Below are 288,358 nucleotides of genomic sequence, written 5' to 3'. Positions count from 1 at the left end.
GCGATCTAGTGTTTAGAGCCCAGGGACTCCTGGGTTCCCATTCCCAGCTCTGCCACAAGGCCTTTTGTCAGTGGTTTGAGCATTGGCCTGCTAAACCCAGGGTTGTGAGTTCAATCCTTGAGGGGGCCACTTAGGGATCTGGGGCAAAATTAGTACTTGGTCCTGCTAGTGAAGGCAGGGGGCTGGACTCAATGACCTTTCAGGGTCCCTTCTAGTTCTATGAGATAGATATATCTCCATATATTATTATTTCCCCTCTGCTGGGGATTAACTCCCTGCCTCCTCTGCCTCTCTCTACGGGGTCACTGCACTTTCTCTCTTCAGCTGCCCGGTCCCAATTGCCTATCTCCAGCTGCTGTGAAAACATCCAGTTCCCACGGTCCTCGTAGAGCAAGATGAATAGCACAAAAAGTGACCAGTAGCTATTTCCACAAATAGCCATAGCCTATTTGCCCCTTCATTTTCCATGGGGACATGTTATTCCTGTAGCATTCAATAGTCATGAACCCTACACACCATAATGATTTTTCACACAAACACTGATTTGCCTGAAATTCATAACGAAAGCGCATCCCTTGCTCCTCCTCCCTCTGCTGTTCTGAAAAGTTTCACCATCTAGGTAAGGAACAGAAACAATAGCATGTGACTGAGGACCAATCACACGCTACGAATATCTTCAGAGGGGGAAAAAAAAACCCACAGTTCACAAATACACCAGAGGCTCTCACTGTAACCTGCTAGTGGCAGCTAGTCCACATATACAGGACAACAATGAATCTCCTACACTGGCGGTCATTTAGCTGGAGCTCTAGACCAGCATGCTTTTAGATACAGAGGGGTCAGGTCTGATTCCCAGCTGCTTACAACCTAGCCAGGGACCCAGCCTTGCATAATGAAGAACAAAGACCCCAGGGCAAGCAGGATTGTAAACCAGTCACTCAGAGAACACAGGGTTCCATTTGCGGCATCATAGTCAACCTGAGCAGCTCAATTGCCGTCCCTTCCTCGGCTAACGGGGCATCTCCCTCAACTGCCCAATTCCAGTTGTTGTCCCCAACAGCCTGATTCCACTTGTCGCTCCAATGGTTGCACCTGCAGTGTATGAGCGTTAAGCAACTTTGGTGGTGGAGCACGGTGACTGCCTCTTTAAGTTCTGGATCGTTCGGAGGGGCAGAGTGAAAGTGACCTGTCAGTTGGCAGCAGCTGGAGTTGAAGCTTGAGATTGAACCCCCCAAAATGGAGTGGGCTGGGAGTAGCTTGTAAACAAGGACTCGCTGTGCTAAATGGATTCCTTTCCGTCATTACTTTATTTGTTGTTATTCTGAGCCAATTAAAGTCATTTTAGTTAATTAAACAGGGATATTTAGCTGATTGGATTTCTGGGAGACAGAGCAGCTGCCAAATTGACATGGGCCAATTCCAGCTGCTACTCCGCAACCGTCCAATTCCGACTGCCTGAATGCACAGTTCCAACTGCCCCTGCCCCATCCAACTGCCCCTGCCAGACTGCCCCATTCAGACGACTCAGTTCCAGCTGCCACTGCCCCGTTCTAACTCGCAGGCCCCTCTGCCCAGTTCCAAGTGTCCTATCCGCTTGCCCAAGGAACCCTAATCTACATTTGGACTGGGAGAGTTTAGGAGGTGGCTCCATCTTTCCTCTAGAATCATGGGACGTGCACATCTCCCTGGAGTGTGAGAGCCATCACTCCTCCTTGGATCCCACGCCAGTAGTCAATGCACATCGCCATGCTCCCAGGCACTCTTCTCTCTGACAAGAGATTTTTCACCTGTGCCCCAAACCCCTCTGCACTGTCTTGGCAACACAATCTGTTTATTCTGGGACTCGGTGAGTTTCTGTTGCTCATGAATTTATTGGCTGCATCCGTCTTAGGTACTACCTGCTATTACTGACAGGTACGCTAATAATACTTAGCACTTACATAGCACCTGTTCTCTGTCTCCAGGCGGTTTCCCAGGACAGGTAGGTGTCATAATCCACATTTTACCAGTGAGAAAAGTGAAGCACTCAGAAGTTGCAATTTGTCCAAGGTCACACCGTAAAGCACCAGCCACGCTGGGAGAAGAACTCAGGAACCCTGGATCCCATCCACCAGATAATGCTGGCTAAAGTAGCCCCAGGTGGCAAGCCCACACAGCTGCATTGTGACATGGAGATGGCTATTTATGGGACTGTTGTCATAGCATCAGTCAATCCATTTTAGGGGGCTTGTTTGGTGGCAGCCTTGTGGTGTTGCTATGTGTTGGTGTTGCTATGGGAGACCATTCAGTGTAATAGGGCCAGGAGCTGAGAGCTCAGAGAACCCACTGCAGGCAGATTCACGAACAGTGTGAGCCCCTCAACAAAGAGGGGGCAGAAGAGGGGACCACATGCCTGCAGGGGAATGAATCGGCCCAAGTCACAGCACAGCCAAACAGCTAGACAGGGCATTAAGCTGTGCCCATACCAAGTTGCTTGTGCCAGTTCCCAGGGCACAAGGAAGGACCCTGCAAACTGAAGCAAGGACAAAAGTTGACATCTTGCTGTTGTTTTCTGGGATGGGTCTAAAGCATAAATGCACTCAGGAGTACATCTAGGCTCAGCCCGTTGGGAACATGGCTGCATTCCTTTTCTTTAGGACTCAGAGTCGGGTGGATTTTTGTCTAGCTAGTATTCTTTACCTTCAGTTCTGAGCATGCTGGCTGCTTGCACACATGTGCTGATGCGCTGGTCAGCTTCAGACCTACTCAGCTGTTTGCCCTATGTCGCCCAGAGAGCTTCGCCTTGTGCTCAAATGACAGATGCCAGCGCTTTTGGAGCAAGAGGATAGAGTTCTAGCCCAGCCCTCGCTGGGAAGCGCCAAGGGGCATGGCATACAGAAGGACAGCGGTGACTCCTTAGCAGGCTGGGGTAATACCAAGTCAAGTGCATTGCAGGTTAAACAAAACATTGAAGATTCCTCGGATCCTTCCTCATGATGAGGCTCCACAGGGATGAGGTGTCTGCTATAGTTCCACAGCTTTTGTCCCAGGATCTAGCAGTCCCTTTGGGCACAAAAGAGCCCCTATTCCATCAGCTGAACAGGCACCACCCTGAGCTGTCTGGTACAGGAGTTCCAAGGACAATAACTGAGTAAGGTCACAACGCAGAGCTATTGTGTAATGCAAAGTGAGCTCACTCAACTTGATGATGGTCGTAGAACGTCCGTCCCTTCTCCTTGCTTGTACAGCCCATTAAAGCTGGGTGACTCTTGATCTTTCAGATGGAACCTGTAGTTTCCTGTGAACTGGCATTCTCGGGGGGGAAGATATGGAAGCAGAGGGGCATGTGATTCCGATTCTTGTCCAATCTGTATTGTTTTCAGCTCCAGCGCCGCCACCGTCTCTCCCTTTTTCTCTCTCTGTTTCCCCCGGGGAGTCAGGCAGGCAGCTGAGATAATTTACCATTTAATGTGGGCAGATGGCTTAATTTAAACAAAATCAGAGAGGATGGAAGTGAGTCTGATGAGCTGAGTCCCCCCCTCTGCAAGGATGCAGACACAATGCTGATGCTTTGCCCTTCCCTAGCGCCTCTCATCTGCAGATCTCCAAGCACACTGTGGGGAGTTTTCAAGGCTTTTTAAGGCATGTGTATGCCCAATATCTGATCAGAATTTGGCATTTAAATCCCTCCTGTGGCTTTGAAAATCCTACCCTTTCCATACGTTAATGTAAGTCCCCCAACACCCCTATGAGGCAGATCAGTATCATTATTCTCCTTACACAGATGGGGAAACTGAGTCACAGAATGGCAAAGGGACTTTCTCCAAGCCACACAGTGAATCAGTTGCAGAATGAGGTATATAGAACCCATGAGTCCTTGAGCTTGGAGATACAATGCCTACTTAGAAGACTTTAGCCTAAGGAGGGGATATGATAGCCACATGCTGGTATTTGATCAAGGATGAGGGCTTAAGAGGTATTCTTGAAGTATATTGCAAGCATGGGCCAGCATGGATGAGGTTTTCCACCTCTTGGCATGTAGGATTCTGCCATTTCGAAGTGGCCAGAGGTGACCCTACATCGCCATCAGTAAGAGAGAGGCACATTTAAGGAAAACTCCAGACCCAGTGTATTTTCTGTGAGCCACGATGATAGATCCAGTGAGAGATTTTCCAAGGTACAAAGGGCAGTTAGGTAACCAGTCCCCATTCAAAGCCCTTGCCCTGAGGTACCTAACTCCCATTTCTGCCTTGAGAGATTCCCCCTCCATCCCCCCTTGCTCCACATGTGCTACTTTATTTGGGGGAAGAACCCAATCTTTGCTTAGTTTTCACTCTGCCCTCCACCTCTGCATGGACAACGGTTTTCCTTTCCCGCCAAGGAAAGAATCCCCAGTGTTAGATAATAATTATGACAGTGGAGGACAGGAAGTGAATGATCCTGTATCTTGCTGAAACTGGCCAGCTGACTATTCTGTGATCACCCAGACTCAGCCGGGACTAATGCCTTGACCCTTTTGAAAAGAGCTCTGACCTTTAATCCCTTCTTAAAACTCTCCTGAGCTTGATATTTCCAAAACCTTGACAATGGTTAGGCAGCTGATGAGCTGAGACCATTGCCGATCATTTCATTGTCTCCGTGTACATCCCCCCTCTGTCTATCAGTCTTCACCCTTATGCATCGATTGGAAGCCAGTCGGGGCAGGGGCCATCTATGTGTTCTGTGTTTGTACAGTGCCTAGTACAACGGGGAATTAGGTCCATGACTGGGGGGTCTGGGTATTTTGTATCGCAATAGCGCCTAATAACCACACGTGGTCAGGCCCTTGATTTTACCCCACATCCAGATCACAGTCTATCCAGCAGCACAGCCCCATGCTGCAGCATTGGTTCACTACGAACTTAAGGGGAAGAAAAGTGAAGCAAAGAGGTGCTGCACCCTGGGGGTGCGCATGTGATAGACATTAAACAATCAGCCCCCTTGAAATGTTCTACTCTGAAGTCTCCCATCCAAGTCCTAACACAGCCCAGATGTTCTTAGCTTGGAAGGAGCACACGGCAATATTCAGACCTAGACTCAAGTAGCCAATTTATAGTGCGTAACAGCACCATTTAGGAGCCATGCTACAATTCCTTATCGGCCAGTAGATGGCGCTCTTTATAATCACTCACTATATATGGCATGCACATCCATAAGATCTATATCGCCTTTATATTTAGCATTCCTGTACCAGGTGGCCTGGCTGGAGGTGATTGCTTTAAAAAGCTGCCCACCCATGGAGTTGCAACTGTGAGGCTCCGTCAATTGCTGTTCCTGTCTCAGTAATGACAGCTAATAATAATATTAATACTACTTAGAAATGGGTAGAATTTCATGATCTGTGTAATTCAGGCTGATCACAATGGTTCCCTATTGCCTTAAAATCTATAACTCTTATTTAGATCACTTTACAAAAGAAAGTCAGTGTCATCCCTAATCCACACAGTTGAGGAAACTGAGGCACAGATAGATTAAGTGATTTGCCCAAGGCTACAGACTAGGTCAGTGGCAGAGCTAGGAACACAGTCCCGGTTCTCCTGGCTCCCAGTTTAGCATCCTATCCCCTGGACCACGCTGACATCATCTCTCAGCAGCATCCCTGAATGGCTGATCCTTGCAAGAATCCCCCACTGACATGATTGATTCTAGCGAAGCGTAGCTGGATATTCCACCCCCCCTCCCCAGCAAGCATAATTTTCCTTGCCGTTAGTCTAATTATCTTCCAAATCCTGGCTCCCCACCTCCTCACTCCCAGCCTGATTACACAGTAGGCTCGGCCAGAGCCGCAGGGCGCTGGAAGGATGCTCAGTGTCCTATCGACATGCAGCAGCTGCTTTGAATTGTGGCTGCTGGCAGTGATTAGTGGGGATGATAGACGGCCAGCGCTCATTTCTCTTGCTCTGACTCAGAGGCCACAACATGCTGCTGCTCAGAATTTCAATCAGCCCAGGCAACGCACAGCCACCTGGAACTGGTGTGTCTGAGTAGCCGGGACTGGCCCTTTCCTGCCTCTAAAGAAGCCACTTGGGAAGTGCAGAAGACCTGTCTTCCCTGTCGGAGAAATGGATTAAGGGTCTGTCTACACTGCAGTCAGGAGGTGTGACGGCAGCACGTGTCGGCAGACCCGAGCTAGCTTTGATCTAGCTCGGGCAAAACTAGCTTGAACAATAGAAGTGAAGCTGCCAGTGCGATCACAAGCAGCTATAAGGGCTAGCCCTGCTCACCCGGGACCCCGGGTACATACTCAAGGGGCTGCAGCCCATGCTGCCAGAACTTCACTGCTATAGTTACTTGAGCTGGCTTGGCTCTAGCCTGGTCAAGGCTAGATTGGGTATGTCTACGTATGAAGCAATCATACCTCTCTGTGGTAATGTAGACATCCCACAGTGTTGCTTGAATTCAACATGTGGGAGCCTCAACCCTCTTGTATATTTCTGGTGGGGCTACAGAGTGGAATCATAGAATATCAGGGTTGGAAGGGACCTCAGGAGGTCATCTAGTCCAACCCCCTGCTCAAAGCAGGACCAATCCCCAAGAAGGAGTAGTTTGGGGAAAGTTTGGGGTTTCAGAAAGCTGGGTCAAAGCTGGGTCAAAGCAGCTGGCATATTGCTAAGGAAGAGTGGGATAGAGGTGCAAAATTTGGGGACTCCTTAGGAAAACTGCAGGGAGGCTTTGGACAATAAATAGGGTGCCTCAAATCTCCATGGAGATGTGGCAAAATGTGTGGGCCCTTTGAGAAAAATCTGGAAATCCTATCCAATTGGGAGACCTGGCTCAGCTGACCGGTTTGATCCTGTCTTAACCCACCCATCCCATGATTATGATCGCAACCACCAAATCCACAATGGCAGGGGATTATCAAAAGTAGCCATGTGAAGAACCAGACAGGTGTTTGAGACTCATGGGTCTGCGGAGGGCACTGATCCACCCAGGTATTCTCTGAGGAGGCAGTAAAACCCAGAGGGTTCTGTCTCTGATCAGGACGGTTACTACAGAAATATCCTCCAATAATGACTCTTATTCCAGCACAGATGCCTCCCAGAAGGCACCATTGATGAGTCAAGCAATGCCCAGTTAAGACAACAGACAGAGAGGAAAGCCCTGACAGACAGAGGGACAACGGGTCGAAGCCCCAACCTTCCCCAGCCCACCCCACTTCCTTCTTCCCATCACTCTTTGCAAGGCTGCATCTACATCTCAGCAAAGTTTCAGCTGTAACCCAGTGCAGATGGTCTCGTCCCTGTTTGAGATTCTTGGCGTGGCAATGCAGCAGGCTGGCGTGCTGAGCAAGTCTGCCAAGCAGCTGTCACAGCTGATTTCTCTAATGAAAGAGGCCTTGCACTCCAGCCGAGTGGCTGATGATGATCAGCATGATGGGCGAGATGCGCTCTTCCCTGCATGAACAAGGGTCACGGAATTCCTTAGCCAGAAGGAAGAGCTAGTGGGGTCTGGGATACAGCTGTGCTGCCCCGGACCATGCAGGTAACCTCCTGCCATGCGACAACCTCTGGAAAGTGGGAGGCCACTTGTTCCAACCAGTGCTGGAACAATTGCAGCGTGTAACAGGAATCATGAGAATGAGCGTGGCTCATTTAGAGGATGCTCCTATCAAGGAGGTCAGCTGGCCTAATGGGTAAAGCACTAGTCTAAGTACCTGGAGACTTGTGGGGAGTAGTCTCAGCTCTGCTACTGAGCAAGTCACTTAGGGCTGGATTTGTAAAATCTTTAGGTGCCGAATCTTTAGGTGCCAAAATTAGCTTAAAAAATTTGGTCCGTTGTGCCTCGGTTTCCCCATCTGCAAAATAGGCACTTTGAGACCAATGCTAGTAGCCAGCAGGGTCCCCTCCCAACTGAGTGTCATCCTCGCCTGTCACTGGTTTTGGGGAAAACGGCATGAACAAGCAGGAGGAGAGACCAAAGCTCCCCTTGAGTTCTCACTCACAGACAGCAGAAGCTTTTGGTTCCCAAGAAAGTTCTTTTGCCGCCTCAGTGCCCATCTACAACACAGACCCTGTGAAAGGGGAGGCTGCCTCCTGCTTACTCACCCAGCTGCACCCTGGCTCAGCTTTGAAATGGATGGGGAGCCTGAAAGGCCAGGAAGCCTGCTACTGGACAATCAAGGTGCTAAAGGAGCATTCAAGGAAGATAAGGCCATTGTGGAGAAGCTAAATGAAATTTTTGCATCGGTCTTCATTACAGATGATGTGAGGGAGACTTCCACACCTGATCCATTCTTTTTAGGTGACAAATCTGAGTAACTGTCCCAGATTGTGCTGTCAGTAGAGGAGGTTTTGGAACAAATTCATAAATTAAACAGTAATAAGTCACCAGGACCAGATGGGATTCACCCAAGAGTTCTGAAGGAACTCATATATGAAATGGCAGAACTACTAACTGTGGTATGTAACCTGTCGCTTAAATCAGCCTCCATACAGATGACTGGAGGACAGCTAATGTAACGCGGATTTTTAAAAGAGGCTCCAGAGGTGATCCTGGCAATTATAGGCCAGTAAATCTAACTTCAGTACCAGACAAATTAGTTGAAATTATAGTAAAGTACAGAATTATCAGACACAGATTAACACAATCTGTTGGGGAAGAGTCAACACAGCTTTTGTAAAGGGAAATCATGCCTCACCAATCTATTAGAATTATTTGAGGAAGTCAATAAGCATGTGGACAAGGGTGATTCACTTGATATAGTGTACTTGCACTTTCTGAAAGCCTTTGACAATGTCCCATACCAAAGATTTTTAAGCAAAGTAAGCAGTCATGGGATAAGAGGGAGCATCCTTTCCTGGATCAGTATCTGATTAAAAGATAGGAGATAAAGGAATGAGGAATAAATGGCCATATTTTACAATGGAGAGAGGTAAATAGCAGGATCCCCCAAGGAACTGTATTGGGACCAGTGCTGTTCAACATATTCATAAATGATCTGGAAAAGGGGGTAAACAGTGAGGTGGCAAAATTTGCAGATGATTCAAAATTACTCAAGATAGTTAAGTCCAAATCTGTGGAGAAAGTGAATAAGGAAGTGTTGTTTACCCCTTCGTATCACACAAGAACCAAGGGTCACTCATAGAAATTAATAGGCAGCACATTTAAAACAAATATAAGGAAGTACTTCCTCACACAACACAGAGTCAACCTGTGGCACTCGTTGCCAGGGGATGTTGTGAAGGCCAAAAGTATAACTGGGTTCAAAGAAGAATTAAATAAAAGTTCGTGGAGGATCGGTCCATCGATGGCTATTAGCCAGGATGGTCAGGGATGCAACCCCATGCTCTCAGTGTCCCTAAGCCTTTAAGTGCTGGGACTGGATGACAGGGGATTGATCATTTGATAACTGCCCTGTTCTGTTCATTTCCTCTGAAGCACCTGGCATTTGCCACTATGGGAAGACAGGATATTGGGCTAGATGGATCACCGATCTGACCCAGGTTGGCTGTTCTTATTTTCTTATGTAAATCCCAAGCATATTTAACGTTAACATCTCCCATTCCCTGTGTTTTGGTGACTCCTGGTTATTGACATGGTCACTGGGCCTATACAGCAATCCAGGGATAGCCAAAGTGGGCCTACACTAGAGCCTCTGGCCTTCCTCCCATTTAACTAACTGGACGGTACTCTGTACTGCCATTTCAAATGGGTCTGTTCTGATTTACACTAAGGCCTCTTTACACCACTCTGACAGAGTATGTAATGGAACCTTAGTACAAATGAGAATCAGGCCCTACATGTTTGCACAGTGCCTGGCACAGAGGTCCCTAGCCTGGTTGAAGTCTCCAGTAACTACGACAATGTATATCTCAAACAACAATAAAAATAGTATGATCCTAGAGAGCTGTAGCTCAGAGTGCAGTGCTCCATCTTCCCTGGCGTGGGCCAAAATGGAGCATTGCATGCTGGGACATGTAGTCTGCACAGGCTGCATCTGTGACTTAGCTGCAGCCCTCAAATGCCTGGCACATTGTCAGCACAGTAACAGAAGAGAGGTCACTTTCCCAGGGCATGGGGCATGTGAAAACGTGGCTGCTGGGACCCAAGCAGCCTTCTCTGCAGCATCACCCCTCATGCTCTGAAAGAGATGTGAGGGCTCCATCCCAGAGCTTCCCGCTGCATACAACACAAGCTCTTGTGGCGCTAGGAAATTACCGTGTGGATCCATTACCTGCTCTGAGGTCATCCTGACTGAGCTGTTTAAAGCAACTATCTATAAATAAGGAGCCTTTTTCCATCACAGCACAAGGGAGCCGGATGATCCTCCAAACTGCCTGATCCCAGCTGGAGCCCAAAGGGGATTTTTAGGGTGCTGGAAGGAGAATGTGGGGCCATAGCCTCAGCAAGTGTAAATCGGCCTAGCGCCGTTGAAGTCAGTGAGTGGAGCTGCACCAATTTACCCCAGAGGAGGATCTGGCCCTTGGAATTTGTTTTTACTTGCCATTCCCACTTCTTTCTTGGCCCATCCAGACCGGCTTATCTTTCCGCTCAGCTCTGAATCAGACCTCTATTGAGTCATCCACCCTGGGGCACAGGTGGGTACCACTCTCAGCAGTCCAGCTCCAGGCTGAGACATTGGAGTTAGCCTTGACTCAGGGGAGAAAGCATCCCCTGCTAAGCCATCCACCCCACTCCCTACAGCACAGCACCTGCTCCCACCACACTGAAGCATTGGGATCAGCACTGACTCCAAGGGGACAGCTCCCTCTACTGAAATCAACAGCATCAGCTCCTGATTTACCTTGCTCTCCAAGTACTGAAGTGTCCTAACCCTGCTTAGCCTGGGTGCTCTGACAGGATCACAGACACAAGATGGTTTCGGCTGTGGATTAAAACATGCCTGGATATGAGAAATACAAGAGGAAAACTTGACGCAGATACAATACATCTGCCTTTTGATATACCCACCAGGGCATTCTTTTATCTAGAACTTCAATACAGTAATCTGGGTTATAGCTATTAGATACAGCTGTTTTCTACTGATCCCTCTGTTTAAGTAAACATCCTCAAGACAGATGTTCTTACCCGGTAACTGTAAGCAGCTAAGTCTCTTTTGGCTTAAACGTCTAATATCCCAGCCCTCCACTGGGAAGGGGGATTAGGGAGGGAGAGTTATAATCAGATGAAAACAACTCATTACCTAGCAAATGAGCTGTTTTAGGGGGTGGAAAGTTGGGTGCAGGGGGACAGCAAAGGGCTAGGAAGCGTGGGCCTTATAAATCTATTTTTGTTTACTATTAGAGAAACATGCCCACTCGTTGGCTATCAGAGGCTTTACCTGTGAGAGTTACTGCAAAATTGACGAGCGCTGTAAAATTAGATTCTTAATGCCTCCCCGACACCATCTCTCTACACAGCTGCTGCTGTGTGGTGTATTTGTAACCTGAGAAATTGCAAAGGCATTCCACTACTCCCTGAAAGTCACTCGAACATTTTTTAATGATGCATGTTCCTTGTCGCCTTCGCTTAGAATCGAGATCCTTTCAAGTCAAACGCTCTTTGATTAGGCAAGGGAGACAGATGGTAAACACTGACCCCTGGTTCCTCTCCCCTCCCAAAAGAGCTAAATTTAAAAGAAGACAGAGATGGTCTGTAGCACAAAGATATGAAAGTCTAACAGTTTCTGTGACTATGGCAAAATCTGTAGCAGTAACAACAAACCCTCCAAAATCCTGTCATCAAAAATTTACCAATGTCATTGCAATTGCTATCATACACCAGACCAGTGGGCCTTCTAGTCCAGTGTCCTGGCCCCAATTCAGCAAGGCATGCACCTAGTTTTAAGCTGGTGACTAGTCTTATTGATGGGGCTCTACCAAATTCAGGGTCCATTTTGATCAATTTCGTGGCCAGAGGGTTTTAAAATTGGTCAATTTCACGTTTTCAGCTGTTTATCTTTGAAATTTCACAGTGTTGTAACCATAGGAATCCCAACCCAAAAGGCAGCCAGACGTGGCTCTGATCCCCCCAGAGCTGCCATGCAAGGGAAGGACTAGTCCTGTCCCTCCCCAGCCCAGCAGGGACTCGCAGCTAGGAGCCCCCTGGCTGGGGTGCTCCCAGTAGCAGGGGGATATTGGACCCACCTCCACAAGTCTCTTCCAGCTGCAGGAACCTCCAGGGATGGAGCTTCCTGCAGCAGGTCTGATCTCCCCCTGAGAGCGATAGTCCTGTCCTCCCCCAGCCCAGTGGGGACTTGCAATTAGGAGCTCCCTGGCTGGGGCGCTCCCAGCAGCAAGGGGGAGATCAGATTTCACGGGGAAGGGCTTATTTCATGGTCCGTGACACGTTTTTCACAGCAGTGAAATTGGTAGGGCTCTACCTATTCATATCATGTGATTAGAAGTGAAACACATGATTAGTTACCTTGCCGAATTGGGGCCCCTGTCTTGGACAGTGATTAGTACCAGCTGCTTCAGAAGAAGATGCACTCAGTTATGGAATAATCCATCCAGAAGGGAAGTTTCTTTCTAATATCACCAAGCTCCAACAGTTAGAAGCTGCCTTATGTCCTGAAGCAAGAGGGTTACAGCATTTCCAGACTTCAGGGCATTTTTAAAACACTTTCACATGATGCACAGTTAGTCTGTGGAACAAGATACCAGCCACAAAATACCAGTGAGGCCAAGAGTTTAAAAAGACAGGAAGTTCATGAAGCTAACAAGAATATCCAGTTGGAATAGTTTCATAGAGTTTGAAGCCAGAAGGGACAAGTAGATCATCTAGTCTGACCTCCTGTAAACATACAGCCATTACATTTCACCTCGCATAGCCCTGTAGAGAGCCCAATTACTTTAATCATGCACTTCAATCCTCAGGATACTAAACTGTTGTGGCCACAGGCAGAGAAAGGAGAGCCTGATCTTCCACCAATGCCAGAGGCTCCTGCAATAGCAGGGAATTGATTAGGTGAAGACATGCTCAGAAGATCCTAGCCACTCTCCATGGAACACTGAGGACCTGGACAATCTGATCAGGAGGAAAATTCACCCTAAATCTGGCAGTCAGTTTCACCCTGAGCATGGGAGCAAACACACACCAGCCAGGCATCTAGGAAAGATAAATCTCTGGGCCATCTCAGACCACTAGTCCACCTTGTCCAGTGTCCTATCTCCAGCAGTGGCTAGTCCCTGATATTTCAGAGGAAAGCAAGGAAAAAGAAACCCCAAACACATCTGGCTAGTTGTGCATCGGGGAAAAACATTCCTTCCTGGCCCGTGCAGATGGCCGACTGAAGCATGAGATTTGATTATAGTCATAATACAAAGCTTCATATGTTATGAGCATGTTGAGGGTAACACAGAACTCCCTGATCTCTCTATGGCTATAAGGAAGGGAATGGATAGCAGGATTTATAAATTCACAGATACCAAGGCCAGAAGAGACCACCACAATCATCCAGCCCGAACTTCTGCGCACACAGGCAGTAGAATTTCCCCCAGAAGCTGGATTAAAGAATAGCCTTTAAAAAGATCCCTGATCTTGTTTTAGAGCCCAACACTTCCCCTGGTGAGCTGTTGCAATGTGTCATTCCCCTCACCGTTAGGAAATTGCATCTTATTTCAAGGTTAAATTTGTCTAACTTCAGCGTCTTGTTATGCCCTGGTCAGCAAGGCTGAAAAGCCCTCCACTATCAGATCTCTTTGCCATGTGTAAGTACCTAGACACAGTCACCTCTCAACCTTCTCTTTGATAAGCTGGACACATTATTCTTACAATGCTGTGACCAGAGACAAGATCACATCCCTGCTTCCACTTGATATCCCCCCGTTCACACATCCAAGGATCACCTTAGCCCATTTTGTCACAGCAGAGCTCATGTTAAGGCGATTATATATGATGCTCTCTAAGATCTTCTGAGTCAATGCTCGTCCAAGACAGACTCTTTCAACCTGCAGGTATCGTCTGCATTCTTTCCCCCCAGATTTATTATTTTACATTTGGCTATATTAAAATGACTTTTATTGGATTCTGACCATTTAACCAGGTGATTCAGATCACTCTAACAGTTTATTTACTACCCTGCCAGTATTTGTGTCATCTGCAACTTTTACCAGCAAAGATTTTACATCATCATCCAGATAGCTGTAAAAATATTAGAGCAGCATTGGACCAACAACCAATCCCTGGGGACCCCACTAGACACAGCCCCCCTCCTTGATGTCTCCTCATTAATAACTACATTTTGAGATCTATCAGTGAGCCAGTTTTTAATCCATCTATCCTGTGCCATTAGTTCCATATTATGCAGGGGGAGTTTAAGTCAAGTGCCTTGGAGAAATCCAACTATATTATATCAACACAGTTGCCTTATTCAACCAGACCCATAATCCTACAAAAGTTTGTTTGGCAAGAGCTAACTTACATAAAACCATGATAGCTGGCATTAATTATATGTCTGTCCATTAATTCTTTGTGGATAGAGTCTTGTATAAATAGGCTTGGCAGGATTAAATTTTGATCTTTTTTTTTATAATTTTGATAGATAATATTAATGTTTATTTTAAGCAATTTTTATCAAATTCAATTTTCACAGCTGCACCAAGTTATGGCAGGGTGTCAGACAATAATCATTTAATAACAGTAGTCATTAAGATTCAAAAAGTTAAAGCTTTTTAACCAAACACTGTCAACATCACCTGTCAAAATATACAAGGTAAATATACTTAAATCAGACTCAGATTAGTTCTCAAGCAGCAGGTTTTTTTATTTTGTCTATCTGTACATTTTTATTATGATGGATGGAATTTTGTTTTGTCAGTTTGTGGGCGTTCAGTGAAATCAACATTTACAAATAAAAATTTAATCCTCCCAAACCTACATATTAACCATGACATTATTTTACCTGGGACTGATGACAGGCTAGCTGATCTATAGTTCTCTGGGTCATCCTTTTAAAACATTGAAACTACATTGGCAGGACTCCAATCCTTTGGAATTTCCGCAGTAAAGATGAAAAAAATGAACAAGACTTTTGGAAGGACTATAAACCTTCCTGCTTCAGGGCATGAACCAACCTCTACCTAGTTGAAGTCAGGAAGTAATTTCCCCCACGCGGAGGTTATTCCACAATTGTCAATTGAGGAGATAGGTGTCTTGCACCTTCCTCCAAAGCAGACACTGTTAAGAGATGGAATCCTGGGATAGATCCCAGGTCTGATGCAATCTTGTAATTCCAACGTTTCTGTGTTTGTAGTTTTTTAGCATGTTAGTGATCCTACTTTAGTTCCTCCACATGCTTTCTAATCCACATGAGAAAGCAAAATGCTAGGACCTAGCCCCAACTTTCAGCAAATATTTAAGTGTGGATAATTTGGAGAGGTTTCATATTACAAAGATTTCACTACTTTTTCCTCAAATCTATCTTACATTTTATTTACTGCATGAAGGATGATCACAAATCATCAGAACCTAGCTAGATGTCGCAAAAGAAATGATCAAAGTGCATTGTCGGTTACATTTGCCTTGATTTTGTAGTTGGGGGGGGGAGGGTTTTCCCTTGGTAGAGGGCAACATTCAGTCATTCACAATGGCCATCATTGGTGCTGATACCCTGATCAGTAGGGGCAGAATTTGTAAAACAGCTTTCTGAGCCCACAATCAGATTTGCAGGACAGCAAAGTGCTGGGGGTGGGGGAATCTTCCCCGAGGTGTCACAATGAGAGCTGAGCTCTTTTGAAAATCTAACCCTGAGAGCAGGGACTGAGCACCTGCAGATCTGCTGGACCACTAAAGATGGACTATGTAATGGGACTGCACTGCCTCAGTCCTGTTTAGTCCTCAATCCTAAAGGCTCTCAGCAAAAGAGCCATTGCCTAGCTCAACTATCCCAGTGAAGTCCATGGGGTGAGGACGACACATTCGGTATGTTTACACTGTAATCAACCACCAAGGGCTGGCCTGAGTTATAGCCTTGATCCCCATGACCCCCAAGTCAGCGGACACAGGCCAGCGGCAGGTGTTTGATTGCAGTGTAGACGTACCCTGAGGTAGCCAGGCGCTGGTCTTTACAAGGCACAGAGAAGCAGATGGGAAGCCAAGCTGACCTTTTTAGAGGAGCTTATATGAGACAGGTACCTAACTCCGATTGGATTTCAAAGGGAGTTGGGCACCTCGGCATGAGAGCTGAGGAGCAGGCAGTGGAAACACTCTGTCTGCATCCCAGAGTTCGGATCTAGGCACTGTCCAAAGGCCTCGGCTGATTCACCCATGGGTCCGTGTGGGGTGGGGTGGGGGAGCAGTCTCTTAGGCAGTGGCAGATGGGATGCCAGGGCAGTTCACAGAGCACTGGCGCTATCTGTGCTCCTCATGGCTCATTCCACTAAGCCAGGGGGCTGCTGCCTCCTGCCCTCCAGGGTAGTGCCAAGCGCAGCAAGTGGCAAGGGAATGGGGAGGTGCCCAAGGCCTGGATTGCTGTGATCAGATCTGCATCAGAGAGGAAAGGCACCCTGTAGGTGCACACAGAGGACCAAATCCCCAGCTGGGGTAAATCAAAATAACCCCATTTGCAAATGATGATTTACACCAGCATGAGTGGCCCTGGAGAATGGGCTTTCCCTTTTCTTCCCTTGAGTTCTGGGTTCCCGTCGCCCTGACTCACTGCTCCCTAAGACAGAAACTCTTGCCTAATGCAGGCGCTGTATAACCGGCTGCCATATATTCTCCAGTCCCTTTCACTATTCAGTGTCAGCCTCTCATCTGCTTCCGTTTCCATCCCCAGTGCCAGTTGCTTCCTCCAGAGGCCACACTTCCCCCTCCCCCAGGAAACAACTTCTTGCATCTGAGCTATACCCTTTGAGATACCAAAAAAACCCAACCAAACAAAAAAAACCCCAACACAGCCCACAACAAAAGCAAGGCTTATTTCAATCGCATCTCCTCCATAACACGCAGCGTCTCTCCGCTCGAGGGCTTCTAGGCAATCAGTCCAGCTAATGGATGGATGAAAAGGGCTTTTGTGACATGCTTTTTGTTTTCTAAGCCATGGAAAGACATTTCTAATTATCGCATAAAAAGGGGCTCTCGGCCGTGCACTCCTCCATTAACCGGCTCGGTGCAGCGCAGCCGAGTGGCTGCAGATCCTGGCCCCACCGTCGCTGTCAGAGCCACACTGCATTTGTGTCTAAATGCTTCCCTTCCCTGGCAGATTCCTTCCATTTATGATCATGTTTGCCGCTTCTTCTCCCACCTCCCTTCCCGTATGGCTGTCCCTCCTCCGCCCGCCCCCAGTCTCTCTGTTCCTCACTTCGCCTGTCACACTTACTCCCTTGCATTTTTTAAAACCCTTCATGAGCTCGCTCCAGCCGATCTCACAGACCTTGTGTCTCTCTTTCTATTTCCTTCCCTGGTCCCTCCACTCACTCAGTGGTGACTCAGCATCACTGGGGATGCAAGAGCTTTCTCCTCTGCAGTTCATGGAAATGGACTTTTGGCTGGTTTCATCTGCTCTCCAAGGGCCAGATCCTCAGTTGGATAAATCAACGTTGCTCTGATGCCATCACTTGAGCTACACTCAAATTTGCTTAATTTAAAGGCCCAGATCCTGGACTGTGGCCAAGGAGCACTTGGTGTAGCTCAGGATCCTGGGAATGCTGTGTTAGGCTGATTCCCAACATGAATTAGAGCAGCCTGGGGGCTGCTCTAATTTACACTGGCTGCTAACAGCCCCAAGAAGCTATTCTGGAAGCTGGAGGATCAGCTGGGTGTAAGGAAGCCCCAGCCCCATACACTACAGGAATCCACCCGTGGTCAGCTACACCAGCTTTAGGGCGACACTGATCCTGTGGATTAGTGGACAGCTGCCTCATGATGGCCAAGAATCAGGCCCAGACACTATTCCCGTTAGGTTACACCGGGTCAGAGACTCAACTGGTGTTAAGTTGGTGTAGCTCCATTGATTTACACCAGTGGAAGAGCTGGCCTATGGGCAGTCCACACACACGAGGAATTATCCAGATTTAACTTTTTGATGCATCTCCTTACAAACTTATTTTAACAGACAAATACTTTTGAAAAGCCACTAATTGTGACACTAAGTAATAATTCACTCTAACTACAGTGAGCATGTCTCTTTCCCGTGACTAGTGTAAGACACAATTACATTTTTGGAACAGAATCAGTCATAACAATGGATCCTAGAAGGCATCTGTACAAGCACATGAAAAGACAACTATGTCGATTGTCACATGTCCCACAAGCAAGCCTCAGGAAAGCAGCGGAACACATACAAAGAGGAATCACTTTCAGAAAAATGCAGCCACCTCTGGGATGGAACAAAGCAAGTATTTAACAGCCTGCAGCAACACTACCCAACTGTTCATGACAGGACAGGAGGATTTGCATATCCCTTGGAAAACAGAGTGGGAATTTTAGGGAGGCACAGCATAAATCCCAGAGCAGGAAACTGACCAGGGCACCAGGATTCTTGCAGAATATACTGTGGTTGCTTTAATGCCATGTACGTCCAGGGTCCTTGGTTTTCCATGGGGCTGGGCAGAGTCTTAGGGAAGGAAGAGGCCTTGTGCAGCTTATTTCTGTCCCCCACCCCATTCCCCAGAGTAATGGGGAAGTCACAGTTCATTTCCTGCTCTGTTCCTGGGGCAGTGCAACCACATGCTGCCCCTTACTTGGGGTGGATTGCAAGATGCTAGTCTAAGCCTGCGAGCTGGGCACAGAAAGACTATCAACGTCCTCCTCCTCTAGGATGTGGTGCCTCTGCGTACACAGCTCAAGATTACACCGACCTTTCTTGCTGCTATATCACACTGCAGACCCATCTCTGTTCAGCAGGCCAAAATCCCTAGCGTGACCATATGTCCCATTTTGGCTGGGACAGTCCCTTTTTTAGGCCCTGTCCCATCCGTCCCGAGTTTTTTTTACAAAACTGGACATTTGTCTAATTTTGGGAGGAAAAGTGGGGCGAGACCCCTAGTGGGGTGTAGAGGAACACGTGTGTGGGGGGCAGGGAATGAGTGGCAAAGCCAGCCCTGCGCTGGAGGGAGGGGAAGGTAGAGTGGATTAGGCTGGCCAGCCCCATGCGGGAGGTGGGGTGGCAGCCTCAGGCAGCCCCGGGTGCGGGCGTGCGGTGGGGGACTCAGACCACCAGTCCTGTGCATGGGGGTTAAGGATCCACAGGGGGAAGGGAGAGGGGCTTGGGCTGGCCCCAGGTGCCAGTGGGGAGGGGGACCTCAGACTGGCCTAGCGTGGGCAGGAAGCTGGGAGGTCTTGGGTTGCCCTGGGTGTGGGGGAGCGGCAGGAGGTCTGTTGCAGGTGCCAGGGGAGGGGACCTCAGCCCAGCCCGGTTGGAGGTAGGCAGGTTTGGGCCGGCCCTGCGTGGTGGGGAGGGGCTCAGGCCAGCCTAGGGGTATCCCATTTTCCCTTTGGGAAATATAGTCACCCTAAGTATCCCCCTAAAACCCTTTCAGCATTACAGCCTCCTGATATCTCCCTCCAACTTGGTCTCTGGCGGTGCAATTATTTCCGCCTCATCTATATCATCTTGCATTCCCCTTCCCTCTCCCCACCCCCAAAATGAATTTGCGCCTTTTACACCTGTGTAATTATAGTCTGGCTCACTGCCTCCCTCTAGTGGCTGGACCACATAAAGGTTTAAGGCTGCTGCAGACTTTGAGCCATGAAAAAATAAGTATCAGACTTGCATCTGAAGAAGTGAGGTTCTTACCCACGAAAGCTTATGCTCCCAATACTTCTGTTAGTCTCAAAGGTGCCACAGGACCCTCTGTTGCAAGTATCAGAGGGGTAGCCGGGTTAGTCTGAATCTGTAAAAAGCAACAGAGGGTGCCACAGGACCCTCTGTTGCTTTTTATGAAAAAATAAAACATCTTTAAAAGAAAAAAATCAGTTTAACCTTATCGGGGACCACAAACACTGAAATCATAAGGTTCCCGCACTACCGGGCTGAGTTACTGGTGTTTGGATGTGATAACCGCATATCCACGTCAGCATGTTTACTTTTTTTATTTTTTTTTTAGTGCAATCTTAGTGATGACGTTCCTAGGGTTTGCACTGGTTGAAAAAGATCTGGGGGTTACAGTGGACCACAATTTTAATGAGAGTCAACAACGTGATGCAGTTGCAAAAAAAAAAAAAAAGGCTAGTACCGTTCTGGGGTGTATGAACAGGAGAGTCGTATGTAAGACACAGGTGGCAATTGTTCCGCTCTACTTGGCACTGGTGAGGCCTCAGCTGGAGACCTGTGTCCAATTTTGGGCTCCTCACTTTAACAAAGATGTGGATACAGCGGAGGGAGTCCAGAGGAAAGCAACAAAAAATGAGAAAATATTTGGAAGACCTGACCTATGAAGAAAGGTTTAAAAAAGAACTGGGCATGTTTAGCCTTGAGAAAAGAAGACTGAGAAGGGGACCTGCTAACAGTCTCCAAATATGTTAACTGTCCTCTTTATAAAGCCCTTATCAATTGTTCTCTGTGACCACTGAAGGTAGGACAAGAAGTAATGGGCTTAATCTGCAGCAAGGGAGATTTAGGTTGGATATTAGGAAAAACTTTCTAAGTCTCAGGATAGTTACGCTCTGGAACAGGCTTCCAAAGGAGGTTATGGAACCCCCGTCATTGGTTGGACAAACACCTGTCGGGGCAGCAAAGGGGTTTACTTGGTCTTGCTTCAGTGCAGAGGGCTGGACTAGATGACCTCTCGAGGTTCCTTCCAGCCCTGCATTTCTATATTACACTGCAGCCAGAATGTCAGCATTCATCTCCAAGCCAATCTGAATTAATTTAGGGAGCGAGATTTTTATTACAGGCTAAATCGAATGTTTCACTCATCTAACTACACAGAGAGCAGCTGCGGCTTTTTGCCGCAGCTCCGTGGAGTCATGCAGGGATTGCACAAGGGAACACAGCTCCTACTCACAGGAGAGTTACTGCATTAGTATTATTAGCAATTATTTGTATTATAGTAGCAATACAAGGTCCTTATCAAGGACCAAGGCCCCCTAGCGATAGACACCTTACAAATAAGTATTTATATTGATCATTATTAGGGTTGCCACAGCACTAGGGTGCCCAGCCATGGACCAGGACCCCATCCTGCCTCCTGTACCGATGCAGGACAATAACGCAGCCCCTGCCCCAGAATGCTTACTGTCTAGGGGTGACATCCTAGCCCCATTGAAGTCAATGGGAGTTTTGCCACTGACTTCACTGAGGCAGGGATTTCACTGCAGGGGTCAGGGGAAACAAACAGGCGTGGGAGGAGGGGACGGGAGGAAGAGTAAATGGGGCACAGAAGAATGGACTTCCAGGCTTTCAAATGATGGAATAGTGTCTGAAAATATCAATCCAGTTGGGCAAGAATTGCTCTTTAACCCCCTCCCCGTCCCCCCACGCACGGCCACTTACACTGGTCTACAATTTTTGAGAAGTCGTCTGCTTCAGAGATAAAATGTGCTATTTATTATGTATTTTGATGTGCTGAATTCAAATATGACAATTAAAACAACTGATTGGCTATTGTTTCTAAGATATTTAAGTTTTTACATTTTATGTCTATGTATATTGTGTAGATAGTAGAGTTTTAATCATAAATTATAAACCTAGGTCTTTTCATGTGTTTATGGTTGCTTTACATGAAAATATTTCACCTGTCCTGTTTATGTAACACTTTAAAAATCAGCACAATGGTTATATAAATAAAATTTATTATGAAACAAAAGGCAAAAAATTATTATGTACATAGTTTAGTCCTATTCAGTGTCTACTCGGAGCTTCTTGGCTTGTCTCTTGTATTCATTAAATGGAGCATCTCTTGTCACTGTCCAGCAATAGTCTGCAAGCATTGATGGGCTCCATTTGCCCTGATAGTGTTTCTCCATTGTCGCAATATCCTGGTGAAATCGCTCGCCGTGCTTGTCGGTCACTGCTCTGCAGTTCGGTGGAAAGAAATCTAGATGAGAGTGCAAAAAATGTATCTTTAGTGACATGTTGCAACCAAGGCTTTTGTATGCCTTGAGGAGGTTTTCCACCAACAACCTGTAGTTGTCTGCCTTGTTGTTTCAGAGAAAATTTATTGCCACTAACTGGAAGGCTTTCCATGCCGTCTTTTCCTTGCCACGCAGTGCATGGTCAAATGCATCATCTCGAAGAAGTTCACGAATCTGAGGACCAACAAAGACACCTTCCTTTATCTTAGCTTCACTTAACCTTGGAAATTTTCCATGGAGGTACTAGAAAGCTGCTTGTGTTTTGTCAATGGCCTTGACAAAGTTCTTCATCAGACCCAGCTTGATGTGTAAGGGTGGTAACAAAATCTTCCTTGATTCAACAAGTGGTGGATGCTGAACACTTTTCCTCCCAGGTTCCAATGACTGTCGGAGTGGCCAATCTTTCTTAATGTAGTGGGAATCTCTTGCATGACTATCCCATTCACAGAGAAAACAGCAGTACTTTTCTCTGTATCCAGTCTGCAGACCAAGCAAGAGAGCAACAACCTTCAAATCGCCACAAAGCTGCCACTGATGTTGGTCATAGTTTATGCACCTCAAAAGTTGTTTCGTGTTGTCATAGGTTTCCTTCATATGGATTGCATGACCAACTGGAATTGATGGCAAAATGTTGCCATTATGCAGTAAAACAGCTTTAAGACTCGTCTTCGATGAATCAATGAACAATCTCCACTCATCTGGATCGTGAACGATGTTGAGGGCTGCCATCACACCATGGATGTTGTTGCAGGCTACAAGATCACCTTCCATGAAGAAGAATGGGACAAGATCCTTTTGACGGTCACGGAACATGGAAACCCTAACATCACCTGCCAGGAGATTCCACTGCTGTAGTCTGGAGCCCAACAGCTCTGCCTTACTCTTGGGTAGTTCCAAATCCCTGACAAGGTCATTCAGTTAACCTTGTGTTATGAGGTGTGGTTCAGAGGAGGAGGATGGGAGAAAACGTGGGTCCTGTGACATTGATGGTTCAGGACCAGAAGTTTCATCCTCTTCCTCGTCTGACTCAAGTGAGAATGATTCTGGTGCATCAGGAACCGGCAGTCCTTCTCCGTGGGGTACTGGGCGTATAGCTGTTGGAATGTTTGGATAATGCACAGTCCACTTTTTCTTCTTTGACACACCTTTCCCAACTGGAGGCACCTGCAGAAGTAACAATTGCTGGTATGATCTGTTGGCTCTCTCCAAATCATTGGCACTGCAAAAGGCATAGATTTCCTTTTCCTGTTCAACCACTGGTGAAGATTTGTTGCACAAGTGTTGCAGCATATGTGTGGGGCCCACCTCTTGTCCTGATCTCCAATTTTGCAGCCAAAATAAAGGTGATAGGCTTTCTTAACCATAGTGGTTATACTGCGCTTTTGTGATGCAAAAGTCACTTCACCACAAACATAGCAGAAGTTATCTGCACTGTTCACACAAGTACGAGGCATCTCTGCTCACTTTGGCTAAACAGAAATGTGTCCCTTTGCAAAATCAAACACTGACAAATAAGAGAGCACAACACGGTATGATTTCTAGAGCTGATATAGGGCAATTTGTTCAGCAGAGTGATGTAAGCTTCGTTAGGATTGCATCATCCATGACTTCTAGGAATAACATGATGCAATTCATATCATGTATGACACAATACCAGCTTCAGATTGCATCATTCATTGTTTTGCCTAAAAAGCAAGTACTGTCCAAACCCAGTCATAAATTTATTCATAGATCCAGTCAAAGATGTATTTTAGTCATTTCTGGTTTAAATTGAGATCCCTTCCCTTTATAACTCACTTATCCTCCGCCATTCCCAAGTCAAGGGTCGTATATACTGACCCAATAGCATATCTTGAAAACTAGAGCCAATCAACAATTTTAAGCATCATTTTCGTTCTCAGTGACCCAGAATTAGTAAAGTTTGACTACATTTATTTCAGAAGCATTTTGGCTGTAGAGCAGTGTTATCACTCATGCTTTTACTACCTGTTACGCCCAGCCCCACTCAGCAAAGCATTTAAGCATATGCTGATCTGTGGCCTGCCTGTCAGGAGCCTGCTCTGTTACTTTGATGGTCTGAACGCAGGCTCCAGGAGCCGCGCAATCTTAGACGGGAAACTCTTGCGGGGCAAGGGCCGTCTTTTTTGTTCTACGTTTGTACAGCACCCGGCACAGTGGCATCCTAGTCATGAATTATTTAGGACTGAACGGTACCAGATGCGGATGGCAATTTGGTGGTCACGATAGGAAGCAGGTTCTGAAGATGCAGGAGCAGGAGGCCAAAGGAATTCAGGGGCCGTGTCAAACACCCTAAGCATGCTGGAATGCAGTAAATTCATCACAGAACATTAATACGCCAGACTGGCGTCCCTCCCGCGACACCTCAGCGTCTGCACACAAGAAAGAAACAGCGCCCCCTGAAGGAAACCTTGCCCCTTGGCAAGTTTCAGCAGGTGACTGAACTATTAGCATCGGTGAATTTCTGGAGTGCTGCAATTTGTCTGTGCTGCAGGCTGTTCTGCAAACGCCATGTTCTCGGAGCAGAGAGCAAAAGATGAAGAATAGTTCGCGCCAGAAAGAAACAAAAGGCTAATGATGTGGAGAACAGTGAACAACAAGCAATGGCAAGAGGCAATTCATTTGTTCAGGGGTTTGGGGGTTGTTTTTTAGACTCTTCAAGACAAAAATGGATGTTTGTTATTCTCCGAATATGAATACGCTGGAGAGATGGATTTTTACAAGGTACAAGCCAGAGAGACACCAGCTGGTAGGAGCAGCTGCTGGAGCAGCCAAAGCAGGGACTTCTGCACTGGGGGAAGGGTGGCCCACCCCTATCCCCAGCACCCCTCAGAAGTGTATAGGGAAGACCCCTCACAGTCTGGGCAAAGTAGAACCCCATGGTGCCTCCTCTCTTCCCCATTTTGTGGCTTTGGGGGAAAACGGAAGAGAGGAGCCAGCCAGAGACTGCAGCCGGAGTGGGGACTTTCTGACATTCAGAGAACACTGTACAGTTTTGATTGGACTTTCTGTGCCCTGTGCTGCTTGGCTGTTTGCACCAACCCTCTCCCTTCCCATCTGACTCAAGGACCTCTTGATGCCAACTGTCAGAGAGCATGGAGTGGTATCTACATAGCAGTTCGCCAAAGAGTGTCATGTGAGGTCACTTTTGAAAGCCTGTGTCACGCTGGTCCTCATAACCATTGTGAGATGGATGGATGGATAATTGTAAAGAATTACACGCAACTCCTGAAAATCATGTTCTGAAGGTCTGTGACTTGGAGTGGTCACCAAAAGGCAAGAAACAGGTTTCTTTCCAGCAGATGATGTTTATCTATTGGTCTGTCCACATGTAAATTAAGTACTGCATACTTCACACCAAATGCCTATTTACAGTCTGAGCAACGTGCTAATCCAGTAATTGCAAAGTCTCCAGGGTAGATCCTAGATAGGGAAACACAAGCAGTGGGGGTTTGCAAGTTAGCTGGGAAAAGAGACGATTATGGGGGGACACGAGAGAGGTCTACAAACTCCCGAATGGTGGGGAGAAAGTGAATGGGGAAATGTTATTTGCCCCTTCACATAACGCAAGAACTAGGGGTCACCCAATGAAATTAATAGGCAGCTGGTTTAAAACAGAAGGAAGTACTTCATCATGCAATGCCCCGTCAACCTGTGGAACTCGTTGCCGGGGGATATTTTAAAGGCCAAAAGTATAAGGGGGTTCAAAAAATAATGAGGTACGTTCATGGAGGATAGATCCATCGATGGCTATTAGCCAAGATGGTCAGGGCCACAACCCCATGCTCCAGGTGTCTCTAAATCTCCAACTGCCAGAAGCATCTGGCAGTGGCCACTGTCAGAGGCAGGATATGGGCCTAGAACTAGATGGACCATTGGTCTAACCCAGTACAATCGTTCTTATGTTCAAGTGAAGATAATGGATTTTTGAACTATAACTGTGGAGACAGAGACAAACACTGGGGAGTGAAGAGGACAGTGTGCTTGTCTCATGAACAGAAGACCACAGCCAAGCCTGGCTGTGACACACACTGGAAGCATTGGGGGCGCACGTTTGCTCTGATGATGGCACAGTGTGTTGGTAGGAGAGCTTAGGCTCTAGTAGGTGTGTTATGATTTTATTTTTATTGTATCCTTTCTTTCCAATCTTTCTGCTTGTGCATTTCAATCTCTGTTCTTTGTTAAATAAACTTATAGTCATTGGAAATCCAAGTGCTGTGTTCTGTGACATAACGGGGAAGCTGGATGGCCTGTTCCTTTGGGACCAAAGGATCTGGGAATTCTGAGAGCACCCAGTGGACCAGGGGCTGGGCACTCCAGGGAGATGCTTGGAGGGCTCCAGAGTTGGATTGTGCCTATTGCTAAGCTTCCGTCCTTCACTTAGGATGGAAGAATCCCATGCACTATGGGGCCGAGTGGCTAGGCAGCAGTTCTGCAGAAAAGGACCTAGGGGTTACAGTGGACGAGAAGCTGGATATGAATCAACAGTGTGCCCTTGTGGCCAAGAAGGCTAACGGCATTTTGGGCTGTATAATAGGGGCATTGCCAGCAGATTGAGGGACGTGATCATTCCCCTCTATTCAGCATTGGTGAGGCCTCATCTGGAGTACTGCGTCCAGTTTTGGGCCCCACACTACAAGAAGGATGAGGAAAAATTGGAAAGAGTCCAGCGGAGGGCAACAAAAATGATTAGGGGGCTGGAGCACATGACTGATGAGGAGAGACTGAGGGAATTGGGATTATTTAGTCTGCAGAAGAGAAGAATGAGGGGGGATTTGATAGCTGCTTTCAACTACCTGAAAGGGGGTTCCAAAGAGGATGGAGCTCGGCTGTTCTCAGTGGTGGCAGATGACAGAACAAGGAGTAATGGTCTCAAGTTGCAGTGTGGGAGGACTAGGTTGGATATTAGGAAAAACTTTTTCACTAGGAGGGTGGTGAAGCACTGGAATCAGGGCCGGCTCTAGGCACCAGCACTCCAAGCATGTGCTTGGGGCGGCACTTAACAAGGGGCGGCACTCCGGCTCCTTTTTTTTTCCCTTGGGGAGCAAAAAGCTGTGAGCCAGCCCTGAGCGGAGTTCAGCTGCGGCGGTGGGGGGTGCGAGGAGGTCCGCAGGAAGTAACCCGGGAGGGGGCAGAGGAACCGCTCCCCCCGCAGCTCACCTCCACTCCACTGCCGCCTGGTCCCCCGAGCCTCCCCCCGCTCCGCTTCTCCCCCCTCCCTCCCAGGCTTGCCTGGGACGGGAGGGAGGGGTAGGAGGGGAAATGTGGCGCACCCAGGGGAGGAGACGGGGCCTGGGATTTGGGGAAGGGGTTGGAATGGGGCGGGGAAGGGGTGGAGTTGGGGAGGGGCGGGGGGGCGCGGGACATTTTTTTTGCTTGGGGCAGCAAAAAACTTGGAACCGGCCCTGACCTGGAATGGGTTACCTAGGGAGGTGGTGGAATCTCCTTCCTTAGAGGTTTTTAAGGTCAAGCTTGACAAAGCTCTGGCTGGGATGATTTAGTTGGGAATTGGTCCTACTTTGAGCAGGGAGTTGGACTAGATGACCTCCTGAGGTCCCTTCCAACCCTGCTACTCTATGATTTGAACCTGTAAATAGGCAGTGAGCCTGGAAGGCAGCGTTTGTGTTGGGGAACTGACTCACAGCAGGCACAGCCGCGGCTTCCTCCCGCTAAGGGCAGGTGCTTCACAATCCTGGAAACCCGCGAGAAGCAGCCCACCTCCCTCCAATCTCTTTATTTCTGCTTCACTCCTCACCTGCCGCTCTTACCCTCTTCTCCCCTACCCTGTCCCCTTCCCTTCCCTTGGAGCCGATCCCCTCCTAACTAAACCCACTGATCCCAAATCTAAACCTAAATCCTGCACCCAAATCTTCATGGAATGGAGTTTGCTGCCATCACTTTGTTCACTCTGCTGGTGCATCCTACCTCCCCACACGGTGTCTGTCTGGTATATTTAGATTGGAAGCTCTCTGGGGTAGGTACCATCTCCTACTCTGGGTTTGTGCAGTGCCTGGCACAGTGGGCCCCCGCTCTTGGTTGGTCCTTAAGCACTACCATCATAAACATGATTAATAACAGCCAGATGTGCAGGTACGTGACAACCGAGAGTTGCCCCAGTGGTCAGAACAGTAGGCTGGAACTTAGGAGACAAGTTTAATTCCCTACTCTAGCACAGATTCCCTGGGTGATCTTGGGCAAATCACTTAGTCCCCCAGATTTTTGAGGCTGTCTAGTGCCTTAGAGACGAAGGATGGTTCAATGGTTAGAGCACTCTTCGAAGAGTTGGACTCAAGTCACTGCTCACCACAGATTTAGCATCTCTGGGCCTCACTCCCCTTCTGTTCAATGGGAAGAACAGCACTGACCTAGCTCACGGGGGGCAGAGGGGGGGTTGGGAGGGTGGAGGGGGCTGTGAAGATCAAGACATTAAATATCAGGTGCTCAGACGCTATGGTAAGGCAGGGGGCCTGTGGTGGGTGGCTCTTGTGGTGAAGGCACTGGACCAGGATCCTGAAATCCAAGCTCTGCTCCTGCATCTAACACAGACTCCCTGTGTGAGCTTGGCCACGTTACTTATGGTCAGTCTCTTCCTCCTCTTTAAATATAATCCTTCCCATGGCTGTTCAGACTGTAGCTCTTTGGGGCAGGGACGGTCTCTCACCAGTGCCTAGCACAATGGGGCCCTGAGCTCAGTGAAGACTTTTTAAAAATAAAAACAAAAAACAATAATAAAGCTGGGACTGCTGCCAATAACTCCCATTTTAAGTGGCTCTGTGCCTCAGTTTACCCCGTCTGTAAAAGAGCAGGGATAATGATACCAACCTCCTTTGTAAAGTGCTTTGAGATCTACTGATGCAACACACTATATAAGAACTAGGTGTTGTTATTAACCATTGCCTCCCAGGATAGCAAACCTTTTGACAGACTACTCCAGCAGGTCAACAACAGGTGTGGTTAACGCACAAGACTATCCAGATGTTTCAGACAGAGATCTTCATTGCAGCCTTTCCGAGCTACGCATAACGTCAGAGGCATCAGCTTTCGTTTCAGGATGTCCAAGCCTAAATCTGAAAGGCTAGTCCTGGGAGCTGACTAAATCATTAGGCATTTATAAGCATGGCAGATTGTAAGAGTTTCCCCAGTGCAATTCCTGCTCTTTAAATCAAACATTTGTATCTATTTCTTACCTTGGCAAATCCAATAAACTTGCTGCACTCAGTTCTTTAAATGGAAGGTCTCTGATCTGAAGGGATCTTGTGTTGCATTTGGTTTCCTGCATTCTGTTTCCAATGCAGCTCCAGGGTCAAATTTTTCTCTCGCTCACACAGGTTTAAGGCCCCTGTAGCTCCACTGAAGGCAAGGAGGGTTATGCTGTGTAGATCTGGAGTGAGAATTGGGCCCAGAGTGTCTATATTTGGCTTAAATCATATTCATACTGAGAAGAGAGACCCAGAACCTCCTGGGAGTGAATAATGATCAGCGCTGTGTGAGGTTGTTAGGAAAGTTTCAAGTCAAGAGGAACTTGACTCGTTTGGAACTGACCTGGTTTTGTGAATTGAGCTGAAGGTGAGCATCTTTTCCATCTCCTGGGCCATTTTCACAACCAGACTCATGCAGGCCATTATTTTTCCTACATGCACCCAGACTGACTCATGCAAGCTGGTACAGGTCACACACGTTTGCATACGTCATGATCCACACAACAGCGTTCTTCACGTAAATGGAGGGGGGTTGCAACTCATGCATAGCTCACATCACACACTCCAGCAGTTTCCACCTGTGACAGGGCAAAACTCACCCATTTGAGCTGAGCGTCTGTTGTTGGTTGGGTCTCCCACCCCACCCCACTGGGGTGATAGGGCCCTGTACTCACCCAGCCTCCCTTCCATCAGCAGCACAAGGTCCCATGGGAGTGTAACCCTTCCAGAGCTACTATCGGTCTACAAGCAGGTGGGGAGAGAGACAAACAGATAAGCCCCCAGCTGACCTTCCTTCCTTCCTGGGGCCTCTGGCAAGTCATAATCCAGCTGAACACCCACAGCTGAGTTGCTAATAAGAGTTCCAAAGTAATCATTAGCAGTCCAGCCCACCTTCCCCTCAAGGGACTTAGGCAGGCAGAGGAGCAGTCCTTCCTCCTCAGTCATACTTTTCTCCTGGAACTGACATACGGAGATCTGTTCTTCTTCCAGGGCTGTTGCTAATCGAGTGACATGTCTCCGCCCTTTGTAGGCCCTTCTTCCAGGCCTGACGTGCCCTGTAGTTGTGGTGGGGCAGGGCCGCTTGAGCCCAGAGCAGTTCAACAACCCGCACCTGGCCCGTGCATAGTTTGTACAGCCTCTCACAGGCCCAACTCGGAGCACCTTGCAAAGATCTCAGCGGCAGAAATGAGACCAAGTAGAAACCTTCTACACGTCTCTGATGGTGATCATAGGCCTGTGGCTTGTCTGCCAGCTGGCTCCTCTACCGCAGGGCAGGCAGAATTACTTAGTGCCTCTCTCAGTCTGATAGCTGGACAAATTGCAAGTGCATCCCCCCTTGTGTCACTGTGGTGACGTCAGTGGTCTGGAGAGGTAGCTACATAGACTACATTGGAATAATCTAATGAGAGCATCATCAAGGCAGGGGCCTCTGGGGAGAGGTCAGCAGCGGAGAAAAATGGTTGCAAAAGAGAGGTGGGCACTTCCACACCAGTGGCACTATCTAAGCATCCAGGAACAATCAGGGCTCCAGCTGTGCCCTATAAAAGGCGTTGGGACTGTCCTTAAAGGGCCAGCACACTCTTTTACACATCCCCATGTTGTGAATTATTATGGTTAATTATTTGGGTTATCGTAGCACCTAGCAGCCCCAGTCATGGACCAGGCCCCCATCGTGCTAGGCGCTGTACAGACACAGAACACAAAGCCAGCACCCGCCCCAAAGAGCTTCCAGTCGAAGTCAGGAATAAATGTCTGCCCTATTATCATGACACCAGCCCCCCCTCACCTCCCACCCCAGAGATTGTCTTGTGCAAACTTTGAGCCCAGAGATCTTCCCCCCAGGGACAGCTGGAACCAAACTTCCCACCCTGCAGAACCCTCTGAGGGGAGCGCTAAAAATATCCTGGGCCAGAGTTTGAATGGCTGTGTGACACAAGTCTTGCCTAGGTGCCTTGACAGCCTTCAACCTTCACCCCATGCCTAACAATGTACCTCGGTGAAAATTCTTAGTCATACCTTGCAATGGCTCACGGTTTAATTGTCGATCTGTCACTGAAGGTCCTTGTTGAGCGTGATTCTTGTCAGTTGCTAGGAGAGGACAAGTGGTTTACAAGGCCACAAGACCACAGGTGTCAGACTGAACTATTTTCTTTTATTATTATTACCCATAACAAGGGAAGCGAAGCATTTTCTGATGGTAGCCTGCCTAGAAACGGGCTGGATAAATATGCCACAAGCACAGATGAAGAGCCCACTGGATGAGGGCTGTTTCCAGCTCCTTACTGTTATGCTGAGTGCATGTTTAGAATAGCAAACTGATTATTCATGAAAGCTGGTCACACAGCAATCTTTTTGGATGGAAAGTGGCTTTTAGCCCAAAACAAACATTCCCACAGAAAATTTTCAGGTTGGACAAAAAGAAAAAACCCAACAACTCTAAATCAGGAGCTGAAAACTTGACAGTAAAAATTTTCAGCTTTCAGTTTGGGGGGTTTTCAGTTAAAAAACCCCTCAGTGTTTGGTTTTTGAAAATCAATTTTTTAAACCAAAAATGGCTTTTGAAAACCTGAAAAATTGTATTAAGGAAATGAATCGGAGGGGAGGTTTAAAAAGTAATTTTCCCCCTAAATTTTCCAGGAAAAATAATTGGCCTTTTTCAACCCCTGTTGTTACTCATTGGGAAAGTACCACATGCCAGAGGGAAGGATGTGAGCATGATCTTGTAGGGAAATACTGGCTGTGGGCAGGGCCAGCGCAACCCATTAGGCGACCAGGACGCTGACATTTGGGGGGCGGCGGCCGCTGTGGTTGTCGTCGGTATTTCGGGGGCAGGATCTTCCGCCGCCTCCATCGGGGGCACCATTTTGGGGGTGGGACCTTCCGCCGCCTAGGGCGCCAAAAAGGCTGCCGGCGCTCCTGGCTGTGGGTATGTCTGCATTGGAGTGGGGCTGTAATTTCCAGCTCGGGTAGACATATCTGCACTAGCTCTGAGCTAGCATGCTAAAAACACCAGTGTAGCTGTGGCAGCATGGGCAGCAGGCTGGGCTAGCCACCCAAGTGTGTTCCGAGGCTGTCAGGTGGGATCATACTTGGGCAGCCTGGGGGTACACTGCTGTTAGCATGCTAGCTCAAACCGGGGATTTACACACCAGTCCCTTTAACTTCTGTGCCCAGAAAGATAATGGAGCAAATAATTAAGCAATCAATTTGCAAACACCTAGAAGATAATAAGGTGATAAGTAACAATCAGCATGGATTTGTCAAGAACAAATCGGGTCAAACCAACCTGATAGCTTTCTTTGACAGGGTAACAAGCCTTGTGGATAGGGGGAAAGTGATAGACATGGTATATCTCGACTTTAGTAAAGCTTTTGATACTGTCTCGCATGACCACCTCATAAACAAACTAGGGAAATGCAATCTAGATGGAGCTACTATAAGGTGGATCCAAAATGGTTGGAAAACTATTCCCAGAGAGTAGTTATCAGTGGTTTACAGTCATGCTGGAAGGGCATAACGAATGGGATCCCGCAGGGATCAGTTCTGGGTCCGGTTCTGTTCATTATCTTCACCAATGATTTAGATAATGGCATAGAGAATACACTTATAAAGTTTGCGTACGATACCAAGCTGAGATGGGTTGCAAGTGCTTTGGAGGATAGGATTAAAATTCAAAATGATCTGGACAAACTGGAGAAATGGTCTGAAGTAAATAGGATGAAATTCAATAAGGACGAATGTAAAGTATTCCACATAGGAAGGAACAATCAGTTGTACACATACAAAATGGGAAATGACTGCCTAGGGAGGAGTACTGCGGAAAGGGATGAGAGGGTCATAGTGGACCACCAGCTAAATATGAGTCAACAGTGTAACACTGTTGCAAAAAAACCAAACGTCATTCTGGAATGTACTAGCAGGACTGTTGTAGCAAGACACAAGAAGTAATTCTTCTGTTCTGCGCTGATTAGGCCTCAATTGGAGTATTGTGTCCAGTTCTGGGCGCCACGTTTCAGGAAAGTTGTGGACAAACTGGAGAAAGTCCAGCAAACAGCGACAAAAATGATGAAAGGTCTAGAAAACATGACCTATAAGGGAAGATTGAAAAAATTGGGTTTGCTTAGTCTGGCAAAGAGAAGACTGAGAGTGGACACGAGAACAGTTTTCAAGTACATAAAAGGTTGTTACAAGGAGGAGGGAGAAAAATTGTTCTTCTTAACTGCTCAGGATAGGAAAAGAAGCAATGGGCTAAAATTGCAGCAAGGGAGGTTTAGGTTGGACATTAGGAAAAACTTCCTGTCAGCATGGTTAAGCACTGGAATAAATTGCCTAGGGAGGTGGTGGAATCTCCATCATTGGGGATTTTTAAGAGCAGGTTAAAGAAACACCTGTCAGGAATGGTCTAGATAATTAGTCCTGCCATGAGTGCAGGGGACTGGACTAGATGACCTCTCGAGGTCCCTTCCAGTCCTATGATTCTATGATCCAATTGGAGCTAGCGCAGGCAAATCTGCTTGAGCTGGAAATGATACCTTCAGCGTAGATGATGTACCCTATCTTTGGAGAACAGGGTTCAATCCCTGGCTTGCCACTTGTGGCAAGTCATTCTTCTAGTCCTGATTCCCCACCCCTGACTTCAGTGACAAAGAATCAAGCGCTCTGTCCTTTGTTTCCCTACTTTGAGATCCCTGGGGAGGGTGGGACAGAAGCATAGGGGGGCGTTAATTGTCATGCCCACAACAAGCTGAAGACCTGAACATGGAGTGTTTGTGTAGCAGGAAAGATCACTTGGGGTTCAGTTCAGCTGGAGCTCAGAGCTACAGACTACTGTTCATTTCGCCCGTTAGCTCCACGGCACGAGGGAACAGAGACCACAATCTCATCTTTGGGCTCACAGTTCACTTTTTTGTTCATTGTCTCACACCTGTCCCAGTGAGATAAGGCATAAGGTGAGAACACCGCTAGCAGGGCTGGTACACATGAAATATACTCTCCAACTGTTAACCCTTTCTACTCAGGAACGGAGTGTAAGCAGTGCGTAGGCCTTGCTCCAGCCCTTGCCAATGGATTTCCCCCCTTGTACACACCCAGCTCAGATAGCAAGAAAATGCTCTGCACATGTACGTGGAAGGAAACTAATTTTGCCTCCCAGTCACTGAAGAAGACACCAGATGCTAGCGGCAGATGATGATGATTTATGGTGCAGTCGTGCCAACCAAGCTGTGAACCCCACTGCGCCAGGTGCTGTACAAATTCAAAATGACAGACCGCTGCTGCCTCCAAGAGTTTACAGTCTCAAAAGATAAGGCAAAGGGTGGGAGAGCAAAGTGCCTTGCCCACGGTCAAGCAGTAGGTCAGTGGCGGAACTGAGGCTAGCACCCACCTTGCCAAGCTCTTAGCCACTAGCCCATGCTGCATAGCACCATCAAGGCATTATGAAGGCTACTGTAGGTTGACAAGGTTCAGAGCGAGAATACCCCGCAGAAGTTATGGCTTTGAAGGGAGTAGTGCCTAATAGTTTCCAATGGAGATCAGCTTTCTTCAGTGCTTTCTTCAAGGCCAATTTCAGAAGCAATATACATAAAGTGCAGTAAATGAGCCTCTCTAACAGTAACTTAGATAACACCAGTCAAACTGGACTGGTCTGTAGCAGCATGGTTCTCTTCCCCAGGATCCCCATCTCCATCTCGTGTTGCAAAGTGTAAGCTTTTTAAAAACTTCACCCTCTCGTCTTTTGGGTTGGTGAAGCCTCTAGAGTTGGACCTTCATAAGATGAGCTGAGAGTAACTGATGGGGCGACACTCACTTGAGTTTCCAGGCAAACTGCTCCCATTCATCTGGATTGTGAGCCAGCGGTTCTCAAACTGTGGATCAGGACCCCGTTTTAATGGGGTCACCAGGGCTGGCATTTAGATGTGCTGGGGTCCAGGGCCGAAGCCAAAGCCCGAGGGGTCCCGATCAAATACGTTTGAGAACCACTGGAGCCTACTGATGACAATTTTAATACCGACCTGAACTATTTCCAAGCAAACAAGACAGGAGATGGGCAATCATAGCTGGAAGGCTTGCGCAATCTACAGTGAGTGGCATCCCATTTTGGCATCACAAGTAGGTGAGGCTTAGGTGGGGGGGGGCAGAGCTTGGGAGGGACATACAGTTTATTTTTTTCTAATCCAGCTGGTAAATTCCACCAACTCAGCACATCAATTGAGTGGGTGTAAGTAAGTCTAAGGGACTCTGAGTGTAAGGGCATCTCAGTTTCACCACCTTACATATCACCTGTACATTTGGCCCTATAAGCCCAGTCCCCTGGTCTTAACTCAGGTCTTGCATCTAAAACCTCAATACCCATGACTACTTTGTCACAACATATTGAGAACAATATCTCCCTACTGTATGGGTTTTTCAGCCTGCGCTGGTACAGCTACTTGTGAATCCCAGGTTGCAGTCATGTTCTGAATTGTGACCATAGTTCCTCTGGGTATTGCATTATAAACTGCCTGATGGCAGCTGGGGGATCTGCCAGAGTTTAAAGAGACAAGGTGATGTAAATGAGGCTGTCACAGCTGAAAGCATGGAATTGTGCTTCATTAAAGGTGCTTTGATTCTGTTTCTCAAGTCATGTTAGATTACCGCTGTGCGGCTGATGCTGGCATTGTGTGACACTGGGGGAAAAAGAGAAAGGGACTGGAGAGGAGTCTGAATATTTGCAGCTCACGTGGAGCTTTGATCTTGTTGGAACTCAGAAGATAAATAAGGACGGCCCAAAAGGGCACATCTCATGGTGCTGGGTGCTGCACAAACACAGAGAGTGTAGGTCAGAGGTGGGCAAACTACGGCCCATGGGCCACATCCGGCCCACGGGACCATCCTGCCATGCCCTTGAGTTCCTGGCCAGGGAGGCTAGCCCCCGGCCCCTCCCCTGATGTTTCCCTCCCCCTGCTGTTCCCCCGCTTTCTCCACAGTTACAACGCCATGCGGGCAGCGCAGCTGGCTCCGGCATAGTAAGGGGGCAGGGAGTTGGGGGGGTTGGATAAGGGGCAGGAGGTCCCAGGGGGGATGTCAAGGGACAGGGAGCAGGGGGCGGTTGGATGGGGTGGAGATTTTGGGGGGGCAGTCAGGGAGTGGGAACAGCGGGGGTGGGATAGGCGTGGGAGTCCTGTGGGGCCTGTCAGGGGCGGGGGTGTGGATATGGGTCAGGGCAGTCAGGGGACAGGGAGTAGGGGGAAGGTTGGATAGGCGTGGGAGTCGCAGGGGGACTGTCAGGTGCGGGGGGGCCCCAGGAGGGGGCAGTGAGGGGACAAGGAGCAGGGAGGTTGGATGGGTCGGGGGTTCTGAGGGTGGCAGTCAGGGTGCAGGAAGTGGGAGGGGGCAGATAGGCAGCGGGGGCCAGGCTGTTGGGGAGGCACAACCTTCCCTACCCGGCCCTCCATACATTTTTGCAACCCCGATGTGGCCCTTGGGCCAAAAAGTTTGCACACGCCTGCTGTAAGTGAGTCATATAGGATGCTCTTCCAAGTCAATATTGAACCAGCTGTGCTGAACAAGGTATAAAACCAACATCTTGACCATTTGTGATCAACAACTCCAACTGCCTAATTACAGTGATACAAATTAATCCCTCCGGGTCTATCCTGTGGAGCAACCAAAGAATCCCCTGGGGTGAGATGTCTCTCCTCGGATGTGACCAAGGAATATCTAGGGCTCATTGTATTGGCCAAACATTCCCCAGTGTTCCAGCTGAGGAAGATCTAGTTTTGCATTCCGGAGGATTGCTGTACTACTTAAAAACTGCCACCTTCCATCCCAGAGGTGGCTCTGTTTCAGCAACAGGTGAAATGATCCTTGTACAGTATGCCAGTGTTTCAGTGCTCTCTGGATGAAAGGGATTATATAAGTGTCCGTCACTATTATTATGCATAGCAAGAGCTAATTCTTTTTCTAAACTTCCCAGGCAGCTGCGAGACCAAGGAGAAGGAGATTTGATGGGCCAGAAAATAAAGGAAACTGAACCATCCCAGTGGATGCTTCCCTCAACAGTGAACTCATCAGGGCAAACTTTCTGCTGCTGTAAATTGGCCCACTGACATCAGTGGACCTGCACTAGTGGACACCAGCAGAGCATTTGGCCCGTCAATGAAGAATGGTCCTCCCTCCAATTCTCCTCCTGGAACAGACAGTCCCATTCTTGGGCCGATTCAAAAACGAGACAGAATCTTTATTTTATTCAGCTGTTCATACAGTGTGTTGCAGAGCCCTTCTGAATAGGCCATGGGACGCAAGTGTGAGAGAGCCAAGCTGCTGGGAACTGGGCCGCTGGGAGAGGAGAAGGTCCACGGGAGGATGTTACCCACAGAATGAAGTGCAGAACTGATTCAATTAATCTAATCCTAGAAGAGAGGCTCAAGGCAATAATTTCTTGTTCCATCATCCCCAGAAGGACCATCTTTCCCTTGGCTTTTGCTTCATGTAATTTCTTCCACAGCAGTTGTGTTTTTCAGGTCAAAGACAGCCTGCAGCCACCTTAGGGATCCTTCATTTTTCATACTTACCTTTCTGAGGGTGACTTTGGCTTTTTGAAATCAACAATGAAGGGCGGGAGGCAGCAGAATGAATTAAAAGAATGAGAGAGAGACAAATGAGCAGATCACTCTGGGAAGGCACACAAAAATCTCACCATATGCCTTTAGACCACCTTTCCTCAGGGGTGCACAGCCTAATTGTCCTAATTTTCATTTATCCTCACGTATCTCAGATGAGAAAGGAGACAGGGTTTATTGATGACATTTGCCTTCTAGAGATGAACTGTATGACATTCTCAAAGCTGCTTGGATTGCTATTGGACCATCTTTCTACCTGTGTGGCTGCTTTCTGACAAGAAGTTCTGTTGCCCTGGAGCTAGGTCTCCATGGTAACTCGCTTTTCAGACACTCAATGGAAAATGCTGGCACAGAGAGGCTTGTGCTGGAATACTGATTCACACCAAGCGTCTGTAACACTGACTGCATTTTAATACCGCTCAGCTACCCGGTGGGCTAAAAATACACAACGCTCCATCTCCTCCTGAACTTGAGTAAGCATCTTAAAGCAACACCTCTGAAATGCTGAGCCTCTGAAATTCTATGAATCAGCTAAAATTAGGAAGCTGGCAGAACTGTTGAGGAAATGTAAAATGCGCATCACGCCTCTTCCCTAACGCTACAATGATGGGCTTCTCGTTGTGTTCCAAGTGTTGGATTGGGTTACCTAGGGAGGTGGTGGAATCTCCTTCCTTAGAGGTTTTTAAGGCCCGGCTTGACAAAGCCCTGGCTGGGATGATTTAGTTGAGGATTGGTCCTGCTTTGAGCAGGGGGTGGGACTAGATGACCTCCTGAGGTCCCTTCCAACCCTGATATTCTATGATTGGGAGTCCACAGGTTATGTCTGCACTGCATTGTAAACCCGGGTCTTGGGGACTCAGGGTTGCCAAGCCTCATCCTGCATTGTAAACCTGGGTTTACAATTGCTGGGCCTGAGGTCTCACAACCACGTGAATGCATCCACACTGCACTATGCCGACCTTCTGACCAGGGCCGCCCAGAGGATTCAGGGGGCCTGCGGCAAAGCGAGGGAGCTGCGGCGCTTGTACTCACCCGGCGGCGGTCCGGGTCTTCGGCAGCATTTTGGTGGTTGGGGGCCCTTCAGTCGCTCTGGGTCTTCGGCAGCACTGAAGGACCCCCCACTGCCGAAATGCGGCCAAAGACCTGGACCGCTGCCGGGACAGGGCTCGCGGGGCCCCTGCGGGGCCCGGGGCAAATTGCCCCACTTGCCCCCACCTCTGGGTGGCCCTGCTTCTGACTCGGGTCTGCGGTTTGAGCGGCATCCACACTGCAAAATGACAGGGCTTGGACCTGCATGACAGCTGGACTTGGGCTTTGACACCCTACACAGCAGAGCTCTAGCACACAGTGCCTGAGGGCTGGCTGACCCAAGTCAGACTGATTTGTGTACGGATGGAAGCAGGGCTCAGGTTCAAACCTGAGTCAGAGCCTGGCTTCGTGGGCAGTGCAGACTGGAGCTGGGACCAGTACTGGCTTCACTCTCTACAACCCCCCCTGCAGAATGGAAGCACTTGAAGACTCAGTGACTTCCCCCCTCTCCCGTGGAGGATTGTCACAAGGATTTAGAGTGCTCTCAACTTGCACGGATTTCAACTCTGCACCTCTTAGGAGGTTGTCACAGACATGCCTGCACCACGGTGCCCCCTGCTGGCTGAGCACGATGCTGCAGGCACTCCCTGCCTCACTTTCCTCCTCTGAGGTGGGCCCCCTCAACCTTCCCCACCCAGGTTGGGCTGGTGATGTGATTTAACCCTCCAGCCAAGACACCAGCTAAAACAACCTCTTCCAGGGTAACAAAAGTCCAAACAAACACCCTGCTTGGGCTTCTTCTTCAGCCCACCCTCAGGGTTCAGTTTGCAGCCCTTTCTGGCCTACCTTTCAGTTCTCCCCGCTTTGGGATAGAATCCTGAGGTCCAGCCTGCTTCCCTGAAGTCCTCCCAGATCTGCTTCAGGGCCTTCCCCAGGTGCCCAAGTTACTCCCTATCATTTCTCCCCCAAACTGAACTCTCTACCCTTTGATGAGGCCCAGCTGTTTATTAGGCTGCCATGTGACTCCAATTAGTCCAGCCCCCTTAGGCTGGGTGGCTGCTAATTATAGCACAGACACTGCTGCTGTCATATCACCATAAAGGGCCAGTCACCCTGTGACAAAAAATGCACTCAGCACCAGGGCCGGCTCTAGGCACCAGCAAAACAAGCTGGTGCTTGGGGCAGCACATTTTTAGGGGCGGCATGGCCGGCGCCAGAATGCCGCCCCTAAAAATGTGCCCCGGCCGCCCTAGCTCACCTCCGCTGCTGCTGCCACGGCGCGCGAAACAGCTGATTCGCGCGCCGCTACTCGCCCTCCCTCCCAGGCTCTCAAGCCTAGGAGGGAGGGGGAGAAGCGGCGGCGCGCGAAACCACCGCTCGGGATCTCCCCCTCCCTCCCAGGTTTGAGAGCCTGGGAGGGAGGGGGAGACCCGGAGCCGCCGCGGCGCATGAAACAGCTGATTCACGCGCCGCTGCTCCCCCTCCCTCCCAGGCTTGAGAGCCTGGGAGGGAGGGCGAGTAGCGGCGCGTGAATCAGCTGTTTCGCGCGCCGTGGCAGCAGCAGCGGAGGTGAGCTAGGGCGGCCGGGGCACATTTTTAGGGGCGGCATTCTGGCGCCGGCCACGCCGCCCCTAAAAATGTGCCACCCCAAGCACCAGCTTGTTTTGCTGGTGCCTAGAGCCGGCCCTGGGGGGAGCAGCGGCGCGCGAATCAGCTGTTTCACGCGCCGCGGCGGCTCCAGGTCTCCCCCTCCCTCCCAGGCTCTCAAACCTGGCAGGGACGGGGAGATCCCGAGCGGCCGTTTCGTGCGCCGCCGCTTCTCCCCCTCCCTCCTAGGCTTGAGAGCCTGGGGGGAGGAGGCAGGGCTGGGGATTTGGGGAAGGGGCGGAGTTGAGGCGGGGCTGGGGCAATTAAATAAGGGGAGGGGGGGCGGCCAAAATTGTTTTTGCTTTGGGCGGCAAAAATCCTGGAGCCGGCCCTGCTCAGCACCTCACTGGTTTGGGTTCTTACAAAGATAGCCTGGTGTAAGAATTCCCTCTGACCTGAGGTGCCACGCCGGAGAAATATTAGTAATTAGTAACGCTGGGCTGCGTTATGGCACACCATTGACTGGGGTAATGCACCAATCCACTTGATGCACCTCTGCTTCTTGAGGAGAAGGTCCATTAGGAGAATGACACTTTAAATCTAGGAGAGGCAGGGCCTGGATGGCTCGCAGGGCTGGTGATGGGAACTTTCATAGCTTGTTCAGCAGCTCAAATGTGGGGCCAAAAAATCATTCCCCTTTGAAGGGTTTGTGGTGGCCACCGTGAAATAATTGTATGTTGTCCTTCAGCTGAGGAGTTAAAAGTGCTTCAGAAGCTGTATTGGAATTGGAAAAGGTACAGAAAAGGGCAACAAAATTAATTTTTTGAGATTAATAAGACTGGGACTTTTCAGCTGGGAAAAGAGATGACTAAGGGGGGATATGATTGAGGTCTATAAAATTGTGACTGGTGTGGGGAAAGTAAATAAGGAAGTGCTATTTGCTCCTTCTCATAACACAAGAACCAGGGTGACCCAATGAAATTAATAGGCAGCAGGTTTAAAACAAACAGAAGGAAGTATTTCTTCACACAACGCACAGTCAACCTGTGGAACCCTTTGCCAGAGAATGTTGTGAAGGCCGAAACTATAACAAGGTTAAAAAACAAAAACTAGATAAACTCATGGAGGACAGGCCCATCAATGGCTATTAGCCAGGATGGGCAGGGATGATGTCCCTAGTCTCTGTTTGCCAGAAGCTGAGAATGGGTGACAGGGGATGGATCACTTGATGAACCTGTTCTGTTCATTCCCTCTGGGGCACCTGGCACTGGTCACTGTCAGAAGACAGGATACTGGACTATATGGATCTTTGGTCTGGCCCACTATGGTCGTTCTTATGTAGAAGCATTAATGAAGCCTCCCAGAAGCATTCCTGTAGCTAGATGAAGAAACTAACAAAGAAAGAGTCAGGGCGTGGGATGCATGGTGAGTGCATTGTTTATCTATTGTCTTGACTTGGGCACTGATAAGGCCCCCATTAGCATTGTACCTGAGCCCCTCACAATCTTTAATGGATTGAGGCTCACATACCTCTGTGTTCAGGCAGGGCTTTTATGCCCATTATACAGATGAGGATCTTTTAAGGGCCTAATGTTCCCCCCCCCCAAATTCTCTACCTTTCCCCTCCATTGCTTTTAGCCACCTTATCACCACAGCTAGTTGGTCATTCTTTTCTGTTTCATAGAAACAGAGAAATTAGGAAAGGTGTGACAGGTTCCCCCGGGGTGCCAACTGGAACTGGGGTACCACTGAGCCCTCTGACCCACAAGCCTGGGCTCCCTCTCACACTGTGCTGTTGTGACAAGCTGCAAGCTTAGAGGGCTTTGCACTTTCACCTGCATTCACACAGGTAGGGACACACCCAGCTGCAGTCACACGTGGGCTCTCTACCCACCAGCCTAGGACCCCAGAGCAGTACCATCCTGCTCTGGTCTAATCTGGCCAGTACATGGGTTTAATACCCACTCTGCCTCTCCCTCAGTGTGAAGAGGACAATGCACACTTGTGGTAACCAAGCTGAGATTTTCCCCAGACACCTTAATCAAACACACACTGATTTGGATTAAGACATAAAATAAGTTTATTAACTACAAAAGGATAGATTTTAAGTGATAGGTAATCTGCTTTGATCTATTTCCTAATAAATAAACAAAACTGCAAACTGAGCTCAACACACTAGATAGGTAGGATATGAATTAGCAAACTCCCACCCCGACTGATAAACAGGCTGTCAGATTCTTAAGGCACAAGCTGCTTCGGCTTTGCAGCTTGGATTTCCCAGGTTTTCATACACAGGCTAGGAATCCCTTAGCCTGGGACCATCACCTCCCCCCGTTCAGTATTTCTTCCTCAGGTGTTTCCAGGTATGTTGTTGTAGGCAGAGTGAGGTACCATCATGATGTCATAAAAAGGGGTGTGGGGGGGGGGGAGAATATCTTCTCCTCACTTGCTGGAAAGCTCTTTTGCTGTGACCTGGGTCAAACAGTTCCCATCGTGTAGCGTTCTCTCAGAGAGGTTTCTATTGCACACAGTTCCTGGGGTAACCCTGGTGCTTGTGTGCATTTCCTCAATAAGCCATTAACATTGTTTGGCCTTTTTACTGTTGTACCTGAAAGGCTGCTTGTGGGTGTTTGCAACCTCACAACATATTTCAGTAACACATACATAGCCAAACTTCACATACAAACCACTGAGATATTACTGTCTAGCAGATCAAGACTTTTGGAATGATATCTTACAAGGCATACTTTGTACAAAACATATCCTAATGACATGACAGTGGTGAATAGTGGGTGTCACAAAGGGGAAAGGACATTTTAGGTAATCTTTGTCTGTTCTTCGAACAGCTTCATCCTGATGACAAGAAGATTAAGGCAAATTTTTCCATCAATTCCATGTAAGAAGGAAAATAAAATAAACCTGTATGAGGATCTCTCTCTCCAGCAAAAAATAGGTTGAGAGTTCCACTCCTTACCTGTAAAGAGAAGCCATTCAGGGTCTGATTTATTTATTAGTTTGCATCACATTAAATTACCAGGAACTGGACATAATCAACGAGCTGTCCTCTGACAAAAACTCAATCTAGGCCCCATTAGAGTAAAAGTCTGAAGTGTCAGAGCAGAAATGGACGTGCAGAGAAGGCGCAGCCAGGAGAGCTATAGACTGCTGTCGAATTAAACTGCCAAGAGTCCAGGGAAGACAAGATGGATCTGCGATGGGGGTGGTAAATATTGATGGCAGAAGGCTTCGGGCATTTAGGGGCTGGCTGAGTTCTTCACGATTAAGCATATTTGCTAGCAAACCAGGCCTCATCTACACTGGGAATTTGCCCTGATTTCAGCAGCTGGTGTAGTTACACGGGACAAAGCCCCAGTGTACAGAAAGCAAAGTCACTAGTTGCACTGATGGAGCTGGGATAATCTGCACTGGGACAAGTCATGGTTCAAAGCACTGTAAATAGGTTACACCTACTGTATGAATTGGTGGCCAGCCAAAGGTGGCTGTTATCGGGGACAAAATCCCTGTCTAAGATCCTTTTGCAAGCAGCTAACTTGTCCCAAAGGTATTTGTTATTCACCACGCTGTTCCAGAACTCATTTTTGAGTTGGTCGCTGCAATTGGTCACTGTAGGGTATTCATGCAGAGTGATTGGGCACCTAAGTCACATGGTATTGGGCCTGCTCCATAGTTATTTTCTGATGATGAATTATTATAGAGTCTAGATACCCCACTGGTCCAGGCACTTGGGTCTCATCTAGCCTTGGAGAATGAACGGTGTTTTCAAACATAGCCACTTGCACTTTTTAAACACATTTTTAAACTAAGGCCTTGTCTACACTATTAAGTTGTACCTCTTTAACTACACCGGTATGGTTAAAGTTTTACAACTTCCCTAGTATAGATGCAGTTATATAGGTATAAAGGTCCTTATACTAGTATAGTTAGTCCCATACAGGAAGGGGAATAAACTATGCTAGTATAAAGCACCTTTATACCAGTATAACTGTGTCTACACTAGGCTTTTACCTGTATAACTATTTCAGTTAAAAAAATAAATAAATCACACTCCTATCCAAAATAGTTATAGCAGAAAAATCTTTCCAGTGCAAACCAAGCCTCAGTGATGTTTAGTTAGCTAGTCGTGGTTAACCCCTTTGGGATATGTCTACATTAGGGCCTTGTCTACACTAAAAAGGGTTTATTGCTATAGCTAGAGAGGCAAGCTCCCCCATTGGAGATGCAGCTTATACCAGTTAGAGTTCTTTTGATGGCATAGTGTCAGCCAGTTCCCCAAATGGAATAAGCTGTACCAGCGACTGCTTCTATACTATGGCTTTTGCAGGCATAGTTACGTCGGTGATTTTTTTACACTCCTGTCCAACATAGCTATGCCGGGAAAACTTTCTAGTGTAGACTAGGCCTAAGTTTTTTACCTTGCGTTACTTGCCAAGTTAATTGAGTTAAACCACAAATGTTTGGACACTCCCCAAAGGTTTGTTCACCCCAGACTTGCTTTTACTGATCAGCCTCTAATGCAGACATACCCTTTGGGGGTGCTGTGTTTTTTACCCTTTATTTACACAACCAAAATAATCTGAAAAACCCCACATGGGCACTGTCAGATCTCAAATAACCATATTTACCAAATATACCCACATGTCAGGCCTAGCTACGCACATACACTGCTGTGCTGGCTGGCAGGCATTCTGCAGCTTCTAAAACACTGAATACAGTGAGCAACACTACAGGGCTCACAAGCTACTTAAAGGGATACTGTCCTATTCCTGTAAACCACAGTGTTGTCAATGACCAAAACACAGGCAGGCATCTCTAGTGGTTAGAGCAGGAATTGGACGTCTGGAATAGGCACCCAGGCCAGAGTCGGAGTCAGGGGCCAGGCATCAGAGCCAAGGGTCAGAGCTGAAATCACAAGTCAGGAAACAGAGCCAAGGGACTGGACCGGGTTACCTGGAGTGAGGCCAGGGTGGGAACAGGAGCTGTCAGAGCCATGGGGGGAATGCTTTGAGCAGCCAGTGAACTGCTGCAGAGCTTATGAGTGGCTCTGCTGACTCTTCAAACAATGAGGTGGGGTAGCCAATCAGGCTGTCACTCCAGGCCAGCTGTGCTTGTTAGGTTGCCCAGAGACTGGCTCTGCTGCAGGCCCTGCTTCCTGACAAGTGAGGTTGCTAGATTGTAAGCTCTTTAGGGCAGGGACTGGCTCTCGCCATGTATATGTACAGCACCTAGCACAATGGAGCCCTCTTGGTGCTACCGTTAGACACAAAACAGTAGAGTAAGTGAGTATGATTGTAAGTGTAGTGAATCAAGCACTTACCACCACAGCACTTCCTGCTGGTCAGTCCAGGAATTAGCTCTTTCCAGGCTCAGAGCACTTCCTGCTGGCCAGTGTCTAGCCTACCACAGGCCCCATGTCCCTCCCGGACCCCAGTGCCCCTTACCTTGGGGTGGTGCTCCACAGCAGTCCCCACACACTGGGTCTCCCCTCCCCCTATGCCCACCTTGCCTCAGTGGCTACTGCCAGTCATCATCTAGCCCCCTTTTCCTGGGGCACACTGCAGTCTGTTATGGCCATTCATCATTGGCAAGGGGATTGGACCAGCTATCTCTGCAGCCCCAGTACCTCCTTAGGCCTTTAACAAGGCCTCAGCCTGTGGAGTTGCCAGGCTGGAGCACCGCACCACACCCCAGGTACCCTGTACTCCCAGATAGCTAGATCCTTCTCACTCTAAAGTTGGAGTGAGACTCACCACCTTCACCCCAGGAGGCCTTCTTATACTGGCCCAGCTGGGCCCTGATTGGCTGCCTCAAGCCCGCTCATGATTGGCTCCCCGGGGCAGCCCTTTCCCAGGGCTGTTGTTAACCCCTTCCAAACTGGAGCGGGGTGATCGCCCTGCTACAGTAAGAGATAGACAAAAGGCCACTATCAGAAGACCTCCCCTGCTCTGGCTGCCCAGCATGGGTCAGTATGATACATACCATCAATTTCATCCAGCGACTGTTTGATCGGCTCCTCCCCATCAGGGAAGTCTGCGCTGTCTGTCTCTCTCTCTCTCTCTGCCTCGAATCCCTTACATGAAAGAGGGCTGCTTCAATCAGCCCTTTCAAAGGCAGGACTTGAGCATCAGCCAAGTTAAAACAGTGGCTGCCGGCAGATCTCTATCCCCCAGGGTAGGCAGGGAACAGCTTGCTACAGGCCACTTGCCTTTCGTTTGACCAGTTAGCGGCGGAATCAGAAGTGACTGGTGCATCAGGCGCCTTTGAAGGAAGGTTGGTGGCTGAGCATGTTAGTTGCGGTGGGGAGAATTTGACGCACAAGCACAGCTCCAGCAAAGGGGGAAAACTACTTATTCTACTTGCCAGAGGCAACACAGCTACCTTAGGTGATAGGTCGACTGCCTGTTGGTCAGGAGTCAGGCCACGCCTCAGCTCCATGCTGCTCCTGTCTTCAAAGGAACCAGTGAAGAGCCAAAATTCTGCTCACAAGTGCACCACTGACTCCTATTGCAACCAGCAGGGGCTGCACATCGGGGCAGAATTTGGCCCAAAGGGTTTCAATGTTTCTATCTCACAGCATCCATCAGCCTTCTCAGTGAGGTTAGGATTCCTCCTGAGCCCCAGCCTGGATAGTAACATTGTGCTCTCGCTAATTATTATTTATTCCCTTTGTAGTAGTGCCTCATCGTGCTAGGCGCTGTACAACCATGTGACAAAAGGACAGCCGTGGCCCTGGCTAGCTAGCAATCTCAGTCTCGCTGCTTTGATTTTACAGTGCTAAACACTAAGAGTCCCCTGCATTGAGCTAGCATGTGCCAAGCAAGAAGCTTGACACACTTCACTGAGGTGGGTAAATAACATTATCTTCGTTTTACACATGGAAAAACTGAGACCCAGAGCGACAGACTTGCCCACGGGCACAGAGCAAGTAAGCTGCCGAAAACCCAGGCCTCCTGACTCCAGTTCCCCGATTTAACTACTGACAGCCTTAACATCTTCCTTTCCTGTACAAGATTGGGATTGGTTGCAACAATAGCTCTGATCTATGAACATAAGAACATAAGAATGGCCCTACTGAGTCATACCAAAGGTCTATCTAGCCCAGCATCCTGTCTTCCGACAGTGGCCAGTGCCAGGTGCCCCAGAGGGAATGAACAGAACGGGGCATCATCAAGTGATCCATCCCCGTCACCCATTCCCAGCTTCTGGCAAACAGAGGCTAAGGACCCCATTCCTGCCCATCATGGCTAATAGCCATGGATTGACCTATCCTCCATGAATTTATCTAGTTCTTTTTTGAACCCTCTTATGGTCTTGGCCTTCACAACATCCTCTGGCAAGGAGTTCCACAGGTTGACTGTGTGTTGTGTGAAGAAATACTTCCTTTTATTTGTTTTAAACCTGCTGCCTATTAATTTCATTTGGTGACCCCTAGTTCTTGTGTTATGAGAAGTAGTAAACAACACTTCCTTACCTACCTTCTCGACACCAGTCATGATTTTATAGACCTCTATCATATGCCCCCTTAGTCATCTCTTTTCCAAGCTGAAAAGTCCCAGTCTTATTAATCTCTCCTCATATGGAAGCCGTTCCATACCCCTAATCACTTTTGTGGCCCTTTTCTGAACCTTTTCCAATTCCAATGTATCTTTTTTGAGATGGGGCGACCACATCTGCACACAGTATTCAAGATGGATGGATGTAGAGGCAACGTGATATTTTCTGTCCTATTATCCATCCCTTTCTTAATTATTCCCAGCATTCTGTTGGCTTTTTTGACTGCCACTGCACATTGAGTGGATGTTTTCAGAGAACTAACCACAATGACTCCAAGATCTCTTTCTTGAGTGGGACTAGCTAATTTAGACCCCATCATTTTATGTATGCTGGTACGAGAGCATCAGAGTGAAACTCAGGGAAGTGGACATCCAGAGCTAGATCTGAAATGTGTGGGAGGAGCCCTTCTCCAGGGCTAAATATATATAACATTTACTTTTCATTGGACGTTTCCACAGTCTGGCTTTACGCGCTTTTCACTGCAGTGCTGAATGATACATAGGGGTGGCAGCAAATGAAATGTGGGTGTGCAGTGCAATATGGCAGCTATACAGGCTAGTGCCGGTCTGCATATTCTGCCAATGAAGCCTGGAAGAGACAGCCCTTCTCTATCCTTCTCCAGTGCAATTGCCACCATAATGATGCATTTAGTCTTGGGCGTCTCTTTCCCTGAAAGATATTGACAGATGGGAGGCAGCCCAGATGCTGACACCCCTGCTGGGTTTTGTTCCTGCCAGATCGGACACTTGGGGCTACTTTCCTAGATTAAAAGTAATGCAATCAACCATTTGGCTCAGCAGCACAGGACACTTCAGAGCAGCCCCCCTCCGCCCATTTTACAATATTGTTTTTTTGCTTATTAAATCCCTTTTATTACATTCTCCAGCTCATCACAGGCTCACCTGCAGGCATGTGGGGCCCAGTGTCTATTTTTGGATTCGTGCCTTCGTCCCAGTTTGTCTTTCAGTCTCCTCTCTAGTCTCTCACAGTCTGTCTCGTTCTGGCTTTTTTTCTCCTCTCGCCGGCTGACTGCCTTTCACTTTTTCCTGTCATTCCACCTGTATTTTCTCTCCTCTTGCTTTCTCTCTGTCCTGCGCTTGGAAATAAGATACAAAGTGCTTTGGGGGGGCTATAAATCCAATCTGGTGGCGGGGGGGAGGGGTTGTCTCTTTGTTTTCGGGGAGGAAACAGGGCTTGTGAGTATGTTGCAGACTCATTCCCTCCTCTCTCGTATTGCCTGTGATGGCTTTATACACAGAGGCACTGTTGAGCCGAGTAATACAGTCCAACAGCAAAAGTCTTGCCAAAAGAGACTTATTCCAAGGGTTTGCTGTCAAGAACGGGAGTCTAGAGAAAACACACACACGCCCTTAAATAAACAGCAGATTCCCTTACAAAACCCCCTTGATCAGCTGGAGTTCAGGTTGCTGCCGCACAATAGTGTCTTCTGTTCTCTGTGTCCTTTCTCGACTGTGGTATTTTAATCCCCCTGTATTCAAATATTAGAAATTATGATTAAAGTCTCCCTGATTATCCCCCAAAAGAATGTTAGCGTGGTAAGCAAAACCAAACAAAACTAAGCAGGAAATGCACCATTCAGCACCACTGCTTCAAATGGGGAGCCAGGATGCCTGGGTTCTCTTCCTTCTGCAGAAGGGAGTGTGGTCTGATAGTTAGAACGGGGCATGGGGTGGCAGGACTGGTTTCTATTCCTAGCTCTGTCACTGCCTCATCATAGCATTTAAGGGAAGTCACCCGAGGCCAGATTTTCACAGGAGCTCAGGGTCAGATTTGCCACTTGCGCTGCGATTTTCAAAGTAGCTCAGCACCCAGCAGCTCCCATTGGGATACTACTGGTCAGATTTTCAGACAAGCTCAGCACCCACCATGCATGCCGCCTTCTTTTGAAAAGCTGGTCCTTAACCTCTCTGTCCCTCAGCTTCTCCTTCTGTAAAATAGGCACCATGTCCAGCCTCCCAGGGGTTCTGGCGAGGACTGGTTAATTAATATCTACAAAGTGCCTTGAGACCTGTGGGTGTAAGGCTCACTAGAAATGCAAACGATTGTGATCATTATTACTGAGGAGAGCAGATAGCCAGCTGCATCCTTCCCAAGGGGGAATGTGTGCATAAATTACAAGCCATTCTTACCCCAGCATGGGTTATTTCTTTTATCTGCCAGGAATCCCCCTTTGGGCTTAGTTAAATAATTCATCTTTTCCCCACCATCAAACACTGGTACTGCAGCCAGAGCACTCATTTCTCTGTCCCTCTGGCCCAGATCAGAAAGTGTTAAATCCCCCTGGGAAGGGATCCTGCCTCCTGAGTGTTCCAAACTTGCTATAGCAACTCTATAGCAACTGGCTTTAAACAACTACTTCGGGATGAACGCAACGCTTGGCTGGACCCAAGCAAGGCCTCTGCATCTTGTTAGTAAGCAGCAGCTCCCCAGTGCAGCAGCAGGAGAGGGACTCTGCTGCACCCGCCGGCATCCCTCATCTCTGCTTCCTCCGCTCTGTGGCTTGTTCTTTCCTCCGGTGCCCTGCTGGCCTGCCGTGTTCACACTGCAGGTGCCATCATCAGCTCCAGCAGCGCGTGCTGATGAACAGCGGGCTTGTTGTATGGCTCTATCCCGCCACAGCATGAAGGCACTAGATAGAGCAGCACAGGAGGCCGCACCATGTTGCAGTTGGAGAAGGGGACCATAGCCTGGGGTGGGGGACAGGATTCTCTGCTTGATTGTGACCTGCAGCAGGGGAGAGGCGGGCCCTATTTCACGCTGGCTCCACAACTGTCACACTGGAGTGGCTCCACTAACATCAGTGGAGTTACCCCCGTATTGGCATGGTTCTGACTGGGTTCTCTGGGCTCCAAGCCTCAGCTGGTGCAAACGGCTGCCGCTCCAGTGTCTTCTGATTTACACCCCGTGGAGGTTTTGGCCCTACATCTCTCTGCAACTGACGGACCCCCATCTTTAAACTGGAGACAATGCTAGGTGACCCTACCTTTCTAACGCGCTTTGATCTCCGCAGTCGGAAGGTGCTAGGGATGTGCCAAGTATTATAAGGGCAGGCAGTGTGGCCTAGTGAATAGAGCACTCAGGAGAACTGGGCTCTATTCTGTTGGCTGACTTTGGAACCAGTCACTTTCTCGCCCCGTGCCTCAGTTTCCTCAGCTGTCAAGTGGTGGTGATGATACCAACCCTCCTTTGCAAAGTGCTTTGAGATCTAAGATGATAAGAGAGAGGTGTTATCATCTCTGAGTGGACAGCATCTGAGATGAAGATATTTGTAGCCATGGGGGCTGGGATTTTTAAAAGGAGCCGATGGGAGTTAGGCACCCAACTGCCATTGTGTTTCAATACGATTTGGGCACCTAACGCTCCAGGAACGGTTGGTCTTGCTCTTGCCCCTCCAGGAGGCTGTGAGGGCTTCCTCCTATCTTAACACTAATCCAGACACCTGCCCCAATCAGGCCTTATTCTCTCACGGGCTGCGGAGGATTATTTTACACCAGAATCACAGCCCTTCCTCGTTAAGGCACAGACACAGCTAATCGCTTCAGAGGGGTTTGTTTGCTTCCAGCTGGATAAGCATGTATAAAGCCGTGGGGAAAAGCAGAGGCCACATCCAGTAGATTCCCACCTTACTGAGATTGGAGATCCACACTGCTGTCTCAGGATCAAGAAGCCCTACTTGGTAGGGATCCCACTTCTATCTCCACTGCACCTCTCTGGTCCATACTCCTCTGCCTAGACCGAGTGCAGGGAGCACATTTGTTATGGAGGATGAACTTACTGGATCGCAGCAAGAGCCCAGGTTAGAAATGCCAGCAGGTTTCCATTTGTGGCATCTTCTGCTTCTACTCTTACCTGGAGTCTGCTACTGCAATTGCTGCATACACAACTCCCTGGGACCAGCCACTGGAAAGATTGCACCTGGTTCACCTGGCTTTAACTTCTGGAACCAAAGAAGCCATTTGGTGCAGCAGCCATGGCCCTGTCTGGGGCAGGAACCTCTGCATACATCTTAAAGGCTCTATGGCAGGGGTGGACCACATCGGGGTTCCGAAACTGTATGGTGGGCCGGGAAGGGAAGACTGTGCCTCCCCAAACAGCCTGGCCCCTGCCCCCTATCCGCCCCCTCCCACTTCCTGCCCCCTGACTGCCCCCCTCAGAACTCCTGACCCATCCAACACCCCCGCTTCCTGTCCCCTCACCATGCCGCTCAGAGCATCAGGACCGGCAGCCGCGCTGCCTGGCAGGAGCTCGCAGCCCCGCCGCCCAGAGCACTGGCGGCACGGCGAGCTGAGGCTGCAGGGGAGAGGGGACAGCAGGGACGGGTCTGGGTCCCGTGGGCTGTAGTTTGCCCACCTCTGCTCTATGGCAATTCAAAGCTCAGCTCCCATCCAGTCTCAGTGTTGCAGACCAGTCCAAAGGGTATTAGGCACCCAAAACCAAAGTTGGATGCCTGATTCCCAGCCATAGGCTGCTTTTGATTGAGATGGAAGCAGAAAGGAGTTGCAAGAGAGGGGCTTTCCCATCGGTAGGTTTCCTTTCCAGATGTGTGAAGCCACAGAGAGAAAGGAGACGAGGGGAAGAAAAGAAAAAGGATTTATAGTTTTCTTCTATTTCCTTCTTGTCTCCAGGCTACGTCAACAGTTGCTCTCTGGCCCACTCCTTTAGTCCCTTTCTTCTGATTCAATCTCTCATCAGCCATGCTGCGACTCTACTGCTCTGCTTCCCTTTTCAGGATGTGCCATTTTACTCGGCAATCAACCCATTTGGTCTTCTGTAGCTAGGCTGCCCCCCTCACTCCTCTCTTCACTGTTTAACGCTGAATGGTTCGGTCTGGCTCTCAGCCTGAACATCTGCATACATGTCTGCTGGGCTACTTTCTATATGGCTATTTCAGTCATGTAGGGACCCCTCCGTATTTTAACAGCCATGTTTCCCAAATGCTTTTCCAATTACAAGGGTGCGCCTCTCTGTGTGAACATGTGTTGTGTTCTTGAGCATCTGCATGTGTGCATGGAGAGGTGTCCCTCTCTGGGAGGACACCAGGTACAACAGGGAGGTTCTGAACCCACACAAGTGACCTCAGCATTTCCCATTCTGGCCAAGATGCTGCAACAAACAAAAAAACCCACCACAACCCAACTGTTTTTTCTGCATCCGTTCCACAAATGGCCAGTCTCCTGCCACCTCCCAGCTCTGGCATGTCTGCCTGCCACTTGAACAGCTTTATGGTGTGGCTAGCTGGGATCATAAGGTGATTGGCACCTTTAAGCTATCTTTAAGGGGGAGGAATAGCTCAGTGGTTTGAGCATTGACTTGCTAAACCCAGGGTTGTAAGTTTAATACTTGAGGGGGCCATTTAGGGATCTGGGGCAAAAATCTGTCTGGGGGATTGGTCCTGCTTTGAGCAGGGGGTTGGACTAGATGACCTCCTGAGGTCCCTTCCAACCCTGATATTCTATGATCTGCCGCAAGAGAGATTAGGAGCAGGACGCATGCTGTAGCAGGAGGGACAAAAGGATGTTTTGGAGCAACAGTGTGGTGTCAGAAGGAGATGGCTGCAATCAGGAGCAACTAAAATGCTCAGGAGATATAACCCACTCTTACATGACTTAGGAACATCCTTTGAAGCCATCTTCCCCAGCCATACAGCTCCTACCTTGCACCAGAATGGAGCCCACTTTGCAGAGGCATAGAAGCCCTGGGTAGCATCTGCTGTCTCATGCTCGCTCCATGTCTTCTGTTGCTACCTATCCTTCTCCCTGCAGGTGTCACAAGGGACAGATCTACCATTACCCATTGGATTCCAAAGGGAGTTGGATCAGGCCCCAAATGATTGTGTAATTGATTAACAGTGCTGGAGGAAGCAGCAAAAGCCAGCAGAGCTCAGCCATAGGACACGATTGTATCACATAGAAAGGGGGCAGGGGGTGGGGAGCTTAGCCACCAGCTGACGGGGAAGAGAAAGGTTTGGATCTACCTATTGGGAGAGACAGGAACCAGCGGGAAATTCCTGACCCAGATCAGAACTTCCTCAGTGTTTGGGTGTGTTCAGCCCTGGGGTTACATGTCTAGTTAGAAATTGAGTTATTTTGAAATTCCCAAGCAGATCCATGCCAGATCTCGGGCTGAGAGTGTTAACAAGCTGATAATTTGAGCTGGTTAACATTTCCCCCCAAATTCATTGTTTTTGGACAAAAATTTAAGCTTTGAATTCCAATGACAAAAAAACAGGACTTCCTCCACGAGTTTCATGTCATTTTCTCGTTGAAGTTTCAACAAGATTCCAATAATCGGTTTGTTGATGAAAGTTTCGATGGCAGAGTAACAGCCTGGCTTTGAGCTAGTGACAGTGCCCCCTAGTGGTGCCAAATTGGATAAGGGACATAGCACCACTGCCCTCTAAAGGAGACCTAGAACGGCTGGGAGGGGAAGGTCCCTAATCTTCTCCTCCTGCCTGCAGCATTGCCCCAGTTGCTTCTTTCTGTTCCACACTTGCCAAGGCCCCTTGCAGTCTCTGAGCTGGTCATATTGCTTGTTGAACACCTGCTCGTACATGGCCCAGCCCTGCATTGACCTAGATAGTTTGCAGCAAATACTCATCTATCTTTGACATCTCCACCAGTGCTTGCCTTGCTTGACCTTTCTGTGATCCCTATTATACCACCCTGGGGCTGCTGCAAGAGAGTCACTCTGGCTTGAGAAGTTGAACTCTGGGGTATGGAGCCCAGGCGTGGACTCATCCTACAGCACGGTCAATCAGCAAGTGCCACTGTGGTCCTGCAGCACTGAGGTGCTCGGGCCCATTTACGCAGTGACTCTGAGCTGCTTTCAGACCTAGACAATGAAGCCACTTGCTCAGCATTGATCTTCTGAGAGCAAAACAGCGGCATTTTGGAACCGGGCCATGGAGTTTAATATAATTATGAAGCCAGTGGTGCAGCTTTCAGCCAACCTGGCTTGCAAATGGCTTTATCTCATCTGAGTGGGAAATATATAGTTTCTCTAAATGTCTCGGAGAAAGGTTTTATCTTTAATTGATGCTTGGCCATCAGCCACAAAACCACTGATCACTCAGGATTTGACACTGCTTTCTTTCCAGTGTTATGGAAGGCCTTTCCCAGTGATACATTCCCAGGGGCTGAAACCCTCTAGTTCTGTTTCTGATCATCACGTTTCACCATCATTCACAAAAACCAGCCCCCGCCTGTGTACATTCTCTCCAGAGTCATTCCCAACATGTGTTTCTTGTGAGCTTAAATTAATGTCCACAAGCTAATTGCAACAGTGACCTGGAACATTAGGCAGTGCAATCAGGGCCCCCATGTACACTGCCATTCCATGCCATTTGCTGCTCAATCCCCGTCCTGTGCTAGAGAACCTAAACTGTCATTTAAAACTAACAGGGGCTAGATCTTCCCCTGGTGCAAATCAGTGCAACTCCTTTGACTCAAGTGGAGCTACATCAGTTAACATCAGCTGAGGATCTGATTCTATATTTCTAGGCCTTATGACTGCAAAAAAAAAATTGAAAATATGAACTTAATGTAAAACAATATAAGAACATAAGACCAGCCGTACTGGGTCAGACCAAAAGGTCCATCTAGTCCAGTATCCTGTCTACCGACAGTGGCCAATGCCAAGTGCCCCAGAAGGAGTGAACCTAACAGGTAATGATCAAGTGATCTCTCTCCTGCCATCCATCTCCACCCTCTGACAGAGGCTAGGGACACCATTCCTTACCCATCCTGGATAATAGCCATTAATGGACTTAACCTCCACGAATTTATCCAGTTCTCTTTTAAATGCTGTTATAGTCCTAGCCTTCACAACGTCCTCAAGCAAGGAGTTCCACAAGTTGACTGTGCGCTGTATGAAGAAGAACTTCCTTTTATTTGTTTTAAACCTGCTGCCCATTAATTTCATTTGGTGGTTCCTAGTTCTTGTATTATGGGAATAAGTAAATAACTTTTCCTTATCTACTTTCTCCACATCACTCGTGATATAGTGCTGTCTTCCTGAATCTGCAGGCAGCCTGACAACAGCTCAGTGAGATGTGAACAATTCCATTCCTTGCAAGAGGTTGTTAACTCTGAAACCTAAAGATGGCATTTAAAAGGTCAACATTACTATTTCCCTGCTAATCATCTTTACAGAAAGAGCCAGTATGTGTTCTTCTACAATCTTGTGCTGTCAAGTAGGGACATTCATATTAAAAACAAAGAACACATAAAACCAGGAATCATTTAAATGAAGCTGCCATGGAATTTCCAGTCTGCTGCACCGAGAGTACTGTGGAACCCAGGTGTCCTGAGGCAGAATCCAGTGACTCTGTCACAGAGTCCAGGGACCTGGACACAGAACGTGGGGGACCGTACTGTAGAATAGAGGCCCAGGGTGTTGCAGGGTTATACAGAGTCTTGGCTGCAGTTTATAGGTGCAGTGGGTTTGGCCGATAACCAGATGATTCAGCGAGCTTGCGCAAAGGAAATGCAGAGTCAGTGACACGTACAAGAACCAAATTTCAGCTCCCAGATCTCTTTATTAGAACTCTAGTACTGCTTGACAGGAAGAGGCGTGTGTACAGCATATAAGGTAATGGGATTAGTATTGCCTTGGTCACAGAGATATGTAACAGCATTAGAAAGAAGCTAGCCATATCAGGCCAGCCAGTCCACCTGGTCTCTGCTATTGCACGCAGTCATTGGCTACTCTAGTATTGCAACTTGGACTTCTTGGAGGCTTCTCCACCCCACCCCCATGCACCTCAGGACCCATTGTCCAATGGGTCCCAAACCAATCCCAGGAGCAGCCTCTTTTAGAGAAGGAATCTGTACATTGGAGGAGGCTGGAGCAAACGTCACAGAGTCTAAAAATAATAATTAAAAAAAATAGTCCACAGCTACCGCTCGGCGGATGGACACGGTGAGAGCACAGATGGTGCCTGCAACAGGGCGTCTGTGATGAGCAGCTGACGCCCAGCGATGGTCGTCTGCAGCGAGATCCGGGTGCCGTCTAAGTTACTACAGCAGAACGACAGCAATCACGCCGGCCAACGGGTCAGTCAACAAGTGACGGGGAGCGAGTAGGGTTCATTGGAACAGTCAGACAGCACGGGAGTCGTTAATGGCGTCGTCAGTGGGGGCAGGGCGGGGCGAGGACCGTGGTATACATCAGACAGACGGTCATACGACACATGCACAACAAGCAAGGTTACAGCACGGCGGGAGAATCCGGTCTCGTCCCCCTCTTCCCTCACCTGCCCTGGGTACATTTAGACCTGGCAAATGGTCTGAACAAATCCCAGCTTCCAAGGGAGTCAGAGGGGATTCGACAGTCCTGCAAAAACAAGGATTTTCAGAGTCTTTCACAGCAAAAAGATCTTTGCCCGTGCGGCTGAGAGCAGGCAAACATGGCCCCACTAACTCATCTTTTGTTCTCTCTGCCTGCCAGCGCATGACCAAAGCTTTAAGAGAAGGTGATGACCTCGGCTTGGGGATAATTAGAAGAGAGGACATCTTTGCAGCTCTCTGCGTTTAAAGGACACAGGCATTAAACACACCATGGTACGCTTTCTCCTCTCAGCACTTCCTGCTCAGGGACTTAAATAAAATAAATAATAAATAAATAGAGACAGAAGGAGATCCGTGTGCCGTGTGGATCCAGAGACAGGGATGCTTTGAAAGGATGATTCATTCAGCTTTCTAAAGCCTGGGTAACACTGAAGCCGCCCAGACAGAACATATGGTAGTTTGGGTGAGTCAGAGGGAGAAGGCTTAGGCTAAATGAAGGGCTGACATCACCCAGGATGGGCACCCCTGAGGCTGGGTACAGTACAATCACTCTGCAGTTAGAGTCCCTCCCCCTAGCTGAGGATCCCTGGGCACTGGATGAGCCTCACCCTGGCTGGGACTCAGAAGAGCAGTGGTTTTTAACCTTTTCATAGTATATCAGGGTTGGAAGAGACCTTAGGAGGTCATCTAGTCCAACCCCCTGCTTAAAGCAGGACCAATCCTCAACTAAATCATCCCAGCCAGGGCTTTGTCAAGCCTGACCTTAAAGCCCTTTAAGGATGGAGATTCCACCACCTCCCTAGGTAACCCATTCCAGTGCTTCACCACCCTCCTAGTGAAAAAGTTTTTCCTAATAGCCAACCTTGACCTCCCCAACTGCAACCTGAGACCATTACTCCTTGTTCTGTCATCTGGTACCACTGAGAACAGTCTAGATCAGGGGTCGGCAACCTATGGCACGTGTGCCAAAGACGGCACGCGAGCCGATTTTTAATGGCACGCTGCTGCCTGCCGGGGTCCCGCTCAGCCCGCTGCCGAACCCCGGCAACAGGCTGAGCTGGACCCCGGCAGGCAGCAGCGTGCCATTAAAAATCCTGCCCGACCCAACCCGCTCTACTCTGCCCCCCGCCTACCGCTCTCTCTGGCGGGGGCAGGGGGCAGAAGCAAGCTTGATCCTGCCAGCTGCTGCTGTAGGGCAGGCTCCGCCGGCAGCCAAGCTTCCCCCTCCCCCGCCTCTTCCCCCAGCGTGCTGCGTGGAGCCCCGCCTCCTCTCCCACCCTGCTGCCGATGGCCCTTGCGAGGGAGGGGAGAAGAGCAGCCCCAGCGCCCTCACTGCTCAGACCAGTAAGGAGGCGGAGAAGAGGCAAGGGGGTAGGAGCGGGGCGTATCCCTCCAGCCCCCTGCCATGAGCCACTCAGGGGGCAGGGAGCACCCCCCTGATCCCAGCCCACCCCCCCAGCCCTCTGCCCTGATCCCTGCACCCCCCTTGCACCCCAGCTCCCTGCATCCCCCCCATGACCCTATCCCTGACTCCTGCACCCTCCACACATACCCAGGCCCCCCACATCCCAGGCCCTGATTCTTGCACCCCCCACATCCCCACCCCCACCCTGAGCACCAGGGCAGCAGCAGGCTGAGCGGGGCCAGCGGCTGGGACCCCAGCTGGCAAGGGGCTGGCAGCCAGAACCCCAGACCGGCATCGGGCTGAGCGGGGCCAGCAGCTGGGACCCTGGCTGGCAGGAGCCAGTGGATGGAACCCCAGACGGGCAACAGGCTGAGCCGCTTGGCCCGCTGCTGGTCTGGGGTCCCGGCCCTGGCCCCGCTCAGCCCGCTGCCGGCCTAGCGGAACGGAACCCCAGGCTGGCAGCAGGCTGAGCAGGCCGGCGGCTTAAGATCAGCATTTTAATTTAATTTTAAATGAAGCTTCTTAAACATTTTGAAAACCTTGTTTACTTTACATACAACAGTAGTTTAGTTATATTATATATAGACTTATAGAAAGAGACCTTCTAAAAAATGTTAAAATGTATTACCAGCATGCAAAACCTTAAATTAAAGTGAATAAATGAAAACTTGGCACACCACTTCTGAAAGGTTGCCGACCCCTGGTCTAGATCCATCCTCTTTGGAACTCCCCCTTCAGTTAGTTGAAAGCAGCTATCAAATCCCCCCTCATTTTTCTCTTCTGCAGACTACAAATCCCAGTTCCCTCAGCCTCTCCTCATAAGTCATGTGCTCCAGTCCCCTAATCATTTTTGTTGCCCTCTGCTGGACTCTTCCCAATTTTTCCACATCCTTCTTGTAGTGTGGGGCCCAAAACTGGATGCAATACTCCAGATGAGGCCTCACCAATGCTGAATGGAGGGGGATTGATCATGTCCCTCAATCTGCTAGCAATGTTCCTACTTCTACAGTCCAAAATGCTGTTAGCCTTCTTGGCAACAAGGGCACACTGTTGACTCATATCCAGCTTCTCATTCACTATAACCCCTAGGTCCTTTTCTGCAGAACTGCTGCCTACCCACTCGGCCCCTAGTCTGTAGCAGTGCATGGGATTCTTCCTTCCTAAGGACTCTGCACTTGTCCTTGTTCAACCTCAGATTTCTTTTGGCCCAATCCTCCAATTTGGCTAGGTCCCTCTGTATCCTATCCCTACCCTCCAGCGTATCTACCACTCCTCCCAGTTTAGCGTCATCTGCAAACTTGCTGAGGGTCCAGTCCACACCATCCTCCAGATCATTAATGAAGATATTGAACAAAACTGGCCCCAGGACCAACCCCTGGCCACTCCGCTTGATACCGGCTGCCAACTAGACATGGAGCCATTGATCACTACCCGTTGAGCCCGATGATCTAGCCAGCTTTCTATCCACCTTATAGTCCATTCATCCAGCCCATACTTCTTTAGCTTGCTGGCAAGAATACTGTGACCCCCATATTGCTACAACTAGTTTGGGGACCTCAGTCCCAACTAGCCATGAAGAAAGAGGAGGTAGCTGATAGCCGTTTGCAGCCCCCAGGTTGCGATCCCATGCTACAGAGTACCATCACCCCTCACAGCGCTCCCTTAGGGCTGGCCACATGAGAACCCTTACCTTGGCTAAGAATGCCTGGGGCCAGATAGGGTACCACTCCAGCCATGAGCCTGCATGGACCCCAGGATTGTACATGTCCCTCTAGGGCTATGTTTCTACTGACAACTCCCTGCATCATCCCACTGCCTGGGCGCAGATCCCAGCTGCCCCTGAGTTCACATCAGGCTGAGTGGAGCTGGTAAATAGCTGGCAATCTCCTGGGGCCCTTATCTAGCTAGTTAGGTGCAGGGAGCCCATGTGAGATTTGAGAAAAGAAGTTGCTATTGATTGTAGTCAGGAAATGCAACAAGGGAACAGATCCTGCAGGAGACTAAAGCTATCAAGGCCCCTGCTTATATGATCCTAGTTAATAAACTGACCAAAATGACTAACAGCATAATGGGAGTACGATTCTTTTAGAAAAGAGCCTTCATCTTAATATAAAGCTTGCATATTTCCTTAACAGGATGTTTAAGAAACATAGTCCTTCCTAGGTCATCAATACAGCACACTCCAAAATCACTCCAGACCCCTCATTGCCACAGAATACACCTGACACTCCATGCATATTTGGGACCGGATGCTGAGGGAACCCACCATGGGACAGATTCTGTTCCCATCTATGCTGTTGTAAGCTAGAGTAACTCCACTGCAATGAGCAGAGCCACATTGACACTGGTGGAAATAAGATCAGAATCCAGCCCTGTGATCTTTGAGGCTTTTTTTCTCCTCAGCAGGGTAGTGTTATTGCCATGGAAAAGGTGGGATTATCCACAGACGGGCCAGATCCTGACAATAGAAGATTAGGATTGGAAGAGACCTCATGAGGTCATCTAGTCCAATCCCCTGCTCAAAGCAAGACCAACAGCAACTAAATCATCCCAGCCAGGGCTTTGTCAAGCCAGGCCTTAAAAACCTCTAAGGATGGAGATTCCACCACCTCCCTAGGTAACCCATTCCAGTGCTTCACCACCCTCCTAGTGAAATAGTGTTTCCTAATATCCAACCTAGACCTCCCTCACTGCAACTTGAGACCATTGCTCCTTGTTCTCTAATCTGCCACCATTGAGAACAGCCGAGCTCCATCCTCTTTGGAACCCCCCTTCAGGTAGTTGAAGGTTGCTATCAAATCCCCCCTCACTCTTCTCTTCTGCAGACTAAATAACCCCAGTTCCCTCAGCCTCTCCTCAGAAGTCATGTTCCCTAGACCCCTAATCATTTTCGTTGTCCTCTGCTGGACTCTCTCCAATTTGTCCACATCTCTTTTTGATCTCTTACACCGACGTAAATCCAAACTCAATGGACTTCCATGGAGTTATGCCAGATCAGACTTTGTCCTGAGAATTTGTCACTTTTCCCACTGCCTGATCTGCACAGCACAGGATGGTATATTCATTCAGATAGGGAGGGTGTTTTCATTGCATTAGTCTTCTACTACCCTGCTTTCTTCGGTACTTAAACACCAAAAGATTGACGCTCCAATTCAGCAGAGCTCAAGTGCAGGCTCACTTTTAAGCATGTAACTGTCCTATTGGAGTCATGGGTGTGACGAACTGGGACTGTTCCTACTGTGGTTTGTGAATGCTGACAGGGGAGTGTGACTAGGATAGTCTGCCCGAAGGCGAATACCTGAGAGTGTAACATGAGAACCCAGGAAGGGGTTGGAGGCCAGGTGACTCCTTGGCCCAGGAAACTGAACAAAGGCTGTGGGAGGGGTCGCTGAAGGCAGAGTCTGGTAAGCTGGGTGGTGAGATGGTGGGGAGGCAGAGATTGCTCTGACCTCCCAAGGGGGGCTGGGATGCCCTGGGACCCCAAGATGGACCTAACTGAGGGGGTCCCTGTTGTCTGTGCCTGCAAGACCTGTCATGGACTGTATTCCTGTCATCCAAATAAACCTTCTGCTTTACTGGCTGGCTGAGAGTCATGGTGAATCGCAGGAAGCCGGGGGTGCTGGGCCCTGAGTTCCCCAATACTCCGTGACAACTGGTGGCAGCGGTGGGATCTACTGCACCCCGTGAACGGCGCTTCCTGCAGTAAGTGACTGGGGAGCAGTAAAACGAAGGGGGATTGACGGGAACCAGGCGTGCTGAAGAGTAAAAGAGAAACGGTTATTACCCCTGGGAGTGTGTAACCAGCAAGAAGGACTTTTGCAGTAACAGGGTCCCCCGGGGGGATCGCAGCAAGTGGTCCCAGGGGCGGAGAAGTCTGCAGCTCAACCCTGGCAAAGAGGTGGTGACCTCGAGAAGGGCTGGCACACTAGGGGTCTCCCTGGGAACTGTGGGGAGCTGTGAGCACACAGGCCGGTGAGTGGCCAGCAGGAAGATGTATGCCAAGCGGCTTAAGAGCGACCCGGTGGAGCTGTGCAAGCAGAGGGGGCTGCGCATTGGGAGGCTCACCAAAAAACAGCTCATTGCCCGGCTGAAGGCGGAAAATCGCGCGAATGAACTGCTCCCTGTGTCTCAGGGAAGCAGCCTGGCAAATGCAGCGCAGGCACCAGAGTCTGTCCCAGCTGGGAGTGGTCAGCCGGCTGCTGAGGGCTTCCCGAGACCCCTCCTTCCTATGCCTAGGGGAAGGGTGGGGAGGAGCCCAGCAAATACCGAAGGCGCCGTGACCCCCCCGGCCAGCAGGGGATCCTCCCGGCGAAGCTCACCGGCCAGCAGAGGATCCCCCCGGCGACGTTCGGCATCCGTGAAGCGAAATTGGCTGGAATGGGAGAAAGAGCTAAAACTGAGAAAGCTGGAGGAGAAAGAGAGACAAAAACAGCATAAACGGGAGGAGAAAAAGAGACAAAGACAGCATAAAAAAAGACAGCATCAGCATAAACGGAAGGAAAAAGAAAGACAAAAACAGCATAAAAAAAAACAGAAACAGCATAAAAAGAGACAGCGTCAGCATGAACTGGAACTGGCGAGACTGAAGGGCAGCGAACCCCCGGCTGTGGTGAGTGAGGGGGGACCCAGGACTGCACGGAGCTTTGATAAGTGCATCCTGGCCCCACGCAAGGAGGGGGAGGACATGGATAACTTCCTGAAGGCCTTTAAGACGGCCTGCGAGCTGCACCGGGTTGATCCCACGGACAGACTCCGGGTCCTTACCCCCTTACTGGACCCCAAAGCCGTGGCATTGTACCGCCAACTGGGAAAGGCAGAGAAAGGGAACTACGAACTATTCAAAAAGGCCCTGCTACGTAAGTTTGGGCTGACTCCTGAGATGTACCGGAAAAGGTTCCGGAGTCAGGATAAAACCCCTGAGATCTCATATCTGCAACTAGCCGTCCGCATGGAAAGATACGCCAGCAAGTGGGCTGATGGGGCCCAGACGAAGGAGGACCTAATTAAACTGCTGGTACTGGAGCAACTGTATGAGCGGTGCCCATCCAACCTGAGGCTGTGGTTGGTGGACAGAAAGCCAGAGAACCCGCGACACGCAGGGCAGCTGGCCAATAAGTTTGTAAAAAGCCGGTCAGGGGGTGGCAGGGAGGAGCCCCAGAGAAACAGGCCCGCTGCTACGCAGAGAGAAAGTCACCATGGGACCTCCCCATGGGAAAATACAGAAAAACCCCATCAAAGGGAAACATCCGGCGTCAGGACCATCCAACCCACTCGGGGGGACCCATGGGACATGGGCTGCTACCACTGTGGCCAAAAAGGCCACATACGGGCCCAGTGCCCCAGGCTCAGGGACAGACTGAGCAGACCAAACCCACAGAGGGTTAACTGGATAGAGACCCAGCCAGGCGAGAGGCAGCATTCCCAGGGAAGGGGGGCTGGCAGAGTACCACCTGCTAAGGAGGGAGAAGAGCTCCAGGCCAGCTCCTCTGGGGGGCTGGATGCTCCAGACTCAGGGTTTTTGGTTTATACGGTAGGCGCGGGGCTGTCCCTCCGAAGAGAGTACCTTGTTCCCCTGGAGGTGGATGGGAGGAAGGTCAATGGATACTGGGATACGGGCGCAGAGGTGACGCTGGCCCGGCCCGAGGTGGTGGCCCCAAATCAGGTGGTGCCCAACACCTACCTGACCCTGACGGGGGTGGGCGGAACACCAGTCAAAGTGCCCGTGGCAAGGGTACACCTGAAGTGGGGGGCCAAGGAGGGCCCCAAGGAGGTGGGGGTACACCCGTATTTGCCCACTGAGGTATTGATGGGGGGGGACGTGGAGGACTGGCCAAGCAACCCCCAAAGGGCACTGGTTGTGACCCGCAGTCAGAGCCGGCGAGGGGCACTGCGCCCTGGCCTTGGGGGGGGTGCCTTGCCTGAGGCGCAGGACCCTAACCTAGTGGGGAGGGAACGCCCAGGGACACGGCTCAGGGAGGCTGCAGCTTCAGACTCAGCGGGCGAGAAAGAGCAGGTGGCCATCCCTGTCCCAGCTGCCAAGTTCCAGGCCGAGTTGCAGCGAGATCCCTCCTTGCGGAAGATAAGGGACCTGGCCGACCTCAATGCGGTACAGACCATGGGACGAGGTGAACGAAAAAGGTTCCTGTGGGAGAAGGGGTTCCTGTACCGAGAATGGGCTCCCCCAGGAAAAATGGAGTCAGGGGGGATCAGGAGGCAGCTGGTGGTACCCCAGAAGTATCGCCGCCAGCTGCTGTGCCGGGCCCATGACATTCCTCTCTCAGGGCACCAGGGAACCTGGCGTACCCAGCAGAGGCTGCTACGGAGCTTTTACTGGCCTGGGGTCTTTGCTACTGTCCGACAGTACTGCGGATCCTGTGACCCCTGTCAGAGGGGGAGGAAGGCCTGGGACAAGGGAAAAACAGCTTTAGGACCCTTGCCCAGCATAAAGAATCCTCTCCGGAGGGTGGCCAAGGTTAAAAGGGCGGCTCTAAACCAAGAGAGCCCAAAGCACAGACCTCCAGACTGGAGCGCTGGGAGAAGACCACAGCCCAGTTGGAACCCCAGAGGTATGGGGGTGGGAAAAGGGCACAGGCCGCATAAACCTTCCCACATGCGAACTGTGAGTGCCATCAAGCACCCCCGACCTAAGGGGGGGCATGAGACTGGAGGGGCCTGGTGTAATTCTCACCAAGGAATGGGAGGGATGCGGGGGCATCCATGGGAACGGGGGTAGGTTCGAACTTCCCCGGGTCACTGGCTAAAGTGACCCTGCTCAGTTCGGTCTCGAAGGGGGGAGATGTGACGAACTGGGACTGTTCCTACTGTGGTTTGTGAATGCTGACAGGGGAGTGTGACTAGGATAGTCTGCCCGAAGGCGAATACCTGAGAGTGTAACATGAGAACCCAGGAAGGGGTTGGAGGCCAGGTGACTCCTTGGCCCGGGAAACTGAACAAAGGCTGTGGGAGGGGTCGCTGAAGGCAGAGTCTGGTAAGCTGGGTGGTGAGATGGTGGGGAGGCAGAGATTGCTCTGACCTCCCAAGGGGGGCTGGGATGCCCTGGGACCCCAAGATGGACCTAACTGAGGGGGTCCCTGTTGTCTGTGCCTGCAAGACCTGTCATGGACTGTATTCCTGTCATCCAAATAAACCTTCTGCTTTACTGGCTGGCTGAGAGTCATGGTGAATCGCAGGAAGCCGGGGGTGCAGGGCCCTGAGTTCCCCAATACTCCGTGACAATGGGGACTACTCACACTCTTGAAGTAAGTGCTTTAAACCCAGCTCCTGAATAGTCATTGAGCCCCTCACTTCCATTGATTTGAATGAAGTTAGGAGCTTGAATACCATTGAAGATGTGGGCTTAGGACCTGAAAGAATAGCTTGTACTCCTGGAGGGGGGGAGGGGGGGGGAAGAATACTGGGACCAGGAGGCTGGGCTCCCAATAGGGTTGCCAATTTTGGTCGGATGTATTCCTGGAGATTTGATCACATGACATGATCTTTAATTCCTGGAGACTCCAGGCCAATCCTGAAGGGTTGGTGAACTTAGCTCCCTAAGAAGCTCCAGCTAGTCAGGGAAGTGTTTAATGTATCATAGAGGTGGGATCCAAGTTTTCCAGATGTTCCTGACATTCTGAGATCTGGGGGGGTCGAATTAGGCTGAATGCTGAGAAAGGAGCATGCGCAAACTCCGCTTTTGGGTCTCAGGAATGTTTGGATCCAGCTCAAGTACATAATGCAACTATGACTGCCCCATGCACTATATGTGAACAACGCATTGGAAAGAGGCATGAATGAGATCTACGCATTCAAAACAGCTTCAGAACAGTTACCAAGTAGCCAACCCCTGGCCGGATACTGGTGACAAACACATGAACATGACCTCAGACTAGGTCAGTGTGATGAAACAAAAATGGACCGAGGATCCTTCCTCAGCGCCAGCTGCTATGCAGAACGGCAGGTGCAGTGCCACTGAGCAGCCACCTTTCCCATATTAATCACTGTCCATCTGATTACATTCTTGCTTTCCCCAGGGTGCAGGGTAGGAATGTACAAAGGCTGTCTTCGCCCTGGTGGTCACTGCAGGAAAGGCAGCTACAGTGGGGAAATGACTATGACCCCTGTTAACTCACATCCTGGGAGGAGAGTGGAGCTGGCCCCACTTGTGTGGGTGAGAAGGCAACGTTCAACCATAGAAATGAATGGTATGTCCCTGCCCACAAGTGGCTTTCTGGAGATAGACCCAGTAAGCAGGGCATTCAGAATACTGCTTTGCCACACATCCCTCAGGCAAATCGCTCAGGCCCAGATTTTTAAAGGTATTTAGGCACCTAACGCCCATTGATTTCTGGAGGAGATGGGAGCGAGGGGCCAGTGACAAGGCCAGGCTCTGCCCCAGGGCACAAGCCTCTACCTGCTCCCCCATGGAGGCCCCCTTTCAGTGGGAGTTATGTATTAGAATTAATGCCAGTCAACATGGGTTTATGGAAAATAAATCCTGTCCAACTAACTGGTAATCTCATCAAAAGACATATCATGTACTATACTTAGACTTCTGAAAGGCATTTGACTTGGTACCGTATGACATTTTGATTAACAAAACTATAATGATATAAAATTAACATGGCACATATTAAATGGCCTCAATTGCAAATGAGGAATTATTGAGTAGATGTGTTTCTAGTGGGGACCTATTCTTGGCCCTACGCTAGTTAACATTTTTATCAGCGATTGCAGAAAAAAACATAAAACCATCACTGATAAAGTCTGCAGAGGGCACAAAACTTGGCAGAGTGGTAAATAATGAAGATCACAGGTTACGGATACACACTGATCTGGAACACTTGGTAAACTGCGCATAAGCAAACAATCTGTGTTTTAATACAGCAAAATGTAAATGTGTACATCTAGGAGCAAAGACTGTAGGTCCTACTTTCAGGATGGCGGATTCTATCCTGGGAAGCAGTGACTCTGAAAAAGATTTGGGGATCGTGGTGGATAATCAGTTGAACAGAAGCTCCCAGTGAGATGCTGTGACCAAAAGAGCTAATGTAATCCTTAGATGCATTCATAGGGGAATCTGACGTAGGAGTAAAGAGATTACTTGACCTCTGTATTTGGCACTAGTGCGACCGTTGCTGGAATCTTGTGTCCAATTCTGATGCCCACAATTCAAGAAGATGTTGATAAATTGGAGAGGGGTCAGAGAAGAGCCACAAGAATGATGAAAGGATTAGAAAACCTGCCTTATAGCGAGAGACTCAAAGAGCTCAATCTATTTAGCTCAACAAAGAGACGGTTAAGGAGAGACTTGATTACTGTCTATAAGTACCTACATGGGGAACAAATATTGAATAATGGGCTCTTCAATTTACCAGAGGAAGGTCTAACACAATCCATTTGTGGAAGTTGAAGCTAGACAAATTCAGATTGGAAATAAGGCATATATATTTAACGGTGAGAGTAATTAGCCACTGGAACAATTTACCAAGGATCGTGGTAGAGTCTCCATCACTGACAAAAAGAACAGGAGTACTTGTGGCACCTTAGAGACTAACAAATTTATTTGAGCATAAGCTTTTGTGGGCTACAGCCCACTTCATCGGATGCATAGAATGGAACACATAGTAAGAAGATATGTATACATGCAGAGAACATGAAAAGGTGGAAGTAGCCATACCAACTGTAAGAGGCTAATTAATTAAGAGAAGCTATTAACAGCAGGGAGAAAAACTTTTGAAGTGATAATCAAAATGGCCCATTTTGGACAGTTTTCTTTGAAAAATAACAGAACTGTCACCTTCAACCCCCAACTAAAACCTCTCCAGCGCATCAAAGATCTACAACCTATCCTGAAAGATGATCCCTCACTCACAGATCTTGGGAGATAGACCTGTCCTCGCTTACAGACAGCTCCCCAACCTGAAGCAAATACTCACCAGCAACCACACACCATACAACAAAAACACTAACCCAGGAACCTATCCTTGCAACAAACCCCGCTGCCAACTCTGTCCACATATCTATTCAAGTGACACCATAATAGGACCTAATCACATCAGCCATGCCATCAGGGGCTTGTTCACCTGCACATCGACCAATGTGATATATGTCATCATGTGCCAGCAATGCTCCTCTGCCATGTACGTTGGCCAAACCGGAGGAGTCTCTTCACAAAAGAATAAACAGACACAAATCTGACATCAGGAATCATAACATTCAAAAACCAGTAGGAGAACACTTCAACCTCTCTAATCACTCAGTGACAGACATTAAGGTGGCAATTTTGCAACAGAAAAGCTTCAAAAACAGACTACAACGAGAAGCTGCTGAACTTGAGTTAATATGCAAACTAGATACCATCAACTTAGGTTTGAACAGAGTCTGGAAATGGCTCGGTCATTACACTAATTGAATCTATTTCCCCATGTTAAAGTATCCTTACACCTTCGTGTCAACTGTCCGAAATGGGCCATCTTGATTATCACTTCAAAAGTTTCTCCCCTGCTGTTAATAGCTTCTCTTAATTAATTAGCCTCTTACAGTTGGCATGGCTACTTCTTCCTTTTCATGTTCTGTGTATGTATAAATATCTTCTTTCTGTATGTTCCATTCTATGCATCCCATGAAGTGGGCTGTAGCCCACGAAAGCTTATGCTCAAATAAATTTGTTAGTCTCTAAGGTGCCACAAGTACTCCTGTTCTTTTTGCTGATACATACTAACACGGCTGCTACTCTGAAACCCATCACTGACAACTTTTAAATCAGGATTGGATGTTTTTCTAAAACATCTGCTCTAGGAAATATTTTAAGGAAGTTCTCTGGCCTGGGTTATGCAGGAGGTCAGACTAGATGATCACAATGGAATCTATGAACCAAATATTTTTAAACATCTGGATCCTAATCTTTCTGTTCCCCCTCTGTACAATGGGGATAACAGCAGTACCCTGGCTGCCTACCAGAGGTGGGGGGAGGATAAATACCTTACAGAATGTGAGGTGCATAGATGCTATGACACTGCAGGTGATGGATAGTACCTTAGATCGGTAAGGAGTATCCCATGTGATTGTTCCCTGAGTCTGCCGGCTTTCTCTGGAGAGCAGCAGTCTGAAGCTTTAAACCGCCCACAGAAATTCTAGCCGCAGGTTCCTTGATGCTGGGGGCGACTTGTTAACAGTACATTAATGTGTGCCAGACCAGACCCTCTATGAAATTGCAAGGACCTTCACTCAAATACATCTCCGTTCCTTTCACTAGACTCCCCTCCACGTGGGCTATTTGAACCGAGCCTCCGTCGAGACACCAGAGATTGCAGCTTAGGCTTTTCGGTTCCTTGTTTGGTTTCTTTTTTAAGGTTAGGGATGACCTATATTCCCAACATTAAAAAAAAAAAAAATCCTTTTAGCCTCAAAGGCTGCAGTGGCAGAGATCAGTTTGCAGATTAGCTGGAGCAGTCTGCCATGTGCCTGTTATATCTCACGGCCTTCACGGAGGCAGCACACAGACTGCTGGGTGCCAAGAGGTAGGGCAGGACGGGGGGGGGGGGGGGGGATTGCATCTTTCACAGGGATCAATGCAGAAGCAAAGCTTCATTTTGGAACCCAGCGAGCAATTAAAGGGTCTGCTGAGCTTTTCCGTTGCCTGGATGGATCTCAGGGAACTGTTATGTTGAAAGGTGCTAATGGCTGCCCTCAGGAGAGTCATTGATCCGAGGACAATCATAGACCTCTAAACTCAGTGGGTATGTGACTCAATGGAAGGAGCAATTAAGCCCATTTTTTATAGCAGACAACTACGAACAATGCAGGGACTGCCCAAGGAACATGGCCTGTTGCAGCTCAGCTGTGTGGGCTGAGTTTCCCTTACTGCCATCGCAGGAGCTAGGAGATTCATTTTACAGCCTGTGTGTGTTGGAGGCAGGAAGCCCGGAGCAGCATTTGTGAGTGTGACTCTGAGAGGAAGCAGAGACACGGAACTTCTTGGGCACAGAGCTCGCTGGAGTGGCAGGCATGGGGATTTCTGAGGCCCTGCTGTTTGCTTGATGCTACGAGTTAGGGTAGAAACTACTTCTCATTCTAATGATCCCAACTCTATAAGGCCCTGAGTATTGGCCAAGCACTAGGCCAAAAGGACAGTGAAAATTTTGGCCCCACTGGGGGCACTGAGCAGTTAGAAATCTGGCCCTACAAACAGATCTCCGTGCCTGATGGTTATATTCGGATACGACATTACAGTCCCTGCTGAGAAAAGACAAACTAGCTCACATGCACCAAAGCCATGAGTGAGGTACGCAGGCTCCTCTTGCGCAAAGAAAACCATGCAGGGGTGGGATAGCTCAGTGGTTTGAGTATTGGCCTACTAAACCCAGGGTTGTGAGTTCAATCCATGAGGGGGCCATTTAGGGATCTGGGGCAAAAATCTGTCTGGGGGATTGATCCTGCTTTGAGTAGGGGGTTGGACTAGATGACCTCCTGAGGTCACTTCCAACCCTGATATTCTATGTCAACAGGAAGATCAGCCATTATACATCTAAAACCTTCCTTTTTTAAAATCCCTCCTGCTGTTTGTCAGGGTGGGAACCACCGAGATGGCAGTTGTGGGAAGTTAAAACACTTGAGAAGTAGCAAGCTCAGTAATGAATATCCTTCAGCTTTGAAACACTTGGGATTTGTTAGGGCAGCAATGAAATAACACAGGGATCAAGGGTTAGACTAGAAAAAAAAATAGTAGGGGGAAAATCTCTCAAAAAATATTGACCACTGAAACAATCTCCCTGGATGTGTTATCTGCAGGGACTGAACCCAGGAGCTCTGGATCTAAGGGCATGTACTGCTACTGCTAGATAATAAATAATCAGCCCCATTCACTCAGACAGTGTAATTTAAATCTCCTTCCACGGTTTGGCCACTAGAAGGGGACAAAGACAGATTTAGCTCACATGATACATAACTAGGCTAGGATGGATTACATTTAAAAAAAAAATCAGTAAGTGTTGGTAAAAAACAAAACAAAAACACCAAACACATCACTGCCCATGCAGAAACTGACAAAGAGTATTTCCACCAATAATAATCAAAGTTGACAGCTAGGCAAAATAAGAAAAATGCTGCTTGAGAACATAGAGTTTGATTTAAGGCTGCTTACTGTGTATGTTTTGACAGGACATTGACAAATTTGTGTTTTAAGGGTTATAAAACCTTAACTTTTGAATCTCCACATCTACTGCCATTAAATCATTGTCTGACCCACTCATAATTTCTGACGACTGTGAACGTTTAAATAGATAAAAAATAGAAAAAGTGCTTTAAAATAAATCAATATCTGTTAAAATGATAAAAAAGGAAAATAAAAACTCAATTCTGCCAAGCCTATACATAATCAATCCCTGAACCCAGAGGCTGTCTTGTCTGGGATAGAATATCGTCTCTCCAGCTCCAAGCACAGGTCTCTATCACTTGAGCTAATTCTCTATTTCCTGGTAGAAACAGCATGCTCTTATGCTTGTGGAAGCAGTTCTCTGACATGCTTTATGTGGATTAGCCACTAGAAGGGGTCAGGACATGCTTAATTTATGGCAGCAGAATCATGCCCCAGGTTTCTAATCAGAGAAACCTGGCTCCTTGAAAGGGGCTTTTCTCCTCTGTTTACCTTTTAAAGTCCTATTTCTTACTTCATGTGAATTCCCGTAATTTTAGTGCTCACTAAATGTAGGGCCCAGATTACGGAGCTCCTGCCTGCTTTCCCCACCGCCCTGTCCTCTCACACCATCCTACCCCAACCTGTCTTCTCTAAGGAGCCTTATACCCCATTTTACAATGAAACCAAGACTCAATGGGACCCTCCATTGTCATCTGTTGGGTGAGCGATGCAAATGACTAAACTTCTTCAACCAAATCCTGCCCTGCCTGCTCCCCTTTATTTGTTGCTTCTTCTTGCTGCTAGTGTCTTAATTTAGGACCAGGTGGGGAGCCCTTTTCCACCCTGTTTTACACTTATTCATACGAGTAACTCCATTAAAGTCTACTGGGAGTCAGTGATGCCTAGTGCGGAGGGCATTGGACGGGGAATCAGTCAGACCTGCTGTCATAACTATAAAGGGAAGGGTGTAACAGCTGTCCTGTGTACAGTACTATAAAATCCCTCCTGGCCAGAGACTCCAAAATCCTTTTCCCTGTAAAGGGTTAAGAAGATCAAGTAACCTGGCTGGCATCTGATCCAAAGGACCAAAAAGGGGACAAGATACTTTCAAATCTTGGGGGCGGGGGGAAGGCTTTTGTTTGTGCTCTTTGTTTGGGAGTTCGTTCGCTCTTGGGACTGAGAGGGACCAGACATCAATCCAGGTTCTCCCCATCTTTCTAAACAAGTCTCTCATATTTCAAACTTGTAAGTAAATAGCCAGGCAAGGCGTGTTAGTTTTCCTTTGTTTTCTCAACTTGTAAATGTACCTTTTACTAGAGTGTTTATCTTTGTTTGCTATACTTTGAACCTGAGGCTAGAGGGAGGTCCTCTGAGCTCTTTAAGTTTGATTACCCTGTAAAGTTATTTTCCATACTGATTTTACAGAGATGATTTTTACCTTTTTCTTTAATTAAAAGCCTTCTTTTTAAGAACCTGATTGATTTTTCCTTGTTTTTAGATCCAAGGGGGTTGGATCTGTATTCACCAGGAGGTGGTGAAAGGAAGGAGGGGGGATGGTTAATTTCTCCTTGTTTTAAGATCCCAGGGGGTTTGGATCTGTATTCACCAGGGAATTGGTGAAAGGTTTCTCAAGGCTACCCAGGGAAGGGAATTAGTTTTTGGGAATGGTGGCAGCGGACCAAATCTAAGCTGGTAGTTAAGCTTAGAAGTTTTCATGCAGGCCCCCACATTTGTACCCTAAAGTTCAAAGTGGGGATACAGCCTTGACATGGTGGCAGCGGTGGGGTTAATTTTAAACCCAAAAGCCAGTAAGATTTTTTTTTCCTTCTAGCTGCTTGGAAAGCAGAGCTGAAGGTAGATGCATATCTTATCTCTCCTTGCCTGAAGGCAGAGGTGTTAAGTTTTTTTAACAAGGGCCTTTGTTAAGAGAAGGGTTCAATTAATGAGCAAACGACTGGTAAAAGGAATTTACAAGCTGAATTGTTTTTTTTTCTTTTTACATCCTCGGGAGTAGCTAGTTAGAAAGTCTCTGTTAACTCAGCAGCAGCCAGAGCTGAGTACATCCCAGTTTCAGTCAACTGCAGAGGGGTGTGACCCAGCACAAGAAAACAGGAAAATGACTACAAAAAAAGAAAAAGCCAAAGAGGAGGCCCACAAGAGAGCTATGGAGCTAAAAAAAAAAAAGAGATAGAGCTGGAAAAAAAAGAAGAGAAAGCCAAAGAGGGGGCCCACAAAAAAGAGATGAAGCTAAAAGAAAGAGAAAAAAAGCCAAAGAGGAGGCCCACAAGAGAACTATGAAGCTAGAAAAAGCCAAAGAGGAGGCAAGAGAGAAAAAAAAGGAAGCATGAACTGAAAGTAGCAAGGGCTAGGCCGAATACACCAGCCAATCCTAGCAACTCCTCTCCAGGTATCACTTCCCATCCCAAAAAATTCCCCACCTACAAGGCAGGCGATAATACTGAGGCCTTCTTAAAAAATTTTGAAAGGGCCTGCCTTGGATACAGCATCACTCCAAACCAGTACATGGTAGAGCTGAGGCCGCAGCTCAGTGGACCCTTAGCAGAGGTGGCGGCTGAAATGCCTAAGGAACACATGAACAGTTATGAACTTTTTAAAAACAAGGCCAGACTCAGAATGGGGCTAACACCTGAGCACGCCCGTCGGCGGTTCAGAGCCCTAAGGTGAAAACCCAATGTGTCATTTACCCGACATGCCTACCACATTGGGAAAAATTGGGATGCCTGAATATCAGGAGCAAATGTTAAATCTATGGGTATGTCTTCACTTACCGGAGGGTCCGGCGGCAGGCAATCGATCCCGGAAGTGCTTGCCGTCGACGCCGGTTCTCCAGCTCGCCGAGAGGAGTACGCGGCATCGACGGGGGAGCCTTCCTGCCGCGTCTGGACCCGCGGTAAGTTCGGACTAAGGTACTTCGAATTCAGCTACGTTATTAACGTAGCTGAATTTGCGTACCTTAGTTCGAAGTGGGGGGTTAGTGGGGACCAGGCCTATGGAAGAGTAGCCCTTCCTAATGCAAATGGAGCAGTTTTTAGAGGGTGTTCCTGAGGAAATAAAAAGGTACATCCTAGATGGGAAGCCCAAAACTGTAACCGAGGTGGGGGAAATTAAAGCCAAATGGGTGGAAGTGACAGAAAAGAAAAAAGCTAGTAGCAATTGGAGCGAATCTCAGAAGGGGCAAGCCGAAACAAAACCTTACCACCGGGGACAACCCAAGGCCCCACCCACATCCCAAGGAAAACCCCAGGCGCCTTCTCACCCCACCACACCAGTCTCCACCAACCAACATCGCCCCAGTGATACCTTAGCAGGGTGATGTTTTAAATGTAATAAACTGGGATATATAAAGGCTCACTGCCCCAAGAACCCCAACCAATTACAGTTCATTACACCACAATCACACCAAAGATCCCCAGACCCAGATGCCTCTCTCATACCCTCGGAGCGAAGGAAAACCTTAAAAGTGGGCGAAAAAAAGGTTATCGCTTGGAGGGACACTGGGGCACAAGTGTCAACTATCCACCAATCCCTAGTGGACCCCAAACTCATCAACCTGGAGGCTCCAGTAACAATTCAACCCTTTGTGTCACAGTCTGTAACCTTGCCTACAGCCAAGTTGCATGTCCAGTACAAGGGCTGGTCAGAAATGTGGACTTTTGCAGTCTATGACAATTATCCCATCCCCATGCTGCTGGGGGAAGACTTGGCCAACCATGTGAAGCTAGCCAAGAGGGTGGGAATAGTCACCTGCAGCCAGGCTAAGCAAGCTTGCACCCCCATCCCTGTTCCTGAGCTGTCCACCAGGGCCCCGTCTGTGTTACCAGAGACCCAAACAAAGGTGGTGGAACCGGATCCCCTGCCAACGACTGCAACAGCCGTAGTGGATCCAATCCCAGAGACCCAGCCAAAGCCAGTCCCAGAACCAGAACTGGCAACGCAACCAGCACCAGAACCATTGCCAGCACTGAGTCCAGCGCTTGCAAACCCGTCTACAACTCCAATGCCAAAGGGCACCAGCGAGCCTGAACTGGCGGAAGCAGCAGATAACCCTACCCAAGAGGCTCAGCCAGAGCCTGAAATACCACATAGTGCACCAGCGGACAGCAGTTCACAGTCAATGGAAACAGCCCCTGCACCTGCATCACTTCCAGAGGGGCCAAGCCCCAGTCCACAGTCCAAGGAGGAACTAATGTCTCCAGCATCAAGGGAACAGTTCCAGGCCAAGCAGAAAGCAGATGACAGCCTTCAAAAAGCTTGGGCGGCGGCACGGAGCACCCCACCGCCTCTCAGCTCTTCTAACCAATCCCGGTTTGTTGTAGAACAAGGACTTTTATACAAGGAGACTCTTTCTGGTGGGCACCAGGAAGACTGGCATCCTCAAAGACAGTTGGTAGTTCCCACTAAGTATCGGGTAAAGCTCTTGAGCTTAGCCCATAATCATCCCAGTGGCCATTCTGGGGTGAACAGAACCAAAGACCGGTTGGGGAAGTCCTTCCACTGGGAGGGAATGGGCAAGGACGTTGCTAATTATGTCCGGTCTTGTGAGGTGTGCCAACGAGTGGGAAAGCCCCAAGACCAGGTTAAAGCCCCTCTCCAGGCACTACCCATAATTGAGGTCCAATTTCAGCAAGTAGCTGTGGATATTCTGGGTCCTTTCCCAAAGAAGACACCCAAAGAAAAGCAGTACGTACTAACTTTCATGGATTTTGCTACCCGATGGCCAAAAGCAGTACCCTTAAGCAACACCAGGGTTAAAAGTGTGTGCCAGGCATTAGCAGACAGTTTTGCCAGGGTAGGTTGGCCCTCCGACATCCTTACCGATTCGGGAACTAATTTCCTGGCAGAGACCATAAAAAACCTGTAGGAAGCTCCTGGGGTAAATCACTTGGTTGCCACCCCTTATCACCATCAAACCAATGGCCTGGTGGAGAGGTTTAATGGAACTTTGGGGGCCATGATACGTAAATTCGTAAATGAACACTCCAATAATTGGGACCTAATGTTGCAGCAGTTGCTTTTTGCCTACAGGGCTGTACCACATCCCAGTTTAGGGTTTTCACCATTTAAACTTGTGTATGGCCGCGAGGTTAAGGGGCCATTACAGTTGGTGAAGCAGCAATGGGAGGGGTTTACGCCTTCTCCAGGAACTAACATTCTAAACTTTGTAAGCAACCTACAAAGCACCCTCCAACACTCTTTAGCCCTTGCTAAAGAAAACCTAAAGAATGCTCAAAAAGAGCAAAAGGCCTGGTATAATAAACATTCCAAAAATCAGTCCTTCAAAGTAGGAGACCAAGTCATGGTCTTAAAGGCGCTCCAGGCCCATAAAATAAAAGCGTCATGGAAAGGACCATTCACGGTCCAGGAGCGCCTAAAAGCTGTTAACTATCTCATAGCCTCCCCCACCTCCAATATAAAGCCTAAGGTATACCATGTTAATTCTCTTAAGCCCTTTTATTCCAGAGAATTAAACGTTTGCCAGTTTACAGCCCTAAAAAACAGATAACGCAAAGTGGCCTAAAGGTGTCTACTACAAAAAAAAAAAAAAAGGATGGTGGCGTGAAAAAGGTAAACCTCTCCACAACCCTTGGACGTCTGCAGCGACAGCGAATCAAGGAGCTGTGCACAAGCTTTGCACCAGTTTTCTCAGCCACTCCAGGACGGACCGAACGGGCATACCACTCCATTAACACAGTAATGCTCACCCAATTAGAACCCCACCCTACCGGGAGTCACCTCATGCCCGAACTGCTATACAAAGGAAAATCCAGGACATGCTACAAATGGTTATAATCTGCCCCTCTAATAGTGCATGGGCATCTCCAGTGGTTCTTGTTCCCAAACCAGATGGGGAAATACGCTTTTGCGTGGACTACTGTAAGCTAAATGCTGTAACTCGTCCTAACAACTATCCAATGCCACGCACAAATGAGCTATTGGAGAAATTGGGACATGCCCAATTCATCTCTACTTTAAACTTAACCAAGGGGTACTGGCAAATACCACTAAATAAACCCGCTAAAAAAAGGTCAGCCTTTGTCACCCAGGCAGGGGTGTATAAATTCAATGTACTCCCTTTTGGGTTGCAAAATGCACCCGCCACCTTCCAAAAACTTGTAGATGGTCTCCTAGCGGGATTGGGAGAATCTGCAGTTGCCTCGATGATGTGGCCATTTTTTCTAATTCATGAACAAAACACCTAAAGCACCTGAAAAAAGTCTTCAAGCACATCCGGCAGGCAGAACTAACTGTTAAGGCTAAAAAGTGTCAAATAGGCCAAAACAAAGTAACTTACCTGGGGCACCAGGTGGGTCAAGAAACTATAAATCCCCTACAGGCCAAAGTAAATGCTATCCAAACGTGGCCGATTCCAAAGTCAAAAAAACAGGTCCAATCCTTCTTAGGCTTGGCCGAATATTATAGGCAATTTGTACCACACTACAGCCAAATCGCCGCCCCGCTGACAGACCTAACCAAAAAAACCCAGCCAAATGCAGTTCAGTAAACTAATAAGTGTCAAAAGGCCTTTAACCAGCTTAAGGCAACACTCATGTCTAACCCTGTGCTAAGGGCCCCAGACTTTAACAAACAGTTCCTAGTAACCACAAATGCGTCCAAGCAAGGCGTGGGAGCAGTTTTAATGCAAAAAGGACCGAATCAAAAATTCCATCCTGTCGTGTTTCTCAGCAAAAAACTGTCTGAAAGGGAAAGCCACTGGTCAATCAGCAAAAAAAAATGCTACGCCATTGTGTACGCGCTAAAAAAGCTATGCCCATATGTTTGGGGACGGCATTTCCAACTACAAACAAACCATGCTGCGCTACAGTGGTCTCATACCGCCAAGGAAAATAACAAAAAACTTCTTCGGTGGAGTTTAGCTCTCCAAAATTTTAATTTTAAAATACAACACATTTCAGGAGCTTCTAACAAAGTGGCTAATGCACTCTCCCGGAAAAGTTTCCCAAAGTCAACTGGTTAAAAAATTGTTCTTAAAATAAAACATATTATTAGTTTTTATATAATCAGTAGTATGTCTAAAGGTACATGTGTCTTATTAACTCTGTTTTCTCCTAAAGCTCTAGAAAAAAATCACAGCCAGTGTGAAACTGGCTGTCCAACACTATCTGTAATTTCGGGGGCGTGTCATAACTATAAAAAAAAGGGTGTAACAGCTGTCCTGTGTACAGTACTATAAAATCCCTCCTGGCCAGAGACTCCAAAATCCTTTTCCCTGTAAAGGGTTAAAAAGCTCAGGTAATCTGGCTGGCATCTGACCCAAAGGACCAATAAGGGGACAAAATACTTTCAAATCTTGGGGGGGCGGGGGGAGGCTTTTGTTTGTGCTCTTTGTTTGGGAGTTCGTTCACTCTTGGGACTGAGAGGAACCAAACATCAATCCAGGTTCTCCCCATCTTTCTAAACAAGTCTCTCATATTTCAAACTTGTAAGTAAAAAGCCAGGCAAGGCGTGTTAGTTTTCCTTTGTTTTCTCAACTTGTAAATGTACCTTTTACTAGAGTGTTTATCTTTGTTTGCTATACTTTAAACCTGAGGCTAGAGGGAGGTCCTCTGAGCTCTTTAAGTTTAATTATCCTGTAAAGTTATTTTCCATACTAATTTTACAAAAATAATTTTTACCTTTTTCTTTAATTAAAAGCCTTCTTTTTAAGAACCTGATTGATTTTTCCTTGTTTTTAGATCCAAGGGGGTTGGATCTGTATTCACCAGAAGTTGGTGAAAGGAAGGAGGGGGGATGGTTAATTTCTCCTTGTTTTAAGATCCCAGGGGGTTTGGATCTGTATTCACCAGGGAATTGGTAAAAGGTTTCTCAAGGCTACCCAGGGAAGGGAATTAGTTTTTGAAAATGGTGGCAGTGAACCAAATCTAAGCTGGTAGTTAAGCTTAGAAGTTTCCATGCAGGCCCCCACATTTGTACCCTAAAGTTCAAAGTGGGAATACAGCCTTAACACCTGCGTTCTGCTCCTGGCTCTGTCCCTGACTTGTCGTGGGACCTGGTCAAGTCACTTCCCTTCTGTTTCCTTTGTTTGTAGCTCCTTGGGGCAGGGGCTGTCTCTTGCTATGAGTGTCTGCAGCACGCAAGACAATGGGGCCCTGATCCAGGTGGTATGGTGACAAAAATAAACTGTCTGCTCCTTGGATTTTAAGTCCTTCTGGGCAGGGACTCCATCTTTGTTTTGCAAAGCACCACGTACATTTCTGATGCCTTGTATATAACAAATAATTACAAGGCACGATATGGGAAATGAGCTTTGTAAGCTTCCCACCCACACAGCTCTATCAATACACTTCAGCCCTGACCTGCAGTACTCCCTGCTATTCCAGTGCCGGGCTCCCACATACAGCTCTGCTAATGCTCCTCCTTCTTCCAGCGGCATCTCCGGTTTTCCTAGCTCGTATCACCCACACAGCTCTGCTAATCAGCCCTGACCCGCAACTCCCATTGCTCGTCCAGTCATCAGCCCTCACCGAGCTCTGCTGCTGCATCTCAGTCCTGACCTCCTGGTCCCTCTGATAGCCCAGTCCTGGATCCCATCTTGGGCAGAGAGAGAGAGGGAGAGAGGTTGCTTAGTTCTCTACAGGCAAACCTGACCACCCAGCCCTGCCTATGCTGAGCTCTGCCTATGTCACACAGCTCTGCCCAGTCCTGATGCCCCATGACCCTGCCCAGACATGACCACCCAGCTCAGCCAAATCTGATACCTAATTTACAACAGACTCACTATCCTGTTCCAGACCTCTGCATTGGGCAGGATGGTAAGATGCACTCATGGTGATCAGTGGGATTTTTGCTGAATTTCATGCGTCGTCATTTGCTGGCAAAGGAGATTCAAATGAGAGATGGAAGAATCTCTAAACCGGTTTGAAATTTGGAGCCATGTGAGTCTCCAGAAGTTTGGCTGCTTCGTCGAGCCTCATCCAAACTACTGGGGCTGCAAGTCTGTCAGTAATGTCCCAAGAAGAAGATCCCTGGGAGGTAGGGTGACCATATTTCCCCCAAGGGAAAACGGGACACCACATAAGGATAGCCCAAGTCCTCCCCCCGCCCCCCCCCCCCCCGTGTATGGGGCTGGTGTCGCTGCTCACCCAAGCCCTGCCTGCCCCCCACCCGAGCCCTGCCTCCCCCCATGTGGGGCTGGCATCGCTGCTCCCACACACACACACATTCCTCCTCACCCCACTTTGACAAAAATGGGTATTTGTCCCATTGATTAGTTGGCAAGAGCAAATGGGACAAGATGTCCACTTTTGCCAAAAAAGTCAGGACGGCTGACACAGGGCTTAAAAAAGGGACTATCTTGGCTAAAACGGGACATGCAGTCACCCTACTGGGAGGTTGCCACTCAGGAGAGCAGCCTTTCACTCAGGATTCCAGGGATTTCTGCATCCATCCTGGACCACACTGGGAAGCTCAGAGATCAGCAAAAATGAAAGCAAAAGTTTGCCAAAAACTTTTTCACACCTCCAAAAAGAGTTGGTTCAGAGATGGCCCTGAGACCCAGTTCTTCTATAGATAGAAAGAAAGATCCATTGATTTACCCCAGCAGAGGATCCAGCCCAGAGTTGGGATTCAGAACCAAGCTTCCCCATTGGTCAGCGCTGGGATTCTGATCCGTTCCCACCCCCAGCAAACGTTCGGGTGGATTTTCACAGGAGCGGTTTTGCTCCCTCGTGCCTCACTGAAACCCAGATGTCCCAAAGCCTAGTGCACTAGTAACCCATAGGGCTCTAGCTCTCTTGGTCAATGAATTCATCAGTATTGATTGGAGCTCTGAGTCATGCTGCAGCCTCTGTGGCTGTGCCAGCTCTGGGCTTCCCAAATGAAGGGCCAGCTTAGTGCTCTTAAGTGCCATTGACTCCAAGGGGCATTAATAAATGAGGCACAGAGCAGCTAAGTGACTTGCTCACGGTCACACAGGGAGTCTGTGGCAAAGCAGGGACCTGAACCCAGGTCTCCCAAGTCTGAGGCAATTTGTTTCCCTGCTAAGGAGCTCTGTCCATTTCCCTCAGACCAGTCCGTTCCCCCAAAGAAGCTGAAGGCCAGCCACAAAGCTTGTGAGGCTGTGTGTGAACCTCTGAGCCACCATGCTGGGCAGATTCCATTGGAACCACAAGCAGAGTCTGTTATCCACGTGAAGAGAAGATCTCAGAGGAGGCTGAGTCAGGAGTAGGATAACAGCTCACGTCTCCAGTTGATGGAAGTGGTGGGGCAGCAGGGCTCTAGACAGGGCTGAAAGGGGGAGTGTCCTAGGGTAGCAGAGGTGTGGGGTAATCCAAGATACCCGCAGGACTCTAGCACTTGGCAATACCATTCCTGTCGGGATGGGGAGAGGATTGAGTTTGGACCTTGGCTTGGGAGTGATCTCCCAGGAAAAGCCAACTATAGCCAGGAGCAGAGCTCTGCTCAAAGCATCCCCTCTCACCTATGCAAACAACACCCTGCCCTGCTTGTGGAGAAAGGGGCAGTGTTTAAAAGTTTCCCGTTGTCCTCCAGTGCAGCTAGGAACACTCCAGCCCGCTCTACTGATTTCTCCCTTTTAGCTCCCCCAGCTTCCTTTAACTTCCCAGCTGTTTTTGCATCGAAGTTGTGATTGTCCAGGTCCCCCAGGGACTTGCCTTTGAAAACAGCTTCCCCAGTCTGAGAAATTAACCCAGCTAAGAAATAAATAGCAACAATGGACTTTGTTTAGTCCCATCAACAGACAACAATGCCAAGAGAGCAATCTGCTTTCATAGAATTATTTTGTATTACGGCAGAGACTATCGTGGCTTCGACTGAGATTGGGGCCCCCTCACTGGGCAGGACCTGACTGAGATCAGGGGCCCATAAGACAATATAGTCCCTGCCCCAATATAAATAGACAAAGCAGAATTCTCCTTCTCAGAACAGAGACAGAACTATTTAGTGACTTGCCCAAGGTCCCGTACAGAGTCTGTTGTAGATCCAGGAATGGCACCCAACTCTCCCGAGTCCAAATTCAGTGCCATGGCCACAAGGCCAGCCTTCTACTCTGAAGCAAGCTACCCCATGCCCATCATAGCATGCTATCATATCAGCAGACTCCCACTGAAGTGATGGCGTGACCCGTAATGGGAGCGGGATTGGGTCCTTATGTTATTTGCTACAGTAACGTCTCCTCGGGTGCTATCCTAGTGCACTGCCCACTGTTATAACTTGGAATCCTCTGTGGGCATGTCTACAGTGTAATCAGAGGTGTGATTGTAGCTCAGGTAGAAATACCTGCACTGGCTTTACCTAGGCTAGCATGGCAAAAATAGCAATATAGACGTGGGGATACATGCTTCAAACTAAAAAAAACCAACACCCCAATTATTCACACAGCTTGACCCATGCCACATTGCTCTGATTGTGTGCATCCTACAATAGATCACCTGCTTTTGTTGGTTCTCTTTGTCAAAGAACCTGTTTGAGCGGACAGAGCAGCTCAGGAAATGCTGGAACCTGAACCCATTCAAGCAAAAACAGCACAAAACAAACAGGGATGGGAGCTGGAAAGCTTCACAGAATCCTTTCAAATGTAGGGAAGCCAATCTTGCTGGTTGAAAGGAATGGAGAGGTTTTCTTGTCAAGAGGTTTTCAAAGTTGAAACAACGAGCGCTGGGTCCTCAGGGGGGCTGAATGCTGGATATTCAGCACTAAACGGCACAAGCCTCTGTCACTTGAGCCAAATGCTCCTTGGTAGCTATAGTAGGCTCTTATCCTCTTGTGAGAGCCAGCCACGAGAGGAAGACAAAGCCAGCCTGGGTTCATGTGGGTTACATGAACACTATTGCCCTCTGGATACCACACGGTTCTCCCTTGGAGACGCAACACTTGCCGAGGTGGAAGAAAAAGTCCTAGCAAGGGAAATCGCACCTGTGACTTCTATGCAGCTTCTCCTCCTTCCTCTGCTGAATATCATTACCCAGCCTTTCAGCCCTTAGAATCTAACTTTAATCTTTCAGATACATGGCTTTGAAGGGGGTTTTCTTTCTAGATCTGGAACATGACACTTTCCGGGACCATTTTCCTTCATCCCTTTCATTTTATTTCAGCAAACTATGACAGCCTCTAAAACTGTAGGAATTAAAATACCCAAAGCAGCTCTCTCAGCAACCTCCTTTCTGCAGTCCCTTCACAGTTGCAGCCTCTGGGCTTGCCTTGTAAGTAACATCTATTGTTTATGGCTGAGATTTAAAATGGGTTCCCATTAACACATCACAGAGATGGGGCAAAAAACAAAACAAAACAAAAAAACCAAACACCACACACCTATAATCCCTCCCTCCCCACCCCCCATGCCATATACCACATGCTGTTACTTTAAAGCATCCATGTTCCTTGAGATTTGATCTCTAAGGTGCCCATGGCACTTTGTGTCTTAGGTATATTGATGAATTACTTATATTTCCCCTTTGCAGTTTTAACTGCTGTTTGATATACTGATACAGTGCTGTAATTCTTCTTTTCTTCCTGTCGTGAAGTGCCATTTATTGTTGCACTGGGCTGTTGAGCAGCTGCTGTGTTCCACCTGAGAGGTGGCTGCATTTCAACCATCAGAGAAAATGGCCCTTGTATAAATGTGTTGCCAAGTGCTTTGTGGTCCTTCTGAAGGAATCATTACTTTCCATTGGGTCTTGGTTGGAAGGCAAGAGCATGGCATAACAAGAAGCTATTGTCCAGAAGGATGGAGGGGGACAATCTAATAATATATCAGTAGCTTAAAGTTGAGTAGAGAGCTCTCTTTATCCTAGGACTGCATCTTATACCAGTGGTTCTCAAACTAGGGCTGCCACTTGTTCAGAGAAAGTCCCTGGCAGGCTGGGCTGGTTTGTTTACCTGCCATGTCCACAGGTTCGGCCGATCGCAGCTCCCACCAGCAGCCGTTCGCCGCTCCAGGCCAATGGGGGCTGTGGGAAGTGGCGGCCAATACATCCCTCGGCCTGCACCACTTCCTGCAGCTCCCATTGGCCTGGAGTGGCGAACCGCGGCCAGTGGGAGCGGCGATCGGCTGAACCTGCGGACACGGCAGGTAAACAAACCGTCCCGGCCCGCCAGGGGCTTTCCCTGGCCAAGCGGCGGCCCTAGTTTGAGAACCACTGTCTTATACCACATCTGCCTTTGCTCTCTTATTTCCTCATAGGCATTGCCTAACTGACATTTTTTATCATCATTAATTAGGCACTGCGGATTTTTACTGGCAGTGCTGGAGAAGCCAGGTACAGACTGTTTCTGGGCAATGCAATTATTTTCATGCCACGTCTATTTCTTGTCCAACTGATCGTTAGCTCTTTCCATTTTCTCAGCTCCTTCAGGACTCCCCTGAGAAACAGAGCAATACTTTGCACATATCCTTCTTCCTGGGATCTCAAAGGGCTTCACAAGCATTAACTGATTTCCAGAACACCCATGCATGTTTATCCCCATTTTACAGAGAAGAAAACTGAGTTGATAAAGGAATGTAGGATTTCTGGTGCCCAGTGCTCAGACAGTGTCAGATGAGCATGTCAGCACTTTGGTGGCAGGGACCATCTGTTTTTTCCCCCTGTGTTTGTACAGCACATATCACAGTGGGGTCCTGTTTTGGAGCAGTAATAGGGACTAATGCATAGGGCCAGGATAGAGGATGAGCTGGCTGGCTGCATATGCTCATTATCATTTGTGTTAGAATAGTGCCAAGTCCAGGGTCCCATCGTGCCTATACCCAGTGAGAGAGAGTCCCCCTTCTCAAAGACCTTGCAAATTGAAGAGACAAAACAGACAAGGAAAGGATGCAGACTTGCCCCAGGCCACAGGCAGATCAGTGATTAAGTTGAGAAGAGAGCCTAGGTATCCTGCCCGCCCCTCCAGTGCCTTGATTATTGGACCATACTACCCCACACCTTGATGGACTGTGTCTCTTTTCTGCCATCCACACCAGACCCTCACATGGTTTTCCAAGTGGGAGTTTGAATCCACAGCAGTGTGCCAGCAGATGTGTCCTATGGGTCATGTATGCAGATGTGGGGGTTGTGCCTGGGTATAGGTATGTGCAAACATAGCATATGCATAGACAGGCCTTGTGCAGTGTACTGCAACAGTGTGTGTGCGTGCACACTGCTTGAGGGGAGGTGTATCCTTTGCACGCAGTGCTCATGCATTGTGGGTGTCGTTAATGTATGGCTGAGTGCGCTCATATAGAGACACATGATGGGTCTTCATGCAGTGAGTGTGTACGCACCTTGGATGGGCCTGTGTGTGCAATGTGTGTATGTATTGAATTTCAGTGCAGCGAACACGTGAGCTATACAGGGCTTCCCAAAAGATTCAGGGGGCCTGGGGCAAAGTGGGGGATCTTGTACTCACCGGTCGGCACTCCGAGTCTGCGGCAGTGGCATTTTGGTGGCAGGGGGCCCTTCAGTCGCTCCGCGTCTTCGGCAGCACTGAAGGGCCCCCCACCGCCGAAATGCTGCCGAAGACCCGGACCGCTATCAGGTGAGGAAAGGGATTCTCGGTCAGGGTCCCATTTGCCCCCGCCTCTGGGCAGCCCTGGAGTTGTAGCAATCCCAGCCATTTCCAGGGTGTGGGGGGGGGGGGGAGAGGGGGGAATTTAACATACTGAGTCACCATATTTTCAGCAGCATTGACCTGATAATGAATCTGTTAATATGAGAGTTTGAGAAATTACCCTGGATCCATAAACAACTTCAGGTAAAGTTACCAATCTAAATTTTGTGGAAATAGTCTCTGATCCCAATCAGCCTTCTCTGATCCAATCAGGCTTCTAGCTTCAGAGCCCTGTCACAAGGGCCAATTGCAGCTGATTAGCCACAGCTGGCCTGCCTCTTGGTGACTCGGGGGACTGCTGATAGACTAAGGAGGTTTTTATTGCTAAATCACAGATTCAAATCCAGCTTGGGCTAGCAGCAATGGCACGTTACACTCAGAGGGCTATTCAGTGAGCCGTGTGAAGCAATGAGTCTATGGTTTCACTCCAGTCCAGCCAACAGGTGTCACTGCCACCCCCAGCCCTCTGTTCCAGCAAGCAGAGGTGCCAAGGACTGAATGGGCATGAAGACCAAAGGATACCTCCAGCCCAGAGCAGGTGCACATTTAATTAAAGCTGGCACTGCCATTACTTAGGCCCAGCAGTTAAACAGAGGAATCAGGCCCCAAGGCCATCAAGCCGGGATTGAGTTCAATGTGAAAACCATACTTAACAACCAGGTCTTGTCAGAACTCTGGCAAAGGCAAATGAGCTATTTATTTTTTGGAGAATCTGAATAAAAAAAACCTGCCCTGCTGCTCTTCCACAGACATTTCTCCTTAATTAGAAATGTTTCTTCTCCATAGATCTCTAAACATCGTGAAGAGGAAAGGTCCTTTTAAAAGGCTATTCCAGGCTGAGGGAAAAAAACAAAACAAAACAAAAACCAAAACAACCCAACATGTACAGGTTCCCCCCCCCCCCCCCCAAAGAAGTTACTTATTTTTTGGGTGGAAAAGAAAAAAAATCCAATTGATTCCTCAACAGTTTGGTGCCTCTCACTACAAAATCCCTGAGTCTTACTCTCTATTTCTGGTCTCTGTTGCTGTAGAAGCAGGAAGGGCTGCACATTAGTCATGCTTTTTACCAAGTTACATAATGCCAATTCTAAAAATCGCAGAGCACAGCTACATGTCAGGTCTAATACACATTAGATGAAACATTAGGAGCTTTGCTGATCATAAGTTTCTTTTGTCTGCTGAGAGTTTTCCATGCCACACAGAGCAACAGGCTCCTCTTTGGTGTTTGCAGGAGTCGGTTTCAGGAGCTTGGTAGTTCGCTGCAGTGACAGCAAAGAACAGGCTCTTAGGACCTGGCCCTACATTGGATATATCTACAGCTTTCAAGTTTCTCAGAACCAAGGTTTTCCTTGAAAAGGGGGCAGCAGGTCTGGATTCTATTCCTTGGTCTTCCCAACCTTTCTGCGTGACTTAGCAAATCACTTATGATTCACAGATGCCAAGGCCAGAAAGGATCAGGGTGATCAGTGCTGTCTGCATAGCACAGCCAGAGAATTTCACCTGCCACTTTCCGCAGCCAGCCCAATAACTTATGGTTTCACTGACACAGCTCTTTCAGAAACAGACATCTTATTTTGATTGAAAGACCTGAAGGGATGGAGAAGCCACCACATGCTCTCTCTGGAAGATGCCCAGCTACTTACTATGCTGATGCACCGGTTATTAAAACCTAAATAGGCTTTTGTTCCTCGCTGCCTCAGTTTCCCCATCTGCAAAACCCAAATACCAATATTGACTTATTGTCAGGCTAGAATTTGGGGCAGGGACCATTTTTCTGTTCTGTGTTGGTACAGCACCATGCACAATGGGGTCTTGGCCCATGGCGGGAGCTCCTGTGTGCTATGGTAATCCAAATAATAAGACATTGTTTGTAAAGTCTGTTGAGCTACAATAATAGATGCCAGGGGAGAAGGTCAAGGCATTATTAGTGCTATGAGCTGTGGCCTCTTCTCTTTTCCCTTGGTTACATTAGAGGTGCTAACCATGAATATTCTGTGACTCACAAACCTGTTAAAAATCACCAGAATTGTTAGGTAAATGAATACGCTTAATTACCGAGATCAGACGCGTGCACTGCTACAGAATAGCTCCATGACGAGCTTGTTTGAGGTAAATGGCAGATGAGTCACAGGCATGGCAGAGTCCAGGGCAAGCCTGGCCCCGAGATTGGAAATGGATGAAAACGCAGGGCTAGGTTCTCTTTCAGGCTATGTCCACACTGGCCTTGGCATGCACCCCTGGTATAGCTACACCAGCAAAGTGCTCCTGGTCTGGATACAGCTATCAGCCAAAGTCATGCTTTGCACTGGCATAATAAAACCACTCCCTACGAGCAGAACAGGCAATGCCAGTAAAAGCATACTAGGAACTGCTGCCAGCATTGCTGTCGGTCAGGTAGGGTGACCAGATATCCCGATTTTATAGGGACAGTCCCAATTTTGGGGTCTTTTTCTTATATAGGTTCCTATTACACCCCACCCCCATCCTGATTTTTCACATTTGCTGTCTGGTCACCCTACGGTCAGGGATCACACCCCTCCCTGATCCACGTAGAATCATAGGACTGGAAGGGACATCAAGAGGTCATCTAGTCCAGTCCCCCGCACTCATGGCAGGACTAGGTATTATAGCTGCACTGGCATTGGGCTGTAGTGTAAACACAGCCTTGGCCTGCACTGCTGCTCCAAATTTGGTAACAGGCCTGTGGGGGAGGTGGGGAAGGTACCATGTCAGAAATGGTTATTTAGCAGCCCCGACATAAATCTGTCAGTGATCTGCAGCCTAAAGGAAGCAGCTGAAGTTTGCAGAGTGCTCCCAGCACAAGTCCCTGGTTTTAATTATTTTGTTCTTTTAATGATCCAGACAAGCTTGGGGGGCAGGGGAGAAAGAGACACAACTGCGACTATTCTAGTCTCTGCCCTGTGCTAACTAGGGCTCGGAAAAACCCACGTTTTCTTTCTTCTGAAAGAAGAGGGAGGTTTTTCTACACACTCCTGTGAGCTTGTTAAACTCGGCAGGGAAATCAGGCCAGTCACATCACCCTTAGGTAGTACCTTTCACATACACACACACACACACACACACCTCTCAATACTGAGGGAGGCTGGTATCATTATACACCTTGTACAGATGGGGAAACTGAGGCAAAGAAGAGAAGCAATTACTGAACAGGTCCCCAGTAGAGCTGGGATTAGAACCCAGGTCTCCTGATTGCCTGGCTAGCGTGGATCATGGTGCCTCCAAAAATACAGCAGGAACAATGAGCCCAATTGTTGAGTAGTACCCTACCCCTCAAGCTGTCCCATTGAAATATAAGCGCTCAGCTCTGCTTTGCTAGTGATAGAGGAGATTGGTCTCTTTAAGGGTCCCAGGACTTTAATTGACTCCATCAAAGGACCCAAAGGCTGGGCTCTGATCCCCTTCCTCCGCTGGAGAGTCCTTTACTTCACTGCTACGTTCAACTGGGACATTTCACAAACATCAATAGTTTTCTTCTCCCCTCCTGCCCCCCAATTTTTCAAAGTGGAGATTTGCTGAAGAGGACCCTTCCCTGCAAACAGTGCCCTTTTTGACGAATCAGCATTTTCCCCAACTACAAGACATTTCGGCAGCAAATTCCTGGCCAGTCCTGCTGTGGAATAAGGTGCTACCTAGCGTGAGCAAGAGGCTTCCAGCCTGGCCCCACAGTGGCCAACACAGAGCAAGGGTTAAGCTGTAGCCAATCACAGAGCAAGTGTGCAGGTCCTACTTTGAGCAGGGGGTTGGATTACATGGCCTCCTGAGGTCTCTTCCAACCCTGATCTTCTATGGTTCTATGACACAGCATGCGCAGGGCACCTGGCCCCATCAGCACACATCTATGGCTCCCAGCACCATGGCCTGCTTAGTAGGTCTACACTGCAGCTGGGAGACTCACTGCCAGCTGGGGTTGTGGATGTCCCAGCTTGGATTCTCTTATCTTCAGAGCCAAGTTCCCCCCTGAGCCAGAACGCCCAGAACGCTGCTATTTTAAGTGCACTAGCTCAAGTCTACTTGGGCTAGGACATTTGTTCATAGACATACTTTATGGAGGGAGGCACAACTGCTTCCCTGTTTCTCCCCCAGTACGGCTCTCCCTCCCCCATGCTTCCTTAATGACTAGCTTCCCTGACACAGACAGCTGCCAAAGCCTCCTGCCCCCGTAGAGGCTACAGGTTTCTGCCCCTGTGCTCCATTGCTCTGATGTTGCACAGGGCTAGGGCTACCATTGACCTTAACGATCCAGTTGTTGGATAGATAAAAACGGGCACAGACAGCAAGACGGAGACAGCTTAAATCACCAAAACTGGGGGTGGCTAAGGAGATGGGGAAATAGAGGTCACCCCTCCCCACCCCTTATGTTGCAGTAATTTAAAAAAGGATGAGACTTCATCCCCCAACTCAGTGACCCTTTATGTTCCACCCACTTACTTGCACTCCTGGCTGTTCTGGGAGCAATTCAACGGAGAGGCTGAACATCCTTGCCCTGTTTTATTTAGGTTACACTTAAGGATTTGAGGAAAGTGGCAAATCTGCACCCGGGGTTTTCCCCAAATGCACATGGGAGAGAATAGATTTGTTCCCTTACAGAAAAATGAACGTGGCCAGCAAAACAGGTGGCTAGTGCCAAGGACAGCGCACTAAGCTGGAGGAGAGCACTTCCCAGTTTGATTCTCCTCTCCTGGCACTCAGTTGTCAATGTCAACGTGCAGGGGAAGGGCAGAGTGGAGATGCAACATCATGTTGTGTGATGGTGGGGGGGGGGGGTGGAGCAGAGACCAGTGAAGGACAATGAAAGTGACAGAGAGGTCTGTATGCTGTTAGAGACTGGAAGGTATGGGAGATTGGGGGTGTTTCAGAGAATAAGAGGAGCTGCAGCGCGATGGGAGCAGAGAGACGCCCAGGGTACCTGCCATACCGGCTATGTTGTTCAGACTCCTGGGTTTTTCCATAGCCTTTGTGAAGAAAATGGACACAAGTGAGGTTAGAGCCAAAGAAACTTCATTGGGCAGAGTCAGAGGTGACCGTGACCTAGATGTGCAGAAACCCTCAGAAGAGCATCATCAAGAGCCTACATTTAAAAGGATCAATTCCCAAGTATGGTCCCCTAGAGACCACAGCCCACATCTACCTAAAAGCTATGAAAATAGGGCTCATCTATGTGGATGAGAATCCTTAATCAACCTAGAGGGAAAAAAGTCAGCTCAGGAAAGAACTTTCCCTGCTGGAAAGAGACAACTGTGAACAGGGCTTTCAGTCACAGGGGAGTGAATTCTAAAACCAGTTTTGATTCAGCCATGTTCCCAACCCTCTCATGGTCACTGTCCGTGGATGGTCTTTTACCACAGCATGAATTTTAAGCTCATATGAAAGTCAAGCATTCACTGAGGGTGAATATAGACTGGAACATTCAGTAGTAAGTATACATTGCTTTGGTTAATTACAGAGATCATCCAATCAGGGCACAGACACTATGCCCTATGACTCATATAGCAAACCAACATCTTGGAAGTTTGGATAATGAGTTGTTCCTAAGGAAAATTGTTTTTTTGTTTTACAAATAACTATGAAAAACAAATGAAAGAGGGGATTTTGTGGGTTGCAAACAAACAGAGAAAGAGGCAGAATTCAACCAACTGATGATTTGTAATGAATTATTCCCTCAGCTCTCATTTTAAATCGGAGATAGTAGCGTTGATACCTCCTGCTGCTATGTTTACATATCAGGCAAGGTTGGTTGGAAAAAAGAAACCCAGTTGTTTTCCATGAGAAATTTTAAAATGGTCATAAAAAAGATTCCCACAGAAATTTTTCTGTGAAAGCCAAAAAGTTTTAAGTAAAAAAATTCATGGGGGGGAAAGGGGGAAGACAGAAGGGGAAATCAAAAGTGTTTTGGTTATTCATTGAAAAAAATAATCAGAAAATGTCAGCCAAAATGAAAATTCTCTTTTGCATCAAAAAACTCCCCCCCCCCTTTGTTTGGAAAAAATCAATATGTCACATTGAAAAAAAAATTCTGATTAGCTCAAATATCAGTTCTACTTTTAGAGTCCTCCAGAGTCCACTTCAGGCTGGTCTTCCCTCAGAAAATCCTGATGCCTAATTCACCCTCAGTACAGCACCACCAGAGGATGGAGCATGTCCGTCCTACAATGCATCCTCCATGAATGTTAATGACCGGTCCAGATTTTACCACCATTAACACAACCCAAGATCGATCAAGCTTAAACTAAGTGTGGCCTCATTCATGACCAGACAGTGTCCATTGATAACATGCAGGGCTCTTGGAATCATTCTGCATTCACCCTCCACAGTCACAAAGACAATAAATCACTCCTAAGAGCCCTGCACTGGGGTTATCCCTTGAAAACAGATGTCTATGAGGTTTCCCTCATCATCACATTGAGAACTTCTAAGGAAGAGCAGAAAATCAGTTTTTTGACAGCAAAAACCCAAACCCATAATGTTAGTCAGTTTGATGGTGCCTGGAAACACTCTGTATAACCATCATGTTTCTGTGTGTAGGTTTAGACACATTTAGACACAAAAGGGTCTGATTCTGACTCCTGATGCACCCTATTCCAATTTCAGTGGTGCTAACTCCTTGTTTACTGGGATATAAGCAACAGCTGAATCAGGCCCACAGTAGAAAAGAGGCTCTGGTTTTGTTGAAAGCCACCAATTGGAGTTTGTAAAGAAAGATTACTACAGGCAGGTGAACTTATTGCAGCAAACAGCTTATTCAACAAATCCATCCCTTTCTCAGACCACAAGCTGCCTGTTGAGAGGTCACAGTTCTGACTGATTTGAGCCGAAAATATTCGTGAAGTGGCCACTGATTTCAGGTGCCTCAATTTCTTGGTGCTCAACTTAAGGCCATTGGGCACCTGCAAATGGAAGTGCCCAAAATTAGTGGCTCTTCGCAATCATTCAACCAGAAGTTTGTGCAAACCCGTGTCAGCCTGTGGATTGCTTGCTACTCATTGTTCTCTAGTTGTGCTGCTTAATTGGTCAGCAAGGTCACACGCCAGCTCCCTGCCTGGATGACAGTAAAGGACTCTTTCCATTTACAAAGTTTAGGTTTGCAAATTATCCCCAAAAGTTCAGTGTTATTTACTGAACTATTGCACATTCAGTTCTTCACGAGAATGTTCATTACTCTTGGGATTTCCCCAAACATCCTGGTGAATTCAGAGATTCCTAAGGTCAGAAGGGACCTTATGATCTTCTCCTCTGATCTCCTGCATAGCACAGGCCAGAGAACCTCACCCCAAAATCCTTACCTCAATCCCTACCCTGGTTGAACAGCTACAGATCTTGTAGACACCGAAGCATCTTTATTCAGGACAGTACTTAAGCACACGCTTAAAAGTTAAGAGTATGCTTAAGTGCTTTCTTGAAGAGAGGCCTGTAAATGGGTCTCTGCCTCCTGAGCACTCCCTGGTGGTGGCTCTGCAGCACACTGCCTCAGTTTCCCTCTCTCACAGGGTTCCTCAAAAACTCCACCCAGTATATATCATTTTAAAACATTCCCCATCTGGAAGGGTGGGGGAGAAGGTGACAATTAATGTAGTCCATACACACACTGGCCCTCCAGGCCCCAACCCTTCCGCCTAACCCAGGGAGCCCATAGCCATCTCTTCAGAACAATGCAGCACTTCACACCAGCTGGCCCCTTCAGACACCAGTTCTCTCCCTGAGTCAGGTGCCCCCAGCTCCCTTTCCCTGTTATAATCCAAACAGCCCCAATCCTTACAGCATTCACCTGCCCTTCCACTCTCCCTTATATCCCTGAGCCTGGTCAGTCACAGGACCTTCCTGCCACATGACCAAAATCATTTGTCCCACCTGGGGAGATGCGCTGATCTCACCACAGGTGGGGCGCTGAGGCCCTTAAGGGGCCAGCCACCCTGTGACAGGGCCCAAGGATGGGAGAATCCACCCCACCCCATAGTAAACTGTTCCGGTGGTCAGTTCCCCTCCCCGCCCCCCCGTTAAAAGTGTGCCGCTGGTGCCCAGTTTGAATGACACCTCGCTTATGTGAGCATTTGTGAATAAGAGGCTGATCAGCAGGCTTCTTTACCAAGGGAGCTGTCTCGGTTCTATTCGCCCAGCCCCAAGGGGTAGCGTTGTTTTCTAATAGGGCCACAGAAGCACCCGATCCCAAGCTGCTGCTTGGGCAAACCATCCAAGGAAAGTTGCAAAGCATCGGAGGGTTTTGCTATGCTAATTGCCATCAGTGCTGTTAGTTAGGGAGGCTGGTTTCCCAGCAACACATATAGGTGCTAACTGAGGTCAGCCTAATTGGTTTAAAAATGGGTTTGTTGCCAAGGAGCTCCATGGAGGCATTTTATAAACAGAGCGGCTGACAGCAGTGGGCACCTTGATGGTCTCTTCCCATGCAAAATGGCATCAGAGGTTCCACCTTATCCACGTGCAAATACTCAGCGCTCAGTGATGCGCCTGCATGATCACACACGTGCACTGAATGGGGAACAGAAATGCATTGTCACACAGACATGCACATGGACCCAACAACGCACACGGGTGGGGAGCTGCATTAACTCACGTACTCCTATACTTCTGGTCAATTACTCACATTCTTGCAACACAGTCACGCAAAAATACACAAAAACATATGTACTCACCCGCATGCCCTCTTACAGTCATCCATGTATATACACCACAGACACACCGGCACATCACAAATAACTCATGCACACATACTGTGCACTCACTTAGCATGAAAAACACATGGATGTTTGCACATCCATGACCCTGTCCATTAACTCACACACACACACTCCTAAATGAATTATATACACATTCTCCCACACGCATAGCACTCAGATCAACACAGACTTATGTAGGTATCACTTCTGAATCACATATGCATATAATCTTCTACGTACATAGATGGCAAAACCCTCAGCTGCTTGGTGCACTAGGCTGATGCAGGACAATGGGACTTGGCGTATGTTAACACTGCACAGTTACCCAGGCTCTTACCCTCCCTACCTTCCACACAGAACAACCTCTAACCAGGGTTTGGAGGTGTTTGAGCCTGTGAGAAGTTACCCAGCTGGGAGTGTGGGTTAGAACTCAGGCTCTGCTTTAACTCGAGCGGAATCATAGAATAGAAACATAGAATATCAGTATTGGAAGGGACCTCAGGAGGTCATCTGGTCTTACCCCCTGCTCAAAGCAGGACCAACCCCAACTAAATCATCCCAGCCAGGGCTTTGTCAAGCCGGGCCCTAAAAACCTCTAATGAAGGAGATTCCACCACCTCCCTAGGTAACCCATTCCAGTGCTTCACCACCCTCCTAGTGAAAAAGCTTTTCCTAATATCCAACCTAAACCTCCCCCACTGCAACTTAAGACCATTACTCCTTGTTCTGTCATCTGTTACCACTGAGAACAGTCTAGATTCATCCTTTTAGGAACCCCCCTTCAGGTAGTTGAAAGCAGCTATCAAATCCCACCTCAGTCTTCTTTTTTGCAGACTAAATAATCGCAGTTCTCTCAGCTTCTCCTCATAAGTCATGTGCTCCAGCCCCCTAATCATTTTTGTTGCCCTCCGCTGGACTCTTTCCAATTTTTCCACGTCCTTCTTGTAGTGTGGGGCCCAAAACAGGACATAGTACTTCCGATGAGGCCTCACCAGTGCCGAATAGAGGGGAATGATCACGTCCCTCGATCTGCTGGCAAAGTGGAAACCTGCCTACTTTTCAGTGAAGACACAAGCAAATCACTTGAGTTCTAATAGTCCTCCAATGCCTTCCCACAATTCCCCCCGAAGGACAGAAATTCTCTCGCAATTGACTGGGAAAGAATCCTAGAGCATTTCAGCCCAAAGAACCACGAGATATGCCCAGACAGATACGGGTGAATGCAGAAACAGTGAGGACCCAGTACTGAGGGCAGACTTAGCAGCGGAGATGCCAGGCTAGGCTAACCAGGTTAACTGTGTAGTATAGACACAGCCTGAGGCAGTGGGAGTTAGATGGCCGGACAGTCTGCAAAGTAGCACACAGGTGCTGGGTTAGGGGTCTGGCTGCCATGCCTGCTGCCCAGCTACAGCCTCAAGGGGATGTGGTCTGCACATCTCATGGCATTTCCAGGCCCTGAAGCCCTCCAGGCATATGGGGCAAAATTTACCCTAATACCAAGGGCCAGCACCAGTGGTAAATTTTACCCATAATCTGGTTGACTGCTGCTCCTCTTGAAGAAGTACTAAGATGCTTATGAATCAATGTCCTAACATATAAAGTACTAGATGGGGTGCTACAGACCACCAAATCACACTAGGGAACAGGATGACTGGCTCCTTACACAACTATCTATAATGTGTAGGGATAAAAAACAAACAAAAACAACTGTGACCAGGAGGACTTCAATTTGCAAGACACATGCTGGAGTCTCATGCTGCCAGTATTAAAACACCCTTAAAAAGAACAGGAGTCCCTTGTGGCACCTTAGAGACTAACAAATTTATTTGAGCATAAGTCTTCGTCAGATGCTTCATCAGATGCATAGAATGGAACATAAAGTGTATATATAAATATATGTGTGTATATGTGTGTGTGTGTGTATATATATATATATATATACACACACACATATACACACACAGAGAGAACATGAAAAAGTGTGTGTGTGTGTGTGTGTGTGTGTAAGTAGCCATACCAACTGTAAGACGCTAATTAATTAAGATGAGCTATTATCAGCAGGAGAAAAAAAAAACTTTTGTAGCGATAATCAAGATGGCCCATTTTAGACAGTTGACAAGAAGGTGTGACGATACTTAACATGGGGAAATAGATTCAATATGTGTAATGACCCAGCTGGGGTCATCTATTTCTCCATGTTAAGATGCTGTGGACAAAATGGCTAATGCCATCCTGGGATGCATAAACAGGGGACTCTCAAGTAGGAGCAGAGAGGTTATTTTACCTCTGTATTTAGTACTGGTGAGACGGCTGATAGGATATTGTGTCCGTTTCTGGTACCCACAATTCAAGAAGGATGTTGATAAACCGGAGAGGGTTCAGAGAAGAGCCATGAGAATGATGAAAGGATTAGAAAACTTGCCTTCTAGCGAGAGACTCAAGGAGCTCAATCTATGTAGTTTAACAAAGAAAAGGTTAAGGGGTGACTTGATTGCAGTCTACAAGCATCTACATAAGGGACCAAATATTTAATAATGGAATCTTCAAGCTAGCAGAGAAAGGTTTAACATGATCCAATGGCTGGAAGCGGACACTGGACAAATTCAGACTGGAAATAAGGCATAGATTTTTAAATAGTGAGAGTAATTAACCATTACCAAGGGTCGTGGTGGATTCTCCATCACTGGCAATTTTTAAATCAAGATTGGATGTTTTTCTAAAAGATCGGCTCTGGGAATTATTGTGGGGAAGTTCTCTGGCCTGTACTCTAGAGGGGGTCAGATGAGATGATCACAACGCTCCCTTTAGGCCTTAGAATCCAAGAGCCATGCCACACCTTTCCCGAGGGCTGCCCTGAACCACCCTGCCTGATGCTGGCGGGATGAGTTCTGGACCTGCCACCGGGGTGTACCTTCCAGAGCCCTTTGTGTAGCTCAGCAAAAGAGCAGCATGTGCACCCACATGCAGGGTACACGCAAAGGGAAACGTGCGCACAGACACATGCCAAAACAGACACACACAGCCATGTTTCAGGATAGCAACAAGTGATTCCCCCACTTCTGCTGCTGAGACGGTTTCAAACACATCATCTGTACGGACAAGGGATTGGGGTCATGCCCTCAGAAGGGAAAAGAGGGGAAAATGCTTCATTTGTGTTAGGACAGGCTTGCCCTTCTCAGGACCAAAGAAGAAGGGTATTATGGGAAGGAGAATTATATTCTCCATCTTCCTGAAATAAACCACGCTCAGTTTGCAACATTTCTACTGGAACCAGGACCAAAATCCTGTCGATGGCTGATATCTGCATTATTCTTCCAACCAAACGCCAACGTCCTGGCTTCCAGAGCTTGTAATAACATAAGTACCTGTCCCCAAATTTGACAGAAGTCTCTCAGTGAGCTGGGCTCAGAACCAAAGTACTCTGACTTTGGAGCACTGCCAGGGTGTCCAGTACCAGCACAAATAGCTGCAAAAGGAGATTAATTAGGGCCTGAGCAGTCACAGCTCCGATTAACTTTGTCTAGGACTGAGAGCGCTCAGCACCTCTGACAATCGAGCTAGAAGGTTCTAATATTTGGATACAAAGCATCCTCCTAAGCATATCTAATCCTCTCTCTCTCTCTCTCCTCTGGTCCGAAGAAACCTCTTTAAATAACAATGTGTGAAACAAAGGCTGCAGTTAATAGAAACAATCACTAGTCTCCAGGCTAAATGTGTTTCATGAAGCATGTTGAGAAATGGCCATCTCACCCCTCAGAGACCTATCATTCATCACATCACACAGTAACTGGAAGTCGCATCTCCAAATAAGCATCTTCCCCAGTTCTCAAACCAAGTCATCCGATACCAAGTTCTGACCGCACCTCAACCAGGAGGTCTAGATGTTTTAGGGGGGGACATTAAAGGAATGTGCTGGTCCATTTATTTTCACACACCACGAACGTGAATACATTGATTCTCAGAGCTAAGCAGGGCCAGGCTGGGGCAGTCCTTGGAAGAGAGATCTCTGGCAACCAATGCAGATGCTATAAGAAATAGTATTGGTGATCCAGTAGGGTGGGTGCACTTTGCTTGGACTTGTTAGTGAACCAGTGCCCCAGCATGGTGTTAGGGGATACTGTGCTCTGTTGGGTGAGATGTCCTGACCACATGTCATCATGAAAGATCCCATGAAGGTTTTCACCAGAGAAGGGATGCCAGTGCCACGGTCCCAGCTAATGTGGGTAATTGCATCCCATCCACTTACATTTCCCAGTTGCTCCAGCTGGTTACAGTAATCTCTCCCACTTTCAGTTTTAGAGCACCCTTGGAGTGTTGCTCAAGCTATTCTACTGCCACATCCCATTCCAGAGGTGGTGGCATTTCAGCTGAGGGTGATGGCAAGTTACCCCTATATGCACAGAATTCATACCTTTGTAAAGCCCCTTGTGCTTGCAAAAGGAACCATATAATCAATCCGCAATCATGATTTTATAAAAGATAACTCAAGAGTCCATTGTACAGGTCTCTCTCATCTTACGCTGGGGTTACGTTCCGCGGTCAGCGTGTAAAGCAAAAACCGCGTATAGTCAAAATTACATTGAGTGTAATGGCGGGCGGAATCGCCCGCACTACAGGAACAATTTAAATACTGTTATTTCTCTTTTTTGTTTGTTTTGTTTTTGTTTTTGCAGACCGCGTAAAGCTGAATTCGCGCATGTTAAATGCGCGTAAGATGCGACAGACCTGTAACGCACTGAAACTTCCTGTTCAGAGCCCACTCAACCCTCTACAATTGACTTGTGCAGTTTAAAAGAGAACAGGTTAGATCCTCAGCTGGTCCACTTCCAGTTTATGCCAGCAGAGGCTCTGTCTAAAGAGGTTTTCCTGTAAAGGGAAAAGCCCAGTGTTAATTCTTCCTTGTTTTCCCCAACCAGTTTCCCCATTTGGTCTGAAAGTTTACAAATCAGAGCTGGTTGACACTTTTTTTAATCAAAATATTTGTGAATGAAAAAATATGACTTCAGGTCCAAAATAAAAAGTTTGCAGACATTTTTCATTTAGGTCAAAAAACCCTCAAAACCATTTGGGGGCGGGGGGGGGCAATTTTTTTTTAACCAACCTCCCTCCCCAATTTTATTCTTTTAGTCAAAAAAAATATTTTTATTTGGTCTAGTAAAGATTGTTGGGTATTTTTGGCTTACAAAAGTCATTTTTTTTAAACCAAAAACTAGTTTTGAACACTGAAAAAAAAATCCTTTTCAGTTTTGCTTTTTCATTAAAAAAAAAATAAATAAAAGGCAGGAAAATGTTTATAATAAAAAAATGTTTCAACGTTTCCCATGAAAAGTAATTGACCTTTTTCTTCCAACTCTCCCCAAAATCTGAAAATCCTAATATCTCTGAGTTTCTAATTCCTTCCTTCACCTGATAAAGCACGAAGCTTCATATGATATAAATTCCATCTCCTCTATGAATCATAGAATCATAGAATCTCAGGGTTGGAAGGGACCTCAGGAGGTCATCTAGTCCAACCCCCTGCTCAAAGCAGGACCAACACCAACTAAATCAAAATATGCTGCTCCAATTTCCTAGCTGACCCAAAACTTGATCCAAAGCCCAATGAAATCAGCCTTTGGATCTGGCGCCTAATCTCCATGTTAGTGGAGAATAACAGAGGGTCCTTCCATGGCAGAGTCACACAGAAGGCTCCAGCTCTCGTCTCTGCTGGAGGAGCTAGAGAGTTTTGGTCTAGCAATGTTGCTTCTACATCACAACAATGGGCTGGCAGTGATGCCCAGTCCCGCGTAGTGTTGGATTAACCAGGAGCTGTGATGGCAAAGTGAGGATGGAATTGGCGAAGCTACTCAGGGCTCTCTGCATTGCCAGAGAGAGACTGGATCTGACACAGTACTGGATCCACATTGACCACTGGAAAGGCAGTGCTGGTCCAAAGCTCCTCAGAGCTGGATCAGCTATTGCCACGACAAGGGAAACTGGAGTAAAGTGTGTCAGGTGGCAGCCCCTCTTCTGGCTCCTCCGGAACCTTGTATTCAGGTGCTGGCTGCACTTTTCCCTGTATTCCCTGATCTATGCACAAAGTCACGGGACTGGGACCTCCTTATCAACCTCCTCCTGGTGCTGGCCAAGATGGCCTCCATCACTGCAGGAGGAGGAAGCTGGGAGCGGGGGTGCGGTGTGCTTTGCAACTGTGGGACCTATTTCCATTCCCATGTTCAATCACACCTCTGGGCAGAGTTCCTTTGGGCAGTGTCCACGGACGGCCTCATGCCGTTGAGGAGCAGTGGGTGCTCTCCGAGGGTGTCCCCATCTGGTTCCTTGACTTTCAACCTTTGACCTCACTCCTGTTCCTGTTTTCCCCTTCATTGTCCCACACACTCCCTTGTAGCGTGAGCATAGCGGTTACTCCCCCATTAGTTTTGGGGGGGGCCTTGACCCACCTGTCCCAGGTCTGCAAATAGTACAAGGGGGACTGGAGTGGGTTATTTATTCTTGCCATAAGAGAACACTGGAACTAGACTCTTGCCATTGGATTAGCCATTCAGACTGCAAGAGAGACTGGCACTGGTGGAGTGGCCCACGGCTCCCCAACCCTGGGCACTGCTCAGTGCTAGCTCACCCAGTCTCTAATGCCACGAGAGACAATAGCGTGGCAGCCAAGGTTCTTGGCTCACACCAAGGAACAAACGGAGTTCCCTATAGGTTGAGCTAAACTGTCTGGGTCCATCTCTGGGACCGTGAGAGACTCATCTCCTCTGTAGACTGGGCACAGAGGGGAATGTGGAACACACACACTGACCCTGCCTACTGGGTTAGAACTAGCAGAGCACCTAAGCACTGGATCATGTTACACCATCAGAGAGAGAGAAAGGGGGGGAATAGGCCATGATGCCTCAGTGGCAGATTTAAAGAACAAAGCCACTGCCTAGAGCTTCTGAGCTCTAAACGCAGCAAGAGAGGACGGAGCCAGCAGATCGCTTTATGCAGCTCATTAAATAGGAAAGAGAAAAATCCTGATTTGATTTATTTTCCAAGTTTTCAGTTAAGCTCTTTACAGAATTTGTTTATGAAACAACAACACACAAAGTGATTATCTGATGGACTGGAGGAGCGAGGACCCAGTGCAAAACCATCAGACCTGCACGAACCCACCTGGGGCAGTCCCTTTGGGCTACTCAGTCAGATCTCTCAGTAACTCCATTGGCTGGATCCTTGGCTGGTGTAAATTAGGGTAACTGGAGCTAGTTGGAAAAGGCCAATTGTTTTTTGCTGGAAATTTGAAAAAAAAAAAAAAAGTTTCAAAATTTCTCATGAACATTTTTTGTTTTTTTCATTGAAAAATTGAAATTGCCCAACATTTCAGTTTTCAGAAACAGTTTTTGGTACCGAGGTCTGGCTTTCGAAACCCATACACTCAAAATGCTTATAGGAAACCAAATATTTTCACCGAAAAATGTTCCAATTTCGATTTCTATTTTTTCAATCGCAAAACCTGAACATTTTGACCAAACCCCGCCCTAGCATCACTTTTGTGCTAGAAAACATTTTCACCAGCTGTAGCTGGAACTCCATGGACTTCAGTGGAGTTTGTCCAGTTCACACCAGCTGAGGATCTAGCTAGCTGAGTGGCATCAGAATGCCCTGTCTGATGGACGAACAAGGTATGGGCAGAGCTGGAGGGTAAGGAAGCTGGCACAAAAGTCAGCAGCTGCAAAAAGAGAAGAGAAGATACTGGTGGCAAGGTAGTTTCACAGGCAGGTAGTCTAGCTGGATGGGAGGCAGGTAGATAAAGCAGACCTGATTCTCTGGGCAAAGTGAGCGTAAAGCACTATCATGCTGAACTGGTAGCTTATTACACACGCTTTGCACAGGTGTAAATAAGGATTAGACAAGGTGCAGGGAAGTACCAGTGGTTCTAGGTAATGCTGTGGCTAGTGAAGCAGCTCGGTGTGGATGGGGAAGAAGGACCCCAAGAATACAGGTGAGGATTACGGGTAAGAGAAGCCCAAAGGGGATTCCAATTAGCACAGAAAGACAAAGGTAGAGGGAGATGGAGTAGGCGGGAAGGAAATAATCCTAGTGGTCTCCTGGGGACAGATGTGAAAGAGGAAAAAGGTCACACAGGGCGATGGAAATGGATCACATAGTGCACTGGGCAAGCCCTTTGTAAGATCAGCACATGCCTGTGGCACGCAGTGAAGGAATGAGCCCGGGGAAGCCAAAGCTCAGGGCAAGGTGGCATTTTATGGGCAACCTCAGCTCCGGCATTCACTTCTAAACAGCCATTCTCATGCGATGGAGGAGGTGTTTCTTCTGAGAAATGAAGCATTTTGCTTTTGAAGGGGACTGCTATTGGGGGAGCTAATGGGGAAGTGACTTGGAAATGCCCTCCCCCCACCTTCCCCCACCCCCGGTGGGAAATCAGCTTTACGCGTCCATACTCGACCCTCTGTCCTCCATCTCCCCCACCCGTGCTGTCACTCTGTCCACCAGATGCCTCTGGGTCTCGCCTGTACCTTTCCGGATGCCGCCATCGGCCGCACAGGAGAAATCGCCAGCGTTCAGCAGAAAGCAGGTGGCCGCTTTCTTGGTTTTGTCCCTGGTGCTGGAGCGCCTCATCGGCCGCTTCTCCTCGTGTGAGGACGAGAGGGGCTGCTCCTCGTCTGACAGCACTGTGTTGGCATCGCCGTTCTGCTTGGAGTCTTCAGGGCCAGGATAGGAGGGGAAAGAAGGATGAAAAATATCAATTTTCCAGAGAAATTGACAAGCCAAGATACTTGTCTGCTTGCGCCTGCTACTGGCAATAGGGAGGCTGTGTGGCTGACTGCCCGCTAGCTACAGCGTGGGAAATGGTAGGGCAAACTTCCCCCTTATGTGGCCCAAGTTGATGTGAGTGGAACTGAGGCAGCAATAGGGTTTGCTGGCTCATCCCCCAGAGAATTTAATGCCGCTCTCCCATAAATCAGAAATAACTTGAGGGGCTCTGTTCAAACCTTCCAAAAAGTAAAAATCCACCATTAGGTAGAGACGGAGGCCACCTTCCAGCAGGTGTACACCGGAGAAGCTCTACTGATTTAATTGGACCTATGTCAGTTTACCCCACTTGAAGATCTGGTCTAGTAACGCCAATGGAGTTGCGCCAGTTTATACCAGCTCAGTACCTGGGCTCTCTGGGTTCAATCCCCAAATCAATCCTGAGGCGGCTCTGAATTACAACAAATTAGCCACCTGCAGGATTGGGAAACTATCCCCCAGCTCCTTTACAACTGTCCCAAGCTGTACCCAATGGATTTTGGCTGAGAGCTGGGTCCTGTGGATGGAAATTTTCTGTTTAGAAGGGAAATGTTCCATGAGTGTGGACAAACATGGGGTTAGAAAGGAAATTCCTGCACCTTTAATGGAGGTGCTCAGATCCTGTGCTGATGAGTATAAAACACAGGCCTGTAGCAGGCCCCACTATTCACCCAGGAGGGAACATGAGCAGGGCCAGATCTTCGGTTGGTGTAATTCAGCGTAGCCCTTCAGTGGAGCTACAGCAGTTTGCACCAGCTGAGGATCTGGCCCTGTACATGGTGTGAATTTAGTGCTGGTGAAGACACCAGATTAAGAGCCCTGGAGGGTGGAGATTCCTCTGTAGGGCAAGTACGATCAGGGGAAGTAGCAGGGCCAGCTTCCCTCACAAACATGTCTTAAATACCACCAACTCCTGGGGCCAGAGGGCAGTTCAGTCTCCACAGCCCATTCAGTCCTTGTTTTCTCTGCTGAGATTGCCAGCAAGGCGGCCTGTTGGTGCCAGTTATGCTAGTGTCTTAGGCAGGGCCGGCTCCAGGCACCAGCCTAGCAAGCAGGTGCCTGGGGCGGCCAATGAAGAGGGGGGCGTCACGTCTGGCCTTTCGGTGGCGGGGCCATCACTCCCTCTTGGAGCAAAGGACCCGCCGCCGATTTGCCGCCGTAGAATGAAGTGGTGGTAGAGCTGCCGCCGCTTGCAATCGCGGCTTTTTTTTTTTTTTTCTTCTGCTTGGGGCGGCAAAAATGCTAGAGCCGGCCCTGGTCTTAGGGTACGTCTACACTGCAAGCGAAAGTGTGATTGTAGCATCGGTAGGCATGCCCATGCTAGCTTCAATCTAGCTGGCCTAGGTAACAATAGCTATGTAGACATGATGGCATGGGCTAGCAACCAGAGTACAAGTCCACTGGGGTACATACTCTGGTTGCTAGCCTGTAGCCAAGCCCACGCCACCAGGTCTACACTGCTATTGACACCCATGCTACCATCACCCCTTCACTTTGCAGTGTAGACAGCAGCTTTGTGATGAAGATCCCTCTTTATTGGGAACTGGATTAAGACCCAGCCAACTCACTTTCAGCCGGCCCACAAGCTGTTGGTCACCATCAACTTGCTATTGTATCTATTTGCTGCTTTGATCTACAGCCTCTCACACCCAGAACTGAGCTCAATAGATTTGAGCCAGTGACCTAGATGGCTCCAGGCCTGCAACAGGCCAAGCTAACGATGGCTTTTCAGCTTTCGCTCTGGATTCCTTGGCTCTAAGCCAAGCCTTTCCATGCAATTTAAATGCATCTTTTGTTTGCAATTCAAAACTGGAGACAAACATCAGAGGCCAGGCTCCCAACGGAGGCCTCAGAGTGCCTTCCTCTGCCAGCCAGGAGTCTGTAGCAAGAAATCCCAGAGAGGCAAACCCCATGCAGCAGCCACACTGAGCTTAACTACTGCCAAGTGTTGGCACCAGGAAATACAGCACAAATCAGGAGCATGCAGCAATGTGCTCCAATGACAGGCTGTGCTCTGAAGACACCCCAGCAGTGATTCCAATCTATTACCCTGTAATCCATTCCATTGGGGGCTGGCTGCTAACCTTTGCACCCCAAAGACACATGGATGCTTGGTGCTGGCAGCTCGGTGCAGTGTGAATAAGGCTGGACAAAACAGCAGAGGATTTGCTAGATGCAAGTGGGACTAGCAGGAAAATTTTCGATACAACCGTTTTCCATCGGAAAATGCGGTTTGGTCAAAATCAAAATGTTTGCCAGGATCAGCGTCCATTGCAACAACATTGTCAAGAGGAAAAAGTCAAAACAAATCATTTCGAGGTTTGTTGCAATAACGTAAAAACCCTTTTGTTTTGCCTGTATCGTTTTGATTCATTTTGGTTCGACGTGTATATTAAAATGCCAATTTTAACGTCAGCCCACGTTTGTGCAATTGGGTATGGTCACGTTGTAACATTATTGAAAGGAAACATTGTTACCATATTGAAACTAACCGATTCGATGGCCCCAGAATTTTCATCCACTAGAACATTTCAAAATGTTTCGCTTTTTGCTCCAAAATTTGAAATTAAAACAAAATTTTGATATGTCGGAATTTCCCAGGGAATGGAAATTCCATTTCCTGACCTGCTCCAGACAAAAGGGATCATTGGAGCAGCTCAGGCGAATCACGTGGCACAGGACAAGCTGGGCTAGCTACTGGGGAACAAGGTCACGACATGGGTTTGGCCAGCTATCAGGGCATAGGAGCACTGCATGGGCTGGGCTAGCTGCTAGCTACCACACAGGCCAGGCCACCTAGGAAGGTGTCAGGGCAACGCACAGGCCAGGCTAGCCCAAAAGACACTGAGGCATAGTGCTTGGCTAGTAACTGGCACTTTCGGGCTAGCTGCTAGCACAGAGGCACTTAGAGGATTTGCCGATGGCTTAGTGCAATTCTCTTAGCTAGCCATTAGCAATGGGAAGCATGGCACATGCTAGCCATCGAGACAGAAATGCCAGCCATGGACAGGAAGCAACACTGAATAAAACTCATCGCTACTACCTTCACTCTTGGGTTAGGCAAAATAGTGAACACACTGGGGTTGCTTCTGATCCCATGGGGGCTTTTAAATCAGGCAGTCCTTCAGTGGAGTTACTCCTGGTTTACCCCAGGGGCAGAGAGAGAGAGGAATTAGACCCTACTGATTTACTCCTAATCTATGCCAGCGTGAGAGCAGAATCAGGTCCATGCGGCTCCGTTCCTAGTTGCTTTCCAGGGATTCTGCTTCCATAATGTTGCGATCACCTGAGCCAGCTGCCTCTGTCAAAGGCCTGGAGTCCCTCTCAAAAAAATCAATACCTGAGTGCCACTGACCCTTCTTGGGACAGCCTCGCCTTGAGGTGATGGCATCAGGCCAGATTCTGCTCTCGCTCCAGCGTGAATCTGGAGTGTCCCCATTGAATCATAGCAGTCAGCCAAACACCCCAGTGGGCGTGGACTCTTCCTTAGAGTCTCCATTAGGCAGGACTTACATACCTGGCACTTTTTCCTCCCTCTTATTGAGCTTGGGCTTTTGCATCTCACCTGATCGCTTTCTCTCCACCACCACCTCCTCCGCTGCCAGGGGGCAGGTGTCACTCTGCGTGCTGTTGCGGGGCGAGTTGTCCTCGGACTTGCAGTATGTGGGGGAGTCCAGTGGGGCTGGACGGGGTATATGCTTTTTCTTCTTCTTTGGGAGCTTCTGCTTGGCCATAGCTAGTGAGTAGTACATTCCAAAGTTGTTGACGATGACAGGCACTGGCATGGCGATGGTCAGCACCCCGGCCAGGGCACACAGCGCCCCCACCAGCATGCCCGACCAGGTCTTGGGGTACATGTCACCATAGCCCAGCGTTGTCATGGTGACCACCGCCCACCAGAACCCAATGGGGATGTTCTTAAAGTGAGTGTGGTCGCTGCCGCTGGGGTCGGATGGCTTGGCCCCAATCCGCTCGGCATAGTAGATCATTGTAGCAAAGATCAAGACCCCCAAGGCCAGGAAGATGATGAGGAGCAAGAACTCATTGGTACTGGCCCGGAGCGTGTGGCCTAGCACCCGGAGCCCCACAAAGTGCCGCGTCAGCTTGAAGATCCGGAGGATCCGGACGAAACGGACCACCCTCAGGAAGCCCAGCACGTCCCGGGCAGCCTTGGAGGACAGGCCACTGAGGCCTACCTCCAGGTAGAAGGGCAAGATAGCCACAAAGTCAATGATGTTGAGCAGGTTCTTGATGAAGAGCAGCTTATCTGGGCAGCAAATGATGCGCACCAGGAACTCCAGCGTGAACCACAGGACACACACCCCCTCGATGTAGGTGAGGACAGGCTCCGTCTCCACCTTATTTGTCAGCAGGACCCTTGTGGTGTTGCCAACCACCATCGTCTCAGTCACGTTGACATTTCTATTAAAGGCCTCATGTGTCTCCAGGCAGAACGTTGTGATGGAGACCAGGATGAAGAAGAGTGAGGCGAAGGCAACTACCTGCAAGAGGAAATGAACTCAGTGGTTAGGGGAACAACCTGGGGCAGACAGGGAAGGGGATGAAAGCACTTCAAAATAGACTTCCTTCCCCTTCTTATCAATCATTACAAGGGGATAGGAGGAAAGATACACACTGTGTCCAAATCTGAGGGGAAGGGTTCAACCACAGGACATTCCTGGTATCGTTTGTATTTCGTACACTCCCTCTGACCCAAGCCCTGCTCTTATCTCCTTCAGTTCCCCATCAAAGCAGAGCCCAGAAGCTTGCCCTGCTAGAGGTCACAGACAAGGAGAGGACGCCGCCCCTCCAGTGACACCTAGGAAACTAGCACTGGGTACCTGTCACCAGAGCCCAGCATTGTCATGGTAACCACTGCCCTCCAGAACCCGGTGGGGATGTTCTTCAAATGGTCACCTCTGCTGGGGTCAGAGGGCTCGGCCCTGCTCTACTTTTCATAACAGACCCTGGTGTTGAAGATCAAGACCACAAGGACCAGGAGGATGATACAACTACAGAGCGCTTCACTTCTAGCTCCCCTCTTCATATCAGATCGGGAATCTCGGGTGGCTCTTAGACCATTTCCCAGGGAACAGGCCAGGACGTCACAAAGCCACCACTGCCTGACCCTCCCGTTGAGGAGAGGTGATGGACTGAACAGGCCCGGGGAAGTTCGCACAGCTGATCGGGGTGGTGATATATCTTATAGGTCTTTGGCCTCCAGGGCTTTCAAAATGTCAGCCCGGCACCTTCCACTGGTACTACCAATAAAAAAAGAAGACCCTGATCCTACAGCTAGGCCTCTGCGGTTGAGGTGACCTGGGTATGTTTGTGCTGCTGCATCTCTCTCAGTCCATTTGCTCTTCACCTGAGCTCGCAGCTCCACATGAGAAATTAAAATTCACAATGCCACTATTTGATCATTAGACTCCCCCCTAAATCGCGAAGGGCCACGGTGTGGTGTGATAACGACTCCTTCCCCGGGCACACGGTGACCTTGAGTTAAAGCTGGGAGACCCTCGGCTCATCTTTTACTAGGGTAACCAGCCGGCTCCTCAGTTTGTATGAATGACAGCAGCTCCATTCAAGTCAGAGTCCCCTCCGGCTCGAGCCCTCCCGGGCCAGAATTTCAAGAGCTCATGTTGCAGCAGCTCCCATTGAGAACAATGGTTGCTCCTCACCCGCCCCCCCCCCCCCCGCACACTATTGAGGACAATGGGAGGTGCTGGGTCCTGAACTCAGCTGAAAATCTGGCCACTTCATCCAGATGTCTGAATGTGAGCAGAGGACGTTTGAAATTCCAGCCCCACAGTGGTTTTGACCTCTACCACTATGTTATCATTCAAATCCAACTCTGGAACCAAATCTCCATTGAAGCCTATGGGAGCATCCCAGGGGTGCATTTGACCCCAAGCCCAAAGAGACTCAGGTATATAAGTCATCTGAGGGCTGTTTGGTAGTCTAGGCGAGATCAGTGTTGTGTTCCTACTAGTAATAACAACACCTAGTTCGTAAATAGCACATCAGTAGCTTGCAGCACACTCTACAAAGGAAGATCAGTATCATTATGCATATTTTAGAGATGGGGAAACAGACACAGAGTGAGGCAGCAGCTTGCTCAAGGTCCCCCTGCAGCTCAGAGATAGAAGGCAGGTCTCTTGAGTCCTAGGCCAGTGCATTATCCACTAGGTTGCACACACACAAAGCTGCCCAGCAGGCAGAGGTATACATCCGAATTGGGAGCCTCAATTAAAAACGGGCAGTGCTGAATCGTTATAGAAGGGATGGGCCAGCTCTTCCACTGATGGAAATCTGCACGGCTCCATTGAATCTGGGCAGCTCCAGCTAGAACCTTATATCCCACTCCTCTCCCAGGGCTAGAATTGGCCCCTGATAGGCTCTGAGGATCATGTGCCGGGATGCTTGCCATGCCCACGTTGTACCCGTCCTGTGGACTCCGAGCTCCAGGGCTGCCAGGCCAGATCCATTTACAAGAGCTACAATCCGGTGTGGCCGCGGAGCGTGTCAAGCTGCAGCAGCTGCTGGAATGAGGAGATGGAGATTCTGAAATGGAACTCCCTCTAGTAACAGATTTGTTTAAGTGTCCATTATGAATTCACATGAAAGGCTGGTGTAACCGCACCAATTAAAAGCCTTCAATTGCTCTGCATGCAAATGCCACATCTCTTGCTGGAACTGATAGTGTTGCTATTCACAGCTCCAGAGTTAAGGATCTGTCTGGGTTTCCATTAGAATAGAGAAATTAATTTTGCTGGGGAGGGAGGGCTTGTAATTCTAGTGTAAGAATCTCCTGAAATTTGTCAGACCCAATTGCAGCAGGAGGGGCCAGATTTTCAGATGGTGCAAATTGGTGTAGCTCTAATAGCAATTTACACCAGCTGAGCAGCTCCCAGGCTCTTATGTCCAGGCAGGATGCTGCTCTCCATTCATGTCTCCACCCCCCCCCCCAATTCTGAACCGGAGGTAGGGTGAGGTGGGGAGAGGCGGGTAAGGGATGGAGCCTGTATAAACAGCTGCCAGAGTTGAGCTGGCACTGGGGGCGGGGTGTTAATTTTCTGCTCGCATGGAACAGCTGCAAATTACAATTGTTCCAGAGCAATTCCGGCTCTGGGATGATTCTGGAGTCTTGGGGCAGTGCAGGCAGCCCAAACCCATAGGACCACAGAGGAATCTGGCTTTCCCGTGCTCCTTAGACAGACCTTTAACCCTGGTTTCAAATGCTTAGCAAAGCTCCTCTACTAACAGTGACAGCAGTCAGGCTTCTCATTCATCTAGACCACAAGCAACTGCAAATGGGCCCAAAATAATAAGCTGGAAAGCAAACGCTCTGTGGGAGAAATGGGTTTTATTCCCCAATCAGCCATGCTCAGACCTCCTTCCTGACAGGAGGAGTTCATCATGAGTCCATTATCCAGGGCATGTTTCCAAAAGCACCTGAACAGCCTCGGAGCAGAAAAGCCCCAGCCGAGAAAGCTTGCTGAATCTTCTCCAGTTCCTCTATTAACAGCACATACAGGCTTTCTGCTTTACATGGACCTGATCTGCACTGAAGTGACGTGCAGCATTAAACACAAGCCTGATTCTGCTCCCATTGGAGTTGATAGCAAAACTCCCCACCGCTGGCTGTAACACGAGCAGGATTGGGCCAAGTTAAGTGCTCGGTCTCTTCTGGTCAAGAGAACTGGACCAGTTTGCGTGTCAGACCTCCTCTTGACCACCCTTGTTGCATCAGACCATGACACCGCAAGACAGTTAAAAATTACAGGCCAGATCCTCAACTGGAGTGAATCAGAATCAACTTCCAGCTACCTCAGTTCACACCAGTGGAGGGGCTGGTCCTAAATGCCAAGACATGAGGGAGGCTGCGGGAGGCTGAAAGGATCTGTATCCCGGAGCCCCATCCTGAGCTCCCCAAGGAAAAGAGCTGTTAGAAATGAATGACCTCATATCACACTGTGTTCAGTGCAGAGAACCACTGAAGGGAAAGATAATGTCCCGCAGCACACAGAAGGAGAAGAAGATGGAATGAATGAGACAGAGAGAGAGATGGAGAAGGTGGCAGACAAAGGACCTCATTTTGATCTGACCCAACCACCAGTGCAATTTGTCAGCTGGTGAAAACTGATGTAGCTCTGTTGAAGTCAATAGGCAATTAGTAGGATCCAGCCCACAATTATGGACTTAAAAAGGACTGACTCCGGATTTACACCAGTGTAACTTAGATCCAAATCAAGCCCAAAAGACCAAAGGAAAGAAAGAACAAACGTGATTTTGCTCTCTCTTGCACCAGTGTAAAGCTGGAGTGACTCTGCTTAAGACATTGGTGCTACACTGGTTTTAGACCCAACTTAGGGGAGATCAGAATCAGGTCTGGGGAGTCTAAACACAGAAGGGTTGGATCCCCAGCTGGTGTGAATTGGTGACGTTCTTCTGAAGTCAGTGGAACTGCTCCAGTTTTATACCAGTTGAGGATCTGGCCCATAATCTTTACCTTGGCTCCAACCTTTGTCTAGTAGCAAGTCAAAGCGATTTTTTTTCTTTTAAAGGGGCTCTTTTCTGAGCCTGCTATTTAGAAGACCCCAGAATGAGCAAAGGGAGATCACGTCACAGGAGAATTCCAGACCCCCAAATATTTCATTGTGATTTCAAGGTTTAAGGCTGGAGCGTCTTACATGGGCCTGTAGGAGCTAAGTGTCCAGTTGCCACTGACTCTCACAGTGCCAGGCATGCTCTTTGTCCTCAGAGAGCCTGAAACACGACCTCTGAGCGGGTGACCTGCCACGTTCCCCTCATTGGGATGTTGACTCAGATTCCCAGCAACGACCATTGAGATGTCAACGTTGTTAAAGCACTTCTCTGCTGCCTGAGGCCAGGAAGGGGACGGAGCATATTAGAAAGCGGACATATTACATGCGAATGACCACTCATTCTGGTGCCACAAGTGGGTGGCCCTTGGGGAGAGATTTTCACCCCTCATTTCCCACAATACTCAAGACGGCACCAAACCTCAAGAAGCCCAGCAGAGCCCAGGAGGGCTTCTAAGTCCCACCAAGGGGGCCCAACAGAACACATGGGATGATATCTAGAACATCTGCATACATTACTGTGAGCAGTACCTTGGCATCTTAAAGTGGGCAGGGCTTATTTTGCAGGTGGCGCTTGGAAGTGTCCCAATACCTCCCCTCCCCCCACCCCAAGTGACCTGTCTAGAATACAAGACTAGAAAACAGTGTCTGCTGTGCTGAAGCTATGCCCAGCTAAGGATCAAGCTCTCTCCACAGAAGGGGGTGGGGGGGAGAGCATAAACTAGGACCAATCTTGCACCAGTGCCAGGGAAGTTGTACCAGATAGATGAGCTAATGGGTCTATGAACCTGCGGGCACTGATGCTGTCATCTTACTACAGGGGAGAGAGGTTAAATGCTCGGGAGAACCTTGTAAGCAGATGCTGAGTCAATTGCCAAGTTCTACGGGTGGAGATACGAATAAAAAACCCAACCCACAAACTCCATTCAGAGCAATTTCCCAGCCACTGCACCAAGCAAAGTGCCCCTGAGCTACAATTTAGCTGCACTAGACAGGTCTACTTTCTCCAAAAGGGGCTCTAGGGTGTCTCACAATCCCCAGGCTGGGGGGGAAATTGCTGTGTGCTGCTTGGGTGCTCTAGCCATTTAGCCAGGTTCATTCCCATCAGCCTTGCTTGCTGCCAGGCTAATGCAGAGATAATGCAGAGCACCTAGCAGAAGGTTAAATACCAAGAGGCTAGACTGGCATCTAATCTCCATCTCAAGGGAAGCAGCCTGTGCTTTCTCTTGCTACCCCGCTCTTTCCCTCGCATCGCTTGTGAAAATAGTACGTGTAGGTAAAGAAAAGAACCTGGAGACGAGCTGTTCAGAGACTTCTAGAGCAGGACACGCGAGTTCCATTCAGACAGCAACAAAAATGCTGAAGGCTCCTCAGTCACTTTAGTGATTCGGTGCCAGTGAAAGATGCCAGGTGGGCAGCTCTGGGGACTCAGCCGCAGAGGCGGACAAGGGCAGCATGAGGTTTCTACCCTTCAGAGAACTAACAGGGGATTTCAGTTATTGCTCCCCTGGGACGTGGGAAGGGCTAACGGCAGCAATAGTCTCTGGGACACCAGCATACTGTCAACTAATTTCTCCTTGGTTGTCAAACCACCATCGCCTGGCAGCAGCTTCTGATCGCTGCCACTTTGGGCTGGACTTGAATCAATGATCTGGGGTGGGAGGGGAAGGGAAGGCTTCTAGGGCCTAATCTGAAGCTCACCCTGGTCTCTGTATTGATTTCAATGGCCTGTTGATCAGCCTCTCAAAGCCACTGAAGAGCGTTTGTGCCTTCCAGAAGTAACCCTCAGTGAAAGGGCTGGTTAGGAAGAAGCCTTGGATCAAGGAGTGGGAGAGCCCATCTGTTCCTAACACTTCAGTCTTGATACTTCACAAGGACTGTGACTCTGCTTGGGAGATCTTCTATTCCCTCCTTCTCCTACACTTTTAATCCAAAGGGAACTTGCCGCTCCACATCTGGACTCTGGCACAGGAAGGGTTAAGCACTCATGGGCCTGAGTCTCCTCTCGTTTGCACTAGTTTTACACTGGTGTAGCTCTATTGGCATCAGTAGAGTAACAATTGACTCACATTGGGGTTAGTGAGGGAGCAATCAGGCCCAGTGGAGATGCACCTGATTTACACTGGGAGGGGAATCAGGCTCCCTTCTCGGTCACCTCCTATCTCTAATCTCAGCCACACCGGCGCCTCATTTCACATAGCATCACAGATGCCTCCAACCGTGGACCTAGGCCGTGCACTTGTCCCACCTGGCTTCCAAGATCAGGGAGCCTCAGTCTGCTTCCTTTGAACTGCCCTGGGAAAACGTCACAGCCCATCTCATGCTCACCCATTGAGAAAAAACATCCAGAAAGACACTGCTGTTGGGAAGGAAAAGATCAGGCTCCCAGATGAATTAAATAACTGGCTTCTGCCCTGCCATCAACAGAGGCAGCTAATAGAAGGGCAGATGTGATCTTCATACACTGGCATGTTTTGACAGAAATCCAAAGGATAATTTTTTCCAGCTGATCCTAAATTATTGGTTACATCAACGAGTGAAATCTAATAAATTTGACATGCGAGGCACGGGCTGGATGGGCTGAGATAAAGCAGGCAGCAGACCTGCCTGCCTATCGCAACACAGCATCAGTCCTAGGGACCTAAACTACAGTCTAACAATGGAAAAACTGTGCTGCGCACAGAGGTAACCAGGCAAGACTCTGGCACCATGTGGCAATAGCACTGCGCTGCAAGAGGCTAAGATGGGGCACCGGGGCCACAAACAGGGCGGGAGATGGAAGCCATCAGCTGGCTCCCAAGTCCAGACACCCTGGACTTTGTGATTCTGGTGAAACAGGACTTGAGTAAGCAGGAAACAGGCCCGTAGCTAGGCAACAGGTAGTTCTCATCAGCTCCATTCCCCACCCCTCCATCCTGTTTACTTTTTGCTTAGCTTCGGTGGGAGCAATCTATTTCTCAAACTCAGGGTGTCTGAATGCTCGGCCGCTGGCGAGGAGGCCTGCAGGTCAGGTGGGATGTGTGAGTCGAGCTACTGTGACCACACGTCCATCACTTCCCCACCAGCACTGGAGTGCACTAGATTTACTCAGGGTTCAGCTCACATCAGCAGCCTCGGAGCCACTCTGTCACTTCGGGAACACACCCTCCCTTTCACCTGACCGGGGTAATGCCAGCCCCAGGACAGACTGAGTCAGCAGATCCACACAGGGAAGGACAGCCTCATGATTAGCCTTCTATAGTACTTAGATGGCCCTGTTATTGGGCAGTGATATTATCCTCATTGTACAGAAGGGGGACTAAGACAGAGATAGGCTAAATCTGGGGTGGAGCAGTGTCTTCAGTCCAGTTCTCCCAAGTCCTCTGCCAGTGCTCTAACCATTGGACCATCCTTCCTCTCTACGGCACTAGCCAGCAACTCAAAACATCTGGACTAGCTTCCTGGCTTTGCCACTGACTCCCTGTGTGACCTTAGGCAAATCACTTAACTTCCCTACACCTCAGCTCCTTTACAATGGGAACAGTAATCCTTCCTTTACTTGTTTTGTCTGCTTAGATCATAAGCTCTACAGACAGGAACTGTTTTAGTGAACAGTATTTGTACAGTTCCTTGCACCATGAGGCCTCTAGGTGCTACCATAAGACAAAGACAAAGTCTCCCTTCTACTTCATGTGGATATTGGAGGCTTCCTGCTCCCATATTTCAGGGAGTGTTACTACATGCTGTCATGCTCCACCTCGGAGGTGACTGTATCTTGGTGGTGGGTGACAAATTTTCTATAAAGGGCCAAATTCTTCTAAGCGACACTGCTAGAAATCTGGAGCAACTCCAAGGGTTTCAATGGGCTTATTTTGCATTTACACTGGTGTAAGTAAAGCAGAATTCAATCCACATTTTTGTAAGACTCTTTGGGATCCTTCAGGATGAAAGATGCTACATAAACACCACCATTCTGACTTGGTCGAGTTTTTACACTCACTTTGCACCATTGTCAGAGACTTTACAAGGCATAAGCCAGTGGGGAATTACTCCCAATGAGGGATGTAAATCAGTCTAGCTCCACTGATTGCAGCAGAGGTATGTTCATTTACATCCACTGAGGAGGTGGCCTGCTGAGGCTTAGGTATAACATATTCTCCTTTCCCCTCTCGTTCCCACAGTCAAATAAAGAGCCAAAACTCACTGTGCAAAGACTTCAATAGAGCTACACTGATTGACACATGCTGAGGGTATGGCCCTGTACCTATATATCCTATATAGCTATAGGGGAGTCACCTCCACATCAAACAGGTTACCACATATGCTCTCCCTGGCCCTACCAAGTCAATTACATCCTCTGAAGAAACAACTTGGGCCAAATTCTGACCTCGCTTACGCCGGTGTAATTGGTGCAATTCCACTCAATGGGTCCTATTCAGCAGTGGTAAAATGGTGTATGGCATAAATGGGGTGTGGGCCTCATTCTCCTCTCACACTACATTGGCATAATGCCATGAGATCCAATGGAGTTACTCTTGATTTACATCAGGGTGAGGCAGAGGAGACTCAGGCCAAGCACTGACAAGTCCTGCCCCAACAAAGAGCGTAGGATTGCAAAACTCATTGCCAAGACAACACAGATGTCAGAGGGGACCTGCTGGTCACACTCTCCCATTCCTTCTCCTCCAAGCACAGAGTCCAGTAGGCAGAAGCATTTGTTTATAATCCTGCTGGTGGAATACCAAGGCCTGGCTCGAGAAGGGCTTTAGAACCCAATCAGATTTCAGCATGTATTTAAACGCTCTTCTAGTCCCCAGCCTGTCAGGTTACAAAGAGGTTTGGATCCTCAGCACAGCTCCATTGACTTCATTACAGCTACTGATGTAGGTCAGAGTAAAGGTGACTATGAGACCTAAAGATGGGTTGGAAACAAAGCCCCAGTTTAAACACCCCCAAATTCCAGTGTGGCTTTTTGGAACGATGCCGTTTATTCCAGCTGAGGATGTGGCCCCAGTTCGCACCCCATCCTTTAACCACCCACCATGGCTACCTCCTTTAGTTACTCTGTGCCAGTGAGCCTGTGGTCCAGGGGATCAGTCACTGACTTGAGAATCAGGGAACCCACGTTCTGTTCCTGGCGCTGAGCAATCTGGAGTTGGTGATTTCACTGCTCGGTGCCTCGGTTTCCCTGAAAAAAGTACCGTTTGCCATCCCAAACTTTTGCAAAATGCTGTGAGCTAGAGGAATGGAAAGCATTACAGAAAAGAACCCAAGATCATTGCAGCTCTATGCTAAGTAGACTCCTATTATAAAGGGTAAGAAGGAGCCATTTTTACAGTCACTTGTCTACCTAGCTGCTCTATAGCCTCCCAGCCACTGCACCCAGGACATCAACCTCTGCTCCCAGTGAGCTATGCCCGAGGCTCCCTGGCAGCATTGGTGCTGCCACACCTGCTGGCTTGAAGTAGTCATAAAAAATACCAAATGCATGGTTTCCATCATCAGCACCCCAGCCTGGCAGGGGGAAAACAGGAGCTCAGAGTGAGGGAAATGCAGTACAAAAAACTCCGAGGCAATTGTTTTCAGCAGAGTCTATTTTAGAGAAGCTCTCAAAGCCAGATCTCTCTCAGAGCCGAGACAGAGATTTGGTTCCCTCTTTAGAGCAGGTTTCTCTGGAAAGGCTGTCGCTGCCTAAGCATTTTATTCTGGCGTCTGTTGGGTTTCCCTTTTAGTTGAAAGGAAACACTCTCGAGGAGCATCTCACTCTCTGGGTTTGAGTGTGGTTCCTGCCAGGAGCAGGCTTGGAGCTTAGAGTCTATTTTTTGTTGCTGTTCCTTTTTGCACCTCCAAAATGTCAAAAACTCTTTTAGATCCGAAGCGTGTCAGCCTGTTGGTATTTACGAACTGGGTGTGACTAGGGAAACGGACGTGCGAACAGGAGCGGTCAAGGGAGCAGGGGTAGATGGGGACGTGCGTGGCAGCACATGTGTGTGTGTTTATATGAGTTGGTAGTGTGTGGGTTTGGAGAGGAGTGTGTGAAGAAAGGCACATGCTGGTGTGGGGGAGGATGAAGATGGGTGCAGCTGAACTTCTGTGGGATTGGGTAGGGATACACTATGTGTGTGTCTGTGTTGCTGTGTACACACGGACGGGGTCTGTGTTCATGCATATGGGGGTGTGTCTGTGCCAGTGTGTTAATCAGTACGGATGCTGGTATGCGGGAGTGAGGGAACAGGCAGGAGAGTTTGTATGGGGATGTTCCATGTATTTGAATATGTACAGATGGGTGTGGGTGGGTGCGTTTGCATGAGTCCCCTTAATGTGCACAGATGTGTGTGTGAGAGAGACAGGCTTTGTGGGGGTGTGTTGTGGGTCTGTCCATGTCGGTGGGCATGGCTGTGAGAGCACTCCAGTCCTGGACTCCCTGCTGTAACCTTGTGACATTAAACACCGCTTTCAGCACGTAGATCCACCGAGAACGACAAGAGGAACTGGATAATCCACCTGCCTCTGGTGCCACCTGGAATTCTGCCAGGACTTAGGGCTGGCAAGGACTCTCCCTGGCAATCCTTCGGTCCCCACCGGCTGTGGGATGGCAGCCGGGGACATGTGTCGGGGGCTGGCTGCTGATCGTTCGGTGGGTGAAACCACCCTCTGTGCATGGCAGGAGAATTGGAGTAGAGGAAGTTAGAGAGGAGCATGGGTGGTGGGAGGGAGGAAGAGTCAGCATCTCTCAGGGGGGAAACATGGGGAGGGCCGCAATGCAGCTCAGGTGGGATGGGGGAGATGAATGGGTGAACCAAGGCACCCATGGAGGGGTGGTAGATGAATGACAGGGTGAACCAAGGCACCCATGGAGGGGTGGTAGATGAATGACAGGGTGAACCAATGCGCCCAGGGAGCAGATCAATGATGGGGGAACCAATGCATGTCAATGACCCTGCACCTGCTCCGATCCCCCTCTCTCCACCCCCCACCCCCAACCCCGGGGTTGTCTCTCGCAAACTCACCCTTGCTGCCCTGGACGAGTAGGGATCCTCGAAGAGCGCCCACATCCTAGGCTGCCAGTTGCGGCAGCATCCACCCCCTCCTGTGGCCCCAGCAGCCCCCGGCGACCTGTCGTCCATGCCCAGGCGCTGGAGGGCCATCTCCCTGCCCCCTTCCTCCTCGGCCTCCTCTCCCCCTGCCCCGGGCTCGGGGCTCTCAAAGATGTCCAGCGCCTCCTCGGCATCGCGGTGCTGCCTGTAGGTCATCCAGCAGCAGGGCTCCACGTCGGTCTCGTCGATGCCCCAGTAGGTCAGCTCCTCCTCAAAGAGGGGCCCGCAGATGTCGGCGGGACAGTGCAGCTTGCCCGTGCGGTAGTAGTTGAGCACATAGGAGAAGATGCCCGGGTGGCGGTCAAAGAAGAACTCGTTGCTCTTGCCATCAAAGTCAAAGTTGCTCTGGGCATCGGGGTCGGCCAACCAAGCCAGGCGGGTGCCAGGCAACGTCCGCAATGTGCTCTTGTAGGTCTCATGCCTGGTGCCCCCTACATTTATGGTGATCTTGTCCGACTCTTCCCCTTTGGCCATCTCTTCCTTCAGGCATGTTTTAGAGGGTGGTTTGTTCCCAGACTTGCGCCCACGGTACGATGAGACACACACCGAGCTGATCATAGATTTAGGTGGATGGGAAATGCCCTCTAAACACCCTTCCTCTAGTGAGGAGCTGGGAGGGAAGGGCGATTGTGGGGAGAGGCCTGGGAGAAGCTCAGATTTCTCTCTCCCCAACCTCAGACAACTCTGCCCTTTGGCTGCCTCATCGATCCCTTTCCGCAGGAGGAGATGGGGCACAGGTGGTTGCTTTGGAGAGAAGGTAGGGGACAATATAATGGCCTGGCGCCCTTGCTCCAGACACCAGGAAGCAGCAACAAGGAAATCCCCACCAGGAAGAGAAGAAGAACAGTGACAGAAGCTCCTGCCACTGAGATGCAGGCTGGAAAGTAGTGGCAAAGGCACTTTGATTAGGGGAACAAATAGATGTGGCTGTTGGGCAAGCCACAAAAACAAATCTGAGGAAGAAAGAGAGAGAAAAGGAGAGATTTCGATAGCAGCAGCAAGTGTCGGTCTTCCTCTCTTTGCTGGCGAAGGCAAAAAAAAAGAAAAGAAAAAAGAAAAAAAATCAATCCAAAAATCGGAGTCTTTGGGAAAAGATGGGAGAGCTTTGCTCTGCTTTCAAATAGATCTTAAAGTTTGGAAGAGCTGGAAGGAAAGTGACTAAGATCTATGCTCCGGGAAGATCTCTGTCTCTCTCTCTCTCACATACACAAGAGGAGTAGAGACCTGGTCCTGTCTATATTTAGAGTAGTTGGTTCCCTGTGTTTATACTTCCCTCCAAGACAGGCTTAAGAACCAACAAGAACGGCTGGCTTTGGTTTATTCCACCTTCATCTGCTGTCAGACACTCCATAGAATCCGCTTCCCAGCAGACAGCACCGGATGCATCGGGATCCTGGATGGATGCTGAGGAAGAAACACAAAACTCGGCTGGATTTCCCCTCCAGGTGCGCTTCGTGGAGAGAAGGGAGCGGAAGGTTGGCTTGGGAGTCGCTAGGATCTGGGAGCCGGGTCAGTTTCAGGCGGAGGCGCTGTAAACACACTGGCTAGGAGACTTGCCCGGTCTCTGTGTGTGTCTCTCTCTCCGAGGCTGGATTTTTTTCAGCCCCGAGACGAGCTCACACGCGTGGATGGGTGGGATCCAGGAGCCGCTTGTTTATCGCTCGCTGCCAACTCACGGTCACTTTTTGCCTCGGCAGGAGGGAGGAAGGGAGGGAGGCGATCTGGTGGGGCTGGGCTGGGCTGTGGCAGCTGTAGCTTCCTCACACCCAAAGTATCCTCTTGCATCACCCAGCAGGCGCTGGCTTCCCGGGCTTGGGGCACGGGGATCTGTTGCTTCTTCTCTGTGCTCGCCACCTTTCCAGGCAGGGCGCCAGCGAGGGAGTGCTGCAGGTGGCAGCTGCGTCTGGGGTGGAGGCCGATCAGAGACCCGCGGGCCGCGGCACAGCCATGTTCTGGGGCTGGTTTGATGAAATGCCTCCGGCTGCTTGTTGCTTTTATACTCGGCTCCTGCCCTTCCAGCCAGCGCTAGCCCAGCCCCTCTTTCCTCTCCGGTTAACCCTTCCCGCGCCGCCTCACAGCTCGCCTTGTATTGATCAGTCCAGCCCTATCCACCCTCATCCATCTCTACCCAGATAGAGATTTTACACCCCGGGACCATCTGGGGATCTGCCAGCACTTTACCCCGATGAATTAAGCCTGGCAACACTCTAGGGAGGGATGGAAATGTAATGATCTCCCTGGGGAAAAGGCAGCAGAGAGCTCTGGAGGGACCGGCCCAGGGATATCAAAGCCAGCTACTTCCAGAGGCTGGAGTAAAAGAGCCATTGACTTTCCCCACCCAGCTCCATCCACAGCCAGACTAATAGATGCCACCAGCAGATAGAATGGGCTAGATCCCTCAGCTGGTGTAAATCTACACAACCCAGTTTAACCTTCTCAGAAGGCAGTTAGCAGATAGTCTCCCACTTTCCCTTATGCCCTGGAGCGCTGGCATGGGATGTGCCAACCAACGTCTGTTGGCACTCCATTCCCTCCCAGCTAGCTGTGCCCTGCAAGGCAAAGGGCTCTTTATCTCTCCCGGGGTATCTTTCAAGATGCCATGATGTGCCAGGGGAAATTTGAGGAAGGTTCAGAAAGTGCACTTTCTGCTGAAAATGCTCCCCCAGGGGAAAGCTGGACTGCTAGATGTTGGATGGGACCTCAAATCAAAACCTTCCTTTGGCTGGTTTCTAGTGACTGTCCAGGGAGAAGCTAAGGAGCCCAGGCACTTTTGGGGAAAGAATAAGGGACAACCTCCTTTGTCAAGGCCAGTGCCCACGGTCCTGGGTGAGCCATCTGCTCATGACCTGACTGGCACGGTGAGTGCTCAGCCCCTCTGCAAATCAGCCCATACAAATCAGCGGCTTACTGGTGCCATGTTTACCTACATAGTCATCTCTGGGCCTTTAGGATTGTGCAGCCAGGTCTGTAGGATCCCCACTGCAGCCTACCGGAGCTCAAAACCCAGTGCTGGCAGTTTGGGCTGAGCAGGAGGCCAGGGCTTTCTGGAGGCTCTCTGGAGCAGGGCTAGGGGTAACCCCAGAGTTCAGGGAGTGAAGTACGTATTGGGCTTTGGGATCCAGCCCACAGTCAGAGGGGAGATCCAGAATGGGCCACATGGCTCTTCTGCCTCTGCAGGGAAGTGATGAATGGCACAGATGGCACTTTTCTCTCCAGCCAGGGGGTCATCGCATACGAGACGAGAAGGAAGGGGGTAATATGCTATGCAGAGGACACTTAATACAAAGCATGGGAAAGGTGCAATCTACACTCACTTCCTGTTCCCCTGAAACCCCTGGCTGCTGTGTGCAGGGTGGGGGGGGTGGCCAGCCCATGGTCCCAAATACACCTCCCTGGCAGTGCTGGCCCCTCCCTCCTTTGCTCTTTTTAGCATCCGCAGCCCAAGTACAGCTACCTCCTGCATGGGGTTGGAGGTACCTGGCATCCCTCTTTGTGGATCCACAGAAGGACGAGCATAATTTGGCCCTTAGGCTTGAGAGAAAAATGTTCAATTATGGAACAGGTATAAAAAAAAAATCAAATGGCAGTACTAGACCCAAACTACCCCCCCCACACACACACACTATCCATGGTTCACTCACTGCCCTTTGGGGGCCAGATCCTCAGCTGGTGTAAATCAGCATAGCATTGTAGCAGTCAATGGAGCTACCCTAATTTACACCAGCTGAGGATCTGGCCCTGGGATGCTTTGAATGGGAAAGCTGCGATGGAAAAGCAAACGGTCTCTCCCCTTTCTATGCATAATAAATCTGTCATAACAGCTATACCTTGCCATCCTTAATGGATGGTTGGCCAGAATGAAGTAGGAGTGAAAGCTGTGGGATGGGACCCAAAATGACAAATATTTTACATTTATATAGTGCCTGTCATCCCCAGAGATCTTAATGCACTGAGCAACCCATACTCATGTGGCACTACTGGACTGCAGCCTCCTCTGGGGTGCAGGGAAGCAGCCAGCCAGAAAACTAGCTCACATCAGGAGGAGGAAGGGAACTTTTGGCCAAGGACACCTGTGCCAACCTGTGCTCTGTCCAAAAATGCCACCAGATCTTTAATGTGCATGCAGAAAGACAGTGAGCCCATACTGTCTCCCCTGCAAGGTGCCCTTAAACTGAGTTCTATGCAGGTATCTACATCAGAAGGATGAAGGAAGGTGTCTCATTCATCTTTCAGATGAGATGTGAAACTGAGGTCTGGCCCACTTGGTCATTAAAGAGCTCATACAGTAGGAGAGGTGTATTAATCCCACTGCCCTGTTTAAATTCCAGATGATGTATTTACATGCTTCTGACCACAGTTGCAGTGGGATGGATTATTCTGCCTTACAGAAATAACTGTTCTTGCAGGAGTCAGTCGGGTCCCTGTTACACAGTTTTACAAGGTTTCTTTCCCCCCGCCCCTTTCAGTGTAGGAGCAAGTGTACAGTCTTTGAAGATATGCTCTTTTGCTATTAGTTTTTGTGATGCAGGTTTGCCTCAGGGCAGCTGTTGCAAATCACAGGAAAGTTTGCTCTATGCCCGAATCTCTCTAACTAGAGTCAGTTCTCAGGACTGAGTTCTCCCTCGGAACTGGGCATCGGTGTTTGGGCTGAGATTCTTGAGAGAGGGGATTGCTTGCATGCTGCTTGTGATCATCTCTGTTCTAGGACTGGTGTATATAGTGTAAATAAACAAGTTCCACTAAGAAAATACCCTGGCTCCATATCACTGATTTCTCCTCCAACAGGAAACTCAGCTGGAGGACCCAGATATCTGCTACAGCATAGCAGAGGGGCATTGATATTGCTGTTGTGACGGGTGTACCTTGTGAAGCCTGCAGGGTAGAGAGAATTATGGAGGCAGACAATTTAGAGAATAGACTATGGATAAAGCAGAAACCCAGGTTCTATTCCCAGCTCTGCAGGGTGACCTTGGGCAAGTTGTGTTCCCTTGCTGTGCCTCAATTTCCCCACCTGTAAAAAGGGACGGACCTCCTTTGTAAAGCACTTTGAGATCTACCGAGGAAGAGCACTAGATAAAAACTAGGTATAATTAGTGGTAGCTGTAGCACCCATTAGGAGGTGGGCCCTTCCCAAACTAAAGGAACAGCCAGGATGGGGACAGCTCATCCTGAGCCCCCTCTCTCTCTCTCTCTCTCTCATCTGAATTTAGCTTTCCACCAGCCTTGTTGTGACTCCCGCTTGGGACCCTTCTCTCACTTCCTTCAATTCACCCATTTCAGCTGCATCCTGGAAGCTCCCATTCAAAGGGGCAGGAAGGGGCTGGCAGAGGCTCTCCTTCCCCAGACAGCACTCCAGGAGGATGAGTTGCATGCCTGCTTTCGGAGGGACAAAAAGAGGAGGGTGGACTGCACAGCCGGGGGGCAGAAACCCTGGGAATGCCTTCAGGACTGGTGGAAATGCCCTTCATCTTCGGTGACAAGTGGCTCCTACAGGCTCCCATTGATGAGCCCAGAGCATTTGTCCCACTTGACAAGGATACTTCTCTGAGAGTAAGTGTTACACCATAAATTAATAACCCAGTATCACCATCCCCACAAATTCAAATATCATGCCTGGCATTGGCCGCTGCCAATGGAAGACAGGATACTGGGCTAGATGGACCTTTGGTCTGACCCAGTATGGCCGTTCTTATGTTATGTTCTTATGCCAGATCACCAAAAATAATAATAAAAAAATCACAAGATTGTCTCAAAAATCAATAGTTTGGCTTAAAAAGAAGAAATGTAGGGTTCTTTTTCTTTGCCTTCTGGGTTCTGAGCCTTTAGGTCACATGCCGATCATATTTCCAGGGTGTTTTCCATCACCATGAGAGCTACATATGCACTTTTGTCTTCTAATGAAAGCCAAGATTTTCACACAATCACATGTCTCCAGGAGCTGGGGCTTTACTAGTCATACTTGGTGTGTTAAGACTTGCCAGAACATCGGGAGAGCTGGCCACACTATGAACCAGCTTCAACACTGAATATCTATGAAGCTATGGGCCAGCGTCTCAGCTCAATGGGAACACACCAACCTATACCAGCTGGGGATCTGAGGCAGTATCTGAACTTTGTGATGATGGAAATCCAAACTCAGCTACATATCCAAGTTTCGCACATAGTCCTTATCCTTCTAAGAGGCCAGTTGGAAACCCTGGGTCCAATCCCTCTGAGGTATTTAATAGCCAAACATGCATCCAAAGCCAAGTTTTTGCAAATGGTTCTTGTAACAGAAGCCACTGTAGTGAGTGGAAAACAGCGCCTGGCATGTAACCCTAACCCCTGCAAGATCTGGGGCCTGGCAATAAAGATCCATCTCTTACCAGCCCTCTTGTGAGTCTAACTCCCTAATGGAATGAACCAAGAATGTGGATTAGTATAATTTCTGTTAGGATAGTAGCTAGTAACTTCTGAGATCCAGGAGGTAGTGTTTCTTAGTGGGCCGAGCACTGAACTGGGATTGAGAAGACCAGGGTTCTATTCCTTGCTCTGTCACTGTGTGCCCTTGGACAAGTCACTTCAACTTTCTGTGCCTCAGTTTCCCCATCTATAAAATGGGGATAGTAATGTTGACTTCCTTTGTAAACCAGTTTGAGACCTGATGCAAAGCACTACATAAGAGCAAGGTATTATTATTGTGCGAGGTGCTGTACAAACACAGAGTAAGAGAGACAAGAGCCCACCCCAAAGAGCTTACAATCTACCAAGAAGAGGGCAGGTGGGATGGGAAATACCAGGTCAGAGTAGCAGGGATGGGAACAGAACCCAGGTGTCCCAAGTCCCTCTGCATAGGGACAAGGAAGGGGAATAAAACAGGATTGGAGCAGAAGGAAAGGAAGAAGTGAGTGGGCAAGGAGAGGAGGCACACATAGGAAAGGGAGCAAGTGGAGAAGGGCGAGGAAGAGAGAAGGCTGGGTGGATGGTTGAAGGATGAAAAGCAGAGCTGCAGTGTGGGGGGAGCAGTGTGAGTGCAGGAGGGGAGAGAAGCAGTGAACGAAGCACAGACGGGGTGGGGAGGAATTGAGAGAGTCAGGGCTGAAAAAGGATCGTGGGGAAGAAGGATGGGGGCAGGGCCGGCTCTAGGTTTTTTGCCGCCCCAAGCAAAAAAATTTTTGGCTGCCCCCCACCCCAGCCCTGGGCTCTCCCTCCCACCCGCAACCCCTGCTGCCCCAACTCTGGGCTCTTCCCCCCCACACACCACACCTGCACCCTCTGCCACCCCAGCGCTGGGCTTCCCCCCACCAGGGCTGACTCCGCCCGCTCCCCCCTCGCCTCCTGCCAGACCAGCACTGGCAGGGTCGGGGTAAGCAGCGGGGCTCCCGGGCCACGCCTCAGCCCAGGGTCCCTCCAGCCGGGGCTCCCGCCTCCAGGACCGGCCGGAACCAGGGAGGATCGAGCTGTGGGACCACCCCGGCAGGGGCTGAGGAGCCAGGACAGGGAAGCCCCAGAGGGAGCAGAGCCCCGGAGAGCGGGACGCGGGCCCCGCATGGCAGCGCCCCGCCCTCTATGGCCCCGCTCCTGCTGCTGCAGCTGGCCTCTCTGCTGCAGTCCCTGGGCGGCTCTGGCCGCTTCGCCCAGCCCCAGCTGCGGCGCTGGGGAGGCAGCTGCCCTGCGGCACCTGCAGATGGCTCCATGTGCCCCGAGGGGCGGCCCTCAGCCCGAGTGTCCCGCACTCGGAGTCCGCCCGGCCATAAGGTGCGGGCGCTGCTTCCCGACGCGAACCGCAGTGGCCACAGGGCGACCCGGTGCAGGACGCGCTGCTGCTGCCAGGGCTCTAGGCTTTTGCTGCCCAAGCGCAAAAAAAACAAACAAAAAAAACCAAACAAAAAAACAAAACAAAACAAAAAAACGCTGGCTGGAATGCCGCCCCTGAAAGTGTGCCGCCCCAAGCACCTGCTTGGTTTGCTGGTGCCTGGAGCTGCCCTGGATGGGGGATAAGCAGAGAACTCAGGGATTAAACAGCAGAATCCGGGGATTAGACATGGGGAGCTTCATAGAAACACTCTGCCCTCTGGTGGGTTTGCGAGGATCTGAAAGTCCTTCATCCCAAAGAGACGGTGCTCAGCACCTTTGCATTGTAACAACCCCCCACCCCAGTGTGGGAGGTCAGCAGGGGCAGAAACCAAGACCAGCTCCAAAGCACCCGGCTCTGCCACTTGGACTAAAGGAATGACTCCACTAGTTGGCAGCATTAGTAGGCTGTTATCTTCTATGAGGACCAGCCAACAAAGGGGCACACAACACACTGCTATTCCAACAGTCAGCAGAACAGAGCGGGCCCAAAGCAATGACTTCATGGCTCAGAAAGGGGAAGACACTCAAATATTTGCTGCTCACTCACTAATCACCAAAACTCAAGGAGCAGAGGGCATGGGAGTCTGGGAGCATTGGCCCTACACCCGCCTCCACGCCCCCCCCAAAGGGACTTCATGACCAGTGGAGAACCCTTAGTGGATCCAGGATGGTGGGTGTCATGGGGGGATTTGTGCAAAGGACCCCAGAGGGCAGACAATCTCCCCTCACATTAGGTGCACTTGCCTCTGAGCCAGAACAGCTTCATGACGGATTCTGCAGAGCAATATAAACCTATACAGATTAGAATGGCGCTTAGGTTACCAGTGTGACATGATGTAAACATCCTCATGTCAGGACAGGCAGGCTGGTGGAGGCAGGGCTCCATGGGTTGAGGCCCTCCCTGCTCTGGAGAGCAGGCTCCTGGAATGCACAGCGCTTCTTGGCTGGCACGAGGAGCGATGCCATCGCACACCTGCCAGGTCACCCTGTGATGTCAGCGGAGCTCGGCTTAATCGGGCTCCCGAATTGTTTACTCACCTCACCGCTCCCGCCCAGGGCCAACATCCCAAAGGGCTTCTGAAACCCCCCCACTGCACAATCTGCGTGTGCAAGACGCTACCCACGGGCCTCACATCCTCAACACGTTTCAGGGCCACATAGAGGACCAGACCCTACTACAGCCGGGGCAGCTGCTTCTTTAGCTCAAGAGGCAGAGGTCAGTGGAGTAGGCCACAGTTCAAAGCCAACTGGCAGGGGGGTTGTAGCAGCACGGGATGCATGCCAGATCTGTGCAAACACCCCAGGTGCGTTTCCAAGAGGCCCAGCTTTCTAAGTGTGCAAAGACGGCCTTGTGTGACTGACCTCGGTTCAGGTGCTGCATGAACTTGGGTAAGGCCCTTCATCCTGCCTGTAGGACAGGCAGAATAAGCCTTCCTTCTCCTGGCTTTTCTCTATCAAGTGGGAGCTCTTTGGAACAGAGGCGGTTTCTCATTGCTGTGTGTACAGCATCTAACATGAGGAGACGCCTGTCTCAGGTGCTACGCTAATGCCAATCATCCTGGGAGGCTCCTACGCCGGCAAAGCCTGTGGCTGGCGGTGCAGGGCGCCCGTATCTTTTAAACGCATCAGTGGCCCCATTTCCACTGCCTGTGCTGCTAATTTAATTGCTTCCCTTTATCAGTCCCCTTCCACTCGAGCCTCTGCTAATAAAGCCTCTCTTGGCTCTTTCCGCCACATAGGTCAGGGTGGCTCTTTATCGCCTCGCTCAATTACAGCCTTAGAAGCTGCTCGCCACTGCAGGATGGACTAACCTGGATCAGAGAGGAGACAGCCATGGGGAACACAGCGGTTTGTCGTGAAAGGCTGCTCCAGCCTCTGAGGGTTTCAGTCTCTCGTGCTTCCTGGGGCTACAGCAGGCATGGCCCTTGAAGAGAGCAGGGGTTCCCCCCGCCTTGTGACTAATTATCTGTCGCCCATGGGAGGAGGTCACGGGCCAGAGGACAACCCAAAGATCAAAGTGCTAAGCTCAAAGGCCAACAAGCATTTTCCCCCTGGAGCAAGATCTGCAGGGAGCAGGTAGGATCCTGTGGGAGACATGAGTCATGTTGAACTCATTGGATTTGGAGAAACAAATCTCACCCCCTAGAGAGAAGGGATTTGTCTGCAGCTGCTGTTGGGAGTTATTTAACACACTGGCCAATGAGCTGGCCCCACTGGCTTACAGAAAGGCTATGGCCCCGTCCACTCACTGGCCAGCACACCTGAGCTAGCATGTGGGGGGTGCTGTGACTACCCCCTGGAGCAGAGCAGAAACCAAGGGAAGAGCTGTGCCTCTGCGGTGCCCTGGGGTGATGCAGCTCCAGACGGTTCCTATCTGTGCAGCCCATTAGATGTATAGACCCCCTAGGACATTTCTATAGAGGGTTTTTTCTTATCAAGTGCTAAGACGTCTCAGTCACTGGCAGCTTGTTCTTCAGCTTTGGACCCTGTTTCTGCCGGGGCTAGCGGCATCCACTGGGTCTGTGCCCCCACTGCCCAAGGGCTGGGGTCTATGCTCCTCAGAGGACTAGGGTCTGAATGACGTTCTATAGCTCAGGAGTGACTACACTGAAATTCATGGAGCTGTGCTGATCCATGCCAGCTGAGGATCTGGCCCACCTGTGTCCAAGAGTGAAAACATGGAGTTTGCCCCACTGGTCCTTGTCCAAAACTTCCCAGTGGCTGGCAGTGAGCCAGTTGTCTGCCTGGTTGCTGCCTTCCACCCCAGAGGTGGCTGCATTTCAGTGGTATTTGGGGGATTCTATCCTAAATTCTTACAGCTCCAATATGGTGCGTGTCCCTAGGCATGCTGGGCTAGATCCTCGGCTGCTGTAGCTCACAGAAGCGCCATGGCAATGTTCCTAATTTATAACCCACTGTGGATCTGGTCCCTTGTATTCAGCCTTTCTTCCTCATTCAGTCGCCGTCGCCCCCCACCCCCACCCCGATGGATGGGGATTGATCCTCTTCTTTCTCAGGATGGTGAAAATCAGGAGTAACTCCAGGGAAGCGGAAGGATTTACACCCATTTTCAATGGGTGTAAGTAAAGAGGGAATCAGGCCCTCAGTGTTTTACTGGTTGGCCTTTTCAAATCCAAATAACTCCACGATTCTATTACAAAGGCCTATTACCTGGGCTGCTGGGGTTGTATTTTGGGGCACTAAACATCCCATGGATTTTTTCCCAAGAGCAAGACCTGCTGGCCAGGTCAAATTCCACCCAGGTGAAATACATCCTGCTGCTCTAAATTCTGCCTGCACTTTCAAACGGATGCAGTAGTCTTCCTGGCCTTTGGCCTGTTGCTGTGCACTGTTAAGTGGGAGCCATGCTTCATCCTAGAAGTGGCTGCATTTTGATGCTTGTATGTATGATTTAGTTGGGGATTGGTCCTGCTTTGACTAGATGACCTCCTGAGGTCCCTTCCAACCCTGATATTCTATGATTCTATGATACAGGGCCACATCCTCAGTTGGTGTAAACCAGTGTAGTTCCACCGACGAAGCGGTGCTGGTTTACACCAGCTGAGGCCTGTAATTTGCAGGTCCTGTGATAAGGTGCTCTGAGATCGCATAGGAAGGAAGGCCCAGAATCTCAGGAGGTATTTCGGCTCCTCACTTCCACTGGTTGGAGTTTCTGGGCCAAAGTCGCTATGAAAATTAATAGTTTCTTATGTTATCACAGAGTCGAGGGCATTTTTGTGTGTGTTCTTTTAATGTGAACACACACCATGGCAAGGATGAGTGAGGAAAGTGACTGACTGTCATTTGCAAATTTCAGACACAGCCGCGAGTCCTAACAGCTCATGCAATTTGTACAGTGAAGTGGCTCCTAGTGTTTTTTTGCAGGGAGAGGGCGCCCCCTTGTGGCTGGAAGTGGTTTAGACAGACGTGTCAACTCCACCTGTGGTTTAATCATCCTAACCACCCACACGCTAGAGCTTTGGGCGGGAGGAAAACTCTCTGAGGCTCCCCTCCTGGAGTCTACCTGGGATCGTTCTGCCCCACCAGCATCCCTAGGGCAGGGATATACCTCTGAGCAAGCCCTGTGGCTCTAAAATCCCCCGTTTCCCACCCCCAACCTCTTGGCAGCATCTCCCAGTGGCTGGCTTAGTGGCTCCCTGCCTAATGTGGTGGCTTTTGTGCACCCCAATCTTAGGTGCCTGTCTCTTCCCCATTCACTGATGAGCCTAAGCATATAACTCAGGCTTAGGGGGGCCTTCCACTGGTTTTCTAGGCATTTAAAAGTGAGGGCCGGTAACATTGTATTGCTACAACTAAGTCCCTGTCTGCTGAGACACAGGGGAGCTGAGTCTACTTGGCCCATATTACAGGCAAGCCACATTGTGATTGTACGGGGGCTGAGAATGGACATGACTCAGGCAAACAGCCCTGAGACCAAAGAGGGGTGGTTGAGTTCATACCACAGACACACCGCCGAGTCCCCAGGAGCAGAGAGTGGGCCTGCTGAATGCCACAAGCACGGAGATCACTGGGGAACGCAGAATAGGCCCCATCAGTGCGCGCCAGAGCCTCACCCCCAAAACCAGGGTGGGGAACTGAGAACAAGCAGTCTCACTGCATGCCCTAGACACAGAGCCCTGAGCCTGGGGTGTCCAAATGGGGGTGTGAGAGGCATTCTGGAGCTCCCCTTTCCCCATGCTCCTATGGGGTGAGGGGGAGGGCAGGGTGAGAAGAGCGCTATACAAGCTCTAGCAAGTAATGGTGCAGTGATTGGGCGCTGCTCATGAAGTCTGCCCGCCCATTCTGCACTTTCCGTCGCTTTTCCCTGTGTGCCTTCTCCACAGCTCCAAATGCTTCTCTGACTGTCTGAGCTTTCTCCAAAACGAGTCTCATCTCATCTTCTGGGAGAACCTCATTGCTCCTGCAGGCGCCAAGTGCCAGCCAGTTCAAGCAATTCTCTGCCTCATTTATGAGTTTGTGGATTCTACTGCCATGGTTATATGCTTTCCTCAGAGCCTGGCTGATGACTGAAGGACCATATAGGAGATCATATGGCAATAGACTGAGCTCATTAAGTATTATTTGTACTGGCTGAAGGCCCTGACCCCCTGTGCTAATTGCTGTACAAATAGCTAAAGAGATGGTCCCCACACACACACAGACACAGACACATAGGGTGATAGACAGACATAGACAGAGGGTTTGGTTTGTTGGATGGATGGATGGATATTTATACTCTCCATTTAACATCTCCCTTTTCTGTCACTGCAGCCAGATCCCTCCTTCAGGCTCAAGCTGTATTGCCCTTGTAAGCATTGCTGTGACCTCTTAAGTGCCTGTTGGCAAAGGGGTCGCTGTTCTGGATCAGCAGCCCGTGGCTGGCCTGAGAAACTCACTACACCCAACACGTTCCTGTCACTGTATCTATCTGTAAAGAATGCTATGTGAGATCTGAAATGAAAGCCAGGATCACATTGACCCTTATCATGGCGTGCTGTATGGATGGACGATATTTCAGAAGTTGTGTCTATGCTTTAAAACCTGTGTCCCAGGCAAAGCCGGCAAACAGGTCTCCCCCACACAGGAGAGAAAAATGTGTCTCACTCTGTCATGTGTAACTGAAGCATTGTAAGGCAACACAATAGAAGCCCATTTGCACATGACTCAACATGAGGTTGTGAAGTCAACATGAAGCCACCAGCCACCATGGAATAGACATTAGGGGGTTTTACTGACTCTGGGGAGAGCAACGATGGAGTATAAGGGGACATCTTTATCCAGTCGCGGAGGTAGCCAAAAAGACAGCACTTTTTGCATCCAGGGATGGAGTTAGCGGGTGGTTGATTTAAGTGATAACCTACTTTAGACAAGGATTCCAGCCTGGTAAAGTTAAGTTTTGACTTCAAGAAGCGTGTTATACTTTTTGTTTTATATGTAACTATTTCTGTTTCCATTATCCATATTCGGTGTCTCTTAAATCTTAATCTTTGATAAAACACATAGGATTGTTCCACTATAAATCTCTCTCCGTGCAATGTGGTTATAAAGGACCAGATCCTGCATTGTACTAATCAAGCTGCGAACAGCGAACCTGGTAATTACTGTGAGTGTCCAGTGACAGGGGCTGGATACTACAGGGGGACACTTTGTGAGGGGATTGGGGTACACCGAAAAGCACAGTCGGGGCTGGCAGAGCTGAGGAAATGGAAGTGGAAGTGGCTAACAGACTAGGGGCGTCAGGGAGCTGACCCCAGTTAAGTACCAGCAAGCCTGTCTCTCACTGAAGCCGGGGGGTAACACAGTGGCTCACAGTCCTGGGTGCCCCAAGATAGCATCACAGCTGCTCCTGTTTTTCGTGTGACATCCCGGTTCCCCGAAGCTTTGAGTTACCCAGACACGGATCGCAAGAAAAGAAGTCCAGGAGGCGGCGCTTGGTAAGAAGAGACCTTTAATGGGACTCAGTTATGGTTGTTACAGTATCTCTCTCCTACTACACATTTTCCTGCCGGCACAGGGTGTGCTTTGTAAATACACCGGCTATGTTCTACGTGAGACGACGAGTTCTGTGCTTTGCCCTGTACAGTAGGGGTTCGTCAGATATGTGCTTTCCAAAGTTTAATCACCACAGCAGCTCACACAACACACCCAGCCACTCTAAGGGCTCTTCTCTGCTACAGCTGGGGCCATCTCACCGTGGGGCACGCTGTCCTAAAGGCCTTGCTACTCAGGGTCAGCCCTTGGCTCACCGGCAACTAGACCTCTTCCCCATCTCCCTCCCCTGCTTCTTGGTCCTTGTTTCTGCTCCCTGATCTAAAGCTCTTGGAAGCCAATGGGAGTCTATCCATTGTCTGCACTGGCGATCAGGCCCTTGGTTTCCAAATGCAAAGGATTCTGGGACATACACCGGGCACCGTGTTTGCCACTCCGCAGTACCACAGTGCCTGCTAGGCTCAGGACAGGAAGACCCCAGGCTTAGGGGAATGGAAAGACTCCCATTGATACCCAAAGCCTTTTGGTTTGTAGGAATATGTCTATGCTGCAAGTCGTGGGGTGTTTGCAGCACAGGTAGGCATACCCCTGCTAGCTTTCATCTAGCTGACATGGGTAATAATAGCAGTGTCAACATGGTGGCAGGGGCTAACAACGCAAATACGTATCCAGTCTCCCCAGCAAGCTTGTCTTTGGGCAGCTGGCCCCTGCCAAATCTCAGTCCCCTGTCTTCATTCCTATGATTACCGCTATGCCTACCCACCTGCAGTGTAAACAGAACTTGCATCAGGTAGCTGGCCTGGTGGGTGCTGGGTCTGTAATGGCACCCCAGCTCACTTCACTCCCACAGGCTCTCATTGACTAGGAGTGAACAGAACCAGGAGCTGAGGAGCAGTTCAGAACGGGTCTGGGGGTGAAGTAGGCAGCCCCAAAGGTCCCCCCTCTACCAAAGGTTGTGGTGGAGTCTCCATCACTGACCGTTTTTAAATGGAGGAGGGATGTTTTTCTGTCCGATCTGCCCTAGGATTTATTTTGGGGAAGTCCTACAGCCTGTGCAATACAGGACTTCAGACTAGATGATCACCAGGGGCCTTTCTGGCCTCGCAATCTATCAGCCTATGAGGTGCCCCTTATGGCTGCCTCCTTCGTGCAAGGACATCCCTGGCGAGGAAGATTCCCCTCTAGGCAGGATGAAAGGCAGGGGATGCAGAGAGAACATCTACAATAATAAACTCCACAAGATAGTGAGATCTGGCTCCCGTCTAAACGACCTGAGCAAAACACGAGCAAGGTAGGGACTGTGGGATCAGCTGAGTGCAATGCTGAGTCACCAGGTCCTCTATAGGTAATGGCGCAGGGGGATGGCATCACCCAGTAATACTGCACAAGGCCAGTAGGGGGAGATGTGGAGACTCGCTCACCCTGTTCTCGCGGTGGCAGAAATGGCATCCAGTTTGTATCGTTCCCAGAGGAATTACACCACCTATTCAGCCACTAACAGGTATTGACAAAGACAATGATGATCTACAGTATGTTACTAAAAGCACTGTGCATGGGAATGTATTGTTGGAAACCATTACCCACCCCACTTACTGCCACCTGGATAGAAATATCACTTTGCAGAGGGGCTGGGCTGCCACTCGATCCTGCCAGTGGTTTAGCAGCAAAAGGCAAAATCAGCTGTCTGTTCGGGGGACACGTAGCAGAGTCAGACGCAAGCTCCCAAAATCCTGGATCTGGATTCTGAACATCTCCAAAGTTCAGATCTAGAGTTTTGTAAAGAACTGGACCATGTACTAAACCAGGATTGGGATTTTGACCTCCCCACTCTCCCAAGGTTGGAAGTGTTGGGGGGGGGGGGGGGGTATTTCATCCTCATTAAAAAGATGGGGGTGTGGTGGGGTGGCTGCCCCACACAGGCAGGAGAAGGGTTAAGGCAGCCTTGGAGAGGCTGCGCAGAACCCAGCCAATTAGGAAAGGGTTTATTGGGAGAGCCAATCAGGAGAAGGCTTGCTGGAGCAGCCCATATATAAAGGGCTGCTCAGCAGAGCAAGGGGCAATCTCTTCGTGGAGGGCAAAGGGGGAGGACTGTCTGCTGAGGAGCACGGGCGATACTGTAGGGCTGAGCTGGGCAGGGTAGGGCAGCTGGTGAGAGTGGAGTTACAAACAGTGCTGGTAGCTCCCAGGCAGGCTGTGCAAGTCGGCCAGGCCTTAGAAAGTCAATTCTTTCTTAGAGGCTATTGTGCTTGTCGAAGTTGTATCCTGTGCTCGAGTAAACCAGCCTCCCCTCAGCAGACAGGTGCCAGCTAAGTGTCCCCTCAAGGATAGGTGGGGACACTTTCTGAGAACACCCCTTATTGCTCCCCAATCCTCACTGACCCCATCCCATGCCACAGGGTTTCAACCTATCAAATTTTTGCAATCAGAAAAAAAAAAGTGCATGCAGTCATAATATTGGCTCATCCTCATGTCTGAGAGAGCGTGATAGAAATTGATCATTGGCCATAAAACCCTGCAGCTGATCAGCTTTAACCCTTCCCCTGCCAGGGAGAGAGCAAGATCTGGGAACGTACCCTAGGCCACGTTTGCTGCTATAAACAGGCTAAAGTTGGTTGTTAATAGAAACTGAAGAGTGGCTGGATTACAGAAAAGTCTTAACATAACACACACGTAGCATCTATGAACCATAACACACACACACACGGTGACTGCATACAGCACCTAACACTTAAACCCCGCCCCGAACCTAATATCTAGCAAACGCCACAAGCAATACTGTACTTCCACGGAAAAGAAATGAAGGCAGCTCCCCCTTGTGGTTCCCCACTGTGGGCAGTGTGGCAGGGCAGCTGCCAATCACACACTAGAATAAGAAATTATAAATATCTCAAATATACAATGAAAATAGATCTGTACAGCACTGAGAATCAAAATAGCCCACGGGTCACTTTGGAATATGTTCGGCATTTAACAGAATTTACACCAACATTTACAGAGTAAATATACAATAGAAATAGAAACTATAGATTACTATGTATATATGTATATAGGTGACAGAGCTGTTCTTCATCTTTCTACCGCCACGGCTGACACACCACAAGAAGAGGGAGGGGGACTGAGTGGATTGGTTGCTGGCTCGAAAGTGTTAACTCAGGAGATGATGGGCGAGATCTCTAGCTGGCATAAATCAGCATTGTTTCATTGAAGTGGCTGGAACTACGTGATTTTACACCAGTTGGGGATCTGGCCTCATTGACATCAGCTGGGGATTGCTTGGGGACGAACTGACTCCAGTGGAACTACGACTGATTTAAACCAGCTGGGGATCTGGCCCCATTGACTCCAATGGAGCGACACTGATTTGCACCAGCTGATAGCCTGGCCTGGTGGCTCTACAGACAGACTGGGAAGGCTACACCGGGTATAATGCTTGTGCTCCTTTGATAATCCCCTGCTTGGAATCCTGGGGCCCACTGGGAGCAAAAAGACCTGGAGGGGGAGCAATAGAGGGAGTTTGGAAGGACCCGCCCCCAATGGGCACATTATTCCATGACTGAGCACGAGGTGATTCCTTGGACCTTTCTCTAAAGCAGCTGGTGCTGGGCCCTGGGGGAGGTGGACTCTGGTCTGATGAGGTGAGGCCATTCCTGTGTTCCTATGCACTGTGAGAAGGAGAGAGAGGGAGAGGGGTGGCTTTGATTCTGCCTGCACATGGCCAGCTGTCCCAGCAGAAGCCCTCTACAAAGCTCCCCAGGGACAGGGACTACGAGCTGCAAGCAGAACGGACTCGGCTCTGATGCCATCGACACCCTGCTCTCCCCTGCACTTCTGTCCCGTCTGTGGCTCTCCTGGTCCTGCGGAGTGGGGTCAGATGACAGGTTTGCAATTCCAGGCTGAGGTACTGCTCAGCTGAGCGATTCAAATGCCAGGCCTGATTCTCCCCTCAGTGCAAGTCAGGGGTAACGCTATGGAAATCCGGGAAGAGACGCCAACATAAATGAGAGCAGAAAAAAAGGGAGGTCCCGCTCACAGCTGGTGCAAATTACTGAAGTCAAAATGAGATTTCCACCAGCAGGAGATCTGGCTCTGTGTTTCTCCCATGAAGTTTGGAAAAGAGCCAATTCCTAACCCTTCTGATTCCCACTTGGGTTTAAATTCTCTCTCATCTGAGGTGGAAATATCTTAGGGATGCTGGCGTCTATCGAGCAGCTAATAGACACGGAACTGGATCCTTCCAGGGCCATCCTGCAGCTGCTCCATCCCCATCTGGAAGCAAGTGCACCAGCTAGGCAAAACCAGCCTCAGATGCAAAGAGCTCAACTATGCACAGGGCACATCCGTCACTTTCACTCTGCTCCGAAGGGTAGCGGGACCCACGCGGTGACTCCTAATGCATCGCCCAGGAAAACAAGGTGAATCGAGAGAAAGAGCCTTCACGGTGATGGTACAAAAGCCAGAGAAAGTGACACAAGCCTTAGTGGCTTGTGGGAACCCAGTGGGTCCTACTGAGCAGAAGTGAAATGGTGTTTGAGTGTAAACGGGCGGGGGTGGGTCTGATTTGCATCTCACGCAATCTTTTTTTAGTGTGTTTATCCTCAACCCCCTGCGAGGTAGAGCAGTGCTGTCACAGCTGGAGAACTGAGACACAGGGAGACAAAGGCCCAGATCCTGAAAGGTATTTCTGTTGATTGCAATGGGAGTTAGGGGCCCAAATACCTTCCAGGATTGGGGCCTGAGGGACTTGCTCAAGGTCCCACAAGACGCCTGTGGCAGTGCAAGGAATGAAGGTCTGTCTCCCACGCCATAGGCTAACACCCTAACCCAAAGGCAGCGGAAGCTCACTTTGAATGGGGGTGGAGGGATGGGAGGGAGGCCAGTGAGCATGCAAAGCCAGTGTAACTTACCCCCCTGGGGCAAGATCTCCAGCTGGTGTAAACTGGAATAATGACTGTGAAATCAGTGGAGCTACACTACTTTACACCAGCATGGATTTGGCTCGTTGGACCCAATTCTGATCTCATCTATACCAGTGCAGATCAGGAGTGTCTCCACTGGCATCAATGGAGTTACACCAGGATAAAACCACTGTCAGATCAGAATCAGGCCCGTTTGGCATTCTGTGCAGCCCTCATTCAGCTCCGACGTGAGCAGGTGGAGCTTCCACTGAAAGCAATTGGAGCCGTACCCACTTAAGCTTGAATATGACCCCAATATATTAGAGGAGGGTTGGGAGCACAAAATAAAGGAGGGGGATGTTCTACTTCATCGTACACCCATTTGCTAGTTCTCTCTCCAGCTACGCGCCGTTCTGCCCCATGGTACATAAGTCACCCTAACTGAATGCCACACTGGTGCACGAACACAAAATTATGGACACATTGTTTCTGACTCAGAAGATCAGGGCCGGCTCTAGGATTTTTGCCGCCCAAAGCAAAAACAATTTTGGCTGTCCCCCCTCCCCCCCCCCCCCCGGTTCTTTAATTACCCCACCCCCGGCCCCACCTCAACTCCGCCCCTTCCCCAAATCCCCAGCCCTGCCTCCTCCCCCCAGGCTCTCAAGCCTAGGAGGGAGGGGGAGAAGCGGCGCCGCGCCGCGGCCACTCGGAATCTCCCAGGTTTGAGAGCCTGGGAGGGAGGGGGAGACTCCGAGTGGCCGCGGCGCGGGCGCCGCTGCTCCTCCTCCCTCCCTCCCAGGCGCCCAAGCCTGGGAGGGAGGTGGAGCACCGGCGTGTGAAACGGCCTCTCGGGATCTCCCCCTCCCTCCCAGGTTTGAGAGCCTGGGAGGGAGGGCGAGTAGCGGCGCGCGAATCAGCTGTTTCGCGCGCCGTGGCAGCAGCAGCGGAGGTGAGCTAGGGCGGCCGGGGCACATTTTTAGGGGCGACATTCTGGCGCCGGCCATGCCGCCCCTAAAAATGTGCCGCCCCAAGCACCAGCTTGTTTTGCTGGTGCCTAGAGCCGGCCCTGCAGAAGACTGCAAGGGAGATATACCCCTTGCCTGTGGTTGCTGAGTCATGTGACCTTACCTTGGAAAAGCACCATGGGTGGCTTAGGGGAGAACTGATTTTTAGTGCAGGGATAGGGAATTGGGGGTTCGATTCCCAGCAGTGCCACTGCTTCACACTGTAACCATGGCCCAGTCGGTGCCTCAGTTTCCCCGCCTGTAAAATGGCTACTGCGGGGCTCAATTAATGTCCGTAAAGTGCTTCCAGACCCTTGGATGACAGGTGCAATAGAAGGGTCAACGGTTATTATTTAAAGGCTCACAGGTTGCATGAGGGAAGCCTCAGAAGAGATGGACCTATGGGCAGAAACGGTGCTAATGGAAACGAACGAAGCAGCAAAAAGCTCCAGGGCTTTTCACCCGTCCTTCAGTCTTTCCATGTTTCCTCAAGAGAGGATGGACTCTCAGCAGAGGGGAAAGCAAAAGATGAGAGGGGAGAAGGTCTCCCAGTCTTTGCAAGGACAAGGGGAGATCAGCCTGGCCTATGCGTTGGCATGAAATACCATCGAGCTGGCACTAAGTACAACAGGAGTAAGAAAGGGCAGGTTAAAAAAAGTGTACTTAAATGGATGGGAGAGACCCACGATTATTTCCCCCACCCAAGCCCTAAATCTCATGGATGGGTGTGACAGACAGGGGCTCGCCACCAGATGTGCCAAGACCTCACACTAACGTACAGGAGACTCCGTAACACACAGTGCACACTGCAACCTACGTTTCCATACCACTGCAAACTCGACATGGAGCCTCTGAGCCAACTACACCCCTGCTGTAAGGCCACTGACGTCTACGGAGATATACCAGGGAGGAATTTGGACACTTGCTTTTAGATGCATGAGGCTAGTGAACAGGAAGAAACACACACAGTCAGCTTCCATTACACCCAGATGACACCACTCTAAATAAGGACAGAATTTAGATCATGGGACTCTATTTCCTACAAAAGCTAACCCAAGATTGTAATCAGAATCCAATACCCCCAGCTTCTCTCTACTCATCTCTGTATCTAGGAGGGCTAGGGTCTATCATTCACCAGTCCAGGGGGCTTCTTTCACACAGTGCATTGAAAATTAAAATCCTGGGGCTGGAGCTTGCTCACAGTTACCCAGTTGCAAATCAGGAACGACTTCAGGGGTCACTCCTGATCTACACCAGCGTCACCCTGCTCAAATTCTGGCCTGTGGACATGGCACATGCTCACACACCTGAAATCGTGGTTGCACCGGAGGTCCTGTGCCACTTTGGATGGAGTAACACTGTATAATAAGTGGGTGTGCTCACTGCAGCTCAGTTTAGAATGAGATCCCACCCCACCCTGACATGACTCATGGACATATTCCCCATGTGTGTTGAACCAACATCCGTAGTAACACAACAGATACCAAAGGGTCAGCTAGTTGCTGGCGCTCACTGTAAAGTGTTGTCCACTCAAGATGCGTCTCCGCTGGGTAAAAAATGTCCACTAAAGCTGAGCTCTGAGTGTCTCCAGAGCTACAAACCCAAAGGAGGTGCCACGACCACCACCCCATCAGGTGATGGCTGTCCATCGGGCTATGAACATGGGTGGTCAAATGTGATCAATGGAATAAGAGCCATCTCTTCTCCTAACTAGGGGAAAACCAAGAGGAGGGGGAAGAACTCCAGGTTATAAGAGGAAACGTCTTTGGCTGTCACCTCATTTTGTATCCCTTCTCTGTACTCCCGACGCTTGGAAACCAAGAGACGCTTGGTTTGGTCTCCAATTTTCTCTCTCTGGAAACACACCCATCAAATTTATTGCAGTGTCTTCTTGTTTTGTTTGTTTTTTTCACAAGGGCAGCTGAAAAGGAATCCTGCATGATTGGAATTGCTGAGAGGGAAATCCAGGGCCCTCCCACGATCCCTTCTTCCCAGCCTTGCCTGGGAAATGGCTGCTTACTTGCTAACATTCTAGGAAGGGTTTCTTCTTTTTTTCCTTTTTGTTCCACAAATGGACAGGATCCATTCCCCAGTTGCCTCCTCTCCTAGGCGCTGGGAGTGGCGGGGTGGGGTGAGGGCTGGTGGGTGGCCATCACAGTTCAGATTCAGGGGTGCTGGCCAAGTGGTACCCACTTCCATAGCGTCCGTTGGGTGCACTGCTCATCTCCATTGGGGAAGCGTTTCCCGGGCCCAGGTAGGAACGGTGCATGGGCATCGGGGACGGGGTCTCGCTGGGCACTTTGCTCAAGATGAAGCGAGTCTCATCATTGTCCTCCAGGTTGGAGATGTCCTTCATCATCCGGCCCTTCTTGTAGGTGACGGAGAGGGCGTTGGAGCCATCGGACACCAGGTGGAACTGACGGAGGATGAAGACCACGGGCAGTGGGAGGGTGGCCAGGATGATGAGACAGATGAGGATGGCCATAGCCCACATTGGGTAATAGAGAAACTTCTCTGTAGCCTGGAAGAGAAAGAGGCAGCTTCATTACAATGGACATGAGTGTCTACACCTCCATGAAGGCACATGGGCAGATGACAGGAGTTAAGTCAAGGTCATTGAGGTCTTGGTCCTCCAGGTCCTAGAGAGGACCAGGACATGGTGTATAGGGGAACTTAATAAAGGGAGGCAGGAGGCCACTGTCTAGCTCTCTGCCGATTCACCTGATGTCTGAGGGAAGGGGGTACAGAGAGATCCATCTACTGTAGGTGTGCTTATCACGAAGGAAAACTTTCCCAGAGTCTGGTTGTCCCTCACCCATCGTCTCCTGCCAACTGTGTGGTCTACATAAGAAGGAAAGGGCAGTTTGGAGCTTCAGGGATGGAGGTGGAGGTGGACAGGAAGTCAATTACCAAACACTGTGGAAGCAGAGAATTCCCAGCTGCTAACCTGGAACCAAACCTTCACTCAGTGTTTACCCAGGCATTACGCAGGCAGACTTCCCATGAGGAAGGTAAGGACCGAGTGAAAACTGAGTAAGGGCCTCAGGGTTGGAACTGTGGAGGAGAGGACTCACTAAAAGCTGGTATTCCTGTACTCACCTCCTCTCTGATCCAAGCGCTGTAGCCCGGTGGGTTGACTCCCAGCTGGATGATGCTGGCTGTCATTAGCACAGCCATGCAGAGGGGAGAGACGTACTTCCAGGTGTAGAAGTAGAAGATGTACGGCCGGAAGCCCAGCATTTCTGTCAGTTCCTGCATGAACCTGGAGAGAAAGGAGAGGAAATCCAAATGGATGGAGCACAAGAGTCCTGCCTTCTCCTTTCTCACCACTTCAGATGGAAAACTCCTACCCAGGAACCGCCTCGGTGAACTAAGCATTGGGTGACCCTAGAAACAGTCAGAGGTCAGCTTAGATCCAGAGAAGGATCCAAAAGCTTCTCTTAGCTTTTTGAAGCTCTTGAAGCTACAGAGCTGGCCTGGGAAAAGTCCACACGAGGGACTCCTGGAGCCCCCAGATGCTCCCAGGAACAGCTACCTTGGGACTGCAGCATTCCTGATTCCAGACCCCTCTCGAATCCTCAAGTGAAGGGAAATGAAAAGCAATGAAGACAAGCGGAACCAAACATTTCAGAGACAGTTTGGTTCCAGGATGGGGTTACGTTTTCCAAATTATATTTTAGCCGGCTGTACACTTAGACCAAGTTCTAGATCCTCTCTTTATATCCGGGTGAAGTGCTATGGCTTGCCTTATATGCAGGAGGACAGAGTCCACGATCATAATGGCCCCTTTCTGGCCAATGGGCCAGATTCTCAGTCGCCCTGTGCCTTATGTGGTATTGTATACCAAACCACAGTGGGTGCAATACACGACCGTTCCGATCTTTTGCATGGGTGAAGATGACTTCACCAATTGCAGGACCAGGGAGAATCTGGCCCTGTGAGCTCGTGACTATCTGTCGACGCCTCCAGGGTTAGAACTCCTTGATGGGACCTCTACAAATGCCTTCAGGACTGGCCCATGTTCTGGTCCTAGCCCTGGGATTAGAGAGGGGGGAAAACTGTTGATCCCTGCCTCAAGCTTTGCCTATTATTGCTCCGAACCTTGAGGTGCCACCTTGGGACAGAGACAGGTGGCTTGGCACTAACCCCTGTACCGTTACATATTTGGAGCAAGAGATTAAAGGAGAAAGCTTAGGAATCCAGCCGGGCTAATAGAGGCAGCAGAGGTGTCATTATTGCCATTGCGTGAGTTCTTACTTCTTGGTGCCATAAATCCAGGCCACAGCAATGTTCTCCAGGATCACCACAACTGTGAGCGGCAGCGTGGCAGAGTAATCGTCAAACATGGTGACGAAGTAATTCCCCGAGTGCTGCACGAAGATCAAACCAATCAGGAAGGCGACGATGCAACAGCCAACTGCAAAGAGCACATGGTCACAGTCAGCATACTCCTCCAGGGGAACGCAGAACTCAGGGAGGGGGAAGAATGGGGTTCTAATAACTCCCCCAGCCTAAATTAATACATCCTCAAATCTGCTGATGGAATAGTAAATAATGACAACAAGAAGCATTTCTGAGCATCAGTGAGTCTAGCAACCTGCTGAGACCGCTGTGGCTACAAACCTAGGCTAATGCACTGGTCTCTACTGTTGCCTTGTCCTCCCACTGTTTGCCTCTTTTGTCACCTGGGCCCTGATCCTGCAAAGTCTTATGCACGTGCTTAACTTTCAGCTCTGGGACCAGTCCCATTGCAATCAGTTGCAGGCGGAGGAAGGATGGGTCAGTGGTTCTCAGAGAAAAATAGGAAGTTTATTATTATTATGATTTGCATTACAGCAGCAAGTAGGAGCCCCAGCCATGGTCAAGGTCCCATTGTGCGAGGCACCACACATACATATTGTGAGATAGCCCTGCCGTGAAGAATTTCTAAAAGACAATGGGAGGAAGGGAAACTGAGGCACAGAGCAACAACATGACTTGCCAACTGTCAAGAGCTAGTCAGTGGCAGAGCCAGGAATAGAACCCAGGTCTCCTGAGGCCCAGTCTAGTGCCCTCCCCCACAATTCATCTCCCTCTGCTTTGGGATTGCTAGGGACAGCAGGTGCCGTGTTAATATTAAATCATTAAATGCATTGAGGAGAACTAGTGATGAACATGAATGGCAGTGGAGAAGGCACACTGTGTGTGTCCAAAACACTCCAAAATGCTGAGGCCACTAAAGGTGCAGATCTGGATCTGAAACACCTCCAAAGTTTTGGGTCTGGAGTTTCGGTTCTGGCCCATCTCTACTTATGACATTTGTTGCTTCAATGTTATTTGCAGTCATGGATCCATAGCCTGGCACTCCCAAGAGCAGAAGGAAGCAGGGTTCTTCCCACCTCCAAAGGTCGTCACCTTTCCAACCCGCTCCCAGCAACTCAACAGCCAATCCAGTGCCTAGGTAACCCTGGGCCTCACTAGATCCAGAGTTCCATTCCTCCCCCCACCTCCCTCCCACATTCAGCCCCTTCCTCATCCAGGTTTTGCTCAGGATCCCTCCGGGAGCAAGCTCTGCTCCCTTGGTCCTGCTAACCTTGGGCCCTTCCTATAATGCAGACAGAGAGATGAGGTATCTGTGCACGCTCCTGGGACATCCTAAGCTTCAGCCCTGCTGGTGGAGATGAGATCTGACTGGGCCTCACAAGCCAGCTGACGCTGCAGTCTCCAATCCACCTGCTCGAGTCACCGTGCCCACCCCAAGGAAATGGAGAACCCCCTGCCCCCAAGGCAGTGCAGCCAGAAAGAACCTCACCTGTGAAAACTTCCTTCCGCACCTTGAAGGTGTCAATGATAGGGGTAGTGATACCCGCCATGGTCCCAATCATGCTGCCCAACCCCAGGTTTATCAGCATCAGGAAGAACATCACGGACCAGAAAGGAGAAGCTGGGAAGTGGGTCATGGCTTCAGTGAAGGCAATGAAGGCCAGGCCGGTTCCCTGCACTGACTGCATGGGGGGAGAAGAGGGACAGCTGTGTCAGACTCGGGAGAGAAATACACTGGGGACATGTGCATAAAAACACACATGCATCTGCAAGCCCAACAGCTACACCTACACCCAAATCCCACCCCCTGCCCCTGAGCTACCCCTAGTTCTGAAGCGAATGCAAAGGATCGTCCCCAAGCACCTTGTTGAGCTCATCCTCTAGCAGGCAGGGGTCCAAGCCCAGCTCCTTGAAGTGATCCTCCTTCACCGTCATGATCACTTGGTACATCTCGCTGTAGTCCTTGGCCGTGAGATGGGAGAAGTTCACGTGGGGCGGGATGAGGTCATGGCTCAGGACGTGGGTGTTCAGGTAGCCCAGGATCTTCTCAGTGTTCCTAGGGGGAGCAAAGCCAGAGTCACCCATGGAGTCCCCACCCTGCAATGGAGACGAGGTGGGATGTGATCACCCCCTATGGGCCAGGCAGGGCACTGCGTGCGGAGGCAGGACAATGGGAGCAAGGCGGGGCATCATCAGCAACATTCTCCCGCAACATAGGTGCACCGGGAGGCAACCCTGCCATCAAAAGCACTGAGGGTGTACATTCTCTCTCCTCCTGCATCCAGCATTAGCCTCCATCTCCAAAAGCTGCCTTGGCTACCAACTCTAGACCGTGATCTCTCTGGGATCAGCAAGCATCAGACCAGCCCATGCAGCAGTCCCCAGACGCCAGCACTGCTCCAACGCTTGCCCCTCAGGTTTATAACTTCGACGTAGGTAGTGCCACTCATCCAGAGATCCAAAAGCACTGTGCACTTTTTAGAAACTCGGTATAGAGCTCACTTCACCCAGCGCTGAAACGCAGCCACTTCTGCGGTAGAGCGCAGCAGCTCTTTAACATCACATAGCTACGCACCAGGTGAGGACAGGAAGTAAAAGAGAATCCCGTCTCCAGCTGAAATTGGAGGAGGAATTTAGAATGTAATTAGCCAAGTTGGATTTGCCCAGGACAGTCAGGCCAATACCTCAGCTTTAAGCTTGGATTTCCAAAGGGATGTAAGGTCTCATTAGAAGCTGATGGGAATTGGGTACTTAGCTCATGACTCAGAGAGAAAGAGCACCCTGCAGTGAGTCACCAGCAATACCCTAGACATGGAGACCTCCCATTCAGGCCCAGTATAGCTGCTGAGATCAGCTGCACCAACCAGGTATTATGGTTTCATTTATCCCTGTAACAATCTTTTCATCTCCGTTGGGTCATGAATGGAGACTGAACTGGGAGCTCCTGGACCTAAAAGCATGAGCTTTGAATGCATGCACTAAAAGAATAGGGCCCAGATCCTCAACGGCATTTAGGCACCTAACTCCCATTGAAATCAACCTTTGAGGATCTGGGCCCAGAAGATACTGAATATCCATCCCCATTTGTGTGGGTTCACCCTCTGGGCGGGAGACCAAGGCCAGGAGAAGGGCCCTGGGAAGTGAGAGGAATCCACACGTACTCCACCACACATTTCTCATTCATGATATTGGCCTTGAACCCCAGCACGGCGAAGACCACCAGGGTGGCCAACACGGAGGTGAAGAAGTTGATGAAGGAGACGAGGGTGGCGTCGAAGTGGCAGTTATTGTCCTGCTTGTTGTAGCTGGAGAAAGCGATGACACCTCCAAAGCCCAGGCCCAGAGCGAAGAAGACCTGAGTGGCCGCCTCTCGCCACACCTGGGGGTCCAGCATCTTGTCAAGCTGGGAGGGGAGAGAAAGGGGGAGGAGCCTGGTGAGACGTCCCGTCTCCCTGTTCACTCAGCCTGTCGGGTCCAGGGAAACCCAGCACACCCATCACTGGCACCAAGCCAGTGACGTCCCTTGTGGTAATGGGTGGGTGGAGGCTCAATATGTAGAACCTTGGGCTCCATGTGCTAGCCAGGGCCATGGGCTCATGCCCACTGCACCTTGGACTACACTTGATCAGGATTTTCACATATGCATATGGATTTGGAGAAGCAAAGAATATAATTCCCTCCCAAACAAACACCCCCTCTAATGAGGGTAGTGAGCCCATTGTGCTTACGTAGCCTATTCCACCCACAGTTCTCTAAGAGTTAGGTGTCACCATCTCTACTTTACAGATGGGGAAACTGAGGCACTGAGAAGGGGGAATTGCCATACAGTGACCGAGCTGGGAATAAGAACCCAGCCTGCTTGATGCCCGAGCATGTCTGTGCTCCAACCACGAGACCAAAGTGCTTTTCATGGATATCAAAGACCCTTCAAAGCAAGTGTGGTTAGCTTCTTTTCAGAGATGGGGAAGTGACTGGCCCAGGGTCACACACTGAGTCAGCAGAGCTGAGAAGAGCACCCAAGTTTCCGGACGTTCACTCAGATCCCCCATCCACTAAACTGTCCTCTCCATGAGCTCCCTGTCTTTAATACCTGCCCTCCCCACTACTATATAGTTACACCCAGGCACCCACTTTCCTTGCATTCTGCAGCGAGTTCCAATCTTCCTATCAGGACCACTGGCTGCTGACTTGTCCCTAGCTATCTATGCTGTGTTTGCTGCCACGGGACCTGGACTGCTGCAGGATCCCGCACTGCGTGGAGCGGGAGCTGGATGCTGAATTGCGGCGTGTTCATGTATGCAAAGCAGCCGGAGGCTGCACAGAGCCAGCTCTCTCTAGCTATTTCCAGCACACGTCTCCCCGTGGTGCCTGAGTACCTTAGGAGTGCCCTACGCATTAACATTAATTGAGAGCTAATGCCTGTGTGATTAGCCTAGTTTGTTTTAAATTCTCCCCCCATCTCAGCTTCCCCTTTATAATAAAAGCCAGAGCTGTAGGACTGAAGTGTCTGGGTATCTCTCATCAAGCTATCATCATTAATATCTTGCAACAGCTTTGTGGGATGAGCTGATTCATCTACATCTCAGATTCATTAATTAATTAGCTAGTTAATTACTTGATACATAACACTGATGGCTGCCTAGGTTTGTAACTGTGGAGGTTTGTCTGCCAGTCAGCATCTGTCATAGAGGCAGCCCCATGAAGTTTTAAAATGTAGCCCATGTCGACAAGCAGAGAGACTGCAGGTGCCAACCAGCAATGCCCCACCTTGAGCTAAGAGACCTGCCCCCCCAAACATTGCATGCTGGGAGCTGTAGTTTCCTCTAGCTGCACCCCTACATTAAAGATACAGTCTGCCCCACTTGTGTAAGTTAGGTGTGGTCTTGGCGTCCTGACTGTTTCAGTGGCACTGGGTTTAGGCACCCTGATTTCCTGTAGGGGGCGTGTGTAGCACTGATTGTATGTGCATATAGGGTTGTGTAAGGCTGTGTGCAGCTGCATTGCATGCATCTATGTGTGTGTGTGTGTGTACAGTTGTGTGTGTCAATCTGTTTCCTAGTGTGAACCAATGATATGTGTAAATGGGACTGGATGTGTGCACAGGGCTCATTGCATGTGTGTAGTTGTATGTAGGTAGGTGTAATTTTGTGTATGTGTGTGCACCTGCCTATGGTTGATATAGGAAGCAGCCTGCTCCCTTCAGGGAAATGAAGGAGCAAGCCAGAAGGAATGGGAGCCTGTATCGTGATCATGGACCTCTGCCTCTATCTCCCACCCAAACTCATCATGAAATCAGCAGGGCAAGCAGCCTTGCGAAATGGCCCTGTCCCTCTCTGATCAGGCAGAGGGGCTGTACAGCGAGCGCTGGTCACTTACCTTAGGAGTGAACATGTGCAGGATCCCATCTATCGCCCCTCTCAGGAGCAGCCCCCGCACCAGGAAGCAAAGGAGCACCACATAGGGGAAGAGGGAGCTGAAGTACATCACCTAGGAGAGAGGAGACCCAACGTGACAAGGACCTCTGCACAGCTACCGCCTCCCACACTGACACTCAGGCAGGGCCCGTCCTCCGTTCCCTTCTGCACACAATCCCCCGATAGAAAAGGAGCAGGAGGGGGAGAGAATGCTACTCTGAAAGAGAAGCATTGAGCCTCTATAAGTCAGCATGAAACATGTTGCAGCATTAAGGCGCATTGTGCTGCTGGGATTGTTGCCCTTCAATACCTAAATGCCAGTTCTATCTGCCATGGCACAAGGAGGCGCTGTGCTGCTAGGGATGCTGCCCTCCATAGCCTGAACCTATCCCCTTTATACTGTAGCATGGTGTAACAAGCCCCCAGTACAGTCTCTCAAAAAGATTTGAACCTACCACCTTTAGCACTGACCTTTACCACTGGAACAGCCTCCATTTGGTTGCAGCAGTAGTAGGCTGTTATCCTCCTTATGACCCAGCCACTAGGGAAGAGTGGGGATGCAACGCATACTTGACTGGCATGAGGGGGCCCTGGGCGGCTAATGCTGACTACCCGTGTAACCTGGGCCTATTTCTAGTGCTCAGGTGAGCATGCATTAACAGAGTCCAGTGTGTCACACTTAATCTGAGCAGGGAAGTTTGGCTGTTAATGCTCCGCTTTTGTTCTCTGCTTGGTGCAGAGCATCTGGTGCCTCTTTGTATTGCTGGGATGGCAGCCTGGGGACTCATTGCCCTGATGCTCTACAGCAGAGTTACGGGGACACACAGTGTTCCAGCATCTCAGCTGGGATTTTACCCTTCAGAACTCCCTCGCCTTGCTCCGTGATGAGACGCAGCCTTTTTCATAGCGCCAAATGTGAACATAATCAAAATGTTCATTGCAGCCTTCTCCCCAAGCCTCCGATCGAGCCCTGGTTGGGTCTGGTGCCTACCAATTCCCATCGGTGCCGCCTGCCAACCCAGCAAGACAGGCTGGGCATTGTGGCAGCTTCCTCGGAGTAGAGTTTCCTCAGCAAAGCCAAGGGCAACTAGCGCAAAAGGTCAAACCTCGCTCTGGGCCCAAATCATCACACGTGGGTGCCAAATGTGTCATAGCCAGGCGCCTGGCCTGATTGTCATAGGTGCAGAACATGCACAAGCCCCCCTGAAGTCATAGGGACACGGGACTGGAAGGGACATCCCAGGGCATCCATTCCAGTCCCCTGCTATCGCAGGCAACCCCATTCATAAGTGTTTGCCCCACTACTCCTATTGGAAGCCTGTTCCGAAACCTCACTGCTCTGATGGTTCTAATTCTAATCGCCAGCCTAGATTTATTCCTGGCCAGTTAATCCTCATTTGTTCCTGGGCCAGCATGGTCCTTTAGCTTAAATAGCGTCAGCCTTTTTCACAGCTGGTCAGTGGGGAGCTGCAGATGGTCAGAACCTCAGAACACCAGCTCATTTCCATTAGGGGACCTACAGGCTGAGATCTCAACATGGTGGCAGAAGTTAATACCCTATCACACACCAGGGGTATCTGCAGAGGTCAGTCATGATGGTTACATCAGCAGGGCCACATTCCTAGCAGGAATAAACTCACCAGCTGTAGAAACCTCCTACCTCCAGGCACAAGCAGCTGCAGACATTCCTACCTTCTCAGACACTCCATAGCTACACTACTACCCAGCTGCTCCTTTGTAGACACTCCCCAGCACTGGTTGCATTTACTCCTATTATCCTTGGTGCACGTAACATCACTTCAGCCACTCGCAGGAAACAAGACTTGTGGCTCTGGCCCTTGCTGACCCTCACCTTCCCTGAAGACTGAATTCCTTTGATCACGGCCAATCCCACGATGCTCCAGGCCGTCAGCAGGCACAGGGTCATCTTCCAGTTGAGCCCTCCGCCCTCTGAGATGGAGCTGGAAATCTCCAGAGCCTCCCGGTACCAGAAGTAGGTGGTAGCGGAGCTCTTCTCACATTCTGCCTCCACAACTGAAACAAACATGGGCCACGAGAGGTTGGGTTGCTGGAAAGCACCCCCCTCCCTTGAGGGTAACATGTCATTAAGGACCCGCCTAAGTCCCAGGGCAGCCAGCCGTCATTTACAAATGTCTGTACAGCACTTGGGGGATTGGAGCTTGGTTGATTTTTAATAGCAAAGAGGGGATAGAAAGATGCTAACAAATGAAAATAAGATGTTAAATAAGTGATGCAATTTACACCTGCCATAAAATATTCCCAAGTATACCAGGGAGATGTTCAGATGTTACTAAACACGCTTTGTATTGGGCTCTCAGGAACCAGCTAGATGAGCACTCCGAATGCAATTACCAGCTGCCAAATCCATCTGCAATCCCGATAGCAGGCATGCCACAGTGGCTGTCTCCTTAGAGCAACCAGGCAAACATGTCCCAGCACAACGCCATGTCCCACCAGTGGGGAAATACCCACAAAGAGACAGCAAGTGTCCCATGCGCTGCCACATCCCAGCATCCCCTAACCACGAGCATCCCCATCCAGTGACAACTATCAGCAATGGAAACTACCCACAACCCCGGAAGCAGCTCCCCAGATCCAATGCCTTGTCCCAGCAGCTGGAACCATTTGCAACCCTAACAGCTCTTGTCCACGTCCCGTCTCCCAGCACCTGCCGAGTGTGCTGGCAGAGACAACAAAATTACTCACCAGCCACTGTGCCATTTTTAACGATGGGGCACTCGCTCCAGGGGAGTGGATACTGGAAGGATTTAAAGAAGTAAAAGATGCTCCAGCCGATGATCACGTTATAATAAAGACCGACAAAGAAGCAGACCTAGGGGAGGGAAAATAACACAGTGTTTAGATCCCGCACGGTGCGTCCCTTATACAGACCTGACGCTGACCAGGAAACCCTGGGACAACAAGGCAGCTGGGGTGATGAAACGTGGTAATCTGGGCCTGATCCCAAAGTCTGGTGATGTGAATGGAAAAACTCCCATTGACTGCAATGGGCCAATGGATCAGACCATTAGAATGTTCACTTCCAATGACCATGAGAGACCCGGAGCTTTACTACGATGGACCTTCAGAAAAAGCAAATTTTAAGCTTGAATTCCAATTCTTCAATCTCGTTCTTCAATCCAAGGTCTAACATGGTCCACTGGCTGGGAGCTGAAGCAAGACCAATTCAGACTAGAAACAAGGTGCACGTTTTTAACAGTTAGGGGAATTAATGACTGGAACAACTGGCCAAGAACTGTGGTGAGTTCTTCAGCCCTGGCCATTTTGGAATCGGGATTGGATGTTTTTCTAAAAGAGCTGCTCAAATTCAAACAGGAATGAATTCCGGGAAGTCTGATGGCCTGTATTATGCAGGCGGTCAGACCAGATGATTACAGTGGTCCCTTCTGGCTAGATAATCTATTCATTGCATCTTCCCCGAAGCGTTTGCAGTTTGTGCTGCGCAAGCTTATTAAATACGTGTTGTTGTCTTTTGCTCTTTACGCAACAGAAACAACGTGGAGAAACCACACAGGCACAGCTGGGTCCCAAATAACTGTGTTACTAACTATGCACAGATAGGACGGGCCTAATCACAGACACATTGCTGCTTCTTTCTGGCACGTTCTAAGACACAGAACACAGTGAGTGTCACTAGCCAGTTGGCAAACCGTTTAAAGGGACACTACCTTATTTTCTGTATGCTACAATATGTGATCCAAGCAGGGAACAGGCCCAACACCACCCAACCCATGTAACTAACAGACACACAGCAATCCTTGGTGAAAATTCTTGCTGCATTATCCTCAGTCTGAGCTTTATTCAGAGAAGAAATTAGCAGAGAATTTCATCTAAATCGGTGCGATCACTTTGCTGTCTGCTCGCAAGCTGGAAGCAAAGGTGACATTGGCTGAATGAAAGATTCATCATGAATGAGTCGCTCGGCTGTGATTACATTCCAAACTGAATTCTGAATTGCCTGTGTAACCCACTGATCAGGATGTGTTGTGGGTGTCGTCCTCTGCACCTGATCCGCAGGGGACATGAGTCTGATACAGCCCTAATTTGAGAGGCTGGCTTTTTAGCTCATGATGTAAAGACTCATGTTTTCAGCTCCCGGTTCAATCTCTGGTGTTGACCAAGGTGGCAGCTGTCACACGTGTTTTTCAGTGAAGTTGCTTTTGACACGTAGTAGCCAAAGCTAAGAAATGAAAAGTTAAGGAAGAAACCAACAGCTCTGGGCTGCATGTCTGAGGCTGTGCCTGGATTAACACAGTCTATACTGGTGTAATGGACATCACACTCTGATCTCAAACTCCTGCAAAACCCATGGGGAATTGCTAGTGATGGTAGTGCTGTGTGCTCTGGGAAAACCTGGAGCCAGGAGATAATGAGGCTAGAATGGGAGCCATTTATTACCACTTTACAATTGAACCTGCTGCAATGCACCACAACCAAATGCTCGGAGCTCACCTGCAAGGGACTATCTCTGCTAGGGCAATCCAGGATGAACCCCCTCACCCTCATCATGCCCTGGAACTAAGGTGAGAATCTCTATCCATTCAGAGACTATCCAAGGGACTGATTCTGTGAGGTGCTAAGCATCTCCTAATGTCCATAGGCTCCATTGAGGGCACTCAGTAGCTCTCAGCAGATGTCCAGCCCCCGGCTAGCACATCCTGTTTGTGCTGAACTTTTCCTCTTAGAAGCCCAGGTGAGACTGCCATATTGAGCTCAGGTGAGACTGCCATGTTGAGCCCAGGTGAGACTGCCATGTTGACCTCAGACTGAGGTGGAGCATTGCACCCCATCACTCACTAGACTAATTAGGCAAATGACAATGCACTTGAATTTCTATGTATAGGAATTACCTCCCCTGCTACCAAACTGCAGCCACCTCTGGGGTGGGACATGGCAGCTGTTTAACAGCACTCCTAACTGCCCAACAGAGGTGAAGAATACGATATCCGCTAGCTACGTAGTGGCCCATACTGGCGTCTGACCAGGACATTGGGGATAACACCCTGACTCTTGCAATAAGTGCTATGGGATTTTGATGACCACAAGTGGCTACAACCCTGGTTTTATATCTCAACATCCTCAGACAAGTACCTCTTCCCAGGCTCCATGCTGACTAAGGACGCTGCCGTGGCAGCTGGAAGTCTGTCTTGCTATTGCTCCAGTTACTGCAGCTAGGAACCCAGCCGTTTGTGGCCTGCAATGCCCTCCCTGTACCTGGACAAAGATCAACCCTCCTCCCCTCCCACAACCACACTTGGCACCGGGTGAAACTCATCTGAGCACTCACGAGACAGCTGGCATATCCAATGCCCCCCAGGCGGGGGCAGATGTAATTCCACACGCCGATGCTGCCCCGGCGGATTCTCTGACCCACGGCCAGCTCCAGGAAGAAGAGAGGGAGCCCGATGATGATGAGCAGCACCAGGTACGGGACCAGGTAGGCACCTGGCAGGAGAAAAAAGGGCCATTACAGATCCCACCTGCGACTGTGAGAGCCAGTGTTCTTCTGTGTGGTGGGACAGACGTGGAGGGGGAGAGGAAGGAGGACAAGGGGGGAGGAGAGAGAAAAATCTCAACCGTGATGTCTCACCAGCCGCCTGTTCATTATAACCCAGAACCATCAGAGTCACCCCCCTGCGCCTGTTGTTTTTCTTACACACTGACAAGTGCCTAGGATACTCGTTTGCAGAGGAAACAGACACAGAGCATCACCGGCTCCAGGAACCAGCTGAGGAAGCAGGTGCTTGGGGCGGCCAAGGGGAAGGGGCAGGACGTCGGGCTCTTCGGCGGCAATTCGGCAGCGGGTCCCTCAGTCCCTCTCGGAGGAAAGGACCTGCCGCCGAAGTGCCGACAAAGAAGAAAGCGGCGCGGTGGAGCTACAGCCGATCACGGCTTTTTATTTTTCCCTGCCACTTGGGGCGGCAAAAACCCTGGAGCCAGCCCTGACACAGAGACTATCAAGGCTGCTTCCCCACTCTGAACTTTAGGGTACAAATGTGGGGGCCTGCATGAAAACATCTAAGCTTAACTACCAGCTTAGATCTGGTCCGCTGCCACCATTCCCAAGTGGATTCCCTTCCCTGGGAAGCCTTGAGAAACCTTTCACCAATTCCCTGGTGAATACAGATCCAACCCCCCTTGGATCTTAAAACAAGGAGAAATTAACCATCCCCCCTTCTTCTTCCCACCAATTCCTGGTGAATACAGATCCAACCCCCTTGGATCTAAAAACAAGGAAAAATCAATCAGGTTCTTAAAAAGAAGGCTTTTAATTAAAGAAAAAAGGTAAAAATCATCTCTGTAAAATCAGTATGGAAAATAACTTTACAGGGTAATCAAACTTAAAGAGCTCAGAGGACTCCCCTCTAGTCTCAGGTTCAAAGTACAGCAAACAGAGATAAACACTCTAGTAAAAGGTACATTTACAAGTTGAGAAAACAAAGGAAAACTAACACGCCTTGCCTGGCTATTTACTTACAAGTTTGAAATAGGAGAGACTTGTTTAGAAAGATGTGGAGAACCTGGATTGATGTCTGGTCCCTCTCAGTCCCAAGAGCAAATAACTTCCCAAAACAAAGAGCACAAACAAAAGCCTTCCCCCCCCCCCCCCCGCCAAGATTTGAAAGTATCTTGTCCCCTTATTGGTCCTTTGGGTCAGATGCCAGCCAGGTTACCTGAGCTTCTTAACCCTTTACAGGGAAAAGGATTTTGGAGTCTCTGGCCAGGAGGGATTTTATAATACTGTACACAGGAGAGCTGTTACCCTTTATAGTTATGACAGAGACACACAGATGTTTACATGGACACACCCCCAGCCACACCCCCACACATGATGGGACTGACTGACACAGTACACATGGATACAGGAGTGTACACACACACACACACACACTATTCTGGCACCTACAGACACTTGATTTATCCGTCTGCTTTCACACTTGTGCTTGGCACAATACTAGCTTCTGCACTTGAGTGAGTAGCTCCTAAGAGGGCTGAATGGCAACTCTCCAGGCTGGAATGGCTTTCAATAGAAACCCCATTAATCTCTGTCTAATTGGGGAGACCAGAGCGAAATCAGCAGTTCAAGGAGCGCGACCAGATGACCACAAAGAACAAAATTACTCATGCTGGAGCTGCCTGCTGATAAATCCCCCAGGCATCCTGGAGGGCTCACAGCAAAGAGGCCATTTTTCCAGCATATTTCTGATTCTTACTGTGTGAGAGGCTGTGGATATTTAGATGCAGATTTCTGATGCAGTTCTGGGACACCAAACAAGGACACTCGTGCCTGGTTGGCAGGATGGGCTGGCTAGAAATAAATATATAGCGGCCTCCTGTCATTACTGACCCAAGCACCTTCCAGCAGCGAGCAGAGCCTCAGCGTGTTACCAGCACACACCTACCGACTGTGCTTGTGCATCTTCCCCTCCCGGACACCACAACGCATCACACTGAAGCCGCTCCTGAGCGACGACAGCACAATCGCTTCTCCGCCCCGTTGAGAGTCTCACCCTGCTCCCAATTCAACCTTGTGGCTGCACCCAGCCCAGCAGCCTAACCGTTATCCACCATAAAGCCATACCCTGCACGCAGACCTGGATTAGCCGCTGTGCACTTGCACGGGGGGCCCCCTGCCCACTGACACAAACCTGAGCGGCGCTGTAACCCTGTGCGCCCATTGAAATGTGTCTCACTCAAATTTGGCCTCATGACTCCCCACCCCTATCCTGACAGAGGGGCGGTGGGGCCAAACCTGAGTGGTGCGGGGCCATGTGAATGCTGGGCAGGCCATGGGAGCAACCGGAGCTGGGTAGCCAGGATCAGAAGCAACTATCCTAGCCCAGGATGGGAGCGGAGTGCTGCGCTGGGGGGTGCTGGTGAATGGCCCCCTGGAAGATCCTGGGGTGGGCAGCTGAGGGGGTGGGGGTGAGTTGCTGGTGGGCTATAGGACGAGGGAGTGGGGGTAAGTGAGGGATGTCGGGGGGCAGTGGGGCAGGAGGATAGGATGTTGGGGCCGAGTGGGGCATGTTGGCAACTGTGGCCAGTGGGGCTGAGGTGTTGGGGGCTGCAGTGAGTGCGATATACATCAGAGCGATTGGGATGTGTGGAGGCGTGGGGGGGGAGCTGTCAGGATAAGTGGGGGCTGGTGGAGGGTTTTTGGGGTATATGTGGAATGGAAGGGGCATTCTGGGGTCTGTGGGGTGGGATGGGAGAGCATTCTGGGGGACTGTGTGGGGTGAGGATGGGGGACATTCTGGGGTCTGTAGGGGGTGGGAGAGGCATTTGGGGGTTTGTTGGGGATAGGGACATGTGGGGTAGGGTTGGGGGACATTCTGGGGTCCATGTGGGGTGGAGTACATATGGGGCGTGCACTTTAAGGAAGGAGGGGCAACTTCCATAGTGCACAGGGCCCCCAAATTCTTTAATCTGGGCCTGCCTGCACCTCACACTACAGTCTAGCTCTGCCTCTGGCTGCAACTTTTCCTAAGGTTACCACTGCACCTGAGAGAGCTTCCCAGTCACATCAGCCCAAATCACATAACCCTGCCTTATCGCCAGCATGAATGGCCACATGCGCTCAGTGGGACAACATCAGCCAGTGGCCAAATGACAACGTCACTCTGATCCTAGGACAAAGACACTTACAGCACTCAGATACTACAGTGACCAGCAGTGACAAAGGCTTTAGAAGTACAGAGAGAGAGAGAGAGAGAGAGAGAGAAAACAGCCTATGAGCTGATAGAGAGAGAGAAAGAGAATCATCTCTCATTAATAGAAAGCAACTCTAGTGCATGCACCCGAGATGGTAACTTCCTCTCATCACTGATATTAAGGCTTCCTACTTGCATAGTCCCTTTCATCCCAGGATCTCAAAGCACTTTACGAAAGTGGGTGAACTTTACTATCCAGTGCCCATTTCAATCAGCCCCACCCAGAGCTGCCGGATTTCATTATCAACGCTAAACACAGCTTAATGCATTGGTCATAACCTTATTGGGCCAGATCCTCAGCTGTTGCAAATAGACATACTCCAAGATATTTGGGTAGGGAAGAGTTTAGTGCAGAAACTGCTTATTATTGAGATGGGAAACTAGAAGTTTGGAATCTAGAAGGGTGGGATTGTTTAGTCTGCAGAAGAGAAGAATGAGGGGGGATTTGATAGCTACTTTCAACTACCTGAAAGGGGGTTCCAAGGATGAATCTAGACTGTTCTCAGTGGTGGCAGATGAGAGAACAAGGAGCAATGGTCTCAAGTTGCAGTGAGGGAGGTCTAGGTTGGATATTAGGAAAAACTTTTTCACTAGGAGGGTGGTGAAGCACTGGAATGGGTTCCCTAGGGAGGTGGTGGAATCTCCTTCCTTAGAGGTTTTTAAGGTCAGGCTTGACAAAGCCCTGGCTGGGATTATTTAGTTGGGGATTGGTCCTGCTTTGAGCAGGGGGTGGGACTAGATGACCTCCTGAGGTCCCTTCCAACCCTGATATTCTATGATTCTATTCTATGATTTACACCATCTGAAGATGGGATCTATTATTTCTAGTGCAAACCTAGTCTCTGCCCGCTGCTGCCATAACCTCATCCTACAGTAAAGCTAAAGCAGCTCACTTATCACCCTGTTAGAGCCCCTTGCATTCAAGATAAGCCCACCTCAACACACAGTCCATCACAGCATCCCCTAGTACAAACCTGCCCCATGTACCCAGGAGTATAGTACTCTGCTTTCTCAGAAGTCTGCACGAGCAATTGCATGCACCAAAACGCACACGTGTACATGTCTAATTTGCATGTGACAATGCTCCGATCATGATCGGAACCGTGGCAATTGCACATGCCAATCAGGCAAACACATTGCATCATTGTGTGTGCTTTCACTCAAGCACACAGAGTTCTGAAGATCTGGGCCAATATCACTCTGTTACCAATACAAAACTGTTCTCTGCAACATATGCACACATGGTTACCAGGATAAAATCCAGTTTGCCGCCCCCACACATCACAGCATTTCCAACACATACCCTCTCATTGTACCAAGGAGCACGCCCACCACACACCAGCTCTCTGCATCCATTGCTCTCACATCATCCTCTGGCTAACAGGACCCAATGGCATGCAGCCAACCTGCACACTGGCCCAAATCAGCCAGGTACTTAAGGACATAATGATAATAAATAAGATTTTATTGGAATATAATGCAGCTGCATTCCCATCATATACCCTGTAAGTACCTTGCTTCGGCTGGGGAAACCAAAGCTACAACTAGCAAGCCAAAGCTTTCAGATTCTCAAGCAATCTCAGTGATCTTAACCATGATTAGGAAACTCTGGACATTGGCCCATGCCTGAAAATCCTTCAGCTAAATGTTGGAGGTCTCTCAGCTCGTAAACCTTCCATTCTTCAGCCCCTAGCCTCCAAACAGAACATGGGAGAAATCTGCCTTGAGAAGCCACATGTCGACTCCCAATCAGCCAGCCGCCTGAATGTCAAAGGTTATGACCTTGTGCCATACTTTTTGCATAGCCAACATGGTTGTGCTACCTATGTTGGAGCAGGTCTTGCTGACACAGAACCGCACCCATCAAATTCAGACCTCTGGGACATTGTGAGAACTGGTCATTTCAGAGAGGCAAATGCGTACCAGCCCCTTAACGAATCCTGGCCTACCCAAATATTCTTCATAAATTCCCACGCCCTGTCATTTATGTTGGAGATTTGAATAGTCACCACACCAGCTGGGGATACAGGGGGTCAGATCAAAATGGAGTTGACCTTTTGGATCAGGCTTCACTCCATGACCTTCACCTTATCCTGGCCAGACTAATGAGGTACTGTTCATTCTGCCAGATGGAAGCAAAACTACTCCCCTCCCCACCCCTGAAGCACCAGCACAATCAATCATCCACATCAAGTCATAAGCCAGTGTACTGAACAACTTCTCACCTAGTCGACACGGTCTGACCTTTGCCACAGCTGGAATAACCAGAGCCTCGCTGGAACTGGCCCACCTTTACATGTTTCACGGCCCGCCACATAGCTTGGAACGTCTCTAGCGAAGAAGCTGACACACAGTTCACAAAAGCCATTTACAGAGCTGTCACCAAGTCAGTTCCAAGAGGCCACCAGATCTACACCCCCTGCCTAGATGAGGAGTGTGCAGAACTCCTCAAGCAACATGCAGAAAGTGGCCACCCAAAGCACCACCCAGCCTTTTAGACATTTCTAGAAGAGCAAGATGGGATCAGGCTACCACAGAACTAAACGCGCTAAGATCCAGCCGCAAAGCCTGGGCATTAATCAGAAAACTTGGTGCAGTTCAGGAACTTCCAGCATGGGGCTATCCCCCAGTGTCTTCCAATCGCATTGCTACCCACCCATAAAGGACAAGAAGCTTGAAGGAGAGGTGAAGAAGAAATGGTGACAATACAAACAGTGCATACCTGAAACCAAAGCAGATTTCCAACCTTTCACCCCAGATGAAATAGAGAGGCGATCAAAACACTGAAAACGGGGAAAGCCTATGTGTTTGCTCATCTCTCCCCCAAATTCCTGAAGAATCTAGGACAAGCTAGCAGGCCATGGCTAGCCATCTTTCTAGCTCAGGTCTAGCTTTTTACTCTACACCAGCTCTTGGGTATTTTATTCCCATCTTGGGAATAAAATACCCAAGAGCTGGTGTAGAGTAAAAGTAATAGCCTTGCCAAAAGCAGAGCGAGACTACCCACTTGTAACAAGGTACTGCCCCCTCACTTGGCTAAGCTGTGCGTACAAATGACTGGAAAGGCTAGGCCTGCCGAGAACTGGTGGTCCCCTGAGTGTAGAGCAAGCCAGGTTCACACCAAATCGCAGGACCTGTGATCAAGGGCTGGCACTCACCGCCTGCATCAAGAGTAGTTTCCAGCCTAGGCAGAAGACAGGTGCAGTATCCCTCGACCGCACCGCTATACAGGGAACAACCCAGCATACAGGCCGACTGCACAAAAAGTCTTTGGCCCTGCCAAAATGGGTTGTTGTGGCTATGGAACTGTTGCTGGGAGGCAGCTGGTTCCAAGTTTCACTTGGGCAAAAACACAGCTCCTGGAGCCCCAGAACAGCCGTCTACCTCAGGGCTCAGAGAGTCACCATGGTATTAACTGACTATTCTTATTCAGAATCACCATCAGAACCACTTATCTAGAACCCTGAAAATGAAGATGGTGCATTACGGAGGCTGAACAGGGCAGGTTCCCCCCTCTGAAGAGCTTATAATCAAAGGCCCCATTCCTGCAAAGACACGTGCTTAACTTTCTGCACTGAAACAGAACTGCTTGCGCTGCGTACAGCTCAGCACACACAGGACTGGGGCTTAGCCAAACTGACCTATCTTAGGCATTTGCCTGGCCCCCATCATCGTTCACGGATTGAGCCTCACGACACTCTTGTGAGGCTACTACCCCGTTGTGCAGATGGGGAGCGGAGGCACAGGGAGACACTAAGTGACTGACCCAAGGCCACGCAGGAAGTCCACGGCAGAGCAGGGATTTGAAAATTGAGATGAATGACAGGACCACAGACAGTGGATATGGGAGTAAGGAGAAGTGACGGCAAAGATGTAGGTGGGGACAGGATGAGACAAGGTGAGGATGGGGAATGTGAATGGGCCGTGGGCCAGATATTCAGCTGGTGTAAATTTAGGGAAACATTAATTCATTAGGGACGCGCCCCCAACTGCTTTGAGATGGGTCAATGTTATTATATCCATTGTGCCAATGGGGAAACTGAGGCACAAAGTGGTTACGTGACTTGCTTTAGATGATGTAGCCAGGAAATGGCAGTTTTTGGAATACAATCAGGAATCTTGCCCGCCCACCAGTCACGGCTCACACTCTGAGCCTGGTTCTCATCTCCCTTACAGTGGTGTAAATCGAGAGGTCCTCCATGGAAGTCACAGGGCCAGATCCTCAGCAGGTATAGATCAGCATAGCCCCATTGGAATCAATGAGAATGGAGAATCTGGCCCAATAATTGCATTCAACCTCCTCCTTGTTACCAGTACAAACCCACTCAATGCAACCAATGCACATCACTGCAGATGCAATGCATGCATATCAGTGGGTACACAATGCAACCCTTGCATGCATATCAATGCGGAGGCAATGCAGCCTATGCACACAGATCAGTGCATATGCAATGCAGTGCAAGCCATGCAGGTCTATCAGAGTATTCTCTTTTTGACCCAAACTAGGTCACTGTTCGCTATGTATGTGAGATCACAAGGGGAATCAGGTGATGGGGAAGTGCTGGCACACTGGAGCTGGCCTGAGGTGCGCTCCATCCAATTTGGGATCGAAAGGTGAGGGGTGCGTGAGCAGACCCGGAGTGTGAAGTGCTCACTGTACAGGTTCAGCTAGAAGGATGACTCATCACCGACATGACACTAGAGACATTTTAATTATTGAGATTACTGCAGCCTTCGCCGCTGAGGAGATGCTGAATTATGCAGTGCTGGGAATAAGGACAACAGGGAGGAGGGGAAGCGTCAGAATAGGCTCCCCAGCTTGGTGACTTGCGGGGGGGGGAGGGGAGCAACTGTGATGGAAATCAGAGTTTGGGTCCTGCGGCCTGAATTCCACACCAGGGAATTTAGCTCTGACGGAGCATCTGAATGTGAGCTCTGGAGATGGGTTAACGCCATTCTGCTGCAGCTTCCTTCCACACTCTGAAAGGTTATCACTGCAGCACAGAGACACCGAATGCCTGATCTTCCAAGGTGCTGTGCAACCTTTTACAGTAGAGCCTCAGAGTTGCGAACACCAGAGTTACAAAAGGACCCGTCAACCACACACCTCATTTGGAACCGGAAATACAAAATCAGGCAGCAGCAGAGACCAGATTAAAAGCCAATGCAATACCAGTTCTGTGTTAAACATAAACTACTAAAAAAATCAAGGGAAAGCAGCATTTTTCCTCTGCACAGTAAAGTTCCAAAGTTGTATTAAGTCAACGTTCAGCTGTAAACTTTTGAATGAACAACCAGAAGGTTTTGTTCAGAGTTAGGAACAAGCTCCAGTCCCAAGGTGTTCATAACTCTGAGGTTCTACTGTACTGACTTTGTTAGGTGCTGTGGGTGCTCGGCGCTGCAGCAAACGAAGGGCTAACCCAGCGGGCTTGATCCCGCCCTTTGACATTAGTGGGGATCATGTGGGGTTATCTGAGAGCAGAATCTGGTCTGCATGATTAGGACAGGGGCTGGGTGGAGGGGGTTGGGTTGGGCTGGAGAGGGTGAGGAGAGGCCTATCTAAATCATGGATATATTTTGCCTGTCAATATGTAAAATTGTAGCAATTATCAACTGAGGATCTCAAAGCACTTTAGAAACATTAGCTAATCAAGCATTGTCACAGGCTCCTCTGATTTTTTTGTGTGCTGGTGTAAATCAGGAGTAACTCCACTAAAGTAAATGCAATGGTGTTGGTGTCAAACCAGCCTGAGAAGAAAATCAATTCTCCCAATTGCATAAAAACAAAATTCAGGTGTCTGTTTCCTTGTACAGAAGTCACCATTAAAATGCCAGTGTCCACCTACATTGTGATGTCGGACGTCACTGCAGTGAGGCCTTGTTCTACTCCTGCAAAGAAATATGGCACAATAATGTGCTCATAACTGTGAATAAATGCTGATACTCTCTAATGGGGATAGATAGATATTTACTTGGTGTTGATTTCAATGGATCTATCTAGGCTGGTTTACACCATTTGAGGAGCTGACCCCATAGGTTGACCTGGTTCAAAAATCTAATGCAATTTGCTTTCCTGTAATATGGAGTGTAGAGATGAGCGTATAATTGATTTTTTGGTTCTCTGGCAATTTTGGAGAAAAAAAGTTTCATGTCAACCTGAAAACAAATATTTTCTAACTTTTTAGCAAATAGAACAGTCAAAAAATGTCATTGCAGGTCAAACAAAAGGTTTAGTTTCACTTTAATGCTTTTTATAATAAAATTAAAGAAAATTTTGAAAGAAAAAAATTGTTCCAACCTGAAAAAAAAACAAAAAAAATCAAAACATTTTTCGGTTTCTGGATTTTTTTTTCAAATGAACAAGTCAGTAAAACGGACACAAATTCACTAAAAGTTTCTGACTTACTGAATCTGAAGTGTCTCCCCCCTCTCCCCCCAAAAATAGACAAATAGTGGTACAGCCTTCAACTCCCCTAGTAGGCTAGGGGAGGAGATCAACTGAGCTAAGTCTGCACTGCAATAAAAAACCCCGCAGCACCGAGTCTGAGAGCCCAGGTCAGCTGATTCAGGCTCGCAGGGCCCGGGCTGTAAAATTGCAGTGAAGGGTTCAGACTCTGAGACCTTCCCCTATCACGGGATCGGAGAGCACAGGCTCCAGCCCGAGCCTGAACGTCTACACTCCAATTTTACACCCCTACAAGCCTGAGCCCCTCTGAGTTGGCTGACCCGGGCCAACCACAGCCGTGCCAGGGGTCTTTTCTCACAGTGTAGACATACCCCATATGCATTCCAAGCATCCAGATAGTGCATGTGGGTTAATCCTGCCCTTGGCTATGCATTCCCACCTGCTACAGATTTCAGCAGGAGCTGGATGCGTGCAGGAATTGCCCCCCTCTCTATCCCAGTGGCGTCGTGTTGTACTGAGCTGGCTGCACCCACGCCCGTGGTCTCTTACCTCCGCCGTTTTTTTGACACAAGTATGGAAACCGCCAGACGTTCCCCAGCCCCACCGAGTACCCGATCTGGGCCAGGATGTACTGCAGTTTGCTGTTCCACGCTGGCCGCTTCTCAGAGTCTAGATCTTCCTCCACATCCTTCTGCTTGTCCCAGGCCTCGCCCGTCACGTTCAAGACGCTGCGCTTGTAGTCCACGGGCTCCTCGTGGGCCAGCAGGTCGGCCACCGATTCGGTGACATGCTCGCTGCTGTGCTCTCGCTGCGTCACTTTGCTGTTCTTAGGCATTGGGGGTTCGCTGGCTCTGCAGCCCCACGCGTCGGGATGGGATGAAAGGGGGGCGGCCTCTAGCTTTGGAGATCAGCCCCTCAGCTCCTGTTCATCAATGGGACCTGCAAAATAGACATGCCAATGGGCAATGAAAGCAAATAGTCTGTTTGGCTTTGCTGTGATGGGAGATGCACACTTCACTCGGGGGATGGGGAGGCGGATCACCTAGCTTGGGGAGGGGCTTCACCTGATTTAGATGGGACTGCTGGTGGCCTCTGAACTGGTGTGATAGCCAGAGGCCAGATGGGCTAGCCAGAGGCTTCAGGCATCTCACGGCATCGGGGACCTTCATCTGGTCCAGATGGGACGGCTAGGGCCTTCAGTGCTAGTGGGGACCTGCACCTACTCTCGGTTGCACTGAGATATGACCCACCCCTTCCTCCATTTATCTCCCCACAGACTCCTGCTCCATCTGATTCCACGATATTCAGTCTGCAGCCACCGACTGCCTCCTGCGAGGCCTGACGGGCATATCCAAGGGTGGCATGATCCCTGCTCTCCTCCAGCGTCCCCCGTTCCCATGGCTGCTTCCTGGCCAGCACCTTCCACATCCTGCTTGGGTTAGAGCCGAGGATGGGCACTGAAAATATTGTTCAAGACAAGAACAGGCATCAGCTGTGTTCGTTTGACAGCGACAACAGCCAGAGTTCTCTCTCTCTGCTGACGTTATCAGAGCAATTGAAATAGTCAGGAAGCCTGTAGCTAATTCTTCCAAGGCAGTTTTACAGCAGATAATGTCTACAGATCATCGGCACGGTGTACAGAGCCATCGATTGTGCCTTCCCCTTTGCATTGCAAAGCTGCTGATCATAGGATCACATCCTCAACTACTGCAAATCAACACAGACTCAAGTATCAGAGGGGTAGCCGTGTTAGTCTGAATCTGTAAAAAGCAACAGAGGGTCCTGTGGCACCTTTGAGACTAACAGAAGTACTGGGAGCATAAGCTTTCGTGGGTAAGAACCTCACTTCTTCAGATGCATCTTGCATCTGAAGAAGTGAGGTTCTTACCCACGAAAGCTTATGCTCCCAGTACTTCTGTTAGTCTCAAAGGTGCCACAGGACCCTCTGTTGCTTAACACAGACTCATTGACTTGGATGCTGCTCCAGCGACCTACATCAGCTGGGAATCTGGCCCATAACGTTTCAAAGATCTACGGCATTGGCGTCGTTTGAAAGTGTTTCTTAATTAAAATGATGAGGGGGAAAGATTTTTCAAAGCAGTTTTCACCAGTGTATTTCCAGGGCAGTCGTGACTGTCCAGTGGAATTGTACTATTACAGGGAACTCCGTCTTCTGAACTAACCTGTATTCAGCATATTCTGGATTGCACAGGGACCTGATCCCATACCGGTCATACATGGAGGATTTTCATGATGACAGCATCTAGACACCCTGGCCAGGATCAGAGCCCATGGAGCTAGGTGCTGCACGTACACAAAGGGAGAGACGGGCCCCGCCCCCAGAAGCTCACAGTCCAAATAGACAAGGCGGACAAGAGTCAGAGAGAGTGGAAGTGACGTGTCCAAGGTCCCCCAGCAGGTCAGCGACCGAGCCCGGAATAGCACCAGGGCTTGAGTCCCACTCCCGGGCCCTAGCCAGGAGCAGAGCTAGGTTTTGCAGCTAGAGGTGGCGATGGGTACTTGGTGATGGGCTGGAGAATGAGCCTACCCTACACTCACCCAGCAGCAGCAGCTCCTGTCCTGCAGGACTGGGCCTGGCTCCCCGCTCCGGGTGATTTGACCTGGTGCACGGGGCTGCAGTGCCATTCGGGTGTGACCCATCACGATGACGGGGCAGCTGGCTCAAATTTGAGTGGATGCTGTTGCAAGCTGGTCACAGGGTTGCAGCACCATACAAGCCTATTGCCATCTCACAACACCTGGAGTGGGGAGCTGGGCCCAGCCTCGTGGGATGGGAGCTTCCAAGGCCGGCTGAGTGCTGGGTGGACTCGCTCTCCAACCCTGCCTTGGCCACATGAACACACTGCCTGTGGTACCCACACACCACACCCTACTGCCACCCTTACTCATGCTGGGCCAGGTCCTCAACTGATGGAAACTGGTGTAACTCCACTGAAGTCAATGGAGCAAGACCGATTTACACCAGCTGAGGATCTGGCCTGTTGGGCAGTAACTTAGGGTTCAGTCCTGCCCATCCTGAAATCAGTGGCAAAACCCCCGTTCATTTTAATGGGGTCGGATTGGGCCCTTCCTCTGTGAATTGCTCCAATGAAATAAATAGGATTAGTTGTGTAGGAAAGTCCTGTTCAACGTGATCATGAGCAAGAACCTAATCCTTAATAGCTGTCCAAGCTCATCTCCTGCCACCAATGTTCATGTAGCAGGTGTTTTCCAAGAGCTTCAGTGCATGTCGTGGGCCAGATCCTCATCTAGGAGAAGCCAACAGAGCTCATGAGACCTCATCTCTTCCAACTGTGCTAGCAACTCCATGAAGAGGATCCTCAGTCAGGAGCTGGCAGCCAGACTCCGAGCTGATGTCATGGGAATAAATCTGTGCTCCGATCCAGTGACCTGTCCTTAAACGCTTCAGGATCTTGGATGAGCTTGTTCTACTGATCCAGGGCTCCCAGAACCTGACAACTAGCAGGGCTCTGCCAGTTGTCCTGTCACAGAACACGACCCAGAAACCCTTCACATCAGGATTGGTTGATGCTGGGCTGTGCAGAGTTGACACTGATCCTGGGCTTTGACATTCCAGCCCAGCTACCGACCAGACAGAGAGCTGCAAACCACACAAATCCACCGGATTTTGCTACTCTTCTACTAGGCTTGAAATTAGGGTGCTGAGTGGTGATGTGCATTTGCAAAACCACCTCCCAGTTAACATGCCCGAGGACAAACAGAAATTTGACGCTAATCCCACCAGCAGGAAGCACTGGCCTTCACATCCCACCCTCTCCATAGTGGCAGAGGTATGGGCTGTCTGCCAGACAGAGACACTCACTTGTGGGAATGTGCATACATAACATAAATGACACTGGCTCAAAGACTGCGGGCCCCAACCTGCTCCCACTGAAGTCAGTGATTTTCTCCGTTTGGCTTCATGAGTGTTAGATCTGTCCTGTGTTGGTGTCTGGGAATATTTAAGACTTTCTTCTTTACCTTTTCTTTTATTTCCTTTTTCTCAGCCTCTCTTTTGGTTTCCTTCTTAAAAGGAAGCAAGCGAGCAATTTTCTTGAAAAAAAAAAAAACACTTTCCAAAGAGCCCATATTCTTTCTAATATTGCAGGGGGCCTCGCATGTTCCCCTGAAGCAGCTGGTGCTAGACCCCCCACTTTCACCAGTTTTACACCAGAATAGCTCCACTGAACTCAATGGAGTCTCTCCTGATTTACATCACAGGCGTTAGAGGGGAATCAGGCCCAATGGAGTTACTCTTGACTGACACCGGGGTGAATGAGAAGAGAAAACGAAAACCGTGGAGAGACAATACACAACAAGAAATACCAATAACATTTTCTGGCACTGACATAGAAGATGTCGGCACTTCACATATCTTGACAGCATTATAAGCAGATCAGGAGGAACAGACGAAGACATTAAAGCCAGCATAGCAAAAGCCAACCTGGAGAAATGGAAATCTTGCCCTCCAAACTAAACTTTGAATAGTTAACACCCTTGTTAAGTCTGTCTTGCTATATGGTGCTGAAACATGGAGACTTACTAAGATCTTACCAGCTAAACTCTGGGTTTTTATAAACAGCTGCCTCAGACAAATCCTCAACCTCAGGTGAGCAGAAAAAAAAAATCACAAATGAAGAACTTTGGAGGAGGACAAAGCAGAAACTGATAGGCCAGGAAATTAAATGAAAACAGAGGTGGCTAGAATACACATGAAGGAACGACCCACACCACATAACAAGACAGGTGCTGGGCTGGAATTCCTGGGCAAGAGGCAACAAGGTAGACCAAGAACAACTGGGAAACACAACAGGAGCAGAACTGAAAGTCGCCCCGACGGCATGGGAAGAAGCTAAGACCGCGGCAAGAGATCGTCAAGCTGGAAGGCGCGGTGAAGGCCCTCTGCTCCACATGGAATAAAGAGGCACAAGTAAGTCAAGAACTAAGTAAGGATAAGAAAGTCAAGAATGAGAAGAGAATGAGGCCCAATAGAATTACTCCTGATTTACATGGGGTGAGAGAGAGAGAGAGAGAGAGAGAGAGAGAGAAACAAAGCCTTTTGTTTCCTTACAGATCTGTGCATGTCAACTCCATGGAGCTTTATCGGTAACAATAACCACTTTTTCCTCTCCTCCTTTCTGTTTATTCTGCCTTTTCTCCTTTTCTTCCACTGAAAAAGTGTGTGTGGGGGGGGACGGGGCTACCTCCTGCATCTGCAGTTTTCTCCCGGGTCCATTTGCCCAGACGCCCACTCCTGATCCGCTGACAGATCACTCTAGAGCACATTTCTGCATCCCCTTCAGGCTTTGCATTCTCTGCACTGCTCTTCCCGGTGACCTTTCCCTTTAGTCTCCCCTGTCCCACTCGCTTTCTCCTCTTCCCAGCCTTGGGGCCTTTCCACAGGGCTTATGCCAGAAGGGCTCATTTGATGGTCTAGTCCAGTGATTCTCAAACATTTGCATTGGTGACCCCTTTCACACAGCAAGCCTCTGAATGCGACCCCCCCTTATACATTAAAAACACACATTTTTATATTAAACACTTGCAAATGCTGGTTTGAGGGTGGAGGCTGACAGCTCGCGACTCCCACGCAATAACCTCACGACCCCCAGTTTGAGAATCCCGGATCTAGTCTGACCTCTTGTACGGCACAGGTCATTTCCCCCCAGTGAGCCCTGTATTGAGCCCAGTACTTGTGTTTGGCTAAAGCATCTCTTCCAGAAAGACATCCAAGCTCGGTCTGAAGCTATCAGGAGATGGAGATTCCACCCGGGGGAGATTGTTCCAATGGTTAATCACCCCCACCGTTAAAAATGTGTGTGTCATTTCCAGATGGATTTTGTCTGGTTCAGCATCCAGCCGCTGGTTCTTTCTCCCTGTGCTATCCAGCTCCCCTGCCAGTATAACTGGGTCAGGCAGCAACCCCTCTGGGCGGGCACATTAAAAAATCAGGACCTCCCTCCCCTGGATCACATAACAAACCTCCATGTCAGTTCCTGTGCACGGCTCTTGCTCTTCCTGTATAATGAGCAGGTCCCTTTAAAAAGGGGCCATGAAGTAAGGTCATTGGCTCATGGAATATCCATCACTAGAAAAATCAGGGATTTGTAGCAGCCTCCATGCTAGTGAGTCCACAGAAAGATTTAATCAGAGCAATCAGCAATGCATTAGACCCGACTTACAATTCATTACCCAACAACTGGGAGGAAATCAGACAGGAGCCTGGGCTCACAGCCTGCTGTATTTCTCATAAGCCTGGACAACGGCTGGCAAAATGAACAGCCCAAGTTTATTCTGGGGCTGCTAAAATCCAAAAATAAGATGGTGAATAACCCCTGAGGGAAGTCTAGCAAACAGGCCACTAGATTGGGCAACAAGAGATCTGGGTTCTAACCCGAGCTCTGTCGCTGACTCACTGTGTGACATCGGGCAAGTTACTTGGGGGCAGATTTTAAAGGTATTTTGGTGCCTACCTTTAAAAAAAGTCAGACTTGTCCTCACTCTGTGCCTCAGTTTCCCCACTCAAATTTTGTCTGGCTTATCTATAAACTATAAACTCTCCAGAGCAGGGCCTGTCTCTTATTATGTGTGTGTACAGTGTCTAGCATTGTACACACACAATGTCTTGCTCTCAGTTGGGGCCTTCGGGTTCGACTGTCACACTATTCAGAATAAGCCTGGGACATGCAGCTAGCTCTGTGTGTGAACACGGGATGACACATATATGCCTGTGAACTTGGAAGGCGATGCAGAAGAAACAGCTTTGCTGCCCTGCTGGCGGGAATGAGGGACTGGTTAGCTCCCGGTAGACCGTAAATAGATGACCACCAGGACATTGGGTGACCTCAGCAGAGAGTCTCAGGGTTGAACGGGTCTGGGCTACCTCTGCCCTGGTTTTGCCAGGGCTGTAGCATCTGGGCACCTCTCACTCATTAATGAGTTTATCCTCACAGCAGCCCAGGAGGTTGGGAAATATTCCCCCCTCTTTTACAGGTGAGGAAAGTGAGGCGCCGAGAGATCTAGCCCAAGATTTTCCAGAGTGACCTTGGGGGGATCTCAGCCTGAGACATCGAACGGTGCCTTGTTTTCTGAGGGCGGACACTTAGCACTGTCTGAAAACCAGGCCCCTTTGACACGTCTCAAGTTAGGCACCCAAAATCACCAGGTGCTTGGGAAAATCGTGGCCGAGGGGACTTCCTTGAGGTCACACAAGCCAGGCTTGGAGCCTAGATCTCCTGAGTCCCAGCTCAGTGCCTTAACTGCAAGCCCATCCATCTTACAATACTGCTCAGCGACTGAGAGGAAAGGATCGTTGGCCTGACTCTGGTTGCTATGGGGCAGCGAGGTGTCCACCCCTCACAAACACCATCACACCACCCGGGGATCCTTACCAAAGAGACCAAAGACTGAGCAGCCCAGGACTGCTCACCCTTCCTCTCACCCTCTGGAGGATGGTTCCCTCCAGGCAGGGCTGAGGCACATGGGCAGGATGGGAGGAAGCTTGTACTGCTGGGGCTCCATGTTCTGTGGATAAACAGGGGGATTTGATTCTCCAGAGCTGTTAACCTGGCACCTTTCACAAGTGCTAAATGATCCATCACATCAGTCTTGCAAAACTTCGCCATCACCTGTTCCTTTCAATACCCCTGGTGCTGTCTCATTTCTATGGCATCCCCCGCTCTTTAGGAATTCAAGGCAGGAATCACTAGGATTTTTCCCTCCCCTCCTCTTTCCTGCTGCTTCATTCATAAGCTATTTGGAGATAGAAATTCTGAGAAACTCCTTCTACCATCCCTTCAATCAGAGCCATGCCCTGGAGCCCTGGTAGTTGCTGCCTGCATTTGACAGCCAGGAAAGCTAGCCGTTTCTCGGATTGGTTTCTGCCATCTGGCCATGCTGCCGGGGCGAGGGAAAAGAATCGGAAGAGCTCTGAGGTCTGCTGGGGTAACTCACCCAAATATAAGTGAATGTTCTTATCAGCTGCAAGCACCAGAAAGTAATGTCATTAAACAAAGAGGGACAATTTCATTCTTGGGGCAACTCCACTGACTTTAGCTGAGTTACACCAGGGACACCAGAGTTTTCAAGCGATCACTTCCCAGGGCTGGGCAACTTCAGAGAACCTGGGTGCCTAAGGTAGGCTGCTCAGTTCCACATCTGGGTGCCATGCCAGGGTGCCAATTGGTGAAGCTGGGTGCCCTAACTTATACCCCAACTTGGGCACCAATCTGGACTCTGCTAAGCTTCTTTGTGCTGCTCTGTTGCTGCAAAGCAACCTTAAACCCAACTTTGAGGACTTCCCAGCATATTCCCTGGTGCGAGAGAATCCTCCATAAGGGCAGGGCCACCACAGAAGCTCTTGAGTCATCCCCCAATTCTGGCCCATGGCTCAGAGGACATAGCTGATAGAAAGGGACTGTCTCTAGGCCTAGTGGATAGAGCACTGAACTGGTACTCAACAGACCTGTGTTCCATTCTTGGCTCTGCCACTGGTCTGTTGGGTGACCTTGTGCAAGTCACTTCGCCTCTCTGTGCCTCAGTTTCCCCAGCTGTCAAATGGAGATAATGAGACTGATCTTCTTTGTCAAGTGCTAGATAAGAGTATTATCATTACTTATTATGCCCTGGTGATCCCTAGGCATCCAAATAGCCCCTTCGGAGTATAAGAGACACAAGGTGGGTGAGATAATATCTTTTATTGGAGCAACTTCTGTTGGTGCAAGAGACACATTTTCAAGTTACACAGTGAGCTGAAGAAGAGCTCTGTGTAGCTCAAAAACTTGTCTCTTTCACCAACAGAAGTTGGTCCAGTAAGAGAGATTACCTCACCCACCTTGTCTCACTAATGTCCTGGGACCAACCCAGCTACAAAAACACTGCAAACAAGCTTCAGGCTATAGGCAGCTGATATAAGTTAGAGCAGCCTTCGGGCTGTTCTGAAATGCGCGGCGCAGGGAGAGAGGAGTGCTTGATCTGGCAGTTGGCAGCCCCAGGATCAAATGAGAGAAAAGATAACATAAAACCCTCCCCTCCTGTGCAGCTGCAGAAAGGCAGAACTCCAAGCCCTGGGGCTGCCACCCTCAAACCTGGATGTATGGTGGGGTCCACCATTGTATTGTTCTATGCACAAAGCTCCCCACACTGCTGCTTGCTGCAACTCACATCCCCTCCTTACCTTGCCTCGTCTTTCTAGCTCAGATACAGTCACATAAAGAGATAGACTGGACCCTCCTTGGACCAGACCATTGGTTCAGCAAATCCATTATCCTGCCTTTTCAGAGAATCATAGAAATGTAGGGCTGGAAGGGGCCTCAAAAAGTCATCAGGTCCAGCCCCCTGCACTGAGGCAGAACCAAGTAATCCTAGACCAGCCCTGACAGGTGTTCATGCAACCTCTTCTTAAAGGACTCCAATGATGGGGATTCCACAACCCTTCTCAAGAGCCTATTCCTGACCTTAACTATCCCTACAGTTAGAACGTTTTCCCCAATATCTAACCTAAATCTCCCTTGCTGCACTTTAAGCCCATTACTTCTTGTTCTACTTTCAGTGGACATGGAGATCAATTGATCACCGTCCTCTTTCTAACAGCCTTTAACACATTTCAAAACTGTTAACAGGTCCTCAGTCTTTGTAAGATTAATCAGCCCAGTTTTTTTAACCTTTCCTCCCAGGTCAGGTTTTCTAAATCTTTTCTCATTTTTGCTGCTCTCTCTTCAATTTGCCCACCTCTTTCCTAAAGTGTGGTGGCCAAAATGTTGTTGTAGAAACCCATCAGGTGTGGTATCCTGCCTGCATAATGGCTTCAAAGGGAAAACACTATGTCCCATAACTGCAGAAAGCTGGGTTTGTGGTTCAGGCAGTAGGTTCTATTTCTGGCTCAATCACAGACAAAATCATTGGAGGGCCAGATCCAAAGCCTGCTGAGATCAATGGAAAGATTCCCAAGAATTTCACTGGGCTTTAGAAACAGGCTCCTCTCTAGTCTTTCAAAGCTGTAGATAGAGAAAATGTTTCTACCTGACCCTGTGTCAATCATACCCTGAAGCCTAAGGGTTCATGGCACTCGGCTTAGCATAGGATGCTCCTTTTGCAGGCAATTTTTCTGCTGTAGTAACTGCCATGGAGTTGTGAGATATTGGCATGAATGGCGCGTTATTATACAATTAAACTATTGTCTCAATCTTGACAGAATATTTAAACGCCTTCACGGTATCGTTTTAGGAGACTCCTGATCCAGCAGAGCCCAGAGATCTGACACTGTAGCCTAGCAACGGATGCAGAGTGCAGCTTAAAATAGCTTTTCTAATAGAAGCAGGAACTGAGCTGGTGAACTGTGAGCTTTCTTAAGGGGGCAGAATAATGAGGTGAAAGGAAGCAAAACAGTCAGAAAATTGCTCCTTGCCAAGCACCTGTTTCCCCCCCGTGCTGCTCTTTAACCCTTTCAGCAAGTCGTTGGCATCTGTTCAGGAGTTCAGACCTGCAATCCTCGGCTTCTAAGTCATCATGGGCCAAATGGTGAGATCTTTGCTCAGTCCTTATTCAGGGGAAATCAGTGCCATTTCCAGTGGACATTTGTCTAAATAAAAGAGACATTTGCCTGAAAACTACATAACAACTTCCTATTAAAATATAGGACATGGTTCTCCTCTCACTCACCCTGATGCAAATGAGGAGCGACTCCATTGGGCCTGCTTCCCCCCCTCACTCATGCCAGTGTAAATCAGGAGTAACGCCACTGAAATCAATCTAGTTACACTGGCGTAAGCAAAAGGAGAATCAGGCCTGTGAAGTAGAAAGGACTGACCAGGAAGTACTAAAGGAATGGATGGTAGCGCTGTCTTTGGTGCTGAAATGTGCCCATGGGCTCCAGGGTTAGCTGCAGAACAGTGAGGGAGATTGAAAAGTGAGATCCTTTCCTACAGGGCTAACCAAATTTTGCCTGGCTGAGTGGCCTGTTGGGAGAACCTTGAGGGCAGCACCTAACCCCGCACAGATTTCAGCCATCCTCCTCTTTAATATGAAACTCCTCAGCTCTTTTCTTCCAGTCTCGCCATATTAGACTAGAAGCACCTCTGGGTGGCACTGCTTTCTGTTTTTAAAAATGGGTGGCATAAATCAGGGGCCTGGATCGGATTTCACCCACACCAGTGTACATCAGAAAGAGCTGTATTAAAGTCAACATGGCTACGTGGGCCAAATTCTCCGCTCAGTTATACTAATGCAACCCCACTAACATCAAGGGAGCGTAGCAGAGAAGAGAATTTGAGCAAACACCAACTCAGAATCAGGCCTGAAGTGCACCCAATCCATTCCCAGCACCCTCAGCATCCCAAAGGGCCAGATCCAAGGCCTATTGATGCCAGAGGGATCCTTTCCATTGACTCCAGGCTCAAAGGCCAGGCCTCCCCTAATTTGAAAATGCATTTCAATTCCAGCATTTCCACCACTGTTGATTGAAAAGGGATTTAATCAAAAATTCATCTTCTAAAACAAACAAACAAACAAACAGATAAAGACAAGTCTGATCAGCTGACAAACATGATCCTTTCTATTTTGATTTGCTATAGAAAGCCCATGTTACTGACAGATGGGGACTTTGTTTACTCAAGCCGTGTGGCATTAATTTTCTTAAAATGTGCACGTTCTCTGTCTTTAGAAGAAAGATGAGAGCATTTTTAGCTCTCGGGTTGCAGTAACCGCACTTGGAATGCTCAGTGGTTGCCGCATATTTGCACATGTAATATTTCACATGTAACGGCTGTGCTGATTTTTTGGTCATCTGCCTGTGGAAAGAGGCCTATTTGCAGACAGGGCTGTAGAATTCCCCATGGCAAGGCTGAGAGAATTTGTCAGCTAAAGGTGGTTCCGGTGCCATGGCCGGAATCCCTAAAGGATTCATCAGAGAGCATATTCTCATTGTGTATCCATGTCACGTGATTAAAGATTGCTGTGCCAGATCCATCCCTAGTGTAACCTCACTGAAGTCAATGGAATTGTGCCTAGGATGAATTTGCACCTGTGTCATAGAGGCAAAACTTTGGTGCTTCCTAGCTTTGTCTCTTGGGTTTGCTCTATCCGCTTAAGTCTGCTAAGTTACTTGTTGCTTAGTATTGTTAGACACCTGTACTGTTTGATATTACGTGCACCCGGTTATATGTACTGTCTGCCTTTGTGCTGATAGTTTTACTCCAATAAATTGTACATGATGCTGGAGCTGAAAAATGCATTTTTACCAGCCAGAAATATAGATAATGGAACAATGTGTAACTCCTATTGTATTCCCCCCCTCTAGCATCCTCCCTGCCGCAGGGGTGCTTTTCAAAGACAGACAGAGCATCCCGGAGTCCAACTCCCATTGGAAGATAATAGGAATTGGGCACCTACCTCCCATTTGTGCCTTTGAAAATCTCCCTCCAGAATTGTAAATAAAACATAGCTATGCAAATAATGTAGCCCACAATATATGTATATTCAAACAGGAACACAGGGATCATCACACCAGAACAGACCAGGGGCCTGTATCTTATCTCTAGCAGTGACCAATACCAAATGCTTCGGAGGAAGATGGAAGAAAGCTGGCAGAAGCAGTGATGGGATCCTCTGTCCCCGGAAAAAGTGTATTCCTAACTCTCATATATCCAAGGTCTGATTTAAGCCTCCAAGCAAAGAAATTCAGAACATAAAAGTGAAGATAGGGTGTCAGCAGTGACTTTGGGAACATGGCACCTTCTTACTCAAGAGATCTGCTCCCTGCTGGGATTCAGTCTATTACAATGGTTCTCAATCAGGAAACCCTTTTCTGTACCATGCCCCCTCCTGGAGACTCGCTCATCTACCTGGGATCTAGCCAGGACCCCCTCCCATTTAGTGATATGGGAAGGGCAGGGTGGTGGTTACTTACTGGCAACTGTTCATGACCTGCAAGTTGAGAACATCCACTCCAGAGTCAAATCTGCTGACTTTAAGTGACAAATATTGTCTCTATTCATTACTTTTCACTCCTGCCAACCCTGCAGAGCCAATACAGCTGTAGGCGAGTGAGTGGCAGCCTACTCGGGCTCATGCATCGTTAACACCGTTGTTAACTGTTCGCTGATTGCAGAATCTGTGTTGCTAGCGAATGACATAGGAGCGGGAAAGAAATTCAGCTTGACGGTCAGAGTCCAGCTGGGACTCTGAAGGCCTAGCAGTTACAAAAGCGACCTTATTTCTAATAATAACTTTCAATGGGAGTCAGGCGACTAAATACCTTTGAGGATCTGGACCATAGAGCTTAAGCAGTGCGTAGGCATTATGCTGGCCCTCCGAGCAGGGGTGAATGTCACCCTCGGTGAGTAAGTTTGGTACAGAGTTAAGTAACATGAGCCATTTTCATAGTTGCTGCCCAGAACGAACCTGTCTTTTACGAAACTGAAATCCCACCTTCAACCAGGAAATTGCAGTTTAGGGGCCTGATCCAAAACCCATTGAAAAACTCCCATTGACTTCATGGGGCTTGGATCAGGCCCTAAAGGCACAGGATGCAGGGTTAGCTGGTGTCTGAGGACTCCTGGGGCGCCTAGGTGCTGACCGCGAGCAGGAGCGGCTTACGCTGCGGCTGCCTACGCTGCCCTAACTCTATGGACAGCCAGAGAGGCCCAGTAGCCATGGGTATGTCTACCCTGCAACTAAATACCCATGGCTAGCCAGAGTCAGCTGATTTGGGATTACAGGCCTTGGGCTAAGGGGCTGTTTCATTGAGGGGTAGATGTCTGAGCTCTCGGACCTGCCCCCATCACGGAGCTTCAGATCCCAGGCTCCCGCTTGAGCAGCTACACTGCAATTAGTGGAGACATATCCCATGAGACTCACTCTTGTGCCTTCCATCAGCCTGAAATGTGAACATTTACAAGGGAACGTGCTCCGCAAAATAGCTGCCCAAGGACTGGAGGCTTCTGGGCATGGCTCCGCACGCTTGCAGCAGCACTAAGGGCGCTGAACTCTTCTCACAATACTGACACCATGTGTTCCAGTTGAACAAGCCCCATTAAGCCAGGCTTCCTGCTCCGTTATGAATTGTTTAGTAGAGGAGGGAGTTGCTGTGCTGTGCGTTGCCTCCCTGGGTTTCTCAGGGCAGTAGCCAGAGATCTATATAATGTTGGCTCAGCATTCTGTCAACAGCAGCATGTTGGGATGGGCCACTGCCTGATGGGATGGTGCAGCCCACCTGACCTGGGAGGCGGTACGGATTACAGCAGCCCCTTCGGCCTGCGCATGGGCGAGTTACTGGAAACCCATTAAAGCCTTGGGCCTGGAAAACTCCTCTGACACTGCTGTAGAGTAGATCACTTTTCTCTAAACCCTTCCTAGATCCCTCTGATTCAGAATGTTGCTAATAATACTGAGCAGATCGCAAAGTATTTTACAAAGGAAAGTAGCACTGGCCCCATTCTACATGTGGGGAAACTGAGGCAGGGAGGAAGGACAGGACTTACCCAAGGTCACACAGTGACTTTGTGGCAGAACTGGGAATAACATCGAGGTTGCCTGACTCCCAGGCTGCTGCCTTGCCATTTGACCCACCCTCCCACCCCAGGCCGCCTCCCTTTTCATCCTACCTTGCCCCGGTGGAAGCCTCATTCCTTCCAGGTTCCAGAAGCCTCAGAGATGACCAGGAAGAGGAAATCTGTCCCTGGGGGGTATCCTGCCTCTGCCAAGCAAAGTGTCCAGTGAACGAGGCCTAGAAATCCAGCATGCCTGTGCACCCCTAGCCAGTGGGCCCTTAGAAACAAGTCTTGTAACCAGCTGTGAACTGGCAATCTCTATCATTTGAATAAGCACATGGTGTGTTCCCAGTCAGCCTGCGACACAACTCAGAGAGAGATCCCAAAATCGGAGATGAATAACTACACTCAGCACCTATCATCAGTATGGACAGGGCCCCCAGCACCTCTGCTTAATGTGTTTCTCTTCCCAACACCCTTGGGAGATACAGCAAGGCTATTATCCCCATTGTCCAGAAGGGGGAACTGAGGCATGGAGTGACCAAGGGACTCACCCATGGTCATACAGGGAGCCAGTAACAGAGCTGGGGGTTAAACCCAGGTCTTTGGCATCCCAGGTTAGCGCTCTAACCACTGGACCATCCTTCCTCTCTTTCCCAGCCTCATCTTCAAAGCTCTGTATGGACACGTATAGGTTCACCCTCCCAGCACCCCTTTGAACTTGGCAAGCCAGAGTCATTATCCCCACTTTGCAGATGGAAGAAACGGAGGCCCAGAGACCCGCTGGATGTTCCAGAGGGGAGCTGGCATCAGAGCAGAGCTTCAATTGCAGGAGTTTGATAGGAATTGTACAAGAAGTTGAGGAATTAGACTCATGAGAGTTGCAGGTGTGTGTGGCACCTCTTAGGGAAGCAACCCTGGAGCTCTTTACTCAAGCAAAATTCTCATTGACTATAATGGGGGGTTGCCTGAATAAAAGACTGATTATAAACTTCTGGGCGCCGTCGCCTTCTCCTAAAGGAAAACCAGCTGGAGGAAGCAAAGTGGGAGGAAATCACCGTGAGACATCCTCCCCCCAGTTGTTTTTGTCATGGGTTCCCCCTCTGCAGAGCAGGCTGCAAGACCTTCTCATGATCCTCAGGGATCTGCACAGATTCTGGGGATCAGAGGAAAGCCAATGGCATGGAAGGCTCCACACTTCTGTTTCATGCCCCACTCCACTCTGCTTCCTAGTGGCACGGCTCCCTTGCGTGTGCCCATAACTCAGATCAGTCACAGACCTTATGCGGAAGGGAGGCAAGATATTTTTCAAGATCAGGAAGAACTGAGCGACATGGTTTTTTGCCAGGCAGATTTCATTTGGGGCCCACTGTGCTTTGATGCTGCCTCTTTAAGCCTGTGACTGCTGCTGTGACACATGCCAGCATGCGAACGTGTTCCCAGCCACCTAACTCGGAGAGTGATAGGCACTGCCGAAAAATGTCAGCCCCAAGCTAGGCAGAAGGGAAACAGATCAAAGCAGCAAAAGGCATTTTTTATAAGGACATTACGGCCTGATCCCGGGGTGCTTTGCCATTGAGTTGCATGGCTGCAGGATCAGGCCCTAAATGCTGCTTTAATAGGTTTATCAAGGTTTAAAGAGGAAGCCATTTATGCGGGGGGGGGGGTGTTAATTGGCCTTGTTCCATTTGTACCATGGGGCCACATTTCCAGAATGTCAGCCTCCTCTTTGGCACCTGCCAAAATTTGCATTTTATGCTCCCAGATGCTACAACAATGGGCAACAACATAAAACCCTAAGCTAGATTTTTGCCTCCAAGTTGAACTCTGGGTGCTAATATGAGTGGTCGTCGCTCTACTGATCGTGCATGAAGATGGGCTGGTCAGAGATGCAAATACTGAGACTTGTGCCCACAATTTATGGTGCAGGGACATGTGCCCGAGTGGAGTTTGCACCCACAAAAAGAGAAGCTCTTTTAAAAATGTCCTCATGTCCTGTAGCGACTGGTGCCTACATCTATCCTCTCTCGCTTCACTCTACAGAGCTGTCCGGTGCCTCTCCTTGTGACACCAGAGGCTGGCTTCTCAGCTGGCATAAATAAAATGAATGCAGTGGTGATATGCTAATTTATACCAGCGGTATCTCTGGCCCCAGGATATTTGATGCACTAAAGAAACAGCCTTTGTTTTTCAGAATTTCCCACTGCAACACTGACTGCCTCTAGCACCTTTCCTCAGAGGATCTCAAAGCACTTTCCAAGGGTGGGGTAGTGCTACTGGAGCGAAATACTCACGTTCGTTTCCTTCGCTCCCTGTAAAAATGTTGTTAGGGGATAGGAAACATTCACATACTAATGGTCCCATTCTATATAGGGGAAACTGAGACACAGAACAGTGAGGTGACTTGCTCAGGGTCATACAGTGAGTCAGGGACAGGGTATGGAAGAGAACCCTGGAGGCCTGATTCCTCACAGCCCTCTGCTGTAATCACTAAACCATGTTCATTTTGCTCCCAGGTGCACGTTGTGCAGCTGCAGTGTTCAACTCTCCAAAGGCATGGACCAAGGCTGGATCCAGAGGCCAGAAGGTGCCCAACTCACTAGCGAGTCCATGAAAAACCAAGAGTCACTTTATCAAGGTAACAGGGAAGGGAAGATCAAGGACACAAGGGGTGAGGGAGTGTCGGCAGTGAGTAAGGTCATGGTTATCTGTGGTGGATCAGGGCCCCGTTCCGTCCTTATCCACCCCAGCTCTCCCTATCTATTATTTGTATTGCAGCAGCACCTAGAGGCTCCAACCAAGATCAAGGTCGCATTGTGCCAGGCGCTGTGCAGACGCATGGGAAGAGAGAGTACCTGCCCTGAAGAGCTCCTGGCCTAAATAGAGGAGACAAAAGGTGATTGATCCCAGTTGTACAGAAGGGGAAATTGAAGCAAAGAGATTAAATCAATGGTGTTAAGAGCTGGGCCTGAGTGACTTGCGCAAGGTCACACCGAGTGTCTATGGCTGAGCAGCAAATTAAACCCCAGTTCCACAAGCCCTAACCACAAGCTCTGTCTCCCTCTCAAAAAGCAAACTCTATGGGATAGGTCATGAGACCAGGACTGCAGCGTCATGGGTTAAAGTCCCAACTGTGCCACCGACTCAGCGGGTGACCTTGGGCAAATCATTTAATCTACCCAGTGCTGCAGCTCCCCAGCCATAGAATGGAGCTAATCCTTCCTTTCCTCATGGGGGGTTGCGGGGTCACGATGACAGAATCCATTGCTGATTCGAAGGTGCCCAGATACTACAGTGATGAGAGCTAGATAGCTCACCCCTAGAGCTCACAATGGGGGGAGGGAGCACACACAGGCACAGGGGAATGTTGCATCCAAACTGCACCATGTGGTCCCGAAAGGAGAATTTTGCCCGGATTGTGGAAGCGAATCATCTCCTGGCACTTCTTTTACTGCACATCCCCTGGTCTCCTCTCGCTCAGAACAACTGCATGTACAATCCAAGCCACATCACTTTGCCAGCCAGACAACGAGAAGGGCTGCGGCTCTCAGGGATGCCAGGCTCCAGATCTGATCTTCCTTCCTTCCTTCCTTCCTTCCTAGCTGGCCCCGTTGGAACACTGCCAGCTGGACTCATTAGGGTTTCTCCCGCCTGCCCCCAGACCATCTATGCTAATGAGTTGCATTTAACCAACGCACGCAACAACAAAAATGACAGGCCAACTTCTAGTGTGACTCAGTTGAAACAAATGGCAGGCACGGTCTGTCCACCATGGCGGGGTGAGTGTGCTCGTTGATTTACACTGACTCACCAGGAAAGCCCGGGCTCCAGGCATGCTTGCTAGCTTTAGCAGCGGCAGAGGATGACTTCGCTACCATCAGGTGCGCCTCAGCAGCTTGGCTGAAACGGGGGGGGGGGGGGGGGGAGGTGGTCACATCTCAAGAGGGACAAACCATCCTTCTGAGGTGGATCAGCTGTGTGCCTGGCGTCGGGGGGGAGGGGTTCCAAAGGTAATTAGGCACTCAGAGCCTGATTCTTTCTTGCCCAGGCACTTACCCCAGGGCAGAGGGGGGGACAAAATGTTACCATTCTGATTGGATAGCAGCTTACATTCACTTTGCCCTGAGGCATCCGACCTTCATATATGACAGGCCTATAAATACCTGGATAGATTTAAACAACGAAATCCTGTGACCTCTGTGTGGATGTTACTAATGATGCTATGGCCCTTTAACTAACAGTAGAGGCTCGGTCAGCAAAACCGTCCCATGTGCTTTGAGATACTGCTCCACCACCCAGGTGGCTGCATTTCATGCATATGCCCTGATTTGGGATGCAAGGTGCTACCATGTAAAATAATATTCTTAGCTCTTTACTGAGAGTCCATTGGATAAAGCCCCCAGGAGCCCAGATGGGGTGGTTATAAAGGAGTATCTCAATGTTTATCATCCCATAACAACATTCAGAGAAGGGGGATTTTCATCTGTCATTAGTCAGGAAACGTCTGGACAAGTTTAATCATCTGATTTGGTCTCCTTTCATCTCTCCTTTGGTAATATGCAAACATACATCAGCTGCAACAATGTGACACTGAACTTGAAGCCAGTTAGAGCCAATGATCATATGATTCCTTGCATGCTGCAGGCTTTATTACACTCACAAGAGGATATTTTTCCAGCTGGAGCAGAGGAGCGCTCCCTCCCCAATTAACAGCACTAACTTCAGATTAATGACCGACCCTGACAGCAAACTCCTCCTGGAAAACTGAATGTGACTTGAGTTCTAATACAGCTGATGCATCTCAAATCACAGCTTCCCCATTTCTGATCATCTTCACCTATTGTAACACAATGAACCGCTTCGTGTGTAAACAGTAATGGCCTGGCTGATCTAACTCACACTAGAGTAAATTCAGAGCATCGCCACTGAACTCAGTAGAATTACTGTGGATTTACACTGGTCCACCTGATTGTAATAGTCCAGATTCTGACCTTACAATGGGTTTACTTTGATGTGACCCCATTGGAGCAAATTCTCCTCTCAAATTGGTATAAATCTAGAATGACCCTGGAGTTAATGGTATATTCCAGATTTACACCAGGAAAGGTGAAAGCAGCTTTTGGACCACTGACATCAGTGAAGCTGCTCCTGATTTACACTGGAGCATGGTAGATCAGAACCAGGCCCAGAAGTTTGGTCTCCTTTGGATCAATGACATTACAGTTCTCAGAGACTTTAAGGTCAGAAGGGACCATCATGATCATCTAGTCTGACCTCCTGCACAACGCAGGCCATAGAGCCTCACCCGCCCACTCCTGTAATAGACCCAGTTAAACCAGAGTCCAGTTTTCCTGACCTAGTCACAGCATGTTCGGTGAGATACTTTCAAAGCCACACCTAGGCCAAGTGATTTTTTAAATCACAGAACCATAGAAACATAGGACTGGAAGGGACTTTGAGAGGAAGGATCAAATAAACCTAGACCATCCCTGACATCCAACCTGCTCTTAAAAATCTCCAATAAAGGGAATTCCACAACCTCCCTTGGAAGACTTTAACTGCCTTTATAGTTAGAAAGGTTTTCTTAAGATCTAACCTATATCTCCTTTGCGGCAGATGACACCCATTACTTCTTGAATTTCTACTTTCACCATGTCTGTGTAAGCTCAAATGCTTGTCTCTCTCACCACCAGAAGCTAGTCCAATACATGATACCACCTCCCCTGCCTTATCCACTCTCAATTCCTAGACCCAGGTGGGTTTGCCAGGGGGTGGAAGCAAGCATCAGATCTTCAGCTTTTAAGCAGCAGGGCGGTCTTCACAGGTGCAAGCTATCATCGCTTAACTCAGGGCAACAACGCTCTGCTGATCAACGGCAGCTGAGGATCTGGCCCAGAATGTAAGACCCAGAGGAATGTGTGTCCTTGGGAGTGTCCAGTGATTTACTGAAAAGCACAAATGGGGGGGGGGGGGGAATGAACCATCCCTGCACCTCCTGGCATCTTTAATCAGATGAACACACAAATATTACTGCCAATTTTCTGCCCCCCCCCCCCAATAAGACTCCTGCTCTGAATTCACAGCATGCAAATAAATAACTAAATACAACTCAGGGGCTGGAAATTAAATATTCGTTATGGTAGCGTGTGCTTTCTGCCTCCCTCCTCAATGTTATAGTCAAGGTCACGCTAGCAAGCCTGGAGCCTGCATGTAGTTCAGCAGAGGCATTTGGGAATTTGCAGGGTTGTTTCTGATGCTAGGTTGTGGATTCCACTCAGCCCCACCAGAGGTACCAGCCAGCTTGCCCCAGCTACTGCAAAAACCATTTACTCTTTTACATCACTCTCGCTCTCTCTGACTTTCTCAACCAGTCCTTCCTGTGAAACTGCTTCGCCTTGTCCTTTGTGGGTATTTTTAGATTCCAGTTGACGTTTATTTCCTTTCTCTCCCTCCCCACCCCCTTAAACCAGCCCCTCCCTGATTTCCTTCTCCCCAAAGAGGTTCGATTCCCCCTTCAGCCCCGTAGCCTAGCAACTGGGGTGGAGGCGGGTTGTAATGGTGGACTAAAACAGGCGATCCCCTGTCTGAAGAGATGCTCCTTGGGAAGAGACCCACCGAGGGGAAGTGGCGGCGATACATGACATTGTAAGAGACAGAAGCCCGGGCACTTACTTACTGATCTTGTGGCAGAAGGAGGGCGCGAGTCTTACCTCTCTCCTTCGGATGCTGCCCAGCTGTTGGGGTGTGCACAGACCGCTCCTCCGAGATGCGGGAAGGTGATCAGAGCGGCTCTCCCACGCCCCGGCAGCCACGCTCGCCCAGCCCCGCTGCACCTGACCAGCTCCTGAGCTTGGAAATTGGCCTGCAGCGCGGCGCGTTCTGACGCACGGATGAACTCCCCAGATCTCTGCGCGGGGCTGGGACCCAACCTCACTCTTCCAGCTGCAGCGGGTGGTCCACGCCGGTAGCCTCCCGGCTGCAGAAAGCTGAACGTCTCCGGTCTGCTGCGGAGCAGATCCCACTCCGCTCTGATCAGCCCGTGTGGAAACACAGCCACATCTCCGCCTCTGCTCAGTCTCTGGGCAACTTCTGTCACATCCCTCTGGGTCTCACTCGGAGCCACTTTCTGGAGAGCCAGCTACCTCTCTGCCTGCGCCCGGATCTGCTCCTACCCCGAGAAGACCAGCCACAGGCTAGGTGAGCGCTGCTTTCTCTCTCCCCTCCCTTTCAAAGAAAAGGGGGGGGGGAATCTTTTAGCTGGGAGGGGGTGACGCAGGCTTGAGTCACTTGGAGATGCACGTCAGTGAGAAGCGTTGGGCTAGCGGACAAAGATCGGCTGAGAAGAGAGCTGGAGATACCAGTGCGTGGGAGCGAAACCCACCCCTTCTGGGACCAGGAAGGGGTCCCGCTGGAGCTCGGTGGCTTTTTCATAAATAGGCTCCCCGGAGTGCAAAACGATTTGGCTGGGTTGTTACTGTTTGCACAAGAAGGTGAATTTGCGGTGCCAGACCTTTTAAGTGGGTATCCTGCCTTCAGCTGGGGTCAATGTCTGATGCTTCCCAAAAAGGCAGAGCCTTCCCCTCATGCAGCTAGCCAGTGAGGCAACTTTGCACATGAAGTCCTTCCTGATCACTGTGGCAACAGTTTCTGTCCTGAAACATCAGACTAGATTGTCACTAGCTTATCGTTATGACAATGTTGCGTTTCTCTAGCACATTTTATCTGAAAAAAAAAAACCGTACTTTATGAAACTCACCGAATTCAGTGTCGTCGAGTTTAAGTCCAGAAGGAGCCCCAGATCATCTAGTCTGACCTGCTGTATATCACAGGCCACCAGCACCACCCAGCACTCCTGGGAGGCAAGTTATTATTCGCATTCCCAAACGGGGAAACTGAGGCACAAACTGGGACTGTGAGCTGGGAATAGAACTCAGGGGACAAAATCTATTCTCAGGAATACCAGTGTAAATCTGGAGCCTCCCCTTGAAAGTCGATGGAGTTAGGGCATGGATCCAAAGCTAATGGGCTTTGAATCCAGACCCAACCCTGCATTTACACTGGTGCCACTGCAGAATTTGACACCACATCTCCTGACTTCCACAAGGGCCCTCTACCTCAGCTACAGATATCCACACAGATCATAAAGTTATCCAGGTAAATGGTTCTATTGAACGCTTCTGATCCCCATTGACTGGTTATAATGAGGCCTCCAGCTGTTTATACCAAAAAAAAAAAAAAAAATCGCAGCTGAACATTTGATGTGCACTCTTTAGTCCAGGCAACCCCTGAGTCTGGCTTCTCATGTTGGACTAACTTGTCACTCACATCATATTATTTCTATAACAGTATAAAGATCAGGGCCCCCTTGTGCCAGGCGCTGTACATACACATAGCAAGACAGAGTCCCTGCCCCAAGAGATTACAATTGAAATAGACAGCCAACGGAAGTATTATCATCTCCCTTTTACAGATGAGGAAATGAGGCCCACGGGGACTAAGGGTGGACCCAGCTCAGGTTTACGTCTGCACTTTTGAAAAGCCCAGGTTATGTGACTTGTCCAAGGACACACAGAGAGTCTGTGGCAGAGCTGGGAATTGCCCCAGATCTCTTGAGTCCCAGCCCAGTACCCTAATCACAAAACCAGCCTTCTTCTCTAACAAAGGCTCATGGGAAACCTGACAGTTGCTAGTATGTAGAATATGATGGTCCAGAATCCTTATACAGTAACTCCTCACTTAACATTGTAGTTATGTTCCTGAAAAATGCGACTTTAAGCGAAACAATGTTAAGCGAATCCAATTTCCCCATAAGAATTAATGTAAATGGGGGGGTTAGGTTCCAGGGAATTTTTTTTCACCAGGCAAAAGACTATATATATATATATATATACACACACACAGTATAAGTTTTAAACAAACAATTTAATACTGGTACACAGTGATGATGATTGTGAAGCTTGGTTGAAGTGGAGGAGTCAGAGGGTGGGATATTTCCCTTACTGCTAAATGATGAATTAGCAATTGGCTGAGCCCTCAAGGGTTAACTGTCTCACTCTACAAGGCAGCAGGAATGGAGGGAGATCTGCGCATTTCCCTTAAGTATACTGCCTTGTTAATTAGATCAGGTTGCTGAGACCGCAGCTGCTGCAAGCTCCCTCCGTCCTGAGCCCTGGTGTCCCCCCCCCTCTATGGAAGATGGGGTAAGTGGGGTGCAGGGGGGAGGGGGGACATCCTGACATTAGCCCCCCTTTTCCTTCCCTCCCCCCCCGCACAGCAAGCAGGAGTCTCGGGGAGCAGCTCCAAGGCAGAGGGCAGGAGCAGCACATGGCAATGGAGGGAGGGACAGCGGCAATTGCTAGCCTGCTGGGCAGCTGCTGCACAGGGAACTTAGGGGAGCAGGGAGCTGATAGGGGGAGCTGATGGGGGGCTGCCGGCCCAACCTGATTACAAGCCCCCACCAGCTAGCTGCAAGGGGCTGCTCTTTCTGCAAGCAGTGGACAAAGCAGGCGGCTGCCAAATGACGTTAGAAGGGAGCATTGCACAACTTTATACGAGCATGTTCCCTAATTGATCAGCAACGTAACAACGAAACAACGTTAACCAGGATGACTTTAAGTGAGGAGTTCCTGTATACCCAGGCCACTCTGAGCTTATAGTCATGATAAGAGAGAAAAGTAGAGCGAGGCTGACCAACTCCTGAGTTCATGGGCCATATGAATTATCCAAGTTTCTTGTTCCAAACATCTCCCTAACTCTGCAGCAGAGCTTTTCTATTTCGTTATTTACACACGTTTTCAGCTCAGTAGGCACAAAACTATTGATTCTTCCCCCCGCATGCACTTTCATGGGGAGAATGATCAAATCCATCAAATACAAGAGGCCTTGATCCTGATTTCCCTCTCTCTGACCCAGGGGAGAAACTCCACTGGGCCAATTCCCCCTCACTAGCCCTAGTATAGATCAAGAGTAACCCGGCAGGGCCTGATTCTCCTCTCACTCATCCCAGCTTAAATCAGGAGTAACTGAACTGAAGTCAATGGAGTTAAACCAACATAAATGAGATGCAATGTGTGCTGCTGGCATGATGGTTCAACCAACATTGCTGCTTTCCAGGCAAAATTATCCTGACACTGCTGGGCCTGCCACTCCCGCCAGACCAGGCTAAACCAGGAATAATACCACTGAAATCCAAGCAGTCACACTGAAGTAAGTCAGATGTGAAAGCAAAATTGTACCCAGCGTGTCTCATCATCCGTTATATAAAGGGCTGCTTCACACAGAGAAAACAACTCATGCCCCAGAGTCTGCGCTGGCTCCTGGTTATTTTCCAGATGGGAGTCAGGCTGTTTCTTTGCATTTTGACCCATAAAGCCCTAAACAATGTGGATCCTGGCGACCTGGTCGCCTCTCTCTACACATGACATCAGAGGAGGTCCATGTATTATTGGACCTTTACAGCTGGAGCCAAAGGCCGCTGAAGTTAATGAAGAGTATAACAGGGTGACCGCCTCCAGAGAACCCCCTCCTGGTCAGGGGCAGCTCTGCAGCAGCATTGCCTCAGTTTCTCTTTTGCAGGGCTCCTCAGAAACTCCACAGCATGGTTTGGCTACTACAGTGACTTGGCCTCCTCCTAAGCTATTAACAAAATCCCACCCCTTCCAGGGCATACCAATAGGGTGACCAGACAGCAAGTGTGAAAAATCGGGACGGGGGTGGGGGGTAATAGGATCCTATATAAGAAAAAGACCCCAAAATCGGGACTGTCCCTATAAAATCGGGACATCTGGTCACCCTACATACCAATCCTAAAACAAACAAAACCACACAGACTTCAAGCCAGTTTCAGACAGGGCCAAGCCCCTCCTTTCTGAGGGCCTGGTCTGTCTGCAATAGACACTCGTCAGCCCACCTTCTGTCTCATCTTACAGCCCTTCCCAGGACTGTTCAGTGCCTCCACCTCAGCTCCTGCTAGCCTCCTTCACATTGCTTTTAAGTGAACATCCACTCCCATAACTTGCTTCATAGAATCAGAGGGTTAGAGGGGACCGTAAGGGACCTCTAGTCTAAACCCCTGCCACGATGCAGGACGTATTGTGTGTAACCCATCCCAGACAGACAGCTAGCTCCAGCCTCCTTTTGAAAACCTCCAGTGAAGGAGTTTCCACAAGCTCCCTAGGCGTCTGTCCCATTGTCCTGTTGTTCTTACAGTTAGGAAGTTTTTCCTGAGGTTTAATCCACATCTGCTGTGCTGTAGTTTGACCCCATCGCCTCTTGTCCTGCCCTCTGTGGCAAGAGAGAACAACTTTTCTCCATCTTTTTATGGCAGCCTTCCAAGTATCTGAAGACTGTTATGTGCCCCCTTAATCTTCTCTTTTCCAAACTAAACATAGCCAGTTCCTTCAGCCTTTGCTTGTATGGCTTGTGTTCCATCCCTCTGATCATCTTTGTTACTCGCCTCTGGATCCATTACAGTTTCTCCACATCCTTTCTAGACATTGGTGACCAAAACTGGACACTGTCCTCCAGCTGAGGCCTAACCAGTGCTGAGTAGAGCGGTACTATCGCCTCCTGCGACTTGCATGCTATACCTCTGTTAATGCAACCTAAAATTGCATTTGCTTTTGTGCAACAGCATCGCATTGCTGACTCCTGCTGAGGTTGTGATCCACCACAGCTCCCAGATCCTTCTCAGCAGTGCTGCTGCCACGCCGGTTATCCCCCATTCTGTATCTGTGCATTTGTTTTTTCTTCCCTACCTTACATTTGTCTTTGTTGAATTTCATTTTGTCATCTATAGCCCAATTCTCCAATTTATCAAGATCCCTCTGAATCTTAGCTCTAGCCTCCAAAGTGTTGGCAATGCCTTCAGCTTTGTGTCATCTGCACATCTTTTCAGCATGCTCTCTATTCCTATATCCAGGTCATTAATAAAGACGTTATACACCACCAGACCCAGAACAGATCCCTGAGGAACCCCACTTGAGACCTCCCTCCAATCTGACATCATTCCATTAATAGTTACTCTTTGTTTGCAGTTGTTTAACCAATTATGTATCCACCTAATGGTAGTTCTGCGAAGTCCGCATTTCTCCAACTTACTTATCAGAACGTCAAGTGGGATTTGTGCTCCCTTCTCTTCCCAGAGAGACGCCGCCCAAGGCCTCCTACCCTATCTGCCCCGGGGCTTGATTGGGTCACATGAACTTCATTTTCCTAACCTGGGGAGAAGAGTTGGCTGTGTCATAGGTGAGACTTAAAGCCCATCCACCCCATGTCAGCCGGCTTGGATGCATGTGAGATCCAAAGTTCTAACAGAGTGGGTGACCATCCATTAGGGGGACTCAGCCGGCACTGTGACCACATGATCATAGCTGGATATAGTTCACCATCTGAGCATGCACCGTGGTTCTGTTAGGGTCCACTCCAAAATGCATTGAAGGCAGCAGAAAGAGTCCCATTGACTTTGGATCAGGCTAGCAAATGCTCTGCATGAGCTGAACCAGCCTTTCATGCCACTGAGCCAACTACTGTTGGGTGCTAATTAGAAGCGAGACAGCTCAGGTCAAATGTGTCCCTGCTGTAACTCCACTGAAGTCAGGGGAATTATGGTTGAGATGGAGTTGGCCCCTTTACATCTCTGGCTCTTCTGTCCAGGAAGGCTGTCGTACAATCAGGGTTTGTCATCTGAAACCAAAGTTATAAAAAGCACATGGGAGAGAGGCCAGGATGCATTTACGACTCAGACTGGGACGCATTACAATGCATTGAGGAATTTCTATTTCCGTGTAATTAAATCAAAGTTCAGAGTCAGCAATATCCAAACCGACTCTGGTGCATGAACTCAGCTCAAATTCAGCAGCCTTGTGCAAAGTCCTGTCAGACCCACCAAGGTGACTGACAAGCATCACTTAAATCTATTTGTATCCCTTTGCAGGGTGGATGTCAGTGTTTTTTTCTGCAGTGGGGGGTGAAACATGCTAGCCTATTTAAATCCTGGGATGGTGGGTGGAGCCCACCAAAGGGACAAAAGGCCCACAGATGAGGTTTGGGGGCCTAGCACCTAGAAATACTGGGTTGCCATCCCTGGAGACTGAATCCTTTGTGTATCCACAATGCAGGCAATGACACGTTACCCTACTGTGCACCTCCACTTTACCTCATTACCCTACCGTGTGCCTCCAATCTCTCTCGGATGGGTAAGAAAGAAGTCCACATGAAGAGCCTTCAGTGTGCATTCAAGCCTCCATTTTGTAGCAGAACTTGACACCCAGACTGGGTCTGGGAAGCTGAAGTGGGGGCATCAACCCTGAATTGTTCTACCCTGGTATAACTATGTGGTTTCTATCACTGGCTTCTAATGACTCTCTGCTCCCTGGCCCTGTCCATGCCTGTTCTTAAACTCTTGGGGGCCTGATTCTGATCTTCCAGTTAAAATCAGTGGAATTGTCCTGGGGCAGATGGTGTCACTGAAATCAGAATCTCTGCCTTGGTCCCTCTACTAATGGGGTGACAGTGGGTGGTTGTGGGGTTGCTTGTGTGATGTAGACACATTTTCTTAAACTAAAGGATCCGTGCTTTCCCTTCACTATAATAAGCCAGATCTTCAGCTGGTGTAAATTGGCATCACTCCACTATGCCAGCTTACAGCAGCTGAGCATCTGGCCCATTTGTGTGAGAGAGACAAGGGGCCCATAGGGGCATTGGAGAGGGATGTGGTGAATGAAGAGTTTAATCAGCTATTTAGGGCATAACTCTTGGTATGCCAGAAAAAAAAGCAGCAATGGGCCTAGGTGCAAGGGATGGACTCAGATATGCCCATGTGGGACACCACCCCCGGGTCCTCTGACATACTCCACTAGGTTTGAATGTAGAAACCATGTTGGCAGCATCTGCCCGAAAGAGACAAGGGACCAAAGGATCTGTCCCCCGGCATCCCCAGCTCCTTTTTGTGCTGCCCTGGCAGGCTGTACTCACCCAGAGAAACCCAGCCAGCGGGTAGCTTGCACTACCGAGACACCCAACCAGCCACCACTCCACCAGATATTCCACCAGCAGAATCTTGACCCCTTAATGTTGAAAGTCTGGAGGATGCTCAGGTCATGGAGGTGATTTACCCTGGTCTTTTTTTCTCACCCCACATCATCAGAGCAAGGAGTCAGGATAGATTTATTTTCTGGCCACATGTTTAGCCCCCAAAATTGCAGGAGTTGAGAAATGGAGAAGCGGTGAGAGACTCCCCGGCTCTGCTTCTGCATTCAGCCAACAGGTGGGGGGGCAGGTTTGAGAAAAGCCCCCGTCTTGTCCTTGAGCATTCCTTGGACTGTGGATGGCCCCTCACACTGGGGCTAGCTGGGGCAGAATCTTTTCAGCCAAGGGCACTCTTGTCTATGCCGTTTGCATCTCCTGAGTTCATTGACCTTTAGAGCACACCGCAAAGTCTGTTTCTTTGCTCAGTCTTTTCCTGATTGAGTGAACAAAGTGCATTAGGGGGAAGGGACCTGCAATTTTAAGGGTGGAAGGGATTTTGGAGAGCTATTTTATTATTGTTGATATGCCATTTTAGATTGAACGTAGTACGTACTTATAAATGATCACTGTATAAGCAGCTAGAGGGAGAGGATGGTCCCATTATTATAATTAGGGAAAACAAATAAATACAGTAGCTTTGGCTTTGCATTTCTATCGCCTCCTTCATCTGAGGATTTCAAAGCATGGATATTATTTAACTAACACCCCCTTTGTGCAGCTGATTGGATCCATGTTACAGCTAGGTAAACTGAGGTACAGAGTGGTTATGTGATTTACCCAGAGTTAAACACTGAGTGATAGTTGGAGCTGGGGATAGAAGCCACCCACTCCCCCACAGAGCCAGGGCTAAACGCAGATGCCTCCCATAACCTGTTCTAACCCCAGACTGAGGCCTACTAGCAAGACCAAAGAAACAGTCTATGATGATGAAGACGGTGATACCAGTGAGGGAAGCAAAAGGTGCACAAAACAGGCAAACGGCTTTGCATACATGGTTAACATTTCATTTTTGTAAAAGGACAACTAAAAGGAATTTGGCTTTGATCAGTCTGGCTGGAATAGGTTAAAGACAGGCTGAGACAGAGAAAATTACAGTGAGCCTTGTACTTTTCCAATGTCAGTTAATGTACGTCACCAAGAACCCTCTGAATTAATTCAGAGTTCGTGTGAGTAATGCCTCTCCTTAAAGACCAGTACCTTGGAGGCACAGCAAAGATTGAATACAATAGTCTAATATAGACACATTTCCATAAATGCACAAACAGCAGCCTATAAATAACTCACCGAGTTTACAGCTGCTCTCATGTGATCCTGATCCCTGCATCTTCTGCTGCCATCTATCACCATGGTGACAGCATCACATGGCCACCAGCCATTCATTCACAGCAATTTCAAGCCATAGGGAAGAGGGGGCGAAAATAATGAATGATTTTAAAAGATCAAATTTGCGATCTTTGTGAGGAAAATACGAAGTGCCAGTTTGATTGGGAACGTGTGACGGGAGAATGATGGATCCTCCTCAGAAAGGAGGCTGGAGAAGCATGTTGATGGGCACTATCTAAATATGATAATAGACTAGGAGAAGGAAGACAGACAGAACCTGTTCCAGAGCTTAGCCCCCCTTATACGTAGTTAATAGTTTTTCCCAATATCTAACCTAAATCTCCCTTGCTGCAGCCTAAGGCAAGTACTTGTCCTCCTCTCCGTGGACACAAAGAATTGATCACCATCTTCTTTGTAGCAACCTTTTACATATATGAAGACATATCAGTCTGCTCTTTTCTAGACTAAACGTGCCCAGTTCTTTCACCCTTCCCTCACAGCTCACTTTTGTTCCACTCACCTAGACTCTCTCCAATTTGTTTACATCTTTCTTAGAGTTGGGTGCCCAAAACTGGACGCATTTCTCCAGGGTAGACCTCCCCAGCACCAAGCAGAGGAGGGCAACTACCTCCTGTGTCTCCCATTCCCTGTTAATACACCCTAGAATGACATTTGCCTTTTTAGCAACAGCATCGCATTGTTGACTCATAATTAATTTGTGAGCTACTATAACCTCCAGATCCTTTTCTGCAGTACTACTGCCTGGCCAGTCATTTCCCATTAGCACTTTTCATCTATGGATCTTAACACACTGTACAAAGGGGATCAGTATCATTAACCTCTTTTTATAGATGGGGAAACTGAGGCACAAGGAGGTCAAATGGCTCACTCAATATTATACTGTGTGCCAATGGCAGAGCTGGGAGTAGAACCCAGATCGGTTAAATCTCTGATCTGAATGTTCCCAAGGCCCCTTCTCAGAAGAGGGGGTGTTTGGGGGAAAAGAGGGTCACATTATCTTAGAAGAGGCTGAGGGCCAAATTCTGATTTCACTTACACTGGTGAGAATCAATACTTACTTCCCTGAAGTCACTGGTTGACATACTAGCTAGCTCCCTTGAAGTCAATGGCAAAACTCCCATTGACTTCAGAGGAGCCAGGATTTCACCCCTTACTATAATAATCAGCTTTTATAACAACACTTCTCAATAGCAGATCTCAAAGTACTTAACAAAATAGGTAGTTATAATTATCCCCATGTTACAGATGGGGAAACTGAGGGACAGAGCGGTGAAGAAGTTCAGCCAGCAAGCTAGTAGCAGAGCTAGGAACAGAACTTGCATCTCCCAGTCCCACTGCAGTGTGCCATCCACTAGGTTACACTGCTTCCCCAGCCTAGCCTCTCTATCAAGGTATTTATTCTGTGCTCCTCACCATTATCAGCTTACCTGAGAGCAGAATTTGGCAGTGTGGCATTAAGGGACTTAAGTTACCGCAAGGCAACACAACTGCTCAGGTGAATTAAGGGATAACTAGCGACAAGAGAATCTGTAAAAACCTGGTACAGTTGGGACAAGGAGTTAGACCTTGAATGTTCATGGGAACCTGATTGGAACTATCTGAACCTCAACAACAACAATACGCTTAGACAGCGAGGGTCCGTAGCGCGAATATCCATAGCCGCATTGCGTGGCTTCATTCCAGGCATATAAAAGCTCCACAGGGTTATTACTGAGCTGGTGCAGCCATGTCAATTGCGGACAATCATGTGGCCACTGCCAGTCCATAGCCGGGCAAATCCCCTTTTGACTTCAAGCCCGATCTTCAGTCCTCAGTGCATGGTGTCTATCACTGAGGTGGGTACCTGACCATAAAGCACGAGCCGTCAATGACCAGTGAGGACTTCAGTCCTCTCCAGGCCACATCTCAATAATATATCCCGATTACTGCTAAAAATCAAACCATCTTCTGCTCAATAGTCGCTGCTGGCAACACATATGAAACGCCTCCTGCTGTCTTGTTTAAGCAGCATCCATGTTTCAGATCTGTATAAGAGGATCGGAAGTACACAGGTTTGACAAATCACTCAAATCACCTTCTTTTGAACCTTCTGGGGCTTCAAAACTGGGATGAAAGCTTTGTGAGACGAGTCTTTTCCCCCGGGGGGCGGGCTTTCAGGCAAGTGTCATGGCAACGGGCAATCTCGGGGGAATTCAGTCTTTTGCATCAGGATAGGCAGGTGAAAAAAAAAAAGATCTTTAAAGGAAACTGATGTGAATTTTTCCAAACCTAAAAAAAAAATCCAGTTTGAGTTCAGACTGAGGTTTGTATCAGTTCTTGATCTTCCAGACAGTAGGTAGGGGCCATGAGTAGTTTCTTTACTCTACCCTCCATCCCCTTGGCAATATTAGCGAACCATGGAGACAGCTACAGCTAACTTGGGCCCACAATCACGATTCTTAACCAGCTGATGGTGCACAGAGACTTGGCTCTGAGTTTCGATTGCTAACCAGCCAGGCCAGCCAAACACGACCCTGCAGCTGCTCACTGGTCGTCGCTACTTTAACAGATGTCACCCAGGAACAGCCGGAGGCTTGTTAACCAGCTAGCGTAGTTAGCAAGGGACAGATGGGCGCCAGCTAACCCGTCCGTGCAGCTCAGAGAGGAAGCACAGGGAAACCGCCCACTGCTGGTTAGCTGGGTGCTGCCAGAATCTTGGGAAAGGGAGCAAGGGAGCTCTAGAAGCAGAAGTGAGGAGCTTTGGGAGAAAAAGCCCCTAGCTTTGGCTGATGGATGTTTATCACCCTTCCCCAAAGCCGGCTGCCTGGCTCAAAAAGACTGTTCATATTTCACAGCTGTCATGTGATTTTTCCAGGGTATATTTTAAGCCTCATCTTGACGTCACACCTTCTTCTCCATCTCCCTGGGATTCTGCTCTGTATATTTCGAGGAGAGCAGGGGCCAGAGCTTCACCTTCAACTCCATCCTCTTTTCCGGCTGGCAAGGCACTGGCTAACCTGACCATAAAACAACAACAAGGATTCCCAGAAGGGCTTTTTCTTTCCCCGTCTATGGGTATTGTCCACACTGCAAACAACAAAACCCCACGCCAAAACAGAACACAGCAGCAGCTCTTAGAACCAGGCTCCACAGACTGCAGCTCACACTCCGGCATTGACAATAGCACCATAGACATTCCCACTTGGCTGGAGCTGAGGCTCTCAGACCCACCCCCCTTGCCAGGTTTCAGGGCCTCAGCGAACATCTACACAGCTATTTTTAGTACCATAGCATGAGCCTGAATCTGTAGATCGGGGCTGTGAGACTTGCTGATGCTGGGGGTGGGTCATATTTTGTGTTTTTTTTTTTTTTTTTTTTTTGGCAGTGTAAACTTACCCTTGGTCCCTCAATCACACCTGTGGTCTCTTTTTCCCTGGGGCATAGCAATCAGACCCTCCGTTCTCTTTAACCACTGCACAGAAAGCCTTATGTCTCAGCAGCTGAACAGAGCTGGTGATGATGGAGTTGATACTTAATACCCCCCTCTGGTAGAACACGAGTTGGCTGGAACACGAAGACTAAATCACCAAGCCAGATGACTATTTTTTATAGCAGGGTAGCCCCCCAAAGGAGAATCAGCTACAGCATTGTGCAATACTCGGTCCATACACATAGCAAGAGACAGCTACCGCGCTGAAGCATGTATCGTCTAACTCGACAAGGGGTGGAAATGAGGAGTATTATCCCCATTTTACAGATGGAGAATTGAGGCACAGAGACATTAAGTGACTTGCACGTGGTCACACAGGCCATCTGTGGTCGAGCCAGGGTCTGAAGGCAGAACTACTAATCCCAGATCTGGCTCAATCCTGCAAATCCACAGATCTCTGGGGAAACCCCACAAGCAGCATCAGGCAGGGTCGGGGCATGCACCCCTTTGTGCATCGCTGGAGAGTCTGAGAGCACAGTACGCTGGTGTGGTTTTGTCCATCCTGGCAACGTGGCTGCAGAGCACGCAACATCATTTTTGAATAAAATGAGCAGCTGAAAGCAGGCCAGACTTTGTGCAAAATGTCACAATCTCACAAACTCCACTATACCATGCCTGGTGCAAGGCCATCGCCATGGTCACTCCAGCTGATGCAACAGTCCCTAGTAGACTCTGCATGTTGGATGATTTGAGGCCTTAGCCCCAAGCCCACCCTTATTCTGAGCACAGTGATGCAACGAGATTAGTTTGTGCAGTGAATTTCATGGCAGGGCAAGGAGCCAGGTTAACAACTATGGAAAGAACTCTGCTTATCCCCAGCACGGGCAGCAGTAGCGTGCACGTACAGACCCAACCTGTTAGCGAGACTCATCCCCTGACATGCAGAGTCCACTCCTAAGCAGAAGGCAGCTCACTCCTCATGTCCGTTCCATCCTCGACCACCGGCCTGTCTGATCCTAGGGTGCCGGTGAATTCCAGGTGTGGGGCTGCGGTTCTCTGATGGGGACACCCGGGGCCCAACTCTCCTTTCACGTGCACCAGTGTCAACCAGGCACCCACAAAGTCAGTGGAGTTCGCAGTCGATGTACATGAGATCAGACGGACTGAACTGAGACCACTGATTCGTTTCACACAGGCCCCTTCACAGCCGTCGGTTGGTAATGATTTGCCATCTACTGTCCTGGATCAGTAGAACAAGCTCATCCAAGATCCTAAAGCGTTTAAGGACAGGTCACTGGATCGGAGCACAGATTTATTCCCATGACATCAGCTCAGAGTCTGGCTGCCAGCTCCTGACTGAGGATCCTCTTCACGGAGTTGCTAGCACAGTTGGAAGAGATGAGGTCTCATGAGCTCTGTTGGCTTCTCCTAGATGAGGATCTGGCCCACGACATGCACTGAAGCTCTTGGAAAACACCTGCTGCATGAACATTGGTGGCAGGAGATGAGCCTGGACAGCTATTAAGGATTAGGTTCTTGCTCATGATCACGTTGAACAGGACTTTCCTACACAACGAAGAGAGAGAGATCACTTGGTCATTACCTGTTAGGTTCACTCCCTCTGGGGCACCTGGCACTGGCCACTGTCGGTAGACTGGATACTGGGCTAGATGGACTTTGGTCTGACCCAGTATGGCCGCTCTTATGTATTGGGGCAAATCACCGAGGGAGGGCCCAATCCCACACCCTCAGGTCCTGGATTTTGAAGCCACGGCAGCGCCAGCTTCAGTATGGTGTAGGCCTGCCTGAGGAATTACCCAGGGCTCTGGACGGGGCTGTACCGCCCACCGTAAAGCCCGTGCTGCTCGGGCCAAGGCTAGCTCGGGTATGTCAACTGCAGCTACAATCATAGCCCATGACTGCAGTCTAGTCAGTCCTCCTCTATAGGGCCTCACACTCTCTTGCTGCTTAACAGCCCTCTCTTCCTGGCCAGTCCCTGAGTTTTACATGGGGGATTGCCTTAGTCCAAGGCTGCCCCCAATGGCCTAGAGAGGGTGAGCCTCAGTGTCCACCCTCCTTTTGTGCAGCTGTTCTGTAACACAAAAGCAGCTTGGAAAGGTCAGGCAAGCCACAAGCACCTTTCAGCATCACCCCCGACTGCAGGTAGGTTCAGAGGATCCGAGCTTTCGCCGAACCAAAGCTGTTCTGGGTCTACTCAGAGTATTCCAGGATCACCTGACTAGAGTTATCCTGGGTTCATTCAAAGGACAAAGTGGCTGGTAAAGCCCATCCCAGCTCTCAGCCTGGAAATAATCATCTACCACAAGGCAAAAGCATTCGGAAGGGAGTGAGGTTGGAAGGAACTTGAACTCGGGAGGAGATTTTGCTGTATTAAGGGCTTTCCCCAGTCTAGTCTAGAATAGGCTAGGGGACAGGATGGCACTGAGGTGCATAAAACACTGCTGGATGGGTCTGTTGTGTCCCCTTTGCCAGTCCACACTGCAAATCATCTGACTTTAAGACTGCATCTACAACGAGGAGTTTCTGACATTGCTAGCACTAGTGTAGACCAGTGGTGGTGTTTTTACCCTTTTTTGTGACATCTAACCTTGCCCAAAGCAGTCCCAGCTAATGGTTCCAAAGCAAACAAACAAACTAACCAACCACACCAACATTCCCATCATTGCTAGAACTGCACCAGCAAAGACAAAGTCCCCAGGCCTGATTCTCCTCTGACGCCAGAGTGGATCCCCAGCAGAGCAGGTTGGGAATTTTTCGACAAAGTGGGTTTTTGTTAGAAAATGCGGATTTGTCAAAACTAAAAATGTTGTGGGAAAATATCTGTTTTGGTGAAGCTTTAGTCCAGGAAGGTTTCTCAGGCCAAGCATGAAATCTCTGGTGAAAATAAAAGAGCAACAGACAGACAACCCAGAGAGGCCAGTTGGGTAGGGCACCCATAGGGGAACTGCAGGTTCAAGGCCCTAGTCTGAATCAGGCAGGGCAGGAACTAGAATCTGAGTTTCTCAGTGAGTGCCCTTACCACTGGGATATTGGCTGTTACTTTGTGGTGGATCTGTCTGTCTCTCTCCCCCCACCACCACCCTTCCAATGCAGGATGGCAAAAATATTTGAAAGCTCAAATATTCACAAGGTCAGAAAAAACATTTCCTGCCCAGCTCTAACAAGACGTGTTTCTACTGAAGTCCACAGAGTTACACAGAGGTGTAAGCGAGAGAAGAATCAGGCTCTACACACAATTTGAGCTTGATTGTAGCCAGAGAGGGCTGTACGGTGCTTTGCCAGATCAGGGTAGACTGAGCCAAATTGGACTGGAACAACCAACTGTAACTGAGACTAGTTCTGGACATTCGTCTAGCCTGGATTGGCCCCATTAGTTCTAGCCCCTCCCCCCCGAAGTTCAGTCTGCGTTTCAGTGTGATTTTTAAATACAGTTGTTTAGCCAGTATAAATGGGGAAATTACTGATTGCTAGATCCTCCTGCCCCACTGTGCTAGGCACAGTATAAATACACAACATAACTCAGATCCTCCAAAGGTGCTTAGGCACCTAACTCCTATTGCTTTCAGTGGGAGTTAGGTACCTGCACATGTTGGAGGATCTGGGCGATAGTCCCTTCAGTCTAACCTCCAGTCTTTCTAATGGCTTTGGACCTTGCAATGGGGCGTGGAATGCCACCCCAGCAGAGACATTCTTCCTCGTCAGAACATGCTTAGGCTCAGCAGTTCCCTTCTTCGAGACCCAGCAGCTGTGCTCAGACCTGTACGAGACATGTCTCCCGCCTTCCATTATTCACTTTCCGGTCCCCTTTCTATCCCCAACCTCAGCAACTAGGAAAAAACCTTCTGTACCCGTCTCAGAAATCTGCAAAAATAACACTAAACAGCCTCCTTCCTTCTGTTCCATTTGGATTTCTTTGTAGACATCTCACAGGGTGCGTCATAAAGAACATTCTTCATTCCTGACCAGCTCTGCATCCCCGTTCCAGGGTCACCTCCAACGGGAGACCTCCAAGGAGCACTTACCTAGGCGCTGGAGAAGGCAGTCTTCATCATCCAGTATGTGGCACTCTCCCCACTGAACCAACACCCCAGGGTGGTGCTAGGGGCACTGTGCTCTGTGCTGCAGGAGGTCGTGTGAGGAGATGTAGAACAGAGGCTTGACTCCCAACTACCTCTGGATAGGAAAGGTCTCAGGGTCCTGTCCACAAGAGGAGATATTAGCAATCCCATTGTCCCAGCCAAATTCTTACATCCCACCTCCCTGCTAGTCTTCATTTCTCCTCCCGTTTCACAACGGCACAGACTCGCCACTGCGTCCCACCCCCAGATGCCTTTCAGCGATAGGTGGACAATCCCTGTTCAGATACAGGGTTTGAGAAGTGCCAAACACCTGCAGCACTCAGGAGTGTCCCATTGATGACCATGGCCTCATGCCTCCCACCACACACACACACACACACACACACACCTCTTGCTGCCCTTTTAGTTAGTGCAAGGCCTGCAATTATGCATGGTCCTGCCGACAAAGACTGCTTAGTCCCATGCCCTCCTGTGCATCCACTCAGGTGCCAGACACAACCAGGCCCTCAATGATCTTCCCTGTTGCAAAGACCAAAGCTAAACCAGGAGGAGTGACTTACGCAACAGGTTTCAATTCCTTCCCACCCCCTCCCCACCCCACAATGGGGCCACAATCTCAAGCCCCAGCAGGGCATTTCCCCTTTTGAATGGGGCCTTACAAACCAGGGGCATTAGAGACCACAAGGTTCTTTTCATAAGGACAGGGGCTCTCCCCCTCAGACTGGGCTGAAAGCTCACCCATTCATTCAATGGACAACTGTTTGGTGCATCAGTTGTCCATCTGGCTGCTGCCCTCTCCCTCAAAGGTGGGCGCATTGCAGGGGCTCTCTGTGGATATTGACACTCATCAAGCGTTGCACAGGGACGTGGGTGGAGAAATTGGTGGCCCATGTCAGGACCAAGCGAAGAGGCTCCCCAGGCAGGCACAAAGCAAGGATGCTTGGAAAAACTGGAGGTGCAAGAAAGAATCTGGAGCCGGACAATGGCAGCCCCTGCTCAGATGGATCCAATCCCATAATTCCCTGGTTGTGGAGCTTGACCTCGGCTGATTGACGCTGACTTTGATTAAGGGCCATGCCTGTCCATAAAGAATTTAACTGTGTCAGGCTCCCCCGAGGAGGGAAGGATCCGCTGTCTAGAGCAAGGCTGCTGATTGCACTTAAGAAGCAAATGGACAGCACTTTAGATCAGTGGGAGCCCTGTATCAGTGAGCGCTTTATGGCTCATGCCAGACCATCATTACCAGAGAATTTATTGCCTCCTAGACAGGACCAGTTGGGGAGGGTGGCAAAGGGTCTGTTTAAATCACCCTGATGGGGGCAGCAGGCAGCTGGGACTAAAGAGGAACCATATTGACAGGATGATTTCAAGGTCCCTGTCAACCTTTCCCTTAAGCTTCTCCCATTACAGCTTCCTTAGCTGTGATTTACAGCCTTTCCCAGCCAGCGCTCAAAGCCGGAGCAGGCAGCAGTAGGCTCAGGGATAGCTGTTGGGAAAGCATCGGGGAGGTCTGGAACAGGGATATATGAGCAGAGCAAAGATCACGGTTCTCATTCCCAGGGAGGTAGCATGATGCAGAGGCCAGGAGACTCGGGACATCAGGGTTCTGCTCCCGTCTCAGCCACTGTCCTGCTGTGGGCATCTTTAGGCAAGCTGCATCCCTGCTCTGTGCCTCAATTTCCCCGGCCTCTTTAACCTTGCTACCATCTGTCAACAGCCACTCCACGCCCCAAAGTGGTTTGCCCCATCTCACACCCCAGCCAGGTTGCTTATCGTCCCCATCCTTTCCAGGGCCATAAAAAGACCAATAAATCTAATGCCCTTAACCCAGGCCTTCAGCTCCACCCAGGGATCAATAATCTTTTTCTCCCCTTGTGTCAGGGTTGAGGGGGAGAGAAGCTTTGCAGCCCATCTTTTGGGGTCAGCAGGGAAACCCAGGCCCTCCCTCTCCTCTGGGTTCCAGCCCAGGGATCCTGGATTAAGCAACTAGGGTCTGCTCCCCCAGACTTGCTGCTGCTTCCCTGGGCCACTTCCTACCTTCATCTGCCTCCCAGTCCCTTTCACAGTCCCTTTCCCTAGTCAGCTCCAAGTGTTCCCTTCTCTCCTGCTACCCTCCTCCTGCAAAACCAATCCTAATATTCACACTCCCTATGCAGCCCTCCTCAACTCCCTGCAGTCCCTCCTTTATAGGAACTCCCCAGACTGGTTCTCCCCAGCTGGGTCTAATCCTTAACGACCTGTCTGCCACCAGGTGCCACAGAACAGGCTAACTGAGCTCCCTTTAACCCTTCACTGCCAGTGTGGGGGTTTATACACCCCATCGCAGTCAGGTGATAACATGGGCAATGAGAGAGAAGGAGTCTTTTCTGGGAGAAGGGCAGTTGGGAGAGAATGAGCGATGCTGGGACGGGGGAAGGAGAGAGAAAATGAAGGTGGAAGAAGAACAGTGGAGATTAAAGGAACGAGGAAGAGGGGGAAAGAGAGAAAGTATAGGGCTAAAATGCACTGGGTGAGACAGAGATTTAGTGGAAGTTAGGAGCCTAAATACCTTTCAGGATCTGGGCCAAAGAGATGGCTAGAAAATATCATTTTGTCAAAATCAAAATTTTCTGCTGGAACGTGTCAATTTCAACAACATTTTACTTTCAAAAAAATAGAAAGGAAGCATTTTGACAAGGTCAAAAAGTTCCGCCCCTGTGGCTTAGGACACGGGACTCTGTTCCCAGCCTGGCCACTGACCTGTTCCATCCCCCTGGCTGTTCCATTTTGTCAGTTTGGGAATGGAATGGTTCGATTTGGGGTTTTGAAATGAGTTTTTGTTGCAAAAAGATTATTTTGTTATTTTAAAAAAGGGTTAAATTTTAAAAATTGTAACCCAACCTTTGGCTTTTATTGAAATGAAACCCTTTGATTGGCCCAAAACAACTATTTCACTTCATGGGGAAGTTTGAAATTTGACTTTTTTTTCTGATTTGGAAAGAAAATAAAAGAGGAAATCATGAAATTTCCTGCATAATGGAAATTCTGGTTCTCATGCAGCTCCCAACCTGGAAGTCCCTAGGTCTGTCCTTCCAGCAGCTCAAACTTCATAAAACAAATAAATGCACAGAGATGAGATAGGAATGGGGAAAGAGAGGGAGCGAAAAGTGTGTGGGGAGAGGGAGCAGCGAAGGCTGAAATAAGAGAAAGAAATGAGAGAAAAAGCCTAGAGGAGGAGACGTGAAAGAAAAGAAAGGAGAAGGGAAGTGAATGAAAAAGAGCAGGGAAAGGGAAGGGAAAGGATGGGGGGTGGGGAGGATGCAAGCTGCTGGAGCCATCTGTCATGGGCTATTGGATTCTTTGTGTGTGTGTCAGTTCTGTTGCCTGGGCTTTGCTGTGAGAGCTCCCACCTGCTGCCAGCTGGTTCTGGGAGCCAACCTGCAGTCACGCTTCCTACCATGCATGCGCACACAGACTGCAGGGGGGGAAGCACAGAATGAAATTGACCATGATGGAGGTTGAGCCAAGCAGCACTCCTGCCCGGTGACACTCCACAGAAGATGAGGGGGCTGGTTTCTCCTTGGTGCATGGAATCAGCTGCTGCCGGACACCGGCTCTTCCTCCCACACAAGATAGGAGTGAGATCAGCCGCTGGGTGATGGAGCTCCTCCCTCCAGTGCCATGTGTGAGCAGACTCAGCGAGTGTCCCATTATGCCTCTGGTTCGCTGGCAAGGCAAGGAGGTAAGGTCAAGGGACTAGTGTTTGGATCTGGGGTCTGCAAAGAGCTTAATCCATGTGCTATGAGGAAATGGCATGAAATAGTCCATGTCCTCTTCTAGGACTCATAGGATTCATGCCAGGTATCACAGAGGACTCCATCACACCTCTGATAGAACTGGCTGGCCCTACATTGCCACAAATTCAGTTCCTGCCCCTTCCACGCCCATTCCTCTAGCTACCTCGTTATCCTGCTTCACAATCACTTCAGAGGGTGGGCTAATGGTAGGGGGACGGGAATCTTCCTGCTCACTCCAGAGGGTGGAGCTAGGACTCCTGGGTCCTATTCCCAGCCCTCACTGTGTGACCTTGGGCAGGCCCCTTTGTATTGAGTCTGTCCCCTTCTCTGGCCAGTGTCCCCTTTAACAGCTTAAAGTGTCCAGGGCAGATCCTGTCCCCTGCCAGGCCCCTTTGCACTGCTGTGGTGGCACAAAGGCTCTAGAAAGCTGGCCTAACTTGACAACTGAGGATTCCCCTAGCACTAGGAAATCCATGGTTCATATAGCTGGCCCCATGCCAGCCCCATTACATCCCCTGCCGCAGAGGGCATGGCTGAGCACGGCAGCACTCTGATGATCCCTGGCTACTGTGACACACCCACGGGGCCCAGGACTAGCTGGCATAATGTAGAGCAGCCCCAAGGATACTTTAAATTGCACCAGGGACAGAATCAGCTCGGGGATTGAGAGCAGTGAGGCAGAAAGATGGTAAAAAGCTACCTCTGCCCCTTCCCTGCAGCCTCTGCCAGAGCCCAGGATTGGGGCCTCGGTGTCTTGGCTTCAGCACCTGCAGAATGAACGTAGCAGTTAGCCCTGCGTGAAATATAGGATGCAAAAGGCAAAGAGATTCAGAAGCATTGTGAGGGCTATAGCACTTTGAGACCTCCCAGTGGAAGGGGCTGGGGAAGGGCAAAGAACCAGGATTACCCCTCGTCCTGGGCCACTCCTTGTTCCTCCTCATTATATTCCAGAAGTTTGCCCATTGTCCCGTTGCGCTAAGTGGTGCACAGAGCCATCCCTGCCCTCCAGAGCTTCGAGTCTGAAGAAAGGAGTCAGACCAAGTAAGAGACCGTCGCTGCTCTACACAGTGTTAGACAAAACACACCTCGAAAGGAGGATTATCCCCAATTTACAGACTGCAATCTGAGGATAAGCTTTAAAGGCCCAGATCCTTGAAGGCAGCTAAGCACCTAATTCACACAGATTTCAGTGGGAGTTAGGCACCTAAATACCTTTTGAGGATCTGGGCCCTAACTCCCTTAGGCTCTTCGGAAAATCCCAACCTGTGTGACTTACCCACGGTCATACAGGGAGTCTGTGGCAAAGATGGGAATTGAGTTCGAAGCTGTTCAGCCCGTGCCTAACCACAAAACTAGCTGTTTTCATCTGGGCCAGACTCCCTCAGCCACTCAATAGCTATTCCAGCCACGTTGCCCACCCCTCTCTCCTCCCACTCACTTATGCCCTTCCTGTCCTGGGTTCACCCGACACTCCTGCCCCTCCCCATCCCACAAGCAATTGGATTCCCTCCTATAAAGCCATTCTCATTTTGACAATGACCCACTTAGCCGCAGCGCTCGCATATTTGCCGGGGACGGAATGTTAACTTGCCTAAGAGAACAGATCGTCTAAACAGATGCTGAGCCTCATATCAAAGCATGGGAGAGTGCGAAAAATCACTAGGCTGTCAGGGAAAAAAAAAATCTGTTGGCCAAGAAGATGCTGCAGAGTGGAACTACGGAATGAGGCTGCAGCTCCAGCCTCAATGACCAGGCATGTCCCAGGGGACCAGCTAACACATCCAAGACACGCACTACAGTGGCCTAATCAGAGATCTGTATGGGCTCATGAAATAGACAAAATAACCCATCTGGCTGCTGAGTAATAGCTACTCTGAGCTTATACTAGCTACAGCTTGTGGAGAAGTAAAGGGTGGTTTTGTGAATGAGACACTGGACTAAGGAAATCTAGGCTCTGTCTCTACCCTCTGTCTGTGACCTTGGCCAAGTCCTTCAAAGGAACTGTCTCTTACTGTATGTTTATGCAGGGCTTAGTACATGAGCTGTTGAGGTCCCTAGCTGCTACCATAATATGCATAAACTGTGAGGGAACTAGTTAAGATATGCACAGTGAGCAATTTATTCAGTGAATTAGCCCTTTCTTTCTCTGGATCTGTGGGGTTTTGCTATTTTTTCCCCACCATTCACAATTGCCCAATGAACACTTTATCCAAATAAACATCAGCCTACTGGCTATTCCTCACTACTCCAGCCATGGAGTTGGTCACGAAGATCACATGATATTGCATCCCCTCTCTGCCTGGATGGCCATCACTTTGATCGTTTGTGGCGTGAACGTGTGGGCTCGCACAAACACGCTCGTTTGTCTCGGAGTGCATTGGTCGACATGAGCACATCTGGATGAACATGAGCTTCCCCCAGTATTCCCATCTGCTAAACCTCGCCCGACTGAATGTTCACAAGCAGGGAAGAAAAGGCCACCAATACCACAGAGTTGAATTTATCGGTTTGAATCAGACAGATATTGGTGGATCCATTTTTATAGAGTCATAGACTTTAAGGTCAGAAGGGACCATTATGATCGTCTAATCTGACCTCCTGCACAATGCAGGCCACAGATTCTCACCCACCCACTCCTGTAATAAACGCCTAACCTATGTCTGAGCTATTGAAGTTCTCAAATCATGGTTTAAAGACTTCAAGGTGCAGAGAATCCTCCAGCAAATGACCCATGCCCCACGCTGCAGAGGAAGGCGAAAACCCCCCAGGGCCTCTGCCAATCTGCCCTGGAGGAAAATTCCTTCCAGACCCCAAATATGGCGATCAGCTAAACCCTGAGCATGAGGGCAAGACTCACCAGCCAGACACCCAGGAAAGAATTCTCTGTAGTAACTCAGATCCCACCCCATCTAACATCCCATCACAGGCCATTGGGCATATTTACCGCTAATAGTCAAAGATCAATTAATTGCCAAAATTAGGCTATCCCATCATACCATCCCCTCCATAGACTTATCAAGCTTAGTCTTGAATCCAGATATGTCTTTTGCCCCCACTGGTCCCCTTGAAAGGCTGTTCCAGACCTTCACTCCTCTGATGGTTAGAAACCTTCATCTAATTTCAAGTCTAAACTTCCTGATGGCCAGTTTATATCCATTTGTTCTTGTGTCCACATTAGTACTGAGCTTAAATAATTCCTTTCCCTCCCTGATATTTATCCCTCTGATATATTTACAGAGAGCAATCATATCTCCCCTCAGCCTTCTTTTGGATGGCTAAACAAGCCAAGTTCTTTGAGTCTCCTTTCATAAGACAGGTTTTCCATTCCTCAGATCATCCCAGTAGCCTTTCTCTGTGCCCGTTCCAGTTTGAATTCATCCTTCTTAAACATGGGAGACCAGAACTGCACATGGTATTCCAGATGAGGTCTCACCAGTGCCTTGTATAACGGTAATAACACCTCCTTATCTCTACTGGAAATACCTCACCTGATGCATCCCAAGACCGCATTAGCTTTTTTCACGGCCATATCACATTGGCGGCTCACAGTCATCCTGTGATCAACCAATACTCCGAGGTCCTTCTCCTCCTTTGTTACTTCCAACTGATGAGTCCCCAGCTTATAACAAAAATTCTTGTTATTAATCCCTAAATGCATGGCCTTGCACTTTTCACTATTAAATTTCATCCTATTACTATTACTCCAGTTTATAAGGTCATCCAGATCTTCCTGTATGATATCCCGGTTCTTCTCTGCATTGGCAATACCTCCCAGCTTCGTGTCATCCACAAACTTTATTAGCACATTTCCACTTTTTGTGCCAAGGTCAGTAATAAAAAGATTAAATAAGATTGGTCCCAAAACCAGTCCCTGAGGAACTCCATTAGTAACCTCCCTCCAGCCTGATAGTTCACCTTTCAGTACGACCCGTTGTAGTCTCCTCTTTAACCAGTTCCTTATCCACATTTCAATTTTCATATTGATCCCCATCTTTTCCAATTTAACTAATAATTCCCCATGTGGAACCGTATCAAATGCCTTACTGAAATCGAGGTGAATTAGATCCACTGTCTAAAAAAATCTGTTACCTTCTCAAAGAAGGAGATCAGGTTGGTTTGGCACGATCTACCTTTAGTAAAATCATGTTGTATTTTGTCCCAATTACCATTGACCTCAATGTCCTTAACTACTTTCTCCTTCAAATTTTTTCCCAAGACCTTGCATACTACAGACGTCAAACTAAAAGGCCTTAGTTGCCCGGATCACTTTTTTTCCCTTTCTTAAAAATAGGAACTATGTTAGCAATTCTCTAGTCATATGGTACAACCCCTAAGTTTACAGATTCATTAAAAATTCTTGCTAATGGGCTTGCAATTTCATGTGCCAGTTCCTTTAATATTCTTGGATGAAGATTATCTGGGCTCCCCGATTTAGTCCTATTAAGATGTTCGAGTTTGGCTTCTACTTCGGGTGTGGTAATATCTACCTCCATATCCTCATTCCCATTTGTCATCCTGCCATTATCCCTATGCTCCTCATTAGCCTCATTAAAGACTGAGGCAAAGTATTTGTTTAGATATTGGGCCATGCCTAGATTATCCTTATCCTCCACTCCATCCTCAGTGTTTAGCCATCCCACTTCTTCTTTCTTTGTTTTCTTTTATTTATATGGAAGGTTTATATAGAACCTTTTACTATTGGTTTTAATTCCCTTTGCAAGATCCAACTCTACATAGCTTTTGGTCTTTCTCACTTTATCCCTACATGTTCTGACCTCAATAAGGTAGCTTTCCTTGCTGATCACTTCCATCTTCCACTCCTTGTAGCTTTCTGCTTTTTCTTAATCACCTCTCTGAGATGCTTGCTCATCCAGCTTGGTCTACAACTCCTGCCTATGAATTTTTTCCCCTTTCTTGGGATGCAGGCTTCTGATAGTTTCTGCAACTTTGACTTGAAGTAAATCCAGGCCTCCTCTGCCTTTATATCCACAAGTTCTTCAGTCCAATCCACTTCTCTAATTTTCTTAATTTTTTTAAGTTGGCCCTTTTGAAATAAAAAACCCTAGTCACAGATCTATTTTTGTTTATCCTTCCATTTAGTTTGAACTGAATTAGCTCATGATCACTCAAACTAAGGTTGTCCCCTACAACCATTTCTTCTATGAGGCCTTCACTACTCACCAAAACCAAATCTAAAATGGCATCCCCTCTTGTTGGTTCTTCAACTACTTGATGAAGGAATCCATCAGCTATTGCATCCAGGAAAATCTGAGCCCTATTATTATTACTAGCACTTGTCCTCCAGTCTATATCTGGGAAGTTAAAGTCTCCCATGATCACAAAATTCCCATTAGTATTTACTTCTTTAAAAACATTAAAAAGGTCTCTATCCATACCCAAATCAGATCCCGGTGGTCTCTATAGCACACCCCAAGCACTATCTCAAGGGATGCTCTAGTAGCTTTCTTCCCCCAATGTGATTTTTGCCCAGACAGACTCTGTCTTCTCCATTCCATCACTTTTTATTTCTTTACAGTCTACCTCATCATTGATATACAATGCTACTCCACCATCTTTGCCTTTATTTCTGTCTTTCCTAAACAACACATACCCTTCAATATCTCTACTCCAGTCATGACTACTGTTCCACCATGTTTCTATTATCCCTATAATATCTGGTTTCACTTCCTGCACCAGTATGTATTTATTATTTCTATTACCGTATTGCCTAGGAGTCCCAGTCATGGACCAGGCTTCGGTTGTGCTAGGTGCTGTACAAACACAGAACAAAAAGAACCACCTCTGCCCCAAAGATGTTACAATCTAAGTATAAGGCAAGAGACACTAGAGTGACAAAGACACATGAAATGAGATATACACATGCCTGGATCATCAGTCTTCAGTAAAGATCCCATGGCATTTCCCACAAATGTCCAGGTGTTAATTCCACCATCTTGGCCCAATTACAAATTTCATTCATTCCATTTTGCCTCCCAAAATTTCCCCCGACTGAGACATTCATATGCTACAACGATGGAGGACCGCATAAATCTTGCTATAGACTGTTTCAGTTGGATATTCAATTCTCCATTTCCTTATCTGATGTGTATTGTTGCAATGCTCTGTCAATAGTTGCAATGTTCCGCCCCAGAGGTGGCTGCATTTCAGAGGTGGCTGATGCAAATTCCAGCCTGTCTATAACATCTGTGAAAGGCACTGCAAAATATAAGAGCTTTGTTAGTTATAACAATCTACAGCTCTTAATCTGAACTGGATGATGCACCCAAAATTTACTGATGGAAAGTGCTATGAAAGAGCTAGGTACTAATCAATGATTGTTGTTATAGGACTGTATCTTTCCACTCATAAAACCCAGGGCATCCTGTGCATCAGCTTTTCGTCACGATATTAAAATTCTGAACAGGGATTCATCCATGATGGAAAAACCCAAGTGCATCATTCTCCCTGTTATCTGAGGGATTTGCTGCATCCCCTTCATTCTCTGATCACTTTGGTTATATTTGCCTTGCTTGTATCTGCTGATTTTTTTTTAGGAGTCAGAGTGAAAGCAAAGTAGGTCAGTGAGAACCATATGACTGCCAGAGAGATTTCTGCAGAAACAGAGAGGCAGCGCAGAGAACAAGAGGAGTAGGGGGGAGTCACAGCCTGTGAATGTGCTAGATGAGCGGGAGACCCAAACCAGAGTTGGTGGTGGGTGCCCTTTAATAAATTTTCATCCGGTGAGTAGGCATCAGCACAGGACAAGCAAGAGGGGGCCTGTGTTTTATCACCCCCAATCATGCAGAGCATCTTGAATCATAGAATCTCAGGGTTGGAAGGGACCTCAGGAGGTCATCTAGTCCAACCCCCCTGCTCAAAGCAGGACCAATCCCCAACTAAATTTAAATTGAACACGAAACAGGGCTGGGCCCAAGGTGGAAAGTTCAGATCCAGAGCCAAATAGCCTCAAAAAAGGGGAGTGTTCGGATAGGTGGAGGAATTGATACAGGCCTATCATACACACAGAATATAATGCCTACATACTGCACTGATGGGCACATTAAATACGAGAGAGAGAGAGAAAAATTCCTTTAAACCCTCTGATATGTTCGCAGGGTATTAAACGATGACAGTTGTGTATAGCTCCTAAATCCTCGGGAATACAGGAGCTAGTCTCTCAGGCATAGTGTTTACAAATCAGATTATTGCCACCTGCTAATTAAATGCTCTGCTGTTGGGCATTAAATTTCATTCCTTGGGAAAGTTCAGTGTTTAGAGGGGAATTTAGCAGGACAGAGCACTGTTCCCTTCACCTTGCAGGCTCAGAAGTTAGGAAATTGCCTGGCTGGATATGATGAGTTTGTCAGTTTCCCCAAACTGTGTTCTTTGGTCACGTCGGCACTGAGGGGTGAAATGTTCGCTGTAAAACTGGTTTGGGGATTTCATTACATACCTGGAGCTCCGAATAGGTTTGTGAAGGTTATGGGGCTGCAGCAACTCTTCCTTCTCCTCTTCCCTGCTGGGGAAACCCCTGTTATAGCATGGAGTGGCCTCTGGCACGCCCCGGGTGAGAAGCCGCTGGGTACATAGGAGTGCAGGGAGGCCTTGGACCAGCACAGAGATGGAGCTTCTGGGCAGATGGGAGCTGGATTTGTAATCAGGAAACTCCACGATTTTGACTTTTTTTTTTTTCCAGTTCTGAAGTGGAATGAAAACCAAAAATTTCAAAATGTCCTGAGAAAAGAAATTCTGGTGGTGGCGTTGGGGGGTTGTTTCAAGTCAATTGAACATATTTCATTCCGCTTCTGACTTAAAAATGTTATATTCTATTATAAAATACGAGCTTTAAAAAATAGAAAAGGAAAATCATTTTGAAATGACCAATCAGAATGTTCGGTGACAAGAAGAACGCTTTGACCTTCTCACATTTGTTTTTTTATTTTTCTGTTGAAACGAAACTTGAGCAAAATCGACACCTTTCCGCTAAACGTTTTGCTTTTGAGAAATTGGCATTTTCTAATGGGGAAAAAAAGGTTCTGTCAGAAAATGTCCAACCAGCTCCACTTCTGAGCATGCAGCTATAGCTCAGGCTAATGCAATCTGTCTCACTCCAGTGGCTGGGCCACGTGAAGAAAGACTACCACCTTTAAACAAACCCAGCTGTTCCTGGAGCCCAGTCAGTAGACGCGTGTATTTTTAGACCCACAGGAGATTGGTTCAGTCCCCACCAGGCCTGATCAGGGGTGCCCTTACAGAGCTGCTCACTAGTTGACAAGGGATGGATCACTTGCTGATTACCTGTTCCCTTCATTCCCTCTGAAGCACCTGGCATTGGCCACTGTCGGAAGACAGGATACTGGGCTAGATGGACCTTTGGTCTGACCCAGTATGGCTGGTCTTATGACAAGTGGACCACTCAGCACCTTCCTTTCAATGTAACAATCCAGAGAAAACTCCCCACAGGGGATCCCCAGAGCCCCCTCTCCTGTGGGTTTGGTGACAGTAACCTAGGCCCATCAAAAGAACTTGATGTATGTTTGGTGTCTGGGATGTTTTCCCATCATCTTTCCCCTGGTGAAAACTCTACAGTCCAATGTTTCCTCTGCCAATGCAGCCTCCCCTGCTCTAGGATTCCTGAGAGTCCCCTTCCAAACAGTTACCCGGAGGGAACGCCGTGACAAATTGGGAAGATACATCACACTGATTATTTACTGAGCAGCTTAATGAAATCAGCTTAGCGCTTAAACGTGAAAAAGCAGCAGTGGGATAAAATCAGGCCCCGAATCCTGTGACAAGTTCCGCCACCAAACTGCAGGCAGGGTTGGGCTGATGTCTCTGTTGGAGTCGCACTCCCACCCTGGATTCAGTTTAACCGTCTCCTTCCAGAGGGCAGTGCCCCTGAGCGCAAAGTCACTTACAGCCCCTCTCCAACAGGACCCAATGTGCTCCCTTCTCTTCAGAGCCCAGCAACCTCCCCTGAAGCTTCCTAGCCCGTTCCACACCTCTCCAGCAGGACCACATCCCCAGCGACACCCTTTTCCCTGAGACATCAGCCACATACTCTCCACATGAATACCAGGGCATTAAGCAGTCTTCTGAGAGGGGAGCAGGGGTTTTCTGGTGGCCTGTAGCACCTCCATCCTCACTCCTACCCTCCCACTCAGCTCCAGATTGGGGGGATTGTGGTCACCCTTGTTCCAGGAAACCAACAGGCTCAGTGTGAATCTCCTGCATCTTCCTCATCTCACACCCACGTGGGGCTAAGCTCTTGGGACACTCTCCCACCCCCTAGTTTTCCCAGTCCATCCCAGAGCTAGCCTGGGCCTCCTAAAGGTGCAGGAGATATGTTGCCATCTCTGCCATGTGGTGCAGGCCCAGAGCAAGGAGGTCTCTCCCTGCAATGGATGCATGGACGTGTTTCTCCAGCACAGTCGATGCTGCAGCATATGGGGCTGCACAGGGAGCCTTTTGCAATTGCAGGGCTCCTTGGCACCAACTTGCCCAGGGGCCTTGGTGGCTGGGTTGGCTCAGCCTCAGGCCTGATGTAAAGACCGAGAGAAACCTAAGGATTTGGCTCTGTTATGTGTAAATCATTTTGAGATCCTAAGATGGAAACTGCCATATGTGGCAGATGATTAGATAGCTAGATATAGACAAAGAGCTGAAGAATTATTACGAGCATTACAACATAAAAATACCACATTGAAAACAAATCCAGGTGGTTGTGTCACTGCTCATTAAACAGAAGTTAGAGCTTGTTCTGAAGGAGAAATCTCCCACCTAGCCTTCTGTCCAAAGGATAAAGGGCTGAGGGTGGAAAGCAATTGAGGTAACGGAGCTCCCGTTGTGCTGGGGTATGGGGCCTGGCTGACTTCACAACAGGTTCACATGGTTGTAACTATTGACTTCAGTGGAGTTGTTCCTGATTTACACCAGGGTGAGTGGGGGAGGGGGTCAGGCCCAATGGAGTTACTCCTGATTTACACCATTTCAAAAATGCCTTTTTTTTTAATTAAAAATATTTGAAAATGGTCAACATCAAAAAATGAAACATTTTGTTGGACCCAAAATGAATTTCTCTTCAACTTTTCAATTCACTGAAAATTTTGAAATATTTTCAGTCTGACACAAACCCCCCCCCCCCAATTTTGAAACTACAAATGAACCAAAAAAATCCATTATTTGCCCAGCTCTATTCCTGATTTACACCAGAGTGAAAGGGTAATCGTGCCTCATGGAATTACTCCTAATTTACTCCAGGGTGCGTGAACTGGGCTCATAGCCTGGCAGGAGTTTTGGGGAGATGGAACTGTCTTGCTTTCTTATTCTTTCCATGGCTATCACAGTCTCTTAATAAGGATTGAGTGCCTCAGTTTTCTTGGTTTAGGTAGCTAAGGTTTATGGCATGGAATAACTTTCTATATAGCATTTTACCGTGTAATTGCCTTGCTCAATTATCCAAGTAATGTAAGCAAAGGTAATTGCCAAATTGAGGCATATAATCACACAGTGATTGCGATAATTAGGCTGGGAAATTGACAAGTGAAACATGTTCTGAAACTTTGGGAGATAACCGCGCCCAGGGAGAAGAGTGTGTTTCAAAAGGTGCCTGTATGTGTCTCAATATATTGTCATTGAAACCGGCCAAAGTGATTAGTTCCATCCAGGCCTTTTCTCCATCAGAAAGCCAAACTTTGTTTAGATAAGATCGGGAGCTCTTTGACAGGGACCGACTTTTTGTTCTGGGTTTGTACAGCTCCTAGCGCAATGGGCCAGGACTGTAGAATTGAAACCCCAACCATTCAACAAATGATTAATCAGCCCCGCCACCCATCATGAAATTGGCTTTAAAATCATGAGATTTAATAAACAGTAGATGTGGAGTTCTTTTTATTTGCCTGGTGTGGTTGGAGCAGTAAGGGGTCATGTTTTCACTGTTTTCTCTGCAACCAGTCTGAATGCTAGAAATTTACCTTTTTTTTTTTTAAATGAAAGCTGTGATTCTCATGTGATCACATGATTCCAGCAGTTGCAGCTTTAATTTTCAAACAAACACTGTGATACTCATGCCTAGGGCGCGAAACTTCCTTGCACTGGCCCTAGGGGCACCTAGGCGCACCTAGGCGCGCGCTACCAGAACAATACCTAGCTCTTATATAGCACTTTTCATCGGTAGATCCCAAAGCGCTTTACAAAGGATGTCAGTATTATTTCAGTTTTACAGATGGGGAAACTGAGGCACAGAGGAAGTGACTGGTCCAGGTCACCCAGCAGCCCAGTGGCTGAACCAGGAATAAAACCCAGTCTCCTGAGTCCCAGGACAGTGATCTATCCACTGGGCAACGCTCCCTGTCAATCAAAATAATAATAATCAAAATGGTGTAGTTTTAAACCAGTTTAGTTACACTGGTTCAAAGCCCTGAGTGGATGCTCTTATTTCAGTTTGAACCAGGCTTATTTCAGTCTACTATAATCAATTAGGAATTAAAGCAAAATAAGCCACAGTAAAGCCAAAATATAAATGCCCTTACAGAGGTCTGAAAATCAGTTTCACTGGTGCTGATATAGAGAAGACCTAAAAAACTGGGAGAGAAGGGGAAAGATCCCCTCTCTCCTGACTCAATACACCTGACCCAATATGGCCATTCATGGTCAAGTGACCCAGGAGAAGACATTTGCAAAACTGTGTGGGAGGGATTTTTTCCATCAAATTTAAAAGTAATTTCAAAACAAAAAGTCAAAACATTTCGTTATGTAAAATGTTTAAATGAAACATTTTGACTTTTTGGAGATTGTTCTCAACCACAACAAATTGCCCAACCTGACAACCATTTGCAGAATGTTTTAGTTGACCTGAATCTGCATTTTCACCCCCCAGAAAAGTTCTAGGCAAAAATGTTCACCCCTAGTTCTGCCCAAGGCTCCCCCTCCCTTCAGCCCCATGGGGACTGGGGCGGTTGGAATGCCCCAACACAGCTCCGTGTCTGCAGCTACCGGAACTCAGTCTAAGAACAAGGAACAGGCTCTAGCTTGGATCAATGCACGGCATCTTCTGGCTGGGGTCAGCTGTCAGCTTCAATCCAGAGCAAAAGGGAAGGGGGGGAGGGGGGAGAAAGAGATGCAGGGAAATTTGTGGCCCGCCTGTCTTGGCCAGGGATACTTTATGAGCGGCCTCTGGGGGGACGTTAATGACTCAGTGGAAAGATAAATTATAGGGACTGACCGGGCTGCTAACAGTTTGGGATTGTTACAAGTTAATTACGTTAAAGGGGCAGTAAATAATTTCCCTGCACAGATGAGAAAAGGGAGGGAGGGGGAGGAAGGGATTGAGAAAGAGTCAGATTGAGGCTGATGTTTTCAAGGTCCCTAAGGGAATTAGGTACTCACCTTCAATGTAATTTGGGTACCTAATACCTACAGGTTCCTTTGAAAAAACCCATCTTAAATAAGTAAAAGGACTGATCAAAACCCCTTTTAAGTCAGTAGAAGACCCCATTGACACCAATGGACTTTGAAACAGGCCCATAAGGAGAAAGCTCAGTGTGCCAAATCTCACAGTTTTATCTCAAATCTCACATTATATAGGGTTACTCTTAAAGCCCCAGCTCCTGGAGTCAGGTGATTTGGTGAGAATCTCAGCTTTTATTAATTGGGAATAAAGATACAGAAGTTTCTAGCCCTCCTGGAAAAGCTTGAAAAAGTGTCTCCTAACAAAGGCACCAAAGCCAGAAGGTGAATAAACAGAATCCAACACTGAACATTTTTTAAAACCTCCTGCCTGTTGAAGCCAAGCTCATGATTTCTGGGGCCTGAATCATGGTTTTTGAACACCTGTGTTTGGTGAGACTGTGCTTATCCCCCCAACCCCAGGCTCTTTCCCGGGGAGAGTGATCTGGTCAAAGGGAAATCATGAGCCAGGTGGGAGCAATGAGTTGAGGGGCCATGTTTCTTCTCCAGAACCTCCAAACAGGCCTCCATCCCCAGCCTTGCTGCTTTCAGACTGTCAGTCACTGCAGGCTGATGGGGCATGAATGTCCCCTTCTTAACACCAGGCAGCCCGGCTACATCCCAGACCCTAGAGAGACACTCAAAACACTAGAAACCTCTCTCCCATCTCCACACACAGAGAATATACAAGTAACTTCCCACTGACTACCATCTTCTGCACGGGTGAGGCTCAGGGCCCAGCTACAGAGCATTCATTTTTTCAGGCATCCACTTCCATCAGGTCAGACTTTCGCCCTTTGCCCTGGAATTCTGCGCACTCAATTTCATCCTCATTCTCTGGTGTCTTTCTGCCACTAGATGTCACCCGTGGATCTCTGCACAGAACAATCAGTCCTCAAGCAAACACTCAGCCTGGACTTTTCCTATTGAAACATTATCTTCCCTGTTTCAAGTCAGCTGATATTTCCAGGACACAGCCTCCAGAAACCTGACTGTTCTGCCACTGACCTCGTGCGACCATCCTGAGCCAGAATCGGAGATGACCCTGAGCCACCATGAATCGTTATTTATGCTGCAATCGTGCCTTGGGACCCTAATCGTGGAGCAGGGCCCCACTGTGCTCGGTGCTGTACGAACACAGAGCAAAAAGATGCTCCCGGCCCTAAAACGTTTACAATCTAAGCCATGACTTTGGTAGGAGAATCCAAACCTTCTCAGTGTTTGGGGGTGTTCGGATCCAGGGTGTCGATTCAGTTCAGCAGAGAGAAAAGGGACAGCCACAAACATCAGGCCAAGATTAAGATCCAGAATTCCCCACTGTGTCCTTGAGCTGAGGATAAACAGGGGTCTTCAGCCTCTAAACTGGTAATCTGGCAAATTCTGTGGCCCCTCCCTCAGCTGAGGGGTGGCTCTTTTGTTCCTGGGGCCTCCGCCCAGCTTCCCAGTCATCAGACAGGCTGGCGCATGCATTACAAATGCAAACATGGACAAAGAAAGAACTCCTTAGACTGTAGACTCTTTAGAGCAGGGGTTATGCCTTCCTGTGTGAGATCCAGTCAACAGCCAGAAATTGCACCTATTTAACTAGCTCGAGCACTGTCAGAAATGATTGGCCTTGATACAAGAATTACATTCTCTGGCGTCAGTTATGTCAGGCTAGAGATGCTCAAAGTGGTCCCTTGTGGCCTTCGTATCTATGATTCTATTCTATTAACTAAATCAGTTTCGTTCCAATCCCTTGTGTGGACACAAATCAGTTTAGAAACCAGTTTAGATCAATCTGTATCTGTTCCAAGTGCAGACTAGTTCTGACTGTACACAAGAGGGTCCTGATTCTGGCTGAGGCCTTGTGCACAGCTGCGAAAGAAGGAACTCTCTCCTATGTGATTATCCTAGACACCCAGACGCAGCCTGTATCTTCACTCAGCCACTCCAGCACCTCTTAGAGCTCTTTGCATTATATGCTTGCTGAGCTATGAATTCTCTTTGTAAAAACTTAAACCAGTTTCATTTTTTTTTTCTTTTAAAAAGCATGAAACTAGATGCCGCAGAATGTGAAATTAACGGGTCCGGTTCATTCTGTGCGCCACCCGCCTCAAAATGATGAGTGCGAATTAAATTTCAGCCCGGCCCCTTTCGCAATGGAGCAGAAAAGGAGGATTGCTGCTGATGGTGGCAAAAATATTTTTGGCGCTATCCACCCAGTTTGACTGTTGGGTGCAGCAATGGGCGAGCTGTCCAGTCAAATTCCTCTATCGCAAATGTAAACATTTGGTCTTTATTTCTTTTATTCATTCCATTGGATTTATTCTGGGGAAAAGGAAAAAAAACCACCTAGCCCAAGCTCCAGCTGCTTGTTATCGAGTCATTCGTAGTTTGGGGGGCCCACTCCTGCAACCTGCTGAATGCTTCAGAGGGGTAACAAATGACCCAGCTCTGGTTGAGAAAGATCCCTAGCTGATGTAAATCGTCCTTGATCTGCCCCAAATTATTATTATCATTTGTATTGTAGAAGTGAGTGGGACCCCCAGGATCATGGAGTAGAACCTCATTGTGCTGGTAGCACTGTACATTTATTAGGTGTATTACGGTAGCACCTGGGTGGCCAGTCATGGGCCAGGACCCCATTGTGCTGGGCGCTGTACAAACACTGCAAAAAAAATAAAAGACTAGAAAAAGACAACCCCTGCCCCAAAAAGCTTACAAATCTAAGTAAAAGGAGAGTGCCCTACCCTTCTGGGAAGAGGTCAATACGTTGCAATATTGGGCCTTACTGAAAAGTTTCATTTTTGTTTAGTAACCATATTATTTCACTAAAAATGGAAAAGGGCAAGAGGACAGATAGATGACAGATATTCTGGATCAGATTTTCAAGGCAATCTGGGGGGCTTAGACATAGCTTCCAGGATTTTTTTTTTTTTTAAATGAGAGAAGTGTGAAAAATCATACACTGCTTTGAAAATCTTCTAACCCATGAATTCATCCTATTTTGTCTCTTAGTGTTGTGGAAGCACTCACAGCTTTTATTGGGTGCTTAGAATTGGTATGAACTGAAATAAATGCTATTTGTATAGGTATAAGCACACACCACCCCTCACACACACACACAACTAAAGGATAAATCCTGGACCCAAAAACCTGCTTGTCCTCTTTGAATCTGACATCATCTCTCAAAATGAGGGGTGCCCATTTAACTCATCACTGGCCAGAAATTGCAGGTATCCACCCCTTTTCCAGATCAACCCCAATCCCTCAATCCTCCCCTAAAAGAAAAACCTGGGGAAAGAAAGAAGTCCTGCAGGGTGCCCACAAAGTTAGCAGATCCCAGCTCTGCTGCAGTGAGGGGAGTGAGAGCCAAGATGAAAACGACAAGGAGTCTGGTGGCACCTTAAATAGGGGGGAAGGAATAGCTCAGTGGTCTGAGCTTTGGCCTGCTAAACCCAGGGTTGTGAGTTCAGTCGTTGAGAGGGCCACTTAGGGCACTGGGGTAAAAATCTGTCTGGGGATTGGTCCTGCTTTGAGCAGGGGGTTGGACTAGATGACCTCCTGAGGTCCCTTCCAACCCTGAGATTCTATGATTAAAGACAAGATGACTAATCAGAAACAACCTCTGATCAACCCCTTCTCTTTTAAACCCAAAGAGCTGTTACTTGGTACTGATTGCAACAGGAGCAGTACTGCACAGGGAGGGAGATACCTCTGAGTTAGCCAGGTCCCAAATCATTGTGGAGTCCCACCCAACATTTCACGCACCACCTGGAAGCCAATGGGAATCAAGTTCAGACCACACAACACTGGTGTGATGGTCTCTCTGCACTAAGCAGCAGCCACATTCTGCTGTAAGCGTGTCACAATGTGCCTCAGTTTCCCCTGGTGGTATTAACATTTCACTTACAGAGCTGAATCAATGTTTGTGCAGGGTGTTGAAACAGAGGTCCTCAGGAAAAGCCACTAGAGAAGATTGTTTTCGTTCAACCTGGCGGGGCTGGGGCAGGAGCATGAACTGTGCTGCGTGGAGGTGTACTGTTTCTTTAAATCTGCAGCAGGCAGGAGGGTTGAGGAGCAGAATCTCAACAGTAAAGCAGAGCCCTTTGGGGCCAATTCTGCTAGGGTGACCAGATGTCCTGATTTTACAGGGACCAGTCCAATTTTGGGAACTTTCTTATATAGGCACCTATTTCCCCGCCACACACACACACCCGTCCCAGTTTTTTACACTTGCTGTCTGGTCACCCTAAATTCTGCTTTGTAAATTCCTTGTTCAGTGTTAGAAGAAACTGTGAATGTTTAGCATGGTCACATGATGTAAAATTCCCAGCTCTTTGCTGAACACTGGCAGGTTCACTTGGGAGAACTGGCAGGGCTGGGCCTCTGAGTCTTCTGTCCCTCCATCAACTCTGCTGCAGTAATGGAGAAAGACCCTCATCAGGGCTCAGCCAGGGTGCCACTGCACCATAAACACTTTACGTTTTGAGTCCCCAGCAGCTCTCAGCCCATTAGTCCCTGTAAAGTCAGGGGACATCCCAGGAGGGGCCTTTAACGGGCACATTAAAGTACTTTTCAGTTTCAAAGGCTTGGGTGAGTGTTTACAGCAGTTCAGGGACCTTTGAAAGCAGTTTTCCCCCTGCTTTGCCAAAGGTTTGTTTAAATCCTTCCCAGCCACAATGTCCGTCCAATGGGAGGAGAGGGGGACAGGAACATCCTGAAATGCTGCTCTCTCATCCTGGGAACCAAATGGGTTGACAAAGACCTTCCCCAAATCTGAATGATCTCAGTCCTCCTCACCATAATACATAAAAGCAACTTAGAATCATCCATGCATTTAGAGTCAACATCCCTGTTGGGTAGGGAAGGATTATCCCCAATTTGTTGATGGGAAACTGAGGTACAGAGTAGATTTAAGTGACTTGCCAAAGGCCTTACAGGATGTCATTGGCTGAGCTGGGAAGTAGATGGAGGCCTCCTGGTCCTAGCTCACTGCTCTACCCATTAGACCATTCTTCCTCCCTTACCAAATCCTCCGCAGACTTGAAAGATAATTAACTCCTTCTTCTACACCTGGTATTTTTAGAGAGGGTGAGACACCAGAAAACAGAGGGCCAGTTCATCAGCTGCTGTCCATCAGCCAAGCTCTGTTGAAGACCCCAGTTGGGGATAGGTCCCTCAGTGTATTTCTTCCTGGTAATATTTCAACTTTTTTAAAAGATGTTTTACCTTGTAACAAAGCTAAATTGGAAACATCTCTTTCCACTCCCATGGTCAGTCGCCTGGCTGTGAATTGAGATAATTATTTGCCCCAGGGTGCAGCAGTTTGGCAAGCCCAGATGGCGCTATCCCAGCAGCACTGGCTTGCCCCCATGCTAGACTCTGTGGCACATGGGATCTTCCAGTCATGCACGAACATCCCCACTCAGAGCGGCGCGCTTGGATACCCACTGCATTGCTGCTGAGGTTTGCATGGCAACACTCACACTATCCATTCATTGCCATGGTCCTTTTCAACTTGTACCTGTGCCTTTCCCCACAGCAGGTAAAGAAAGGGGCAGTTTTGCAGCAGAAAGCAGGGTCATGTGTAGGAAAAGCAAAGAGGCAGAGAGAGATTCCTGTCTCCAGCATCTGGAACCACATACAAATTTACTGGCTGTGTGAAATGGCTGCAGTGAAACTCGAAACAAGGTGAAACTCAACTGGTTTCATATTACCTTGCAAACTCAAAACCTCAGAGCAGGCTGCTTGAAAGGGTCACCCGGGGTCAAAACCCTTCAGAGCGGAGATAGCCCCACATTGCAGGCCTTGATCCCAACACTCTCCAACTCTATAGGAAGTTCAAATGCATATTCTTTGTGGGAGGGGAGCAGGGCCCACGGGCCAGATCCTCAACTAGTGTAAATCAATGTAGGCCACTGAAGTCAGGCGCTAAGGATCCGGCTGTGAATTTGGATCTGAACTTGCAGCTCGGGTCCATCCCTATATAATAGAACAGAACCAGAACATCAGATCTGACTCTCTACCCCCGTAAACTGCGGGGAAGCTTGGACCCTGAAAAACCCAAGCAATTCAGGACCTAAGATTGTCTAGAGAGCAAACAACTCAGTGGAATGTCAGCAAAAAGAACAAGGAGTCCTTGTGGCACCTTACAGACTAACATTTATTTGAGCATAAGCTTTCGTGGGCTAAAACCCACTTCATCAGATGCAATGTCACTCAATTGCTCTAGATTAAACTCCCGGCTCCCTGGTGCAGCTTGTAAGAAAAGTTAAGGAGAAAAGTCTTCCAGAAATGTGTCCCCAGGCAACGAGTGCTCTGGGAATTCTGAGATGTTGTTAAAAGGTACTGGAGATCTCAGGACTGATGATGGGTTAAAATTTAGCCCGATCCTAGTACAGAAATGTGGACTGAAACTTGGTTACAGTTCTTTCCCTTCCCAGCTTCAGCCAGGACCAGAGACCTGTGTGGAAACCACTGGTAGCTAGACAATAGCAGAAAGTCAGTAGACTAGATCTGTGTAAACAGTAGATTCTTTTTGGTTCAATAGGAATCCAAAAAAATAGGGGTGTGTGTGGGGGGAATTGTTTCAGGTCGAACAATTTTCTGAAAATTTTGGCAAATTGAAAACTCAAAAATCTTGTCAAGTATCAAGGGATAGCTGTGTTAGTCTGTATCCACAATTTTTGGCTGAAAATTTTTTTTGCCCAGCTCTACAGTAGACAAAAAATCTCACTGCCAGCAGCAATTAAAGACCATACAGCATCTGACTCTACAGGAGATAGGCAGAGTCCACACTACCGAATGCCCTCAAGTGTCTCTGCTGAAAAGCTTCATCTCAAGAGGCTTCTAAGCCCAGTTTTGCAAAGAGTTGTGGGAAGCATCTTCAAAGCAACCTCTGAACCCTTCTGAAGTTCTCCCATGCGGTGAGTAGACAGGAAGTTCTAGTAGCTAAGGGACTGGATTGGGACACAGGAGATGTGGTTAATTCCCAGCTCCGCCACAGACTTCCTGTGCGACCTTAAGCAAGTCATTTAAAATACTCGTCTCAGTTCCCCTTCTGAAAAATGGGGATAAAATTTCCCTGCCTCAGAGGGCTATTGTGAGGATAAAATCCATTAACAATTACAAGATGCTCAGAAGCTATAGCAAAAAGGGCCATATAAGCACCTCCCCAGGTAAATACCACCTAATCTAGGCTGTACTGAGCCCCCAGTTCTCTCTGATTCCTGACTTATCTCTGAGCAGGAGGGAGGTAACTGTAACCAGCTGGCTGCTACTAGGGGTCTAGCCATTTCTGACTGATCTATGCTAGCTAATCTGCAGCCTGTCTGCCGATCTGCGCTCACGCTTCCCATCATCCCGGCTTTATGAGTTCAATACTGGCTTGGCCTGCACTCTCCACTGTCTCCAGAAAGGCCCGAAGCAGGCAGGAATGTGTTTGTCACACAATACTCCTTTCGGTCCCAAGCATTAGGGTCAGGGGAACTCTGAATCGGATTAGGAATGAAAACACTGGCTGTGTTTATTTTAATCAGTGGCATGACAGGGGCTTTTCAAAGGGTGAGAAGGGAGAAGGAGCCCAGGGGCAGCCGCGCTCGGCAGTAATGCCAGCCCTGGGTCAGCGCAGCGCCAAGTCCGGAGTGCACCGGCAGGTCAGATCGGAGGAGCAGATAAGGTGGTCAGTAAGGAGGAGAGAGGATGGTTGCAGAGGGGAGGAGTGGGAGAAGGAGAATAGGAAGCAAAAAAAAAAAAAATTGACAGCTGGCTGTACGAGTTCAGGGGAAAGGGAATCACAGGCAAATCCTACCCCAGAGCAACATGGCAGCATCTGGGAAAAGGAGATGGATCCTCGGGGAGAGCTTAATGCAACTCAAGGGTTTCCTATGACTGACTAGCTGGCAGTGACTAGAAAGTGGAAAGGACGAAGAGAGACCAAGCGACCCCTTATCACCGTGGATGCAGCAGGGCTCTGCACTGTAGACCCCGTGGTTGGAGAGTTCAGGCACCACAGCTCTGGGATGGGGAATGCACAGAATGGGGCTGGTCCCAGCTTTAAGGGAACGTCTACACAGCAGCTGGGAGAAAACATCCCAGCCTGGGTAGACAGACTTGGGCTAGCTCCCCTTGAGCTAGCATGCTAAAAATAGCAATGTGGATGTTGTGGCTGTGGCAGAGATGCATGCTAGTCACCTGAGCTCGGATCCTGGGCTTCAGGTGGGCTAACCCAAGCCACGCCCTGTGCTGCTACCAGGCGTCTGTCTACCCATGCTGGTGGGCTCACCCTCAGCTGCAGCATAGACATACCGAGAGAGGGCCCAGGAGGGGAGATAGGCTGGGGGGGTCTCGGGCTGAGACCCCCGGAGGTGGGGTGAGGGGATGATGTTGGGGGAATAACCCAAGATTCCTCAGCTCCTCTGTGGCTTGTGGGGCTGTGAGTAAGGAGACTGGAGGGAAGGCCATTCCTTAGTGGGAGCAAGGAGGACAGATTCAGTGAGGACCACCCGAGAAGGTGCCGTGCTCAGCTTTGGTTCACACCAATACACCTTCACCATCCATGCTCCAAATTAAAGATGGGCAAGCTGGCCTGGAGCCACCACCCTGCCACCCACCAAACTATCAGCCATCAGAAACCCTACAGGGAGTGGTTCTTACTTCATCCGCTCCGCTATGTTCATCCTTTATGCAGAGCGGGGCTATTCCAGGCATCAGTTAATACAGTAGGGGACAGGAATGGCAGATGAGGCCACTGCTTTGACTCTGAAAGCAGTCACCCTCAGGTGGCCACCATGAAACAAGTTAATGGGACTTAGTCAGGTCAAGGTGACCACATCACAAAAATCATCCTGGCCTGACCTGCTCTGCCTGTGCTCCCCTAGAGATAGCTCCTAGGCATTGGGGTGAGGCAGACTGGCAGGGTGCCCTGGGGAAACCTCTGCCCCAATTTACCTGTCCTGGGAAAGGGGGGGGGGTTGTCCTTCAACCACTGGAGACCATGGCAACCCTCTCATTGAGATCAATGGATACAGGACTAGTCCTGTCAGCAGGGGACTCAATCAGAGCTGGGTGGAAAAACAGAATTTCCCTTCTTGAGGGAAATTTCAACATTTGGGAGGAGGGAAATCGTTCCAAGCCAGAAACAACAAGCAGCAGCGTTGAAATTTGCCATGCAACAAGAATTCTGAACAAATTCATCTCAGGACTATCAAAATGTTTTCTTTCAACAAACGTCAAATCATTTGTTAGCTGTTGGAACAACTTACTATGGGGGCATGGTAGATTCTCCTTCACTGACCTTTTCTAGATCAAGATTGGAGGTAGGGGTAGGCCCTAGTTCATGTTTTGTGATTTTATATTATATTCTAACCATTTGTTTCCATCAATCACTCTTGTTTCTAGTGGAACCTGTATTCTTTCTTGTATAAATCATCTTTTTAAACAAAAGAAAAGATCTGCTCTAGGAATTATTCTGGGGAAATTCTCTGGCCCCTGTCAGACTAAATGACCACCGTAGCCCCGTCAGGGCTCAGAATCTATGAAAAGGTCATTTCACTACAATCATGTTGAAATGTTAGAATGTAAAATAGTAAATATTTTCTCTTAAATATCATTTATTAATTTTCATACATATTATGTTTTAAAGTCAAATAAATGATTGAATCACTTTGGCCTTCTTGATTTCATAAGGTGAAGAGATTTTCATTCTTTTTCCCTCATCAAAAATTTCATTGCAATCAAAAAATTCCCACAAAATGTTTCAATTCTGACAAATTTTGCATTTTCCAATAGAAAACTGTTACATGGGAAAGTTTTCAGCCAGCTCTCCTCTCAATGCAGCACCTTTCGGCTACACTAAATTCGCACTATTTTTTGTGGGAAAGGAGGGGACAGTCAAGATCTGATCATTCTCACCCGTGTTTCTAGGACTCCCCAGGGGGCAGGGTCCCTGACACTTGGGCACAGAGGTTTCCATTGCTCTAGAATAGCCTCCTATCTCTGCATCCTGCAGGAAACCGATGCTGATAGGAGGGCACCGGGAACAAGTCCCGGATTTGAGATTGATGGATGCTGAATGAAGCCACTGACTGCCTGGTTCTCTAGCGACTTGGACATGAGCAGACCCAATTTTCCTCCATTCCCAGGTCACTCAGGTTAAGCAACGAATCCAGTCACTGCTTCATTTCTGTTGGCTGAGAGAAATGGACTCACCAACCCAAAGTTCCCCTGGTGGAGGTCTTCTTGCCAGTGATTGGTAGACGAAATCCAGCAGGGATTTCAGCTCCCGGGAACAGTTTGTGTCTTGGGGAGCTAGAAAAATCACCTTCTGACATGGTAACATGCAGCACCTTCATCCTGGATGCCATCTTGGCTAATACACCAGGGATTGAAACAGGAACATGGGGAGCTGCTACCAGTTGAGCTAAGGCTCCCTAGCCATGGCTGTGACAGATTGGTCTCCTCCGTGGGTTGACACAGAGGGGGGCCTGGTACACACACTCAGTGGGTTATGCTGGGATCATTGAAGCAGTTGAAAGGAAGGCAATTAGAACCGCTTATGCCCTGTTCTGGATACACTTCTTTCCAAGCCGCGTTAACAGGGGCCAGTTGTGCTCAGATCTGACCAAGGCCTTTAGCAACATGACCCCAGCAGACACTGCTGCTGCCGCCTCTAAGTGTTTGCATTAGAATAGCCCCAGTCTAGCCCCCTGTAACCACAACTGAGCCCCACCTGTGCACACACATGGCAGGAGATAATCACGTCTTGTCTATTTCAATTGCAAGCTCTTTAGGATTGGGGTTATTTACCCCACTTTTACAGTGGAGGAACTAACAGGCAGAGATTAAATGACTCACCCAAGGTCTCACTCTCCACCAGAGCTGGGGATTGAACCCAGCTCTCCCGTAGCATCACTACAGTGCCACTCCCACAGCTGTGCTAGTCTCTCCAGCAGGGGTAACCTCCCCACTTTCCTCCCTGGCCAGCAGAACTTGACCCCCTTGGGGAGGAGCAGATGCCACAGACTCTGCCATAGGGACCCATTTGTCCTGCTCCCTCTGAGCTCCCAGATGCATACGTCCACCTGAGCCCAGCCTGCTCGTGTTCTCAGTGGGACACACGGCCCCAATGCTGGGCTGGCTGTCCAAGACACAGCGAAGGCCCAAGGCCAACCCCATCTCAGTGCCTCTTCACCGTGGTGACAGGTGCCTCTGAAACACAATAGGTAGAGAGTCTGCTGCAAAAGTGAGGCTGCGGGTCATCCCTGCAGCTCGGCCTCCATGGGGTTGTCCCTGCTGCACATGGGCCCGTGAGATCAGGGACCCAGGAGGGAGAAGCAAGTGTCGTTATAAACAACCAGTGCTCACTGAGTTCCCTCCCCCCAAATCAGTGGGGTAAGTCCCACAGGGGAGGTAGACATGGGGCATTGGAGATGGACTGAGAGAAGCTGCCTGAGACCTTGATGCTGTTACAGCTGAATCAATGGGCCAGCTGGGCACTGACTAGGGTGACCAGCTGTCCTGATTTTATAGGGACAGTCCTGATTTTTGGGTCTCTCTTATATAGGATGCTAGTAACCCCCACTCCCTGTCCTGATTTTTCACACTTGCTGTCTGATCACCCTAGCACTGACAGACCTGATCACTGTAGCCCCTGGAGGGTTTCCACTCTTCCCTCCCCCCACCAAGATTCAGATCTGACAGATTTAAAGCTACCAGCCCCGGGCTGGCCCACTCACCCAAGCCTACAGCTTTGGCCTCTTACCTGGCATCAGAGCTCCGCTCAGCTCAGGCCCCTTTCTGCAGTTGCTGGAGTCCCATGTTCATATGGAGAGGAGGGAATCTCTTTAAAAATGAAGACTTGTGGCACCTTAGAGTCTAACAAATTTATTTGAGCATAAGCTTTCGTGCATCCAAAGAAGTGGGCTGTAGCCCACGAAAGCTTATGCTCTAATAAATTTGTTAGTCTCTAAGGTGCCACAAGTACTCCTGTTCTTTTTGCGGATACAGACTAACACGGCTGCTACTCTGAAACCTGTCTTTAAAAATAAGAGACTGGATTGTCAGCTGGTGTCAATCACCGTCGCTCCATTAGGGTCAACACTGAGTTGATTTACACCAGCTGATGATCTGGCCCCAGGCTCCCCCACCCATTCCCTCCTGCTGCCTGTCTCTGACTTCCCCTGCCCTCCCCTTCACATCCCCTCCCTCCAGCCCTTGCCCTGGGCCTCCCCCTCCTCCCTGCTTTGTACCCAAGGAAAGCTCCCCCCAGGACCCTTCTGCAGTTTATTTATTAGAACAATAAACATGGGCTTTGCCTCCAGGTGCTCCTGTGCATTCCTGAGTCTCCCGGAAAAGCTGGAGCAAGCAGCCGGGTGTAGTGTGGGCCAAGAGAGCAGGGGCTCCCGGAAAAGCCACAGCAGCTTCCAAAAATAGACAAGTGCCCTTGAAGAATGTCATCTTGAATCAAGCCGGTGCTGCTTCTCCGGGCGGGAGACTCTCTGATCTATCCAAGACATCCCCTGTGGCTCTCCCCTCTGCCGGCTGGCACAAGATGGAGGCTGTGCAGTCCCCTGCTTGGATTGATGGGGGAAAACCAGGCCCCTCCTGGGATCTGTCTCAGCACGTCCGTACTGATCTACATCCGGTCAGTCCCCAGACAGGAGGCCAGGAGAGGGAAGGGAGACGGAGAAAGCAGAGGGAGAAGCTGGGGCATGGGAGAAGGGAGGGCAATGCCAGAGGCGACAGCAGGGGCATGAACAAGGGTCTGGGCGGGGCAGGCTGTAAGCAGTGGCCTGGATGCGGGCATGAGAAGCAGCAGGGAAAAGGGACAAACTAGGGCATGCAGGGAGGAGGGTCCTGAACAGAGACATGAAAAGGAACAGGGGTGTAACTGGGGGCATGAAAAGGGGCAGGGCATAGGAGGGGAAAGGGCACACATGGGATTATGAGAAGGGGAGGGACATGAGGAAGGGCATGGGAGGGGGCATCGCTCCTGCTCTGATGGGGCAGACTGGAAAGCAGAAGAATGACCATACTGTGTGTCTGCTTATCCAGGGGAACCGTGACGGGCTTCTTCTGAGCTTAGCTCCCCATTAAATCAGGGTTGGGCTGGTTTCATGCTGGCTGGGAGCAAGTTCCCACACTGACTGAGGCCGTCAGCGTCACCCATCCCAGCAACCGAGCAACTCAGATCGCGATCTCAAACGAGTCGGTCATTTCACACACACTGGGCAAGTGACTCCAGGTGGGAGGCAGAGTGCAGCATTTCTCACCAGTCCCCCACCCCTCCATCCCCATGTGATTCATCAAATCTCCCCCCCACCCGGCAGCACTCTTGGCAGAGCATGGCATCAGAGTACTGTCTGGCTTCTTCAATGAAACTGACGTGAGATTGGGTTAGATTTCAGTTAGACAGACAAGTTATGCTGCAGTGCATTGTGTTGCACTGAGCTGTAATTCATTGCACGGAAGGCAGGCCTAGTATTGTGGTGTATCCCATTGCACCATGGCGTGTTTGTGCTGCATAGCTGTAGAAGGGAGGATTAGGCTAGACTTTAGGGAAAGCTTCCTAATTGTCAGGATACCTAAGCAGAGGAACAAATTACCTAATACAATAAGGAGTTCGGTGGCACCTTAAAGATTAGTCTTTAAGGTGTCACCAAACTCTTGTTGTTTTTGTGGATACAGACTAACACAGCTACCTCCTGATCACAGCCTCCTTAGGTAATTTGAATCTCCATCATCGGAAGTTTATAAGAACAGATTAGGCAAATACCCCTCAAGAACTTGCTTAAACCGCCCGACTGCACACCCCTAGCAGTCACCCACCTAATATGGGGCGGTATCAAACAACTACAACCCATACTCGATAGGGATCCCATCCCAAAAGAAATCTTCCCTAAACCCCCACTTCTAGCCTTCGACCACCCACCCAAACTCATCGTCAGAAGCGAGCCCGCCCACTTCCCGGTTCGCCAATACCGACTCAAAGCAGCCCCAGACCCTGCCAGAACAGCAGATGCAAAAGCTGCAGACATATAATCTCCACTGCTACAATGATCAATACCCCACACATCTTTCAAGAGCCATAGAGCCTACAGATGCCTCTCAACATGTGGCGTACCTCATCCAGTGCACTAAAATGTCCTTGCAACAACAATGTGGGTGAAACCAGACAATCCCTATGCTCTCAAATGAACTCACACAGGAAAATAAGACAAAAATTATAAGACTCACTCATGGCTGAACACTTTTCACAAAGCGATCACTCCATATCAGACTTAGTCCTCATCCTCAAAGGAAACCTGCATAACGCTTTCAAAAGATGAGCCTGGGAATTTAAATTCATAACTCTGCTAGACACTGAAAATCATGGACTGAACAGAGACCCTGGATTTATGGCTTATAACAACAATCAGTAACTCACTAACCCCCTCTTTTTGTCCTATGACTGCAGAGGTGTTAATGGGCCTGTAGTACAGTGAGACTCACTGGTGTGGCACCTCCTGCTGGTTGTCCTGGGAATTAGCTCACTTTCAGCTCAGAGCATCCTCTGCTGGCCAGCAGCTCACCTGCCTCAGCCCCCCCCATGTCCCTCCCAGACCCCAGTGCCCCTTACCCTGAGGTTCTGCCCCAACAGGACCCCCACTCCCTGGGTCTCCCCTCCCAGGGGAACCCCCAACCCTCCAAGCCCATCTTGCCTCAGTGGCCACTGCCAGTCATCACCTAGCTCCCGCTCACTGGGGCAGACTGCAGTCTGTAATGGCCACTCATCACTGCCAAGGGGGTAGAACCTATTGCCTTTGCCTATTCCCAGGCTGTATCTCTGCAGCCCCAATACCTCTGTAGGCCTTCAGCCTGGGGTTTTACCCAGGCTGAAGCTCCCTTGCCCTATTCCCCAGCACTGCTCCAGTTCAGGTAGCTTCCTCTCAGGCAGCTAGCCCTTCTCCCTCCAGGGCTGGAGAGAGACTCCTCTGTCTCTTGGCCCCACAGCCTTTTTATCAGGGCCAGCTGGGCCCTGATTGGCATGGCCCCAGCTGTGGCTGCTTTCCCAATCAGCCTAGCTTGGCTGCTTTTAACCCCTGTTCTCCTTGGAGTGGAGCAACTGCCCCACTACAGGGCCACTCTATCTTGAATGAACCCTTAGAATATGTGCTAACTACTTATGCTAAACAAGGTTTCACCTTGCCTTTAGCTGGGACCTCAAAGTACCTTTCCCAGACCTGAAGAAGAGCTTGGAGTGGCTCAAAAGCTTGTCTTTCTCACTACAGAAGTTGGTCCAAAAAAGATATTACCTGACCCACCTGTGTCTCTAATATCCTGGGACAAACGCGGCTATAACTACGTTGCATAGGCAAACACCTGTCAGGGATGCTCTGGATAGTACTTAGTCCTGCCTCAGTGCAGGGGACTGGACAAGATGATCTACCAAGGTCCCTTGCAGTCCTACATTTCTATGATTCGATGACTGTAGGCTTAACATTGCATTGTATTATATTGTATTGCACCGCATTTTCTTAGGGCCAAGACCATATCTTATATATTTGTAGACTGCCAAAACATCTGGAATAATCAATGAATAACTATTAATTATGAATTAATTATAAGTCATTAAGTATGTCTCATCCTTTGTCCCCTTGACTGATTTCCAGCTAGTAAGCTATTGGACAGACTTCACCTTTTTTCCTTGGCACAAACTGTGAGCAGGTCAACAAAATTCTTGATTGTTATTTTTATGATGCATATTCTCATCGCACCCACGAGCCCCCAGTCATGATTGTATTCATTTCTGCTGAGCACCTGCGACTCCCATTGACTTCAAGTGGAGCAGCACGCGTGGGGCATTTCTGACAAGCAAGTCCTCAGGACCAGATTGTTAAAAATCAGCGGGTGCTCAGCTCTTTTGGAAAATCTGCCCATAATGTCACAGTGGGAGCTGAGCTCTTAGGGACTCACATGGGGCTCTCAAGCTTTGAACCACCAGAAATCAGGGCTCACTTTTGAAAATTGTAAGGCTTTTTGCATGTACTCAAGTTTCCCTCACGTTTCCTTTCTCCAGAAGATATTGCCTTGGTTTGCCACATTCATCAGCTTTCACCTATCAAAAAAAGCCCACCTCTGGTCCACTTTTTACAAGACCTAATTCCAGTGTGCCGGCCAAATTCCAGGTTGGACAATATATTCTGCTTCCCTAAACTCCTTCTACAGTTTCAGTGAGGTACACTGTTCTTCTTCACTTCCTCTAATAAACTGTTGTGTCACGTTGCTAGGCAACTGTTAAGCAGCTGCTGCGTTCTGCCCCAGAAGTGGCTGCATTTCAGTAGTCGATGTGATTCCAAGTATAGGACCACCCGCTGCAGGCTTTACTCAAGCAAAACTCTTGTTGAAACCAATGGGGAGTAAGGACTGCAAGATTTAGCCCATAAGTGGTTTGAGGAGCTTTAGTATTAGCAGTTCATACTCTGATGGAGTCTGCAGTCTGGTGAATGAATTATAAGATATAATGAAAGGACCACCAGTCTGAGGGACATGGGGGAAAAGATCTGATCAGCAGTGTCAATTATCTTCCTCATTGAATAACCCTTTCCACCACAAGAATGAAACTCACAACACTGACATCCTCTTTGACCCCTAAACTCCGAAAGAAAGAAAGAAAGAAAGAAACCCTGCCTAGCAAAGTTTTGACCCTGAAAAGGGAGACGCGCCAGAGACTCCACAAAATCCACTAGGGACTCCACTATTGGTATTGATTTGATGTGGAAGGCACCCAGATACTACGGTGACAGGTGGCATGATAAAACTCTGGATAGATACTGGATCAAATCTATTGTTCCTTACTAGAAAATTCCCTTCCCCCGCAGTTGCACCCTGCATCACAGCCCAACTAGTCCCCGAAAACTCAGGCAGGATTTGATTGCGTTATTTGTTCATGAGAAACTGGGCCAAGTTCCCCCTCTGATTTGTGTTCAGCTCCTGGGGACATGTGGCCTGGATTTCTCAGGACAGATGTATGGACTGGGACACTTTGCCTCCTTGCTGTTAGCAGCTAATAGGCATGGCTCCGCTCTGTGCGGCAAAGGAAGCGGGATTAATCCTAAGGAAAGCCTCACCCCAGAAATGCTGAGCTCATGTCCTCTATGAAGTTATTGAATTTACTTCCCCCGCTGAACTCCGATGAGCTAAAAGCCCCAAGGGGAGAACATCCAGGGAATATTTCAGCAAGACCGAGCCCGGAGGCTCTGCGGGACGAATGCAACATGGTATCACAGCTGGGACCCATTAAGTACCATCCTTTGGATGCAAGAGTGCAATCTGTTAGGTCACAGGAAACATGCTTTTGAAATAAGGACGTGGATTCTTTTTCCTATCAACCTAGAAACATCTCCCTGAAAACTAGGCAGCTAGAAACTACATCTCTTTGTAAAAATACCTCTCCAGCCAGAGCAGGATTCCAAGAGCATCGCACTACCAGAATCGGTAGATCTCAACCATCTGCCAATGCCATCCCACAAAATACTGAGTCCTCTTGGTAGGGTGCTATAAAAATCCCTATAGATAGAAGAAAGAGAAAGCCATGGGGAGAAGGGCTGTTCAGACAGGTAGAAGGCTCGATTCAAGCCTCTCTCTCTCTCATACACACACACACGGACACGGACACACACACAGAGTGAACCCTGTGTACTGCACATTAAAATGTGGTTAGACTGATAGAGAAGATAGATGGATGCCCACCATCTGACCATATCAGCCTCTCAATATACCAAATCTCTCAAACCCATCTCCTGCCACTGCCATTTCCTCCCCAAAATTGTTAGTATATTTATCTCTTAGCCAGGAAAATGTGCCACACACTTTCCAGCCATAGAGGCTCATCCAGTCCCTGCCCAAGTAGTCTGCAATCTAAGCTCTCTGGCTATCTGCCAGTGCTGACACCTCCAAGATAACTATTCCATCAGACAATGCCTCTCCAAGTGATCCACTCCCCTAAGCATTCACTCATCGCTCAATTCAACTGACTCACCGGTAAACGCCAATGATCCCCACACAGTCTAGTATTTTGTCCAGTTTGGTGTCATTAAAATGGAAGTTGGCCACCATCCATGGCAGAGTGTGTTTTTTTTAATCAAATTTTCCCCTCCTACCCCCACCATAAAAAAATACAATTACATTTTGAAAAAATTTCTAATGTTAATGGGGGGAGATTTTACCAAGAATTCATCATTTTTTTCCCAATTTTTTAAAATTAATTTTGAATTTCATCAAAATCCCAAATTTTGACCAGTTGCAGTGAGACCTGTTCCTTCAAGGAGCAGATCCTCCAGATACCTTTTAAAGGGTCCTAATTAACCTTAACCTCTGTTCCCTCTCTGTCTCACTCCTTCAGAGGAGACATGAGCAATTAAACTGTAGAGCAGGGAACTTCCCAGGCCTTGGGTGGAAAGAAGTCATCCACAATTGAGATTTCCTTCTTCTTCTCTATGCCTGCCTTAGAGGCTTAATCTGAAAATGCTGTGTGTTATACAGTACAGAAAAGACGGCCTTTTTTATTGCAACTTGTCAAAAGGTCATAGAGGCATATTCCTCTGGCTTGCCCCCTGCTGTTCAGCAAGCTTTGAACCTGCTTCGAACTCCCTTAATGGGCTTAACCTGCAGCAGTGAATGTTTAGGTTTAATATCAGCTGGAAACATATTGGGCCTGAAATGATCTCACTTAGGCTCTGATTTAGCAAGGCACTTAAGCACGTGCTTAACTGGAAACACACAAGTAGTCTAACATGCCACCACTGTGCTTAAAATTAGGCATGTGCTGAAGTATCTTCCTAAACTGAGGCCATAGGCCACTGCACCACTGCATGCATCCAATGAAGTGGATTTTAGCCCATGAAAGCTTATGTTCAAATAAATTTGTTAGTCTCTAAGGTGCCACAAGTACTCCTTGTGCTTTTTGCACCAGGGAAGTTACCATGTCACTTCAGTGATTACAATCGTGACACTGCTGATTTACACCAGTTGGAGTGAAATCAGATTCAGATACCGGAGGGGAGGGATAGCTCAGTGGTTTGAGCATTGGCCTGCTAAACCCAGGGCTGGGAGTTCAATTGCTGAGGGGGCCACTTAGGCATCTGGGGCAAAATCAGTACTTGGTCCTGCTAGTGAAGGCAGGGGGCTGGACTCAATAACCTTTCAAGGTCCCTTATTCCAGTTCTAGGAGATAGGATATCTTTATTTATTTACTACAGGCCAGGTCTTCAGATGGTGTAAATCCCCCTCGCTCTTGTGTCTTCTTCCAAGGAGCTATGCCTGTTTACACCGGCTGAGGATCTGGCCCTATAACGCTAAGAAAATAATAGCAAAGGGAAAAGGTTCAGTAGAGTCATCAGCCTGGACCTGAGAGAGGGATTCGCTCCCGTGTCTATTTAGATTTTAACTTGCTGTGGTCTGGGACCTATTTTGTTCCTGTAAAGAGTCATCATCATTAATTATTATTATTATAGCATCTAGGGGAGCCCAATGGAGACCAGGCCCCCCTTGTGCTCAGCGCTGTACATAAACCAAGACGTTATCCCATCTCTGAAAATCTTACAATCTAAATAGACTAGTCAGACAAAGAGTTGAGGGGAAGGGATATAACACACATGCAGAGCGAACAATGTGATGGTTTGCAAACACCCTGTTAGTCTGCAAACTTTGCACTCCTATGGGGTAATAAGAAAGAATGCAAGAATAGGAATCATCTGTGTAGTGGTGTCTTGCATCTGTTAATGTTTCAGGTGTTAACTGCCCTCCCCAACACTTCCCCACTCCCCGAAAAAATCCCTTTGAACTAGTTTTTTTAAGGGGAAGAAGGATCTGTCTTTCTATTCATCTGTCCAGCTGTCTATGGATTTATATCATAATCATCACAGCAGTAGCTGAATAACTTAAGAAATGAGATAAATCTGTGTCAGTGGTCTACACAAAAAGGCCTACGTTATCTAGTCTTGTGGTTAAGACACAGCAGTGGGCCTCAGTCGGGGCTAGCCCCAGTTCTGTCACCAATTCGCTAGCTAGCTGTAGTCAAGTCACTTCCTGCCTTTCGGTGCCTCAGTTTCCCCACTGGTAAAATGGGGCTAGTGATGCTGACCTTCCTCCTCTGGGTGCTGTGAGCCTCAGACACAGACCATTATTATTTCACAAATGGCTTTTCTTACAGCCTCCCCCGGGGTGGGAGGGCACCAACCACCACAATGCAACAGCTGTAGGGGAAGAAAGGAAATAGCCCTGTGCCTACAAGAAAAGCTATGGGGATCAGAATTGCCCCTTCCCGAGCAAACAAGAGCTTGGGCTGCACCCTCAGCTGGGGTAAACGGATGCAGCTCCATTGACTTCCCTATTTGTGTTACGATCTCATTCAAACGACCTGGGGCATCCAGAGTAAAGCATGTGAGGCTTGGGGGCCCTCTCCATTGCGCTGGCGTGTGCTGTTCCTATTTCACGAGAGACGAGGAGGTAGCCTGAAGGGCACTTCTCAATGTGCTTCCATTTAAGAAGAAAGCTCTGCCTAAAATAAACCATTCCATTTCCAGCTGCACTTGGCCAAAGCAACTCCTGCGGGCCTGATTCTACGCTCGCCAGCATCACTCCATTGACGTATGCAGAGCTCCTCCTGCCTTCTGTCAAGATCAGTGAAAGATCACCAATTTCATCCCCAGGGGTGAAGTCCTGGCCTGAGTGAAGGCAATGGCAATTGACTTCATAGGAACAGGCTTACAGACACTGGCAGAATTATCAGTGTTTTGGCCGGATTTCATCTTTGTCTATAAACGGTCTCATGCCCGAGTCTCCTCTCACATACATCAGCCGTATGCTGGCTTACCAATTTCAGTGGAGTCACTCCTGATTTACACTCGGGTGAGTGAGAGGAGATTCAGTTTCAACTGGTTTATGAGACTGATTAAACGGCATGTCTGGCTCTCCCCTGGATTTAGGGCTGGATTTGATTTTCCCTTCGCTGACCCGTTCCTTGGTTGAAGTAATGGGGACCTTAGTCCCATGAGCTACAAACACTGGGCCAGATCCTCAGCTAGCATAAACCTGATTGACTTCAGAATCATTGCCGCTACAGCGGTTTACGCCAGCTGAGAATCTGGCCCACTGCTCACCGCTGGCCCAGGGCAGCGCAGGCAGGCAGAGCAGAGAATGGTCATCACCATCCTGCACATGTAGGAGCTCTCTTCCTGCGGCTGCCGGAGCTGACACTTGCTTAGGAGCTGTGGGAACATTTGCTGCAAGCAATGAGGCTCCTGGTGCCCTAGCCTTTTGGGGTCCAGTTGCTTAAGGGTTCAGTGAAACAGTTTTATTTCCTAGCATGTGATCAAGGGAGCGGCGAGACATGGAACCGCCTGAGGTTCATTGCCAAGATATTTGTAGTTGAAAGGTCAAAGCTGTTTCTGGTCTCCTTATCAGAGTTGGCCGAGTGAAAGGGAAACCTCCAGCTATGTGGGTCGGGTCATCCCGGGGACAGCGCAATAGGGCATTGGAGATGAGGCTCTGATGGGAGAAGGGGGGGGGGGGCGGCAAAAAAACCAAGAGACAGGAATTTCTCTGGGAGCAGCCGCCCCATCTCTGGCCCTGCAACCAAGACCCCTGGCCACAGAGTGAAACCAGACCCTCCCCATCACCCTCGCAAGGCGAGCAACCCACGCAACCCCAGGGTCCAATTACCACCTACAAAAGCCAAGAGTGTGTCACGCAAAATTAAGGATGTAGAGCCAGACTGATCCCTGGAGTAACACCGCCACAGCCAATGGGATTACACCAGCCATGGAGCTGCCCAAGAACAACAAATGCTGGTTATCAAAGTATTATCCTTCCCCGCCTAGAAGGATCTTCTGTACCTGGGCCAATTCCACTCTCTGTCTCATTTCAAGCCTCAGCACCTAGAAACACCTCTTTCCTCCTGGCTTGCCTGCTTCATTTCCCTCTGTCAGTTGACTCAGCCCAGATCCTTAAGACTGGCTCTTCTGTACCTACTGCATTCCAGGGAGGGGGAAATAGAATCATAGAAGATTAGGGTTGGAAGAGACCTCAGGAGGTCATCAAGTCCAACCCCCTTCTCTTTGTATCTCCCTAACCTAGGGCCCCCAGAAGCTGGTCCAATCCCAAGGAGCGACTTAGAGCAGCCTCAGCGATGGGATGGCCTCCGAGGGGCTATTCCAGAAGCAAGGGATGGCCAGAGCACAGCAGCACACTAGCCACACTGCAGTGTAAGCTCTTTGGGGCAGGGACTATCTATTATTCTGAATTTGTACAGCGCCTAGCACAATGGGATTGCAATCTCTTTCGGGGCCTCTGGGGACTACAGCACTATAAATAATACCAGCCCTTCAGGAAATCTTTTGATAAGAGTTGAACTGGACAGATTTCTGTCTCTTGGGGTAATGTGTTTGAGAATAGGAATGCGGTGCCCCAAATGGCCCTGATTCAGCCTTTTCCTTTCACCCTAATCCAGATCAGAAGCCTCTTCTCTATGCCTCCATCCAGGCAGTAATGGGCCTGGTGTAAATGCAGCACCCAAGCACCTACTTGGTCTGTTCTTGAGCTTTTGTTGCATTTCCCCATACTGGTCTCACAACAGCATCCTTCAGCCCAGAGTCAGCAGTCAAACGCTGCTCATCTGTGCAGTTCTGCAGAAGAAATGCTCAAGGGATCTTGCAAACTGGGGCTCTCTTACTGTATAAATATAAATAAAAGCCTGATTCCCACCAATATCTCCATGTCTGTTTTATTAGAGGCTGCCTGAGCTTCTCCACCCAGCTCCCTGCACACCATAAGCCAGCAGTGGCTGGAAGTTGCACGCATTTGATACATGGGAGTACTGAGCAGCAGTGAGTCACTGGATACTTCAGTGGTGAAGATCTGAAACAGAGATTGGTTTGTATTTCCTGGGTCTGGTGCAACAGCCCTTGACAGACCATATGCTTTTTCCCTGGCCCTTAATGTTCTTTGCCTTGTCACATTTCATGCATTCTGACAGCTAGAGAGATCTTTAGCAGGCTGATTGCTTGAAGTGGTTATATTCCCAATTTGGTCAATTATCAAATGCAAAAGGCCTTCACTGCTTGCAAATCAGAATGAGCTGGGAGATCTCAACCCAGAGCGAAGGGGCTGGGGATAAATAGATCTCGCGCCTGAGTCTCAGCTACTCCATTCCTGCATCTGGGGCAAAGGTGACTTTGAACCACCTTTGGGTTCTCCATATTCTGGTACCATGCAGAGGCCCTCCTGAGGCTGCTCTAACTTACACCCATGGCCTCCGGGAAGCAGGCAATAGCTGAAGTGCAGTATACTCCAGTCACACCATAGCCACCTCCCTTCCACCGGGAGCCAGATGAAGAGCTGGCTTCAAAGCCTTTATAGCAGCCAAGAATCTGAAGAAGTGGGTTTTTTACTCATGAAAGCTTATGCCCAAATAAATCTGTTAGTCTTTAAGGTGCCACCAGACTCCTGGTTGTTTTTGTGGATACAGACTAACACGGCTACCCCCTGGTACTTGATACCAGCCAAGGAGGCCCCCTGCACCAGAGTGCAAATAGGCCTTAGTGTAAATGAAAATAGAGCCACCAAATTTTATTCCTGACTCTACCATTGACCTTCTGGGTGACTTTGGACAAGTCACTTCCCAGCCCTGGACCTTAGTTTCCCCATTCGTAAACCAGGGAAAATAATGTTCATCTGACTTTGGAAAGATCTTGAAGGTCTACAGATGAAATGCACTAGGTAAATCCAAAGTAATGTTTGGACCAGACACCCCAGCTGGGGAAAGTTAGCCTGCTTCTACTGATTCCAATGAAGCTTTGCCAATTTGAGCATCTGATATATAGTTATTAAGAGAGCAGGTTGGAAAAGGCCAATGTTATTGATTGTTTTGCAGGAAACTTAAAAACATTTTTGCTTCATTTTTTTAATTTCCCATGAAAATGTGTTTCGTTTTCAGTGGGGGGGGGAGTTGGGGGGAGCGGGAGGTGCAACAAAAAAAATGAAAATGTGGGGGTTTCAAAAGCCATAACATTTGGGGGTTTCTTTTGTTGGGTTTTCCCACACCCTCCCCCTTTCCAGTGGCAAAATGGACAAAGAAAATAAGGAAAGGGTTCCCTCATCTTTACAATAAGGATGTTTCCATTGTCTGATAGGGTTATAAATTCTCTGGGGCAGAGATTCTCTCCTACTCTATGTATGTACAGCACCTGGCACACAGAGCCCCAGTCTCAGCTGAGGCCTTCTACAATACAAATAATTAGGAATGGCTGGCTGGTCCTCTTTCTCTGCTCTCCCTGGGGCTCAGGGGGTCTGGGCAAATTGACAAGGACAGCGGACTATCTTGGGGAAGACATGATGGACAGATTTGCTCTAGCCTCAGTGGTTGCCCGGAGTCCTGTCTGCGTTAGAAGTTGGGTGTAACCCAAAGTCCTTGAAGATTCTCATTGACTTGAATGGGCTTTAGATCATCAGCCCATTGGTGTATTCAGGCAGCAGACGGGGTGGGGAGGAAGAACAGTGCAGGCCCCGGTCCTACCCCTATTTAGATCAAAGGGGATTTTGCCCCTGGTTTCAAAAGGGCCATAACTGGGCTGCTAGAATAGATCTCCAGGCTGAACTCTGAGACCTCTCAAAGCTAGCAGTCAATTTGTCCTGCGCACATCAAGGTCCCAGCTCCATAGTCTGCAGCTAGATGATCCTTAGGGCAGAGACAAAGAAAAGGCACCGACAATACAGGGAGAGCAGCTCAGGGAGCAAGGGGTGTCTGCATCCCACCATCCAGAGGCTCCTTTGGAACTGCTCCCCACCTGCTTCACCCACAACCATAAAAGGGTCGCTCACTTTCAGCTGTCAGCTAGTTTGTAAAACAAATCTTCCCCCTTCAGAAGGGAAGGAGTTTTTTTAAGGGCCAAACACAAAACAGAAGACAGCAGGCTCACCCTTTCAATTTCACTTGAACCCTTTATTGTTTTTTGGTGCAATGGTTAAAGACCCTGGGCTTGATTCTCCTGTCACTTTCATCGGTGCGCCTCCATCTATCTTGAAAGGGCAAGTCCTGATTTACACCAGTCGGAGGAAAAGGAGAACCAGGCAGCTCTGTATAAAATCCCTTAGAGTCTCCATGTGTGTTTCAGTTTGGTGTGGAAACCTCTTCCCCTCACCTAGCCCTCAACACAATCAATTTTCTACTTACATTTTAAGGGGTCGGGGGAAATATTTTCTGGCACTTTTCTGGCTCTCTTTTGGGAATGATTACTCCCAGATTTATTAGGGATTTGCGGTGGAGGCTGCTGTCCCTAGGATTTCAGAAATGCCACTCACCAGACTAGAGATGCACGGGCTGTGATTTATGGAGCGAGATTTCTTCTGTCCAGGGGTGTATAATTCACTGGGTTCTGGAAATGCCTTGTTAGTGATGGGGAGAATAAATCTGTCCATCCCCAGTGGTGAAAAAAGCCTTTCCCAAACCAGCCCTGCATCCTCACACAGCACAGGTGCCTCCTTCTTTGGAGAATCACCAGCCAACAAGGGATGGGCTGGATCCTCAGCTGAGGTAGACAATATAGCTCTAGTGAAATCATGAGGCTGCACTGATTTACACTAGCTCAGGATCTGGCCCACAACAAGGTGAAATTCAACAGCACTGTAGGAGACAGGGTAAGCTGCATGTCGGCCGAAAGCTCATCAGGAAGCGGGTGAGAGTGGGCGTTCGGTGAGTGGCAAAGGAGTGTAACTTATGCTGTGTGGGATTCTATGGAGAATAACGGGACAACATAGTTAGGTAGCCTGATTCTGCTCTTATTTGCCGTGGTGTAAGTCAGGAGAAGCTCCACTGAAGTCAGTAGGTTAGGTCCTCAGCTGGTCTAACTCAGCATAGAGCCAGGATCTGGCCCATTGGCTTTAAACTGGTGTCACTGCATCAGTGTAAGGGAGAGGAGAATCAGGCCTAATAAATTATTCTTATAAGTTTGATTCTTTACTTACACTGATTTTACACCAGTGGAACCCCATTGATGTCAGTGGGATTACTCCTGATTTACACCAGGATGAGTGAGAAGGGAATCAGGCCCTTTATTACTATCAAGGTACAAGGGGAGGGAACTAAGTTATCCTAGACACCCCCTGCCCCCGTTTAACTGATTTCCTTCCTCTAACCTCCAGCCCAGGACACAAGTTACACCTGAGATGATTTGGCCTGATACATGTACCTCCATTGGAGTTGCACCTGGTTACACTGCAACCAAATTTGACACATTCTGTACACCCACTGACTGCCAAATCAGCACAGCACACGGCTTTGTCACTTCCACACACAACCCAATTTTCTGACCAACTTACACCTGGAGCCCAAATTCTGTTGTCAGTCACAGCAGAGTAAATCTGGAACAACTCCATTGAAATCAGTGGAATTACTCTGGATTTACACCAGTATCGGACAGATTGGCTGCAGTATGTCGCACACACCAACTGAGAGTCTGTTCGTGTGGGTGTAAGTCATCATAGCTCCATTAAAGTAAGTGGAATTACAAATTTTTCACAGGCTGAGGACCTGGCCCAGGATGGTGTATGTACTCCAACGCTGGTGTCTGTCTGGAATGACTCCACTTAAATCAGTGGAGTACATTCAGCCCACAGTCTTCCAGGTAAGATGTATCCATTTTAATCCTGACTGCCTTTGGCTTAAAGCCAGGCCATTTGTGCAACTGACCATTCGCGCCGTGACTGATTTAAAACTGCATGTCAAGCTTTTATTTGGGGGGGAGGGGAGGGCGGGAGAGAGGGTGGAGGGGAAGAGAGAAACTCTAAGGAAAAAGAAATTGAAAAGACTGATGGTGGCATGGCCAAACCCTTTCCAAACCACCCTGGCAGTCTCCCACATTTCATGTACTGAGTACAAATCTTTCCCTGTTAGAGTGTGAAACACTCACGGAAAACACTGTTGGCTTTGTAGGCATTAAACTTTCAGTTTTGGAACCCTGCTGAGTGCAGTTTACATAGAGAGAGGGAGAAGGAGAAGTTCTTTGAGGGGGGGAGACGCAGCCAACAAATCCCAATGTGGCGAATCTAATTCAGTCTTGCAACATAAAGCAGAGTTTATTGGTCCAAATTATCAAGCTAGACAGGCATTACACTGACCCAGCTCTTCAGCTGGCCATAAAGCAGCATAGCTCCATTGACTTCAGCCACTGGGCCAGATCCTCTGCTGGTGTAAATCGGTATAGCTTGCACTGACCTCCATGGAGCTATGTTGGTTTACTCTAGCTGAGGAACTGGCCCTCTAGAGAGCATGGCTCATCAAGGGCCAGAGGATGAAGGGCTAACTCTGTTCTCAGTGATGCAAGTGTAAATCTGAAGTTGCCTCACAGATTTCAGAACAGTGACTTTGGATTTTCACCAGTGAGGCTGACATCGGAACCTGGTTCCAAGTCATTATTCAGGCAAAGTTCTTCCAATGGGTGTTTTGCCCTAGTAAAGGCGGAATAGAACAAGCATTTGGGTTTTGGCTCTAGAGTTGAAAGGAGACTGGAAAGTGGAAGTAAAAGGAGAGGGAAAACACTGAGTCATGCTGGAAATGTTTCCATTGGCTCCAAAGGTGAAGGGCAACTCATTTAGGGAACTGGGAATCTTTGGACTCTGTCTTGAAGTGGGATCACCCAGCAGTCCTTGAGATGAAGGGATTTAGGCCTCCATGTATCTGTTCAAACTAGACCAGAGCCAGTGTCTTGGATTCAGCACTTCAAAACATCCATCTTTATCATTTCAATCCATCTGTAGTCATCATGGTCAACAAGCCAGTGGAGATACTCCAGTTATACACCTGCATAACAAAGAGCAGGCTCAGGCCTGGAGTAAAGACTTCAGGAACTGGGCCTTGATCAGTTATACTTTCCAGTGTCTGCCAGGCCAGTCTAGGTCTCCACCAGTGGCAAAAGGCTTGAATACTGCGTGCAGATGTGGTCGCCTCATCTCAAAAAAGATATACAAATGCTCCCTGGGTTACGCAAACCCGACTTACGAAAATAGTTCTGTAAGCTTTTGTGTGTGTGTGTGTGTGTGTGTGTGTGTGTGTGTGTGTGTGTGTGTGTGTGTGTAATTGTCGGAGAAACGTTCCCGACTTATGCAAAATTTGACTTACGCAAGGCATTCCGGAACGGAATGCTTGTGTAAGTTGGGAAGCGTATTGGAATTGGAAAAGGTTCAGAAAAGGGCAACAAAAATGACTAGGGGTATGGAACAGCTTCCGTATGAGGAAAGATTAGTAAGACTGCAACTTTTCAGCTTGGAAAAGAGACAAGTAAGGGGGGTATGATTGAGGTCTACAAAATCATGATGGGTGTGGAGAAAGTAAATAAGGAAGTGTTATTTACTCCTTCTCATAACACAAGAATTAGGAATCACCAAATGAAGTTAATAGGCAGCAGGTTTAAACCAAGCAATAAGAAATATTTCTTCACACAACACACAGTCAACCTGTGGAACTCTTTGCAAGAGGATGTTGTGAAGGCCAAAACTATAACAGGGTTCAAAAAAGAACTAGATAAGTTCCTGGAGGATAGGTCCATCCATGGCTATTAGCCAGGATGGGCAGGGATGGTGTCCTTAGCCTCTGTTTGCCAGAAGCTGGGAATGGGCAACAGGGGATAGATCACTTGCTGATTACCTGTTCTGTTCATTCCCTCTGGAGCATCTGGCATTGGCCACTGTCGGAAGACAGGACACTGGGCTAGATGGACCTTTGTCCGAGCCAGTATGGCCGTCCTTATGACAGAGTTATAGGGGCAAGAAGCTCTGATGTCTAGAACGTGGAAATTTTACTTTGAGTGGGTTGGTTTGCCTCACTTCCTTGAGGAAGTTGAGAGAGCGAGTCTATAATACATGTGTGTGTGCGTGCATATGATTATAGTATATTTGGGTATAGTTGTAATATACATGTGGGGCGGGCATGATTATAATATATGTGTGTGCACAAGTGTGTGTAATAATAATGTAGGAGTGTGTTTGTTTTGCATGTGCATGTGATTAATCTAGCTCTTATCTAACACTTTTCATCCATAGAGCTCAAAGTGCTTTACAGAGGAGGTCAGAATCTTTATCCCCATTTTACATATGGGAAAACTGAGGCACCAGGAGAGGAAGTGATTTGTCCAAGGTCACCCAGTAGGCCAGTGGCAGAGCTTGGAATAGATATGTCTCCTAAGTCCCAGTCCAGTGCTCAGTCCACAGCATCCATCTGATTATAATATAGGTGTGTGCATACATGTGATTACAGTATACATGTGTGTTTATGTCCATACACATTGCTATCATATGTGTGTGTGTGTGGCTGTGAGATTATAATATATTATAATCACACACACAAATTCATATGTGTGCGCCTAGCTATAGTATACATGGATATTTGTCTGAAATTATAAGAGGTATGTTTGTGCTTTCTTTGTGAGCCCTGAAAATGTGATAATTACATACTTGTCAGCCTTGTTAAACAACAAATCTGGACTCAGCTTTCTGGAACCAATGGATTTCCTGCTGAAATCGGCTCAAGGGGCTCCCTCTTCTAGTCACAATGTGATGTGACACATTATTACAAACAGTCAGCGAGAAAAATCTCCCTGGGTGTATTAATAACGTTCTTTTACTGCCCTCAACACATGTTCCTGGAGGAGATCTTATTTCAGGGAAAGGCTAAGCCTGTGCAGAGAAACACTGGACCAAGATCACCTCCAATCGTTGTTGGGGCTTATAATACAATGTTTCCATGTGGAAGAGGTTCTAAAATGCAACATCGATTTACACCAGCTGAAGGTCTGGCCCAAGATGTCTCTAAGTCTAACTCTTCATCCAAAGCTTAGTTCAAATAGAGGAAACATATGTATATTTGCAGGGCTAGACTGTAGGCAGCTTTTCTGTTATCTCTGAGTTTTTTATTTTGTGGCACCTAAATGTGCTCATGTGGGACACAAAAAGATCCCAAGATTAGAAAGTGGGCATGCATCCGACGAAGTGGGTATTCACCCACGAAAGCTCATGCTCCAATATGGCTGTTAGTCTATAAGGTGCCACAGGACTCTTTACTGCTTTTACAGATCCAGACTAACACGGCTACCCCCTGATACAAGATTAGAAAGGCTCAGTCTATTTAGTCTGGACAGAAGGACAGGTCAGAGGTCTATAAAATAACCATTGCTACAGAGAAAACTAAGCCTTTGACCATAAAACTTGACCCAGGAGGACAGGAAAACACTTTCTGAGATGAAAAGGCAACAGACTTAAAAGAGATTTTAAAAAATACCTTTTTAAACAATCTATAGAGAATTGACCTTTGGAACTCACTGCTGCAGGATATTAGTAGAAAACATATGTAGAAGGGAGGACTCACCACTTCAGCACCCCTTTGCAGCTGGGTGTGGCCTGGCAATTCTTTCCTATAGCACCCCCGGCCATCAGTCTCTCTGGTCCAGTAGTTGTTTGCTTCTCCTTATGAATGAGCTCTCCTTCTGGATCACATTTAGTTCCCCCACACACACACTCTCTTCTGGGGTAAACAAAGAGTCCGATAAACTAAACTCCAATAAACATAGCTCTTCACCCCTACCAGGCTTACTCACCTGCAGACCCTTCGCCCCTTCTGGGGCTCTTCAGGGCTGTCCTCCTGCTCTGGTGCAGAGTAGCACTTCTCAGGGCGATCTCCCAGGAGACCCAGCTCCAGACTTAGTGGTCCTTTTGCCCCTGGTGCCAGGTTGTTTCCACACTGATGTTTCTGGTGGCCATAAGGGGAACCCAGGCCCTCACTCTCCTCTAGGCTTCAAGCCAGGGACCCTCTGGCAAGCAGCTAAGATCTGCTCCCTCCAACTCCTCACTGCTTCCCTGGACTCCTTTCTTCAGGCCCTTTCCTCCCTAGGCTTATTGTACATCTGCCTCCCTCTAGGCCTTTCCTCCACTCCCTAGCAACCAGAGCAGGACTGCAGAGTCCTTCCTTTCATTCCCTTCAGCCTCCTTCTCATGAGGGCATCCTCCCTCTCTGCTCCCACCCAGCTGGGCTTCATATTCAGCTAAGCCTGGCCCATTCTCCAGCTGCAACCAGGTGCCTTAAGTGAGCTCTCAAGCTCCAGTTAACCTTTTCAGTGCCCGAGTGGGATATATACCTCAACATGCATATAATAATAAATAATTGCAATAATGAATACAAAATGATGGGTACTTCCTTGCATAGTGCTTTCACCTTGGCATCTCAAGGTGCTTGATGAACTAGGTTAAAGATGTGGCAAGTGATGCTCAGAGAGGCTAAGGACCAGGCCCACATAGGAATGGAATGGACGTTAGGAACCTAAATTCCTTTCTGGACCTGCGCCTAAGTGACGTGCCCAGGGTCACACACCAGGAAGAGAACTCTTGTCTCCTGACATCTGCTTCCCCTGTCAGGCAGGCAAATCGTTTTATAAGATTCCAGAAAATGGTTTAAACATTTATGGGCCAGTTCCTGAAGCATGCGGCGTGGCAGCCCCTGTCATTTTACCCTAGCTTGATGCCATTCATCTTCCTGCACAGGCCAGATACTCAGTTTGATTTCAACGGAGCCCTGCTAATTTGCAGCAGCTGAGAATTTGGCCCTTTCTGTGAAGAATAGCATCAAGCCATGACACACTGATAAGAGCTATCAATATTCATCGCTTCCGGGTATAAACGATCTTTACCTGGGACACCCCTATGAGAAACGCCGCTGCACACAATGGTACAAAACTGCGCAATTAGATACACCATCTGATGTAAGCCTAGGTCACCAGCAGGATATAGGCCTACATGAACCCATTGTATCTGTTACAATGTGGCTCTCCCTCTAGACCTATCACAAATTGGACATATTGTCCATTCTCCTGAACGGTTCTCTGGACATCACACAACTTCTGGTGCCATTTGTCCCTCGTTCTGCTCCCCAGTTCCAGAGCTCCCCTGGAGATACCTAGGGTGCTCAGAGGACCTCACTGAGGCAAAGGAAGAGAAGTTATACAAAATGAAGAAGGGAAACCTTCCCTCTTCTCGCTGCTTCACATCCCCCCACCCCATCCTTCCTAGTCTAAGCAGGAGCAGAAGCAAGACCTAAGTCGAAGAACTGGCCAAATACACCTGTTTGTTAGCCCTTCCCAGGCCAAATGAGATGCCTTCCCATCTGGAGAGGAGACTGAGCCAAAATCTTGGATCCAAACACCTCTTAGCTTGGAGGATGTTTGGCTTCCACTCTGGAGCTGGTGCTGATTCCAGATCCAAACTTTGCAGCAACTCCCTTCTCCTTTAGTGGGCTGAAGCTTAACCCAAACACTCCGGGCCTTGAGGAGACGTTCATGCTTACATCTGTACCCAGACTTGAACGTCACAGCTGGGGCCAATGGTTGGGTTGGCCAGAACACTCAGTGGTGCTCACTGCTCCCATTGAAATCAATGGGCATTTTACCATGGCTATCAATAGGAGCAGAGTCAGGCCAGGGCTTTTGGAAATTCCATTCTTTCACTATTGGGGTCAAACCAAAAACCTGGATCCAAACAGCCCTGAATTTAAGAATAATTTGGATCTGGAGCTGAATTATGCAGCTCAGGCCTCTCTCTGTTCCCATCACAACACAGCTCACCCTGAGCCTGTGCTCTGATGCAATCATAGTTCATAGAGAATTGGGATTTGAGCTGATTCAAGGACAGCACGAAAAGCTGGAGGAATTAAATTAGGACTCTCTCCTCCCCCCCTTGACTTTAAAATTAATGTGGCAAAGCCGCTTCAAACAAACCAATCTGGCTCCAGGTTTCCCAGCAGAGACAACAAACACGCTAAGCATCAGGGAAAGGCTGCAGCTTTGTTCTCAGTGGGCTCTGAAGGAACGTGATTTCATTTGGGGATTGAGATAGTACAGTGAAATTGACAGTGGCTTGAGAAAAGACTCATCTGCTGGATGTTATCCCCTGGACCTGCTGTGAACTGCATGGGTCTTTCCGGCTGCCCTCTAAGAGTGACTAACGCTGAACGCATTACAGGAAAGACCAGGGGAAAGTGAGAAGGGCAGAAAAAGGAGAATGAATCCCGTTCATAGGTCAATTCCTTTGTGTATAGAATCAGGCTGACCTCCCAGTACTGCACCCAGTTCTGCTAAATCAATGGGAATTTTGCCAGCAGGGTGACCACCAGGCCCTTCTTTGAAGATGTATTGAAATGCATTAAAATTGATCTTAAGTTCCATTTTAAACATTAGGTTGAAGCTCATGACAATTGCACATTATACTTGAGAGCAGTGGAAATGTCCACTTCAGTGAAAAATACATGCTCTGCTAAGGGAATGGTGTTTCCCTAAAATGTCCCATAAAATAAAGCATCGTCCCTTATGTTTCATGTGGTTTTCCCTTATTTCCATCCAGCAAAGCTGGCCACCCTATTTGCCACTGAACATAGGACTTACCAGACTGGATCACACCAAGGGTTTCATCTAGTCTCCAACATTGGCCAGTGCTAGCTGCTTCAGAGGAAGGTGCCGGAAACCTGGCAGGAGGCATTGATGGTATAACCTTTCCCAAGGGAAGGAGCCTTCCTGATAGCAGTCAGCTAGAGGCTGGTTCACACCCTGAAGCAGGAGGTTTTATAGCCCTTCCCAACCTCTTGGTCACTGTTTAAAAATCTTTGTTCTTCTAACTCGGTGTATCGAGGTCCACTCACCACTCAGCACCCCTTCGTGGCCAGGCACAGCATCAGCTCTCTCATGGGGCTCAGGCCCCCTGCCGATGGTCACTCTGGCTCTGACGGTGGTTTCTCTGCCCGTAACTCATCCAGTGACTCAGTCCTCTAGCCAGGTCATTGTCTTTAGTCCACCTTTTCCTGGGTCACTGTCGTCCAAACTACAAATCTCCAAAATGTCTTTAACACAAAACAAACCTTTCTGCCCTCAGTCAGACCTTGGGTCAGCCTGACCCCCCCTTGCTGGGCTCGACAACCACTGCTGCCCCTTCCTTGGGGCCGGTGGGGGAATCCAGTCCTGCTCTGTACTCTGGGTTCTGGCCCATGGCCTTGTGCTGCACACCTAAGTCAGCTCCTTTACATGTATTGCAGTTTTTGCTGGGCCACTTCCTAACCTCACCTCTGGTCTCCCAGTCTCTTCCCTGTTTGAGCAGGATCATACCCAGGCCTCCCTGCCTGGAGAGTGGTTCTCACTCTCTCTGCTTGGCCAGGGTCCCCTTGCAGCTGAGCTCAAAGCACTTTACAAACATTAATTTATTTAACCCCCCAGCACACCCATGAGACAGATAAAGTATCATTCTCCCTGCTAAACAAATTGCCCGAGGCCAGTGAGAGAGAGCAGGAAAAGAACCCAGGAGTCCTGGTTCCCAGCATCTGCTTAGTCTTCTGGACCATGGCAGCTCTTGCGCACACCAAAACAAACACACATGTGGCAAAATTAGAATGGAAAACAAAACCTCTTCAGTCCTACCCAGAAAAATACCCGAAGTGTACTCTATGCAGTGTTGCTGTAGCCATGTTGGTCTCAGGATATTAGAGAGACAAGGTGGGTGAGGTCATATCTTTTATTGGACCAGCTTCCTAAAAGATATGACCTCACCCAACCTGTCTCTCTCAAAATGTGCTCTGATTTATAGGCGAGAGAATGCCAGAGGCTCTAGTCCTTAAAGAAAGCACCTCACCAACCCTCCCCCTGTGCAGACACAGATACACACACAATATTCTGCTGCAATTCCAGACAGTCTCAATCCAATCCCTCTGATCAGTTTTCTGTGAGGAACACATAGATGCAAAAGGCACTTCCATATGTAGATTATTATTAAAGAGCTTTAAATACTAGCAGCAAACCCTTTGAAGCATTCATTCAAACCAATAAGACTTTATAGGAGTTATACTATGTTTAATAATACGTAATGATTTGTTGCCAGGGGACTTCCTATTTAGCTATGATTTATAACACAGGACAGGAGGTGGGGGAAATCTCTGAAACTACAGCTGTGATGAAGGAATCCAGCTTGGAAAGTTAAGTGGGTAATAATGGATTAAATAGAAAAAATATTTGGAGAGTTAAATATATGTCAAGGAAAAAATAAATATAAAACTCTTTCTTCCAGCAGCTATATTTTACTGGAAGATTAGATAGATAGATAGATAGATAGATAGATAGATGTAGAGTATGGGGATAGATAGATAGATAGATAGATAAGATGTGATGTAGATAGATAGATAGATAGATAGATAGATAGATAGATAGATAGATAGATAGATAGATAGATAGATAGAATTTAAAGCCTTTCAGGAAAGTATCTCTAGATCTAATACCTCACACACAAAGCTCATGCACTCTATCTATTTCTCACTGATTCTCCTTGACACAGGCCCCAATTCAGCAAAGCGCTAAAGCACACCCTGAACTTGATTCACATGCTGAAGTGCTTTGCTGAGGCTGAGTTTTAACTCTCCAAATCTCTTACAGAAGGTCATGCGGACCCTCACTCATCGGGTCCACTCACCTGAATAAGGATGACTCACTTGTGTGAGGCTTGCAGGCTCAAACCCTAATTCTGCCTCTACCTATCGCGGTGGGCTTCAATAAGATTGCCTGGGATCTAAGTGTGAGTGTGTTACCACTGTTATAATCCAGCTACTATTTATTCACTTTGTTAGGCCATGACTACACTGCAGAGCCTATGTTGTATACTCACCCTGGCCTAGCACCGCCCTACCCTGACAGCAGGAAGAGTTCTGCCATTAAAGGAACACCATCTCCCAACCACTAGCTGTGCCACTTACCTGGTTTTCTCACCCCCTGACCGACACATAGCTATGCCAGTCTGTTTAAAATGTAGACCAGGCCATAGTTTCACTACATCCTTCAGCTGTTTGTGTTTATAGAGCTGTAACTATCATATTAACCCTGTAATGCCAATGAAGCTATAAATAAACATTATAGTCTCTGGTCCATGGGGGACCTGGATTCCAACCCCTGCCTGCCTAGCCCACCTGCAAACTATAGCTCTGTTCTCAGCTCCCTGCTAAGGGCCTGTTACCAGCATAGGGCCTGCGCCAAAGTCCTTTTGAAGTCAGTGGCTTGCTTTTCCATTGACTTCAATGGGCTAAAGGCGCAGACACATGGCCAGCAGAGCACATATCCTTCCCTCCAGCTGTAATTAACAGGAGACTTTTCCCCGCAGTTAAGTCAGGCAAATATTTCCCTTCCCTCCTCGCAGAGTGTGTAAGGAGCTGCATTCCCCCCTCCCACCTGCTTCTTTCATGTTGGTGTCAGCGCTTTGATTTGTGCCAGGATGGCTGGTGTTATTCCCCAAGACTAGTGAGCAATGTGCAAGAGCATCCCCCCGCCCCCCCCAGACACCTGAAGCTTATTGTCCTTCAACCATTACTCATCCCTGCCCACAGGCGTTCGCCCCTTCGCCCAACAGGCATTTGAATGCCCGCTTGGATTGGAAAGCTCAGAACCTGATGTTCATAAAATGGGGGAAGAAAACAGCAGTGTGGGGTGTTGTTTCTTGTTCTGGTTGAATTGCTTTTGATGCTCATTTTTCCTCTCTTTTTTTTTTCTTTCTTGATGTTCGTTGAGGGGGAGATTTAGAGAACTTCGGAAGAAGAAGAAGAAATGTATTGTATTGCAATAGCTGCTCCTGGGAGCCAGTCAATGGATCTGTCGTGCTAGGCGCTGTACATAAAACAAAGTGTTTGTTTTGTTGGTTGGTTGTTGTCTCTCCATTTGGGTTTTTTCTTTATTTGGTTTGATTCTGTTTGCTTTTCGTGTCTGGGCGTTTGGATTGGGAGAATATTTTTGTTTTGTTGGCACATTTGTATTTGTTTCCTTGGGAAGTTTTGTGTTTCTTTTTATATTTATTATTAATTAGTATTATTATTTCTGGTTGATTGGTTGGTTAGTCGGGGGATGTTTGGCTGGCGTTTGTTTTGGTGAGCTTTGGTTGGTTGGTTTTATTTTCATATCAAGGCACTTTTTTTTATTTTTAAGCCCTGAAATTTTAGGGGGCGATTCTCTTTTACTCTCAGGGATTCACTTTCCAAACTGTATCTTGATCGGAATCGAACAGGAGACGGCCGGTTTGCGGTTGCAGTGGAAATTGAAAACCAGACACTCAACCTTGAACTCAGCCTTCCCCAGCCCAGCGGAGCCTGACCCAGGAAGACCGTGACCCCGTAAGGGAAGCAGGCTACCAACATACCGAATACAGCAAAGCCAGCCAGGCCGGCGATTGCTGTCTGCGGAGAGCACCGAATGGGCAGTGCAGGCCAGGCAGAGGCCCTGGCTAAATCAGATCGCCCTTGGCAAAGAAGAAATGTGCCTAGGGAAGGATTAACCTGACTTCTCACCTGCCCCGCGAATGTGTGGGGCGAACACAGGCGCCGGGTGAAATTCGGGCTCCCTGGGAGCCCCTGGCAGTGATTGAAACGAGGCCAAGAGTTCGCCCGCAGTCTGAAGACGGCAGAGGAGGGAGTCGCCGTCAAGGCAAGGAGCAGCGTGTCCCTGATGGAGTTTAAAGGAAGCATTTGTCCTCCGTCTTCCTCCGCCCCCAGTCTCTCCCAGTCGCTCCCCATTTCGCAAGCCCTGGTGTCTGTTTCAGGGCGCTCCCGGTGCGAGGGCCGGTGCGGCACTCGGGGAATGGATGCGGGGTGATTTACCTCTGTCCATGTCCCTCCTAGATCGTGTCAATTGCATCACACAATGCGCCCCTTAGGGCACAGTGAAAAGGGAAGCCCGTCTTTCCTGGGTTGCCTTAGCTTGGCTGGGAGGCAGTTTCTGTCGCTCCAGGTAGAGGAAGAAGCTTCGCTTCGCAGTTGGGCCCCTCTTGAAAAAAAGTACTAATTTTTCAAACGATGGTTTCTCATTTTGACCGCAATCCTCTCTGTACCTGCCGTATACAATGTGGAATAATGAAGCGCTTCCCATAGGCATCTAGTTCATAGACTGTGTGAGAGAGATACACTATGCCAGAGCACACCCATCTAGCTTGTGTGTGCCATATGCATGTGAGCTAGTCGGTTATAATATCTACTATGTAGATTAGCTAAACCAGGGGGCTAATTACGTGCAAGTGATCTGAAGGAAAATTGACTATAAGGACAAAGGGAGATGTGGGGAAGAAAAGCCAAAAATCTCATCTTCCTCATCTCCAAGATCCAGTGGAGCGGGGCCAATGAGACAAGCAGCGTAATCGGAGCAGAAACGGGTTCGGTTATTGGCGTCTGTTAATTAAACAAAACAAAAAAAGATCGTGGAATTAAAACACCAACCGCTGACACAAGCCCAGAGAAAGCCATAACGGGACCCTCAACCCAGCTCTTCCAGCCAAATCCAGCAGATCCCTTTGAAAGGGGGAGCTCTGGGTGCTTTCTTGTGCTGGGATGAAGGTTTAAACAAAGACAGACCCGGCGTGGGTGACTGGGCCGCACATTTCCAGCCAGTCCCAGGAAAGCGGTGGAGCATTGAGTTCCCACACGTGCGGGCTGTAATAAGGACCACCGGGCTGTATAGGGAAGGCAGGACAGGCCCAGGGGGAGTCCTGGTCTCTCTGTATTAGCCCAAGGGGCTGGGCTGGGATTAGAGGGTTAATAAACTCGATGGGGGACACACGTGACTGGATCCCTAGTGGTTTAAATCAGGCTGAGCCGGGTTTTCTGGGGGGAGGGGGTTTGCGATCCCTCCCCACTCTGAGCTCAAAATCAGCGCCGCGGCTGGGTCCCCGCAGCCCCGTGATCTGCCAGCCATGGAGGCGCAGGGCTGCCTCTCCTTCTGCCCGACAGCACCCCCGCCACCTCCCGCAGGCAAAGCCCCCCCAGCTCCAGGCCTGCAGCGGCGCATCTTCCAGGGCAACCAGAAACTACCGACCCCCCCTCAGCATCACCCGCTTCCCCCTCAGCAGCAGCGGCTCAGCCCCAGGCCGGGCCGCTACCCGGACACTTACCCTCCAGCCCGGGAGAAAGCGGCCCACAAATACTTGGAGTCCCCCAGCCCGAGCCACCACGCGCTGTCTGTCAACGGGAAAGCTTTCTACCAGGCCGTGGCCGAAGGTAAAGGGGGGTCTGGGCCCTGCACTGGCCTCCCGGGGGCAGGAATAGGTAGGGGTGGGTACGAACGGCCGTGCTGGGAGCCAAGGTGGCCTTGCGCACAGGCACCGAGGGCCAGGGCTGGGGCAGCAGGACTCGGAGAGAGGGGGACTGTGTGACCTTAACCAACCCCTCTGAAAAGTGTTACAGAGTCACTCCTGGGCTGGAAGAGGCTTTTATTAAACGCATTGCCATCTGTTTCTCCGCTCTCCCCTTCCTTCCTGGGATAGCGCTTCCCTTGTCTCTCTCTCTCTCTCTCTCTCTCTTTCCTTCTTGTATGTCTCTTTCTTTCCTTCCTTCTACTGCCTTCTTTCTTGTCTCTCCTTCCTGAGCTGTTTCTTCCTCTCATTTTTTCTTTCTTGTAGGTCTGTCTCGTTCTTTCTTGTACAGTATGTGTTTCTTTCTTATCTCTGTCTCCTTGTCTTTCTTGTCATCCGTTCGTTCGTTCTTTCTTGTCTCTCTCTCCTTCCTTGTATGTTTCTTTCTTTCGTTCTTTATTTCTTTCTTGTGCGTCTCTTTCTTTTTTCCCCTTTCCTTGTATGCCCCCTCCCCCCCCCCCCCCCCCCCCACATACTTATTTCTTTCTCGTCGCGTTTTCCCTCGGAGCCAAGTGATTGTATTTCAGGCACTATACAAAGGTTCTACGCTTCTCTCTCATTGCTTTCTAGAGCAATAAGCAGCTCAAATGAACATGTGCGATCTGCCCCATCCCTCCCCCATGGTAGAACTGTCCCGTTTTCTCCTCATTTCATTCGGTTAAAGGGTCGATCCTGCAGTCCTCAGGCAAATCTCCCCTTGAAGCCAACCCTGCCAGGTCGGGGTTTCAAAGGGATCTCCGAACAAATTGCAAATTTCCACCTCTAGCTTGAAAGGGGATGGGGGGGATGTGTGACAGAGAAACAGGGGAAGTATTTGAAGTTAAAACTGAAAAATAAACGTTGTTTGGCAATTCACAGAAATTCCCCCTAATACTCCAGGAAAACCAAGAGAGCTATGTTCTCCGCCGAGTCTCCTTAGCATTGGCAAGCACCAAATTTTATAATCCTCACGGGATCAAACTTCCTCCATTTTTTAAAAGATATACATTTTAGAAAAAGCATTGCATAGAGCAAAGAAAGATATTTTACATATTATTTCTTGATCATTCTTCTTTCTTTTCTCTCTTTCCTTCCCTCTCTTTCTATTTGGCTTCTATACAGTCCAGGCGTTTATTCTGTAATCAGCTAGATCAGAAATCGAAGGAACTGAAGCAAAAGTATTTTTTTCTCCATATTGTGCTGACTTCACATTATATCCCTCCTTTCCGCATATGTTTCTTTTTTATTTCTTTATTTGTGCGTTTTAAAATTCACTTTCTAAAATGTCTAAAATAATTTTAAAAGCCCTTCCTGATATGCTGGAAAAGTTTTTTCCTTCATCTTTATATTTAATTCTATTTATCTATCGCTGGGTGGCAGTTTTCTTTCCTTTTCATCTATCGATCTAAATGTTTACATATTTGTTGGATTTAAAAAATAATGGGTCATAGACACAAAAGGTTCCCCTCCGCCCCCAATGTGCTGCAATATTAAATTTAGCAAAAGGTATATTGGGAAACAAAGGAAAAGAGAGACATGTCTATTGGTGACTGAATGTTGCCTATGATTTAACAAGGAGAAATGAGCTAGATCAATATATCAAGAGGTCAGTTTTCGTTTTATGGACCCAGGGCAGCACCCAGGTTAGCCTAAATTCTTTACTATTCCACTGTTAAGTATCACCATGATCAAAATTGTGCTTAACAATAGATGTGTGAACATACTGGGTTTTATTATCATCATGATAATCATCTGCGATTTGCAAAGCTGCGTAAATCATGCAGCCAAATATTATCGAAATTTAATAGGGATTGCGCTCCTACCAGCCGCCTGCGCGCAAAGATTTAACGCACGTGCTTAATTTTACCCGCAACGGGTGAAATCCTGATCCCAGTGAAATCAACCGAGAGTTTTGCCATTGACTTCAGCGAGGGCAGAATCTCTCCATTATAGGACAGTCCCACTCCCGGCCCCCGTGTCAGTCATTCACAAAGTTCTCATTGACTTCAGCGGCGCAGGGTCAGATTTAGCGAATCGTTCCATTGAAGTCAATGAAACAGGGGGCAAAGTTAAGCGAGTGGGTGTTCGGACTTCTTTGGGAATCCAGCCGTGTTGGTACGGGCTTTACCTGGAGAAATAAGAAAGGAATATTATACATCTATAGAAGTTACACTGCCTGTAATTTCTACTGAAAACTGTTGGAAGGGACTGGATGTACATTGCTCCATCCTTTGATCCCCTGTAATAACTCCCTTGTATCTTCCTCGCTCAGGCAAGCAAGCTGTTATTGAAGGCTATGGGAATGAGGAGCTTTATGGGGTCAAATCCGGGCTCCCTTGGAGTCAATGGGGTTTTTACCATCGGCTTCGATGCAGTCAGGATTTCACCGCAGCCTGTGTGAACCCGGGCGTTGCTTCCCCCCCCCCCCCCCCCCATGCAAAGGGAGGATCGCACAATGATTTTCTCCACCAGCAAAGAGGGTCGTTTCAGGAGCCGAGCAGGGCAAAAAGAGATGGGGGGAAATCAGTGCAGAAAATAAAGAATGGGAAAAACTGAGGTTGTAAAAGTTTGTAAAAGTTCCGCGCTTCTTGGCAATCGCACGAAGCTTTCGAGAGAAGAGAAGCTACTTTCCTGTCCTGCCAATTCGTAGCTCGCGTTTGTGTCCTTGTCTTTTCCCCGGACAATTGGCATTTGGGGCGCTATTGAAAATCCCCCTATGTATACGCTCAGTTTACTGCCCAAGAGGATTCGGACAGAGAGGGGTTAAAACACGGAAGGCGACTAAATGGCGTTCGAATGCTTTGAAAATCTGCAAAGCCCCTTAGGATCCTTTGGCCTGAAAACCATTCTGGATATTAATGCCTGGTGATCTATAGCGTTAGATAATGTGGAATCCAAGCCTACCAGCGTGCAAGCCAAAACACACCGCTGGGGGATAATAATCTAATCTAGAATAGGATTGTTTTTATCCTATTATTATTTACTAATACCTAGCTCTTAAAAATAACCAGACTTGAAACTGATAAAACACAAACTCTCTATAAATGAAGGATAATACTCTATGGACATTAATGCTAACAATGCAACCTAATAAAAGGCAAATAACAACAAACAATAACAGATAATATAACGATACCTACCAGCACAATGAAGTTTGATGATGCTGATGACAGTAGGAAAATAAGAATAGAAGAAATAACAAACAAAATATTACACTGCTAAAATAATTATCCAGTATAATAATAATCAAATGCTAATTAATTATAACAATGACTATTGCACTGATGTTAAAATAATCGAATAACAAAACATCAGCAATGAGTTTCAACCATAACAATACAGTTATTGTTATTCTATCACTCCATTTAAACCTTTAAATAACCTCTGGAATTCACTGCCACTTATTAATTACTGTTGTGGTTAAAAAGTGGCTGTGAGTTCCAACGGTTAATGATAAGTTATTGTTATTAAAGTGGCAGTGAGTTCCAACGGTCAATGATCAGTCATTGTTATTATTAAAGTGGCAGTGAGTTCCAACGGTTAGCTCGCGGCGAAAATGCAGCGTAATAAAATCAAATCATACTTCTACATCTTACCGAAAGGAATGCCCTGGGATTGCGTCAGGTGTGTCAGTGCTATTGGGGTTCCCACACATGTATACCCAGCCTGCCCTACCTGCAATTCCTACAGTCCTCCCTCCCCCACATGTAAATCCTTTTCCCTTCAGATGAACTTAAGCCCCGTTTCCTATCCCCGCGCCCCAGTCATAGATCCTAGCCCCGCTGCTGAAATCAAAGGAAGAAAACGGGGCATTTGTTGAATCTTTCATTAAAGCTCATTTATCAGGCTCGAAACGGAGGAGCAGGAGCCGCTCCCCGCGGCCCCAGAGCCTGCAAAACACAAACGCAGCTCGGGCTTATTGTCCCCACGCTGATCCGTAAAGCTGGGGAGGAGAGCCCCGTTCCTTGGGCCAGAGAAGCAAGCATTTCATTGAAATGTGCGTTTTCTCCTTGCTTTGTCTGCTCACCTAGGGGCTATAAACTTCACAAATCAACACTCCCTCCTCGCGTAGTACGAGATACTTGCTGTAGGATCTAGCATTTGTGCATCTAAAAGATATCCACGCAAATCAGAGAACATTCGAATCCCATTTGGAAGAGCAGTGCCAATATTTTGGCTATAGCCCTTCCCGTTTCTGCGTCTCCGTTATTTAGAAATATTTTTTCAGTGGCTGAATTAATTTCAAACCTCTATGTACGTCTATATATTATGTATTTCCGTGTAGGATTGTCTGTCCATATTTATATCACAGCTACACATACAATTCTGTTAAGCCTCAATCTCTCTCGGTCTAAAGCCAAACAAATATATGTAAGGTGATAAATAATTCTTCAGCTGAAAATAATTTATGGCTCATGCAAAGTCAGAAATTTCGCTAATCAAAGAGGTTCGTTCGTGTTTATAGAGTCAAAATGCTGTCATTGATCCGGCTGAATTTTATTTAGATTTGATCTTTTATTGTATACACATACTTGCATTTATCTATACATATATAGATACGTAGCGATCAATCTCAAATGATAGATTAAGTAGCTATTAGTGCTGGTCAAAAATGCTATATTTTTTCACCAAAAAACTTAGCAAAACGAAACATTTTTAATTTCGTGTGATCATTTGGGGAGATTTTTCCTGGTTTTGATCAAGCAAAAACTGAAAAAAAAGGTTATTTGAAAACAAAAGTTTCCGTTCTTGGTTTCTCATGGGGGGGGGGGGGGGGACAATCAGATTTCTTTTAACCCAAACTAACATTTTCCACGATCATTTTAGTTTCAGTTAAAAAAAAATCAATTTTCGTTGGGGGAAAAATGGTTCAGTGAAAATATTTCCATCCGCTGATTTATAGTCACGGGCACTTCTCTGAGAAGCAGCTCTCTGGCTGTGTGTTTCACATTGATCCCAAGTGCACACTAAATCTGTTTCATTTTACTGTCCTTTTCCCCTTCTCTTTCATCAGACTCACTTAACACCCTGACACTTACCTCCTAAATGAGCCTAGGTGAGGATTACTAAAAACTCAGCCCTGCAATGAAAGGACCTCTCGCTTCTCTAAGCACAACATAAATTCTGGGAGGAATCTTTCTCCAATGGACTGTCTTGAAATATTTAGTTCTTAAAGCCAAATGTGGGGCAATCCCTAGCCCTTGATTTCCTTCCCTGAGAGACAGGGTCAGCTGTAGGAAACTATTTACTACGTGGCCCTTCATGTCTGCGCCCTTTGAATCTAGCTCTCTTGATAAAAAACATAGTTGGAGCTTAATTAGAAGCAGTTGCAATGGACGGACTCTTGTAGACTGGCAGGCAGCGGGCTGTGTAAACAACTCTGCCCCTGAGAAAGGGGAAACAGGTACCACAAACAGAGGGGGGGAGAAAGAGAAAAGTTATGGATGGAAGAAAAATGGCAGCCCCCTCCCCGCTATCAGGAGACAGCTGTAGTCAGAGGTTCACCCAGCAGCCGCAGTGCTGAGCCCCAAATCATGTTCTCAGCTCCCCCTTTAAAAAGAAAACGGGGGAAGTTTCTGGTAGAGGCGAATCTTCTGCTCAGGCTCTCTGGGGTTCGCCGCTGAGGAGGGGCTGAGGGGGCAGAAACGCGCCCTCCAGTGCGGAGGGACAAGCGAGCGATTTAAAGTGAGGGAGTGAAAGAGAGAGAGATTGAAAAAGTTTGACTCTTTCCTGCTTTATTCTCTCCTCCTCTTCCCCAAAGCTGATCTTTCTCAGGCGAGGTGGCTTCCTTGCTCGTCTTTGGTACAAAAGCAAGTCGGGGAATTACAGCTGTCCAGGGATTTAGCACGTCAGACACGAAGCTCCAGGGCCCATGAGTCCTGGGCAGAAATCATTTAGTCCCTGATGACTTCTGCTCCGTTTATTTTCCCAGCTCCCCATGAGATTGCGTGGGACATACAACAACAACAACAAAACCCTCTCCGATTTTTGCTCTGGCCAAGGAAGGAAATAGGCTAGGAAGGAATTCAGTAGTCAAGAGAAAATGACTAGGTGAAATTGACTAGGTTTGATGCATGGTTAGTCCACAGGCTGGTCTGGGCAGGTCTCTTACGCGCCCAGATACCGGGGTGATGGCTGCCTATACATGCCTGTATCACATTTCCCGTGCAGCTGACCACATTCCCCCCCCCCCCGCCGCCGCCCCTCACGGCGGAAGGGTTTCTTTCTTGCCCCCATCCCTTGAATAACGGTCTCTGAGTTTTTCCACTTTAACCCAACAATTGTTCCCCAGCGGCTAACCCTGCCAGCTTCACAACCCGTCTGTCTTTTCTGGGTCAGATAGTCCATCAAAATACACACGGAGAAATCTCTAGCACGATCTAGCCACTTCTTCTCTCGCCTGTGATTTTTTTATTACCCTTCCTCCTTCCTGTCTTTTTCTTTCAGCCGATTGATTGATTGATTTAGGGTGTGTTTTGGAGATGGGATGCGTGTTAAAGAGAAGCAGCTGAAGAAAAACGGCGGGATCATTTTGTTGACCAGATTTTGTGGGGGGAGGCATCACCGTATGAACCTAATTTGTGGGATCAGTTCAGCCCAAGCATCTTTCCCTGCCCAACAGAACAATCTCCCATCTCTTTACCTAACAGTTGGGGGTCATCCCCTCGTTCTGATTTTAAAAATAGAATCTCAGCTAAGGGCATTGCTAAATTTTGTCTCATGAATGTTTGCCTCTGTCGATACCTTGGGAAATAAAATGGAGAAAACCCGTTACTTTTATTTTTATCCATCCCAGGTATCTATTTTCATTGCTATATCTGTAGCTATTTATTTAAAATAGCTAGATAAACATAGCTGTGGAGAAAAGAGAGAAAGATCTCTAACGTGTCTTGTTGTCTACCTCCAGAGAAAACATTTCCCGTGGTGGGAATTAATCAAAACAAACTGACTCAGACTCGGCTGTTGGGATAAACCCCAAATTGATTTAATTAAGCGGAAAAAATCCCTAAATAAACCCACTTCCTAGTCCGGGGAGAGAAGGAGCCGATTCGAATTAGAAACCGGTTAAGAGGCAGGAGAAAAAGGGAAGGTGCTGGGTTCCTATCAGAGTTGCGTGCACGAATTCCGATCGATTGAGTTTTGTAAATTGATTCGAGATATCAAGTTAAAAAAAAAAGAGTCGACTTTCCCTTTTCAGGTTTAGGTGCAAGATCCCGACTCTAGATCTGGTGTAAATTCGGACCCTGGAAGGCCAGTCTAGTTCTCCAGAAACTCTCGGCTGGCCTTGTTTTGTAATTCGGTAGAGGAATAAAATGGGAATTTGGGTAGGGTGCTGAGAACGGAACGAACAAACCAGCCGGCTGACAAGCCAAGAAAGGAAGAGAGAAGCGATGGGAGGGGGAAAGAAGGGAAGGGAAGGGAAGGGAAGAGGGGCAAGAAAAGACAGAAAGAGACTACAATGGGTCAATTCAAATGAATCTAGTGCAATATTTCAAGGTAAACTTTCTGCTTAGATGGTTCGGAGTTAAAGGCATCACTTTCCAGCAGGTATTTGAAAGGAACTTTCTCTCCAGCCCCTTCGCTCCCAGCTGCTCAGACAGACCGTTCTGCGGCTAACCCTAGCGCCAGCGGCCACCCTGCAGCACCCCCTCCCTTGGCTCAGTCCTATGTGAGCCCAGCTAAAAAACAAACCACTGGGACGGAATAGGGATAGTCCGCAAGGAAGGAACCAGGCACCAGACCAGACCCTGTGTACAGGATCCGTCCCACACAGTCTATACAGGATCCAGGGTCCTTCCCATTCAATCCATACAGGATCCATCCCATACAGTCTATACAGGCGCCAGGGTCCACCCCATTCAACCTATACGAGACCCAGATAAGCAAAGAATATTGGGCCCGATCCTGCCATCACTGAAGCCCACGACCCAAATCCCCATTTGCCCCCAGTGGTGCAGGATCAGGCCCAATATCAAGAAAGCAAGCACAGGCCAGTTAAAACTCTGTGCCCTGGTGCCCTGTCTGCTGGAGAAAGAGACCATGGTGTGGAGAGGAAACCCCAGAAGGCTGGATCCCGTTAGGAAGGGAAATCATTCCCTAGAATGAAACCAGGACAGGAACGTCAGCCCCAGGGCTTCCTCTGTGTATCCCCAGCCCCAATTTCCATGGCTTCCACATCTGCCTCTTCCTCCCCTGGGCCCCTTTACCCCATTTTCACCTGCTGAAAGTCATAGCCTGCAGGTGAGTTGAACCAGGTGTGAGGAAAGCAGCAAAGAGGAAAGCAGTTTCCTAGCAACTCCTTTCCCCTGGGGCATTGATGGGGTAAAATGTCTCAGCCACTGAAGAGCTTGATGACACAGGGCACCAAGTGGGTTAAATGGGCTGGCATTGCAGCTTCAGGGTGGACCCCACCGAGAGCCCCGGATAACTTGGGAAAGCTTTGCCTGCCCACACTGGTAACAGTGTAGGGATTGAGGAGTCGTCAAGATTCAGCACCCAGGACATTCCAGGCCTGACTCTTCAACACACCAGCCTTTCCCTGGAATGGGCAGGCCTGGTTGCTGCCCCCTTTGCAGCCTCCTTCATGCTGGTATTTTAGACTTTTGCTTTTAACCAAGAGCCAGGACCTCGGCTGGCGAAAATCAACAACATTCCACTGATGGCTATGAAGCCAATTTCCACCCGCCGAGGAGCTGGCCCCAGAAGACCTTCCCCACTGGTGCGGTTCCCTCTTGTGTTCTGCTTGTCACCGTCGGCAGCCAAATCCGTGTGAAAGAGAACGCTCCTGGCTTGTGGCTGGAAAAGGCAGCCCGAGTTCCTCTTTCAGTATGTGCTCTGATTTATTCCCTCCAACACATTTCAGTACAAATTCCAGACACGGGGTGGGGAGAAAAACGCAGCACAAACATATTGCTCTAGATTCCCCACGGGCTGTTTTCTATAAGGCAATTCTTCAAACAATTGATTCGGGCTGGGAAATGGTTGCCCTGGGCGGTGCTGTTCAAAGGCGCTGGGATGGCTTTCATGGGGGAGTTCTTTCCAAATAGTTTCTGGAGAAAGATTTAGATCTTTGGGGAGCCCCTGGCCTCCAGCACTTTTTCAATGGCGGTAGTTCAGGGGCTGCAAACCCAGGGCGTGCAAGAATGGAGTCATCGCCACGCACCAGGGTTGTGCAGCATGTCTGTTTGCCGCCACACCAGGCAAGATATTGCTCCATCGGTGGTGAGACAGATATTGTGTCCAGCTGGCCTGGAGATGGAGAAAGGGTGGGAGGAAGCTCAGTAGGTGTGCTGGGACAATCTCATCTTGCCCGTGCTTCAGGACAGACCCTCCGTGGGTGTAAATAAGTGCAGCTCCATTGAAACTATTGCAGGTTTACACCCACTGAGGATCTGGCCCTGCAGGTGCACTCTGCCTAATTCATCCTGCTCCCTAGCCTCCATTCATCTCACCTACCCCCCTCTTTACTCTTCATTTCACACCCCTGGCCTCCTGCTTCAGTATCCCTCACCCATCCCACTGCTAGAGACTCAGAGACCCCTGCAGCAGCAGACAGCTGGGCAAGCCCTAGAATGAATGGTTCTGTGTGCCCTCAATTCCTGTTGGAGGCAAGGGGATCACAACAGCATCAATAATTGTCCTATAATCATAAGAACAGCCGTACTGGGTCACACCAATGGTCCATCTAGCCCAGTACCCTGTCTTCTGACTGTGGCCATCACCAGGTGCTTCAGAGGGAATGAACAGACAGGGCAATTATAGTGATCCATCCTGTGGTCCACTCCCAGCTTCTGGCAAACAAGAGGCTAAGGACATTCAGAGCATGGGGTTGCATCCCTGCCCATCCTGGCTAATAGCCATTGATGGACCGATCCTCCGTGAACATATCTAATTCTTTTTTTAATCCAGTTATACTTTTGGCCTTTACAGCATCCCCCGGCAACAACTTTCACAGAATGATTGTGCATTGCGTGAAGAATTGCACTTCCTTTTAAACCTGCAGCCTATTAATTTCATTGGGGGACCCCTGGTTCATGTGTTATGTGACAGGATAAATAACACTTTCCCATTCACTCTTTCCACACCATTCCTGATTTTATAGACCTCTCTCATATCCTCCCCTGAGTCGTTTCTTTTCTAAGCTGAACAGTCCCAGTCTTTTTAATCTCTCCTCATGTGGAAGCTTTTTCCATCCCCTAATCATTTCTGTTGCCCTTCTCTGTACTTTTTTCAATTCTAATCCCATCTGTTAAATTGACAGGAGATACACATGTACCATGCTCTAGGCCAATGCAACCAATGCAGGTAACAGACTCTCTCTCTGTTTTAGGTACATACGTGGCCCCCATCACATTAGTACCCAAGTGCCTCACACTCTTTAAGGGCTATTATCTCTATTTGACAGAAGGGGAACTGAGACACAGGGTTGATTGACTTGCCCGAGGTCACACACAGAGGTCAGTAGCAGAGCAGAGAACTGAGCTCTGGTCTCCTGAGCCCCTGGCTGCTACGCTAAAAGGTGTTGTAAAACCTAGCCCTTCATTGGCTTCCCCCAGGAGAAAACCCAGGCCCCACTCACTGGCTCTGAGCTTTCATCTATACCCCAGCAGAGGCGTAGTCTTTCCCCTCTGGATATACTGCAATCGTTGTCAAGATGGATTTGGACCCACTCTTTGTCCTTGTGTGTCTTTCCCCTTTTAGTGATTTCATCCACCAGCCCTGCCACCCCAAGGCTGAGCCATTCAGTTGCCAGGAGTGCTTAATTCTTGCCTGACAGGGCACAGAGGAGATTTCCCCCCAGAAATACATGCCCTAATCTCTCGGCACCCGCCCCAGACCCGTGGTGCTGTTTCAGTGTTTAATAGGGAACTTGGAAAAACATGTGCTGCATTAATCTATTCAGAGCCACCAGCCAAGCTCCTGGGTCCGGAATAGTTTAGAACATCCATAGAGAGCAATGCTTGAGGGGTGGGGGCAGCAGGCAACAGTATGGCTCTGTGATTGTTTAACCCACTGCTCTGTGTGTTCCCACTGCAGCCAGAGAGAAAAGTGCCAAAGGGCAGGAATACCACCCTGTGCCCACAGACTGCAGAGCCCCACTGGAAGAAGCCCCTGATCTCAGCTGCTCCCCGGCTGCGTCTCTGGGCAGCTTGAGGGAGCACATCTCCCCCGAGCTCGCTGACACCCTGGAGCTATCCAAGAACAAGAACAAGAAGAGGAGGAACAGGACGACCTTCAGCACCTTCCAACTGGAAGAGCTGGAGAAGGTCTTCCAGAAAACCCATTACCCTGATGTGTATGCCAGAGAGCAGCTGGCACTAAGGACGGACCTAACAGAAGCCAGGGTTCAGGTAAGGGAATGAGAGGTGGGCAGGGTCATTTCTGCAAGGTCCTTTCCACAAAGCACAGTGATCTTTGCCTCCCTCCTAATAGTTTCACCTGGGATGTACAAGCCGAGCAGGGGCAGGTCAGGTTGGTACTTGGATTGGAAGATTGCCAAGAGATGCTTACATAGTGTGGGTGTTCCTTCTTCTATCTCCGTAACAAACCCAGCCTGGTGCTATAGGGCATGTGCTGCTGGAGTGCCAGCTTTGGAAAACTGAGGGGCCACAGCCATTTGGGCTCATTAAATATCCCATTGTGTTTTTTTGGCCTAGAGGAGGGTGGTTAATCCCAGCGTCCAGGGCAAATTCCAGTCTGGATAATTACATTCTAACCGATCTTTCTCTAGCAATCATCTCATTTTCTGAAATGGTCGGCGTTGTACAGGACCTATATACAAGTCTGTCTCCCTGAAGTCCGCCTGTGTTTTCAGATGGCTATGAAAGTCATCTTTACTTCTTCTCCTAGAAGGCCAAGAAGCATTCCTGTAGTGTCTGCTGTTAAACTTCTGCCACATTCCACCCCCATAATATCTTTTATTGGACCAATTTCTGGAGCCCATACAGGGTATTGTCAAACAATTACAACCCCATAATCAATGGGGACCACATCCTGAAGGAAATCTTCTCTAAACCCGCTCCTCTGGCTTCAAACCCCGCAGACTCACCAAACTCACTATGGCTAGGTCTATACTACCCGCCTGAATCGGCGGGTAGAAATCAACCTCTCGGGGATCGATTTATCGCGTCCCATCGGGACGCGACAATCGATCCCCGAATCGGCGCTCTAACTCCACCAGCAGAGGTGGTAGTAAGCGCCGCCGACAAAAAGCCGCAGAAGTCGATTTTGCCGCCATCCTCACAATGGGGTAAGTCGGCTGCGATACGTCGAATTCAGCTACGCTATTCACGTAGCTGAATTTGCGTATCTTAAATCGACTCCCCCCTGTAGTGTAGATGTACCCTATCAGAAGCAAGCTTCCCACAGACCAAGATACACCAAGTCAAAGCAGCACTAGACCCTGTCATAACAACAGATGCAAAACCTGCAGACATATCTCTACTGCTGCAATGATAAATCCCCCCTGCTCCCCGATCCCTGGGTCCTTCATATGCCTATCACAACTTGGGGTGTACCTCATCTGTTGCATCAAATGCCTCAACAACTACGTGGATGAAACCAGACAATCACTATGCTCTCGAATGAACTCACACAGAAAAATCATAAAAGACAACACACCCTGTCACCTATGGGTGAATACTTTTCACAAAACGACCACTCTATAGGTGACCTCTCAGTCCTTGTCCTCAAACCTGCACACCACCATCCAAAGACAAGCCTGGGAGCTTACATTCATAACTTTGCAAGATGCTAAAAGTTATGGACACGGAATTTATGTCTCATTACAAAAATCTGTAACTCACTAACCCTCTTTTGTTCTGTGACTGTAGAGGTGTTAATTGCCCACTTCATCTTGAATGGTCTCTTGCAACCTGTTAAATTCTTATGCTTACCAAGCTGTTCCATCTTGTACAGTATTTAGCTGTGATAATTAAATTTCCCAGACCTGAAGAAGAACTCTGTGTGGCTCAAAAGCTTGTCTCTTTCAACAACAAAAGTTCATCCAATAAAGGATGCTACACCTCATCCACCTTGTCTCTCATATATCCTGGGACCAACATGGCTACAACAACTCTGCAAACAAAGTTTAAGCCTTGGCCTTCTTATTCAATGTCTTTCTTTTAATAACAGCACCATCTTGCACTTATATAGCACCTTTCAATCTAGCTAAAGGGTTTCTACCACTGGCATCCCCAGGACGTGCATAGGGACTAGACTGGAGCGGATAACTTATCCCTTCGCTGAATGGAAGGAGACTTCGGCATACAGCTTGGAGCAGTCCAGTCTTTCCCCTGGCACCCCCTTTACATCAGCAGGGTTAACTCTCCCCAGAGGCATTGGCCTGTGGTTTCAGTCTCATGTTGGAAAGCCAGAAAAGTTGGCTTGCAGGAACACCCGCAGGAATGTGCAAAATGAAGTGAGTGCAAGTGATGATCGAAAGCAACAGGAGAAACTGGCGCTCAGAGCTACAAACACACATCTGGACAGGAATCCACGCAGCCTCACCGCTCCGGTTATTAAATATCACTGCAGAGGACGAGCCAGTCTGCAAATGTAATGCTGGGTGAGGAAGAATGTCCCGTCAGCGGAGATGCAGACAGGGAGATGGAACATTCCACTGTGCCTGAGCCAGCGCTCATACGCGGGGACTCCACCAGGATGTACTTTGTCACCCAGCCCGCCACAGCTACAGGGTTCGCTGGAAAGCACATTCTGAGGCGGGATGGGTTCTGGGGAGAAGCTAGTGGTGTCCCCTGGTGGCAGCCTTCATAGGAGACTAAGGAAAGAGTTGAAGCAAGCACTGGAGCCAGTGTTACTCATCTGTGTGATGGAAAGGAGCCTGCGGTTGTTTGGTTTGGGGACAGAATAATAATAATTCCTAGCTTTTATACAGCACTTTTCATCTAGAGACCTCAAAGCACTTTACAGAGGAGGTCAGTATCATTAATCCCATTTGAAAGGTGGGGAAATTGAGGCACAGGGAGGTGAAGTGACTTGCTAGCTCAGGGCAGAAATGGATGTAGAGTTTAAAGGAAAGGGGCATTGTGAGATGGGCATGGGGGGCCAGATCTGAAAGGGCCCAGAATTTGGTCCCAGGGTTTTAGTTTGGCCTGGGCCTTTAGTTTACACAGTTAGGGGCCGGTTAGAAAGTTCTAATCTGGATCTGAGTGGTTCAGGGACACCTGGATCCCAGACTGGGGCTTGGATCCATCTCTAACACCCGGTGCTGCAGCTAGTGATATAAGTGAAGAGTCAGAAAGAGGTCAGCCAAGGAGAGGCCCTCCTAAATACAGACTCAGATTTTAAGCCCAGAAGAGTCCGTTATGACCATCTAGTCTGATCTTCTGCATAGCCAAGGCCAGAGATTGATTCCCTGCATCAAGCCCATATGAAGATAACCACAACGCTATCTTGGGAAATTCCCCTTAATGCAGTTATTTGAGGTGGTACTAAAGTGCTAGCAACCTCAGACAGGCACCTCCTGAGACAGCTCAACTGAAACCTCATAGCATCTCTAAAGCCCACCAGAGACAATGCTGCCAGCCTCTTGGTAGATATCACCAAACTGCAGTCATCTTCTGAGGCTAGCTCCATCACCGGATCCCAGGACAGTGATGCCTGTACCATCAGATGGAGAACCCGCAGCTAGTTCCTCCGCGCAGAGGCTAGACCCCTGTGAATATACTCATTGTTAACATACTGGAGTACATCAGAATAGAAGCAGCTTGGGGAAATCTGAGACCCAGGAATGCATGAATGGAGGTTGTGTGTGTGGTAACCGCCTGTAGGCTGCAGCTATTCATAGGAAGCATCTGACTGAGTTTTCCCATCACTGTGGCTAGGTCTACACTACGGGGGAGGGAGTGAGAGGGGGGTCGACTTAAGATACGCAACTTCAGCTACGTGAATAGCGTTGTGTATTTTAGGTCGACTTACCTGGCTGTGAGGATGGCGGCGAGTCGACAGCTGCCGCACCGCCGTAGACTCTGCTTCCACCTCTTGCCGCGGTGGATTTCCGGAGTCGACAGCAGAGCCATCGGGGATCGATTTTATCACGTCTTCACTAGATGCGATAAGTCGATCCCCAATAGATCGATTGCTACCCGCTGATCCGGCGGGTAGTGAAGACGTGCCCTGTAATTAATTCACCTCTCTGCAAGGGAGTAGCTAGGTGGACAGAAGAATTCTTCCATCAACCTCGTTGCGTCTACAGTGAGGGTCAGATCAAGCTAACTATGTCACATCAGGGGTGACATTTTTTCACCGCCCTGAGCGATGGAACTAGGTGAACTTAATATGTAGGCGTAGACAAGGCCATAATGAGGATATAAAAATAAGTAGTCACCCCAGCAACCTGTGCTCTGTATGTTATGGGAGAGAAAGGAGGTCTTTCCCCTTTCTGCTGTTGTTTCTTAAGGTGATTTCAGTGCCAGTTAAAAGGCAGACACCCCTGGAGACCGAAGTCCTTTTGTTATCCAGAGAGCAGGTACATCAAGCATAAGCTTGCTTCAAACTCCATCTGACAGATGAGCCTCAGCCATGAACTGGAGGGACCAACCCTTCTGCTGTTGTCTCTCCGTGATCCATTCAATCCTGGGCAACTCTGAGACTGCCAACAAGGGGACGAGACAGCGACAGATTCACTAGGGCTCCTTGTGTGCTGTAGACGCCTGTCAACTAGGAACTGGACCGACAGCCAGCAGACACGTCGTGGTAAAGGCTTTCAGGCACTGCCGACCTGCACAGCATCGGATCTGCTGGCCACGAGATGGAGGGCTCCATGCCTCGGTATCAAACCGCTGCTCACAGTGCACGCTCTGAAAGGAACAGTTGACAAAGTGACTCACCAGCCAGTGCGTTGCCTTGTGTCTGGATCTGATGTTGCTGGGTTTTCCCTCTCTGCAGGGCCGGCTCCAGGCACCAGCCCACCAAGCTTGTGCTTGGGGCAGCACCTGGAGGGGGGCGGCGCGGTGCTCCGGCTCCGGCCGCCGGGGAGAGCGGAGCCACAGCGGGCTTGCCGCCCTCCCCCCGGCACTCTGACCGCCGGGGAGAGCGGAGCCCCGTCCGGGCTCGCTGCCGCGCTGGAGGGGGGCCGCGGGAGGCTTTTTTGCCTGGGGTGGCAAAAAAGCCAGAGCCGGCCCTGCCTCTCTGTAGCCTCACTGACCAGCCATTCAGGTCTGCCGGTGGCCCTTGGTCCCGTGACTCAGCCCTCCAGCCAGATCAATTTCTAGTCTCACCCCTTCTGAGTTAAGGGGGAGACCGGTCCAATAAAACAGTCCAGCCGCCTTGTGCCAGGGCTCCAGCCCTACTCTAGGCCCACTATGACCCTTGCCCAGGGCCTTCACCAGGCCTTTCCACGGTGACCTATAGAGACTGGATTCCCCTACCTCTAGCCTGGGTTCCAGCCCAGGCCTCTGTAGCAGATGACTACGATCGGCTTCTTCTGACCTCTTCCTTCTTCCTCAGACTTCTTCCTACTGTGGCCCGTGTCTAGGCCTTTTCCCTCAGCCCTGGGAAGAACAGTAACATAAGACAGACACAATGCAAAAATAGCCCAAACGCATCTCTGGTCTCCCTCCTCTGGGGGGATACTGGATGAGCCATAGCCCTGCTCAGCATCCTCCGGGCAGCGTTTGCAGTAACCCTCTGCCAGCTTTGGCTCCGCAATGCTTCTGGCAGGGAGCTAGTGGGGAGAGATCCATTCACCTCCCTGAGCTTGGCCCTTCTCAACTGGGCTTTTCCCTTGTAAGGCTCCTCTCCTCCACGGTTGGCATGGTTGAGCCCAAAGCTGCTCCTTAAACCCCTTCTTGCCTGGTGTGGGGCTTGTACTCCCCATCACCAACACCACAATGGAACGTAACTTTCTGGGGCTAGCTGGTTTCATCTGGGCTAAGGTAAGATTTGGGCTTAATCCTTTCGTCAGGCCACAAGTGGAAATGTGTTTAGTGGTGTTGTACCAACCCCGAGTGGGGACCAGAAATGAACCCAGGAGACCACCACAGAATCTCGAGCGCCGAATGGTCTCCATAAATGAGAGCAATAGGGATGGGGCAGTCACGGTGCCAGGCGAGGACCAAGGTGCACTGGCAGATGGAAGCTTGCCCAGTGCTCACCCTGCCAGGGCCTTCATCCCCTTGCTAAAATCACATGTACCATATGGACCCATTTATAACTCAGATAGGAACCAATGCATGTGAGTACCCCACATTCCACTGCAGGATCCCCTAAACCCACTTACCAGCCAAAGGAAACTTTGTGCTAATAAAGTGGCAGAGTCTGCTACATCATACCCCATATGCCAGTGGAACCCCCAGACACTGCAGTGCCCTGTAAGGCCCAGCCACACGTCAACATAAGCCCCATATTCCTTGGATGTCTCCAGTCTCCTGCCCCCTGTAAGGTCTTGGTAGGTCTAAATTTGATCACTTTCAGTTGGGTCCCTGCTGGGTCTGACCCTTGGCTGTTTCAGCATCTCTGTGTTGATTGACAGTCTCAGGTCACCTGGGATTTGCACTGTTCCCCCAGGTTTGGTTCCAGAACCGGAGAGCAAAGTGGCGGAAACGGGAACGTTATGGGAAAATCCAGGAGGCGAGAAATCCCTTTGCAGCCACCTACGACATCTCTGTCCTGCCCAGGGCTGAAAACTACCCTCAGGTACTGAGACAGAATCAGGAACAGTGGCCAGACCTCACCCACATCAGAACATGTTGGGCCAAATTAGGATTTCACATTCATGGGCGTAAATCTAGATTAGCTCCCCTCAAGTCAATGCAGTTACTTCAGATCGGCACCATGTAAATGAGAAGACAAGGGAGAATAATGCAGCAGATCAGAGCTACAGCATATTATGCCCCATTTCCAAGCCTTTTGCATCGCTTCACCAGGGAATCTCACACTGCCCCAATAACCCCCTAGGCACCTGGCCCCACAGACCAGAGATAAACACAGTAGAATACCCGATTTGGTGCTGCCTTCACATTCACCCTTCATATTTCTAAGACAGCTGAGAGAAATTTTTCCAGACTACATTTTTTTGCTGAAAAATGCAGATTCAGGTGGACCAAATAATTTTGTATCGAATTCACCAAATTGTTTCAGTCAGAAAAAACAAACAAACCCTTCAGAAAAAGTCAAAACGTTTCATTTCAACATTTTTAAAATGAAATTTCTTTGATGCAAAATGACTTTTTGTTTCGAATTTTAGTTGTATTCATTATTCTAAAAGGTAAAAAAACCAACAACCTCAAAATGAAACAAAATGTTTCATTTGACCCCAAACGATTTTTTAGTTTTGTTTTTCAGTTCAGCCAACTAACCAGTAACAACCACAACAAAGAAATTTGTTACTGGCATTGCTCTATTTTCTAAAGCCCTGGGGATACTTCGCTTGTCCCCCAGTGCTCCTGGCCAGAGTCAACTAAAGAGAATTCTGGCCCCTCTCAGAAATTCCATCCCAGATTTTACACTAACCCCTGTGCATGCTGGAGCAGGACTTTGGGAGTGTGGTCATTTTTCTCTGGAGCCCCAGACAGCGTGGGCATGATCAATTTCACTAGTGACCCCCTAGCTTTCTAGTGCCAAATGCATGTATCCAAACACACCGGAACTCTGGGGCATTGGAAAGACGGTGCTGACTGAGTACTTGGCCACTTAAGACCATTTCTACCATTGAATTTCACTCAGTAATTAGTGGATCCTTTAAGATTTCTGCTCTCTGCCCTCTCAGTAGGTGCCTGATCACACAAAGTTGGTGGGAGTTAAGGGCACTCACAGGTTCGGGTCTTATGTTCCAGGGCAGAAGAATGTGCAGCTCTGGCACTGGGAGTTATGTAGCAAGGAACCCACCGCTCCTCGCAGCTGTTATCCCTGGGGCTCTCCTATGCCTTGGGAACGCCAGACCTCAATTACGTCCATAAATTACGTAACACCTTTTTTGGGGATTTTCGAGACCCACCCAGCCCTTGTAACATTTTGCAAAACTGAAACAAATGAGGAAAATTAAGGACCCATCCACCCCTTACTGTGTGATTTATGGACAGCCCCCTTTCCCTCCGAACAATTTATCGATGGAAAATGCCGTTTCCACAACATTGACATTTTCCTCAGGGACATTTTGTTTTTTGCTGAAATTTTTGGATTTTTTGGTTAAGAAAAACAGAGACAAATTATTTGGGGTCAATTCAACATGAAACAGCATTTCCCTATTGTGGGGCATTGCCTCATGGGAGTTGTAGTTAGAAGGCCTGATGCCCCATGCTCTCCTATGGGCCAGGTTTCCTGGCCAGATGACATCTCTGAAGAAGAGTCAACTCACCCCTGGAGCGCCCCCTCATGGCTGGGAATGGTGTAGCAGTGCTTTTCCCTCTAGCGCCTCTGCCGAGAGTCACTTCAGTCCTGCAGGGTCTGTCTTCTCGCAGCTGTGCCCTCCAGCCAGGTCACATTTTAATTCCACCCTTTCCAGGGGAACAGAAAATTCAACACAGGACAGTCCAATGTCATTACAAAAGGCCTTTGGCTCCCAACTCTGGGCCACGTGGTGTATACACCCTTTTCTCAGGGCTTCCTGGAATCTATATCCCCTTCTCAGGGGCTTCCCCACCTTCCCCAGTGACTGGTGGGGGAAGCCCAAGCCCACTTTCTATGCTGGGTTCCTGTCCAGGGACCCTATCCCAGCAGCCAAAGTCTGCTCCTTCAGACTCCTTGCTGCTGCCTTCTGGAGTTCATCCTACTGTAGCCTGTCAGCTGGCCTCTCCCACAGCCTCTCTAAAGTCACCCTTCGTTCAGGGCAGGCTTCTCCTCAGGAATCCCCCAATAAATCCCAAACTTAAACCAAATTCTGCCCTCCTTGGGCTTGACCTTCCATCCCTCCTAAGTTTCCCTTGCTCAGTTCCTCAGCGGAATGCCTCCCTGGGCTCAACCCCTGGAAGTCCAGATCTCCTGCCCCTTTATCAGGGCTCATCACCAGAGCCTGCTACACCCCTGTGCCTGCTCCATATATCTCTCGGCCTCCTAGCAGGAGGGGATCTCAGGGCCAACTCTTCCCCTCTGGGCTTCCTTCTTGACTCTCCAGTCTCTCCCCACTCGAATCCCAGGGAGTGACGGCACAGTTCTTCCCTCTCACCCTGCTGCCCCTTCTGATCTGGGCTTCCTCTCTTTAGTTACCACCCAGCTCCATCCCCAGCTGGGCTTCATCTTAAATAAGGCCCAGCCCACCCTGCAGGTGCAGCCAGATGGGTTAATTGGCCTTTGAGGCGCACATTAACCCTTTTAAAGCCAGGACGGGGTATACACCCCTGCACAGTCTCCCATGATACCACACTTTCTCCCCACTGGTGGAGTGGTATCATGTGAAATGTAGTCCATCCAGGAGAGACCGGGGTCATCCTCAGACCCAAATGACAAAGCCCAAGAGGCAATGCACCCCACATGGGAATACAGTTTAATGTTGAATGGACTCATTTTGACACTTCCGACTCGAAATTTCAATGGTCGTTAGGAAAACGGAAATAGAACATTTCATTTGGGGTCAGTTCAAGATTAAATTGGGATGTTGAACAGAGGAATTCCCCCGCCCCGGGATGGAAATTCTGATTTGCACTCAGCTGCATGCCACTCCTGCAGCAGGAATGCAGGAAGGACAGCGCTCCCTCCTGACCAGTAGCTGCTAACCCAGCCTCATCTGTCTGTTTTCCCTTGTTTCAGCTGCAGAATAACCTGTGGCCGAGCGCAGGATCAGGGAGCCCTGCAGGCCCCTGCCTCATGCCCCCCGAGAGCATCCCTTCCCCCTGTGTGTCTCCATACCCACATTCCCATGGGAACATTGCTGGATTCATGGGCATCCCTGGTTCTCCCAACCACCACCCTGGGATCAACAACCTGTACTCCATCCACGGCTTCCCCCCTTCCCTCAGCAGCCACAGCTTTGAGCCCCCGCCGGACAACGACTACAAGTCCCCGGGCCTGGTCACGCTGAGAATGAAATCCAAAGAGCCAGCCAGCCTGCTTAACTGGACCACGTGATCACCCTGGAAGGAGCTGGGCTGAGGACACAACCCACCCAGCAGGTGGTTGGCAGCTCTTTGAAGCCAACTTTTCACAAGGGGTAGAGAGAGCTCCCAGCCTGTGCTTTTCCTTTCCCTTCAGCCTCCCTGCACTCCACACCCAGCTGCTGGCACCTCAGACAGGATCCCAGGGTTGATGAGAACTGAGGAGCACAGCGGCCATCTTCCTCCTTGTCTTGGCGCTGAGATGTTGGAGCCAGCCCCCACGAGATTTCTGCGGAGGCTGGAAATCTCTTATTCCAACCCTGATTCCTTCCTTCCAGAATCCCTCAAGCTTGCTCTGCAATGGGATTTTTTTTGTGCCACACTTCCCACCGGGGCTGCCTCCAGGGGGAGCCAAAAGCCAACTGCAGGAGCCCTGGTGTAGACAAGACCTTATCACTGTGTTGCGTAGACCTTCTCTGTTAGGGTAAAATGTCGGTGGGCCGGAGAGCCCTACCTGCGCTGTGGCCACCATTGGTGGGGCTGAGACACTGGTAGCAATGATGAGACATTGTAGGGGGTGGAAACATCCAGTGCAGACCCACACATCTATCCGCGGGGAAAAGGGACCAGGAATGGCACAGTCAGCTGCCCCCTTAGCTCCCACCCAACCCAATCTCCCCTTCTCCTGCCAGAGCCTGGGCAGGAGAAGCCACCTGAGATTCTCCTCCCATAATCCACTGCACTGTGGCACTTCTGCAAAGCCCTGACTCCCCTCCTGCAAGCGCTTCTGTGGGCAGAGACAGGGTGGGGGTGGGGAAGGAGAGAGGCAAAAGCTGACGGGGGGTCATGATCCCCCATTTACCATGGAATTGTGGAGTCCGCTGCTATTCACATTTACTGAGCTGTGCTCTGCTACCTGTGCCTGGTCTCAGCAAGAGGGGAAGGGGCTCCCAAGTATAACCTCACCAAAGGCCCCTACAAAAATATATCCAGCCCAGGAAGGAGAGGAGGAGAGCAGAGCCTCGTCGTGTGTGCAGGGCTGGATGGGGGATTTTCTCCCAAACTGCAGCTGCTTTAGATGGAGATTAGACATCATCTTCCTTATTATAATGGTTTCCCTTTGGTCTGAGCCATTAGCCAGCACCTGAGGCCTTGCTGGGTAAGGGTTGTTTCCAATAAGAGGAAAAACTGATGCTACGAGTCAGTTATATTCTTTAGTGCAATCCTGTTTGCTTACTAAGAATGCACAGACCCCTGTTCTCCTGAACACTGCAGGAACAAACAGCAGCAGGCAATGTTCCTTGCTCAGAATTTCCACACCTGCCCCTCCAGCCAGCACTCTGCCCAAAAGCTGTCCTCTCTCTCAGCTTTCTCCCAGGGCCACACTCCTATTGTGCCGCTCGCCGTCTGCTCATCTTCTCCCTGCTTTCTCATTCCTTTCACATACATGCAGCTGTGACCAACATCAATGTCCCAGCCCCTGTGCTTGCAATCAGTCTTCAGGGAAACCCCTCAGCTGTGTGGCTTAGCTCAGGCCTTGCCATGCTGGTCAGTGCCTTAAGCAGTGGCTTCTATTGCTTCAGCTATCACTAAACAAAGGGTATTTAATTGCTCCCTCTATTAGCCTGAACAGAAGGTAGCTACATACCCATTGGCTTCAAGGAGGTCCGTGATTGCCCACGGATCAAAGACATGCTTCCTGGCAGCCACCAACACAACAATAATAAAAATGCAATGGGAAAGCTAAGGGTGTGCCTACACTACAGCTGCTACAATGGCAGAGCTACAGTGCTCCAGTTGTGCGCCTGTAGCACCATAACGTAAACACTTCCTACATCAGTGTTGATGTAGTTAATCTACCTCTCTGCGAGGCAGTAGCTAGCTAGGTTGACAGCAGAATCCTTCCATTGACCTAGCTGTGTCTACACTGGGGGTTAGGTGAACTTAGTTGATTGAGTTGGTGTTGGTCCTCCTTTGAGCAGGGGGTTGGACTAGATGACCTCCTGAGGCCCCTTCCAACCCTAATCTTCTATGATTCTATGAACTACGTCAGGGCATGAACTATTTCACAGCCCTGAGAGACACAGCTAGGTCGACCTAAGTTTTATGTGTAGACAAGGCCTAAAACAACCCACTGGGAGGGGAAATGCTAACATGGTGCATTGGTTAAGGCACGTGCATTCTAGGCGGTTCCTGGAGTAAGATTCCAGTAAGATTCACCCCACTGGGGACACTTCACTGTATTATCAGAACAGGAGCCTTTTTCGTGTCTGGAGCAGTTTGCCACCACAACCCTCGGAAGGGACACCCCAGAAACCATCCCCGACTAATCATCCGTCCCCAGGGGAGCCAACAGCTTTGGAGCAGGCACGGCGGAACCACTGCAGAAACAGCCTATGAAATCACAAACCCTTACTACAGAAGTTCACAAAAGTCTGGTTACTTTACAGAGAGAAGAACTGGGTTAGAGGTTCTAGCACAGCGATGGGGCACAGGGCACAGTTTACTTCTAGATTACAAGCCCAGAAGGGCCCATTATCTATTCTAGATCATTTTGTTTGACCTCCTGAATAACACAGTCATCGACTCCTGGCACAGCCAGTGACTCACTATGTGGTCTTGGATAAGTCACTTAAAGGTAACCTCCAAAAAGGAAAAATGAGTTTCAGCCTTTTATGTTTTTTGTGAGGGGCTTTGATCTAACAGTGGGTTTTTTAAATTATTTCCCCCCAATTTCTACTTTATTTTGTTTTATTAGAACTCATAATCAAATTTTAGTTTACAAAGATTGTTTCGCAGAAAAATGGCTTTTTGATTGAAACTGAAAAATTTTCAAAAAAAATGTGTGACAGCAAATGGTTTAGTCAAAAATTTTCACGGGAAAAAATTTAATTTCCAACCCAAATCTTTACATGAGAAGTATCAGAAATGCCAAGTTTTGCTGGGAGTCTCCTTGGAGTACTCAGAGATTAGACTGAAAGTGCTCTCAGCCCTTAATTCTGAATCTTTCACAAGAGTTTTCTCCCAACTGTTTCTTAGGTGTTTGAGGTAAACATGCATGATTACATGCGTCTGACGAAGTGGGTATTCACCCACGAACGCTTATGCTCCAAAACATCTGTTAGTCTTAAAGGTGCCACAGGACTCTCTGTTGCTTTTTACAGCTCCAGACTAACATGGCTACGCCTCTGATACTTGAGGTAAACATGTATCACTAAAAGCACAATGTTAAGCAGTCTGAATAAAATCGCTCCTTCTCTCACTTGTAATTCATAGATTCCAAAGACAGATGGGCCACTGTGATAATCTAGTCAGACCTCCTATAAAACTAGAGGCTAGAGAACTTCTCAAAATAATTCCTAGAGCAGATCTTCTAGAAAAATATCCAATCTTTATTTAAAAATTGTCTGATGAAGAATCCACCATGACCCTTGGTAAATTATTCCAATGATACATTTTTAACACTGAGAGAAAGTAATGCCTTATCTCCAGCCTGAATTTGTCTACCTTCAAATTCCAGCCATCGGATCATGTTAGACCTTTCTCTGCTAGATTGAAGAGCCCATTATTAAATATTTTCCCCCCATGCAGGTGCTTATAAACTGTCATCAAGTCAGCCCTTAACCTTCTCTTTGTTAAGCTAAACAGATTGAGCTCTTTGTGTCTATCACTATTAGGCAGGTTTTCTAATCCTTTCGTCATTCTCGCGGCTCTTCTCTGAACTGTTTCCAATTTATCAACATCCTTCTTGAATTGTGGGCACCAGACCTGGACACAGGATCCCAGCGGTGCCATTCACAGAGGTGAAATAACCTCTCTGCTCCTACTTGAGATTCCCCTGTTTGTGCATCCCAGGATGGCATTAGCACTTTCGGCCACAGCATTACACTGTGTGCTCATGTTCACCCCGACCCCCAAAGCTTTTTCAGTCACTGCTTCCCAGGGTAGAGCCCCCTATCCTATATCTATGGCCCACATTCTTTGTTCCTAGACGGATACATTTACATTTAGCCATATTAAAACTCATATTGTTTGCTTGTTTGTTCCCAGCTTACCAAACAATCCAGGTCGCTCTGTATCAGTGGCCTGTCCACTTCCTTATTTACCCCTCCCCCAATTTTTGTGTCATCTGCAAACATGATCAGTGATGATTTTATGTTTTCTTCCAGGTCATTGATAAAAAAGTGTTAAACTGCATAGGGAAAAGAACCGATCCCTGAGGGAACCCACTAGAAACACATCTTTTTCGACAATCATTCACCGTTTGCAGTTACATTTTGAGACCTATCAGTTAGCCAGCTTTTAACCTATTCAACATGTGCCATGTTAATTTTATGTATGCAGTGTTGTTGTAGTCATGTCAGTCCCAGGATTTTAGAGAGACAAGATGGATGAAATAATATCTTTTATTGGTGAGACCAACTGAAGTCCAATAAGAGATCCCCTCACCCACCTTGTCTCATATTAATTTTATATCTTTTTAGTTGTTGTGTGGTACCACGTCAAATGCCTTACAGAACTCTCACATATGAGATCAACCAAACTTGTAATCTCATCCAAAGGAGATATTTGCATTAATAGATTGCCCTCCTTTAATTTTTTATTAATCGAGTCTCATATCAGCAACTTCATTATCTTGCCCAGGATCTACGTCATGCTGATATGCCTATAATTATCCAGGTCATTTTTTTTTTAAATTGGCACAATGTTAAGGCTTTCTTCCCATCTTCTGGAACTTCCCCAAAACTTATTGAAAATCAACACTAACGGTCCTGCAAGCTCCTCAGCCAGCTCTTTTCAAATTCTTGGATGCAAGTTATCTGGGCCTGCTGATTTAAAAATGTCTAATTTTAATAGCTGTTGTTTAGCATCCTTATGAGATACCAGTGGAATGGAAAGAGTGTTATCATGTGATGCAGCTACATCATCTCTTTCTTTTCCCAAATACAGAACAGAAATATTTATTCAACACTTCTGTCTTTCCTGATAATCAGATTTCTCTCCCTTGTCACCACCAGTTCTCTAGTCATCCATGGAGACTTCCAGGAAAAACAGGGAAATGTAAAAAACAAAGCAACTGCTCTCCCCTTTTTAGGGAGCCTTCCAGGCTTCTTTATAAAGAAACAAAAAGCAGGTACAAACCTAACGTATTTTTCCTTTAACCTCACCATGCCTCTGTTTTCCCCATTTTATAGATTGGGGAACTAAGCTGTCACAAGGTTAATAAATATTTGTAAAGTTATTATTCATAATAATGGTTTATATTACAGTAGCACCTCAAGGCTCAGGATAAGATCTGGGCCCAATTGTGCTAGGCACTGCACATAGTGAGAGACAGCACTTTGCCCCCTAAGAGAAGAAGTATTATTGTTGCCATGTTGTGTCCACCTTATGGTTGGAATTTTCAGTGGGGCCTAAGGGAGTTAGGCACCTAAACACCATTGATTTTCAGTGGGAGTGGGGCTACTTTTTTCTTTAAATCCCTTTGAAAAGCCCATTCTAAGTGACTTACCTAAGGCCACTCAGGGATGTAAACCCAGACCTCTTGAGTACAAACCCTGGGCACTATTCACCAGCCCAAGCTTCCTTGCCAAAAAGTGCTTTTTGATCCTCAGATGGAAAAGTCACACTATTATCCTGTTGTGGGTTTTGTAATTGTTGGTGCCTGTATGTTCTTGACAGGATTGAAATATCCACTGGGAAGCCATTCTCATGGCACTTCCAGCCTACCCCAAACCAGAGAGCACTAAACAACTCGTGAGAACGTCCGGCGCTAATAGATTCTGAGCGCAGAGAGGTCTGGAGAGGTGGGGAGCTGGGAGGAACAGTTGAACTCTCAGAGGCTTCTTACCCGTGCTGCAAAATTCAGAGCTGGCTCAGGCCTTCCTCATGGATGTGGGAGCGTGGGCTGGTGAGCAGCAGGAGACAAAGAAAAGCATCTCAACCGATTCTGTCTCCTCCAAACCCTTGAGGTGGCAGAAGGAGGCACAGAACCTGCATGGAGATGCATGCAGACCCTACGTAGGTGCAAGGACCTGCTGCCTGGGAGCATCTCATTGCAAGACTGGAGTCTCGATCTGGAAATCTCATCAGAGGAGCCTCCCTTACCTCATTTTTAGTGCTTCCTCTGCTTCTGGTCAGGTCAGGAATGCCAGCACAAACAGTCTTTGTGGCCACAGTCCAGCACCGCTCTTCCAGGCAGCATGAAAATGACAAAAAGCAGTGGAGGAGACAGTTAGTCAAACTCTTTGGAACTTCTGGAGAGGTTTGGTTTGGATTTGGAGCAAAGGCTCTGGCAGATCTTCGGCAGGAAAGCGCAGACCAGTGTTCAGGAATGGGAATCAGGACTCCTGGGTTCTTTCCTGTTGTCTGGCCTTGTCACTGCTCTGTGCCTCATTTTCCCCACTTGGGCCAGGAGGATTGTAACAATGTCCTACCTCCTCTGGGGGGCTGGGAGGGTTATTTTGCCAGTAAGTGTCTAATATTATCATTGCATCCAAAGTAGTTTGCCAGCCCCTCTGTCCCTCAGTGTAACCTGAAGCAAGCCGAGCTTGGGAACCTTCTGAGCCCATTCTTGCTTTGAAAAAAACCCTTGGTCTTTCGGATTTATTGATGTATTGATTTCCCTAGTTCTCGGATCCAGAAATTGAGAAGGATCCAGGCCATGACACATGACCCTGGATTTCAGCTTCCGATTTCCAACCCCAGAAGTTTGGGGGTACTCAGCCCCAGATGTTTGGTTGGAGCTCACCTCTACCTGGGAATACCAGGGTACTGACCAAAGAGAGACCCTTCCAACTAGACAGAGCGGTCTCTGTGAAATTATATCATATATGGACATGCCATGCTGGAAGTATGTCTACACTAGAAATGCTACAGCAGCGCTGCAGTAGTGTAGACCCTACAGGAATGGCAGAGGTTTCCTACCGCTGTAGTAAATCCATCTCTCTGAGAGGCAGGCACTGAATTCTTCCATTCACCTAGCACTGTCTGAGCTGGGGTTTACTTTAGCTTAGCTTAACTGCATCTCTCGGGATGTCTGTGAATTTTTCACACCCTTGAGTGATGTAGTTAGGTCAACTTAAGTTTTAGGTGTAGACCAGGCCTCAGAGCAATCTCAGGACACAAGCCAGAAGGAGCGCTCCCAATGACACTGTGGGTTATCCTATATTATGGCCTATAGACGGCCCCTTACAGAAGACAGCAACATTCTCTAAACAGGAGATCTCTTATAAGAGATGTAAAGTCTCTATATGGGAGACAGTTCTAGTTTCTATAGGGGAGACCCATATAGGAGACCCCCTACTATAGATAGGCATACTGTCTATGCTGGACATCTATATAGGAGAGCCCATATAGTAAGCACTATGCTGGAGATGGTCATATTCTGCATAGAAAATTGCCCAAACTCTCAATACTGGAGATTCAATTCGGTAGATACAACAGATCCCATAAAGGAAACCTCAGATGGGAGCTGCTGGCTTTACTTTCTATACAGGTCTGTGTCTTTTACTTTTCAGACAACAAACATAATACGAAGACAGAGCACAAGCCCAGCTGGGTCCCAAACAACCACGTTTACTATCTATACACACATATGCAAGGCCTGGCTCCAGACACGCCACTGCTCTGGCTGGCTTCTGCAGGCTTCTCACCCAGAACATGGTGAGCACCACTAAATAGGCTTACAGCAAGAGCATTAAAACCCTTTGGTAACCTCAAGGCTGATGCATCCCAGTACCCGCCATCTATTATCTAAAACTTTGGGTAGCAACCCCATCCCCACAGAGATGGGGCTTGGAATCCAAATCCCCCCTGGCACGGGCTCGTCCGCTGCAAACCCATTTTGTACCGATACATCTGCAAAGATTTTGCGATTCATTTATAAACAATAAAACACATTTTCAATGAGTTCTTTATGGCTCCCGCAGCGCTATAAAAGGCAGCAGCGGCGCTCGATTGCCCCACAGCTGGGGAATGTTTCTGAGCGAGCCGGAGATCAGGGCGCAGGGTTTCCATGGCGTGATTAAGTGCTTGGCTCTCCTGACACCTCATCTAGAGGAGGTCTCTGCGTTCACACTCAGCCTCTCCCGGCACCCGGCTCCCTTTGCAGGCGCACGTTCAGCTAGGCCGGCCTTGTCGTCTCCGGTGAAAAACGGGCCCTGGGAGTCTCCAGCCGGAGGTGTCGATGGGGCAGGCGTTTGTAGAGGACATGGGGGTTCTGCCACAGCCCTGTCTGCACTGGTCTGCGCTGCTGGAACTGCTCCAGAGGTTTGAGAAAAAAGAAGCCAGCGTAGACTCAGCCTGAGAGTGTCTGCCCCTAGCCCTTCGCGTATCACCCTGTTGTAGCGTTTACGGCCAGAGGGCCAACCAAATCAACTAGTCTGATGGCCTGTAAATCACAGGCTGCTCACACACTAAATCCAACAACCGAAACTAGACCGAAGTGTCATAGCCCACAGGAGACTAACCTGTTCCGTGCTGCAGGCAGAGCATAGGAGAAGCACCAGTGCCCGTGGCCCCCTGCAATGGCAGGGAATTGATTAAAAGAGAGAGACCCAAATAATCCCAGCGTGTGACCCGTCCCCACACGCTGCAGAGGAAGGCAAAACCCCCCCAACCCAAGGTCACTGCCAATCTGAAAATTCCTTCCCCACCCTGCACATGGCTCCAATTTATGTCGCCCACCCCGCAGCGTCTCCTGGGTCCACCCTGCACTCTGAGCACAATGAGGAACAGGCACGGCCTGGCTTTGCTTGGGGCGGGGTCACACTGCAGAGGGATGGCGCCAGGGCTTCATACTGCGGGAGCATGTTACTGAAGGTGGAGGGGAAAACACACAGCCTCAGAGGGGGTGTTCCCACTAGAGTGGGATGAACCCCCTCATTTGGGCCCCATTTGGGACTGTTGAATTGCTCGCCTGCTGATGCTGATCTTCGCAGCGTGTTTGTGGTTCCCTGGATCAGGCAACTATCACATTCCCTGCTGGTGTGTCTCTTCCCTGATTGCATGACTCCCGAAGAGCTGTCAAGCTGCCCTGGCAAATACTCCTGCAGGTACGTCCCTCATGAATCCGGGTGCCAACAATTCCTTTGAGGAAACTGGCATGCTCTCACAAGGGCGTTCTCTTGCCACGCACTTTCTCGGAGGGCCGGGGCAGTCATCTGTGGGCACATGCACGGAAAGGAAAGCAAAGGAGCTGATGCAAACGAGTCTGTTTTATCTGAGGGAATGTTCCTGGGGGCTGCTCACCCGTCTCTGATCCTGGCTGAGGACCAGCAAACTTGTTTCATAGCATCATGTGTTCCACACAAATGCTGGCTCCGCTTTGGATATAGAAGAGACTGTGGAGCAGAGATGGGGAAAGCGGCATTGTCTCATGAAAACCCCGGGGCTACAATGGGCTCCACTGATTCCCACCAGCTGAGGGTCTGGCCTTCAGTCCCTTTCCCTGCTTTAGGGTCCCCATCTATGGCAGCTCAGCTTGTCACGGGTCCTCTGTCCCCAACCCACAGCGCAGCCTGACCCTTAGCTAGAGAGAGGAGTGCAGGTTATGTTAAATGGAGTCACCATGCAAAGCACCAGGGGGATCAGTTACAGAGGACAGGAATTGGTGAACTCTGATCTAGCGCCCAGAATATTATTTGGAAGGCAGATAACACCTCACGCTGCGCCAGGCTCCCCCATCACTCTGCCCCTCAGGATACACACCGGAGCAGCCTTTCCCTTTAAACTTCACCCTCCCTAGAGTGTCCCTGTTCCCATCCAGCACCTCTTCACAGAACCAAATCCCACTGTAAAACAGCTCTACCCCCTCCCTGCCATGCGGGCCACATCCAACCCTTTCAATCCATGGCAACCCTGATAAAACACAGCTCCCTCTGCTGCTTTTCCCCCGGACATTACCT

At 48.7% G+C, this 288,358-nt stretch overlaps 3 protein-coding genes and 4 long non-coding RNA genes across 13 annotated transcripts; 1 reads left to right on the top strand and 6 right to left on the bottom strand.

Moving 5' to 3' along the window:
• Positions 1–42,467: 42,467 nt before the first annotated feature.
• KCNC4 (potassium voltage-gated channel subfamily C member 4) lies at positions 42,468–121,581 on the bottom strand. Of its 4 annotated transcripts, none has more exons than XM_005311559.4 (4): positions 119,493–121,547; positions 107,463–108,399; positions 103,621–103,806; positions 42,468–43,385 (listed from the first exon to the last, which is right to left on the bottom strand). In XM_005311559.4, the coding sequence occupies exons 1-4, from the start codon at positions 120,135–120,137 to the stop codon at positions 43,228–43,230; spliced, it is 1,926 nt and encodes a 641-aa protein (XP_005311616.1). In that variant the 5' UTR covers positions 120,138–121,547; the 3' UTR covers positions 42,468–43,227. The 4 variants fall into 4 exon arrangements, with proteins under 4 accessions (XP_005311616.1, XP_005311618.1, XP_005311617.1 ...); XM_005311561.4 differs by lacking the exon at positions 42,468–43,385 and adding an exon at positions 56,521–57,337; XM_005311560.4 differs by lacking the exon at positions 42,468–43,385 and adding an exon at positions 102,115–102,812 and having other exon boundaries at positions 119,493–121,581.
• A 20,254-nt stretch (positions 121,582–141,835) lies between these two features.
• Positions 141,836–186,837, bottom strand: SLC6A17 (solute carrier family 6 member 17). Of its 4 annotated transcripts, none has more exons than XM_065592347.1 (12): positions 185,862–186,837; positions 165,228–165,617; positions 154,849–155,006; positions 152,247–152,373; positions 151,372–151,553; positions 149,482–149,592; positions 147,267–147,508; positions 145,969–146,161; positions 145,595–145,787; positions 144,061–144,220; positions 142,903–143,065; positions 141,836–142,324 (listed from the first exon to the last, which is right to left on the bottom strand). In XM_065592347.1, exons 2-12 carry the CDS (start codon positions 165,511–165,513, stop codon positions 141,956–141,958), a joined length of 2,184 nt encoding a protein of 727 aa, XP_065448419.1. In that variant the 5' UTR covers positions 165,514–165,617; positions 185,862–186,837; the 3' UTR covers positions 141,836–141,955. The 4 variants fall into 4 exon arrangements, with proteins under 4 accessions (XP_065448419.1, XP_005311615.1, XP_065448420.1 ...); XM_005311558.5 differs by having other exon boundaries at positions 185,896–186,816; XM_065592348.1 differs by having other exon boundaries at positions 185,858–186,414.
• Positions 186,838–194,203: 7,366 nt separating this feature from the next.
• On the bottom strand, positions 194,204–253,413 carry LOC135983043 (uncharacterized). Its single transcript, XR_010600533.1, has 5 exons — positions 251,730–253,413; positions 206,471–206,609; positions 205,553–205,771; positions 202,010–202,184; positions 194,204–199,532 (listed from the first exon to the last, which is right to left on the bottom strand). It is a non-coding gene; the product is annotated as an uncharacterized LOC135983043 (long non-coding RNA).
• Positions 244,367–249,718, bottom strand: LOC135982738 (uncharacterized). The gene is made up of 3 exons (XR_010600282.1): positions 248,898–249,718; positions 248,669–248,824; positions 244,367–246,109 (listed from the first exon to the last, which is right to left on the bottom strand). It is a non-coding gene; the product is annotated as an uncharacterized LOC135982738 (long non-coding RNA).
• A 3,363-nt stretch (positions 253,414–256,776) lies between the features above and the next one.
• On the top strand, positions 256,777–286,342 carry ALX3 (ALX homeobox 3). The gene is made up of 4 exons (XM_005311570.4): positions 256,777–257,347; positions 268,498–268,811; positions 274,990–275,118; positions 278,167–286,342. Exons 1-4 carry the CDS (start codon positions 257,044–257,046, stop codon positions 278,482–278,484), a joined length of 1,065 nt encoding a protein of 354 aa, XP_005311627.1. The 5' UTR covers positions 256,777–257,043; the 3' UTR covers positions 278,485–286,342.
• Positions 258,626–268,203, bottom strand: LOC135983041 (uncharacterized). Its single transcript, XR_010600531.1, has 3 exons — positions 262,500–268,203; positions 260,601–260,623; positions 258,626–259,588 (listed from the first exon to the last, which is right to left on the bottom strand). It is a non-coding gene; the product is annotated as an uncharacterized LOC135983041 (long non-coding RNA).
• On the bottom strand, positions 271,144–277,984 carry LOC135983042 (uncharacterized). Its single transcript, XR_010600532.1, has 3 exons — positions 276,779–277,984; positions 273,852–273,974; positions 271,144–273,281 (listed from the first exon to the last, which is right to left on the bottom strand). It is a non-coding gene; the product is annotated as an uncharacterized LOC135983042 (long non-coding RNA).
• Positions 286,343–288,358: the final 2,016 nt, after the last annotated feature.

This window comes from Chrysemys picta, chromosome 4 (assembly GCF_011386835.1).
Source record: "Chrysemys picta bellii isolate R12L10 chromosome 4, ASM1138683v2, whole genome shotgun sequence".
NCBI classification, from domain to species: Eukaryota; Metazoa; Chordata; order Testudines; family Emydidae; genus Chrysemys; species Chrysemys picta.
Note: the sequence above shows the minus strand (reverse complement) of the source record. Positions and strands in the feature narration are given on the sequence as shown.

Bases quoted from the DNA above. Each gene is read 5' to 3' on its own strand.
- KCNC4 (XM_005311559.4), bottom strand. From the start codon at position 120,137: ATGATCAGCTCGGTGTGTGTCTCATCGTACCGTGGGCGCAAGTCTGGG. The intron at 108,400-119,492 runs GTGAGTTTGCGA...TTCCTCTTGCAG, and splicing joins ACTCGTCCAGGGCAGCAAGG to GTAGTTGCCTTCGCCTCACT. The intron at 43,386-103,620 runs GTACAGGCGAGA...TTCTCTTTACAG, and splicing joins CGATGGCGGCATCCGGAAAG to GTAAGGAGTGGAACTCTCAA.
- SLC6A17 (XM_065592347.1), bottom strand. From the start codon at position 165,513: ATGCCTAAGAACAGCAAAGTGACGCAGCGAGAGCACAGCAGCGAGCAT. The intron at 155,007-165,227 runs GTAAGAGACCAC...TTCTCCTGCCAG, and splicing joins GTGTCAAAAAAACGGCGGAG to GTGCCTACCTGGTCCCGTAC. The intron at 152,374-154,848 runs GTGAGTGCTCAG...TCCCTCCCCTAG, and splicing joins TTGGATATGCCAGCTGTCTC to GTCTGCTTCTTTGTCGGTCT.
- ALX3 (XM_005311570.4), top strand. From the start codon at position 257,044: ATGGAGGCGCAGGGCTGCCTCTCCTTCTGCCCGACAGCACCCCCGCCA. The intron at 257,348-268,497 runs GTAAAGGGGGGT...TTCCCACTGCAG, and splicing joins CTACCAGGCCGTGGCCGAAG to CCAGAGAGAAAAGTGCCAAA. The intron at 268,812-274,989 runs GTAAGGGAATGA...CTGTTCCCCCAG, and splicing joins TAACAGAAGCCAGGGTTCAG to GTTTGGTTCCAGAACCGGAG.